At 43.9% G+C, this 231,354-nt stretch overlaps 7 protein-coding genes, 3 long non-coding RNA genes and 1 other non-coding gene across 22 annotated transcripts; 8 read left to right on the top strand and 3 right to left on the bottom strand.

The window, feature by feature from the left end:
• The first annotated feature begins 16,250 nt into the window (after window positions 1-16,250).
• On the top strand, window positions 16,251-19,226 carry phox2bb (paired like homeobox 2Bb). The gene is made up of 3 exons (XM_061834345.1): window positions 16,251-16,510; window positions 17,548-17,735; window positions 18,705-19,226. The coding sequence occupies exons 1-3, from the start codon at window positions 16,270-16,272 to the stop codon at window positions 19,152-19,154; spliced, it is 879 nt and encodes a 292-aa protein (XP_061690329.1). The 5' UTR covers window positions 16,251-16,269; the 3' UTR covers window positions 19,155-19,226.
• Window positions 19,227-21,969: 2,743 nt separating this feature from the next.
• On the bottom strand, window positions 21,970-84,617 carry limch1b (LIM and calponin homology domains 1b). Its single transcript, XM_061834333.1, has 25 exons — window positions 84,484-84,617; window positions 64,524-64,594; window positions 62,421-62,490; window positions 57,623-57,729; window positions 55,187-55,217; window positions 52,962-53,072; window positions 50,868-51,066; window positions 45,277-45,538; window positions 40,532-40,673; window positions 40,000-40,157; window positions 38,254-38,716; window positions 36,335-36,589; window positions 35,708-35,828; window positions 35,429-35,493; window positions 35,263-35,350; window positions 35,082-35,150; window positions 33,932-33,960; window positions 30,892-30,984; window positions 30,264-30,401; window positions 28,975-29,069; window positions 28,777-28,899; window positions 27,997-28,074; window positions 27,471-27,579; window positions 26,384-26,486; window positions 21,970-24,587 (listed from the first exon to the last, which is right to left on the bottom strand). The coding sequence occupies exons 1-25, from the start codon at window positions 84,571-84,573 to the stop codon at window positions 24,562-24,564; spliced, it is 3,096 nt and encodes a 1,031-aa protein (XP_061690317.1). The 5' UTR covers window positions 84,574-84,617; the 3' UTR covers window positions 21,970-24,561.
• Window positions 77,596-77,714, top strand: LOC133509279 (5S ribosomal RNA). Its single transcript, XR_009797292.1, has one exon. It is a non-coding gene; the product is annotated as a 5S ribosomal RNA (ribosomal RNA).
• On the top strand, window positions 84,449-88,820 carry LOC133508386 (transmembrane O-methyltransferase homolog). 9 transcript variants are annotated; one of them, XM_061834338.1, is made up of 5 exons: window positions 84,449-84,550; window positions 85,955-86,070; window positions 86,879-87,154; window positions 87,886-88,082; window positions 88,338-88,820. In XM_061834338.1, exons 3-5 carry the CDS (start codon window positions 86,893-86,895, stop codon window positions 88,680-88,682), a joined length of 804 nt encoding a protein of 267 aa, XP_061690322.1. In that variant the 5' UTR covers window positions 84,449-84,550; window positions 85,955-86,070; window positions 86,879-86,892; the 3' UTR covers window positions 88,683-88,820. The 9 variants fall into 9 exon arrangements, with proteins under 9 accessions (XP_061690322.1, XP_061690326.1, XP_061690320.1 ...); XM_061834342.1 differs by having other exon boundaries at window positions 84,457-84,550; window positions 86,025-86,070; XM_061834336.1 differs by having other exon boundaries at window positions 84,460-84,550; window positions 86,020-86,070.
• Window positions 88,821-88,852: 32 nt separating this feature from the next.
• On the bottom strand, window positions 88,853-91,574 carry LOC133508387 (cathepsin Z-like). The gene is made up of 6 exons (XM_061834344.1): window positions 91,416-91,574; window positions 90,782-90,945; window positions 90,491-90,670; window positions 89,954-90,104; window positions 89,108-89,270; window positions 88,853-89,037 (listed from the first exon to the last, which is right to left on the bottom strand). Exons 1-6 carry the CDS (start codon window positions 91,535-91,537, stop codon window positions 88,915-88,917), a joined length of 903 nt encoding a protein of 300 aa, XP_061690328.1. The 5' UTR covers window positions 91,538-91,574; the 3' UTR covers window positions 88,853-88,914.
• Window positions 91,575-108,663: 17,089 nt separating this feature from the next.
• Window positions 108,664-116,914, top strand: LOC133508960 (uncharacterized). Of its 2 annotated transcripts, none has more exons than XR_009797197.1 (3): window positions 108,664-109,143; window positions 109,223-109,379; window positions 116,470-116,914. It is a non-coding gene; the product is annotated as an uncharacterized LOC133508960 (long non-coding RNA). The 2 variants fall into 2 exon arrangements; XR_009797198.1 differs by lacking the exon at window positions 116,470-116,914 and adding an exon at window positions 112,265-112,398.
• Window positions 116,915-153,553: 36,639 nt separating this feature from the next.
• nanos1 (nanos homolog 1) lies at window positions 153,554-154,500 on the top strand. Its single transcript, XM_061835931.1, has one exon. The coding sequence runs from the start codon at window positions 153,629-153,631 to the stop codon at window positions 154,322-154,324; it is 696 nt and encodes a 231-aa protein (XP_061691915.1). The 5' UTR covers window positions 153,554-153,628; the 3' UTR covers window positions 154,325-154,500.
• A 7,095-nt stretch (window positions 154,501-161,595) lies between these two features.
• Window positions 161,596-166,694, bottom strand: LOC133508483 (uncharacterized). The gene is made up of 2 exons (XM_061834605.1): window positions 165,791-166,694; window positions 161,596-165,681 (listed from the first exon to the last, which is right to left on the bottom strand). The coding sequence occupies exons 1-2, from the start codon at window positions 166,644-166,646 to the stop codon at window positions 161,756-161,758; spliced, it is 4,782 nt and encodes a 1,593-aa protein (XP_061690589.1). The 5' UTR covers window positions 166,647-166,694; the 3' UTR covers window positions 161,596-161,755.
• Window positions 166,695-166,910: 216 nt separating this feature from the next.
• LOC133508484 (tubulin alpha-1C chain-like) lies at window positions 166,911-174,590 on the top strand. Of its 3 annotated transcripts, XM_061834606.1 has the most exons (6): window positions 166,911-167,050; window positions 167,137-167,160; window positions 169,718-169,988; window positions 171,862-172,081; window positions 172,150-172,298; window positions 173,441-174,590. In XM_061834606.1, exons 3-6 carry the CDS (start codon window positions 169,986-169,988, stop codon window positions 174,416-174,418), a joined length of 1,350 nt encoding a protein of 449 aa, XP_061690590.1. In that variant the 5' UTR covers window positions 166,911-167,050; window positions 167,137-167,160; window positions 169,718-169,985; the 3' UTR covers window positions 174,419-174,590. The 3 variants fall into 3 exon arrangements, with proteins under 3 accessions (XP_061690590.1, XP_061690592.1, XP_061690591.1); XM_061834608.1 differs by lacking the exon at window positions 169,718-169,988 and having other exon boundaries at window positions 166,936-167,050; XM_061834607.1 differs by lacking the exons at window positions 166,911-167,050; window positions 167,137-167,160 and having other exon boundaries at window positions 169,298-169,988.
• A 27,418-nt stretch (window positions 174,591-202,008) lies between these two features.
• On the top strand, window positions 202,009-212,077 carry LOC133508550 (uncharacterized). The gene is made up of 3 exons (XR_009797086.1): window positions 202,009-202,226; window positions 208,470-208,537; window positions 208,635-212,077. It is a non-coding gene; the product is annotated as an uncharacterized LOC133508550 (long non-coding RNA).
• A 7,881-nt stretch (window positions 212,078-219,958) lies between these two features.
• LOC133508551 (uncharacterized) lies at window positions 219,959-230,480 on the top strand. The gene is made up of 3 exons (XR_009797087.1): window positions 219,959-224,630; window positions 226,095-226,197; window positions 229,067-230,480. It is a non-coding gene; the product is annotated as an uncharacterized LOC133508551 (long non-coding RNA).
• The last annotated feature ends 874 nt before the right edge of the window (window positions 230,481-231,354 follow it).

The following is a 231,354-nucleotide window of genomic DNA, read 5'->3' as shown; positions in this document are numbered from 1 at the left end:
GAGCACATTATTATATTAAAATGACTTATGAATGAATTAACTGAGTTAAATGCAAGTCAGCTGTGTTTTCACTTTAATTAATTTAAAATAAAATGAAAAATAATGAATTTGAAAAAAATTATTTGTATAAAATATTTCATACTAAAAGGAAATGAGAACATGTAAATACATTTTTTAAAATGTAAATTTGTTGTTTGAGAAATGTGAAAACTAAGTTCATCTAAGGCTGGTGCTCGATTTTACAGAAATAGCAAATTTGTGTCTTCTTACTAGTTACATTTATTTACCTATATCTATGCATTTTATTTGCTGCTTATCCTCACAAGGGTCACAGGGAGTGCCGGAGCCTATCGCAGCTGTCAACGAACAGGAGGCGGGGTACACCCTGAAGTGGTCGCCAACCAATCGCAGGGCACATAGACAAACATAGACAAAACATAGACAAACAGCCGCACTCATAATCTCACCTAGGGTCAATTTAGAGTGTCCAATTAATGTTGCATGTTTTTGGGGGTGTGGGAGGAAACCAGAGTGCCCGGCGAAAACCCACGCAGGCACGTGGAGAACATGCAAACTCCACACAGGCAGTGCCGGGATCGAACCGGGACCTCAGAACTGTGAGACCAACGCTTTCCAGCTGGGCCACTGTGCCGCCCATTTGTTTACAATAAAATATTTGTAGTTTCTTTAACCAATCAGATTTCAAATTCACCTCGCAGGTGGGCCACAATGACATTAGCATTTTTAGCACTTTTAGCATTTTAATCGTATTATCGCCATTGATAATATGGTTTGACCGACAGTGAAATAAGTAGAAAGGTTTGTCAAAATATGTATAAAAATATAGCTTTATTGTTAGAAAAACCTACTGTAATTGTTTTGACAGCTGTGAGGCTCGGCGGCCATTTTGTCTCCGCGACACCATTTCCAGCTAGTGGAGTCGATTGCCAAAACAAACGAACGAACGAACACATGAAGCTCGAGCGCCGAATAGCGGGAACGGGTCCGGCGAGAACAGAGAGAGAGGAAGAGGAGGAGGAGGTCATGTGATGTGATTACAGGAAGCAATAGCGCATAATCACATCACGACATGACTCGGCCAATCGCGCGCGTCGGTTGATTTCGCAATTTTGCATCGGGACGCGCGGCGCACGAAAAAGTCGCCCGAGGTGACGTCGGCAGTCGTCGCGCGTCCGTCCCGCCGTCCTCGCGTCCGTCCGGTCTTTGTGTGCGTTCATGTGTGTCACTTTTCCCAATTATTAAATTAGAGGCATTAAGCGAGACGTTTTCTTCTTAACCACCTGCTCCCCCCCCCCCCCCCCATTTGCTGCCATCCATCTTTGGGTGTTAGCGTAGCTCCTAAAAGCTTTCTGACTGCTACATAATGGGGGACAGCGCGGGGTCAGTGGGGGGGGGGGGGGTAAGGAGGCCGTGTGCTCAATGTCTCTGTAGTGGACATCGCCGGTGTCGGTGGTGGTGGGGGGGGGGGACGGGTCGGTGGGGGTCACGCAATTGTGCTTTTTTTTTTTTTTTTTAACCTTCACTTACGTTTCCCAGAAAGCATTGCGCACGTTTCCACATGAAACGCTTTGCGGTACAAGAACCACAATGCACCCCCGTGGGAGAAAAAGAAAGAAAAAAAAAAACATAAAAATGGAAAGAAAAAAAATAGTGATGAACTTCATGCTGTAAATCATATTTTTCCGCGGCTGTTTATTTTACATGGAAGCGTATTGCGGCCACGCTTAACCTCCTTAAACCTCTTTTTTTTTTTTTTTAAATACGCATTGTTCTCAAATGAGCCAACTCAGCATTATAAATAGTTTTTGTTTGTTTGAGATTGAGATGAATAATTCCTACCTGAAATGAAGCGAGCGCTACACAGGTTGCCGAAATCCAACGATATTTTCCGGTCTTTTCAGCTAATATTTCATAGAATGGTCTCTTTGAAGATCTCTTTTGTCTGTTGTGACAACCAACAGCACAACACGTCTCGGGTATTGCAAATATTCTCCTCCGGTTCAAAGAGTCCCACAATGTCGAGCGGCTCAGTTTGACCTGCAACATGGCGCCGTGAAAACGGTGACGTCACGTGCACGAGCGCTATAAATATGGACAAATTTGTCATATTTCGGTCAGCTTGAACTTAACTTCACTTCCCGTGTGAAGAATATCGGAGAGGGGAAAAAACGGTGGAGCACATCTCTCTCAAGATGGAGCCAGCCATTTTCTTAGCCGCTTATCCTCACCAGGGCCGCGGGGAGTGCCGGCGCCTATCCCAGCTGTCAACGGGCAGTTTGAACTGGTTGCCAGCCAATTGCTGGGGCACATCGAGACGCAATTAATGACATCGCAGATTTTTTTTGTTTTGATGACTTCCGTGGTGTTATTATTTCACGCCAACAATGTTTTTTTTGGGCTATTTTCTGACTCCTGGTGCTGCTGTTTTTGTTCACAACAGACCACTCGCCTGTTCGGACTTTAATATTTGTGCGTGAACGATCGTGTCGATAAACCGACTTCATCCCCCCTTCACCTTGATTTCTCCTCCACGGGAAGGATTTTTGCCCGGAAATCGAGGCCTGCCGCGCGTTCGCTTCTCCAGTGACGGCCATTTTGTCGTTTGTCAACGGCCCGTCGTGGGCGCCGATTGGACGCGCGCGCGATGCCGATCACGTTCGGAGGCAGCGCGTTTTCTTAAAGTGACCTTGCACGTGACACGCCCACGCGGTCCACCTTAATAACTTTTACCCCCCCCCCCCCCCTGCACTCCTCCTCCCTTTCCATCTTGTCTTTCCTGCTGGCTGTTTAAACTCACATCCCCCCTTTAACGTCTCACTAATGTGATTAGAAGCTGGCTAATGGCTCTCCTTCTGCTCTGCCCCCCCCCTTCCAATACAACCCCCCCCCCCAACACACACTGCAGAGAGGCAGCATCTGCAAAGTAAGACGGGAAAAGATCAGAGTGGAAGATGAGAACTTTGTGTTGATGTGCATGTAAGTGAGGGTTTTTGGAGGGCGTGGGGGGGGCAGGTGGAGGGGGGGGGACTTGGCTACTAGTCCACTGACACCCCCCCCTCCCCCTCTCCCCACTTGGGAGTCAATCTATACAGGGGGGAAGAGAGGGGGGGGCAGAGACAGGTGCATTTCTCCGCAAATCGAGTTAGCCGAGACATGCCACATCCAATTGGGCCAAATTGATGTGAGAGTTTGCGACGTCCGCGGCGGCCATTACAGCAAAGGTCGGCCGCGACGAGACGACGACATCAATCCGGGCCGGTGGGGTGGCGGTGGGGTGGGGGTCCGGGTCCCGCCGGAAGCCGCGAGCTGACCGGTTCTGAATGAACCTGCAAAGAAGAGGAGGAGGGAGGAGGAAGAAGGGAGGAGGGAGGACGGGACGGCCTGGGAATAGAAGACAAAACAAGAGCCCAAACGGCCCATTGGACAATTTTGTTGTTTGGCTCTTATTAGACAAAAGCTACAATGTACACAAGTTTTTGCTACACGTAGAGATACATTTTAATAATCACGATTTTATTGTCATTTACCCCCCCCCCCCGTATTAGTCGATGTGATGTGTGTACGTGCAGGTGTGTGTGTTAGTGTGTTATTGTGGGTGTGTTTTGAATTTCTATGTGCAAGGGACGGGAGGGGCGACTTCTTGCGATTAAAAATGCATATTATTATGTAAAAAGTAGCATAGACGTAAATACATAAACCTGATTTGAATCTGGGCGGCACGGTGGATCAGCTGGTGCAGCGTCGGTTCGATCCCGGCCCCGCCTGTGTGGGTTTCCTCCGGGTGGGCACTCCAGTTTCCTCCCACATCCCAAAAAACATGGACACTAAAAATTGCCCCTAGGTGTGATTGTTTGCCTTCGTGTGCCCTGCGATTGGCTGGCGACCAGTTCAGGGTGTACCCCGCCTCCTGCCCGTTGTCAGCTGGGATGGGCTCCAGTGCTCCCTGCGACCCTTGTGAGGATAAGCGGCAAAGAAAATGACGATGATTGATGGACGACTTGAGTGTTGACAAAGAAATATTGGTTTCTATTTTAGCAAAATAATGTCAAGCCAGCATTTTGCTCTTGTTATTCCCGTTTTCTCTTGTTTTGAAAATTAAAATCGCAGCACTTCCTGTGAGGGACTGACGCTAACTAACTTGACAACGGTCACACGTAGCAAACCACCAAGGTTGGACTCCTCAAACAACATTATTATCCATCCATTTTCTTTGCCGCTTATCCTCACAAGGAGTGGCGGAGCTTATCCCAGCTGTCAACGGGCAGGAGGCGGTGTACACCCTGAAATGGTCGCCAGCCTATCGCAGGGCACATCAAGACAAACAGCCGCACTCACAATCTCTCCTTGGGGCAATTTTAGAGTGTCCAAGAGTGTTGCATGTTTTGGGCATGTGGGAGGAAACCTGGAGAAAATCCACGCAGGCACGGGAAGAACATGAAAACTCCACACAGGCGGGTCCGGGATTGAACCCGGGTCCTCAGAACTGTGAGGCCGACGCTTTACCAGCTGAACCGCCGTGCCGCCACATTATTATGCCAATACAAAATGAATACATTTGATGCCTTCAATATGATAACCACATTTCCTTAAACAATAAATATAGTCCAAGTAGATCACAGCCAGTGCAATTTTTATGGGGGGGGGGGGCGTGCTTGAGGGACACTTCTGCCCCCGCCCACCCTTCCTTCGAACCCAATTCGTTTATTAATGGAATGAATAAATAAGCGATACGGCCGCATTTCACTGCCGTGTGCTCTTCCCGCTAACAATCAAACCCTTATTAACTTTCTGTATGATATTTGTCACCTACGATCGAATTATGACACCGCAAATCAGACGAGACGCGCTCATCGGTCCGCAATCGACACGATTGGCGAAATCAAACTTCTCACGTGCCGCATCAAACGAGGCTTTTTTCCCGGGCGTCCGCGTCGCAATCTGGCCCGTCTCTCGCAACGTAATTGTTCTTATGAACACATATTGCCTATCAATTTCATATCCAGCGGCGCGCCGGCGCGGTCGCTTTGGGGGGGGGGGGTGGATCCGCCGCCCGGCTCCCCCCTCTCGGCAAATCCAATCGAAACTTCATCATTCTGTCACCTCTCGGGTTTGGCGAACGCGCCTTCCATTCCGGCTCGGATGATCACATTAAGCCTTATTGCTCCTCTTACGGTCCCCCCCCCCCCCAGAATCCCGCCCGCCCGACCCGATATCAACCCCCGAGGCCGTCGGACTTTCATTTCGGGGGTTCGGTCCGCGTTCGGGCCCGAGCCCGGACCGGCCGCCTCTGACCGTCCTGATTTCGCCAACATGCGAACCGGTCGGAACCGCCGGAGAGATCCGCGCGGGTCGCCCTGATGCATAAACATGAGGCCCGAAATGCAACAATTCATCATTAGACGACAGGGCGGGGGGTGGGGGGGGGTCCTCGGTGGGTTCTGATCAAATTTGCAGCCGGCGATGATGAGGAGGTGCGCGTTCGATTGCCAAAGTGCACACGCGGCGATTTGTCACGTCAGGATGAAACGATGGAAATTCTACTGGGCCGGTTCTCATTTGCGATGCTGACCAACCGGTCCAAAACATGTTAATCCGCATCGTATGATTAAATGTTTGCTTGTTTACAAACATTCGGTTTTTCCTTAAGCCCCTTTTAAAATTATTTGCTTTGGGATGTTCCATCGCAAGCAACAATCAGCCAGGTGCTGTTGCTTGGAAGTGGAGTTCCTCAGGGAAGTGCTTCAGGTCCCATCATTTTAGTCGAACTGAAATGTGCGCGTTGATATCTTTGTCCATCTTTGTCCACATTGTGCATGTATGTCACACAATACTCGTCAGCTGCCATTTGAATTGGAGCGGAGTTCCTCAGGGAAATGTTTCGGGTCCCGTCATTTTAGTCAAACCCTAATTCTGTACTGCTCCAAATTTGTGCCTTGAAATCTTGGTCTATCTTTGTCCACATTGTGCATGTATATCAAACAATACACGTCAGCTGCCATTTGATTTGGAGCGGCGTTCCTCAGGGAAATGTTTCGGGTCCCGTCATTTTAGTCGAACCCTAATCCTGAACTGCTCCAAATTTGTGCCTTGATATCTTTGTTCATACATTAGATTGTGCATGTATGTCACACAATACACGTCATCTGCCATTTGAATTGGAGCGGAGTTCCTCAGGGAAATGTTTCGGGTCCCGTCATTTTAGTCAAACCCTAATTCTGTACTGCTCCAAATTTGTGCCTTGAAATCTTGGTCTATCTTTGTCCACATTGTGCATGTATATCACACAATACACGTCAGCTGCCATTTGATTTGGAGCGGCGTTCCTCAGGGAAATGTTTCAGGTCCCGTCATTTTAGTTGAACCCTAATCCTAAACTACTCCAAATTTGGGCCTTGATATCTTTGTCCATACATTACTTTTGTGCATGTATGTCACACAATACACGTCAGCTGCCATTTGATTTGGAGTGAAGTTCCTCAGGGAAATGTTTCGGGTCCCGTCATTTTAGTCAAACCCTAATCCTGAACTACTCCAAATTTGTGCCCTGGTATCTTTGTGCATACATTACATTTGTGCATGTATATCACTCAATGCATGTCAGCTGCCATTTGATTTGGAGCGGCGTTCCTCAGGGAAAGGTTCCCACCATTTCTTTTGTAATTTTTCTGGGGGGTAATATTTCGTATATTCACTTCCTCATTAGCAGCGTGACGATTTCAAGTCTTAATTGGCCTCGCGCAAATGAGCAGCGCGACTCCTTGTTGATGCAGGTGGAGGCCGCCGGCGGAATCAAGCGGTCATAACCAAATATGAAATTAACACAGCGGGGGGTGTGCACAGGTGTTTGCATGCGATAATCCGCCACGCACGGGGGGGGGCTAAAAGCGCCTAATAACAACAGACGACCTTGACGTTTTATGATCGATGGTGAGGAACGGGGGGCTACTGTAATTGCGGCCCACCCGGCCGCGCTTCCTCTCGGCAAGACCCCCCCCCCACTCCCGACGGTCCCGTCCTCCCTCCCTCCCTCCCTCCCTCCCGCGCGCCGCCATTAAAAAGCGCTCCATCATTCTCCACGTCGCCTTGTCGCTTGCCGCTCAGATGGCCATTAATCGCCTCATTCCAGTAAAGCCGACCGCGCTCACAAAAGGCCGCTGTCCGCCGCTTAATGCATGTGTGATTAAGCTTTTAGGCATTATTAGCCAGCAGGTCCTTGTATAGAGGGGCCACATGCCTTCGGGGGGCCCGCGGATAGGACGTGAAGGAGAGAGGAGGGGGGCGGTGCGCTGCGTGGAGAGGCAGGGAGCCAGTTAATGACACTGACCCTCACTTCCCCAACAGCTATTCAATTCAACAATAATAACGGGTCACGCAGCTGATTTATGGGGCCGCGGAGGCCTAATCGCTGTCGATTGCTCAAGCGGGGGCCGCGGGGGGGGGGGGGGGGGGGGGCATGATAAAATACGCCCTGACCCGCCATTGGGAAAACTGATGACGCTTCAGGACGCTTTCAAAAAGATTTCGTGGGGAATTGCGCGGCCGCAGGGAGGCAAACGAGACCCCGCCGCCCTTTGTCGTACGTCAACGCCACCGAAGGGTCCCGATCGGCACCATCGAAGCCGCGCGCCCGCTTCGGCATCCCGACGCGACGCCGCCGACGTCCCCGCGGAGTCCTTTTAACAGGGCCGTGCAATCAAAAACGTTATTATCCGAGTTTGGATTATTCACAAAAACTTTTTTTTTTTTTTAAATCAGGAAAGCAAGACTTTAACATTTCATTTTATAAAAACAGAGTAACAACATAATTATAAATTGAATGTAAAGAATTCAATATTTTGAGATATGATTTCATTTAGTGCCGTTCCTTCTGGTGTATGCAAGCTGACCACTGGGGGCAGCGTCATGGAAGTGATTCTCGGTCAACTGCACCAATAGTCGTCTTTTTAAAAAAAAAAAAATCCATCCATCCATTTTCTTTGCCGCTTATCCTCACGAGGGTCTCGGGGTGCGCTGGAGCCTATCCCAGCTGTCAACGGACAGGAGGCGGGGTATACCCGGAACTGGTTGCCAGCCAATCGCAGGGCACAACGAGACAAACAGCTGCACTCACTATCTCACCGATGGGCAATTTAAGAGTGTCCAATTAATGTTGGATATTTTTGAGATGTGGAAGGAAAGCGGAGACAAGCTACGCAGGGACCTCAGAACTGTGAGGCCAACCGTGCCACCACAAAAATACATACCTGTGAATAATTTACATGATCTCTCTCTACATGTGTTGCTTCACTGTTTGTGTTCAAATAGCCTTTGCTTGAAGGGTCGACTCATTACGGCACTACTGCCACTCATTAGCCTGTCTATGGCATTTTCTGATCAGGTGTATTTTGAAGTGTTTCCTATCCTCCAAATGCTGCTTGTTGTGGAGTAGTACTGTTGCCTTCACGGTCACCATGCAGCGCTAGTATCGTAAAAGCAAGTTGGGTCACTCAAACCCACCCGAACACGATCAAAAGGAATTTTTTTAAAAAATCTTTTACCGAGGCAATGTTCATATTTGACTTGTCTTGTGGATTAAAATCCCAAACAGGAAGGGATAAAAGAAACCGCACCGCAGTCAGAGCTTCCCTCCGCGATCCGACTAAGAAGCACACGAAATGCGGCGGCCGAGATTGAATTACGACTTTATTTACAGGCGGAAATCTCATGAAGGCCATCGAGCAGCCGCGTTAAGCAGCGGCCCGACCCAAACGATGACAAGCGCTCCCCGATAAGAATTTAATCCCGACGATTTTATGAATCAAATTCCTGAGCGCGGGGGGAGGGGATGGGAGGGGCACAGAGATTTAATGATCACGTCTTCTTTTCTCCCGTCCAAATCGGATTTGGGCGGCGGGTCGATGGGCATTTGCCTGCGTTAATGTCCACGTGGAGGTCGGAGTCATTTAGGGATTGATCCCGCTCGGCCGTGCCAAGGCCACGTTGGAGGCTCCCGCGTTTCCTGATCTCATCCCCGGAATGAGATTTTTATGCTAATGCGGCGGCCCGCCGGCCCACCGCGCGGTCACTTAGAGGCTGGCGGAAAGGAGCGACGCTCCGCGGAGGGCTTCCGCGTCTCGCCCCTCCCGTCGCCCCGAAATGGTCAGCAAACATCCGACGCCGTCCAAATCAAAATGGCCGCCTCGCAGTAAATTGGTGAAACTGGTGCCAGGGACTGAATTTGGGGGACTTCAAGAGAAGCCATGAAATGATCATCCAACTTTGACGCCGTGCTCCGCCCACATTGAATGGGCTAAAGTCAAGAATTTAGCAGAAATGGTCGCCCCCTGCCCCCAAAAACTGATTCTATGGTTAGCAGAACATGGGACGATGTGGTCGAACCCTGTAGGACCAGATAATCACAAAAAAAAAAAAAAATACACCCCTTTCTCACTTAAAACCTGAAAATCTATTTTCTTCTCATTTTGTCGAGTTCACTGGTGTCAAACACAAGGCGTGGGGGCCACATCCGCCCCCCGCCCCACGTGATTTTATGTGGCCCGCAAAGGCAAATCATGCGTCACCTTCCATGATTCCGGTTCAAAACAGTACCATGTCTTATCATAAATGATAAAGATCATTTTTCCTCTGTTACTCAGCATCAACAATAGTGGGAAAAACCCATGACCCCTGATTTCACAAGTAGTTCCATCCATCCATTTTCTTTGCCGCTTATCCTCACGAAGGTCGCAAGGGGTGCTGGAGCCTACCCCAGCTGTCAGGGGGCAGAAGTTGCAGTACACCCTCAACTGGTTGCCAGCCAATCGCAGGGCACAAAGAGACAAACAACAGTCCCTCTACCAATCACACCTAGGGGCAATTTTAGAGCGTCCAATTAATGTTGCATGTTTTTTGAGATGTGGGAAGAAACCGGAGTGGCCACCTGGAGGAAACCCACGCAGGCACGGGGAGAACATGCAAACTCCACACAGGCGGGTCCGGGATTGAACCCTGGACCTCAGAACTGTGAGGTCAACGCTTTACCAGGTGATCCACCGCGGCGTGATGAAGCGATTCAAGATTTTTATCATTTCTGAGAGAAACCATAACTATAATTTGACCCCCCCCCCCCCGGATTGCGCAACATTTTTGCAGTGACCAGCTAATCAGAAACGCATAAAAACAGTTTCCAAACTCCACGATCTTAGCGCGGGACCGTACAGTCGACTTTCCAATAACAAGTCGGACTGCATCTGCGACATGTTCTTTTTTGTGTGCGCGCGCGCGCTGGTGTGGCACTTCCTGTGCACGCGCACACCCACTAATCGAATCGGCGTCTTTTCCAGATGTCACGTTCCATCTGCGCGCTGGGAAACAAACGCGGCGCATGTGGCATTGGGTCCAAAGCAACAACCAACCTGTGCTGTATTGCGCGCGGCCGTTAAGGGGATTGATTGCCCCCCCACCCCCATTATTATTATTATTATTATATTATTATTATTTCAATCAAACGTGCCCATGTACAGCGATCCGTCGCTAGTTGCATCTTATATAACAGAAAAATACTGCTAAAAACACCCAGGGGAAGTTTTCATGTGGAACCCCCCCCCCCAAAAAAAAAAAAAATAAATAAATAATCATAATAATGTCATCTTGGGGGTGAGGACGACGGCAAATGACCCGTAACTGAATTTAAAATTCATTGCAAAGCGAAAGTACGCTTTGAGACAAGAACATGGTCGCAAAACAAATCAAACTTGTATCTCAAATCTTATCCGCTTGGGTTGGAAGTGAAACCCCAAAACGCAAAAGTACTTTCTGTTGACAATTATGAACGTGATAGATAAATAAACAGATAAATCATCTGAATACGATGTTGTTGAAAAAGAAAGTATAATTATGTAGAGATTTATGAACTTTCCTTTCATAGCAAATATATATAAATGGCTTCAATATTATCAAATATTGAAGCCATTTTTTTTTTTTTTACTATGGGGCTAATTGAGACATCAATTTAAAAGGTTGCCCCGTAAACAAACGCGCACATCACGAAAGCGAACGGGCGGGTTGACAAATGACAGCGACGAGGAGTGACAGGGCGACCACTCCCATCCGTCCTCCTTTTGCCAACCCTCACGCGCACACGCACGCGCACACAATGGCATTCCTGGCCGGCGGGGCAACCGGCAAATGAGGGGGGCGGGGCGGGGGGGGGGGGGGGCACCATCCTTAAATGGAGGGGAGGCGTCCAACATTGTGTTGCATGTGATTTATTGAAATGCAGAACATCATTATTTGTGCGCCGGCGCCGCCCCTTTAAGAAGGACTTCAATGCCCATCTTTAATGGCCTCAAACGTATAAAAATAAAGCCTCCATATTTAGGTTCATGCAGCCGGATGGAAATTAGAACAACGCTTCTCGCTAATATTTCAAAATAACACTTTCATTTGATGGATATGCTTTTTTTTTTCTTTTAACATTGAATGTATTCTTTGGGCGGCACGATGGATCAGCTGGAAAGCGTTGGCCTAACTCCTCTGAGGTCCTGGGTTCGATCCCATGAGGAGTTTGCGTGTTCTCCCCTGCGTGGGTTTTCTCTGTGCACTCCGGTTTTCTCCCACATCCCGTAAAACATTCAACATTAATTGGACACTCTAAATTGCCCGTAGGTGTGATTGTGAGTGTGTCTGTTGGAGGACAGGAAACACTTCAAAATACACCTGATCAGAAAATGCCACAGACAGGCTAATGAGTCGACCCTTCAAGCAAAGGCTATTTGAACACAAACAGTGAAGCAACACATGTAGAGAGAAACCATGTATATTATTCACAGGTATGTATTTTTTTTTTTTGGGTGGCACGGTTGGCCTCACAGTTCTGAGGTCCCTTCGTAGGTTTTCTCCGGGTGGGCACACCGCTTTCCTCCCACATCTCAAAAATATCCAACATGACTTGGACACTCTAAATTGTCTCTATGTGCCCTGCGATTGGGTGGCAACCGGTTCAGGGTGTACCCCGGCAGTCCCGGAACCCGGAACGAGTACCCTGGAGACTTTTCGGCCTGTGGGAGTCTGGAGACTTCTGATGGCACAACGGGGCTTTGTTGTTGGAGAGTCGTCGTGCAGTACGGCGAACAAGGAGCTAGCCCAAAAGGCAAAGGTCTCAATTCGCCAACTGGTCACGAGCTGTGGGTCCAGACCGATAGAACGAGATCCCGGATACAAGCGGCCCGAATGCGTTTGTTTCCTCCGCAGGGTGTCCGGGCTCTGCGTTAGGGATGGGGCGAGAAGGGGGTTCAGCGTAGAGCCGCTGCTCCTCCGCATCGAGAGGAGCCAGATGAGGCGGCTGGGGAATCGGATCCGGACACCGCTCCGGTGTGGTCCGTGGGACGTGGGGATGACTCAGGACACGCTGGAGAGACTTTGTCAGGAATGCCTCGGACTCCCCCCTGAAGAGGCGGATGAAGTGGCTGGGGAGGGGGAAAGTCTGGCCTCCCTGCTCGAGATGCTGTCCCCTACCCGACCATTGTATCTTTTTCAAAATAATGTTTCTTATGAAACTTGTTTGTAAGTCTTCCACATTTTTGTACATTTTTATGGATTCTTTTTTTTAAATGTTTGTTTACATAGTCATGGGCTAATTTATTTAGATTTTTTTTACATGAATTATCTATCTTATCTTATTACCAATTATATATATCTTATCTTAAATGATCTCCCCTGCAATTGACTGGCGACCAGTTCAGGGTGTCGTCTGCATTTCGCCCAAGGTGGGGTAGGCTCCGGCTCTCTCGTGACCTTTGTGAGGATAAGTGGTTTGGATGGGCGGATAGTTCTTAATTCAAATATTTCTAGTTTTTCTTTGGATTTTTTCCCCCTTAAATTATGTGATATCGAATGTAATTATTCATTTTAAAATATAAAAGGTAAAACATTTTTACACCTATGCACAATTTTGAACACACTTTTTAGGAAAACATTTGATGAATTAAGATTTTATTTGAAAATAAATATTTCTTACAATTTTGTATTGAATGTATTATTTTTATTTATTCTCCTTTATTTTCTATTGGATGCCTTTAAAAATCTAGTGTTGAATCATAATTTACATACAATATATGCATAGAGTTGTATTATAATTTATTCAGTTGAAAATGTTGACAATTGACATTTTTATAATTCTGTATCCCTTTCATTTATCATAATTGATATTGGAAATGTAGTTTATTTCATTCACGAATTGATATAAATGTTTACTCCATGTGACTTTGAAATAATAAATAACAAATAGATACATTCTGTTTATGTATTATCTTGACCTATTTTTTGTGCCTTTTTAAAATGTGTTTTCAAAACAATGACATATATTGTAACGACACACATTACATAACGGCATTTGAATAAAATTAGCCGGCTTGACCTGCGATCTTTGCAGCAGGTGTAAACGCCCCTCAAAAAGGACCGTTTTAAAGAAAGAACACACACAAAAAAAACGGGAGATTGTGCGCTATAGAAAGAATAAAAAAAGAAGAAAGAGAACGAAAGAGCGAGAGCATGCCCCCCCCCCCCCCCCCCCGCGAAAGAAAAGGAAAGCTTTTAATTGCGTTTGGACTTGTGCTTCCTTTTGAGCTTGATTAAATTATTTGGCTGCTTTTCTGGCCGCCAGACGCGTGGAGGGAGGACGCAGCGCGCCATTTGGCCCTTTCGGCTACCCGTAATCCAATTAGCTGACTTGCTCCTTCTTCTTGGCTTCGCGGCACCAGCTTGTGCGCAGAAAAGGCAGGAAAAAAAAAAAGGAGAAAAAGAAAAAGAAAAGACACCACATTTGCATAATATGCTGTGCAAAGAAAGAGGGTGGGGGGGGGGGGGGAGAAACACGCTGGGGAGGACACTTGACAAATGGTATTTCCTTGAAAAAGTGAACATTATATATAAATTTGAAAAAAAAAATGCTAAAATGTGGACTGGCCTTTTCCTATTTTTGAACGATGCCAGCAATTTCTGCGACGAAGGGCGTTCAATATTAATTTCTATAATATATACAAGGCACGTGAGGATATTTGGTTGTAAAAAAAATGATATTTGTTGACTCCGTGTGGGATGAAAAAGAAGCAAAAAAAAAAAAAAAGCAATAAAAGACAATTCATGGACCGAAAGGTAATTGGACGTTATTATTATTATTATTATTTCTTATGTCTACATTTAAACACGCTCATATGGACTTGTTGGGCATAATACGACAAATAAATGAAACTATTACATAGTTTATTACAACTAATAAGAATTTCGTGGTTAAAAAAAAACATTATGGGGGGGGTTAAGCATAGAAGGTCGAGTAAAAATCTAATAAAAATCGCACAGGCTTTTTATATATTTTTTTTCTCATCTTCCATATTTTCAAATATAAAGGAAGTTCAATGGTGGAAAATTTATTTATTATTAATGTATTATTATTATTACAATAGATTACTGGTATACAAAAACAGCATTATGAGGGAAAAAAACAATTCCTAAAATGATAAAATCACATACATCCTTGCCGACTATTATTCTCTCTTTTTTCCAGATTTGCATTATGAAATTGACGTAACTGCTTTCTCTATAATATTTTTTAATCGAACAATACCAATGAACACATTTAGGACGTAACAAAATCAAAATAAACGCGCTTATTTCTGAATGTTCACGCAGCTATTTAATTGCCTTTTCATACCAGTATGAATTTTTATACCAATCATTTGGTTTCGATTCATATTGCATTCATTATCGAGATCACACGTTAGTGTAAATTTATGCACAAACAATACGAAAAAAAACATTTTAAAGTCTATAAATCAGAACTTGTAAAAAAAATTAAGATTGTGAGTACGACAAATATTAAAGTACAATAAAAATGTGAAATTAATATACATCATTAAATGACTACAATACTTGATTAGGATAAAATAATTCCAAGTTAAAGGAAAATCGTGTGTGTGTGTGGGGGGGGGGGTTACTGGGATTTTATTGGTTCCCTGCATGCAGAATACACACATGCAATTGGTTGATTGCACAAACAGAAAATACACAAAATTATGCAGAACATTATTGTAGATAAGAAAACGAAAATTACAAACGATTATTTACAAAAAAAATACTAATCAGGCTACTAGTTGCTTGTACCAAAATGCGAAATTTTGTTGTTTTACTTTTGCTTCATAAAAATGAAAATGACTTCCTATCGTTATTTGTATACTTGGTCAAGGTATAACAAAATATAATACAACTGCAATATTATTTTCAAATATCATAGTGTAGAAAAAAAAACTATAAAAGCCCCAATTTTAGGTTTGTGGTAGCCGGCAAATGTCTAAAAATATGCAGTCGATATGATCCACATCGATGCTAAATAGAAGAAAAATAAAGGACCGCCACCCCCCACCCCCACCAAGGCTAGCAGGCTCGCTTTTAACGGGTCTTAAAAGGTTTGGGGGGAGTTTGGGAGGGGGAGGGGGGGCAAATTGCATCAGGGAGAATCGTCACCCAACTTTCATTATTTCCAAGTGGTGTGATTGAATTAAAGGGCAAAAGGAGGCCCGCTCTCCTTCTCTGCTTCTAATGGCGCGGTATTAAATTCTAATTACAGCAAAAAAAAAAAAAAAAAAGGGGGGGGGGTGAGGGGTGGCGGCGAGGGGGCGGTGGGGGCGGGGGGGGGTGAGGGGATCAATGATGCCGCAGCTCGGATGGACCACGGGCCCAGTCGACTGATGACTGATTGTCATGTAAAGCGGGGAGGCGGCGGCGGCGGAGGAAGAGGAAGGAGAAGGAGGAGGAGAAAGAAGAGGAGGAGGAGGAGGAGAAGGAAGACGAAGAGAAGGAGGAGAAGGAGGCAGCGGCGGCGGCAGATGCAGCAGATGCAGGCAGGCAGGGCGCCGCCATTGTCCGCGCCCTGATGACGAGCTCTATATGCTCTGGAGACCTGCGCGCCATGCGAGGCGGCTCTTAGGGGGGCTTTTCACAAAACGCGCCTGGCCCGCTATAAAGGGGGCCACTTCTGGAGCGGCCGCCGAGCAGGCAACATCGACCTCTCCCACTCCCCACCCCCTAACATCTAACCCCCCACCCACCCACCCACCCACAAAATAAATAATACGAATATATATATATATATTACAAAAAAAAAAAAAACAACAACAACAACAACCGAGAGAGGCCGACAAGATCACGCGTCCTCCGCCCTCCCTCCAAATCCGACTTTGGGATTCTCTGCGTTTGGGTTCCCCCCTTTCCCAAATGTATAAAATGGAGTATTCTTACCTCAACTCGTCCGCCTACGAGTCGTGCATGGCCGGCATGGACACGTCCAGCCTGGCGTCGGCCTACGCGGACTTCAGCTCGTGCAGCCAGGCCGGCGGCTTCCAGTACAACCCCATCCGGACCACGTTCGGGGCCACCGCCGGCTGCCCGTCGCTGGCGCCCGGATCCTGCAGCCTGGGCACGCTGCGGGACCACCAGAGCAGCCCGTACGCGGCAGGTGAGCGGCGGACTTTTGCCCGTTTAAGTTTTCTTTCTTTCTTTTTTTTTTTTTTTTTTTTTTTGCTACCCGCATTTGCTTACACAAATGAAGGAATTTATCGCGTTAGCGAGCGCGCGCGCGCGTCCCCTAATTCGGTTATCGGCGCGCGTGTCGCAGCCAAAAGCCTCCAACAGAATTAGCCTCTAAACCGCCGTAATGCGTTTACTTTGCGATGAGACCAATAATTAGATAAGCAAAGAGCAAAACTCATTATTGGCGCCCAAATTGGGAGTTAGGGGTGCGCGCGAAAGGCGACGAGTTGTGACAACTTCGCGAGGGTTCGGCAGACGCTCGGTCGGGGGATTTCGGGGGCCGGCGTTGGCCGGCGAAAGGCCGGCGGTCATCCGCGAGGGCCGCGAGACTCATTTTTAGGAACACAATCTCATAACACTTTGACGATTTAAAAAAAAAAAAAAAAACAACAACAATATTTCGACGGTGTGGTCCAGAGAGGACTTGTGCAGAAAACGAAACTTTTCCATCGGACGCATAGAAATGAACATTTCCTATAAAACATTTCTAAAGAATTTCTAAAGAACTATAGAACTTTAGGACCCAAGGCCTATAGAATTTCTATAGAAAATCACAGCCAATGTTCTATAGAACAAGTTGTTCCGTACAAATTCTATAGAATTTCTATGGATTTTTTTTTCCAGCAGGGTTATTACACTTCTGCATTACAATTAACATCATTTGAGACGATATGTAATTTTATTTATTTATTTTTTGGGGGAACGGAATTTTACGACATTAAAAACGTGATACGATATTGAACACATCCATTTATTTTAACATTAAACAATAATAAGAACAAAATGACATTTGCCATATCGATATGTATGAAATATGCCGAGTTACATTATTTCCCCTGAGTTGTGAATTATTTTAAGAAGTTCATGGCGCTCATTTGTTAAATGATGATTATTATTATTATTATGATTTTTTTTTTCTTCAAATAAATGCATGCTTATGTGCTTTTCCTGGTCCCGGCCCAGTGCCCTACAAGCTGTTCACGGACCACGGGGGTCTGAACGAGAAGCGCAAGCAGAGGCGCATCCGGACCACCTTCACCAGCGCGCAGCTGAAGGAGCTGGAGCGGGTCTTCGCGGAGACCCACTACCCGGACATCTACACGCGCGAGGAGCTGGCGCTCAAGATCGACCTAACTGAAGCCAGAGTGCAGGTCAGCGCCACTTCCGGTTCGCTGCGAACGGCCAGAATTGCCTGGCAACGATACACGTTTCGACACCCATTCGCAAAAGCTCACGTTTAGACTCGATGTACTATTTAAACCACAAATTTGGTTCTGAGACGAGATCCATACGTACAAAAAAAAAAAGTTTGTTTATATATTAACAGGCAGACTTCATAATCTAAAAAAAAAAAAAAAAAAAGTCAGTAACCAATTTACAAAGTGTTTTGGTTGCATTAATAATCAAATCACGTTTGACTTCACCAGGTAGTTTCATACAGCCAAAGAATTAAAGAATTAAGAATTAATATGAATTTAAATACATGCACGTACTGCCTTGAAGCACTCATGTCATGTTTGACCTTTGGCATGACCTTTCCAACATAAACAGACATGCACCCGTTTCTCGAATCATATTTTAACTTTGGGGATTTTCCTTTTGGCATAAATGGAATAAATTGACATACAGCGTTGTACGAGCAATATACAATTTTACGATTCAAACAACACTTATGGTTACTTTCCACATGACTCATCTCAATTTTTTTGAATGTATTTTTTGGTGTCCCCATTTTCCCCAAAACATGAAAAGAGTTTTGCTGTTTCTCCCAAAAGTCGTCGTCAAACCGAGGAGTGTCTTTGGGCGTCGTCATTTATTATCATTACTAATATGGAAAATATTAGGTGGAATTACACTTTAGGAAAGTAACACCGATTACTAATGGCCTGCCGTTACTTAACTGCAGCGGTTATTGGTGGATAATTATTAAAGAGGAGGCCTTTATCTGTAAAAAAAAAAAAAAAAATGAACCTAATTCCCCAGTGCCAGCCCCACAGCCAAAAATAAAATCCATATTCTTTTCACCCCCCCCCCTCTTCCCGCCATCAAAACAAGACAACAACAACAACTTCAAACAGCCTCGATTACAGACTAACGAGGTCTTTCGGGTTCTTTTACAGGTTTGGTTCCAGAACCGACGAGCCAAGTTCCGCAAGCAAGAGCGCGCAGCCGCGGCCGCGGCCGCCGCCGCAAAATCCGGTTCCGGGAAAAAGTCGGACCCGCGGGACGACGACAGCAAAGACGCCAAATCCGCCGACCCGGACAGCACGGGGGGCCCCAACCCGGTGCCCACCTCCAACTGCGGTGGTCCCAGCCCCACCGGCGTGCAAGTGAACGGCGGCGGCGGCAACGGCGGACAGGCGGAACCGGGCAAGGGGGCCGTATCGTCCGGCATGGGGGTGGGGGTGACGGGGGTCGGGGTGACCTCGCCGAGCCAAGGCTGGGCCGCCGCCCCGGGGACCATCACCTCCATCCCGGACTCTCTGGGCGGGCCGTTCGCCAGCGTGCTGTCGTCCTTGCAGAGACAGAACGGAGCGAAGGCTGCCTTAGTAAAAAGCGGCATGTTCTAATAATACGACGGCGCCGGGCGGACAGCGAACGCAACGGACCGACGGACTTTCCTGCTTTTGCTTTGTCTCCCTTTTGTGTGGCATCTGCTGTACAAAAAAAAAAAAAAAAAAAAAACATATTTTCAATTCAAGTCACGTTTGGGAAGCTGACTCCAGTTTTCAACAAATGGCTGACCGGCTAGCTAGCGCGTAGCATCACCCAGACAGATAAAACAAGCGCTTTGTTTACCTTGGAACAGACAAACATGTCCGAATAGGCGGCCCATTGCGTTCATTTCAGGCCGCTTTTAGCCGGTCTACGTTATCTGGACGTTTCAGTTTTTTTGTTATTGTCGGATAACGCCGACTACAGGCTGACCGCGTAGCCCGCCTTTTATCCGGGGCAATTTGGGTTTTAGTGGAGTTTTGAGGGGTTCAACTGGCGACGTGGCCGACGACTTCGTTTTAAGTCTTAATTTTACGTGAAAGGTTAGATTTGAAAGAATTTTGAAGGGATTCGACCGACTAAGCGCTTACGTTTCATCTGGGATGATTGGAATTTGTTTCAAGGAACATGCCGACCACATTTTTTTATGATTATTATTTTTTAATTCAACAGACTATGGCTTTACATCAGGAGCCTGCATTCCATCTTGGGCGGTCCCGATTTTAGCCGATTTCGAACGATCCGCCGACGCGGGCGGTCGAGCTTTCCCGCGGGATCCGACTGCACGACTTGATCGAGTTTTCCGCGAATTATGTGTTTTTTTTCTCTCTTTACTTGATAGTTTCTAAATTGTCCATTATAATTAGAAGGGGAAAAAGGCACAAATACCGCAATCCCCCCCCCCCCTCCATGGACATGGATCTATGTTTTTGTGCGTCTTTCTACTGCAGTGTGTTTGTGGCTCCAATTGTATCGTGTTAATATGTATTCTCGTCTCCTGCTAGTTGAACCATAGCTGCGTATAGTCTTCATTTTAATTTGGACTCAATGAGGATTTATCATTGTTTTTATTTTTAAAAAGGGAATGTATGCAAATGTATTTATTTGGATATAATTTGCATGTCTCTCTCTCTTTTTTTTTAAATCCCCCTCTTTGTTGTGAGCATTATTGTCTGGAAGGTTATTTATATGTTACGTTAGGTACTGGATGGTTATATTTAAGGAGGGAATATTTCTACGTGCGCATATAGTTTTCCAAGGCATTGAAATGGTTGTTGATGATACAAAAAAAAAACAAAAAACAATAATAATTATAGCGAAAAACAAAACGTCTCGGTCATGTTTTTTATTGACGGCTTCAGTGACACACGGTAAAGAGTGGGCAAGGTCAGGGTTCACAAATTGAGGGGAAATAAATGCTAATTTATATTTGCATCAAATATTAGTGCACGGCTAACAGTACACATGGAAATGTTCAGATTAAAATAAAAAAAAACTTTTATATTTTTCTATTGTTACTGTTGCAAGTGAGTTTTAGAACAATATCACATTTCAAAAAGTCTGTTTATATTTGTCATCATAGTTAAAAAAGTCTCACTAAAGGATGATATTTTAACACATAGGTACAGTAAAGTCATAACCTTACACTACAAAAATCCACATACAATATAGCGTAATTATAAATACTTGGGGGGGAAAAAACTCAAAGCGTTGTCTAAAAAATACAGTAACGCCTCGGTTCTTGAACGTCCCCGTTTTCGAACAAATCGGTTTTTGAACAGAAAATTTTGAGATTTTTTTTGCTTCCGTTTAAAAAAAAAAAAATAAAAAAAAATCGTTACTCGAACGCCCCCTAACTCGGAAATAACATATTGCTCGGCTAAACCAGCTGACCTACGACGCGCTTTGTTATTGTCTATTGAACACCCCCTGAAAAAAAATTTGCAAGTTGCTTGTTTAAAGTTATTCTGCACTTTTGTTAACAAAAAAAAAAAGATACAGATATGGCAATGCGCTCCCAGCGTAGCGTACTCTACTACTGAAGCATACATTTTAAGCAAAAAATAAATATATTTCTTAAAATATTTTATTATATTAAGTATTTAAACTATACATGTATTTCTACTATGCAGTTTATTATCAGGAAAAGCTAAAAAAATGCTTTAAAAAGCCCAATTTCTTGGGCTTGGAACGCATTATTTCTTTTTCCATTCATTGTAATGGGAAACATCGATTCGGTTTTTGAACAAATCACTTCTAGAACCGTTTTTCTGGAACGGATTGTGGTCGAGAACTGAGGCATCACTGTACTGAAAAATGAGTTGTATAATTCTGTCAAGTTAATGATTACACATGTAAAAATTGTTTTAAATGATAATTTATCACAAGCCACAAAAACAATTGTGGAGCGACATACGTTTTGTGCAACTATCAAATATATTTGCTTACAGCTCTCAACATCTATTATAATAAAGCAATTAGGAGGGAAAAATAAGTTTTAAAAAAATAAATAAGCAGGCTTACCTGCACAATCTGCTGATCTTCAGTGGATCAAAATTTCACTTTTGATCGATGTTATTAACGCGCTCCTGAAAACTGAAAATAGTGAGCGACCCAACAAATGATGCGAAACGTCTCAAAACCGACTTTGGATATTTTTTATTTTTATTTTTTTTATAAACAAAACAGTCGTTGCATTGACACAGTGAATGAAAGAATACATTTAAAATGTGCTGACAGTATTCAGGTGACTATTACAATAAATACACGAGAAAGCCTCCGCAGTAAAAGACGACGGGCGGAGGAAAATACTGAACGAGGGAAAACCTCGACTACACAGGGAAGCACGCTATTGCGGGGATTTATATATATATATATATATATTATATATATATATATATATATATATATATATATATATTTTTTTTTACAGTATCTTTTGGTTTTAGGCTTAAACGTGCATTTTATTGATTGACTTTACATTCGCAGCACACTGCCCAGCTGTGAAAATGCAAAAAAAAAAAAAAAAAGCAAAACATAAAAAGTTGGCATACCGTCAACGGACCTTTCGCTCGGGGCCGCTTAGCTACTGTTGTTAAGGCCGACGAGCTTGCCGCATACGCGTAAAAATGTTTTAAAATCTAGGGCACAGGTGTCAAACTCAAGGCCTGGGGGCCAGATGTGGCCCGCCACATGATTTTATGTGGCCCGCGTAGGCGAATCATGGGCATCATGATTTTTGTTAAAATTTGAACCAAATTCCTAACCCTAACGATGACGTTGATATATTGCAAGCGTTTTTTTTGTGTCACCAAACATCAACAATAATTTGAAAACCCCGTTAAACTTGATTTCTGTTTCCAAAACTAGTTGAGAAATTGAAACGTGTGAATATGACGGGTCAATTAAAGATTTTCATGGTTTCAGTCATAAGGGTCCTCTGACAGAAACTGGAACTATAATGTGGCCCGTGATAAAAATGAGTTTGACACATCTAATCTGGGGTAATTCCAATTCAAACTAATTTTTGACCAATTTTTTTTTTGGGGGGGGGGGTTCAACATTTCTCCATCGATGGTTTACATTCAATGGACCTTTCCGACCTGTCAATCACTCGTACAATAATAGCCAATCAGATCGCCCCTCTCGCTGTATTGTCCCACAAGCAGTGCCCGGTGTCAGTAGCGTGCGCCTGGAAAAGTTAACGTTACGAAGAAAATGGTCCTCAGATGCACTTGGCGAACGTGCAATTCTGATGAATGCTATCCTGCTAGGTTACAAGGGGTCCTTGTTTTGAGGGGAGTGGGGGGGGGGGGGGCACGCACTACGGGACTGCCGTAAATAGGAGGCCGGCTTGCTAGAACGCGCCTTTATGTGCATGCGCTCAACTTATTGGCCACACCTGAATCAAGCGAGGAGGAGGATGACAGTCTAATGTTTTTTGTTTTTTTTACGCCGTCACACTGCCTCGCGATCGACGCAATGAGCACCCCTGGTGTAACCGAATTTCCTTTGACTTTCGACGTAAATGCGCTCGCATTACGTGAGGCAGTTCTGAACATGCGCTTTCGTACATGCTCAGTGCGGTTAACTTGCATTTCCTGTTTCCGGGTGAATACCGGTTGTTTTGGAGCAGGCTTGTTTAGTTAACAACGTTTATGAAAGAAATACGTAAATTAATGTCGAGATCACAGAAAATAAGCGACGTCTTGAAAGAATCCGAGAGGAGGGGGCGTTAAAGTTAGTCGTCTTAGTGCCTCAACATGGCTTCGCCCGTGAAACCAAAACCACGAACTCAAACGCATGTTCGTTCAATGTTGTCAACTAATACCAGGATTAATTTTAGGCAATTTTTCCTCAATTTTCCGGAGCAATTTTCATGAAAATTTAAAAATACGGAGGACTTTCATCACGAGGAAAAAAAAAATAAACATACCCCGATATTATCTGGAATAACGCGATAAGAGAATCGACTTCAAACCTGTTCTGTTCAGTCGCCATTTTGGAAGCTTGTGGGAACATGGCGAAGGGGGCGGAGCTTAAGATCGCCACGGGAAAGGTCCATTGGGCTAGCTTCGGTTGCAGTATTATTTATGTATTCATCCATTTATTCTTTTTAGGGGATCAACTGATTATTGACTGCATGGCTTTATCCATAGCCCGAAATAAAAATTCAATTCGCGTCCGCGCATAAAATCACAAACATTCCGGAGGTTCTCGGTCAGGAAAGCGGCGGCGGCGGCGGCGACTTTTGGCTTCGGCGAAAGGTCGATTGGACTCGTTCGGCGCGTGTTTCTCAAAATGCTCGGCGAGCGCGTTTAATCCCTGCAAAAACGCTAATGTGGAAAAGCGGACGAGTTGCGACAAAGGAAATTGGAGTGCGGTGAAAAATTTGGCCACTTTTCCTCCTTCAAATAAAATAAAAACTCCCCCCCCACTCCCAAAATATGTATTTTTCTGCGTCATCATCCATTTGTCCCTAAGGCACGTGTTAAAGTAGCGAGTCCAGTTATTGCCCTCGTGAATAACATTCAAAGCGTGTTTGTCAGTGGAAGCCTTTGCGGATTATTTGGATTATACTCATTTTTCCCAAACACGATTACTGAGGTATACAATTAAAAAAAAAAAAAATGCAAAAGGCGTCGCGTGACATGTTGGCGAGGGGTAATTTCCCTCTTTCGCGTCATCTGCTTCTGGCGGAGACGTAAAATGGATGCAGTTTTGTGAAAAATGATAAAATTCCTCAACCAGGTTAAATCCAATTAAAGTATTTGTGAGTGAAGTTCATTTACTTTATATGAATATGAAAGGAAGTCCAAATCGGCTGTGCTTCATAAAAAATGCAAATATGACCCAATGATCGTTATTAACGTTGACACTCGACGGCGTACGGATGGAAAGTCTCGGGTTGGCCCACGCGACGAACGGAGGGGGGAGGGCGGGGTCCGGCGGGGACGATCCGGCTCAACTGGACCGGAGGCGTCACAAGGTGGTCGGCTGCCCGGCCGCTTCAAGGATAAACGAGAAGAGTCGCAGACGCTCAGGAGGCGGAAACAGTCGGGAGGGTCGGTTGACGTCAGGGGGGAGGGGACTGAGGGGGGGGGGGGGGGGGGCTGAGGTCTAAGAGGACTGCGGTCTAAGGTCTAAGCGGTATCAGATAGTCTAGTCAAAATGTGCTACGGATACCACGAACGGTAGTTGAGCTCCCTCTTGTGGTACACAAAAGAATCACCAAGTACGGTTCAGTTCAACAAATTGTCAATCAACCTTTGAGAACTGTTCAAAAATCCTTGGTTCAGTTCAGTTTTTGCTCCCGATACTGCATTTAGGGCCATGGTGGTACTTGGAAAGCTAACAACCTTTGCGGCGGCGTAAAAAAAATGGTCGAGTGTGCCCGAAATTCTCAAACTGTGCCATGTAAAAAAATGAAAATTAAATCTTCAAACCGAGTATCGTGCTAGTGTGTCTTCAGTGATTTACTTTTTAAATCACGTACAGTACTTTTTAAAAATGACAGTTCTGGTCTAGTCAACTCTATTTAATGATGGAAAATACATTTGTAGATATTTTTAAACACTTTCTCAACAGGGGTTTCAAACTCAATTTAACTTGGGGTCGCTGGAGGCGGAATCCATCTGACTGAGCGCACGTGGATTTATGTGAAATTAAAATTACAAATTAAAAACAATCCTAGCTTCTCAAACATCTATTTTTTCTTAAACAAAAAACTCCGCACACAACACTGTAAAAGTGCCATCCGTATAAAACCCAAGATATATATATATATAATAATTCCATATTAAGGTGGGGGCCGCAAAATATCATCTCGCGGGCCGCAAATGGCCCGCGGGCCGCATGTTTGAGACCCCTGGTTTGCATCATTTATTAAAGGTACAATTTGTATTTCAATTTTGTCATTGCATTGGCATTCAGGGAAGCTAATAATTTTTTTTAAATAAATATTCGGTTAAAAAAAGGAAGTGGGCCTATCGAAACCTGGATGAATTCAGATTTTTGACAATTTTTTGTATTCATTCAACAGTTTCTGTATCTTTATCCAGAGTTTGAATTGATCTGGATTATAATGTATTTTTTTTTTTTTTTGGGGAGGATTACATCACAGGTGTCAAACTCAAGACCCGGGGGCCAGATCCGGCCCCCCACATGATTTTATGTGGCCCGCGAGGGCTTATCATGTGTATGAACTTCCATGATTTTTTTTTGTTAAAATCTGTATCAAAATCTCCAATTTTCATGTCATATAGATGGTGATGAGAGATTGCAAGCATTTTTATTTTTTCCAAACATCAACAATAGTTGAAAAACCCATTACCCTTGATTTCTGATTCCAAAACTAGTTCATAAAATTCTCGTGTAAATATGATGATGCAATTAATGATCTTTATGGTCACAATGGCCATTTGCGGGAAAACCATAACTACAGTTTGACACCCCTGGTGGACAACACAGATTATGCGGATGGCCGAATAGATGATTGTGAGCCTGCAAGGTATTCATTCAGATTATTTCACATTTTCAATTTTGTGCTTTAAAAAGCAAAGTCATGATTCGACTTAGAGAAAACGCTTTGTCATGCTGTACATTTAGTCCTAAAGTCTTCAAAGGGAGCGATTAGTATTTTTCTCCACGTAACCTTTGACACTTTTAACTCTTAACGCGCAACACTTTTGTTTTGATTTTTGTCCAGAAAACGCAGATTTGTCATGTTCACGATCACGCACTAAATTGAGAAAATGTTAACGGAGGACGTGGGGTGGGGGTGTGGGGTGGCGTTTCAACTCACAGCGGGATCGAATGTAGCACTGGTGGCAGTTGAGGAGGCCGCTCCGGATCCGGACGTCGGTGCCCGTGGACGTGTCTCCCAATTGGCCCTTGCACACCCCACACTAAGCGCCGCGAACAAAACCAAAAAATATTTTTCAAATTGATTAGTTTCTCAATCATTTCATCAAATAATCACATCAAAATGTATTCTGAGTGATCTTTTTTCCCTGATTGCCATTTATTAACCGATTATATTGTTATCTTGAATCGTTTAATATCCATCCATCCATTTTCTTTGCCGCTTATCCTCACAAGGGTCGCACGGAGCCGATCCCGGCTGTCAACGGGCAGGAGGCGGGGCACACCCTGAACTGGTTGCCAGCCAATCGCAGGGCACCATCGAGACAAACAGCCGCAGTCACAGTCACACCTATGGGCAATTTAGTGTCTCCAAATAATGTTGCGTGTTTTAGGGATGTGGGAGGAAATCGGAGAGCCCGGAGGAAAGCCAGGCAGGCACGGGGAGAACATGCAAACACAGGCAGGTCCAGGATTGAACCCAGGACCTCAGAAGTAATCAAACCAAAAAAATGAAGAGAAACTTCTTGGACACTTATTAATTGCGAAGGGTGACGAGTTTGATTTCAACTTCCGAGGCTGGTTCAACTCCGTAGTTGGAACTACAGCTGCAAATAACTGTCTCCATTCTACATAAACTGATGATTACTTTTTGCACAAAATAAATGATGATTGATCATTGATAATTATAATCACTGATAATGCTTCAGTTACCGGTTTGGGGTGTAGCATTCATTCACACAATCATCCGCTTATCCTCACGAGGGCTGCGGACGTGCTGGAGCCTATCCCAGCAATCTTCAGGCGACAGGCGGGGTACACCCGGAACTGGTCGCCAGCCAATCGTAGGGCACATATAAACAATCATTCGCACCTACGGGCAATTTAGAGGTCTTCAATCAACCTCACATGCACGTTTTTAGGATTTCACCCGAAATTATGGGATATGGCAACGGGTGATCTGTGAAAGACGGAACACCCACGGAAGTAAAGACAGAAAAACGAAGGCAGGCGGCGACTTCGCGAACCTTAAAGCAGTCGATGTGAAAGTAGAGGCTGAGGGACTCGATGATCATGGCGGCCCCCTTGCCCAAGGGCTGCCCGCAGCTGGAGCACAGCTTCTTGCCGCTCACAGACCTAAAACGGTCAAAACAAAGGAAAACCGCATGCTGCTTCACCAAGTACAAAGACAAAAGGCTGCACTGGTACCGTTCCACTGGTATAATGTTCAATTCAATGTCAATTCATTCTGAGGTTTGAATATTTATAATTCAGTTATTTGCCGTCATCCACCCTCTTTTCGTAAGTTCAAGCACGTCTCAATACTTTCAGTCTCGTCATCACGACAGGAAGCACAAGCAGAGGACAACCAGGGGTGGACTGGGACCGGGTCCGGTCGACTGTCTACAAAAAGACAGACCAACGGGCTGCCCCAATAAGTCGTGGGTCGGACCTCTGAGGTGGGGGAAAAAAAAAAAAAACCCCGCCCCAGAGGATTGCCCGGTTTGCCCGTCGGCCAGTCCGCCCCGGACCAAACGGCAGCAGTGACGATACCTGTTCGGCGGTGCGTCGACAGAAGGCGAGCGGGGCTTGGACGGGCTGCGGCCCGCGTCGGTAGAGGCGGGCGCGCTCCTGGGCAGAAATGGACAAAATTTCGGGGGGGGGGGGGGGGAATGCAGACGACTATGCAACCAACTGCGTAGCCTTCATCAAAACCTGCACTCGTTTTGGTTCGTCTTGATTTTGGAGGGTTTCAAACAGTGAGGATGACCTCACGGATTCATCCAGAAACCGCCTCTGCCTGATTTAGTTCTGACGCCGTAGACCAGAGCCTGCATTGATGTGGGTTGCCGGAATATGGATCGTGACATAGTAATAAGCTGTGACATGCATGGTAAATATGGAGTGGAGGACACAGTGGTTGGCGCCACCTGCTGGCCAAACACACGAAGTGAAAGACTGCAGAGCATCACAACCAAGGCCTCGACTTTGGCTAAGATGCTCAGACAGCGCATGCTCCAAAGTTGCCATGGTTACACTTCACGCTCACCAACACGCAAGAGGCAGGAAGCTCGTTTAAACGATAGAAGCAAATACAGCGGAACCTCAATTGAACGGAACCGGAGGAGACGAAAAACGCCCCCTTGTTGTGGACAAAGTCCATCAGTACCAGAACTGACTGCTGTCTTTTTACCCGAGACTGGTACACGTTTTTTGGTAATTTATACACCAGACGAGCCCTCTTATTATTACTCCATTACATTGAGGTTCTACGGTACCTTTAAATTATTATTATTATTATTTTTTACATACATTCACATAATTATCACACACCTGCGCTCTCCCGGAGGCTTGCCGGCGTCGGCGTCTGGCCGTTTCTTGGCCAGCGCGGAGGTCTTGGCGGCCGTTTGGTGAAGTTTCTGGCCATTTTGCAGGCAGCCGCTCTGACTCTCCGAGCTGAAAACGGACCCCGTAACAGACAACGTCAAGGCCTTCTCATTTTTTTTTTTTTGCTTCGCCGTGTCAACAAACCTCCGGGCTGTTCTGAAGCTGTCATCGGCCGTGCTGATGTCGCTCGTCCGGTCGTTCTCTCGCAGTCTACACTCCACGTTTTCTGGACTTGCCTTCTGCGTTAGCGAATCAGGAAGCAGGACTGTTAGCCGTGCGAACAATAATTTATCCTACCTTAATTTTTGTGAACTAAAAACTCTGATACGATTGTGATATCAGATCCGGACTACACGACAGGACAGAAAAGAGCTGGGACCGCCGTTTCCAAGGCGACTGTTGGTAATACACTAAGACGTCATGCATGGCACGGAAGGTTCCCCTGCTTAAACCAGGACATGTCAAGGCCTGCCTTAAGTTTGCCACTGACCGTTTGAATGATACAGAGGAGTCAATTTGTGGTCAGATGAGACCAAAATGGAACTTTTTGGTCATAATTCCACTAACCGCGTTTGGAGGAAGACAAATGAAGAGCTCCATCCCAAGAACACCGTCCCTACTGTGAAGCATGGGGGAGGTACCATCACGCTTTGGGGGTGTTTTTCTGCACATGGGACAGGACGACTGCACTGATTTAAGGAGAGGATGACCGCGGCCATGTTTTGTGAGATTTTGAGGAACAACCTCTTTCCCTCAGTCAGAGCATTGAAGATGGGTCGTGGCTGGGTCTTTCAACATGACAAGCGCACCCGAAGCACAAAACCAGGAAAACCAAGGAGTGGCTCCGTAAGAGGCATATCAAGGTTCTGGCGTGGCCTAGCCAGTCTCCGGACCTAAACCCAATAGAAAATCTTTCGAGGGAGCTGAAACTCCGTGTTTCTCAGCGACAGCCGAGAAACCTGTTTGATCTAGAGAAGATCTGTGTGGAGGAGTGGGCCAAAATCCCTCCTGCAGTGTGTGCAAACCTGGTGAAAAACTACAGGAAACGTTTGACCTCTGTAATTGCAAACAAAGGCTATTGTACCAAATATTAACATTGGTTCTTTCAGGTGTTCAAATACTTATTTGCACCTGTATCACACAAATAAATCGTTAAAAAAAAAAAAAAAAAAACATATATTGTGATTTCTGGATTTTTCCGTTAAGATTGTCTACCTCACAGTGGACATGCACCTACGATGAAGATTTCAGACCCCGCCGTGATTTCTAAGTGGGAGAACTTGCAATATAGCAGGGTGTTCAAATACTTATTTTCTTCATTGTAGGGGCACACGTGGTTACGTTGAAGTGGTTTTAAGGAGGCCCCGGACCCAAAAGGTTAGCCAACCCAGAGACACACGAAAACTAGGGCAGCAAATAAACGAGTCGCTCACCGAAAGCTTCTCCAGTCGCTCCTGCTTGCGTTCCCAGTCGGCAAGCGAGCGAACGATGGCGTCGTCGCCCTCAGCCGGCGGCGGCGCCGATGGCTGCGGGCTCAGGGCTGTGACCGTCTCTTCCAGGATCAGACGTTCCTGACGTGAAGGTAGAGTTGTGAAGGAATGGCGCAAAAATAAAATACAATTAAAAGCTAAAGAAAAAGATCAAAACACACAGCGCTTATCCTCTGATGCTAACAGTTACAGTATAAAGCGGGGGTGTCAAACTCATTTTTTTGTCGCGGGCCACATTGTAGCTCGGGTTTCCCCTCAGAGGGCCGTGATGACTGTGAAACCATGAAAACCGTTTATCGCCTTATCATATTGACACATGAAATTCATGAATTATTTTTGGAATCAGAAATCAAGGCTAACGTGGAAAACGCTTACAATACCTCAACATTGTGATTTATGATATGAAATTTTGGTACAGATTTTGAACAAGAATCACAGAAGTTGACATGCTTTGCCTTCGCGGGCCACATAAAATCATGTGGCGGGCCGGATCTGGCCCCCGGGCCTTGAGTTTGACACCAGTGGTATAACGGCAGTTTTTATGTGGTAATTTCAAAGAACTTGCTCCCACCTCCTCCTGGTAGCGCCTCCCCTCCTGGGCCACCTCCCTCTGGGCCTTCTCCCACTCCTCCTTCAGCTTCTCCTGCTCCCGCTGGTACTTTTCCTGTTTCCACGGCAACACACCACACACAGGAAGGAAAGACTTTGCGACCCACGTCCGAAGGATGTCGACATTTAAGTTACACGTCCTCAAATGTTGCCTGGGCGCGGCCGAAAAGTAAAGAAAAAGATGGGAACAGAAGAAGCAGGCAATGGCTGGACATGCAAACGAGCTTCACTTTGAATAACAGGACAGACGGCCGTTTCTGTTCGGTACTACGATTGAGAATCCGATCGAGCGAGCGGAAACGGGAGCTAAAGCGGCAGTCTACATCTTCATCCAGCATTCATTTTTTGCCAAATGGCACAAATCGACGGGCTCGAATGTACGACAACAGAAGCAGAAAATATTTTGTTCACAGAAAAGAGAAGTCGTATGCTAACAGGCTTGGGAGCTAGCGAGAAGCTAACGTAGCAGTAGATGTCCTCACTTAGCAATATTTCTTGTCAAAAAAAGATGCAAGAGATTAATTGAGATTGTTCACAAAAGCTGATCCTGTAAATGACCGATTAAGCCGACCGGAATTGGAGCTTGATAGAAGCTAACGTATTAGCCCAGATTTTGACACGTTTTTTAAAGATATTTACGGCCTTCATTTTGAAAAGTCCAATTTATGATACCTTGAGGACGCGCAGACAGATAGAAAAAGGATTCATTTTGATCCACTTACATATGCATGAGTCAAACAATTTTATTTCTTTGTGGGGCGGCACGGTGGACTCAGCTGTTAAAGCTTTGGCCTCACAGTTCTGAGGTCCCGGGTTCAATCCCAGACCCGCCTGTGTGGAGTTTGCATGTTCTCCCCCGGGTTTCCTCCCACATCCCCCCAAAAAACATTCATCGGATACTCCAAATTGCCCCTAGGTGTGATTGTGAGTTCGACTGTTTTGTCTCGATGTGCCCTGCTATTGGCTGGCAACCAGTTCAGGGTGTGTCCCGCCTCCAGCCCGTTGACAGCTGGGATAGGCTCCAGCACTCCCCGCGACCCCCGTGAGGATAAGCGGTAAAAGAAAATGGATGGATGGAAATTTCTTCGTGGGTGTCGTTTGAACTTCAGAGAGCTTCTTTGTACTATTTCGCAGAGCTAATGTAGATCTGGTAAAAAAGTATTTTAAGCAAGTAAAATGTAAGGATAAAACACAAGCAGCACGATGACGCACCACACGTTCATCCATCATCTCAGAGGAAGAAGCCTTTCTCACTGAGGAGGGTCAGGGAGGCATTTGGGCAGCAGCCCCCCCCCCCCCCCCCCCAGCACAACCTGTGACAGAGCTCGTTGTAGTGGGCAAAGCCACCCGCAGGTGGTGCCAGCGAGATACAGGCGGATGTTAAGGCACGTAAATACAGTACCGATTTAAAAAAAAAAATGGCTGCAAGCTTTAAAAGGAGCAATGGAATGCGGTTAAAAATCAGCTTGATGTCTTATGCCAGGTTTAAATAATAAGGTAGCTGCACGTTTCAAAGGCAGGGGTGGGAAAATTAATAAATGAGAGATTACGTGAAAAATAAATCATCAATAATTCTGAACGCAATAAAAAAAAATGTTTGACTTGGCAACCAGAATAACGAAGTACAGTATATATAATGTATATATTTAAAGGGGAATTCCGGTGGTTTGGATTAATAATGTAGCCAATAGGTCATGTCACATGTACTGTATCTTGAAAATGTGATCTTAATCCTCTCATTTTATGTTGTTTTGAGAAGATTTTTATCGGCAATTACGAATTTTCATGGGCGCCCCCATTTTGGCGAGTCACATGACCTGCGTGCGCGGATGTGACGTAATAGGCGTGCAAACAAAGTCTCGATTACGTTGGGAGAAAATTATGGTTCTTCGGACGGGAATGACGAGCGAGCTCCGGCAGCGTTTGTACGTCCAAAGAACCATCCGAAAATTATTAAATTATTTACAGCCACGAGACGTATTACTCCGTCTTCCCGATCAAGCGGTACTGCTGTTTCTTCATCAGATGAGGATAAATCCGAGAAATCAGCGCTGGCCATAATTGTGTTCCATCGAGCCTTTGTTTGCATGATTATTACGTCACATCCGTGCATGTAGGTCGTGTGACTTGCCAAAATGGCAGCGCCCATGTAAATTTGTAATTGCCGATAAAAATGTTCTCAAAACACCATCAAATGAGAAAGGATTAACGTCAAATTTTCAAGATACGGTACTTATGACATGACCTATTGGATACATTGTTAATCCAAACCACCGGAATTCCACTTTAAGGGAATGCGGGCCAGGAAAAGTAACAGAATTTTTGGCAGCGTTGTGCCTTGTGCAAACAAAACCAAAAGCAGGGGGAGGGGAGAATCCCGGCAGTGTTGAAAGTAGCCTCATGCGCCATGCTTGGCCTCACGACCTACTCGTGTACTACCTGCAGCAGGCGCTCCTGCTCTCGCTGCCACCTTTCCTGACGCTTTCGCTCCTCGTCCGGGTCCCAGGACAAGCGGTCGGCCCGCCTGGCCTGAGGTGACACCGGCACTGAAACCTGACGGGACGCCGCCGCCACCGCCGCACCCGCCCGCCGACACAGACAACACGTGCGCCCAAAAACCCCACAATCACAGAGATAGTCATGCACACGTTGAGATACCCTCAAACAAAACAGTAATCAGTCAAACACACACACACACAGACACAGGAAAAAAAAGGGAAGGGAGAAGACTAAGATAGTTGGTCTACCAAAAGAGCAAAATTCCACAGCTAGCATATCCTCTCCTACTGAGGGAGAAAAGAGACAGAAAAGGGACAACAGAGGTGAACAGAGGTGAGACGACATCACATTTACAACCTCCGAGTTTCAAAGCGAGGCCCAAGTCGTGACTCGGGTTCGACAAGTCATAAATCGAGTCATGCAAATCTTGCTTCTGTTAGTATGAAAAGTGGGATGTGTCTGCAAAGAATTAAAAAAAAAAAAAAAAGCCCGACTGTACTCACATTGCTGCGGTGATCCTTCTCCCCTTTATCTACAGAATATTAAAGCACAGAAAAAAAAAGTAAGATATTGCAACAAATGGTTCTATCTATTCAGATTATTGGCAAAAAAACAGAATGTTCGTAATAAGGCATACAGTGATGAATACCGATCATCACTTCACACCGCATCAAATGCTACATGCACAAATTAAAAATTCATTAGCTCAGAATCGTTTGCATCGGCATCGTGACGCAGTTAAGAATTCTTTTACCGTAATTTCCGGCCTGTAGAGTGCACTGGATTATAAACCTCACCCGGTCCATTTGTAAAGGGAATACCATTTGGTACATACATAAGCCGCACCTGTGTAAAAGCCGCAAGTGCTCACATTGAAACCCGAGATATTTATAAAGAAAGACGCTACACAGGAAGAGTTTTCAAAGTTTTAATACTTTAGCTTAGCTTAACATAGCAACAACACGGTAGAACAAACAGGGCTGGTTTAAAAACAACAACAACAACAAAAAAACATCTGCAGCAGCTACACAGTAGCGCAGCACCAACAGATACGGTTAAAAGAAAAAAAATATACCTAAACCACTGAGACGCGGCAGTAACACAGCAGAAACACGCTAGCGCGGTGCTAACAGGGCCGATGAAGAAAAAACATACCGGTAAAAACCACAGAGACGTGGCAGTAACACAGCAGCAACACGCTAGCACAGCGCTAACAGGGTCGGTTAAAAAAAAACAAAAAACATAGCGGTAAAAATCACTGAGACACGGCAGTAATACAGCAGCAACACACTAGCATAGTGGTAACAGGGCCGGCTAAAAAAAAAAAAAAAAAAAACATACCGGTAAAAATCTCAAGAGACACGGCTGTAACACAGCAGCAACACGCTACCACAGCGCTAACAGGGCCGGTTAAAAAAAAAACCGAAACAAAAACATATCGCTAAAAGTCACTTCCTCGGGACATGTATTCCACCGGTCTCACTTTTACCTTTTCTGCTCAAGTGCCCCCTTGTGGCCCATTAGAAAAAATCCACAAATTAGCCGCATCACCGCATAAGCCGCAGGGTTGAAAGCGCGTGAAAAAAGTCGCGTCTTATAGGCCGGAAATTACGGTATTTGTCCCACCCCTAAAAGCTGAAAAAGGACGTTTACCTGCAAAGAACTCCCAGCGTAAATTTGGGTTGCTGGTCGTCAGTGGCAAGCGGGTACTGTTTGTAAAACCTACGGGGGGGAATATGAAAATATATAAAAATGGGTGGGAAAAGTTGACATTTGTCGGCACATAGACAAAACCAGTCACAGCATCTAGTTTAGTCTGAGTGTGTCAGGTCACCTTCTGTTGTAGCAGTCGGCGGTAAAAGTCCATAAAATGGACCTTCCTCTTTCTTCTGGTTCTTCTGCAGGCAACTGTGTATGTTCGTCTACAGATTTGACAGAATTATTGATTAATAGGCAAGACGGATGGCACCTTGAACTAGAACAGTTTTTGGATGCCTCACCACTGAAGTTATAGAGTGCGTCCCGAGTCCCGTTTGACACGACAGTTCGGTTTCTTGTTTAGATTCTGCAAGTAAATAGCGTTCAAGTATTGCTACACATGTACACAATATAAGGTATAAATGACTTTGTAATTGCATGTACACAAACATTCAAATTGACCACTTATCAAGTCCAAAATTACACAAAAATGACTGTGCCCAAAAATGCACAATATGTCTGCAATATGGCAGATCCGTAAGCATCCAGAAGGGGGCAGCGGAGCAGCGTGTGACTCAGACCTGCAGATGTTTGACGATGTGGTGCCGATTCACACTTTTCCTCCACGGTTTCCTCCACTAGAGCGGATTCCGACTGCCGGTCGCTTTTTCTCCCGAAGCTTTCCTCAGGCTTCAACAACTCCTTTACAAAAAAAACCCCCAAAACATTCAGTGATTATTACATACTTATAACATGCTTATTACATGCTCATGGGCATTACGGTAGATATACAAACTATTTGCCATTTTCACCCAATTATGCTATTACATTTATACTACCTAGCTTGGAGTATTTGCTGGGCAAGACTTGATTTATGCCGTAAACGTATAGCGGAATACAACACAAAAGTGGTGGCGTGTGGAGTTAGCAGAAGAACATGTAAATTTATTGGCAAAAACATAAATAGCGTAAGTTAATAAGTGATGAATATTTAAATTATGTCCATTTTCTTGTTCAACATCGAAATGTTACAGTGAGGGCAAAGTGAAGAAAGAGAATGACTTTTGACATTGAGAGACCAGTCACAATATTTCAAAAATGGCTGGCAATATGAGGAAATCTGCTTCCAAAAATGCTGCCAGTGACTGATTTAATAAAGTAAAGGAAGACACAATATTATTATTATTATTATTATTTTTTTTTTTTACCACTGGTAGTGAAGTGGGCCTGCTGGGCGGCGTGGAACAGCGCCCGACTTCCTGGCCTCGGATTTCGGTCTCCGCGTCCTTGGGATTGGCGGACGCCGGACTTCCCCCTACTACGGAGGAGTCGGCGTTGCGGCTTGTGGTTTTGGGTGACGAGGACGGGAGGAAAAGCGGAGACGGTTCTCTTCCTCGGTCCTCGGGAGCGGCAGCGGGGTCGTCGCCTCCCGCCTTTCCGTTGACCGGCAGCAAACCGTCGGCCTGGAGTGGGAAACGGACACGGTGTTTGTGCTAGCATAAAATTCTGCTTGGCAATGCTAATAAAACACAGGATAAAATGAAATAATTCTGAAAATTCTCTTGGGAATGATAATATCGGTATACGGAGGGTCTCGGTTCTCCCAGTGTGTGCCCCCCCAGCCTCCAATCCACAGGCCTTCTATACCTCCACCTTCTCATCCGTTTCCACGCCGCCTGCGTGGGGCCCTCTTTGTCCACCGGGGAGCCCACTCCACATTGAGAGGGCAACTTCTTAAGTCAATAGGGAACACAAGACTCCATTCAAACTGGGACCAGGATCCCTGACAAGACATTCCAGAGAAGCGCTTGGCTACATTCAGCCCGGTCGCGAGCAGAGCTGCCCGACGCGTCTGCGACAATAAATAGTGTTGCTGTCAAATGAAAAATAATTGCCTCATGTTGTTTTGACTTTTAAAAAAAGAATATTTCAAGATGAAAAGTGTGGATGCGGAGAGACAGTGGTACCTTGATTTAGTTTTGAGTAACGAGCTCATCACTCATTCATTCATTGTTTTGCTTAAAAATAGCACTTATGGTACTGTAATGCTCACACCTGTGAGCAAGGACAGCCACAGTGGCACCTTGAGCTGTTTTTTGATTACTTGGGACAAAAAAATCAAAAACGGCTCAAGGTGCAAGCCTGATTGTTTGGGACACATAATTATGTATTTGTGTTCAGTACAAAAAGAGAAGACTTGCGACGATCCATGGAGCAAACACTTAAATGAACTAAGAACACGGTAAACAACCAACCAATCCGACCGACCTGATGTCACTCACTAGGCCACGCCCATCAAAGGCAGACTTCAACACCTGAGCATGTGTGCGACTTTTCATCTTAATCACACTTCTTAAAATGAATTCTTAACACTCTCTATTATTAAGTTTTACAATAAAGAGCAATTTTGGGTTTTTTTTTTGGAGCGCTGGAACGGATTAATGGCATTTCAAGTCATTTTAATGGGACACGTGTATTTGATATACAATATGAGTTTCGCTACTGAATGTATTGGACTTGTAAGTCCTATTTTAAATAGTTCAGTCCTATGCCATCAAATTTAAAAATGATGTTCATGTCTTTTTAGTAGATTTGCAAGATAATTTGAGTTGAAAATGTCCAGAATGCCCCCTTTCAAGCCGTTACAGTTGGTCTTTTCCACCTGGCATTTAGATAGATAGATAGATAGATAGATAGATAGATAGATAGATAGATAGATAGATAGATAGATAGATAGATAGATAGATAGATAGATAGATAGATAGATAGATAGATAGATAGATAGATAGATAGATAGATAGATAGATAGATAGATAGATAGATAGATAGATAGATAGATAGATAGATAGATAGATAGACTTCCCTGTATCCATTTTCTGTACCGCTTATCATCACTCAGGTCGCGGGTCATTAATATTTGATACATAAATAAACTTTGCTCTGATTGCTCCTTGGCGATATGATGCCATCTTGTGGTTTGGGGCAACCACGCATTCACAACTAAGTTGCAGATCTTTCAATGCGGGGTTTGAATTCACCACGCAAAAAAAAAAAAAAAAAAAAAAAAAAAAATATGTTTTGTTATTTTTCTGAAAGCGAACAAACAAAATACCCGCATCGAACTGACCTTGCTGGGCCAGGGTTCTGGCGTGGCAGGCCAGGACTGGAAGTAAGGCTTGGGCGTCAGCAAAGGCAGCGGTTTGGGTGACAGCACCCGGTCGGACGGCGGCTCGGACGATCGCGAGCGGATCTGCGGCCGGCGCGGCGGCGAACCTCCGGGCCACTCGTCGACTTGCGTTTCCAGCGTGGACGTGAACCTGGGGGCCGGGGCCGACTGCTGCCGCAGGTACTTCAAGGGCCCGTCGGGGTCGTTTTCCCACGGCTCGGGGGTGACCGGCGTGGGCGAGAGGGAGGCGGGAAAGCCCGACGAGGACGAGATGCTGCGGTCGAGAGCCTTGGGCAGCTGCAGGCGCTCCATAACGGTCTCGCTGACGGAGAAGCGCTGGGCGTAACGCTGGAGGATGGAGGAGGCCTCCTCGGGAGTTTTGGCTCCCCGGTACGCTGCCCGCAGCTCCTCCTCGCGACGTTCCCTGCGGAGAGAGAACCAGCCGAGGGGGAAAACGGGAAAAAAGAAGTTTCACTTTGGGTCGTCCGTTACTGATCGGTTTGTGCTGTTTGATGAGCAAAGATGCAAACTAGCGTCTAGCAAAATGATTGAAGAACTATAAAGAGAGTTGCTGAATAATTTGATAATCACTTTGTTGCTTATAAGCGATTACTTAATAATTAACTTTCGCTTCTGACTCGCCCCAATTCCCGCTGCCTTAATCGGACTCTTGGTCGAGAGTTTGTGAACAAGCGGTTCAGTTTTGTACAGTACAACCTCGGTTTTCAACCACAATCCGTTCCAGAAGGATTTGTTCAAAAACCAAATCGATATTTTGTATTAGAATTAATGGAAAAGGAAATAATGCGTTCCAAGCCTCAGAAACTAGGCTTTTTAAAGCTTTTTTTTTTTTTTAGCTTTTCCTAATAATAAATTGCATAGTATACATACATGTATAGTTTGAATACTTTGTATAATAAAATAATTGAAGAAATATATTTATTTTTTGTTCAAAATGTATGCTTCAGTAGTAGAGTAGGCTAGGCTGGAGTGACTCAACCCCGAGCCTTGTAAACGTTTTTTTTTTTTTTTTAATGAACAGAAGTGCAGAATAACTAAACAAGCAATAATTAATGAGGGGGGGGGGCGGGCCAAAAATGTTTTTTTCTTTTTAAAAACGTAACATACAAAAACATTTACTCGTAACTCCAGCAAACAACATCTTTGAAACAAAAGAAAAAAGCAGAAATGCTAATTGAACAGAGCATTATTAAAGTTTACGAGAAAAAAACAATGCAAAACTATCAACTTCCGTATCAAATCTCTTCGGTGGGGAGTTCTTTTCTTTTCCCTAAGAATTTATCTCGCGTCACTTCTTTGGAGCCAAGATTGGGGGGTTAATAGTCTTCAATAGGAGGAAAAATGTAGCTACCGGGACACGTCTGCGCACAGAGGCTGCGTTATACACAATAACAACTGGTCGGGCCGTTATATTATTTCCGGGTTTTGTTGGGGGCGGCGTTCGAGTACTGATTTTCATTCGAAAACAGAAGCAGAAAACTCTTGAAATTTTCCCTCGAAAACACATTTGTTCAAAAACTGACTTATTCGCTGTACATATTATGTTTCTACCTTTTACGAGATAGTGTCCGACTTCCCCCATGCGTTATAAGCCGCGTTGATCATTTAAGCATTTAACGAGGGTTTAACTCTTTTCAACGTCTGCCATCTGAACGGTTCGCGTCGCCAGGTGAGCGCTGGACCTACTTGTCCTCCACGATCTCCCTGTAGGTCTTGATGCTTCTCCTCCTGTGGGAGACGCACTGCCCGCCGGTCATCAGCTGCTCCATCAGCTTCCTCTCCTCCTCCTTCTTGATGAGGTCCTGCGAGATGCTGCGCCGCCGACTTTTCCACCGGGCCAGGTCCTAACCACGCGCCAACCGCCACGGTTATTAAAACTGTAACGTCGCATGTATTTTGTATGAAAAAAAAAAACCAAGTGCAAATTCAGATGAGTTTGTTGCAAGCAGGTGTCGAGGCGAGTGATTTAATTTTGGCCGCACGCCGAACTTTTTCACCCGCTTGAGCCGCAAGTGTTTTTTGCAGCAAAATAATTCAGAACGTTTCATTTGCAAAATCAATTTCTTCATAAAATAAATAAATAAATAAATAAAAAAGAACCACTGATGTGTAAAATTCAGGTGTCCCAATATTTTTTATAATACACTATTTTCGGCATAAAGGGGGGGAAAAGATAACAAAACTACCACGAAAGGATCAATGATGTCGGATCGCTCACATCCTGCCAGTGGCTGTCCTCCTCCTTCATCTGATTGTACTGATTGTGCATCAGCTCGTGACGCACGTGACTGTGAGGCGGCAAGATGGCGGCGGCGGTGGCGGCGGCGTCTTCGCTGCGCATGTCGATCAGGCTCACGCTCCTGCAGAGGGTACGAGAGAACAAGAAAAAGAGAGGGCAAAAAAAAAAAAAATAACCAATAAACGAGCTGCAAAATATGCGCGTTTGGCATTGCTGCAGACGTCCCACGTGTGATGTTTTGCGTGGTTATGCGGGGATGGAAGACATGCGATGGAGTTTGAAACATTGCAAAATAATTTTTTTTCATTTGGAGTGGGCGCCTACGCCTAATTTGAAGCCGTTTTAGGCTTTTAAACCTCTGACGTAATGAAAACTGATATGACCGACGCTGCACTAAATTGAGTGTCCTTAAGTGGGCAGCGTCCCATTTTTGGGACGTCATGATTTTCATGCATTATATCCTTCAGTATATCAAAATATTCAAGTGTTTTAATCTGAAGCCATAATTTGGCATCAGGAGAGGATAACGCATCGGTCAAATTTAGCATGGCTTGATTTCCCTTTCCTTCCTGACCCAACATGGCTGCCTCAAATTATCATATAAATTTAACCATAAACGAAAAAGAAGTGTTATTTCCTTGATTGTAGCCTGTGAGGAGACTTTTATCTCAGTAAGGCAAAAAATTGCCACCCCACCCATGAATGGGTTAACTCCAATTGCGGTATTACGCCGTGTGGTGGCATTATATCAGAAAAAGATGTAAATGATTCCCAAACAGGTTAATCCACAAATAGCAGATTTTCGTTTCCTACCGCAAATGTGTTGGGACAATCGCGAAAATGGTAAACGTAACGTTAATGTGTGTGATACTGTTTTTCTTAATCTTTCCATATTTTCCGTAAAACCGCAAAATGTTTGGTATCAACTTGCTATTTATCGGCTAGTAAAATTAATTTTGGATATATAAGTATGTAATAAATGTATTTCTCATATTGTTGTGAGCAGTCAGACAAAAATATCAACCTAGGAAAAGACATTTATTCCACTTTTTGGAAACAGGAACATTTCAAGGTCATTATGAATATATCATATATATTTTTCTACTTTTCTTGTTATGTTCTCCACCTATTCGTACATGTGGTGACGTAAAAGTCGAGGAAAATGCAAATTTCCCGACGGCAACACGATCGCTGTACGGAACGGACGCTGTTTGGGCGGCGGCCTCCGCGGGCATGACTGACGGTGCGCATCCCTCGAATGAAAAGCGCTGGCAGATTCTCCCCCACCCGGTAATTGGATGACTTACTGTGGGTCATGTGACACGCTGGCAGGACGCGTGGGGGCATGGAGAGACAAACAACAGACAGACACAAGTGGGGATTATTGAACGGAAGACACGGAAAAATGGTTTGCCTATCAAAGCGGCTGAATGGTGTTGCGGCAAACATTCACAAGGGGGCGGTCTTATCCACAAAGCAACTGCTGGAGTTGCCAACCACCACTCATCTAAAATAAAAGACTGGATGGCTCATTGGCAACCAAAACTGAAGTCGCCATCCGCCATCTTGATACTCCCAAAACAAGCATGGCAACCTGTGCGTTAATCGCCAGTTTCGTGGCTGTGAGAAAACATTCCATAGGTAAGTTAGAAAGATTTACTTTGACACTGTTAAAGTTTGTTTGTAAAGGTTTTTTTTTTTTTTTTTTCCGATGAACTTAATTCATTGGAACAAAGTTTTGTTCACGGTTCTTGTTGTTCACTGATCATGCTCTGCTTCACCTTTATAGGCCGACGGTTTTTCGCAAAAAAAAAAGCGATGTCAATATTTTCCCAAACTTCATCAGTGGAAAAGCAAGAAAACACATTTTCTGTGAAATTTTTGATGAATTTCGTAATACAGAACGCTGAAATTGAATTTGATTTTCAAATGCGAGGAAACAAATTGAAATTTACGTCGCAGAGATAACAAATGAACAATCCGTTTAGCATGTATTTTCCCATATATCCACAAATATATCTGACTTAAAATTTTATGTTTTTATGACAACAAAATGCTTATTTTTTGCGATGTCATGATGATAGTGCTTCACAGCATATTTTGGGAAAAGTTAACATATCACAGAAATCGGGCCCTAGGTAATATGCAAGGCTTCTTGCTAGTCTCGATGTTCTATGTCTTTCCTTTGCACTTCGCCTTTTTAGGCTTACCAAGTCCAATTAAAAATCATTCATGTTATCAGAACTGAAAAAATGTCAAGCTCACACGACTAGTTTTAATTCTACACGCCAAATTTTGAGGAAAAACCCCGCCATAATCCAACCTGTAAACCGTGTCCGCCACATGTTTTGGGAGTACCAAGATGGCGGCCAACTGGCTTCAACCAATCGACATAACGCTCGATGTGTATGCGCTATCCAGTCTTTTTTTTTCTTTTTTAAAGATCAGTGCCAATCACCAGCTCATATAAATTGAAGCAAAAGGGACAGAAGTTTTTTATTATTTTTTTTTTTTTTAAAGGGGACATATTATGGAACACTTACTTTTTCAATACAAGTAAGATGTGTTGCCGGAGATCCTGCACACCCATCAAATGTGAAACTAATCTTTGTCAGCATGCTGCATCTGAAAACGCATTTGTGACCGAGTACTTCTGAATTTCACCTAACTGGGATGTCACAATTAGACTTATTAAAATAATATACTCAACCTGCAGCTTTCAAGCAGAAGAAGGACTGAATGGAAGCATGCCAGAGCTGCAGTGCTACCGCAGATTAGCCTATGCTAACAGTGTTAGCATTTGATAAGTAGCAAATAATGAAACGCTAGGCTAAGTTGTCGACATGGGGGTGTCGGCATTTTTGTGTTGGGAATACATTGATCGACATCATTGATTCTCTGATCTTGATACAAATAGCAATAGTTGTACGCGAACAAACAAACCAAAATACAGATTCGAATGAAAGTCGCAGCTACAGCACGTTGAAAATGTATTTTTGATACAATACAGTTACTTTTAATGCACAGCACATTTTAAGTACAGTTCAAATGTATTTTACCATAAGTTCACAATATCGACATTTCATCTTTAACGACTGGCGGCTTGGTGTATGTATCGCAAACGATGCGTTGGAGGAGGAGCTCCATTTGGACCGTAAATCCTCCAGAACTTTTGGTGGGTGGGCAAAAGGTGCAGCTGTCCCGCTCAGGCATCGAATGTGATCAGCGGAAGGAAGGAAACAAAGCTCGTTTCCTAACATCCGATATTTGTCTGTACCACAGTCTCGCTCCTTGCCCGTTACGCTGTGATTACAACAACAATGCTATATATAGATTTGTATCATTAGCATACGCTAATTGTAAAGTGAAAGCGGGATTAGCAAACAAATAAAATGAAAGGACTATTATGGAGAAAAAGGAATAGTAGCCTAAATATTGTGGAGTAATGACATGTTAGAGCGCGGGATCGTCTTAAATCCTGCGGGGAACATTTTTGGACACCAAACTTAAATCTGTATGATTATTTTTTTATATAGAACTGAAAATGTATTATTTGTTAATGTGCAAATAGTAATAGGTATCTTGCGTGCCTGCAAAACCATCAAGTGATAAACTTGGAAAAAAAAGTACTGTAATTTCCGGCCTACAGAGCGCAGCTGGTTACAAGCCTCGGTACACAGAAAGAGTTTAACACGGAGGTGTCAAACTCAAGGCTCGTGGGCCAGATCCGGCCCGCCACATGACTTGCCATGGCTCGCAGAGGCAAAACATGTATGTCAACTTCTGTGATTCTTATTCAAATCTGTACCAAAATCTCAAATTGTCAAATCATACATCACATTGTTGAGGTATTGCAAGCATTTTTACGTTAGCAAACATCAATAATAGTTGAAAAAACAATTTTCCATCTTTTTGGCATGCTTGTGTCAGTTTTGCTCTTCACACCACTTTTTAGACTCGGGGCTCAACAAGCAGCTCCACACTTTGTCACCGCGGTAACGAAAGACTTCAAAACAGACAAATTTCTCCTAGTCAAAAATTAGGACTTTTTTATGATTAAAAATTACACTAATGCCCCTTGGGAACCGTTTTAAATTGAGAAAAACAAAACAATATTTCTCCGATCATGAAAGCATGTTTATGAAGCGCTCTCGATAAGATTGTTATATTGACTTTCTCAAGTGTGTCTCTTGTAAAGATACATCTTTTTGTCATTTCTAATATGCCGAGAGGGCTCCCCACACAGCCTTGATGGAAAATGACACGGATTTGCCTGTTGTAATACGAGCGCATGACAGTGTTATTACGTCTTGGCAGCGCTAACGTACACACGCCGCTGTGAAGAACGCGAGCGGGAGCTCATTTCAAAGGGAAACAAAAAAAAAATCCAAGAACTCGACATATACAAGTCAGATGTCGGCCAAGGATTAGTTTTCAACTCCCTTGAAATGCTGATGACAAAGAATCGGTACCATCTGCTCGGCAGAGAGAGAGAGACGGGAAAAATGAGGAGTGGGGTGGGGGGGGGGGGACGGCACATGAAACTCTTGGCGATTTCAGTAAGATTGCCAATACCAAACTGCGCCGCCTCGGTTGCAAAATGGACCCCCCCTTTGTGAACACAGCCCTAGAGCGCAAATAGCTGATCTTCTCCATATTTGTATTTTATGAATCAGCCATAACGTGTCTGTTTTAAGGAAGCGCCAACAAGCAGAGGCACCCACCTCAAAGGTCTTTCGCCCCCTATCGGCGAGGTGGCCGTACTCCAGCTCTTGCGCTCGCCGCCGTCCTTGTCGCGGGTCGCCAGCTTGCGCGCCGGCGCCGGTACGTAGCCGCTCTGGTTGCACTTGTTGGGCAGGTACTGGTTGAAGGGCACGGCGGTGCGCGGCTCGCTCACTGAGGTGCGGCGGGCCAGCATGTCGTCCTTGTGGATGTCGGGAGTTTTACGGAGCGGCGGGCCGTCCGACTCGGAGTCGCTGCCGTGTCCTGTCGTGGGGGGCGGAGGAGAAGATCATTTACAGCGGGGGTTTCGTAACGATGCGCAAATACTTTGTTGCAGCTACTGTACTGCACTGTCACGATATGTACTTTACTCGAGTATTTTTCCTGTTGATTTTTTTTAAATTTACTCCAATACATCCACTTTCTATATCACTTATCATCTCCCAAAATTGGAGTTAAAATGATGGCTTTTAAGTGAGTTCAGCACATACAGTGATGCCTCGGTTCTCGACCGCGTAATCCGTTCCAGAAAACGGTTCGAGAAGTGATTTGTTCGAAAACCGAATCGATGTTTCCCATTACAATGAATAGAAAAAGAAATAATGCGTTCCAAGCCTAAAAAAAAAAAAAAAAAAAGCTTGTTAAAGCATTTTTTTTTAGCTTTTCCTGATAATAAACTGCACAGTAAAAATACATGTATAGTTTAAATACCTTATATCATAAAGCTGGGAGCCCATTGCCATATCTGTAGCGACTCAGCCCCCAGCCTTGTAAACTTTTTTAATTAACAAAAGTGCAGAATAACTTTAAACAAGCAACTTGCCTTCTTTGGAGCCATGACTGGAGGCTCATACGTTAGTCCTCGATAAGAAGAAAAACAACAGTCGCTACCGGGACATGTCGGTGTACAGAGGCTGCGTTATACAGAATAACAAAAGTGCGATGGTTGCACCGCGTGTTATGTCATTTCCGTGTTTTTTCGAGTTGGGGGGGTCGAATAGACAATAACAAAACGCGTCATGTGTGGGCCAGCTGCTTGCGCCATGCGCATTATGTTATTTCCAGGTTTTTTTGGCAGCGTGGGAATTCACAACAAAGCGCGTCGTGGGTCAGCCGGCCAGGCAGCGCGCATTATGTTATTTCCGGGTTTTGTCGGGGGCGTTCGAGTACCGAATTTTGTTCGAAAACAGAAGCAAAAAAAAAAATCTCGAAATGTTTGGTTCGAGAACCCAGGCTTTACTGTAATTGGTTACTGCAAAACAAGCGGTATTACTAAAGACCAGCACAAATTCATCATCAGATCGCCGCCCCCCCCCCCGCACACTTTATCAGACAATTTTCGAAATGGGCCGGTTTCCCCTTCAAGTTTCACCTAAAATGGGAACTTGTGCTTTTGTATACAAAATATGTCTCTCTCTCTCTCTCTCTTTTGAATCCTTGCCCACGCATCAAAGGTGCTATTAATTACCCTATCAATTACATTTTCTTTTATCTGCTTATCTTTGACAATTTCCAGTACTGTTTATTCGAAATGTGCATTAGCTCAGTTGCAGTTTCATATGTGATTCTAGGACTAAAAATTAGGATAACTTCTCATGTTTTTGACCCATGTGTCTCTCTCAAAAATGCTTTTTAAACCCATTAAACGTGAACATGTGCCAAAGCCCGCAAACGGATCACAAGACTGAATCCGACAAAACGAGATGACTCAAATGCTTCCCAAGGATATAAAATCATCACCGTATCTCTTTGCAACAGACATAAATCACGCGATTACATCTGCCGAACTCCCGCCCGACGAATATGATTTGAATCCCGGCATTCCAGGCCGCGTCTCATTTCACAACACGCCAATAAACCAGGTGACACCTGGATTGGCAATACGACCTCTGTGCTTGGTTTAAAAAAAAAAAAGAAAAAAAAATCCCCCCATGTTACATAATAATCCCCTGCGTAAACATGGAGCGGAGGCAGGATGAGGATGTGGTGTTTACCATTCCTGCAGTGTGCGCTCACCACTCCTGCCTGGCTCAGTAGCGCACGCCTGAATGTGCGCACTCGTCAGGTAATGGATACCTGCTTTACTCCAGAAATTCCCTCCCTAAAATGTTTTTCCACATTTACTGCCGGAATATCGAACGAGACTATCGAGCATTTGGGATCAAGTCAATAAAAAGTAAGCGGAGCACAAAGCGGACGGAAACTGGATTGACACAAATGTCTACTCAAACCTAATGAAGAACCTTGGCATTATAGTTGACATCAGGATAATCCATTATCCAGGCCGCTTATCCTCACAAGGGTCAAGGGAAAGCCGGAGCCTATCCCAGCTAGCTTTGGGCGAAAGGCGGACTACACCCCGAACAGGTCGCCGGGCAGATGTCGACAGCATCACTGAGCGGGAATCGATCCCACGCTGCCCGCACCAAAAGCAGGCGTGCGTACCGACCGCGACTCCGTCGGTGAAAACGATGTCATGTTAATATTTTCTAAAATGAACACGACATCTCTTGATTGATTCTTTGCGAGGGAAAAGCATGATGACCACAAAATGCCGCATTCGTAAACACGATCAAGTGACTGCGGTGGAGATCGAAAGTTTTTCCTCGGATTGAATTCGCCTTTTCTTTGGGTGCTCGTGATTGCCTTCGGGGGCGACTGGCTTTACAGAGGCCGATTGTGCGGGAGATTTGGACGCCAGGCTCAGGGCGAGGTGGGGGTAGGGGGAGCGGGAGGGCGTCCTGGCTCTAGTCTTGGACCCACAGTGGTGAAAAAAAACAATATTGTGAAATACATAATAGATTCTATTACAATGATGTATAAATAGGCATAATGAAATTCACCCAAATAGTTCTTGTATTAAAAAATATATAAATATCTATTTTGTAGGGCGGCTCAGCTGGTAAAACGTTGGCCTCACAGTTCTGAGACGTTGGCCTCCCCAAATGTGTGTCACTGAGGTCCCGGGTTCGATCCTGGCCCCGCCAGTGTGGAGTTTGCATGTTCTCCCCGTGCCTGCGTGGGTTTTCTCCGAGTGGGCACTCCGGTTTCCTCCCACATCCCCAAAACGTGCAACATTAATTGGACACTCTAAATTGCCCATAGGTGAGATTGTGAGTGCGGCTCTTTGTCTCGATGTACCCTGCGATCGACTGGCAACCGGTTCTGTCATGATCCTGCTGGTCCAGCTCTGGCTGCGCGGGCGCCCGCACGGTCGCGCTGATTGGGAGTCACACACCTGCGCCTCACGCTGGCTGATTGGCCCCAGTGTATATAGGACCATGGGGACGACTGGTCCGGCGCCAGATCGTTGAGGTTCATGCCCTGTTCCAGCACCCCCGTATCTCTGATCATATTCCTGTGTGTACAGACCTCTGCCTGTTCTCCGACCGACCCCGTAAGCCTGACTCCTTTGACACTTCTGCCTTTCTTGATCGATCTCATGTGTGTACCGACTCCTGCCTGCCCTCTCATCTGCTCTCTACGCCCGACGTCCTGATTACCGCTGCTATACCTGACTGCCTGCCCGATCCCCGACCTTGGATTAATAAACGTTTTTCCCGAATTACACCTGCGTCTCCTGACTCCTGCATTTGGGTCCTACCTCCGTTCCGATGGGTCGTGACAGGTTCAGGGTGTACCCCGCCTCCTGGCCGTTGACAGCTGGGATGGGCTCCAGCACTCTCCGCGACCCTTGTGAGGATCAGCGGCTAAGAAAATGAATGGATGGATCTATTTTGTAATATATTTTAAGTAATTTTTTGGGGTTAAGTGGCATGAGATTATATTTTTTAATTGTAATGGTATCAGTGCAATATTCCAAATGAAAATTTCCAGGTTAATGGTTATTTTTTAAAAAATGAAACACTTAAAACATTACATAATTGTAAAAATTGAGAAAGAAATATTTTAAATTCTATTTATTTTTACAAAGCATTTTATTATACACTGGCCTCAACCTCACCATGACCCCCACCACCCCCAATTTGACCTCCAAAACAGACACTCACTAACCTTCTTCAAGTCCAAACACACATGTAGTATTCCAGACTGTTTATTCACTTTAACATTTGGTTTATGTTTTATTGTCGTTGGTGGTTACAAGCAGGGTCACATGACTGGTTAAAGTTGCAAATATCGAATACAACGTAACAGAGCTTCATCTTGTGATCGAATCGGCGGAAGATTTATTTCAACTCTCTAGTCGGCGTTCAGCTCCGTGAATCCTCCTCGTGTTGTTGTTTGTCCATTTTCAAGGTTCAAAGTATTCCAGCACAGTTATGACCGCATTCAACCTGGCTCATAATTCAATCTTGGAGGGGGGTTCCAGTTGGCAACTTTCCATTTAAGGTGGGCGCGTATACGTCGTCGGGCAATGTGTTGGCGGAGTGATGCGGGCAGAGAAGAAAGCATAGCGATGGTGGGTGTGTTTTTTTTTTTTTTTGTTTTTCCATTTTTCCTTTGGACTTTGTTAGGTTACTGATTTATTTCATGGAACTGCTTAAGCAGCTTTTTTTTTTTGGTCATTGCTGCTATACTGTATGCTCCTTTGTGCAAAGCTGCAGTGGCTGAAACATGGAGGCGGGGGGTGGGGGGTGTATGCCACAAAAGTTACGGTAAACCATGCAAGAGGTCGGCAAATCCTGTCCGAGTTCAGCGTATGTACTGTCATGCATCAATGTCCATGATGCTATACTTCCCACTTTGCACTTATTGTAGAAGAATTACTGTAGCATATTTTGTATTAATTACCATATACAAACATGCAACAAGATATTAATTTCTTTTACAGTAGTCCCTTGCATTTTTTAGGTTTTTCCCTCCGGAACAAAATCTGCTAAGTACTCACCATATAGAATCCCTCCTCAATATTGTTCTTTGTATCTAGTTGTATTTTATTGATTGTACTGTTATTAATATGGGTTTATTTGTTAACAATGCAGCTGTGACAGGTTTATTGACAAAACTGACGTTTAAATTCCTTAAAATAGCCATCATACGATGCAGCCTATGTTAACTTTACACGCTTGTGTGGCATGAGTGAAAACAAAGATCTTAAATCAACTTCTATTAAAAAAAAAACACATCTGAAATTCTTCAAAAGGCCTTTTGATTTCAGTGGGCGTAATCCTGCAATAACATACAACGCGGAACAACGGGCCACACGATAGCCCAGCTGTGAAAGCACAAACGGGTCCTGGTCCATCTGAATGAGGTACTGCATGCGCGCACCTTTCACAAGACTTTGTGCTCGCTGACAAGACTGCAGAGGTGGGATTAAGTCATACATGTGCAAATCTGAAGTCTGGACTGAATTACTGTATCTTGAAAATGTATTCTCATGTAAAAAAAAAAACAAAAAAAAAAAAAGGAAAACTTGTTGTTCTAGTCCAAATCAGGTCAAATCTGATGAATGGCAAGCCAAGGTCAAATTCAGTTATAATTTTTGAGCAAGCAAGTCCCAGCCCCTGAAATAAAATTTTATTCAGGTAAAATCACGAGACTCGTGTCCCCTACCACTGCTAAAAGGAAACAACTTCTGCCTGTCAATTGTATTAATTATGAGATTTTGGGGGTCGCATGGGGTTCCTACCGTCACTGCTGCCGCGCGCCGCCAGCACATCCGGCGACGGCGTCTGTTGCGAGCGGAAGCCGAACGAGTCCAGGCTGTCGAAGGAGTCCTCGCGGCAATGCCGAGGCGGGGAGAGCGAATCGCTGCGCTCCGATTCCCAGCAGTCAATGTACCCGCTGTCCCGGATGCTGCGTTGGGGGCTTTCGGCCTCCTCCGCTTCCTAAAAAGTGCGAGGGGAAAGATTGAGGGACGGGAATGCTGACAGCTAGCAGGCCAATGATCCACGTGGAAATTTTATATTAATTAGAGAACTTATTGGAAAAAAAAGCCAAGAACAACAACAACAAAAAAAGACGACAAATGGTATGCTAATTTTTTTATCTCAAACCAGGAAAAATGAGAAAAATAATCAGGTAATATTTCTGATTAGAACCGATAATATACAAATATACCGTCATTTCCGGCCTACAAGCTGCAACTTTTTTTCCACAAGCTTTCAACCTTGCGGTTTATGTGGTGATTGCGGATAATTTGCGCATTTTTTATAACGGCCGCAAGCGGGCACTTGAGCGGAAAAGGCAAGAATGAGACCGGTGGAATATCTGTGCCACGGAAGTGACTTTTACTGCCCCTGTCAGCGGTGTGTTAGCGTTAGCGCTGTGCGAGTGTGTTACTGCCATTTCTCAGTGATATTTACTGGTAAGTTTTATTTTAACCAGCCCTGTTAGCATTAGCACTAGCATTAGCGCAGAGCTAGTGCCACGCTAGCATTACACTTTCTTTGTAAATATCTCGTGTTTCAATGTGGGTTTCAATGTGGCACTTGTGGCCTTTACACAGCTGCGGCGGGCGGATGTATGTAGCAAATGGTATTTCCTTTACAAATGTACTGGGTGAGGCTTTTAACCAGGTGCGCTCTGTAGGCCGGGAATTACGATATCTGTACTAACAAAATGGTGTAACACGCAATATACTGTGTACAGAAAGGACTATGGCAGATCAATAAGGCTTTAGACTATCTAAAGAGATCAAGCAATTAAATGTTAGCTAGTCAAGCATATTTTTTTTAAAGGATATTTTTATACTTCTCATGTCGTCCTTCAAACCTCCACACCAGCTCTAATTTGTTCTAAAAAAAAAAAACGAAACCTGTTGGCTCACATGCCTGTTTGGAAAGTCTTGAGGTGCTAATGGAAGTGGGGAAAGGCCTTTCCTGTCTCGCATAGTTTAAAAAAAAACAAACAAAAAAAACATCTGTTCATTTTTATTGTGTAACCACAATTCTGAGGTATAACAATGGTACATAAATGAAAAGACAAAGCAAATGTGTTTATATTGCACATTCCATACACAAGGTAATCCAATGTTTTTTATACGTTTGAAACCATTTAACAAACAGCTTATATACATTTAAAATAGATTAAAAAAAAGACAAGTACCATTAAAACGGTTTACAGTGCAATAAACATTTAAAGTTGCATATGCTCTAAAAGTATGAGGGGGGAAAAAAAAAAAAGAGTTTTGAAAAAGTTTTTAACCTGGATATGAAACGATTCACACTTGGCTGACGTCACCTGTGTTGGCAACTTATTCCATTTGTCGCTAAATGTTGCTTCACCATATTTGCTTTGATCTCTGCGCTCCACTATTTGACCAGAGTCTGTCAATCTCGGATCCCGACTGGGTTGGTATACTTTCATGTATTCCGGACCTAAACCATTTAGCGATTTATAGACCAGTAGCAGAACTTTAAAATCTATTCTAAAGCTGAATGGAAGCCAGTGTAAGGACTTTAGAATTGGCGTTATATGCCCTGACCGCTTTGTTTTGGTTACAACCGAAGCTGCAGTCAGAAGATCATTACAATAGCCAAGTCTGATTGAGACCAGTGCATTTTAACTCAAGACAACGAAGGAACCTAAACTGTGAAAATAAAGAAACCCTAAATGATCTACTGTTGGTACAACAGCATTAAAGTTTTTGAGGAGACATGAACTTTTGTTGCATAATTTAAAACAGTTTGTCAAATGATTTCAAAGAAATCCGTGCCGGCCCCCAGTTTTCCCGAACATGCCCCCGTTTAAAACAAGTGGATTTGATCAAAGGAATGGAAACCTTTCGCATCTGTGAAAGTAGGCCCTCGAACTCCCTCAGGTCCAACGTGGGCCCGTTGTAGGACGTACAGCCGTTGGCAGCCCGACCCAGCCAGTAGATGGTGATTAGAACCTGCACCAATCCAAAAACAGACAGAATTGAAGTCTGCGCAAGCAATTGCTGCCCCTTATCCCTTCAAGGTTCTTCTTTAAGACCATTATTGTCGGATTTTCCTATTTAGAAAAGACTCGGCAGCATCTTGGGTAGCATTCGCAAAGAGCACCGAAAAACTGGGGAATTTATCAATAGTGAATAAAAAAACATACGCGAAACAACAAGTTTTTTTGAACTCCAAACTGTACCACAATTGAAGTGTGTGAATGTCACCCCAAAAAGTGATACTCATACAGTATCCAGACAGACGCACGGTTGGCTGAAAAGAAGCACGCACAAAACACCGCGATGAGACAAAACCAGTACGACTTATTGACCTTGCCGGTCACACAGCTCGTTTATGTCAAAATAGCACTCACGCACTCTCAGGCGAAATGTTTCTGTCCGCCGCGGAAAGCACGCCGGGCCTGGCCGAGTTCCAGCGTGAACACTTTCAGCGTCAACGTGTGCGTTACGCTGCGAGTTACTGCTTGTTTGTTGACATGGATGAGGTAAAGCATAACTGCAAGTCAACTTTAAGACGCGTACATGCTTTTAGTCACGTGACAAATTTCACAAAATGTTAAATTTTAAATTCGTTACAAATACTTTAGTAAATGTCTTTTTTTTCCCCTTCAATAAATAAGTAACTAATAGAGCAGTCTGTTTTTTAAAGCACAACTTTCATATTCTACTGTTACACAAGTACCGTAATTTCCAGCCTATAAACCGTGACTATTTTCACATGTTTTCAACCTTGTGGTTTATGCGGTAATGCGGCTAATTTGTGCATTTTTTTCTAGCGAGCGGAAAAGGTAAGAGTGAGACGGTGGAATATATGTGCCGAGGAAGTGACTTTGACCGGTATATTGTTGTTGTTTTTTTTACTTGGTCTGTTAGCGCGGTGCTACTAGCATTAGCACAGTGCTGCTAGCATTAGCATGGCGCCAGTCGCGTGTTGCTGCTGTGTTTCAGTGATTTGGGTATGTTTTTTTTTTTTTTTAAACTGGCCCTGTTAGCGCGGCGCTACTAGCATTAGCACAGCGCTGCCTGCGTGTTGCTGCCGTATTTCAGTGATTTAGGTATGTTTTTGTTTTATTTTTTTTAACCGGCCCTGTTAGTGCTGTGCTACCGTGTTGCTATTGTGTATCTGCCGCTGCTGTTTGTTTTTTAAACGATAATTATTAATTTTTTTTTAACCAGCCCTGTTCATGCTACCGTGTTGTTGCTATGTTAAGCTAAGCTAAGCTAAGGTATGAAAACTTTGAAAACTCTTTCTGTGTACCGTCTTTGTAAATATCTCGTGTTTCAATGTGGGCACTTGCGGCTTTTACACAGGTGCGGCTTATGCATGTACTAAATGTATATTTCATTTTTCGTTCCTTTGGCACTGTTAAAGATGTTGCACATTCCTTTAAATCTTACGATGTGTTCTGTTCTGTTCTAAATCATCGCACAATAAGTCACTCGGGAGCCCAGAGCTTGTCGCATTTTGGGGGGAACGTTGCCGTCGCCCTTTTCAACGTGGAAACAATGCCTGCGCCTTGTCGTGTTTGTGCAGGCGCCCCGCGGTAAACATCGCACGTCTTTGGGAGGAAGGAGCTGGCCTTGCTCTCCAGTGATGAAAGTGAAAGGAGCAGGAACGCGAAAAGCGCGTTTGCCTTCCTTGAACCCTTAAGAAGTACTTCGAAATATCATTATTCATTTAAAGTCAAATGACAAAAACTGCTCTAAGATATGTTTTTTTTTTTGCTACAACTTTATACAAAAAATTGTTTAAATCAGCTTCAGTTTGAAATATACAGGCAGAAATACATATACACACACATTAAACATGTATATACATAGTTTTTTTCTAAAATGTGACACACCTTCAAAGTTATACTGCATTTAATTTTAAGACAAGTGTTTTATTATTTTAAGTGTCATTATGGCTTTTTTTTGTAGTTGTGTGTTGTGCAGGAATTTTAAAATGTGACCGTTACATTGTCTACAAAAGTAACAGAGACCCTGAAAACATATTTACAAACCGTAAGTCCAATAGGGGGGGGGGGGGGTAAGGTCTCAAAATGAAAAAAAAAAAAGTCACTTACATTTTTTAGCTTTCGGCTGCAGTCGCTCTGCCTGTGGAGAATCACACACGGAGAGAGGAATAGCGTGAGAAAGTGACTTCATATCTTGCTCAAATATTTGGCATAAGAAGAATTGAAACCAGCAGCCACCCACATAAAAAAAAAAAAAAAAAGAAAGCAAGTAGAAAAAAAGTCACATCACCAAAATCTTTTTCACAGAGGCCCGAAAATATTGTGTGGCCTCTCCTCTTCCTGGTCAAATCTGTTTCCTAAGCCAGTAAATGTGTGTCCAAAAAGTCTTCCTGTCGTGATAGCGTTTATGTAACCCGTGGAAACAAACTACCTGACGTTGACATCTATATTTAGGTTTGTTTCGTGCATTAGGATACATTACAAAAATACTTTTTTTTAAAAGGATAATTAAGTAGAAAATGCAAAATATTATTACTACTTAATAATAATAATTAGCATTTTGGTGGTTGGTTAGTTAATGTGTGATCAGCTGTTGGGGAGCTAAATTATCAATCTAACCTTGCTAGCTTAGCTACGTATGAAAAATGAAGGTGTTGGCACGGTGGAGCAAATTGGTTAGAGCATTGGCCTCACAGTTCTGAGGACTGGGGTTCAATTTCCCGTCACGCCTGTGTGGAGCTTTGAGGTTCTCCACGTGCCTGCGTGGCTTTTCTCCGGGCACTCCGGTTTCCTCTCACATCCCCAAAATATACATTCATTGGAGACTCCAAATTGCCCCTAGGTGTGATAGTGAGTGCACTGTTGTTTGTCTCGATGTGCCCTGGCAACCAGTTGAGGGTGTACCCCCCCGACTCCTGCCTGATGATAGCTGGGATAGTCTTCACCAGTCCTGCGACCCTTGTGAGGATAACTGGCTCAGAAAATGGATGGTAATTGATGGAATTTACACCTCGTCAAACTTGTCTTATCTTTGCGTTTCAAACCTTGCATGTAGTTTTTTTGTCTTTTCCACCCCATTTCATAAAAAAATCTGTGAATCGAAATGTAAACATTTTTGGGGGCGGCGTCTGTGGTCGTTGCTCAACAAGGCAGCTTCAGCCCTCGTCTCTGGCCACAGCATACTGATTTGAAATCATTTCAAAACTTTAAGGCGAATTGAGTCTCATGAATGTTAAATCTACGTCGACTTGAGTCTTTGGCCGAGCAGGCCGCAAGCCATTAAATCAATTTACGGCATCAAACACTTCTCCCCTACATTAAGTTGGTCTTGTAGGCTTTTCCTGACATTGTTTTGCTTTCTAGCAGAAGTTTGAAGTATTTCAAACTGTTCACAACCCCCAAAGCCCGAATCGCCCACCATCATGTTTCAATGAGGTTGAGTCCATTTTCCTTAATATGTCCCCTTTGCAGACCCCTGGAGATCCCGTCTAATCCTAAAAACGTGGAAGCGGAAACTGGGAAAAGGTGTGAAAAAAGCTCAAAGACAATGTTTGTATTGTCAACGCGACAAAATACCTTGTTAACTCGATAAGAAAATGGCTGACAAGTTGACGGATGATTACCTCGTCTTGACACAACAAGTCACGCAGTTCTTAAAGCAAAAACACCTCACCGTTGCCCCATAATGTCAGGACGTCTTCTCGGACCGATACCATCTTAGCGAGTGTGATGACAGTACACACGTACTGCACATTTATAACTACAAAAACGGGCTTTTGTTACCAGGCAACGCAGTCGGAGTCACGGCTAAGCGTGTGCTGTATGATGGATGCAGTCATTGTTCTGCGCAATCTTCTGCACTCTACGCTGACTTATCTACGTTGGCAGCCAACTGACAGATTGCCAGGAGGAAACAACGGCACAGTGACAGATTGACTGACAGACGATGAAGCTATCAAACATTAAAACAATTCAAAATATTGTCTTTATTTACTTGATTGCTGTGTTCAGAATGTGAAAACAGGTCAGTTGGTCGAACCGCTTGAACTCTGTCAGAGTGAAGTAATTCAACATGAGAGAACCTGTCTGAGGTATCACCTCGCGATTTTGGAGCGATTTTGTTCGTCCCAATGATCCAAGGATACTAGCCGTGTGGGGTTTTATGCCCCTGGCAAATAGGGTGAACAGGTCAAGGTGAAGACCCAGACAAAGCACACCTCAAAACACCTCAATGATTGAAAAAAAAAAGATTGGACCTTGATTTCCATTGCCAAAATGCAGGCCACCCCCCCCCCACACACACACACATGCACACCCACTAGAGCCAGACTTGAAAGTGGGACTCGATGGTGAACATTTGTTGGTGGTGGGTAGTGGTCGGAGAAATTCGGTTTGTTATAACAGCGTTATAACACCCTTATAACACACTGATGGAAACTTTGTTAGCACTTTATATGTTATATGTGAAAAATTCTACTTTTACAGGCAGGGTGAAAAATTCTTGTACAACGTGTAGCAAGGTGGCGAACAAACAGTCAGACTTACTTGGCAGTGGGGCGTGTTGATGTGTCTTGAAGGTCTCCGGGGTCGAACAGCTGGGAACCCTTCAGTCCTAACTCCTCACATCCGCGCAGGAACACGCTTAGGTTGTCCTGTACGTGGAGACCACACGGTCTTTAAAAACTCAGCTGCTGGACATATTTGAATTCTGTCGGGATCAAAAATAGCAGTACCAAAACAGTCTTGTATTTAAGATGATTTTTTCCCCGTTATGTATAAGCGTTAGCGTAGCAGGGGTTCCCATGTGAACGCGCCACAATGTTGTGTACATCCCCGTTTATAATAGTGTCTGGTGGAAGTGAATTGAACTAAACTCAAAGCTGCAAGAAAATCCAAATAGCCAATGAAAGTCAAGAACAGGCGGGGGAAAAAAAACAGTTGGGTAAGTGACATCTATGAGTCCGGAAAGGGTGACAAAGGACTTTGTAAAGCTTTAAAAGTGTAACTTTTCCAGCCAAATTCAAATTCATTTGAATCGCTCCCCAATCACCAGCGTCCTCTTTCGATCAATACCTTTTCCTCCACCTTTCAGGCACCCCCTACGTCTCGACCGCCCGCCGACAATCTCTGACCAAATCTGTGCGGAACGCAACCCGAGCAGAGTCCTCCCTCCTTTTTTTCCCAGGTTCTCTCCTGTTCCCTTTTGCTTTGTTTTCCTGCTTTCTGTTATTCGGGGGGGGGGCTGCAGGCGAAGCAATTGCTCTCAATCTCAGGGTGTCACCGTTTCCTCTCCACCCTGATTTCTTCCCAGACCGAAACACAAATACAATGGCCTTAACATTCATAAGCGCGGAGTCAATTTTAGTGTGCGAGCTTTATGAAAATGTTCACTTTAGCGGGAGTACTGCGTAGGTTTATCTTGCATGGAGGTAAAGTTCGCCTGTTGAATAAAAACACGACTGCTTTGATTGAAATATGATGTTTTTGTGATAACTGAAGTCGAGCGTAGACGACTTCAAATACTTAGGATCAACAATCCGGAGCAATGGTGAGTGTGGTAAGGAAGTGAAGAAACTGGTCCAAACAGGTTGGAACAGCGAGCGGAAGGTGTCTGGTGTGTTATGTGACAGAAGAGTCTCCGCTAGGATGAAGGGCAAAGTTTATAGAACGGTGGTGAGGACGGCCATGATGGACGGATGAGAGACGCCGGCACTGAAGGAACAACAGGAAGCAGACCTGGAGGTGGCAGAAATGAAGATGTTGAGGTTCTCGCGCGGAGTGAGCAGCTTGGTTAGGATTAGAAATGAGCTCATTAGAGGGTCAGCCAAAGTTGGATGTTTTGGACAAGGTTAGAGAGCGCAGACTTCGACGGTTTGGACATGTTCAGAGGCGAGAGAGTGAGTACAATGGTGCCTTGGTTCTCGCACACAATCCGTTCCAGAAGCTGGTTGAAAACCAAAATGTTCCAAAACCAAAGCCCGTTTTCCCATTACAATGAATGGAAAATGAAATAATGCATTCCAAGCCTAAAAAAAAAAAGTTGTTTTAAGCGATTTTTTTTCACTTTTCCTCATAATAAACTGCATAGTACAAATACATGTATGGTTTAAAAACTATATAATTAAATCATTTGAGAAATACATTTATTTTTTGCTCAAGATGTATTCTTTAGCCTAGTAGAATATGCTTGGCTGGGAGTGCATTACAACAAAATTGTAGAATAATTTTAAACAAGCAATAATGAGGGGGAAAAAACCCAAATTGTTTTTTTAATTTATACAGAAAGTACGTAAAAAAATTAACTTGCAACTAGAGGTAGGGTTAATGGAACAAAAGAAAAAAACAATGCAAAACAACAATTTCAGATGTCTTTGGTGGGGGTGACTCGCCCCTTTTTTCACAAAGAACGAATCTAATGTTTGTTTCTGCCGTCTTTTAAGCACTTTACTGAAGTGGCTCATAACATCATTAAAATTTTGCAGTGCTCTGCAACATTCAGCTTCATTCGGGTGATGAAGTTCGACAAAATTATAGATGTCGTTGGCCATGATGTACGGATTAGAGACGGTGGCACTGAAGAGACAACAGGAAGCAGAAGTGAAGGTGGCAGAAATGAAGATGTTGAGGTTCTCGCTTGGAGTGAGCAGCTTGGACAGGATTAGAAATGAGCTCATTAGGTGGACAGCCAGCCAAAGTTGGATGTTTTGGAGACAAAGTTCGAGAGAGCAGACTTCGATGGTTGGCGAGAGAGTGAGTATATTGGTAGAAGGATGGTAAAGATGGAGCTGTCAAGGAAGAGAGAGCGAGAGGAAGACCAAAGAAAAGGTTGATGGATGTTGTAAGCGAAGACATGAGGGCAGTTCGGGTTAGAGAGGTACATGCACGAGATATGCTTAGATGGAAAAAGATGATACTCTGTGGCGACCCCAAACGGGACAAGCCGAAAGGGAAAGAAGTGACAATTGCACATTGTCATCGTGCATGTTCATGACAATAAAGATGATTCTACTTCTTTAATCATGTACTGTAACAGGTACTCTGTCTCCGCAAGTACTCAGTGAAAAACTAGCAATATTATAAAATTTTCATTTTTTTTTTTTTTCCCCCCATTTGGAAACACTCCCCACGAAACAAGGTGCAGCAGTCACGCGCCCGACTTTCCCCCAATTTTCCCGAGCACGCTGGCCTCCCAAGACCCGCGTTGAAAATAGACACTTTTGCCTGCTTCGCAGCCGCCGCGGCAGATTTGCAGGCCGCTGCCGCGTCTCCACAGGAAACCGGGAGTCAACCGTGACTGACGGCCTAAAGTGTTTGGAGTAAAATCGCCGATTGCAAGAGGTCGACTCAATCGTACTCCCCATACGCTCGGTTTGAACAATTCATACTGTGTGAGAATATCATATGAATACAATCAGTGGGTTTTTACTTCACTTTTTTGGCCACAAAGTAATTGCAGCGCACTATTTTGAAATTCACCAATTAGCGTCCGCTCCCACCCCGTGAGCCAATCCAAAAACTCTTTGTATGTCAGAGTGGAGTTAAATTAGTGGAGGTTAGTGAGAGTCTCGCCGTATGTAGACTAACGGTGTATCCTGTCGAAATCAAATAATATGGAAACCATTTATGTTTCAGGACAATGTTGTAAGATGATGACTGCTATGCTCGTGTCGATATAAGACCTTTGGAAATACAGGTTCATGTAGTGAGAAAAATGATTTAGAGTCGTTGAATATACTGCAGCTCTCCCTTGTAGCACCCGTTAGCTTCATTCCGTTCCTTCACATTCCTTGAATTTGTATGTTTTTTCTAAGGCAGGAAAAACAACAACGAAATGGTGTGTTTACGAACGGAAGAGGGCAAAAAGCGACCTGTTGAAAGGGGCCGAGCTGCCGGAGCGCGGCGGTGGCTGCTGCTCTAATTACAAAAACTCCTCAGAGGCTCGTTTTCCCATTACTTCTAAACAGGAAGGGGGTAGGATTTGGGGGGGGGGGGGGGGGGGGAAGTTGCCACTGTTATTATTATTATGAAAGGGCCTGATAACAGCAGACCTTGTTTGTTTGTCTCTCACCTACATAATTGCAGCCCTGTTGGTTGAAAAAACATGCACTGCACTAGCTAACTTCCACTACTACTACTACTACTACTACTTTAAAGGGTTATTTATTATTCCCAGGTAAACGTTGTTGTAAGAGTCTATATATAATTTCTGTCAGAATAATTAGTGAAATAATTTCAGCTAAGTTTTAATTATGTAACAGAGTATTCAAAAATTGTTCATTATATTATATTTATTATATGTATGCTGTGGATGATGATATTATTATTATTATATCTATATAAAGATATTATTATTATGATTATATTATTATCCGTGATATTTAAAATGAGGATTTGAGGTTTGCTACATAGTTGATACGTTGCGATGACGTAATGAACCGGAAGAAGAACAAGAACAAACGGACAAAGACGGACAGTGGAAATATGGACGGTTGGGCGAAATTGTTTTTTGACCATCATCATCATCATCATCATCATCATCCATTATTATCCACAATCCTGATCATTTTCTTTGTATTTTGTTCATTGACCTGAAATTGCTGCGCCCATGCGATGTGGAAACAATTTCATTTATTTTAGTTTTGCTCTTTGAATTCGAGTAAACCGTTTTCTTCGAACAAACCACCTTCGTCCTGGATTATTTTTGGTTCCCCTTTTTTATTGTGCAAGTAAAGTAGGAATAACGCGTCAAGATTAGCCCGATTAGGAAACTACAGCTGTATTAATGTCAGTCAGACAAAGGTTTTATACGTGACATCAAGCACTCCGGATAAAGGCGGAAAATTCGCAATTACTGGGAGGCAGATGCAAGCAACTGATTAGAGATTTAAAGAAAAAAAAAAAAGACAATCTACAGAAAATATCAAAATAGGGTTCCACCTTGAACACAATTGGGCTACCGGACATGTTATCAAGAGTGAGTGCAGCAGCATAATTACACGTCATTGTTGCGGCACAGAAAACGCCTGCAGGGGATGTGGACGGGTGTTTACCAGACACTCAGGGAAAAAAAAAATAAACAAGGTCACGCCTCATTGGCACCTCTTAGCCACCAGATAAGATGCTTCAGCCCAACCCAGACTCCTTTTTCTATTTCTTCATGCGCTGATCCATAAAAAAGTATCCCTTGGCACTTTACATAAACATCTGGTATGTTCTTATATTTCAGAAAATGGTACAAAAACAACAAAAAAGATGAGGAACATGAAAAAACGGAGTAGCCGTCTGCTGGAAACCTGAATCCTAAATGTTGGTACAAAGTAAATACTGCGGGTCAACGACTTACCAGGCCTGCAATGGGTGCGGGAAGTCTGTTGATTTTCTTCACCAAGCCAGGTTTTATGGAGCTCAGTAACCTGACGGACAAAAAAAAACTCAATTATTACATCGATACTGCCAGCAGTCCAGACCTGCGTCTTGTGGCGCATTACGAAGTGCAAAATATAACGACGGAGACCCCGGACTGTTGAGCAGTTGAAGTTTAGTACATTAAGCAAGAACAAGTACACCATCAATAAAGCTTCACCAATTACTGTCCTCAGAAAGGTGATGCAAAGTAAATATTTGGAATGTATGCTGCAAACAAACTCGAAAAAAGTGAATAGTTAAGAGAATAAGCAAGTCACTTTTAACCTTCGATAGCTTGTCTTTGTAGCATGTTAAATTGAATATAGGTTAAAAAGGATTTTCAAATCATAGTATTTACATTTTACACATCATCATTGGAAGTGTTTTTCTTTACAGACGCCAAGACATGGTTCAGGAACCCCAATTTAAGAACCATTGCTCTGTTTCTTGTACGCGTTTTCATCACGAGGAAGCATTGGAATGAATTGTGTCCCGTTGAGGAAGCACCCACCCGCGGATACCCTTGTGCCATTCGATATCGCCGGCATTCCTGCAAAGTTATTTAGTGATGAAAAGATGTAATTTTCTCATTAGGAAAGTCCTCTTTTCCCACCACATAACTCATTGAACTTCAATCACAGGAAAGCCCGACTCAGTTTCGCTCTCCCAGAGCAGCTTTCAGCGGGCCGAATAGAGGATTGTTGTCTGTTGTACAAAGTGTCGGTGTACTGTAACGACAATGCGGACAGTGATACAGCACGCGGTGTGGATGGGGAGCATTGGGACTGAGTGAGTCCTACCCTGAATAGCGAAATTGCGAAAAGCTGCGAGTCATTGCTTTCATCCTACAATCTCAAAAACATGAGGAACAACTTGAATGGTATTTTTCAAAATGAGGAATTAAAACAAAAACAGGCAATGAGACAAAAGAATACATTCACTACCATTTACATAGTGTCCCTGAACACACCTCTGCCCTGCCTGCGTAGTTTTTTTTTTTCTCAAGAGCGAAATAGGAAAGGCAACAGGTGTACAATCTTTTAATCTTCTGAGCAGGTCCAAACACGTCTCTCTGCTGGTCAATTTTATTATTACAGCTGCGTCACTGCATATTACAGGACACCAACAGTGCAGCAGTCTCCGATGTATTGCACAGAGCCCCAACTATAATCCTAAAACAATTGCATGTCATTTCCAAACTCATTTTACAATAATACCCTTAAAACTAAACGGCGTGGGATTATTTGAATTCGAAAGAACACGCACTCGAGAGTAGTCGCCGCTAACAGTCGTGAAACAGGGTCAAACGAAGCTCCTCCCACACATACAAATATCTTCGGGCAGTCGAGCTGTATGACTTTAAAACTATAGTTTTTCTTTTTTTATGACAATGCTGATTAAGCCATTCAGGTCCTCAAATGTCTCACTGTGTTTGTCAGTATCTTATTTTTTTATATTTAATGACATTTATTTCCAGCACTGGCCCGGTTAGGGGTGCACCGCAAATGGCGGCAGGGAAATGACACGTCTTTCCAAACTTGGTAAAAACGTTGTATACTCACATACAAAGGCCACAAGATGCCTTACCTACATCATATTGAAGCAACGATTCTGGTTTTTCTTTGTTATAATGCGGATTTTAAGTTACATATGATAGCTTCAACCGACTTCCTTTATACCAATGACTATTTTCCTTTTCGCCAGGGCTTTGATGGCATCTTTAGGTATTATAGAAAGAGCACAAAAACTGTTAATAGGTGTGTTGTTTTAAGGGAATAGCTGAGGACAGTTTTCCACAGAAAAAAAATACAAATTGGCGACTTTGTGAATAGTATACTGTGAATTTGAGGGGGATTACTGCGTTTCAGAATAAAGCAATGTAACTGTTTAGTACTCCCCTCCAAGGTTTGACAGTAATTTGAATTCAGTGCATTGCAGATAAAAAAAAAAATAAGCAAACAGAACATTCTCAGCAGAAAAACACCAAAGAGATAGATTCATCAATTAAGCCTGACAAATATAAAAACAAATCACCACTTACTCGCACAGCAGTATTCCATTCTCCAGTCCTCCCCTGAAATTTTTGTCACCGAAGCATCTTCCCGTCACAGCCTACAAAGGGAAACGTCCGTGAGTCCACTGATTAAGCAAACATATTGCGCTATAAATCGAAGCACCAAGCGTACGAAAATATGACACATTTAATTTCCGGTCTTGTGAAAGTCTTAAATCCCGGGAACGGCATCGTACAAAAGCGGCACGGGCCATACGTCAAGTCCATCGGCGGTTCATGGTGCTAAACGCTAACGAGCTTGACGTAAGCTGCAATCATCCTGACCAAATGGCCGTGCAGAGCTAATGTGTTGTGACAGGGGATTTATAAAAGGCGGAGGAGCTGCCTGTTTGCATGCATTTGTACTTCATTCTCAGAACAAGAAGCAAGAAATAATATTTGTGTTGTTTTTTTGCCAGTCATTTCAATCTCCTCGTTGTGGTTGTCGGGTGAGCCACGCAAGGCCGCTGCGAGGAATGCGCCTGACTTGCGCGTTTTCACTGGAATGTCACTTGCATTGTTTCACAAATAAAACAGCTGCGCTACATTCCCCGCCCGACTTCCCTTTTAATTTCCTTCAAAAGGAACACCACAAACATGAATTAAAATACAAAGTGGGCAACGTATACACCCCAAAAAACGTCATTTCGCGAATCAATAAAGTCATGACTCCAGTAAATATTCATATTCTAGATCAGTGGTCCCCAACCCCAAGGCCGCCAATAAATCAATTAGTTCCGTTGTATTCATTATCCAAGTCTGAACAATCTTTTATTTTGAAAAATGACCGAATCCTCTTGGTTACATCTCGGTCACTTCAGCGCCAACATTTACCCCCAAAAATTGGCAAAATGAGTAAAAAAAAAAACCACATCCTTGGAAAGTTTCTTTTCGAAGGGGAAAAGGCTCAGTGAAGGGACGAAAGAAGAGCCTACAACTTCCAAGAAAAGAAAGTTATTAACAACATCAAAGCACACGCCCCTAACTCGCGACTTTTTGAGGAACATTTTGGACGTGGAGTGCACACTGACATAAGAAGTTATCCAGAGGGAAATCGAATTATGAGAGCCACTGCAAAGATTTCTCTCAGGAAAGAAGTCGCCACCGGCAGCACATTGATTCTCCCACCTGGTGCACGATCACCTGTCTTTGCTATTAAAAGAGTTCGAGCGCTACTTCCCAAAAAAAAAAAGTACCCACAAATTGCCAATGTCCGCGGTAAGAATTGTAAAGCGTTGACCGGTCTGCGGTGATAAAAAGGTTGGGGGCCACTCTTCTAGATGATAAGACACATCTGGGCCATCGGCATAAAACAAATCGTGTGAGGACTTATTCTGAACCTTGAAAGTTCAGGTGGATCGTCGTCAACCGATGACCCTTATACTTCAAAATGCCTGAATCCCTGATTAATAAATATCCTTTTAATCTATAAAAATGGATGGACTTGACACATTTGAAGAGGCATTCCCTGTGAGTCTACATAGATAAAACTGGAGGGAAAGGATTCCTCTCATGTCAAATCATGCCTGGCAACACATCGAAAGTCACTTGCCAAAGTAATCTCCTGTTCTGGAAAAGCAACCAAATGAAAACTGGAGACTGTTTGAACTGCTACTCGGTTCAGCTTCCAACCCGAGGGGCTGGAGACGGAAAAATATACCTGTACGAAATTAATAAGCAATAAGGCAAGGTATGAAGGAAGGCGGGTTTGTCGGGTGACGTAATCCGTTTCTCGTTTGTTCAAGCCCAGAGGCGACCATCGAAGAGTTGACAGCTGGTTGCCGAGGATGAAGTACGCAAACAAAAAGATGTGCGCTCCCGGGCCACGTGGGTGGCTTTTGGAGCGGGGCGCGTTCTTCTTTTACAGGATGTCGTCTCGAGCGGGTTACGTAATGACCGAGTTCAAACACACGTGAGCGCGTCGATAATCTCGTTAAAACTATTTGGCAAGAAATCTTAATTCGCAAATGCCTTTGGTTCGCCGTTAGCCAGACGACAACAACAACGGGCCACCGAGCCCCTTCAATGTGTTTTCGGAGACTCTTACACAATGATGAGGGCTCTCTGGCCGGGGGTCCCTTCAGCGGGTTCAACCTGAGGTCACATCAATCCAGATATTTTCATCAACTATCACCACAGGGATCCACTATTGTGCATATCGGAATTGCTGCTTTTGAGCTTGGAGCGCTGGCGAGCTCCTATGTCGGAACGAGTGCTGAGGACAACAAATATGTCGGTTGGATACTTTAAAATTCCACCCACGTGCAAGTTAAAAATATTAATAAGTAACATATCGTTCAGCTTGAGGTCAAGAGCACATGGAGCTATATACACCGTCTTAAAATTGTATAGCGTCCAAATTCTGGGATCAAAAAGATCTCCACCTACACACAACCAGTTCTGGAGTTCATCCAAAATGGATGCTTCAAACTGACATGACCTTGTTCAATTCTGGTTTTAAAAAAAATGGCCACCCACTATTTTTTTTTTTCAGTTGGTGAAATTAGTAAATAAAGGTTTTATTTTTTATTTTTTATTTTTTTTAACTTCATGGGAGCACAACTGAGGGAGTTATTTCGTGGTGGATCTTGGACATGATGATCAGGTTTTGATGTGCTCAGCCCAGCTTTCTAAGATTTCTGCATTTGGGAAAATTCCCTAGTAGGTCAAAATGGGAGCTTCGGAATTCACCCAAAATGTTTGACATCGACTAAAATTTTTCAGGATGACGTTGAAATTTAGTCCAAGACATGATATCAAACTCACTGAAAATAACGACTTAATATGTTGTTCCTATACTCCCTGGAACTTATCAACAAATCAAAATAAATATTTTGTAACTGTGTTGATCTTTTCTAGTTTGCAATCAATACAGTCCTGTTCTTAGTGTGGCGACGTCACCTGAAGTATGCATATCGCAACGCGCCGTAGTCTAAAACAAGGACAACCTGTATTTAAAAAAAAAAAAAAAAAAGGGGCCTCTGAATTTGCTCGCCATCACCCTCTGACCACAGCATGGAAACAAACGGTGGTATTCACTGGTTGGTTTTTTTTTTCAACACATTTGTTTTCCTAAGACCTTTAAGAATTCCAACACTGGCTCCCCTTTTCTATCTCTGCCATTGCCTCCCCCCCCCCCCAAGTCTTGATAAGCACCCCTGATTAAACGGGCCAAATTTCCACTAAAGTGCCCTAACGCTGATCTAAATGTTAGCATTCCTACCGGTCCGTCCCTTTTCCAGCCGGATTAGACGATGGAACAATGTTTGGGCTGTGGATTAACCCCTTTCCTGGCCCGACTAGTTCCACTCACTTCCTCCCCAATACTCTTACAAGTTCGCCAGGGTTCTGAACCTCCCCCCCAAAAACTGGAAAGGAAACAGTATTTGGCTTGACGGTTACATTGGATTAAGTAGAGAATGGCAACCGGTGCCAAAAGTGCCCAGAGGAATCGGGGGTGGGTGTGGAATAAGCAGGGGGTAGAAAAAAAAAAATACTTAAATCCCCTTAAAACCATCCGCCCAATGCATCCTTCAAGGTCCTTTCAGCCTCTTTGTGCAGCACAAATGGCGCCTCCTCAGTTTAGCCAGCACAAATCCCCATCCTACTAACCTACATGGTCTCACTTGCATTTTTCAGTGGAGAGTGAATTGTGAATGGATGACAATGTCGTCAATGTGTGATTGACACGCAACCGAATGGTGGTCCAATAAATGGAAAAATAGAACAGATCAGACACATGGCTAGCGTCGATTCTAAATCACAGCGATATACTGAAATACTTCATAAAAACATTTGAAAAGACAACTTGGTTTAAATGATGTAATATTCACAAATTCAATGCAGTGGTGCGTCAAACATTGTTTGCCTTAAAGGGAAATTTCGGTGGCTTGGATTAACAACGTATCCAATAGATCATCTCATATGTAATGTACCTTGATAACGTGATGCTAATCATCTCCCATTTAATGGTGTTTTGAGAAGATTTCTATCGGCAACTACCAGTTTTCGTGTGACGTAATAGGCGCGGCAACAAAGGCTCGCTTACGTCGGGAAACAGTTTTGTCCAGCGCTGATTTCTCGGCTTTTTTCTCATCTGATGGAGAAATGGCAGTATCGGTTGATCGGGAAAACGGAGGAATACTTCCATACGGATTTGAACCTGTGGCCGTAAATAAGGATGAATATTCGGATGGTTCTTCGGATGGGAATGAGGCAGAGTCTGACGAGCGTGCTCCGGGGCCGCGTAGGTCATGTGACTCGCCAAAATGGCGGCGCCCATGAAAATTCGTAATTGCCGATAAAAATCTTCTTAAATAAACATTAGATGAGAGAGGATTAACATCATATTATCAAGGTACAGTGCATATGACACGATCTATTGGATACATTGTTAATCCAAATCACCGGAATTTCCCTTGAAATTTTTTTTTTTTTTTCCATAACAGTTCTTAGACATTTTTCCATCGAAAATCACAAAGACAAAGAATTACATCCACTTGTCATGCTGCGGTTGAAATGATTCAGTTTTGCTGTCGTTCCGTCACACACTATCGAAGTGTATGGTTTTCGTTTCCATGGTGAACAACGGTGGACCGAGGCCGTCGCGACAATGTGAGTAGCTGTTAAAAGTCGCTAATTTAGCTACTTTGCTGACGTGACTTTTTTAAAAATATTTTTACATTTTTAAAGGGACTATCATCGAAACCAGTGAAATTTTGTGACCCTATTGAAGATTTCTGTAGTCTTTCACAAGATGTTTAAGCCCTTCACGTGCACACAGCAAAGGAATTTGGCTTATGCAATTAGCATATTAGCGTAGCAGACCCGCGCATGTGGCAGAGACTTCGTACCCGAACACAAACACCCCTATGCCCACATTTCCAACGTTGTCAAACTCTTATGCAAGTGTTTGTTATGAGACAACAACATTCTCTCTTCACCCAAACTAGCAGCGAAGTCCTGGAAAATTGCTGTGTGGGGGCAGGCAGTATTATGTACTGTAAATTAGCTGAATCGTGACATCATGATATGCAAAATTCAGATTGGCTGGCGCACAGAAACATTTTCAGAAAAGCAATAACTAAAGAATTACATACTTGTTTCATTTCACAGTTGAAGGATGGGCAGGCACTCCAGAAACCCGACCACAGAATGATTTCTGAATGCCGAAAGCACAACATAAGCCTCAGTATAAAATTCTGTTGGCTGTCACCTTTAAAGTACTTGTTGCCAAGCTTAGCCGGCTAAAACCATAGCACGCTGGTACCACATGTGACAACACCCCCAAAGCCTTGCAGGAAAAGAAACAAAAGACCCTCCGTGTTGATGGCAACTTTTTGAGCTTAGCTTTCTAAGAGTAAAGACTTTTCCAGGGGCCTCCGCCAGTCTCCAATATCCTGCTCGCTATATTTTCTTGCGAGGCCGAAGGACACGACGGGCCACTGGCCACACCAGACGCCTCATTTTAACAGACGAGGAAATGGTCGACCTTGACCCGGTTATTTCGAGACGAGGCATCAGCCATGTTTTTAAACTGCGCTTTGATTGGGAACCCGGGCCCATTAAAAGACGGCATGTTAAATGTAAACACTTCATTTCATAATCATTTCTTGCTGTACAAGGACAACCTCAGATAGTCCACTAAAACAAAATGATGATTAAAACTAAACAACCAATGACAACGTTTTTGTGTTTTTCGGTGTTCTCCATTTTGTTTGGAATACAGAGAAAGACTGAAGATGCCAAAGGAAGTTAAATGGAAACCCACAGATTGGATATAGCCCTTCGATGAATATGGGAGACGAACATGCCCCTTCTTCTTCTTTTCGAAGAAGAGAACATCTCACAACCGAGTGAAGTGACCGGGGCAAAATTACCCTATCCTTTCGAGCCATATTTGATGATGATGATGATAATGATATGCAGATTATGCCAAACTACATGCAGCCAAACCACCTCCTCGCCCGATCCACCTCCGCGCAGCGGTAATAAAAACAACGCTGCCCACGAGCGACGACAACGCGGCGGCCAAACCGCCTCCCTGTAAGATCCATCTTCGCTAGGGAGATCAGCCACCGCGGCCCGCGACGAGCTACCCCGGGCGAAGCAGTATTGACAAGGCTGGCGGCGATCCACAAGGCCTGAGGAGGCCGTCCTTCAGCGGCTGCTGCGCGGAAGCCTTCCGACGCGGACATCAACACATTTAGCAACCCTGACTTACGGATTATGTCCCCTCCCAACTAGTGTTTTTTTGAGTAGCTGTATACACACCTACCTGTCATTTGGAACCCCCGAAGCTCTCGTCCTTTGCACCCGTGAAATCCATTTTTCACAACAAAACGGGTCTTTTGGCAAAGTATGAAGAGCGAATCCATCCACCCGAGTGTTTGAGAAATATCCAGCAATACGACGAGCCGGCATTTTGGCTAACACGAAGGAACAACGAGCTAGTATAAACAGACGAGATCGCTCGAGTGCGCTACTGCCCTGTACGTCACTTCCTGGTTCTTCTCGAAAACAAATCCCTCGAGAGGATTTTCATGGCGGGAGTTGCAAAAAGCACGTTTTGTGGTGAAAAAACAGATGGGTCCATACCGGCTGCTGTTTTTTCATTAATAACATACTAAAAATCATGCATTTCATGACAATGCTGTCACTTCCTGGCATTAATGCTTGGGGAGTCATTTATGTGCAATCTGGGCATACGTTGCTTCATGTTTTCTGTCATCGCAAATGCCGCCATCTGGGAAATGTGTCACTTCTTAATTCCGAATTGGGCCTTTGGACCTTAAGTGTAAACACAGCCACCGAGTGTTGCGTCTCTAAATGCAAACGTCTTTAATTTACTTCTATTACCGAGCGATGACACCTGTGAAAAGCCGCGGTCTGATCTAGAGCGTCCCAGCAACAGATGGCTCAGCATAAACACGGCACCCCATCGCCGATGTCAACTGCTAGATTAATCAACAGGACGTGCTGCGTGCCGTCGAAAAGCAGCAAAGACCCCTGTAAACACGCAGAGTGATGGGATCGTGTTCTTCGGGTCTCGCGTTCAGACTTGCCTTCCCCTCTCGTCACTCCTAGATGTGCTGTACTTGTCGGGGCTGAAGTAATCAAGCGCTTCACTGACGTAGTGTGTCAACACCGGGGCAGAATGCGGGCTCATCAGCCTGTTTATGGTGACACAATTGTGCTGAAACACAAATTCCATCACGGTTCAGTTACCATTATGCCCTTGACAAATATTGAATGGCAAGAAGGGAACACACGGGCAGCCGTCGGTAAGGTGGGCCACGGCGTGACTAAAAGATTGGCGGTTCGACTCCCATCTGGCTGTTTTTGAAGTGTCCTTGGGCAAGACAATGGACTCTAATGCGTTTGAAGCGGGCCTGGCAGCAGCTTGCCCGTTGGTGTAGGAATGCGCGCCTCCGTCAAGCACTTTGCATTCTCTTCCTGGTAATTGAAAATGTTTCACCTTTAATCCAAAAGTCTTCTTGAGTTCTAACTTTTTTGTACAGAGTCCCCCGCATTTCGGTCTTCTAGTGGGTGGTCCCGTGAATGTGGTGTTGTTGTTGCCAGGTGCGACTGATGAATTCCCATTTGGATAATGTCACTCAATTGGATCTGGTGGCAAAAGGGCTCATTGACTAATAAATGCCTCGGAATGTTCTTCATCTGTGCAGTAGTTGAGCGGATTTTAATGCTTATGTTAATGTGCGTATGTTCATGAATCAGAACTGATTGTAGATGACAGCTTGTGGCTGTGATGCTCCAATTGGCATAACCACTATTTTATATATATATCCATCCATCCATTCACTTTCTGAGCCACTTATGCCTCACAAGGGTCACGGGACTGCTGGAGCCTATCCCAGCTATCATCAGGCAGGAGGCGGGGTACACCCTGAACTGGTTGCCTGTCAATCGCAGGGCACATTGAGACAGACAACAGTCGCACTCACAATCACATATAGGGGCAATTTAGAGTCTCCAATTAATGCATGTTTTGGGGTTTTGGGAGGAAACCCCACATAGGCATGGGAAGAACATGCAAACCCCACACAGGCAAGGCTGGGATTTGAATCCTGCTCTTCAGAATTGTGACGCCAATGCTCGAACCAGTTGTTCCACCGTGCCACTATATTTATATTATGTGTATAGATGCAAGACATGGCCTAAAACGTTACAGCCATTTCTTAATCTTTATCCATCCATCCATTATCTATGGCTTTTCCGGGTCAGGTCGCGGGGGAAGCAGCTTCAGCGGGGATACCCAGACTTCCCTTTCCCAAGCCACTTCTTCCAGCTCTTCCAGAGAGATCCCGAGGCGTTCCCAAACCAGCCGAGAGACATAGTCTCTCCAGCTGGTCCTGGGTCTTCCTCGGGGTCTCTCTCCAGTGGAATCTTTATCCTATTTTCAAAATATTGTAAGATTGGAAAATTTGCTAAACACAGAAACTACTGACACATTGAAACTGTTATTCATTTTTCAAAGACTCTACAGCTAAAGTTAAAATATATAGAAGTTGATAAACAACAGAGCAACGAGGCATTTCTAGTTGATAAAATTGATAAAATTAGCGTTGGAAGCGATAGAAAATGTATGTAAGCCACACGTCAGTTGGAGTTATGTCACCATCAAGCCAGCGGCAACATGTACACCTGTGAAATTTTTGAGTCACTGCCAATCTGTACATAGACGATTTTCAATAATGTGTTTAAAAAGTAACGTAAAAAATACGGGAAGATTCAAATGTAGGGCAACAACATAGTGTCTAATAAAGGGGAATTATTTGAGGAAATGTGGTAAAAATTTAGCACAGGCTAAAGAGGTTGCATCGTTGCTCTATTACTGGAAACAGAATGGCCTAACAGACTGTTACATCTATTACTTGTTGTTCTCGAAAAAAAAAAAAAAAAAAAACATCAGCACTGGAACCTCTTTGGGATAGAATTTTGCCAATGGGTACGTTGCTCAATTCATGCACCTCGATTGTGTCCAAGCGGGACACAGGCTACCTTATGGGAGCTGTCAAAGCACACACCCCCACAAGAGGGAGGTGCAGCTAGCTAGATTAGTCAGGATTAGACTTTATCCCCTTCCTACTAGCGAGAGGATGGCAATAACAACGCTCAAGAGGCCCATGCTTTAATGGAAGCCGTTCTACTCCAGGAATTATTTGACACACTCAACAAGAGAGATGTAAGCGAGTGGACAGCGAAAGTCATTCATTAGCTGCGATCGGTTTCAAACTAGCATGCAATCCATATCACAGGAGGTAGAGAATCAATGTGTCATCATAGTAAGTGCTAGTGCCTGTAACGGCGTGAGAAAACCTAATGCAGAAAAAGTGGACGGAACCTTTTGGAATTCTGTCGAGAAAGTTTATCGCTGATTTCGTGAGGACATTAAAGACCTTTCAACACTTTTGGGAAACATTTTGCAAAATTTTGCCAGCCTGGGATGTTTTTCTTGGCATAAAAAAAAAAAAAAATCTTCCATCTTCCCATCCAGGCCCAGAAATGAAGACTAAGAGAAACTGTCACGAGTAGGACACAACCCCAGTTATGAGATATATGTGAACACTTGTGCAACAATGAGTGTAGAAAGTTCTAATATGATTTCTTACATTGGCGGACATTTCTTTTTAGCTCCACTAAGGAAAACAATGGGCAAGTGGTTCCCCAACCCAAATGGCGGAATAGAATACATCGTAATGACGTTAGAATACCTTGTCACAACACAAAGTCTCGCTCAGTTCTGCCTTACTGTTTTTTTTCCCCTGTAATTTTGACTTTACTACTGCATTAACATAGTCCAGTGATTGACTACACCACAGTCTGTCTTGCATCCAATTTTGGGTTCAATTTTTGCCATAGAAACAGAACCGTGGAGGACCCCGTGTAATGTTCTTAGGAAATCTCAACTAGGATGATATTGCTAGCTATAGCGGAGTTCTGAGTCAGAGTCAAGAGCCAAACCCTCTGCTGGCAGCCGTTGCCATGCATGAGAACAACATTCCTTCTGTACGAGGCAAACAAATGCCAATGGGCGCACACTTTTTATCGTGGTTATCTCTGTGAGTGAGCTATTTTGTGCCTGGATGAGCCCAACGGCTAAAACTGCCCAGCAACAGTTGACAATTGACGCTAGATCTAAACCGCAAAGATCAATGGTTCAGTACGCATTGTTATTGTCGAGGCCCAAAATAACCAACTAGTACTATCATAATTTTCAGCAACTTTCATTAGGATACAAGTAAGGAGTATTACAACAATGGCATGATCGTGCTGTCCGCTAACTGGTCGACAGATTATCACTTGCCATCACGTCATAATACAACAATTCACAACTGCAACTTTCCCGACTTTGTGGATCATTGGGTCATTCTGTCACTGCCGATTGAACAAGGTGGTGGTTGTTAATAATAACTGATCAGAAGTGTGATCAAACTGATTACAAAACACATCTAGGTGAGAATCCTAAGCATGCTGAGACCAGGGATGCATACAGCATTTGTGGCAGATTGAGTACTCAAATCAGGGGAGCTCAAGCCCTGCCCAAATCATCTCATAGGACTGAGTGCATAGAGCACTATAACCCGTCATGTTTCTCGGATTTATCTGTCAAATAAAGTACTGTCACATCTTTAGTATTATGCTATTCACCTAATTCAGCTAGCTATTGTGCACAATACACTACATGTACCCTAACCCTGATCATTTTTTACTGATCCAATCAGTCCGGTGGCAAACTGAACTCTACTGTTCAGTAGAAACCTGATTTCAGGGCTGCACATAAGGGTTAATTCTACACCATATCTCAGAGAAGTTGAAATGGCACAATAGTATTACATATTTTGACATGATTGTCATCACTGTCAGCTGCGAGTCCATAACTGGATATCCTCAGATCCAAATCAAATCAGATACCGTTCTGCAGGCTTACAATCATCATAAAACACAAAACGGTGGAAGAGTAAAATGCTAAAAGCATGTTATCTCGCTGTATAATCTGACACCGTTGCTGTAGGACTGGCGGTGTGCCCTCCAGTGACGGATGCCCAAGCTCCCTTGGCAGCCGAAAGAGTCCAGCTCCCCAGTGTCACAGCTCAAAAAGTAGAAAACCAACTCAGCCCGTGTGACCCAATTAGAAACATCGCCTGGACGTGGGGGAGGATCATCAGTCCCTGTCCTAGCTATCCGACATTAAGATTGGCAAGAACAAACTTTTGATTTAATCCATCATGCTTCGACCAACAGGCACTGACTTTTAAGGGACTTGAGCGATCTCAACATGCATCACGAAAGGAACGCTTTGTCGTCGAGGATTTTCAGACTGGAACCAAAGCAGAAGTAGTTAGTTACAGTTTCATGATCGCTGCCTATTTGTGAAGGTGTAACCTGCTGGGTTTACAAACAAAATACTCTGCAGGGCCTCGCTAACCTATAATCAATAAAATGGAAGTTGGGTTTAGGACTCACGCAAAGCGACCCACTTTGCGTGAGAACAAGGACGATCGATGGAGTGGACGCAGATTGGCATTGAGGGGAGGCTGGTAATTAGTTAAAGTGTTTTGTGGAAAACGGTATTCGCGCAACCAGTTGAAAGGCTTTACACTCTGCATCTCGAGCCTTTTTGGCACTGTACATTTCTGCTGACTGTTTTGGCAAGTCGCTGCTCTGTGTGAAAGGTACCAACTGGAATCTGGGGTTGCATTTCTCAACCTTTGGCTGTGTGAAGAAGAGAAGAATCCTCTTCATTGTCATGAATACAAAATTTTTCAGACTGCCATCTGCCGTCTCAAGACGTACAGAATATTGCTTTCTGCGACAGAAAACGCCAAAGCTACCACAAGAAAGAGCAGATTCTTCTTTCAACAGAAAAATGTTGCTACCTTTTTCTGTTCTTTAGAAATCTGCCGTAGAACATGGGTTGGTTTCTTCCGAAACACCAGTTTCAGACCAAAAAGCAGCGAAAACAAGCTTTTATTGAAAATCAACCTCAAAACTGATTCAAACACTGTTTAGCACTCCAGATTATAAAGTTAGAAAAACTCATCGACTCATTGGATGGCTTGAGTTGAACGTCAGTGGTATTGTTATATGGTGTACTTCATTCTTTCGGTGAAGTGGATCCTCTTTTGTCAAAATCACGACACATTCTACTCCCTACCGTGACAAGTAGGCTTGTTTATATGCCATGTTTTCATACTTTTGATAGATTCATATCAGTGGCAGCGGGACCATGGAATGGCAGTGAGGAGCAATGTCAGCAACAAAAATTTAAGCTTCATGGCTAGATTATTATGTACAATAATGGTTGCAAAATATTAAACTAAGACGACACAGACCAATAATAGCACTTTACAGAACTGTGTCGTCACGGTCATAACACTTGTCGGAATAAGAGATACGGCTGGAGTATGTAAATTTAAGATACCGTTTATAATTTGGTTATCTATCTCTCTGGTTCAGATGACCAAAAAGGTCTGCATACAAAATCAGACAGTGGCGCTACAATGTTTGCGGACCACAACTTCCTCATGGCGACTCGACAGGACCGCGACTCAAACAGGCTGAATGTCGGAGCTCGTCTGGCCTAAAAGAATAAGCTTCTCAAATAATACTGTAATTCTTTGTTTGCAATCAACGCACATTTGTAGGGGAGGGGTGGATGACAGGAATGCTCAATAGTCATCACAACCATCTGCCATCTCTCGTAAAGACAACAACAAACTCGGAATGACATCACAGAAGGATTCTGGAGCGATAGCAAGAGTTGTGTCTACACACAACTTTCAAGGTTTCCCGGAGGTTAAAGACGGTCAAATGTGCGGTGTCGCGTTTCAATGGCTTTTGCAGTCACGACAGCCGATTTCCAGGTGATGACTCCTGCGATTTCCTTACATGTCTTCTTAACTACTTATAATCGATATCAGTATCGATCCAGGTCGATCTCTACTTGGCACCAGGTGGCCCCAAAGCAATATTTTTCATGCGAGACGTGACTTTGGCCTGAACTCAATAACAGAGGTTAGACGAGTTTTTCAGTGGGGCTTACGGTCATGCTAGCCTGAGAACGCCTGATCTCGTCAGATCTCAGAAGCTAAGCGGGTTTGGACCTGGTTAGTACTTGGATGGGAGACTGCCTGGGAATACCAGGTGCTGTAAGGTTCTCTCCCTGGCTAGATGCAGAGGGGTTGCGTCAGGAAGGGCATCCGGCGTAAAACTGTGCCAAACAAATATGCGTTCATCTAAGATGACACGCTTTGGCCACCCCTAACGGGACAAACCAAAAGGAAAAGAAGAAGACAACTTTTTCTGTGAATAATGGTTAGTGAATAAGATAAAGATTTTGTGATGAATTTTGAATTTTCAGACTGTAAGTCAGATTCGGAAGCTATGTAGCTCATATAATGTCACAAGTAATGTCGCTTTAAGTACTGCGACATTCGCTTTCCACGTCGTTTCACTGTCGCCTATAATAAATCATAATGCAGCATTTCACTGCTGTGAAGCCGTTAGCTGGGAATATCGTCTGACATTGTTTTACTTCATGGAAACAAGGTCAATGTAATATACAGACGTATTTTCCCCCACAGGGTTACGACAAGACAACTGCCTGTTAAAACAGCACAAAGCACTCCGGAACAACACGCTCAGGTGGTGCAAAATAAATACAACGGACACAAAATACAACGCAAGAGGTCCCTTTACAGGACTATGACCAAAAACAGCTTGTCAAAATGTGTTCCTGAAAATGAAATCCAAAAAGGTTCAAACAAACATTCTCAAAATACCAGTCAACTTCACAAATCGCATCTCCCCAGAAACTGCCAGACACATTTGAATGAAAAACATAAATATAATAACATTAATTTCACACACAATGTCATCTTAAACAACTGTGATGTTTGCCTACGACATAGCCAGCAGGCTTCAAGGGCTAATGACGTGGCGGTATTCAAGTGTCGTCACAATTCCCTCAAGCGTTGTTCTTAACGCGTCATTTTTGCCCTCCAAACCGAAGCCCAAGGGGGATGGGGTACGACTGGAATCGGCTCCTTAACTCAAGAGATCCTTTCTAGACCCCAGAAGAAAATCCTGACAGATCACTGAAGATGTAAAGACTAAACCTCAAATATTGTACGATTGTGTTCGCGCAAGCCCTCAATGAGACGACGATCAAATCAATCACGCAGAACTAAATATCTGCCTTGTCTCATCTACGGTTGGGAAGCTAAAGCACGAATACTGACATGATGATTAAAGGAAGGTGCTTGAGGAAGACAAATGGGTGCGCTGCATCACCGCGCAGGACTTGACTTGAAAAGTATCACATTTTTCATTTTTTTCCAACATGATTTGATACAGTTAAAGCTTAAAGTGCAGGGATAAATTATAAATATTCTCTTCTGGATTACACTGTTAGACGATAAAACATCAGGAACAGGTCTCAGTTCTGTAGTAATGGCATGGAGAGGGACGTCGATTCAAACAGTTTTCTCCTTTCAGAGGTATTGTAATTCCCTGCATATTCATCCATCCATCCATCCATCCATTATCTACCGCTTTTCCGTGTCGTTTCATGGGGGAAGTAGCTTCAGCAGGGATACCCAGACTTCCTGTCCCCCAGCCACTTCTTCCAGAAGCATCCGAGGCGTTCCCGAGCCAGCCATACAGACACTCTAAACATAGTCTCTCCAGCGTGTCCTGGGTCGTCCTCGGGGTCTCTTTCCGGTGGGACGTGCCCGGAACATCTCACCAGGGAGGCGTCCGGGAGGCATCCGCATCAGATGCCCCAGCCACCTCATCTGGCTCCTCTCAATGCGGAGGAGCAGCGGCTCGACACTCGGCCCCTGACCGAGGTTCTAACCCTATGTCTAAGGGAGAGCCCGGACACCCTGCGGAGGAAACTGCTTTCGGCCGCTTGTATCCGGGATCTTGTTCTTTCGGTCATGACCTGCATATTCATGGTTCGAGAATTCAACTGTATTTGTTTTTGGTTTCCAGTGGAACCTATCGCCAGCTGTGATCTCAAAAACTCCTCACATGTGTTTGCAGTTTTTGTGCACATTCTGAAACATCCTAGCCCACCAGAAGATGCTGCCATAGCCTAAACAGTGATCGGTGTCAAGGAAGTATGTTGAAGTGACGCATCTTGACTGGGAGGCTTGGTTACAGAAAAGCTAAGTTTAGCCTGAGTTGTTTGTAAAATTTAAAGACAGATTCAATGAATGCACATTTGAATGAACTTACAGTGCCTTTGTTCAATATCAACTCATTTTTTAGCCATATTTTGAAGCTTATTGTTCTAAGATAAGTGTCAAATAAACTGTTTTATGGATCAGCGTTTGTGGTATATTCATGGTTTTAAGTACTAATATAAGAGATTCGATTCGAGATTTGTGGATGGATTGTGCAAAACTACATACATTTCCTTCGCTAATCGTAGCATAGCTCGGTCATTTTACCGTAGTATCAGAGGTATACAAAAGACATCTCTCTAGCTGCACACGCAGTCTCAGGTCGTAGTATGATCCATGCCAGAGCAGAGGAAACCAATGCAGATCCTGAATGCCCATGTGTCCAACGATACTCCTTCCCCAAGGACTGGGGGTTGGGGGGGGGGTTAGAGAAGAACAACGACGCGATTGCGCTATCGGTTACCTATTCAGCTCTATGCGCTGATCCCTCGGATTCAACGTCAACAGAAACCCTTTGGGAGACACCAACAAGCCTCGAAGGAGTTTGATGGAATGATAGCTGGAACTTTGCAGGAAGACTTTTCTGTGAGGAGTGTCAGGTCTACGTACACAACAGATAGTCTAGTGAATTACAGTATACAACTTAGGTAACTACGCTGAAATGAAATCGAATAAAAGTAAAACAAAGTTTAAAAAAAACAAGTTCCTTCAAAGTAAGTTTACTTATTTTAGCTTACAGTTTTTAGGGCAATGAATCGATTGCAATTGGACTTGTTCTGGTTGTCTCCGAAGACGTTTCGCCGTTCAGCTGAGCGAGCTAGCATGCCCGGCCTAGCCTAGCATGAACTAATAAAGCCTGCTCGGATGAGAGGGGAAACGTCTTCTAAAAACTACCGGAACGCTGCAGTTGTGATCGATTCAATGGCCAAAATAATGACCGAGAATAATGAGGATAAGCACAGGCATTATCCCAGTTACTATTTGAAACTTTTATGAGTGGTGCTTCCATATTTAGCACGGGTTGATTGATGGAAAAATTCAAACCTTACAAGAGAGAGAACGGAAAGACTGTGTCAGATGCATATTTTATGTTGCTATGATATATTTTAGAAGGTAAACCAGATTATATTTTCTATGCATTTTTGTCTACACGATTCCTATATATTTTTAAAAACTGTATTCATTATCTGTTTTGTATTATTTTTTGTGTGTATTTTTATGTAATATTTTAATGTTTATTTTGTTTCATATTTCATTTTGTATTTACATAATTTTTCCAATGTGTATTTTGGCTAATCATTTTTGTTCACTAGTTTGTATTACTTTGAAGATTTTTAATTTTTTTCCCCCAACAATTTTTTGTTGAGCTTTGTTTTTACATTGTCTAACATTTATCTTCTTTCATATTTTCTATTGTTTTGTATTTTTCTTAAATCAACAAATTTTCTCTTTTATTCGTTAATACTTTTTTTTACTTGTATTTTCAAACATGTCCAGATTTTTCATCTAATAATTTATTGCGTTATTTCCAATATTTTTGTGTCCTCTAGGTATATTTTTCCTAATGGATTTTAATTTTAATGCTAATATTTTTTGTTCACTATTTTGTCACTTTTCTATTTCCTAATATTATCGTCATAGTATATAAATATATATATATATTTAATTTATCCATCCATTTTCTTAGCCGCTTATCCTCACAAGGGTCGCTGGAGCCTATCCCAGCTGTCAACGGGCAGGAGGCGGGGTACACCATGAAATGGTTGCCAGGCAATTGCAGGGCACATGGAGACAAACACACGCACTCGCAATCACACCTCGGGGCAATTTAGACTGTCCAATTAATGTATTTTAATATTGAATTCATTTGTATAAAACCCCTCCCCTAACTTTGGTGCGGGGAGCGTGATGGTGTCGATATCCACCCTACGATTGACTGGCGACCGGTTCAAGGTGTAGTCTGCCTTTGCCCTGAAGCCAGCTGGGATTAGCTCAAGATCTCCCGTGACCCTTGTGAGGATAAGCGGCTTGGATAACGGATGAATGGATGGATATTTTCTAAACGCGGAGACGATTGTTCCTTTAGTGCTCGTTGTGCCAGTGCACTGATTGTTTTGACTCTGCGAAAAGCAAAACCCTGATAACGTTGGCTTCGGCAATGTCGTGAGACAACAACAATCATTTTTTTTCTCAACGTTCAATGAGAAGATAACATGAAAGGTTTTTTTTTATTGGGGTGGGGGGTGTTGAAAAAGAGGCCCCTAAATACCTAACCGTGGCCCCACCGCGCTAACTCAATCATTTGAAATGAGGCATTTATCAGATATGCCGGCTCTTTTGTGTCACCTCACAAAGCCGCGGCTGCATTCCGCCCGAGAACAACGACAATAAAACCGATAATAAGCCATTCATCGGCGTTCTCATGCGGCAGACTGACCGCCCGGTCCGACGAGTCAAAAGCGACGAGTTGCTGTCACTGAAATTCTCCACGAGGGGAAACAAAACACCGCTTGTGCGCCGATTGTTGGGCCGGCCTCGCCGTCAAGCAAAAAAAAAAAAAGAAAAAAATCCATTCCACGTGATGCGCTCATTGTTTCTGCTCGTGCACTTCAAATATGGATCATATCTCATTATCGCGGAGCTGTGTCGCTCATTTGTGCTCCACTCGAGGATTATTTAAAAGCAGCGGTGCACAAATTTAGGCTACGGCTCCAAATTGGAAACTATTTTGACTGGGTCACAGATGTTTATTGATTCACGCTGGTCTCACGTGTTCTTCATCAGCCGTTTCTTTGTATGTGTCCGTATGTTGACGCCATGACATTTGCCCAAAGATACGCTTTCATCCTTAGCCGCTTATCCTCACAAGGGTCACAGGAGTGCTGGAGCTGTCAACGGGCAGGAAACCGGGTACACTCCGAACCGGTTGCCAGTCAATCGCAGGGCACGTCGAGACCAACAGCCGCACTCACAATCACACCATGGGGCAATTTAGAGTGTCCGATTCATGTTGCATGTTTTTGGGATGCGGGAGGAAACCGGAGTGGCCGGAGGAAACCAACGCAGGCACGGGGGGAGAACATGCAAACAGGCGGGTCCGGGATTGAACCCGGGAGCTCAGAACCGTGAGGCCAACGCTTTCCAGCTGAGCCACCGTTCCGCCCGGGCAAAGATATATTGCAACACATTGCACAGTTTTCTCCTCGATCAATAATTACATAACTGAGGCATCATGTTAATTTATTCACTCAATTGGCTAAATATGTCAATATACTATTGCTCATACCAACATCCGACACTAACAAAATAAGTCGCAATCCCGTTGAGAGTGGAGCACATAAATGTATTTTAATAAATTAACTGATGAACGAGTAACGAAAGGCTAACATCAGATATCGATACTGTTCAGTATCTGGGAAAACAGCCGTATCGTGATATTATCGTCGCCTTTGGGAAAATATCACAATATATTGTACAGGTTAGCGGCACGGTGGATCAGCTGGTAAAGCGTTGGCCTCACAGTTCTGAGGACCCGGGTTCAATCCCGGCCCCGCCTATGCGGAGTTTGCATGCCCCCCCCCCTGTGCCTACGTGGGTTTTCTCCTGGCACTCTAAATTGCCCCTAGGTGTGATTGCGAGTGCGGCTCTTTGTCTCGATGTGCCCTGCGATTGGCTGCCGACCAGTTCAGGGTGTACCCCGCCTCCTGGCCGTTGACGGCTGGCATAGGCTCCGGCACTCCCCGCGACCCTCGTGAGGATAAGCGGCAAAGAAAATGGATGGATGGATGGATGGATCAATCATACAGGTTGGGGAAAAAGTAGTCTTGCTCGTACAGTTCTGAGAACTGAAGTCACATGACTTGGACTTGAGTTGACTTTGATTCATTTGGGTTTGGCATTCACGAGACACAATTTGAGTTAAAATTTGACTTGACAATTCAGTACATCTTTAGTCTGAGTATACGTATAGCGTCCCTTTTGTTTTATTTTTTTGTAAAGAAAAAAAAAAGTTGTATTATTTTCTGTGATATTCCCCGGCCACGGAGGAGGGCCGAGGCTTGCTTTGTTGAGCAAAAATCAACCAAGAAGCTCCCAAAGATGCTTGCATTTGGATTATCTTTTTGATGAAATTAGGGGAAAAGATCGCTGATCACCAGGGATCAATGGGCATAATTCTTTTACCAATAATTTTGTTGTGAAAACTTGGGTTTGGTCATGCCATTTTTGTAAAGTAAAATATGCACTTTGGCTGCATTCAAGACAGATTTTTATCCACTGTGCAAAAGGTCTAAATCTTATTTAATATGCCCCCCCCCCCAATATTTGAGCTGTGCCTCGCCCAAGTAATGGAAAATGTGTCACAATGCAGCATCGCACCTGCAACGTCGGGAGGGGAAACAGCCAAGAATAAAAGGGAATTTACTTGCGAATTGCGGCCCAAGGTGCAATTAATGTGTGCAGCCACTTGTTGCCATTACTGCAACAGAATGCCATCTTTGTGCTCAACTAAACGGGCCAACCTTTCACACCCAGTCAAAATTATACGAATTTATTAATATAACAATGACGTTCCGCCCCCAAAATGAATGAAATATGCCCCCTCCACAACAACGATATAAGTGTCAGTGCACGTCACCTTTCAACAGGTGACGAGGCGATGATGGAGCAAGGCGAGAGATCGCCGACTGAAAACAAAACATCAAACGGTTTGCTCAAGAGACACCCGGCAAGCTCACCTCGATCCATTTCTGCGCCTCCCGGAAAGCGGACGCGGCCACCGGCTGACACTGATGCGACTGTCCGGTGTGTGCCTCCGGACTTGCCATGCCCAAGCGTTGTCGTGCCCGTGACAGTTCTGTCAACAAAAATTGACCCCGGCCCCCCAAATCCCCAAAATATGAATTGAAGGTGGTCGTTATCCTCGTTATTCCGAGTTAACGTCGGCCTGCGGCGGTGGATGTCGCAGTAGCAGCACCGGCGAGACCGTCGAGCCGCGGTGGCTGCTCCCCGTTTGAGCTCCACCGAGAGTGGGCTGCGGGGCTGCGGGATGTGGCGGGGGAGGCAGAGGAGGAGGAGGGGTAACACAAAGCTCGTCCCACTCAGTTCCACTGGTTCCGGTAGGGACGCTCACGAACTAAATCAAAATAGAACAGCAAAAGCGCAGGTGGCCATTTTTTTTCTTTTTTTTTTTTTTTTTGGGGGGTGGGGGGAGGTGGGGGCAACTATGCTTGTTGATTTCACGCAATAAAAACATTGCCCTGCTAGCGCGAGTTAACGTCTTTATACCGTGTGAATCGTAAAATTCCCGTGCTCATGCTACAAAATTCAATAATAAAAACAACCTTCGCATATTTCTCGAACTTTCGAGTCAACCGCTTGGTTAAACCAGATCCTTTTAAATACCTTCGTAAATAAATAAATAAAGAATCTCCCCCAAGCTGATTGGATCAACATGGTCACCTGTTGTGTCGCAGCGTTTTATTGGTTTATTAGTTTATTATTATGAAAGTAGGTAAGATTACGTGGTCACTGGTATCTGTTGGGTCATGTTTACAAAAATAATAAAAAAAAAATAAGAATGAGAGTTTAGGCTTGACTGCCTGTTGGCTGCCTCTAAACACGTGATCAAAAACTGTAAGCGGGGATAGTAATAAAAAATAAGGTACAGTTTACCTGCATTTGATTTCAGAAGCCAAATCTATGGAAGTAGATTCGTGCCAAGGTTATTTGAATTTGAAATAGGATTTGAATTCGAAATGTTAAGTGGATTTGGATTTGAAATACGATTTGAATATGAAATGGGAAGTGGATTTGATTTTAAAATACGCTGTCTGAAATTCAATAATTCGAATCCCGGCGGCACTAAAATACTTCCATTAAACCCCGCATTCTTAATAATGTAGTCGAGTAACGCTGCCTTCTTAATTATTCTTCTTGAATTTCAGCCAGAGAATCAGTGGCGCCAATCTACTTCCGTACAAATGATTCTCTTATTGTGAAATACAACCGGATTTCCTGGAATTTTTATCGTTTCGCTTTGGCCAACTTAATTCAGTCGTACTGACAAGGACGCCGCAGTGTGCAAAGTACGATCATCTCCCCCCCCCTTCCCTCGTCAAAAGTTGCCATTATTGTGTGCGTGTAAATTCACAAGCGTGTTTGTGTACATATGGATGAAGTGTCTGTGATGTGTTCAATGGGGTGCAGGCGTCATGGATACCTGCAACAAGAGTCAAGTGGTTGATTTCGTGATTGTGGTGTGTTTCGGTCAGTAAAGCTGTTGCATCTGCGCCTGGCAGGACACACGCCCTCTCCGCGGCTTGGTAAGCGTCCTGCAGCAATACTATTTTGAATCTTAAAATGCATTTAAATATGGATCTTTTTATTTCGTCCAACTTTTTTGTAATGCTGTCAGCAATCTTGCACTAGTTCGACCTGTTTTACAACAAGCGGTGGCAATTTACCCTTAATTATTGTTTTTTTATGTTAAAAAATGTTTTAATTTAGAAATATACTCATTTCATTTAAAAAAATCATTAAAAAATTTTTACATTTTAGTAAAGTATATAGTACAGTACTCTGGTTTGAGATTTTAAAAAAGTGTGTAATACCTTCGTTGGTCGACAGAGGAAGCCAAAGTTTAACTACAGGCAAATAACTTATTTAACTGATCTCCCAAGTATAACTTAACTAATAATTTATTGTGGCGTTTTCATATTTTAAATAACTTCTGAAATACTTTTCAGTACATTTTAATATTTAAATGTATCTTCCAATATTTTTTAAAATTTTATATTTAACTTCATCTCACCTCAATCCGCAAATGTCTTGGGATATAGTGCTGTGAAAAGTATTTGCCCCCCCCCCTCTGAATTTTTTTTTTTTATACATGGTTTATGCCCTGAAATGTTTAAAACCATCACACAAACGCATCAGATAAATATACACTAACCCAAAAATATGATTAGCCACAGTTAATTTATGATTTTACAAGCGGGGCAATTACTTTTTCCACACTTAGCTTTGAAAAATAATAATGTAGTTTTGTTTATAGGATATTTACAAAACATTCTCACGGAAACAAGCCATTAATAACTCAATTTTCTTTTGTGTCTTGTCATTATTGTACAGTACATTGCACCAAAATGTCATTTTGGTTGATGGCGGCGTCAGTGCCGCTTCTTCCCGCCGTCCTGCTGGTGTTGGGTCGCCACCGGGCCCGGTTGGTCGAGTTCTGCCGCGGCGCTTTGGGCAGGATGCTGCGGCCGCTGCGGGGACGCGCCTGCGCCGAGAGCACGCACGCCTTCGTCTTCTCCCGCTGCATCCACGGCAAGGCCGGCAGCGTTCTGGAGACCTTTGACCTCTATGCGGAGACGCACCCCTCCGCCTCGGTCGGCCCCCAGATTGGTCAGTGTGCCCCTGTTCAAATTCAAATACGGCATTCTTGCGATCCTACTCGCAGATTTTGTACTTATCCGTTATCTGTTTTTAATTTGCTGAAAAATGTAGCTTAGCATGATAAAAGTATCGCTTCGGCGCCATGTCATGCCATTTTGCTTCCGACAAGGAACTATGTGATGCTTTGAGATACGAGTTCAATTCCTTCTTGGGCTTTGCTTATTATTCAAAATACTGATCTCAAATCATCATTCCCCATTGAAATACATTGGAATGCCAGTAATTCGTTACAGCTTTTCCCTCAAAAAACATCTTTAATATGGAAAAATAGCTCTTTTATAAAAACAACTTTCATAAAAACAGTAATAGCATAATTGAAAAGAATGTAAAAAAAATTACACTGATTTAATGCCGCAATCTAATTCATTGTGCTCCTTGTGGTGTTCCTCCCTTGGCCATCATAAGGCAATATTGTACTGTCATTCAGATACAAGAAATTTCTTCTGTAGGGGACCCCCCCCAGAGGATAAGGAATATATATGCTTGTGAATATTGTCTGAATGTGTTGCTTCACCCTTTTTTAGTTCAAATTCCAAAGGCAAAGCTATGTTGCAATACACAATTCTTTTTGCGCGTCACTAAACTTTAAATGTATAGTAAAAAGTTTGAAGAGTTTTTGCGATGCCTTCACTATTTGGGTGTACCAACCAACATTTGAGAGTCCTGGTGCATCTTCTCAGGCGAGGCCTTGGACAAGGTGGTCCGGCGAATCGGGCCCTCCAGGGTGCTGGAACTGGGGACCCACTGCGGCTACAGTTCAGTGCTCCTGTTGCGTCTGCTGCCCGCCGACGGCAGGCTGCTCACGGTAGAGCAGGACCCCGCGGTGGCCGATCTCGCGGAGGAGATCATCCTGGTGGCGGGCTTCAAGCACACCCAGGCACGCAAGTTATGAATCAGAGTTGTCGAAATCAATCGTAAATTCCGTGAAAGTCGTACAGGTTAAGACTACTTTGCGAAAAATGGCAAAGTAAAATATTAAAATGAGTCCACTGTATAGTCTTTCAACCAAGTTTCACAGACTACTGAAAATCTTACTAAAATTGTACAGGTTAACAGTACTACTGTCTCCCAAAAATCAATATGCAGGTCCAGAATAGTCTTAAAAGCAAGATGACAAATGGTATCTGTGTAGTTCCAGGTGTTGACCGGCCGTTCAGGCAGGACCATCCCAACCCTGTGCTCTTTGATGGAACCAGCTCCAGGGACCAGCGACACCTTCCACCTGGTTCTCATGGATCACGACCCCCAGCAGTACCTTGTGGACCTGCTGGCTCTGGAGGGAGAGGGTTTGCTCTGCCCTTCAGGCTGCTCCATCGTTGTGATCATCAGGGACCGACAAGACAAAAGTCTGGAGGAACTGAAGCAACTGATCCGAGCAAGGCCAGATTGCTACAGCTTCAAGGTGCAGGTTCCTGGGATGGTGGAGCTCTTCTACCAGAAAAACCATGACAACGCCACCCCTCGAGAAACCATGTAAAGGGGAATTCATTCACCTGGTAGAATAAATCTCATAAGTTTTGTATTACCGGACTCACCAAAACCCCGATTTCAATCAAGTTGGGAACGTGTGTAAAATTCACGAGTACTTTATCCTAGTCCCTCATTTTGAATTTGAGACCGACTAAAAGGACCAAGGGTAAACTGAAATTAAAGCCAAAAGTTGTCACCATTTTATTTTCAATGACTGACAAATACAAGACTAAAATGTGCTAATATTTCATTGGTACAATGACATCCCCATACATGCAGTCTTCCTCCAAAGCCAGGTTGTAGAGAGATCCGCTACCCCCTTTGTAAGCACTGGTGACGATCCTCAGCCAGCCGCTCTCACCCTGACAAGGAACACGTGAATGAGACCAAAAATCTAAAAAGCAGTCACTGCTACAAAACATTACCACTCACCCAAGGCTCGCCCCAGGAGTTGCGTACGATCCAGTACTCCGTGCCGTTTTCAACCCCCCAGCCGGCCACCGACACGATGTGGTTGATCTCGGGATCCTTGACGTACTCCATGTACAACCCACCCGAGTACACGTCTAGATTCTCGGTGGCCATGATTGCGCAGCTGCATGAATGGAAAGGTGGGAGAAAATGTTCACACTTCTAGCAGCGGGTAGCCATAAATCTTTAGTCAAGCTCAAATTTTTTTAATAAATCATGAAAAGGGCAACTTTCAGGAAGCGCTTCGTCAGACAAGACAACTTTTCGGCTAGTCCCGTTAGGGGTCGCAACTGAGTCATCTCAGATGGACACTCATATTTGTTTGGCACAGTTTTTACGCTAGATGCCCTTCCTGACGCAACCTCTTTTGGGGAGTGGGGGCCGCATTGAGAAACAAACTCACAACCCCATGGTCTAACCACTGAGCTATGGGGCCCCTTCAGACAAGACAGTCACCACAATTCAAATGGTGCCAAGTGAAACTGGCTACGAGGGCCGAATTATTTTCTTCAATGCGATGACAAAAATAACTAGCATCATCTAGAAATGAGTAGGTAGATATGCATCAAATCAAAGATATTTTTAGGAATTGCAAATGAAAACTAGCTTTAAATGTTAGGGAAAGTCAAAACTACTACAAGGCTCCACCAAGTCTTCCTCACTGACAACCTTTTAGCATTACCTACGTGTCTGCCAGCCAACAATTATTGCAAAAAATCAGAAATTCAAGTCTTTGAAGTAATCTTGTAAATGTCCAAAATGTTGACAAGGGAACTGGGTTTTGGGATTTACTGAGTGCCACACAACCTGATTGGTCCTCTCGTGTAGATTTCCGCCATCATGTCGTCCCGCCCTGAGATGGCACCGTAGTCGCCAACTTTCCAAAGAGTGTAGTTTGCCACTTTGTCGCACTGACCAAATGTCACGCACGTGCCGCATGCGTTGAAGGGGTGGCATTCTGCAGCAAGGAAACAAAGAGTTACATAAACGAATACAATTCATGTACATTGGTGGGTTATGAATTTTGAGTCTGGGCCTTCCCTGACTTATGTAGAACTTGAGAAGCGAGAGCATGACAAAAGTGTCAGCTCTAACAATTCTTTCCCCTTACCAAGTCAGAACGTAGGGGGAAAGTTACCTAGCTTGCCGGGCTAATTTGGGTGAAGAAACTAAATTATATGGACCAGTCTTCCTGATCCCGAAGTTCCCAGCCAGAGAAGCTGAAATACAGTTTCATGGAACAAACTGACTTCAGAGTGGGACTAAGTCAGTTTCCAATAGCATTTAGTCTCAGCAGAGAACGCCTTGTTGAACCACAGCTACGTCACAATCTAAGATTCTAACTTTGATCGATGGCCTGGTAGTTGTTGCAGGTTTCGTCGGGGATTCCTTTCTTGTGAGCGTACTCCCACACGCCGCCGTGGTCGCCGCCGTGACACGTGCCAGAGTCGGCGCAATCCAGCACGTGCTGGACCGACAGATAGGCTGAAGGCCATGCGGCGCGCCGTTTGATGTTTATGCGATCTGAAAAGACGTCAAATTTAGATCTTGAAGTAGACTACGTGGAGACACCAATTTTAAAAAGACAGAAGACTGAGTACTTCTACACAAGTACCCATAGGCCCTACTTCTCACCTGCCATGGCACTGGTGGTGCCGTGGGCCCAGCAGGACCCGCAGTACTGGGGAATGTGCTGGTTGCGGGTAGCACTGACATAGTTGACACCATTCACATTTCTCCAGTCCCAAGTCTTCGGCAGCTGGACAAGGTTGAGGAGCTCGTGCGGCCGAGGTGCAGTTCTGCAAGAGTTTGTAAATTACCAAAAAGGTTTTACGACTATATTCGACAGGAGGTATGACCACAAGAGTTTGGAGCAAAATGGCTGCCCACTGTAGTTCCACCACACATGATTTCTGGACTCCTTACCCACCAAAGAGTGCCTAGAATAATAGTAAGCTTTTTCCTCCTCCACATTTCCAGAAGAATACACCAAACAGCCCCTAAAAAAAAAAAATTGTACAAATGCCCTTCCAAACTGATGATTCTTTCTCCTGGCTCCAGATAAAGACCGTGGGCCCTGCTTGGCCCAGGTCCCAAAAATCAGGTACGCTTGCTGACCCAGACTAAACTCAGGTGCAAGTATAAATCAGATTGTAACCAGTCCAAGAGGGTACCTGTGCCGTACCGGGACCCCCAATATATTTTGTGCCTTAAAGAATTCCTGTCCAGCAAACCCACTTTAACACCAAACCACAAAAATTGAACTCACTTGACTCCCCAGTCCGGTTGATGAGGGAGAGGCCGGTAACAGCGAGGCCTCTCGCCGTGAACCTTTCCCGCTGAACCGGCGGCCACTGCGCCCGAAAGGACAAAACACAACAGCAGAAGCATGTCGACTGAATGTGTCAGCAGCGCAGCCCGGGTTAAATCCTCTTCCTGTTTGAGAGGAAGCCCAATGTGCCGTTAGGGCTTGATTGACATCACCTGAGAGCCACAGCTGGCCTCCACGTGGGTAATTGTGAATAATCTTACTGGAACGTGTTTATGAAAAAAAAAAAAAAATTCTGGCAAGCTTGTGTATCCTGGTGAAATTGTATTGTACATTTTTTTTTTTAAATTTCAAAACGGAAAAACTAAACACTCGATTGCATCCCCTCGAAATTGGAAAGCAACACCTCGCCCTGAGCCTGACCATAGCTGTTTTTGCTGTTATTGTTTTCATAATGGTCACCGGTTTGAAACAACCATTTGTAATCTTGATTAGATTATGGCTCGAGTCACTGATGGGGTAGTGGTACACACACCTGCCTTCAGTGCGGGCAGCGCGGGATCGATTCCTGCTCAGTGATGGTGTCGATATCTACCCTGCTACTGACTCGTGACCAGTGCAGGGCGTCGTCCACCTTTTTCCCGAAGCTAGCTGGGATAGGCTCCAGTTTTCCTGCAACCTTTGTGAGGATAAGCAGCTTTGATCATGACACGTACACTTTGACTCGAAGTTGGAACGCCACACAAAGAAATGTAACAACACAATACCTCCACTTGGTGACGCTGTCTGCTTAAGACAAACGAAACGTCATTTGATTCAATAGCAGGCCGTTATTGAAATAGGAATTGGCACACATTTTATGGCACATTTTTTATTTTAAACGATGTTTTTTTTTTTTTACTAAGGCCTCAAAATCAAAGTGTGTGTGTGTGTGTGGGGGGGGGGGGTCTATATGGGTAATTTTGCTCCGAGTTCCAGATAAATGTGGACATTCCTTACACAAAAATATTTATCATCCATCCATTTTCTTAGCCGCTTATCCTCACGAGGACCACTGGAGTGCTGCAGCCTATCCCAGCTCTCAACGAGCAGGAGGCGGCCCTGAACTGGTTGACAGCCAATCGCAGGGCACATCGAGACAAACAGCCGCACTCAAAATCCCACCTAGGGGCAATTGACCCCTCCGCGGATATTGCGCAATCCGCGCCACTGACCAATCAGAGGCCAGAGATCTGCATAAACGTTTTTGCTCCCGCCATTTTCTCAGACGACATTGCATGGTCCAGTATAGGTTTAGTTAGCGTTTTATCGCATATTTGGGTTATTTAACAAAAAATATGGTTAAGAGGTGTAGTCACGGACTTTGTAATAGTGACGACAGGTATCCTGAAAGGCTAGTTGGCGGAGTTCCATTCGTACCCTTTCCAAAACCGAAGACCCAGTGCGAAAAATGCCTTCGATGGATCAAACTTTGTGGAAGACCGCATCATCAACTAAATCCATCTAATATCAACCGGAACACATATGTTTGCACGAAGGTATGCCTTATATTTGATTTTCAATACACGTCTCGTATAAATGAATTCGAAGTTCTTCGCTAGCATAACATTGATACGTGTGAACGATTGACACACTTATTCTTTGTTGAGTGATATTTAGCGATGATCGGACTGCACAAACGTGTCGCTTTCTTGCCGGCTCGCGGCCGAAGCTTAACCAGACGGTGTTTGCACGAAGATATGCCCTATATTTGATTTTCAATACACGTCTCGCATAAATGAATGAGACGTTCTTCGCTAGCATAACATTGCTACGTGTGAACGATTGAATGAAATCAGAAGCATGGCGTCCGTCTCAGTTCAGAATGTATTGTATTGTATTTGCCATTTTTACCAATTGCTTGTCTTACGTCAGCGCACGTGGCGTGACGTCACTTCAGGAGGCGTGGCTAAGTGCCCTGTACGGAGGGGTCAATTCATTGTCCCCATTTAATGTTGCATGTTTTTGGGGTGCGGGAAGAAACCGGAGTGCCCACCCGGAGAAAACCCACGCAGACACGTGGAGAACATGCAAACTCTACACACGCGGGTCCGGGATCAAACCCGGGACCTCAGAACTGTGAGATCAACACTTTCCAGCAGCGCCACCATGTATCATATCCTATATGTATATATTCTATATCATATAGGAGACCCAGACATATACACACTAATACTGTACTTTTGAAGTATGCATATAAAAACACATATTCCCATACATTTATACCTCGCATGCGCACTACATAAATACATACAGTAGATGGATATACTGTACATATTGATGTGCATGCGGTAATCAAATCACTCATTCCATTGAAGGAAATTACATATTCACATAGACACACACATCAAACACACAACGCCGCTCAAGTACAGTGCATGAAAATTAACAGAGTTTTTAATTAAGGAGTTATTTATTCATGCAATTTCCCATTTAGGACATTTGAAATTGTCCTTGTGCAATATCGCCACCTAAAGGACTGAAAGGAAAGCTGATTTTTTTTTTTTTTAAATTTCGGATTTGGGTGGAGGTCTGCAAGCGGCATCTACAATTGTACAACTATGTACAAATATCAGGCAAACAAAGCCTCTGAAAACGTCCTTTACGTACATTCATTCGAAATATGTATGCGGCGAAAGGAAAGACTGAACCGAGTGACCCTCGCAACTCGGCTCTCCTTGTGACCTCCCGGATAAAAACGCTCGCCGGCGCTCTCTTTTAATCTCGTGGAAAGATCTTAAAACGTCAAGCGGGCCTACCACCCACCTCTGATCCCCGGCTTAAACCTGCACACACTACACACTACACACATCCACGCACACTACACAAACGCGTGCACACTCGCTGTTGAGCGAGGGAAGACGGAGAGAAAATAGACCTCCCACCACGCAGCGTTTTTGAGAGGGTTGAAACCTCTTGAAATTTTCTCCCAGGGTTGCGCTCGGACGTTTTCCCTTTTCCACGTCAGAAGCGGGATGCCGCGCGCACGCTAACGGATGAACCGGACGAGCATCCGCGCCGTCCGTGGACGTTTCAGTCGTTCGAAACAACTATCGAATGATCTGAGGCGCAAATATCATTTTTGTGTGTGTCAGAAGTGGGATACCGTGGCAAAAAATCTTTTTCATTGTTCCATTGTAGTCCAAAAGTGGATTGTATTCCGAGAAAAAACAACTCCGGCTAGCAGAGATTAGCTGCTATATTTTTTTTTTTGGGGGGGGGGAACGGCATCAGAAGTGGGACACCGAGGGGAAAATTGGACGAGAAACCAAGCAACAAGTCAGAGCTAAGATTAGCCGCTAATGTCTTTTTGTTTGGGGGGTCAGAAGTGGGATGCCGGGGCACAAATGGGATGAGCGGCCATGTTTGTACTAAACGTTTTATTCAGTCAATTGCGCTGCGACCTGCGCTGAACAGAATTCCGATAAAAACCACTCTGTCAAGATCTGGTTTGGCGTCAGAAGTGTGCGACCACAGAGAGAATCTTTTCAATTGTTCCGTTGTACTTTGGCCACCCCCACTGGCTGTCTAGCAAGGTGAAAAATTTTCTCGATTGTTTTATGTTCTCTTGGGATTTGAGCCGACGTCCTACACTCGAATTTACAGTAAATACGTTCAAAAAATATCAGAAGAGCATCCACGCAATTGGATTTTCGTTTGTTTGTTTTGGCCCATTTAAATACATAAAAATAGTATTTCGGGAAAAATGAACTTCGGAGTGTGCCGAGATTAGCCGTTAGCATAGCTCAGGGGTCTCAATCTCAATGTAGCCTTGGATCCGTCGGAGGCTGAGGTTGGGCTGCAGACTCGGCAAAAAAAAAAATCCAATTTCTCTTACTTTTTAACACGAGATAAACAAGGACGCTAGTGTACACAAATTCTGCCCGAAACGTTAAACTTTAATAATAATGTGGGGGCCGCAAAATATCGCCTCGTGGGCCGCAAAATGGCCCCCGGGCCGTCGGTTTGAGACCCCCGGCGTAGATTTCGGTGAAAAGGGACAAAGAGTGTCCTAAAAATGTAGAAAACAAGGTTATTTTGTTGACTTAGGCTATATTGTTTTATGTTCCTTCAAGGATTGGATGGTTTTATGTTTTCTCAGGGGTTGGTGACACCTCCTACGCACAAATTAGTCAGAATTATGAAATTTGGTGCTCATTCGATATAATCCTCAAGTTCTGTGTAATTTATTAACACCAATAGAATTTTGAGAAAATGACGGTCAAAGATGTGCCGGCTTACATCTTAACACATTCGATCCTCTCTTCTCAGTCGACTTCTTGAGTTTTTTTTTTTTTTTTATCTTGGGGTCAGAGGTGCCTTGCCAAAGTGTGACATTTCAACTTGGCTATTTCAGATGTGCAGTGTCATGTTAGCATTTTCTGTCCCACTTCTGACACCGGAAAAACTGGCCACATTTGTTGCAAGTGGCGGCACGTTGGAACGGCTGGAAAAGCGTTGGCCTCACAGTTATGAGGTCTCGGGTTCAATACCGGATCCTCCTGTCTGGAGTTTTCATGCTCTCCCCTGTGCCTGCGTGGGTTTTCTCCGGGCACTCCGGTTTCCTCCCACATCCCAAAAACATGCAACATTAATTGGACACTCTAAATTGCCCCTAGGTGTGACTCTCCGTCTCCATCTGCCCTGCGATTGGCTGGCGACCAGTTCCTGCCTGTTGACAGCTGGGATAGCCTCCAGCTCTCCCTGCGATGCTTGTGAGGATAAGCAACTAAGAAAATGGACGGATGTTGCAAGTTGCTGACCACATTGAGTAATGGTCCCTTCCTGGTAATGCCAAAGCTGAACTCGGCATTTGCATAAATCATAATCACTCCTCCCCACCAAAACTGAGTAACTGTCATTATCCAAGGCACTTATCCTCACCAGGGTTGTAGGAAAGCTGGAGCCTATCCCAGCTAGCTTCGGGCGAATGGCGGACCACACCCTGAACTGATCGCCGGTCAGTTGCAGCGCAGATATAGACACCGTCACTGAGCGGGAATCGATCCCACGCTGCCCGCACCGCAGGCAGGCGTGTGTGCCGCTACGCCATCAGTGACGCCCCGTCGTAAATTGCATCTTTCCTTTTTTCTTTTATTAAATGTGACGAGATGAACCATTTTTCTCTTCATTTTTGTTTCCAATTCATTTTCCCATACGTATGCAGTCCCATTTGACACACCCATCCATTTTCTTAGCCGCTTATCCTCACAAGAGTTGCAGGGAGTGCCGGAGCCTATCACAGCTGTCAACGGGCAGGAGGCGGGGTACACCCTGAACTGGTCGCCAGCCAATCGCAGGGCACATCGAGAAAAACAGCTGCACTCACAATCACAATCACACCTATGGGCAATTTAGAATGTCCAATGAATGTTGCATGTTTTTTGGGATGCGGGAGGAAACCGGAGTGCCCACCCGGAGAAAACCAACACATGTACGCGGAGATGATGAGAACTCCACGCAGGCGGGTCCCGGGATCGAACCCTGGACCTCTGAACTGTGAGGCCAACGCTTCCCAGCTGACCCACTGTGCCGCTCCCACACCTGAAAGTCAGTCATATTTTTTTTCCTTTTTTTTTTTGTTCGTCAGCGACCGCTCGCTTCCAATTACCCCGCGTGATTGACAGGCGGTGGCGCGGAGGGCTCGGCCCTACACGGGGTCAGCGGGGGCTCCATCTCAATTAAACGCGCGGTGGCACATGGGAACCTGATCTGATATTTATGGGATAACACGGAAGAGGCCAACGGGTGGGGGGTGGGGGTCAACCCTGGCTTGTTTACAGTTGATGCTCAGGGACGAGGAAAAGCGAAAAGTGTATAATAAACAATTATATTATTATAAACGCTAAAAATGATGATTTGAGCCGTAAATATTCACGCATGTGCTTCTTCCCTTGCAGAACATGCTCATAAATCAAAAGCTGTCATAAATAATGTTGTTTTTTTCCACCCCTTTTGCATTCAATTGGCACCCCCAAACGCCCCCCCCCCTCCCTGACTTTTTCTGAATGCCACCTTCGTCACACAATGAACACCCCCCCCACCCCTCAACCCGCCCGAGTCCCCCGCTCAGGTATTTTCCTCTCTCTCGGACCCCCCCCCCACCCCCCCCGCTTACAGCGTCCCCGTGGGAGGGCTGCGCACAAATGCAATGAAAAGCAAAAGGCATCCATATTTGGCAGCGCTTTTGTCTCCTCTGACAGCCGAGTAGGGGTGGGGTGGGGGGGGGAAGCCCCCCCCCTCAATAATGAATTGGATTAGATGTGCAAGGTATTAAGAAAATGGAGGGGGTGAGGGACGGAGGGAGGGGGTGAGGGCGGGTGGTCTTCATTTGGACTAAGTTGTGTGGCTGAGTGGAGTTGCAATAGGCAAAAAAAAAAAAAAAAAATCACATCTATAAAAAAGCACATTTGCTGCTTTTCAACCACCTCGCAAGTCCCATTAGTTTATTTACGCAATTCAAATAATTAACAGATGAATACAAACTAATCGATATATAAATATGTATCCATACAATAGTAATAACTAATGATATTTTCCCATTGTTTTGTGTAATTGGTCTAACTGAAAATCATGACAATCAAGCACAATATGGAATATAAAAAGAAAGATTAAATTAAATTGCAACAAAGTAACAAACAGAAAAGATGAAAATTTATAACTGGACTTGCCTTTTTAAAATAAATATTAATAGCTTTTGTTAGTAATTCATGTAGTATGATTTAAACTAAAGCACCAAAGAAATAAAATTTTATTATTAATTATATATTATAATAATTAAATAAAAAATGAAAAAAACCTTCAAAATTGTTTCATCAGTCTATTTTAGCATTTAATATAATTTTAAAAAATATGAAACAAGTACATGACAAACTACTGTATGAAAACTAAAATAAAATAGGACAAAACAATAACTAGTACGATAAACAAAAAAATGCAAAACGTTTACAACGGTCCTTGTTTCCTTTGTCATTAAAAATATTTTAAAGCCTAATCCAAGCATAAAAAGCTAGTACAAATAAAAAATAACAAAATTGTACCCTGAAATTAATTTAATATGTAAAAGACAAAAAATGAAAAATAGATATATAAATTAAAATTTTACAACAAACTTATTACAGGTTGTTTTTAAAATTTTTTAATCAGTCTTTTTTAGCACTAAATATAATTTTAAAAAATATGAAACAAGTACATGACAAACTACTGTATGAAAAGTAAAATAAAATAGGACAAAACAATAAATAGTACGATAAACAAAAAAATGCAAAACGTTTACAACAGTCCTTGTTTCCTTTGTCATTAAAAATATTTTAAAGCCTAATCCAAGCAAAAAAAAAAATAGTACAAATAAAATATAACAAGAATGTACCCTGAAATTAATGAAATATGTAAAAGATCGAAATGTAATTAATTAATTAATTAAAAATTAGATATATAAATTAAAATTTACAACAAATTTACTACTGGTTGTTTTTAAAATTGTTTAATCAGTCTATTTTAGGATTAAATATAATTTTAAAAATATGAAACACAAGTATATGGCAAACTACTGTATGAAAACTACATTAAAATGAAATAGGACCAAACAATAAATAGTACAATAACGAAAAAAATGCAAAACGTTTAGAACAGTCCTTGTTTCTTTTGTCATTAAAAATATTTTGAAGCCTAATCCAGGCATAAAAAAATTTGTACAAATAAAAAAATATCAAGAATGTACACTGAAATGAATTGAATATGTAAAAGAAGGAAACAAAATTGTAAAAAATAGATATAGAAATTAAAATTTACAACAAACTTACGACTGGAATTGGCTTTTATCCCCCTCCCAGTTTAAAGAATAAATTAAAATTAAGTATAATAAAGTAAATACTACCACAAATTTACAACTGGACTTAATAAAAAAACAAAACAAACATGTGGTCCTATTTAATCGGCATCATAAAAATATGACAATAAAGTATCAAAACGAAATAAAAATCAGGAACATTTGGGCCGGCACCGACACGTCAGACGGGAGATTCCCGACGCGTCCCGCCACCGAGCGGTGATCTGCGGTTGCCATGACAACAAGGGAGCCGTTATCCTCCTCATTAGAGGCCGACGCGGCGTCACCGCGACGTCCGGGCTTCTATTTTAAGGCCCAATTAGGACACAGCGTTGCCCTCTATTACGACACGACGTATACGGTACGGCACATCACACACGCTACATGCATTAAAAGCCCCGGTTGCGACCCCCCCCCCCCAGCCCCCCCCACGCACCTGATTGACTCAGTGGCCATCTTGTATTCCATTACCGCCCTCCCCTCTGTGTTATTGCTGCGCTTTCGTGCTACCAACTCGCCATTTGCATTTTGTGGCGCAGGAGATTGTGTTTTTGTAAAGATGACGCGTAGTGTGTGTTTATGTAGGCTGGGTATGGAATATCCAATAATAATAATATGGAATTGATTTATTGATTACAAAACGAACCTCTCTGACAGACGAATACATTTCCCTTTTTTTCCGGAGGAGACGCCGAAGGCCTCCACTTGGACTTGAGCAGAATGTCAAGATTTGACCCCCGGGCTGCTCTCCCGAGGGGGTGTCCCTCTTCCTCTGTAGAATTCCGAAAGGTCATGGCAGAAGCGGGCTGCTTCGCCTCCCAAAAGAGGACGGGACGAGCCGAGCCAAAACCCGTTGAGGAAACGGCTTTTTCCCATCTTCTTGGGATGAATCCCAGGAGAAAAACGGGCAACAAACACACACTTGATGCCCCACAATATGCAATAACAAGCAGTTGACTTCCTGCCTCATATTTTCAAAGTAAAAAAAAAAAAAAAAAATAGCGCAATGGTCCATGCGCAATTCACCTCCGAATCCCACCACACAATCATGTAAAAATGATTCCAAATAATTCCCTACAAATTCCTGCTTCGGCATTCGATTAAACGTTGTTCTTGCAGCTGAAGTGTTTTGAGGAACTTCGTTGAGAACAAGAGCAGTGATTAGCCGCCGACTTGTGGCATTTTTAAGCAACTACCGTAATTCCCGGCCTGCAGATAGCACCTGGTTATAAGAGATAATAGCTAATGCTAACGCTAGCGCTAACAGGGCCGGACTGGTAAAAAGTCACTTCCTCAGCACACTCATTCCACCGATCTCACTCTTACCTTTTCCGCTCGAGTGCACCCTTGCGCCCGTTAGAAAAAAAATATACACAAATTAGCCGCTGAAGTGAATTGAAGAACTTCAATGACAAAAGAGCAATGATTTACCGCCAACTTGTGGCATTTTTAAGGAACTACCATAGTTTCCGGCCTACAGAGCGCACCTGGTTATAAGCCTCACCCAGTACATTTGTAAAGGAAATACCATTTGGTACATACGTACGCCGCAGCCGTGTAAAAGCCGCAAGTGCCCACGTTGAAACGCGAGATAATAGCTAATGCTAACGCTAGCGCTAACAGGGCCGGACCAGTAAAAAGTCACTTCCTCAGCACACTCATTCCACCGGTCCCACTCTTACCTTTTCCGGCGGTGTACACCCTGAACTGGTTGCCAGCAGCCACACTCACAATCACACCTATGGGCAATTTAGAGTGTCCAATTAATGTTGCATGTTTTTTTGGGGATGTGGGAAGAAACCGGAGAGCCCACCCGGAGAAAAGCCACGCAGGCACGGGGAGAACAAGCAAACTCCACACAGGCGGGGCCGGGATCGAACGCAGGTCCACAGAACTGTGAGGCCACTGCTTTCCAGCTGACCCGCCGTGTGACCCGGTTGTTACTTATGTTTTTATTATTGGTTGTTTCGTGCTCCAATCACCGCTATTGTTTCTTGTTGCTAGGCAGAAATCAGGGAGGGGGGGAAAAAAAACATCTGTTGCTAAGAATTCAAACTATGAATTTCATTTTATTTAAATACATGAACTGATTTGCCCTCTTCCCTTCAGAGTGTGATAAATGGAAATGAAAATAAAGTCATATGTAAAAAAAATAATAAGAATATTTCTTCTTTTTTCTTCCATTTCGTCTCGAAAGTTGAACTGTATTTTTAATTTAAAAACGATGTAATTTACGTCCATTTTGCACAGGCAGCAACTCTGCAGCCGAGTGCGGCGTACACAATAAGCGTCATTGTGTTGGCAGCCATTACAAAGACAAATGCAAAAAAAATGTAAACATTATGCAAATGCGCCGCGGCCATTTAACCGAAGCCATTAGACGAAAGGCAAGGTGACCTCGACGTTCGGGGGAAAAATGGCGTCCGTTGCGAAAATAACATTTATTATAATTATAAAAGTACTTGGCTACTGCGTTGCGGCGTGTTTGTCTAAAATCAGCCCCCGACTGAGCGTGCGGGTGTGTTTCGCCTGCACTTCCATTTAAATATTTATCGCGTTGAATGTCGGAGCCCGAGGGGAGCGCTTGGAATGACTGCGCTCGCTGGTTAAATTGCCAAAAGTGACACGTGCACACACACACACACACACGCACGTGCACACGCTTCCAGATGTTGCCTTTTTTGTGATTAATGAGCCAGCCGCGGTAGTTTTGACATTTTTGGTCGGGCGCGCACATGCCGATTTGCATGAAATATGAACATTTTCATTTGTGGAAATAACGGTCGCAGGGTGTCGAGCATACACTTCACACTACCTCAAATCTTACAGTGTCTTTCAATAATATTACTTATATATATTCATCCATCCATTTTCTTAGTCGCTTATCCTCACAAGGGTCGCAGGAAAGCTGGAGCCTATCCCAGCTGTCAACGGGCAGGAGGCGGGGTACACCCTGAACTGCTTGCCAGCCAATCGCAGGGCACATCGAGACAAACAGCTGCACTCACAATCACACCTAGTGGCAACTTAGAGTGTCCAATTAATGTCAGGTCATTACTCAAGCCGCTTATCCTCACAAGGGTCGCAGGAAAGCTGGAGCCCATCACAGCTGTCAACAGACGGGAGGAGGGGTACACCCTGAACTGGTTGCCAGCCAATTTTAGGGAACATGGAGACAAACAGCTGCACTCACAATCACACCTAGTGGCAACTTAGAGTGTCCAATTAATGTCAGGTCATTACTCAAGCCGCTTATCCTCAATAGGGTTCGCGGGAAAGCTGGAGCCTATCACAGCTGTCAACAGACGGGAGGCGGCGTACACCCTGAACTGGTTGCCAGCCAATTTTAGGGAACATGGAGACAAACAGCTGCACTCACAATCACACCTAGTGGCAACTTAGAGTGTCCAATTAATGTCAGGTCATTACTCAAGCCGCTTATCCTCAATAGGGTTCGTGGGAAAGCTGGAGCCTATCACAGCTGTCAACAGACGGGAGGCGGGGTACACCCTGAACTGGTTGCCAGCCAATTTTAGGGAACATGGAGACAAACTGCCGCACTCACAATCACACCTAGGGGCAATTGAGAGTGTCCGATTAATCTTGCATGTTTTTGGGATGTGGGAGGAAACCGGAGTGCATGGAAGAAACCCACGCAGGGACGGGGAGAACATGCAAACTCCACACAGGCGGGTCCGGGATCGAACCCGGGTCCTCAGAACTGTGAGGCCAACGCTTTACCAACTGATCCACCGTGCCGCCCCATGCTAAACCTGAACATTTTGATTGCTGGCCTCCCCTCTCCCCAAAATCCTGGTCTGCCTGCCTGGATCCTCCATTTTTCTTTGCGTAATGAGCCCCACAAAACTGCAACTATACCCCCCCCCCCCATTTCCCCCATTGAAGGAACTATTAAACACAGAGACACGGGGGTCAGTGTTTCTTTCTCACCGCCGACCTTATTAACGCCGGACCTTTTTCCACTCCGCGGCCCCCGTGCGGTTACAAACGCATCACCATAAATCGGTGAGACGCCTCCTGGGAGTTTACTGGAAGTCGACGGAGAAGAGGAAAAAAAAAAAAAAAGAACAAAAAAACAAGTCGGGGAACTTTTGCAGTTGCGTCTGTTGCGTTTCTGTTAGGGATAGGTGCAGAAATTCTCACATTATCAGTTCAGCACTCACAAATTATTCTTAGCATTTTTTGTTTCGTACGTACACAATAACAACGCTCGTTTGTCGGAGGCGTTCAAGTACCGATTTTCGTTCGAAAACCGAATTGTTTGAGAACGGGGACGTTCAAGAACGCCATATTCACTGTAGAAACAGTGAAACTTTCTTATTTTTATTTTGATATATTCCAGCATAGCTGCTACTTGTGAGCGTTAGTGACTCGCGAATGTCATTTCAAGGAGACAAAAAAATGATTATCACGTTGTATGAAAAGTGCTGACCGAAAAGAAAACTGTCATAAAAGGTTTAGCCGGCGCAATTAAAGTGCCGCCGTTACGCGCCGTTTTCATTAAAGCGCGCGCAGTAAATCAACGGCGGACGGCAAAAAAATGGAAAATTATGAAAATTCGCCCGCCCGCTCCCACCTTGGCCGCCTGCTTGTAATCCAATATGCATGGAAATGAGGAATAACCAGATTAGCAAACAATTTACGCGCCGGCCGGCCCGCCCGCTTACACGCGCTCAAGATGAGAAGAAGGTGGTCGTCGTGGAAACGGCTGTCGGCCGGCTGCCTCGGCGTGCGACGGGTGTTCGAGATGGCGGCCGGAGACGCCTTACGGCGACGTGGCGTAGCTGACGGCGCCGCGTGTGTGGGTCCGCTCTATTGCTTTGGCGCTCTAGGGTGTTGAAGTAAGTTGAGGAGCTTCATTCTGTCGAGGTTGCGGAACACCGCAGAAGGGCGTGAAAGAGCCTGCGGATCACGTCACAAAAACGGAGGATCATGTAGTCTCGGGAGACAGTTCCTGACATGGACTCGCGGACTTGAAATAGATCCGTTGAGGATGAGGAGGAAGATGAAGAGGGCGAGGGTCGGAGGGGGCGGCGACTCGGGCGATTCGGGGCCCACCTTCCGACGGGTTTCTCCGTCAAGCCGTCTCTTGCGCTGAAAACCGGTAGAAAAGCCCAGCGCGTGACTGACGGGTGTCGACAGGTAGTTCGGAGGACGGCGCATCGCACGGCATTCGCTGCCCTCCCCCCAAACCGCCGCCGCCGCCCGAAGCCCTCCGTCACCATCACTGGGGGGGGGCGGCCTCGGCGGCATCTCTATGTTTTATGATATTGTCAACTGTGACAAGACAGTGCGCGCTGTCAAAATATAAAGTGCTGTCGGGACAAAAGCGGACACCTGTGCGCGCTTTCTAGATTCATATCGGTACATAGAAGTGAAACCTCTGACAGGTCTTGGATTTTGACCATTCAAGATCTTGAGATCTGCCCCCCTGAGGTACAGTTGCCACGTCCCACAAGTGATACTGCACACATCCAAAATGACGACCGAACAGAACTGGTATGAAGTCACCTGACGCGATACGATCGAGCGGCTCGACACCGAGCCCCTCCCTGATGACCGAGCTTCTCACCCAATCTCTAAGGGAGAGCCCAGACACCCTGCGGAGGAAAATCATTGTTGCCATGGTCCTGCCGGTCCAGCCCAGCGCTGATTGGGAGGCGCACACCTGCGCCTCATTCTGGCTGAGTGGCCCCGGTGTATATAGGACCATGGGGACGACTGGTCCGGCGCCAGATCGTTGCAACTCATGCCCCGTTGCAGCACTCCCGTATCCCTGATCGTCAACCCGTGTGTACCGACCTCCGCCTGTTCTTCGACCGACCCCGTAAGCCTGACTCCTTTGATACTCCAGCCTGCCTTGATTGATCTCCCGTGTACCGACTCCTGCCTGCCCGCGGACCTGCCCTCCACGCCCGACGTCCTGACTACCGCTGCTGCACCTGATTGCCTGCCCGATCCCCGACCGTGGAATGAGAAACGTTTTTCCCGAATTACCTCTGCGTCTCCCGAATCCTGCACTTGGGTCCCACCTCCGTTTCGATGGGTCGTGACAATTTTATCCAGATGAGGTGGCTGGGGCATCTGATCCGGACGACCCAGGACACGCTGGAGAGACTATGTTCTCTCGGCTGGTTCGGGAACGTCTCGGGATCCCTCCGGCAGAGCTGGAAGAAGTGGCTGGGGAAATGGAAGTCTGGGTATCCCTGCTGAAGCTACTTCCAGGTGACCCGACTCAGAAAAGCGGTAGATAATGGATGGATGGATGATATCAAACCATAAAATAGGCGGGTATGAGGTACTGCAATAGGGTCAATTAATGTCAGGATCCTTGGGTACTGTGGATATTCTACAATACCACTGATGGGTATGCCACGATGCAACAATGTATTAGATAGGAGGGATTACTTACTGTATGTGTTGCCGAGCAGATCGGGAGTCTCGTTGTTGCCTGGAGTTGTGAATACAAATTTGCATTATGGACTACATCTTGCCCTCTCTTTGAAGCCCTTGATTATGACACACAATTACAAACTACAAAGTGGAACCAGATTGAGGAATGGACCTTTCTGATAGCGCCCTTAAGCTCCGCCCCCTTAGCCATGTGCCACAAGCTTCCAAAATGGCGGAGCAGGACGCAATGCCGGAGTTACGGCGAAAGGTTGGCGATCGATGCAAAAACGTTTACTTGGAAAGATCATGAGTAATATCAATGTAGTCTTTACAAGTGAGCTAGGCTCGATTTTCTACTCAGTCAGTACCGTAGTCACCAGATGAAAAAGTTTTGACTTGGCTCGTAATCGAACCCAGTGCTCTGTCTTAAAAGTCCGATGTGATACAAATAGGCAAAGAGACATTTCCCTAGCGTGACGCTAACACACAGCCTTGTGTATGTCGATATTGTTCACGTTTAGTTGTACGTGCGCTCTTCCGCGACCCGTCGTAGACTATTCGTCAGCTGTGTTTTAGACTTTGGAAAATGAATCGACCTAGCCCGGATATCTTTCAACAGAACTGCACGTTCTGAGGACCATTTCCTTCGTAACATTAACTTTTCCGAGCGCACGCTACTGACAACCGGTGGGACAACATGGCGGCAGGGGGGCGTCGCGCCAGGGGTGAAGACAACGCGGCTATCTGATTGGCTATTATTGTACCAGTGATTGACGGGTCGGGAAGGTCCATTGTGCCGGGATATCAGAAGGGGGTGTGTGACTTCAATTGGGTTTTTGATATTCTTTTCATACTTTCAGACCTCATACATTGGATACATTCCTACATGGCACCCCCCACAACGCCCCCTCCATGCTTATCGTTAGCCGTCATTTCTTTTTCATCGGAGTCACTCACAGGAGCCTGACCCGAGGAACCGGGCCGTCCTATAGAAGCGTCCCAGCGGGTCACCGCACCCCCCAGAAAGACAGATTACAGTAGACACGACCGGGTGGCGCCTCCCACCTGGGGACGCCGCGCCGCCCGCTAATGATGATTGACGCCGCCCTTTTGTCGCATCTCTGCTGTGCACAACTTCGTTGCGCTACAAATGTATACAAATGTGTTTTTTCTCGCGGTCTGTGATATTTTGTCGGTGATGAAGACCGACAGGCACGTTTTTTTGACTCGTGGTGTCGAGAAGACAACATCTTTGTTTCCTCATACGCCGTAGCGTCGACCTACAACATACAGAAAGGTCGTTAAACAGCCGAAAACTTTCAGTCAACGCATGAATATAATTGATGTCGCTAAGCCCGATTTGAAGTTTTATTGGAAATGTTAAATATTGACTGACATATTCATTGGAGACAAATAATTGCCAAACCCTGACCTTGCCTTGAAGAACTCATTTGGAAGAGAAAATGTGGCTGCAACCCTTACTTAAAAAATGAAAAAATGTCAGCGCTATTTTGAAACGCGAAACGGTAATTTGAAATTCTGACCTTGGTTTCGAACCCCAGTTCCTTTGAAACCTACATTTTGAACCAGAACCCAAACTTCCATCCATCCATTTTCTTTACCGCTTATCCTCACGAGGGTCGCAGTGAGTGCTGGAGCCTACCCCTGCTGTCAACGGCCAGGAGGCGGGGTACACCCTGGACTGGTTGCCAGCCAATTTTAGGGCACATGGAGACAAATAGCCACACTCACAATCGCACCTAGGGGCAATTTAGAGTGTCCAATTAATGTCATGTCATTATCCAAGCCGCTTATCCTCACAAGGGTCACGGGGAGTGCTGGAGCCTACCCCTGCTGTCAACGGGCAGGAGGCGGGGTACACCCTGGACTGGTTGCCAGCAAATTTTAGGGCACATGGAGACAAATAGCCACACTCACAATCACACCTAGGGGCAATTTAGAGTGTCCAATTAATGTCATGTCATTATCCAAGCCGCTTATCCTCACAAGGGTCGCGGGGAGTGCTGGAGCCTATACCAGCTGTCAACGGGCAGGAGGCGGGGTACACCCTGAACTGGTCGTCAGCCAATCGCAGGGCACGTCGAGGCAAACATTCGCACTCACAATCACACCTAGGGGCAATTTAGAGTGTCCAATTAATGTTGCATGTTTTTAGGTTGTGGGAGGAAACCGGAGTAGCCGAAAAAACCCCACACAGGAACGGGGAGAACGTGCAAACTCCGCACAGGCAGGGGCCGGGATCGAACCCGGGTCCTCAGAACTGTGAGGCCGACCCTTTACCAGCTGCTCCACCGTGCCGCATGAGTACCAATAATAGTTCCGTCATCTAAACGGCCTCCACGGTGTGGTACTGCCACACAAAGCCCACCCAAACGCAATATAAATCAACTGTGAAATGGCTCGACCCCTACGATACATATTTATACGGGCCGCCGTTGAAATGCTATCCCAATAAATCTGACCGCGGCGCATCTGGGGAGCAAACATGAATTATATATCAGGCACAGACACTTCACTCAGCAAATAAGTGGGGGTGATAATGTGCAACGGGATGCACTTTTCACGCCGCTAAGCCGTGGGGACATCCGCGCCGGTCAAATGTCAAAGCCCTGAAAAGCCACGGGAGATACATTCCTGGATCTGTAAGAGGGATTTCCCCCCCCCCCCCCACGAGCAGATGCGGGCGAATATTAACGAGGCGAGGAATCGCGCGCCCCCTCCGCCTTTGTGCCGCCCCGAGTCGTCGTGACAGCGCGGAGGAGGAGTCGCATTCAGGAAACCGACGGCCGGAGGTCAGCGTGCGGCGGGGACCCGAAACGTTTGCTTGCTCCTCGAAAACCTTTCGAGGGCCATGGGGGGGGGGGGGGGGGGGTTCAAGTCGGAACGCGTCTTTGAAATCCAGAAACGTTTTTGCCGAACGTGCTGCCGCCGGTTTGCTTCCCGGGTTCAGTTTTCGCCGCAGAACGGGGATTACGCGGCTCCATCTCAATAAATTAGAACGTGCCGGAAAAGTAGTACATTATTTATTGATTCATTAAACCTGCGGTAAAACATTTTTTGAGGGCTAATTGCGCATTATTTCTACATTTCATTCACTGTATTTTAGGTGATAATCTAGATATGGCGAATTTGGGGGATTTGTAATCATCTGTACTGTAAACTGTAATCTTCAAAACGATATATACAGTATTTTTTTGGACCTGGCTTGGGCGCTAGCAACCAGCTAACGCTAGCCAGCGAGGCCTGTGTGTTGGACCACGGCGGAGAAGACAAGGGCGCTAGCGTCGAGCTAACGCGGCTAGCGAGGCCTGTGTTTGGACTTCAAGGGAGAAAGAAAGGACGAGGACCCTGAGGACGCCGGAGAGAGGGAAAACCACCTTCGCCTTTCTTCACTCCTGCCTTGGGAAGCACCGCAGTGACATTGGGGTTTGAATTTCGCTCTCTTTGCCGGCTCGATTCATATTTGTATGGGAACTTAGCTTAGGTTGTGTTTTGTTCCGGGCAGAAGCTCCTCGGGGCCGCAGCCTCCACGTTCCCCGCGGTGAGGTGTCTGGCTCGGCGGTGCTCGATCCGGGCGAATCCATCATCCCGAGGAATATCCGGAAATACAAAGAGCCGGCGTTTTGGCTAACACCAAGGAACAAAGAGCTACCTTCCCGCAGGTAAAACTGGTAGAAACACACGAACCTGCCTGAGTGGGCTTTAGCTAATAACGTCACTTCCTGTTTCTTCTGCAAAACAAATCTCTCGAGAGGATTGTCATGGCAGTAGTTCTAAAAACACATATACTGTACTTCAAAATCATGTTGTGTGAGGAAAAAACTGATGAAAACTGAAAATCATGCTCTTGGTGTCAGTTGGGCTTTAAGGTAACAGGTATTTGAAGTGGGGTCTCAAGGCTGAGTTACGTTAAGTCTAGTCTAGTCTAGTCTAGTCTAGTCTAGTCTAGTCTAGGGGTTTGAGCAAAAGCTTGGGTTTCAAGTCATGGTTTCAAGTTGGGGTTAAGGTTGCAAGCTACAAATTTGAGTCAGAGTCTCAAGCCAAGGCTACGGTTCTACATCGTTTTTTGGATTTAAAGTGAGAGTAAAGGTGTCGGGAAAGGGGTTCGAGTTTCAGGCTAAAGTTAAGGTTTATGGTCGGAGTTTGGGTATCAAATAACGCTTTCAAGTGAGGGTTGAGGTTGGATGTGAGGCTTTCGAGTCACTTTTAGGGGTTCAAACCAAGCAAGCAAAGACTCGGCATCAGATTGGAGCTTCCAAGTGAGGATTTTAGAGCCGTTTAAGGGTTTCAAGTTAGGACATCAAGACGGTCTTTGCAGTTCAAGATCAGGTCCGGATTGGTTGGTTAGCAGTAAGCAGCAGTTATTTAGTTAGCTTGGAAGAAGGATTTTAAAACCGGCACAGCTCCAGGTTCCGTGTGAGAGCTCTCATTATTAGCGTTTTGGTGCGGGAGGGGCGGCATTGAGGGGGCTTAATGAGGGATTTTTACGCTTCACCTTTGACATTTAGCGTGTCAGAGAGCTGCGCTTCTCATTAGCCTCCACATGGCAGGAGCGCACTTCAGCTCCCTTTTACGAACTTGCGTTGACATCACGCTCAAAGCCTCGCTAATGCTTACACTGCGCGGCAGCGACCGGGCTTGATCAAACCAGCTAATATATCAAATGATTTTTTTTTTCGCTGCTGGACGAAATTTTCGAGGAAAAAAAAAAAATACCCCTGTGAACTTAATTTCGTTTTTTTTTTTTTTTTTTTAGTGTTGAGTTTTGCAGCGACAAAGCGCAGTTCATATAAACTGCACCAGACTGGGCTAAATGGTCCCGGGTTCGATCCCGACCCCGCCTGTGTGGAGTTTGCACGTACTCCCCGCGCTTGCGTGGGTTTTCTCCGGGTACTCCGGTTTCCTCCCACCTCCCAAAAACATGCAACATTAATTGGACGCTCTAAAATTGCCCGTAGGTGTGATTGTGAGTGTGACTGTTTATCTCAATGTGCCTTGCGATTGGCCGGCAACCGGTTCAGGGTGTACCCCGCCTCCTGCCCGTTGACAGCCGGGATAGGCTCCAGCACTCTCCCCCGCCACCCTTGTGAGGATAAGCGGCAAAGAAAGTGGATGGATGGACGATTGGACGGGACTGACACTGACAGCGCAGATGACCTATTTTAAATGAGCTGGGGGTGTTCTGGTGCATGAAAGTCTAAAAAAAAATAAAACGGGTTTACTTTGGCTCCTCGCGGAGCGGGCTGACAAATACGCAAACTCCGCCAACGATTTCCCTCATAAATATGTGAACAGCGGATATTGAACTCTCCGAATCGTTTTACAAAGCAGTTTATTCATCAAACCCTTGTGATTGTTATGATTATGAGCGCATTGGAACTTTTTTCGCCAACCCTCCCACTCGCAGTGTTGTATCGTGGAAGTCGTCAGCGCACCTCGCTCGACTTCACTTCAGCCGGCACCAGACCCGCCGTTCTGATCCCTAAATGTGCATAAATGCAAACACCCACAACGAAGTTGGAACATTTCTTTTCAGCGCCCCAACGCTTTTCATATCACGAGCTCATTTCATCCAGCATCAGGGCCTGATATTCTCCAAGGCCCTCCGCTCCCGCCCCCGACCCGGATCAAATAAAAACTCCTTGTCAGCACTTTCCTCCCCCGCAAGCCTGCCGCTCTGTTTATTTTTGCAAGACACACACAGCTGAATGGACTTTCATAACCGGTGCGTCCCGGCTTGTCACAACTCGAAAGCGAGCTGCCCCCGGTCCCGCGATTCCGTGCTCACTCAACGGATGAGCGCGCCGGGGCTCGCATCTGGAAAACTGCGCAGGGCGGGATGGGGAGCCAAGTCCAGTTCTATGTCTGAGAAACGCATCGCGACATTCTCCGGATACCGTACCGATTTGTATAGATACGAAAATATAATAGGTGCTCTTGGAGGGTTAGTTAAATAGCACGATACCGTTGATGCAATATGATCGATTGATATCAAATCATAAAAGAGGTGGGTATGAGGTACTGCAATAGGGTCAATTACGGTTAGGATCCTTGGGTACCGTGGATATTCTACAATACCATTGATGGGTACGACTCAATGCAACAACGTACCAGATAGCAAGGGTTGCAGAATGTTCAGGCCGATGTGTTGCCGAGCAGATCGGGAGTCTTGTTGTTGCCTGTAGTCGTGAATACAAATTTGCATTGTGGACTACATCTTGCCCTCTCTTTGAAGCCCTTGAGCAAAACACACAATTACAAACTACAAAGTGGAACCAATGCAAGGAATGGGACCTTTCTGATGGCGATCTTAAGCTCCGCCCGCACCTTAGCCGTGTCCCACAAGCTTCCAAAATGGCGATTGAACAGAACATGTTTGGAGTCGAAGTTCTCTATCGCGTATTCCAGATAATATTGGGGTACGGTTTTGGAATTGGAAGGAATTACAAGTATGCCACAATAGCCACAATAACAAGATACTCATTTAGGACACAAAAACTAAGCACGGAGAGGTTTTAATCATCTCATTCATTGTCAACCCTTTTAGTTATCATGGATATTTGACTTCAAAAGCCGTCACGACAGCGAACCCGTGCAATGACAACTGCACATATAAAATGCAGAGTCGTCAAGCAATTTAAAGCAACTCACGGTCAACCAAGTGAAACCAGGATACCGAGGAAATTGTATCATAGATGGCTACAAAACCATGAATAAAAATGAATGCATCTGGATGGTCACCCTTGTAGTTCTTTGAGTCCTGGTCAGTAGATTTAAGGCTCCGAGTGGGAGTTTTTCCGAGCATTCCACAGCGGTTCCATCCCGTGTTAATCTGCGCAGATTTGCATTAGTGTCCGCGGACACCTTTGATCTTCCCTCGAGACTCTGATTGGATGTGCGAAGGCGGGGCGCCGCTTTCCCATCACGGAGTCGAGACCAAGAAGGAGGCTTATTATGTGTCTTTTTTTTTTCAGGTCAGTGGTGTCTTTCAGGAGCAATCAGACAAACGGGTTTCAGCGGGGGCACTGCAAAGATCGGAGGAACTCGAGCTCGGGTTGGGGTTGGGGGGTCGCGGGGAACGTCGCAGGCACGACAACACAGGCCGCCGAGCGGATTTGCTCAACGTTGGCCGCCTTGTTAAAAAAATTGGCGAGTGGTGGAGGGATCGTCTGGCGAGAGGGGGATGACGTTGTTGTTTTACAGCCAAGGAAAGCTGACTAAATAAAGTTTAAAACAACAAACAAACACAAATAAACACACAAACTGGCACCGATATGACTTGTAGTTCCGTCGTTTATGTCGTCCACCCCTGATCAATGAATACAGTACCAATCAATAGATGGGTATGATTCGATCCAACAATATAGATGCAGTCGATGGGCGATAGAAATGATGGCCAGCAAGCTGCGATGAGTAGGACGTGCTACATGCTAGCTTGCTAGCTAGCTAGAGCCAGCCAGACAGGCAGGCAGATAGGAACTGAGATACCAAAGACAGAATTGTCTGCATGGATATTGTAGAACACATTAGGTGGATTTGACAAATATGAAACAGATTTGGTCGGTTAGTAGATGAATAGATGTAGCGATACCATAGATTCACCATGATAGATGAATGCAAGAACATGTTAGGTACGTGGGCTAGCAGGGAGGTACGTTGATGCGCAACAATGTGGTCCACAGCTGGAAGGTCGGTTGGCAAGTCACATATCAAGAGAATTTGTTCCTATTTTAAAGTCAAATGACGTCTGGAATTCCCTTGAAAGCTGGAGTACCTTGAGGAGTACCAGCAAGCGAGGGAAGAGAGAGACCATAGGAGTGGGTGTCTACACTTATGCCATATGTGTAGCTGCGAAAACATCTGACAGAGGGAGAGAGAGAAGGTGGGGAGGGGCAGGAGGGGGGCAATTATTGCCTGACTGAAAAGTCATCGGGCCTGGATGACAGCTGCTCCCTGTTCCCACGTCAGCTTTCAGGGGTAGAAAAATCCGAAACACGGTCTCGCCCGTGACTGAAAACTGACTTTTTCACGCCCCCGTGAATGCACCCTCGCCCAACAACTGCCAACCCAGGACCGACTCACTTACAAGGGTGTGCTAATTTGTCCTACCTGACACACGATTTTTCCACATGTTCCGTTCTCTCCCACCCCCGTGAGAATTTGGCTGAAATGCGGTCCAAAATGGAAGAACCCGCAGCTGGTATGTTTAATGTCAAATCTAGTCCAGGCCGCGTGGTTTTCGGAGGTCGGACTGCAGGGTAGAACGTGGACTCATTACATTACCATCTCACTTGGATCCGGTCCAGTGTCGGTTGACCCCGACCAGGTGCACAAGTCTCCCTCAAGACCCGAACAAGAAACGTTGATTCGTTCGCTAGGTCAGGGGGTCTGCAACCGATCACTCCAGAACCCCCCTGGATGTGGATCTTTGATCCTTCTGCTGTTACTCTTTGGGACTTTGTAAGAAAGTCCTCGATTTCAAATTTGGTGTTATTTTATTTCAGTAATTTTCACTCTTCGTGGTACGTGTACATGTATCCTCATCAGTTCCAAGACGGACAACGACAGTATTTGATAAGGGAGCGTCAAGAAATGAGCTGCGAAGACCGTGAGACGCTCAAAACTCTTAAAACTCTTTCTAGGTTTCAAATCCCCGTCCACGAATTTGAGATTTTTGGACTGTAAATGACACAAATGAGTTCTTTAATTCCACGATAAAGACTGCAGCTGTAATCCAGTGTACAGTTTTTTTTTTTTTTTTTTTTAATCTTTTTCGGCAAAACAACACGGTATCCGTGAACAAGCGGCCCCTTTGTCCAGGTCTCGGTTTTCCAGCCTGAAACCTGAAACCGCCACACACCTGTTCTTTTGTGCCATTTTTTTTTTTTTTTTTGCAGCAGGGTCTCTTCTGGCCCTCATCCCATCTGAGTCCTTTCTTGTGTTCTTTGTACTCGCCGCCTTCATTGAACACCTTTTCTTCGCCTGCCTGCATTTTGCTGCAGATCGGGAATGATGGTGAAGGTCAAGGAGTTTATTTTCCCACATGGTACAGTCCACCCCGATATAAAAAAATACTTTTTGTCGCGCAATCTTTTAAAAATAATTTCCGTAACTTTAATCTTTTGGTTATGATGGTGTGAATGGTACTCCAGAGGGGGGGAAAAAAAAGGCTCTCCTTTGATTTGTACCGTTACAGTATTTCTATTTGAGTCAATTTGGCATGGATGGTACAGTCCGGCCCACAAATCAAAAGGACCATTGTTCTGAATGGTACAATCTAAACTCGAGTCAAAACGGGGTTGTTTGATTTTCATTTTTCAACATTTCGAATCACGTTTCATTCCAAACGTACTCCAAATGGAAACATTTGCAATTGTAGTTTTCGTCGTATTTTTTTTATATACATTAAAAGTCACTATATCACTGTGCCATAATATTAAAATTATGACTGTGATATTATATCCGTCCAAATTAAATGGTAGCGTGGCAAAAACTAAAACGCCAGTAAAAGCAGTGTAATCGTAGATGGGAAAAAAAACATGACACGCGGGAATTATTTATTTTTATTAATTATTTTAGTTCTTTATTTTTATTATTAAAACTAAATATCAGCATTATATGATACTGAGTAAAATCATTATTAATTTTTAATTTTTACTCAATTAAATAGATTTATTTTTAAATAATGCAAGAGTAAAATAATTCTCACAGCTGCTGAGATTCGAAATTTTTTAATTTAAAAGAGAAAAAAAAAATTATGTTGGGGTCATTTATGTGAAGTTGTTTCCAGTCTCTTGTGTCCTCATTAGTAGTTTTCATCGTAGAAAATAAATATTCAACACTCAGGTTGGCTCAGTCTGTGTTGTTCAAAGGTTTGTAATGACCACATCATCTGTGCCAATTTCTGTTATCCCACCTATGGCATTTCACATTAGTTTACGTTATCATTAACCGAGCGGATTTTTATTGTTTTAGCCTGTTATGCGTGGGTTTTGCAGTATAATGTACTTCAAAAGGGCGGTATGGTGGCTCAGCTGGTAAAGCGTTGGCCTCACAGTTCTGAGGTCCCGTGTTCGATCCCGGACCCGCTTGTCTGGAGTTAGCATGTTCTCCCCGTGCCTGCGTGGCTTTTCTCCGGGCACTCCGGTTTCCTCCCGCATCCCGAAAAAAACATCCAACTTGAATTGCACGCTCTAAATTGCCCCTAGGTGTGACTGTGAGTGCCTCAGCACTCCCCACAACCGTCGTGAGGATTAGCGGCAAAGAAAATGAATGGATGGATATACTTCTAAAAGGAGCGACAAGCGGACACCTGAAAACGAGCAAGTTTAGCTTCTTATTTTGGAGAATCGTTTGTACACATACACGTACTTTTGGACAGGAAAATACTGTTGTACTTTCGTTGTAGTCCTGGTACACCAACCAACCAACCCTACGACATCAACGGTTCCAGTCCAGCCCAGACTCGAAACGGTGCTATTACCTTTTTTTTTTCCACTTTCAATTCATCGACAGAAAGATTATTATTTTTCGTGACCAGTGTTGTTTTTGCCTTCGTCAAATGATACAAAGCAGTTTTAGAAGGTCTTTTCGCTTAAGTTTCCGACAATGCCCTGATTCATTTTCAGTTTTTGTGACGAAAATGTCCAAAAGGAGCGTCCCTCAAAGAAATAGCCTCGAGCGCACGGTACGTATCGCTGCATTATTTCCATCCAGCTATTTAACCTTCGCCTTCATTTTTTCTCGTTCAAGCAATACGCCGGCCGAGCTTCTCTCTGGAACTCGCATCTCGCGTCGACGCTTTGCTCTCCGACGTCGCTACTACTCACCCGCATAGATGACGAGGTGAAAGGAAAGAGAATAGAAGCCTTCCCTCGTCTCCTTTCATTTTTTTTTTTTTTTTTTTTTTTGAAAGCCGGCCTTTGTGGAGCGGGCCCCGGGAGCGGCTCCAGTGTCTCCGAACGCAGCCTTTTCATCGCGGAACGAGTCGGGAATCTCACTGGGCCTATTCATGCGCTGCCAGGGCCTTCGTCAGGACGGCGAAGGCGACGCGGAGACGACCGCCGAGTGAAAGTCATGCTGGGGGGGGGGGTTTGGATGTCATTTCGAATCTCGAAGCCTGTTCTTCGGGGGTCAGAAATAAGACAGACCAAGACACCGGGTTGTTGGTGAAGTGTGGCCTCAAAAGAGAGCAACTCAAACCTTCTAGTGCGGGGAACCTCGACGGGAAAGACATTTTTCAAAGAAACCCCCTCATCATCATAATGGCCATCAAATATAACTGCAGTGAGTACGCGTAAATGCAGTAGGAATTAAAGATTTGTTGGTGGGGGGAATAAAAGTTGCAATGTTATGACAATAGCCAATTTTCTTTTAAGAGAAAGTCTTACCGAATAATGTTCAAAATGTTTTGCAATCTTCTGCTCAACTGTTTAATATACTTCCAAATGTGACATAATTGCCGGCCGACAAGCCGCGACATTTTTCACACGCTTTCAACCCAAATTTGTGCATTTTTTTTCCAACGGCCGCAATGGGGCACTCGAGCAGAGAAGGTAAGAATGAGAACGGTCGAAGAGGAAGTCATTTTTCTGGCCCTGTTGGCACCGCGCTAGCGTTAGCGCTGTGCTGTGTCCCTGGCGTGTCTCAGTGATATTTACCGGTAAGTTTGATTTTTACTGGACCTGTTAGCGTTAGCGCTAGCATTAGCGCTAGCGTTAGGGCTAGCGTTGGCACGGCGCTAGCATGAGGGCTGGTGTGGGCAGTAGCGCTAGCGTTAGGCCTAGCGTTAGCACGGCGCTAGTGTGAGGGCAGGGGTCATCACCCTTTTTGAGGCTAAGGGCTACTTCATTGAGATTGTGCGAAGGGCTACATGACTCGTTTGCAGCATGCTTCAGTCATAGTTCATTAAACATACATGAAATATTTTCGTTTTAATTTTTTGTATGATGTGACATTAAAAATTTAAAGCTGTGGTAGTTTTAGAATATGCCTCGCGGGCGCCTTCTAATGTCCTCGCGGGCTACTCTGCGCCCGCGGGCACTGCGTTGGTGACCCCTGCGTTAGGGATAGCATTAGCACCGCGCTAGCGTTAAACTCTTTCTGTGTACCGTCTTTCTTTGTAAATATCTCGTGTTTCAATGTGGGCACTTGCAGCTTTTACACAGCCACGGCGTATGTACTGCATGCACCAAATGGTATTTCCTTTACAAATGTACTCGCTGAGGCCCGTGAACTGCTGCGCTCTGTTGGCTAGGAATTACGGTAAGTACATATAAGTATTGTAATGATATGTACGGCAACGTAAGGTGGTTAAAAAAGAGGTCATAAATAATGACGTTGAGGCCGAGCCTCCGAGGTTGGACGTACAAAACCGGCTTGTGTCAATACAGACGAGCCCGGCCGAGTTGTGTGTTTAAACTCTCCGACGGGACGAGCCGGGGGACCTGGCAGTGTCCGAATGGCGAGAGCGGCGCGTGAAATACATGACGCAAAAAAAAAAAAAAACCAAAAAAGCCGTGACCCCGGCCAAGAATAAATTCGGAGGGCTGGCGCTTGAAAACAAGAAGTTTTTGGCCCGGGGGCGAAAGCGAGCAACGGGCGCCTCGCGAAGTTGACGTTGGAGGCCTCGCCCCGCGTCGCCGTTGTGTTTGCGCCTTGTATCAACAACGGTTCGTTTGTTGGTACTGTCTCTAGGTTACAACTCGATCAGTGTTTTCCGGTCTTTCGCAAAAAAATATATTTTACTTTGGGGGGGGGGGGGGAAATCTCACTGTGTGAATGGTAATTTCCAAATTCGTGTCGATTTAAGGTGGAGGTCTTAAACGTGCGGCCCGCGGGCCATTTGCGGCCCACGAGACGGTATTTCGTGGCCCCCACCTTAATATGAAAATTCATTGGTAGTGCGGCCATCGAGTTTTATATAGATGGCACTTTTACAGTGTTGCGCGCGGAGCTGACGAGTCGACCAATCCCGGTTGGGGTGGATGGCTATCGGGGGGGGTGACATCGACCAAGTTCAATTGAGAAAAATTGAATTTAATCTCCGGTGGATCAGCTGGTAAAGGCTTGGCCTCACAATTCTGAGGACCCGCGTTCGATCCCGCCCTCGCTTGTGTGGAGTTTGAATGTTCTCCCCGTGGCTGTGTGAGTTACTCGAGTTTCCTCCCATTTCCCCAAGACGGGCAAAATTAATTGGACACTCTAAATTGCCCGTTGGTGTGATCGTGAGTGCGTCTGTTTGTCTCTATGTGCCCTGCGATTGGCTGGCGACCAATTCGGCGTGTAATCCCGCCTCCTGCCCGTTGACAGCTGGGATAGGCTCCAGCACTCCCCGCGACCCTCGTGAGGATAAGCGGCAAAAGAAAATGGATGGATGGACAAAAGCAGAAGCTGCGATATCATTTTATGTGACTTTCTTCAGCTAACAATGAACGTTAAAAAAAACTTTTTTTCATGGAGGTCAGACATCTTGAATGAAGCATGACAGGCCAACGATTAACAAATTGTATTGGAACGCGCCATTCTGTAGCTCATCATAGCGTACTTTTTCAGATCATACCATCAACTATTGTTTTCTTTAATCATACGGTGTCATAAGGAACCATACCTTACAAGGCAGGGGTTTCAAACTCGTTATTATCGCGGGTCACATTGTAGCTACGGGCCGTTATGACTGAAAGCACAAAAATGTTTAATTGACCCATCATATTTACACATTAAATTTATCAACTAATTTCGGAATCAGATATCACGGGTTATTGTTTTCCAACTATTGTTGATGTTTGTCAACACAAAAATGCTAGCAATATCTCAATGTCATCATTTATGACGTGACAATTTGAAATTTTGGTACAGATTTGAACAAAAAATCATGGAAGTTGAGACACATAATTTCCCTTTGCGGGCCACATAAAATCACGTGGCGGGTTGCATCTGGCCCCCAGGCCTCGAGTTTGACACCTGTGTTATCAGTTATTGTATTCTATCATATTGTATCACATCACATCGACGTGCGGTTCCTGCAATAATCGGTGACACAAATAAAAATCCAATCAATTATGATTTGTATACATTAAGTTTGTGATCTTTATTCAAATCTAACGAGCTGGGGTGAACAAAATAAAAATCGATCATATCATACCGTAACATATTGTATTATGAATAATCGCACCGTATCGTACTACACGGCGTCGTATCGCGCGATATGACACCAGACCATATTTTCTCGATTATCGCATAAATCACACTTTTGCGAAAGTATCATCAGCAGATTTATCAAGTTTGGCATTATGCTGCCATGAAAAAAGTACAATAATATTTTTCTTGCGTCACTGATGGTGTTAACGGTACACACGCCTGGCTTTGGTGCGGGCAGCGCGGGGTCGATTCCCGCTCAGTGACGGCGTCGATATCTGCCCTCCGACTGACCGGCGACCAGTTCAGGGCGTAGTCCGCCTTTCCCCTGAATTTAGCCGGGGTAGGCTCCGGCTTTCCCGTTTCCCTCTTGAGGATAAGCGGCTACGAAAATGGATGGATGGGAATAATCACCTGTGAAACGCTGCCCATCCCGAACGCGATCCGGTTCAAGAATTGGACTCACGAAAACATTTGATCTCAGCAAAGAGGAAAAACTCATCCGGATGTGTCGGGCCGGAACGGGTCACGCTCGGGTGGCTGCTCTGTGAGTGCGGTCGCGGCCAGAATCGCACAAAGGGAGTGTTTGGAAAAAAAAAAATAATAATAATAATAAAATTGCAGACGGCACATCTTTCTCAAAGCATGAAGTTTTTTTTTTTTTTTTTGTTTTTTTTTTAATAATATTCGAGCAATAGTGAAAGTTTTGATTCTGGTGCGGTGCTGCTGTTTTGGTTGGCAGTTCACGGTTTACGGTCTGCCCGTGAACAAAAAAAGCATCCTTGAATCCAGCTCCACTTCGTTTGAGTTTAGTTTTCTTAATTATTATTTTGGAAGAAATATAACATATTAATACATAATACTGTATCATATCATACCGTACCGTATCATATTATGCAGGATTCCCTGGAAGAAGAGATCTTGTATCCATCTAAACAAAGAACAAATAAAATACATAAAAAAGTATTGTAGTACATTTATCGTATTGTATAATTTCTCGCCATATTCTTACCACTATGTATCATATCAAATTGGATCATATACATGTTATGGTATCATAATATGCAAGATATAGCATCATATTGAATGGTATTGGACTAAATCATATGATACCATGTCATATCAAACTGTATCATATCATATCATATTACCCATGTATCCATTATCTGAGCCGCTTATCCTCACACAGGTCGCAGGAGTGCTGGGGCCGATCCCAGCTGTCAACGGGCAGGAGGCGGGGTACACCCTGAAATGGTTGCCAGCCAATCGCAGGATACATAGAAAGAAACAAACAACCTTTTGTACGCACATGCACACCTACGGGCAATTTAGTCTTGGATTTTCCTACCATGCAGATTTTTGAGATGAGGGAGGAAAACGGAGCACCTGGCACCGGGATTTGAACCCTCTGTTCCGGCTGGTATATCGTACTGTACTGAAACATATGATATTTTAATGTGTTTGACGTATATGCGGCGGCTGGTAAAGCGTTGGCCTCACAGTTCTGAGGTCCCGGGTTCGATCCTGGCCCCGCCTTTGCGGAGTTTGCATGTCCTCCCCGTGCCTGCGTGGGGTTTCCCCCGGGCACTCGACATTAATTGGACACGCTAAATTGTCCCTAGGTGTGATTATGAGTGCGACTGTTTGTCTCTACGTGCCCTGCAATTGGCCGGCAACCAGTTCGGGGCGGACCCCGCCTCCTGCCCGTTGACAGCCGGGATAGGCTCCAGCACTCCCCGCGACCCTCGTGAGGATAAGCGGCAAACGAAAATGGATGGATGGGTGGATTGAATGCATGTATGCGATGATGTATATCGTGTATTGACTTAGTGTATATTATATCATATTACGTGAAGGAGCAAATAGTATCAATTCCTCATCTTACGTTGTGTATCATATGATATCATCTGATATCACACTGTATCGTTTTGAACTAGATTATGTATCCGATGTCGCTGAGGACGAATGATGTGAGTAGGAGAGAATCCCGCCGATTCTTTTTCACGGTATTAAAAAAAAATCCCTTCCGTTCCTCCTCCCCGAGAGGGGTCTGAAGACCGGCGGTGATGATGATGACCGTGTGGTCCTCATCCAGCGGACCCTCCAGAAAAGCCAACAATGGCAGGCGGCATAATAACTGTGCCACTTCTGTATTCCTCTTCTAAGGACCCCCCCCCCCCAAACCCCCCCACCCGGCTCCTCCCATTCCAGGTTTCATTCTTGAACCTGAATGAGGTCCGGACAAAAGAGGAGCTGTCAGTGGTCTCGCGGACGTGGCGGATTAAGGGGAGTGGTGGTTGGGGGGGGGTTCGAAGACCTGTCGGAGGGGTTCAGCCAAATGGACTCCGGGCGGTGGCAGGCGGCCGCATTTCTTTCTTTAATGAGCTCCAATTAAATATCTGCGGCGAGGCGCTGAGGAGCGCAGCGCTTTGGAAAGATGAATAAAGTAAAAATAAAGTGCCTGGAATGTTGGGTGTCGCTTAACTATGTAATTTCATGAAAAAAATAATAATGCCTTGAAATATGACTTAATTTCCCGTTTATCTCCAACCGCCATAATCCAGTTGATCACGCCTTCCTTCATTGCATTCTTCTCAAATGTAACGTAATTTAATATAGTGTTACAATAATTCAATAATAATCACGCTCTCTATAGAATGTATCGTATAATGTACTTATTACATCGTAATAATTTGAAACTGCGCTGACGAAATATCATTCCGTTAAAGTATCTTATCACTATCATATGACATTGTGTCATTCCAAGCCGTATCACAACACAGTATCAACTAAAATTATATCACGTCATAACATATTGCATTACATCGTTTAATAAATCATACCAAGGAGTGTCAAGGGACATGTATATGGTATCATACCATATACAGTACCTTTTGACATATTAATGTATAGAAACATATTGTATTTTACCAAACGAGGCATCACACCATGTCATATTGTATAATTTCATATGGTACATTGTATCATACAAAACTATCATATCACTCAGTATAGTATATCACATCTATCTATCTATCTATCTATCTATATCTATCTATCTATCTATCTATCTATCTATCTATTATCTATCTATCTATCTATCTATCTATCTATCTCTATCTATCTATCTATCTATCTATCTATCTATCTATCTATCTATCTATCTATCTATCTATCTATCTGTACTTGTATCATATCTGTATATCTGTATCAAATCTCAGCATTTGACACCATATCTTGAAGTATCGATCATATCGTCTCATATCATACATATCATATCATATGATACCCTATTGTATGATATACACAGTATTATATGGTATGATATCGTTTACCATTGATACTGTGCTGTATCGACCACAATCCATTCCAGAAGGCGGTTGGAGAAGCGATGTGTTTGAAAACCAAATCGAGATTTCGCATGACAATGAATGGAAAAAGAAATAATGTGTTCCAAGCCTAAAAAACAAATTGGGCTTTTTGAGGCATTTTTTTAAAAGCTTTTCCTGGTAATAAACTGTATAGTAAAAATAGATGGACAGTTTAAAAACTTTATATCGTAAAATAATTTAAGAAATATATTTTTTGCTTAAAATGTATGCTTTTGTAGTAGAGTAGGCTAGGCTGGGAGCGCATTTCCGTATCTGAAGCGACTCGGCCCTCAGCCTTGTAAACTTTTGTTTTTATTAACAAAAGTGCAGAATAACTTGAAACAAGGAATAATGAGTTGAAAAAAAGCAAACATTTTATTTTTATTTTTACAGAAATTAACACACAAAAACATTAACTCATAACTCGAGTTAACGCAATCACAACGTCGTTAGAATTTTGCCGTGCTCTGCTACGTTCGGCTTTATTGGGGGTGACGAAGTTCTCCGAAATTATGGATTTCGTTCCATTTGGCACTGATAGCTTCGATGTCACCACTTGGGCGTTCGAGTGCCAATTTACGTTTGAGGAAAAAAACAAACAAACGTTAAATATTCACTGTACCAAACTGTATCGTAATTGAATGTATCATATTGTACAGCATTATAATTATTTGAATCAAGTGACACAGGGTCATAATGATCCAAATAGGATCCTATCAAAGTACCATATGATAGGATACTGTAGTAGTTCATAAAAATATGGCATTATTAACCACAGCTAATCTGCAGTGTTACCTTCACTTACAGTTTCAATTGTGCCCTTTATTGGTTCCACTCGATCAATTACTTTTATGAATGGATCAATGAAACGGGCCTCGTTTGAAGTCCTGGCAGAACAGGTTCGTCCTTGTCATTGTTTTCCCCTCCCCCGCCAATCCCGGAGTGTCTTTTTCCTTCCGCGGCACATCCGAGGGAGGAAGAAAGCGTCTTCTCGTCCGCCTCCGTTTGTTCTCGGTGATTATTTGCCGTCGCATTCTTGTGCTCGGGAAGGAGGCGCGTTTAGGGCGGCTGTCGTGCGCCGCGCAGGGGAAAAACAGTCGCCACGTCGCAGATGTTATGAGAAAAATGTTTTTCCTTTGTGCGGCGGACGGATTTACTATTCCGCAGTATCCTCAACAGGCTTCACGTCACAGACCATCTTTAACGTCAAGTTGTTCGAAGGGATCGACTCAAAACTGTGATGGGGTCGGGCAAAACAAGTCTCTCTCGCATTTTAAAAAAAATGATTCAAAAAATAATGAAAAATGAACCTCTTTGAAACAGAGATCTCACAAATTGCTGCAGGACGTTTGGGATTTATCCGCATAACTTTGCTACAGGAACGTCCGTTTGGGACACGTTGTTGTTCCCGTTTCCCCTCAGATGGCCGTTATGACTGTGGAACAAAAATATGTAGTCGTCTCATCATATTTACATAATTTATGAACATGTTTTGGAATCAGAAATCAAGGGGGATGTGTTTTTCAACTACTCACGTTTGGTAACACAAAAATGCTTGTAATATCACAATTTTTATCATTTATGATGGACAGTAAAGCCTCGGTTTTCGAACGTCCCCGTTTTCGAACAAATCGGTTTTCGAACGAAAATGTTGAATTTTTTTTTTTTTTTTTGCTTCTGTTTTCGAATGAAAATCGGTACTCGAACGCCAACAACAAAACCCGGAAAAACATAATGCGCTCGGCGCAAGAACCTGACCCCCCCCCCCCCCACGACGCGCTTTGTTATTGTCAATTTGAATACCCCCCCAAAAAAACGCGGAAATAAAATAATGCGTGCGGCACAAGCAGCTAACCTACCCACGATGTATTTTGTTATGGTCAATTCGAACACCCCCCTGAAGAAAAAAACCCAGAAATGACATAACACAGCCGGCGCCACCAGCACACTTTTGTTATTGTGTGTAACGCAGCCTCTGTACACAGACGTGTCCCGGTAGCGACTCTTGTTTTTCTTCTTATCGACGACTTCCTTGTTAACCCCCAATCATGGCTCCACAGAAGGCAAGTTGCTTCTTTAAAGTTATGCTACACTTTTGTTAATTAAAAAAAAAAAGTTTACAAGCGTACTCTACTATTAAAGCATACATTTTAAGCAAAAAATAAATATATTTCTTAAATTATTTTATTATATAAAGTATTGAAACTATATTTCTACTGTGCAGTTTATTATCAGGAAAAGCTAAAAAAGATGGTTTAAAAAGCCAATTTTTTTTCGTCTTGGAACGCATTATTTCTTTTTCCATTCATTGTAATGGGAAACATCGATTCGGTTTTCGAACAGTTCACTTTTCGAACCGTTTTCTGGAACGGATTGCGGTCGAGAACCGAGGCATCGCTGTATTACAATTTGAAATTTTGGTGCAGATTTTTACAAGAATCATGGAAATTGCCACTCTAGATTTGGCTTCGCGGGCCACAAAAAAAAAAAAAAAAATCATGTGGCGGGCCAAATCTGGCCCCCGGGCCTTGAGTTTGACACCTGTGGTTTAGTGAAGCACTAGCAAAGGATGCAAAACGCCATAGAAGGGCTAACAAACAGCATTAGGCTCAGCATCGAACATTTTGAGCAGAAATGATGGAGAAGCACATATGACCAAACTCACATTCATACGTTATTTCCTTTATCCTCTGCAAAGAATAACTAATATTACCGCAGTTTACTGAGCAATTATGACCATCTGTACCGTACCGTATGTAAAGGTATATCGGTATATCTGTATTATATTACCCAAAGGCGGCCAAGACACATACCCACGCAAGCACGGCGACAATTGTGTGCACAATCTTTGAGATTTTGAACCTAGAACCACAGAACTGCGAGGCAGACGCGCTATCCACTACTCAATGCCACTGAAGCTTGTTGTGTTTTTTTTTCCCCCCTACTTGGACATGGAATGACACTCAGTTCCTCTTCTTTAAAAAAAAAAAAAATATAATAATATAAAATGACGGAAAAAAAGCTCAAGTGCCACTAAATGCATTTCAAAGATCTGAATTTCTGACGGAGCCGCCGAGCGCTTACATAACTCCCGCGCCGTACGAAAACGGAATTATTTGCGAAGGTCTTGGATTCCCGATTGTGCCGAAATGCAGGGATGGGAGGAGCGAGGGTGAGGAGATCCGAAAGAGGAGGAAGAATGCCACGGGAGGAGGAGGGCGACTGAATCGGAGATCCGTCTCATGACTTCTTAAACAATCAAACGAGCCCCCCCAGGTTGCTCAGATTCTCCGGCGGAGTCAATTTGCAGCCTCAGCGCGTGCATCAGTAGAAGTTTTGTCATCTGTCTTCTGTCATCGCATTCGGCTTTTTTTTTTTTTTTTTTTGTGCTCGCTGGCTAATATGGGAAACATGAAAAAAAAAAAAAAAAAACATAGCTGGCGAATGTGGGGGCAGCCTGCGAATGGAGAACAGTGAAGAAAGATATGAATATTATCAAATATGGCCTGTGAGTCACTTATGCTCATTGTCTAATTAAAAAAAAAACATTTTAATCATATAAAATGATAAAAATAAATGCAGTTATTAAAATTGTAGGGCGGCATGGTGAAGCAGCGTTGGCTTCACAGTTCTGAGGTCCCGGGTTCAATCCCGGACCTGCCTGTGTGGCGTGTGCAAGTTCTTCCCATTCCTGCGTGGGTTTTCCCTCCCACATGCCAAAAAACATGCAACATTAATTGGATACTAAAATTGCCCATAGGTGTGATTGTCAGTGTTCGTCTCGACGTGCCCTGCGATTGGCTGGCGACCGGTTCAGAGCGTACCCCGCTTCCTGCCTGTTGACAGCTGGGATAGGCTCCAGCACTCCCGTGAACCTCATGAGGATAAGCAGCTAAGAAAATTGATGGATTAAAATTGTATTGGTGGCCAGTTCAGGGTCTACACGACCTCTCATCCAAAGTGAGGATAAGCGGTACAGAGAATGAATGGATACATTTTTAGCTTTCTATCTTTCCTTTTTTTAAAATTGTAATCCATATATTAAAAAAATGCAAAAATATTTTTTTCTACTTAGCTTCATCCAAGAGCATATGAATTTAAATGAGCTATTTTGATTTTCGAGTTTAAACGAGCTAAATTTGACACACCAGAGAATAGTGTTGTTGACAAGCCTGCCAAATTCTCATGAAAAAATCATCTGATGAATTCATCTTTCACCATTAAAATGAGTAAAAAAACAAAAAAAAAACCAAAAGCTAAGCTAACTCATCGTTTCTGGCCACCCATCCGCCCCGAAAATGTTGAAATGTGTTTTGAAAAAGATAAATGTCACTCACACTTTAGAAAAACCCAGTAATTCTATTTTTAAACAGAATGTATTAAACCGTTTGCGCATCATAAATTAATCCTTTGCGGTTGTGCGACTTGGCCACTGGGGGGCAGAATAATAACGCCGTGGACACAAACGAAGAAGTGATTCACAAGTACTTTATGCAACTTAATAAGCTGCAGTAATATTTGTGTAGTTTTCTCCAAAGGATCAAGAATATACGCATGTGAGTATTGACAGTTTTTCTGTTTAAAATGTGGTATAACACCACCAAATAGCTTCCATTTGTTAGCCCGTCTATGACACTTTGCTAAGAAAAAGCAACGATGCGTGGTTGTTTTAAAGATATTTTCATGGCAAGAAAACGCCCCAAGACTTTTTTTTTTTTTTTTGGGGGGGGGGGGGTTGGGGGGCTTGGATCACTCTCCAGGCGGCACGGTGGGTCAGCCAGTAAAGCGTTGGCTTCACAGTTCCGAGGTCCTGGGTTCGATCGCGGCCCTGCCTGTGTGGAGTTTGCGTTTTCTCCCCGTGCTTGCGTGGGTTTTCTCCGGGTACTCCGGTTTCCTCCAACCTCCCAAAAACATGCAACATTAATTGGACACCCTAAATTGACCCTAGGTTTGATTGTGAGTGCGGCTGTTTGTCTCAATGATGCCCTTGCGATTGGCTGGCGACCAGTTCAGGGCGTACCCCGCCTCCTGCACGTTGACAGCTGGGAGAGGCTCCAGCACTCCCTCGTGAGGATGAGCGGCAAAGAAAATGGACGGATGGATCACTCTGCAAAAACCGGCGCTCGTTGTGACGTCAGTCGACATTGCCGACAAACAAAATACGGATCTTCCTGTTGTATCCTTGGGCGCGCCTGTATTCCGTGACACTGTTCTACAGTTTAGCAACAACCACCAAATGTACTTTTCTATAGATTACTACTTCAGATTACTTCAAGGTTATATTTGGTTATATTTCCCTTCTTCTATCTTACTGCGGCTGTTGCTAACACTCCAAGCGGAATGCGGTGAAGGTCAGATTCCATTATAGGGAAGCGTTACACAAGCCGGGTCCTGGGTGGGAGTCTACAGAGGAGGGCTTTCATTCGCTCGCCTCGCCGACTTCAGAGGCGGCCCAAATTCCTCGGGGGCATTTATATGTAGCCAGGTGATTTCCGAGCTCGCCTGTCCTCCCCGGGGAAAGCAAAGTGTTTACCTGGCCCCCTCGGCTCGAACGGCACAACGGCGAGGATTTAAAGGCGTGCTGTTGCCGAAACGGGTTGCGTCGGGAAGGAAAAGAGAGAGAGAAAGAAAGACAAAAGGGAGAGGGGGAAAAAAAAAAATCAATGTATGGCCACGGAGAAACATAAAGAGGAAAAAAGAAGCCAGGGCAGGCCGCTCAATACGCTCTTTCAATTCACTTTTATTTCAGGAAGGAAGGCAACGAGGAAAGGTGGGAGGGAGGATGGGAAGGAACGCAAGGGAAAAGGGTGGTGCCAAAAGAAGAAAGCAAGGAACGTAGGAAAGGGGGAAGATGTGAGGTAGGAAGGAAGGAAGGAAGAAAGGATGCTTTGAATGGGAGAATGTTGGTACATGGGAAAGATGCAGGAGAAGGAAAGTAGGAAAGTAATGAAGGAAGGAAATTAAATACCACGAGGTAGGATGAGAAGGAAGGAGGGAAGGAATGAAGGGGGAAAGGGCGGTGTGAAAAGAAGAAAGCAAGGAACGCAGGAAAGGGGGAAAGAATGCGAGGGTGGTATAAGGGGAAGTGTGGAAAAATGAGAGGGGGAAGATGTGAGGTAGGAAAAAGAAGGTAGGAAGGGTGGATGGATGGGAGGAAAGTAGGAAGAAAGGAAGTAAGAAAGGATGCTTCGAAAGGGAGAATGTTGGTACATAGGGAAGATGCGAGAATCGCGTGGAAGGAAGGAAGGAAGAAAGGGAGGAAATTAAATAGAGGAGAAGGAAGGAAATTAAGGAGGAGAGAACCCTAAGGAAGGAAGGAAGTTAAACAGAAGGGAAGAAAGGGTGGAAGCAAAATAGGAAGGTAATGAAGGAAATAAGGAAGGAAGGAAATTCAATAGGAGAGAAGGAAGGAAGAAAGGTAGGAAGGAAGGAAATAGGAGAAAAGGAAGGGTGGAAGGAAAGTAATGAAGGAAGTAAATTAAATAGGAGAGAAGGGAGGGTGGAGGGAAGGAAGGAAGGTTGTGGTTGGATGGAAGGATAAAGAATGGAACGAAAAGAAGGGTGGAAGGAAGAAAGGAATGATGGAAATCAGGAAGGGAGTAAGGAAGGAAATTAAGTAGGAAAGAAGGAAGTGTGGATGGATGGAAGGAAATTAGGAAGAAAGGAAGTAAGAAAGGATATTTGAAAAGGGAGAATGTAGCTAGGAAGGACGGAAATAAAGTCGGAGAGAACAAAGGGTGGATGGATGAAGGAAAGTCGGAAGAAAGGAAGTCAGAAAGAATGCTTGAAAGGGAGAATGTTGGCACAAAGGAAAGAAACAAGAATTGCGTGGAAAGAAGGAAGGAAGGTTTTGGTAGGATGGAAGGATAAGGAATGGAATGTAAAGAAGGGTGGAAGGAAGGAAGGAAGGAAGGAAGGAAGGAAGAAAGGATTGTTTAAAGTTATTCCTGCACTTTTGTTAATAAAAACGTTTACAAGGTTGGGGGCCAAGTCACTATAGATGCAGCAATGCACTCGCAGCCTAGCATTTCTTAAATTATTTTATCGTATAAAGTATTTAAACCATACATGTATTTCTACTATGCAGTTAATTATCAGGAAAAGCTAAAAAAAAAAAGCTTTAAAAAGGCCAATTTTTTTAGGCTTGGAACGCATTATTTCTCTTTCCATTCATTGCAATGGGAAACATGGATTCGGTTTTCGAACGAATCACTTCTCAAACCGTTTTCGGGGACGGATTACAGTCCAGAACCGAGGCATCACCGTAATAATTTTCCCAAGGTTAACATTTGATCAAGCTTGATATATTATCAGTTACTTTATTTGCATTTTCCAGAAGCGCCTATAAGTCGAGAAGAATCAAAAAGAAAATGTCAGGACGAGAGCTCTTTGGATTTAATCCTGCGCAAAAACAACCTCCACACCGCGACTTCTTTGTTTCCTAACATTCGAGCCGATGCGAGGTGAAGAATGACATTTCCCCGTGGAAGCGATTAATTAAAATGTGACTCAATTAACAGTAGAATAGGCCTCGTTTTTGTAATTATTTTTATCACATTTATGGCGCGGGCGGGGAAACCTTGAACCCAACAATATTCCAGTCGCCCTCCGAGCGGCGTGAAGCGCAAAAAAAACAAAAAACAAAAACAAGAAAGACCTGGTCAAAGGGTTATAAAAAAAAAAAAAAAAGGGGTTCGGGTGAAATAAACGGCAGCAGGCGCAGGCCAGAAAGACGACGGAAGGCAGCGTTAAAGGTCAGCGAGCGAAACGGTAGCGGCGCCTTGTCCACATCGCCGCTAATGGACCGGAGGATCGTCGCAGGAGATGACAGATGGTGGTTGCGATTCAAATGTAAAGAAAAAGGTCCACAACGCCACATATCAGTGTTGGCAAGTAATTTCTCGAAAATAACGCGCACATTTTTCCAAACATATTTTCAAAAAGTCAATAGAGCGCATTATACATAGGTACGGATGAAAAAGAAATAATACAATCACATCGTATCGTTGTATACAGGTACAGAGTGGTAAAAAAATCTATGATATTCAATGTCTTATTTTACACATTTATATTTATTACGGTAACGTGCGCCCCAACCCGAACTCTATAATCTTGCATTGTACGACCGTTAGCGTAGCATGTTTGTTGCTACCGCACCAAAGATCAAAAACGGCTGCCCGTGAAATTGTTTGAACTTAAACCAAGACAAAAAACAAAATGTAGAGTAAAACGGCGAGTCGAGCAGCCGCTTTTAAAAGAAACGTGGTCGAAAGCGGATTTTTTTCCCCCGAACTTGATACGCAGGAGATGACAGACGGTGGTTGCGATTCAAACGTGCGGGAAATCATCGAAAAAGGTCCAAAACCCCACGTCAGTGTTGGCAAGTAACAACTGTAATGTCTCGAAAATAATGTGCAAATTTTTTCCAAAATATTTTCAAAAAGTCAATAGAGCACATTATACATAGGTACAAATGAAAAATAAATAATACAATCAGATGGTATAGTTGTATACAGGTACAGAGTGGTAAAAAAAATATAATATTCGATGTCTTATTTTACACATTTATATTTATTACGGTAACGTGCGCACCCAACCCGAACTCTATGACCTTGCATTGTACGACCGTTAGCGTAGCATGTTTGTTGCTACCGCCCCAAAGAAACGACTGCCCGTGAAATTGTTTTAACTTAAACCAAGACAAAAAATTAAAATGTAGACTAAAACGGCGAGTCGTGCAGCCAGCCGCTTTGAAAAGAAATGTCGTCTCTCGGCCCGATGACGCCGCCAAACAGGAAGTAGCGCCGCAGTCCGAAACAACGATAGCTCGGCTCGACGGCTCCGGGCGGGTTAGCAAAACTACGTGAGCGCAAACTACGTAATGCGAGCGTCATGGGAACATTAAAAAAAAAGGGGGAGCGCGCACACGATTGAAATTTTTGTTTTTGTAAAATGTGCCCGTTACCCTCGTTTCTGCGGAGTTTGAGCTCACGTTATTTTGATAGCAGGGAAGCTACGGCGTCAAGTTGGCGAGAGGCTGCGCCGCGGAACCAAAACTCTTGGGAGACAAAAAAAACGTTTCCCCACAAACGCCACGGAGGATGACACGCCGTGGGAACAAAATAGGATCGCTGTTGGTGAATTTCGGGAGGCACCAGAACTCGACCAAGTCCACCAAAGTTAGCTACGGTGGAGATTTTACAGATTGGAGATGAGCCGGACGTTGCTTTTGAAGTCTTGGCCAAGAACGCCTCATGTTGAGGTTAAACTGCTCAAATATTTCATGCAAAAAAATGTTTAAGTCAAGCAAATATTTATTTAAGATTGTATCAACAGTATTAATAAAATGTCACGCCATTATTGAGCATTTTTTTGCTTAAAGGATTCTGTTCTGACACTTACAGGGAACAGGACAACCCTGTCCTGTAGCCTGTCCCGAGATTATATTAGCACATACACAATCATTATTAATAATGATTGTCATACGGACAGTTTTTTGAAAAACAATACAAGTACAAACCCAACAGAATATAAATGCAAATAACTCCCAATATTTTGAGCATTAGGGTAGCGGCAAATTGGCGGTGCGCATTGTACATGGGTAGCAGTAAGTTGATGGTGCGCATTGTAGATTGGTTAGAAGGGTTTTACTGATTTTTTTTTTTTTTTTAGGTCAACTTTGGGGCTGCATATTATACTTGAGGACGCGTTATACTCGGGAAATTATGGTAATTGCATGTAACCAGATTACTTGATTGAGTTACTTCAATTGTATTCCATTTCTGGGAGAAAATGTCATCGAATAACAGCTGCTTGTGCAAATTTCCATGGTTACGGTTTTTCGCAGCAAAAGATTGTGATTTTCTCCTTCTAAATCTAATGCTTGTGATTGGCTCTCTGCTGTCATGTGATATCTTGCTTTTGTCGCAACTGTGGTATTTTTTCCCCCCAAATATGACAGTTCTGGCTTGTAGAAAACAGGAACCAGGTTCGAATCTCGACTGGTTCAGTTAGTCCACCCGCCAATCCACATTTATGCAGCTGTCATCTGGATCATGTCAGTCTTGAAATTCGGAGCTTTGTCAGACTTTAGAACTTCACATCCGTGTCCTCCCGTCCCGGAATCTAAAATGTCCGGAGGCGTCACTCCGTTTCAGTTCCCACCCCTTTCAATCTAGAATCTCTGGCCCGCCGTACTCGTGTTCAGTCCCAGTTGGGTGACTACGCCTCAAACTTCCCGCCCTCGACTTTTACGCAGAAAAAGCGAGTACAAATCCCGTCATGAACAGGCTGTTTTAAAGTTTCTTGACGCCAAATTTGGCCTGGCAATTGTCGAGTCGCTAACGAGATACGACACCGCATTTGAGTCACATTTAATATCTGACGGCTTTGTCGGCGAATATAAAAAAAACAAGTGCCGTGTACTTTTCGGGGGGGCTTAGCCGCATCTCTCCCGGAGCCCTTCGCTAGCTGGAGCGCGCTAGCCCCCCGCCCTTTGTGTCCCCGCCCTCCCCAGCTCACTTCCATCCCTTTGTTTGCTTTGCTGCTGTTACCGTGGCAACTGAGCACAGGGCCCCCCTATCAGAGGCCCGTAACACTGACAAGAAAGGGCGGGTGGGGGGCGATGGCGAGAGTGCAATACGCAGGCCATCAATTATCAAAAGGTAATGGCCTGCTTGCGACTCAGCCGCCATAAATGGAGGACCGGTGACAGAAGGCCCTTGTGCGAGCGACATCTCCCAAATTATTCTTAAGATGGCGCCGTCAACAGAGGTGAAGACCCCCTCCCCAACACCGACCCATCTTTTCCCTGCGCTGTTTTTCGTTTCAGCAGACGGGTTCATCCATACAGGAAGTCGGTGCGCTTCAGCGCTAATTACACGTTGCAAGGTCTTGACATCGACGACCCCCTCCGCTCCCATCCAGCCCGTTCCGAGCCTCCACGCCGAAAAGGTGACGTACGCTCAATCGCCCCAAAGCTCCTCATTCATCCTCCAGGAAATCCGGCTAAACGGTCGAGGTGGCTCCTCCCTCCCCGCCTGCCAAAAGAGGCTTCAGAGGAGTTTTTGGGGGGCTGAAGAATTTCAAGTGGCCTTTGAGGAGGGCCGTACAAAGTGATAATAAAACAGCCCGGATTAGCGATGTCAAAGAGACACACCTGGGTTTCCGACGACAACCCAAACACCCGCTCTGGACCAGCTCGACGAGATAACGCGCAAGAAACAAATCACTTTGGAGCACTTTGGGCCTGTGTACCTTTGAAAGGCAACAACAGAAAACACAAAAATAACACCAACAGGGCAATTTTTTGTCAGCCTTCTTTTTAGCATTAGCATCAGCATCCACGGATGGTTGGAACGCTATCGTCATCCTGATTAGTTTTGACAAAGATTCACTAGTTCCACAACATTAAGAGTCTGCAGATGTCAGAAATGTGATTTGCTTTGACAATTAACCATTTTTGAAAGGCTGGATGCTGACATTTTCAGGGGTTAGCATTGTTTTTAGCATTAGCATCCAGACGTGGCCGAAACGACATGCTACGTTTGATTCATTTGAAAATCTTCCACAACATTGCAATTCCACAGATGTCGGAAACGTCTTCTTCATCTGGTCTTGACAGTTGATCGTTTGAAACACACGTGACTCGTTTTGTATGTTAGCATTTCTTGTAACATTTGCATTAGCACGTCACAGGCAGGTGAAATACTACTTTTGTCCCGATTGTTTTTGTTTCTTGACTTCTTCTGATAGTTGACTGGCTTCAAAGCGTCACTTCCGACACAACGCAATGAGGCAAACGCCAGTCAGCTGGCTTCTTCTTCTACTTTTCCTTTCGGCTTGTCCCGTTAGGGTGTCGCCACCGCGTGTCGTGTTTTTCCATCGACGCCTATCTGGTGCATCTTCCTCTCTAACCCCAAATGTCCTCACGTCTTCCCTCACAACATCCATCAACCCTTTTCTTTGGTCTTCCTCTCCCTCTTTTGCCCGGCAGTTCCATCCTCAGACTCGGTCGCCTCTGGACCGTCGAAGTCTGCTCTCTCGAACCTTGTCTCCTAAACATCCAACTTTGGCTGTCCCTCTCATGAGCTCATTTCTAATCCTATCCAAGCGAGAACCACAACATCTTCATTTCTGCCACCTCCAGGTCTGCATTCTCTTGCTTCTTCTGAGCCACCGTCTCTAATCCGTCCATCACGGCCGGCCTCGCCACTATTTTAGAAACTTTGCCCTTCAACCTAGCAAAGACTCTTCTGTCACATAGAACACCAGACACCTCCCGCCAACTGTTCCACCCCGCCTGGACCCGTTTCTTCACTTCCTTACCGCTCTCACCATCGCTCTGGATTGCTGACCCCCGAGTATTTGAAGTCGTCCACCCTCGCCATCTCTTCTCCCTTGTCGGCTCACACTTCCCCCTCACGCATATATTCTTGTTGTACTTCGGCTAATCTTTATTCTTCTCCTTTCCAGTGCCGTCTCACAAAAGCAAAAAAAAAAAAAGAAAAACATCAACAATTTTCTTCTGATTGACGTTTATTTTCACACACAAAGAGATCGTTTTCGCTGCTTTTTGCAATTTTCTTTGTGACAACTTTTTTTTTTTTTTTTTTTTACACATTTGAAACAGTCACAGCTGAAACGCACAGGATGTTTGTTTTTAGCATTAGCATCCACACTTGGCTAAAACGTTACCCTCGACTTGATTCGTTTAAACGACAGCATACCAAATCAAATGATATCGGAACCGGCTTCATCTATGTTTGTTTTGATGTTTGATGAGTTAACGGAACGATGGACAAAAAAAAAAAAAAAAACAAACAAACCCAAAAGCACTTCAAACATTTGTAAAAAACCGATATTTCCAAAATGTAGCATGTAGCGCTTATAGGGATTGAACTGGCTGGCCCTTCTCCTTTATTATTACACAGTTATTGTTGTTTTGTTGTTTTCTGTCTTTCACCTCGCTCCCTTCTGTCAGCGTGTGATTGATACCTCTGCCCGTGGCCGATACGCAACTCCTAATTTTAGCGGCGACCCGCTCGCTCCCCCCGCCCGAGGACCGCAACAGGTACGCGTGAGGCCACCTGCGCCGTAAACAGGCGGTGACGAACGACCTCCCCGCGGTGCAGCTCGCGCGCTCCCATCTAGTTAAGCAACATTAAGTCAAGACTTTTTCCACCGGGCCTGCGGCTTTGTGTGATTGTCGTGGAGGAAAGTACGGTGGCTGTGAAGCGCAACTTCTACAAATGTACTTAAACATACCGCACAACACTTGCAGTTTTATTGCAAAGAAAACTTAGCGAATGGGAAATACAAAATTCATTTCATTTCATTTCATTTTTTTGGAATAGTTATCAAAAAACTAATGGTACTAACATAAAAGACAATATTTTAAAAATGATTTTTTTGTTGTTGCACATTTGAGTATCTGGATTTAAATTTCATTCGGATGAATTAAAAAATATATTTATGTACTATTTATTTTTTATTCACTGTGTTCTTTACCGTATTCAAGGACAATTACGTTCAGTAAGATCTTTGTATTATTGTTGTTTCCTAAATACATATTTTATAAATATAGATAATATGCAGTGGTTCTCATTTTTCAGATTTGATTGGATTTTATTTCTGATTCATGGACATACTTTTAAATCTACAAAAATTTAATGAAAATTGCTTATTTTTCGGGATTTTTTTTTGTTCATAATCCAAACACACAACATTTTTAGAGACATGAATAAAAACATTTCAAATGCTCTTTTTTCTACTTGGAAGGAATTTTATTTCTCTTGAATTAAAAAAATTATTTTATATGATATTTTATATAATATAATTTATATATATAAATATATATTATATTTTTGAATTTGATTTTTATAAGCAAAATATTTATGTAATTTTCTCCCCCCGCCCCCCAAATTTAGGTTTTATTTTATTGGCCATTTGTCTGTCTCCATGTGCCCTGCGATTGGCTGGCGACCAGTTGGGGGTGTACCCCACCTCCTGCCCGTTGACAGCTGGGATAGGCTCCAGCACTCCCTTGATCCTTGTGAGGATAAGTGGCACAGAAAATGAATGGATGAATTTATTTTTAGAAAAAAATAAACAATATAAATTTATTCTTTTAACTGATTTACCCGTGTTTTATTTCTCCAAAATGTAAAAAAAATAAAAATTAAAAAAAAAAAAAAAGAAAAATGACGACATCTCATTGCAGCAACGTCCCTCTTTTGGTCTTCCCTTGTGTTCCAACAATTTTATTGTTTGATGGATTCATGTATCGGGTTCACGCTCAGGGGCCAAAAAAAAGTGGGTCACTGTCATCACCGAGCAACGGGGCCGAGGAGGTGTGGGTCGGCGTTCATCTCGATGACTTCCGTGTGCTTTTTTTTTTTTTTTTTTTTTTTTTCTTCTCCGTCATGCAAATTTTCCAACTGGGGCCCCTCGGATTGTTTAGTAAACCCCCCCCCTCCCCCCATGCATATGTATGAGCCCCTATATTTAGTCACTTCTCATCAGGGTGCAGAGAATGAGAGTCGGGGTGAGTGGCGGCTCGGAACCGGGCTCCAACGCCGCTTTCAAACTGTGACGCATTACTTGACTGGTGAGCACATCCGCCTCGCAGTTCGGCGGACCTGGGTTCAAATCCAGCCTTGACTGTGTGGGGTTTGCATGTTCTCCCCACGCCTGTGTGGGCTCCCATTTCCTCCCACATCCCCAAAACATGCGTGGTAGGTTGATTGAAGACTCTCAATTGCCCATAGGTGTGAATGTTCACTCTTAATAAATTCATCCATCCATTTTCTTAGCTGATTATCCTCACAAGGGTCACGGGGAGTGCTTGAGCATATCTCAGCTGGCAACAGGCAGGAGGCGGGGTACACCCTAAACTGGTTGGCAGCCAATCGCAGGCCACATGGAGACAAACAGCCACAATCACAATCACACCTACGTGCAATTTAGAGTGTCAAATTAAGGTTGCATGTTTTTGGGATGTGGGAGGGAAAACCGGAGTGCCCGGAGAAAATCCACGCAGGCACGGTGAGAACATGCAAACGCCACAGAGGCGGGTCCGGGATTGAACTCGGGACCTCAGAACTGTGAGACCAACGCTTTTCAACTTCTTAATAAAGTCTGTCAAAAATCTTATTTATTCTTTGCAAAAACTAACTAATCATATTGCATTTTACTGAGTGAGGCAGTTTTGAAACTCTTCTTCAAATGTGTCTCTATATGTGTATTATACTGCCCTCAGGTGGCCAAGGCGCGCACAACAGAAGGAGTGGCACACTGTCTAGAAGGAACAAAGTGGCAAAAAAATGACCCCCCCCCCTGTCCCCTTGCCATTTATTTATGGTCTTACTTTATTATACTATACAATGTTATAGAGTGACATTTTTTTTTAAACACGCTACAAAAATCTATGTATAATTTTTCGGTTGTGGGCAACAACATGTTCATGACCTTTTGTTCATTTTAATAGGGAAAAATGGTTTATGAGATATGATATTTTGAGGTGTGGGATGAATTAAACTCCTATCACGAGGCACCGCTGTATTATTAAATGAAAAAAATATAAAGAGGAAAAAAGGCATAAATTAGTTAAATGAAAAAAATATATAACTTTATTCTTCGAATTGACAGTGTGGCTTTAATTCTGGAAACGATGTCATTTACTTAAAAAAAAAATTGTTCTCCAAATCTAAAAAATGTAATTCATGCAGGGATGTCAAATTTTTGTTGTCATAATCATTTCAGTTTAAGCCTTTATGATGTGTCGTCGTATGTGCGTGAATAAAAATGACAAACCTATTTCGACAAGTAAGTCGTAGAAAATATAACTATTTGTTTTTGAATGTAAGAAATATATGTAAAAAAATAATAATAACAACAAATGCTAAACCGTACTCTCTCCAGCTAGCTATCTGAAAGAGATCCCTTATAGAGCCTGTCCAAAATTGTCACATCGTCCATGCCGGGACACATCTGGAGTATGACGCTCAGCGCGGAATATGAAACAATCTTTCGATTAGAAGTAGGAAATTGCTTCTGTCAAGACCACTCAGCAAGCGGCGAGGAGCCCCCGCTCGCGCTCGGGCTCCAATCGGGTCTCAATTGGAGGGAAAAGAGGCTTAATCGAATGTGACATCTTGATCGCGTTGATCGTGGCAGACGGAGGCTGAGCGAGGAATTTTTTGCCGAGAGGATTTGTCGCATTCTGCTGCCGGGTATCGACCCCCACCTACGAACGAACGGCTGTCGGTGGCGCCGCTCGCTCGTTCCCGTCCGCCGCTAACGTGATGGCGTGCTAACACGCAAAACGCTAATGACGCTAATCCATCGAGAACAAAAGACAATTTTCCGGTGCTCTTTTTATGTCTTCAGACATCTGATTGGATGATTTAAGGATGATCTTTTTTGAACATAATTCCGTGAAGGGATCGCACCAGGATTGAAGAATCAGGATGATTAAGGCTTTTATTTTAAAACCAAATCAAGGGACTATTATGGAGAAATGCGGAGAAACATCAAAAACCCATTAAATACTGAAAGTATCGTAGCGGCCTGAAATATGTAGACATGGAACGACATGCAGAACATTTTGGAATCATCAACTGTCAGATTTGTGGATTTGGTTTAATTTTTAAAGATAATTAATGCTTTGGCACGTCGGACGATTATCGAGAAGTTCCAAGAAAGAGCAGGAACCAAACAATTACCACCTCGCTCATGAAACATAAACATGGAAAGGACACAACATCGTGGAGTGACCCTATGTCAGATTTAAAGATCCAGCCATTTTCTAACCCGCTTATCCTCACGAGTGTCGCGGCGGTGCTGGAGCCTATCCCAGCTAGCGTATGAATTTAGAGACTGGTCTGTGCTGGGTCTTTAACAGAAGAGGGACCAGAATCACAGCCTGTTCTATCCCATCCAAAGAGACTTCATTTTGCCTTCAAGAAATAAGTTTGGCCTTCAGGTGTCTGCACAGGGAACAGACTGCTCTCCAGTGTATCTAACTGATTTTGCATCAAAAAACAATCGTAGTGGGAACGGGCCTCTAATTTAGGGGATTAATAGTTGGTATTTCCACACCAACCCTCAGGCTTCAAGCTTTCCTATCCAGTCTATGTGGATGAACTGATGAAGCCGACACAAATAATTGGCAAAACATCAACCAGAATCCAGTTGGCATCAAGTCGATGACAGAGAAACTCAAGAACTGATCTGGACTGCGTAGAACAAATAAGATTCCGATAACATAAAGATGGAGTTCCACAACGTTGCGGAAGAGAAACTCAAGAACTGATCTGGACCGTGTCGAACAAATAAGATTCCTATAACATAAAGATGGAGTTCCACAACGTTGCATAAGAGAAACTCAAGAACTGATCTGGACCGCGTAGAACAAATAAGATTCCGATAACATAAAGATGGAGTTCCACAACGTTGCATAAGAGAAACTCAAGAACTCACCTGGACCGCGTGGAACAAATAAGATTCCTATAACATGAAGATGAAGTTCCACATTGGTGCGGAAGAGAAACTCAAGAACTGATCTGGACCGCGTAGAACAAATAAGATTCCTATAACGTAAAGATGAAGTTCCACATTGGTGCGGAAGAGAAACTCAAGAACTGATCTGGACCGCGTGGAACAAATAAGATTCCTATAACGTAAAGATGGAGTTCCACAACGTTGCGGAAGAGAAACTCAAGAACTGAACTTTTTAATGATCTGCTAACTACCCGACCAACATTGGTTAGAGGAGGAAAATACTCCCCGCAAAGGCTCCAATTAGTCTCTCTCGAAGTTTAATAAGTAATGTCTAGAAAAAAGGGGTTGCCGCATGGGGCCGGAGTCTCTGTGGGTCACCTTTTTACCTAAGGAAAGGGAGGAGGGAAAGCCTTTTGTTGAGAACTCAGGCATTCCGTTTGTAACCATTTTAATGGCCGCGGCCTCCTGGTCGAGAGGTGCTCACTGAAGGCATTAATCTACGGGATTAGTCCGCCGTGTCGGCCAAACAAACCTGACCTGACTGCGAGGAATCTGTGCATGCGCGAGTATACATTGACTCCATAGGAGAGCGGCGGCATGAGGGACGAGGAGAAAGGGAGTACGGTTGGGGTATGGTGTCGGGGGGTCGGGGTGGGGGGGGTACGGGGGTCCATCAAGGGATTAGCCGGGATCAAGCATTCAGGCGTACATTTAGACTTTGAAAGGCTCTCCAAACAAGACTCGGCCCTCAGGAGAGGAGATTGATTGCAGCCAAGGATGAAAAGACATAGACGGGAAAACATAGCAGTGCACAACGCGAATCGTGGGGGTAATAAAATAAAATAATCTTCAAATATAAACAACCTTTGAAGACGCCTGACAGACAGGGGCTGGGAGGGGGTTAGTGAATTATTCTTATTCTGTGTCCTGTTTGTGCTCCGTTGTTATCTTGTCACTAAAATTAGATGAGGTGGCTCGGGGATCTGGTTAGGATGTCTCCTGGACCTCCTTGCTTAGGTGTTCTGGGAACACCCCAGTGGGAGGAGCCTCTTGGGACGACCCAGGATCCCGCATGAAAAACTGTGGATGAGGTGGCTGGGGAAAGATCGGTCCGGGCTTCGCTGCCAAGCTGCCGCCCACGGGACCTGAACCCAAGAGGAAGACGATGGATGGATGTGTAGTTTTTCCACGGTTCTTTAGTTGATCGGTTTCCGGAGGGGGAAGTTCAATTTCCGTTTTAAGCAAATCGCCGTCATACAGCGCAGTTTGGCAAGCGTCTCGCCAGAATTTTACGAGCTCTTCCGGGATCTGGATTCAGTTCTCTATGTCACTCTGTTCCCGTAAAGAGTCGGGACTTTCCATCCGTTATCTCGAACACTTAACTTCAAGTCAGGAGGTGCGTGGGTACCTCGCTCGACGCATTTGCGACCCCTCATAATCCAAAACGTGGCGACGGTAGCGCAAGTATGATAAAATCTGGCTCAAGTGATGATTCTCCGAAGTCTTGGAGAATGAATGACGGTTCGAACCCCGCGTTTCTATTGGTCATTTTTGAGGCATAGAAAGAGAACCATCTTTGATGGCTTGATCTTTTCTTGTAGACAACATAGACAACGAATCGGTCCGGAATGTTCATTAACCTTCGAGGATGGTCTATCCTGGTCTAATATAGAATTCACACACGCACAAAAAAAAAAAACAGGTGGAACCATTGTAGAAAATGAATCCCCCATTGATTGAGCGGTATTGTATTTTCCTTCCGGAAGGTTCCCTGCTGCTGCGCGTGTGATTTCCCCGAGTCGGACGCACGGGGGAGAGTAAATGCAAACAAACCAATCAACCGATCAATAAACAAGGCGAGCCCCCCCCCCCACCCCCCACCCCCCGGCGGTGATGCATTTACAAAACAGTGGATGATGAAAATTGGACTTCTCACGATGCAATCGCTCTGATTAGCAGCGCGAAAGCACACGAAATTCTTCTGACGCGACGTCGCTGCTTACAATAACCGCAAGCTAGCAAATACATCACAACAATGCGGACCTGAACCCAAATTGCTCTTAAAGACGTCGTCGCGACTGTGGACGGAATGCGTTTAAAACTTAAAGCTGCTATGGAACAGAATTCAAATAGATGAGAAAGTTCACTCGTTACTTCCCAGATCCCAAATACATGCAGCATTAATCGGACACTCTAAATTGCCTCAAGGTGTGATTGTGAGTGCGACTGTTTTGTCTCGATGTGCCCTGCGATTGGCTGGCGAAATTTATGAACTAGTTTCGAGGTCAGAAATGAAGTGTAATGGTGTTATTATTTATGTTTGGTAAGATGACTAAAAAAACCCACTAGCTGTATCTCTATGTTATCGTTTATGAAATGGCAGTTTGAAATTTGTGTACCGGTTTGAACAAGAATCACGGAGGTTGACACACACATGATTTACCTTCGCGGGCCACATAAAATCATGTGGCGGACCGGATCTGGACCCCGGGCCTTGAGTTTGACACCTGCGTCCTATGGCGTCAGGGTGGTGCGGAAGTCATTTTAATTGCCATTTGGTATTGGAAATGTTTCGGTCCACCGGCTGTATTTGGAGCTCAAAAACTATCCATTCATCCATTTTCTTTGCCGCTTATCCTCACAAGGAGGGCTGGAGCCTATCCCAGCTGTCAACAGGCAGGAGGCGGGGTACACCCTCAACTGGTTGCCGGCCAATCGCAGGGCTCATCGAGACAAACAGCCGCACTCACAATCACACCTTGGGGCAATTTAGAGTGTCCGATTAATGTTGCATGTTTTGGGGGTGTGGGAGGAAACCGGAGTGCCCATCTGGAGAAAACCCCCGCAGGCACGGGGAGAACTGAATTGAATCCGGGACTGTTCAGTTTTAAGGTATAGGGTAAGAGCCGATGAACGGGTTTTCAGCGCGTATGGTTCAAACACAAGGGGGATAAAACGGGAAGAAAAGACGCTCACAAGTTTTGTACGTGAAACGCATTGGAGGCAGTTGACCGTCATCGGAAGGCAATAACAAGCTTGGCTCTCCCGGGAAGACGGCTTTCCGCGAGATTTGCGGCTCTGCCCGCGGGGGGATTTGCTCCCATTCAGCAACGAGAGCTTTGGCCGGCGCGGCCTCTTGATGTTCGCCGATAAAGAGCCGCCTCGGTCGACGAGGTCCGAGCTCGCCGCGGGCCACTTCGCTTCTCCGGAATCAAAAGAGCAGGGCCAGCAAAACACCTTCTCCGAGCCTGGCTTGTGTTCAATCCGGGGGGAGGGTGTGATTATATGTCTGATATGGGGGGAATGAAAAACTAGAATATGAAAAAACATAGTTTGACATATTTTTCTATACTTCTCCCAGGCCAAAACATGACAGCCACGAAGCGCCCTCGGAGCACCAACCTCAGCAATCAACCCAAACATTCGGAACGTATTGAAACGAAATGTCACCCGGGTGCGGGGGTAAACATCGCAGCCCGAGGTTGCCGTGGTGATTCCAGCCGCCATCAAGTGAAAGTGACGAGCGTTCGGCTTTCAAACGACGTCTTTTCTGGATGCCACGTGGCCCATAAGGAAATTAGTTTTCCATCAAAGTCGGACAAGATTGAGCAGACCCACATTGGGGGACTTTGCGTTGAAAAAAAGATGTAAACAAAACGCAAACAAGGAGGAAACGGATATGGAGGCGCAAGTTCATCAACAGCAATGCTCAGCTTTCTGGTTTTCCTCAAAAGAGGATCTCAAGTTTAGGGATTTTCAAATGTTCTGTGTCGATAGCACACCCTTTGACCTTGTCAACAACAGCAACAACAAAAAGTACAAAATCGGTTGACATATGAGCATGTTGCGCACCTGCGCAATTGCGCACTTGTAGCACGCACTCGGCGCACGTGAAAACTGATCCAGTGAACCACAGCCTGACGTTTTTTTTTTTTTTAAACACGGGAACACGTGGTCTGCCACGGACTCTACTTCCTTGTTTACCTGACCCCGCCCACCTCCGGCTCTTAAAGGGGTACCCTCATGATTACAAACACCACCCACCTCCGGCGCTTTAGTGAGGAACACAGACTGAGCAATGTAGAGCAAAGACGAGTGAGACATGCTGCTTATGTTTACTATCGATAATAATGGCAAAAATAAAGAAAATGAAAAAATTATGTTGCTTCAATGAATGTCAAAGTATGTGAATAATAATAATAATGTTATTAATAATAATTAAGGAAGAAGAAAAAGTGGTGAAACTGCATAAGATTTTCTCTTTTTTTGAGTAAAAAAAAAGGTCTGGTCTGAAGCCAAAGTAGAAAGTATAGGATGAGATGGTGTATAATGTTAAAATTCCACCTCGGCGCAGCCTGATAGGGGATGAAACCACAGATAATACAGTGCACAAAAAGTTAATTCTGTATTTTAAAAATAGGAGACTTGATAATGTTAAGCTTAAAACTGTTTGGTAACATCATTCATCTTTCGACATGCAATGCTAAATATATTCCGCAAGTAATAATTCAGTTTTACACCAAGAAAAAAACACAGGTGATATAATTCTGGGTTGAAAAAAAAAATGAAACAAAGTTCGAAATTTACAGTTCATAATTGCTTGGTTTTTGGTTAGCAATGTATTTTTTTTTTTTTTGTCTGTTGACATTTTCAGTGCAAGTTTGCACAAATACAAATAAAATTGTTCTTAAAATTTCTGATGGTTGTGTAAATGCTGTAATCTGAATATTTTAACGAGTCATGTAACTTCAATGGATAACGCCGATCTGGCCAGAGTGCATACGCCTGATGTTGCTCACAGTGGTCAAAGGGGGCGCTCACGGGCTTAGCGTGTTTGCTCAGACACGTCAAAAATTAGATGGAACGTTGGTTGTGTTTTCAATTTCAATGACTGGAACATCGACCTTCCCAAAATGGCCGCCGAGTAGGTTCATTGGCGGGCCGGGCTGCTCAACTCTTCACACTTATGGGCGATAAAGTTGGAGACAAAATGGAGTTGAGTGTAAAAGAAGTGGCTAAAGAACAGAAATCCACGCTGAAGGCTACTTGAAGAATAGCAAGAGTGGGATGAGTCCTCGTCTGCGGCCTATCCAAAACCCTCAAATCCGGATTCTGATCCTGATTAAGTGTTTTGACAGCTTCACTAGTAGAGCTCGTGCACGTGACGTCACCATTTTCACGCCGCCATATTGCAGGTCAAACAGAGCCGGCCGACAGTGTGGGAGACTTTGAACCGGAGGAGAATATTTACAATACCCGAGAACTTTTGTGCTGTTGCTTGTCACAACAGACGAGACGGATATTCAAAGAGATCATTTTATGGAATATCAGATGACAAGACAATTAAACGTGATGGATGGTGCCCGACGAATAACACGCACGCCTGTGTGGTGATCGCTTCATTTCAGGTAAGAATTATTCTTCTCAATCTCAAATTACCAAAAAGTTGTTATATTGCCAAATTGGCTCATTTGAGAACAATACGTGTTCCAAAAAAAAAAAAAAAAAAAAAAAGCTGTCGCAGAGGTTTACAGAGGTGAAGTGTGGCTGTAATACGCTTCCGTGTACGTTTTTTTTTTTTTTTTTTTCTTCAATCAATGAGAGTTTATGTAAAACTAGTGGTCATTTATTTCAATATTAGTGTTGGGATTGAATACTAGCTGAAAAGATCGCTGAATTCCGTCAAAGGTCAACGTGTAGCCGAACACGCTTCCGCGTTCACGAGCCGTCAAAACCGTCACTATGTGGGATTTTTTTCCTGATGAGGACAGATCCAGCAACAAAGTACTCGTATGTGTCCAGACTTTCAGAAGCTTTCAAACTTTTCCGTGTAAATCTCGACGACTTTCTCACCAAATCCACGTGTAGATCCAGTTGTCCAAGACAAGCGGAAGCGGATTAACGGTCCAATTTCTTATCGGCGAAAACATCAACTCCGGCATTAAATACGGGTCCTCTATGCCGAGTTTATCTAACTTTTCCACGTACCGTCGTTTATTTTCACCTTCTAAATATCTGACGGTATCGGACAAAACTCCGTGCGTCGTGCTACAAGAAATATTTTTGTGTCGTCTCCAACCGACTTAGCATTGAGCATGCTTAGCTTGACCGCAATATGGCGGGCTAAACAAAAGTCATGTGATTTTATGACGTAGGTGCACGAGCTTTATAGCTAGCTGCCAATAAGCTAGCAAGCTAAGGTTGAATTGACTAGCGCGCTAAACGATGGTTCCTACAGTGGTAATAAGTACCAGTACTAGTAGTAGTTGTCGTAGTAGTAGTAGTAGTAGTAGTAGTATGTAAAAACCCAATTATCTTAATGTTTAGTGTTTAAACCAGCTAACAGTTTAAAAAAATACAATAAACAGCTGCGGAAAAATATTGACAGTATGAAGTACGGCGAAAACATCAACTCCAGCATTAAATACGGGTCCTCTATGCCGAGTTTATCTAACTTTTCCACGTACCGTCGTTTATTTTCACCTTCTAAATATCTGACGGTATCGGACAAAACTCTGTGCGTCGTGCTACAAGAAATATTTTTGTGTCGTCTCCAACCGACTTAGCATTGAGCAATGCTTAGCTTGACCGGCAATATGGCGGGCTAAACAAAAGTCATGTGATTTTATGACGTAGGTGCACGAGCTTTATAGCTAGCTGCCAATAAGCTAGCAAGCTAAGGTTGAATTGGACTAGCGCGCTAAACGATGGTTCCTACAGTGGTAATAAGTACCAGTACTAGTAGTAGTTGTCGTAGTAGTAGTAGTAGTAGTATGTAAAAACCCAATTATCTTAATGTTTAGTGTTTAAACCAGCTAACAGTTTAAAAAAATACAATAAACAGCTGCGGAGAAATATTGACAGTATGAAGTACGGCGAAAACATCAACTCCGGCATTAAATACGGGTCCTCAATGCCGAGTTTATCTAATTTTCTACGCACCTTTGTTTTTTTTTTTCACCTAAATATCTGACAGTGTCAGACAAAACTCTGGGCGTCGTGCTAAAAGACGTATTTTCGTGTCGTCTCCGAGCGACTTAGCATCGAAGAATGCTTTGTTTGACCGGCACTTCCGGCCGGTGACGTGATTTGATGACGTAGCTGCACGAACTCTCCAGTCCTCGTAGGCGGCCTATCCAAAACCCTCAAATCCGGATCCCGATCCTGATGAAGTGTTTTGAAATACCGCCGACCCGGTCGGTCACTACCGCCTGATGCTAGCGTGTCATTTCACCCGCAATTCAAAATTTTAATAGCTCTGCTCTAGTGACTGATGTGCCGCATTTACATCGAGATGTACGCATTGAAAAAAAAATCGACAAAGTCCACAACATCCATATTAAAATCTATAAACCGTATGAATTGCATTCATGCGTTCCGTCTGCTAGCTTAGCTCCAAAGGTTTATTTTACAGCGATTGGGGGGGCGGGGGGGGATCCAAGGCGGGGACGAGTCCAACTTATTCGCCGCCTTAAATATCGTTTACCGTCCCGCGGCTGATTGCGAATCCAGATCCGGTTTCCCTTTTTTCTCTCTCTAAATATTAATAGTCTCCATTACACAGCGACGGCTTTCATCTCCAACTGCGCGTGGAGGGGATTAGATTTTAATCAAGGTATTAAATATGACTTTCTATTCCTGCCGCCTGCAGATGGCAGCCGGTCAATTAATATCACGCTCTGTTTTGCACGCTGACTCCAAAGCTCGACAGCGTCTTGGTCGTTTGAGAGTGATAAACGTTATTCGGATCAGACGACGTCCATTTTGTGCAATTTTTGGACACTCTAAATTGCCCGTAGGTGTGATTGTGAGTGCGGGTGTTTGTCTCAATGTGCCCTGCGATTGGCCGGCAACCAGTTCAGGGTGTACCCCGCCTCCTGCCCGTTGACGGCTGGGATAGGCTCCGGCACTCCCCGCGACCCTCGTGAGGATAAGCGGCAAAGAAAATGGATGGATGGATGGTTTTTGAGCTCCAAATACAGCCGTGGACCGAAACATTCCCAATGGACCCATTTAATACCAAATGGAAATTAAAATTGCTACTGTACCACCCTGACGCTCTACGCCACCGGTGTCAAACTCAAGGCCCGGGGGCCAGATCCGGCCCTCCACATGATTTTTTTGTGGCCCGCGAAGGTAAATCGCGTGTGTGTCAACCTCCATGATTCTTTTTCAAACCGGGACACAGATTTCAAACTGCCATATCAAAAGTGATAACATTGAGATACAGCAAGCGTTTTTTTTTTTAATTAATCTTACCAAAGATCAATAATAGTGGAAAACATTTTTCTGACCTCAAAACTAGTTCATAAATTTCACGTGTAAATATGACGAGGCGGCCCTATAAGGGAAACCGGAGCAACAATGATTTTGACACGCCTGCCATAGGAAATCAAAAGGTGCCTGTCCATCAATCCATTTTCTTTGCCGCTTATCCTCATGAGGGTCACAGAGAATGCTGAAGCCTATCCCGGCTATCAGCAGACACGTATGAAGACAGCAGAACAGCGGTGAGATGTGCCGTAGGTGTGTCAGAAGAATTTAAGGCGGAGGTGGGACTGGATCAGGGATCCGGTCTGAGCCCCTTCCTGTTTGCCGTAGTAATGGATCGGCTGACAGATAAGTATTCAAAGCGCACACAAAAAAAAAAAAAAAAAAAACAAATCATCCGAACGATGGCTCGCATCTCTAAACTTGCAAATCAGGTCACTTTGAACTCAAAGCAAAAGCGTGTTATGATATTAAAGTTTAACGGAAGAAGAAATTAATATTTTAACAAGTGGATTTCACAAGTGCAGCTTTATTCTCATTCCGCCTTGTATTATTTGGGAAAATATGCCTCTTTTTGAGGCAGGGGGGACGCACAACCCTCATTTATACCCATACGGCGTTTAACAGCAGTGAAACACAAAGCTGTTTGGCAAGGCAGCGTATTCTCCGGACGCTTTCCGTCCGCGGTATTAAATCCGCAACGAGCTCCACGGTTGACCGACACGCTTTCCCCCCACTTTTTGGGATAACGCCGGCGGTCGCGTCGCGCACACCAACCGCCTCCTCCGAGTTTACGCGCAATTATGACGCGTCGGTTTGCGTCCCGGCGGAACAAAAGAGAACGCGTCAATTAGACGGCGCTAGCGGGGACGCGTCGGTCGGCTTTCCGCTGATATGGAAAATCATTCCCGTTAAGCGCGGCTTCCCGGGAGACGAGGGGGTAATCACAAATGTCCAGGCGGCGCTTAATTTCAAGCCTGCACACCTTTTTTTTTTTGTTTTTTTGTTTTTCCCCCAAGATTTTAAAGCCTTATAAAGTCTGGAAGGGGGCTGGATTCGCGGGAGGCCCGGACCGGTACCATCGCACCCCTGCGGCGGTTAATCAAGTCCGATTCAATATACTGCGTCGTTGCTCATTTGCATAATGACAAACGGAGCTCCGATCGGCGCTGGGGAAAGCGCACGATTAGCTTGGAGGCCCAAAAATGGAAGGGAACAAAAGAAAGTACCTTTCGGCGTTAAACTGGGTTTTTTTTTTTGCTTTGTTTTGTTTTGTTTTGTTTTGGTTTTCAAATTCTGACCAGGGTTAAACCATTGTATCGTTTTCAGTATGGACTAACGTCAATATTGTAGCTATCCAATTTTCAAGTACAGTGAAGACTCGGTTATCGAACGCCTCCTTTCTCGAACAAATCTGTTTTCGCACGAAAATTTCGAGATTTTTTTTCTTGCTTCTGTTTTCGAACGAAAATCGGTACTCGACCCGGCCCGACCAGCTGACCCGCGATGCGTGTTGTTATCGTGAATTCAAACGCGCCGCGAAAAAACCCGGAAATAACAAATAACGCACTGGTGTAAAGGCTAAACAGTACAGGTGCTAAGGACAGAGCCCTGGAGTACGCCGTGACTGAGTTTTTACCCACATAGTATTTCTAACCAATATTTACAAATGGTGAACTCCCTGGCAACTCTGATTTGAAAGTATTTGGAGGACATCTCGACCAATCAGACGCCTTTTCAAAACGTGGTTGGAAATCCGTTTGCTGTCACGAGGTTTTATGAGCTTAACCCATTCATGGGCAGGGTGGCAATTTTTTTGCCTTATTGTTATTATTTTATGGTTACGTTATGTGATAAATTTACAAATTTATAATCTCGTCCCAAAAATGGGACGCTGCCCGTGAGAGGGTACTTGGGTTTTCTTAGTCGATTGTCCCACAAACCAGAATCAGAATCAGATTAAAACACTTAAATATTTTGATATACTGAAGGATATAATGCGTGAAAATCATGATGTCCCAAAAATGGGACGCTGCCCACGAATGGGTTAATAGTGTCGGAAATTCCCGCCAAGGCAAAAACATATTTCTTGCAACAAAATATGGACAAAATATGTGAACTTAATGGCATGAAAAATGCTACCGGGCACCAGCTACTGCGCATGGGGTCCTGATTCAGCATTTATCATCATCAAAATGATCAATATGGCCAAATATTTTTTCTAAGAAATTCCCGAAACCCTAATTTGTATTGTCTGACTCACAGATGTCAAACACAAGGCCCGGGGGCCAGATCCGGCCCACCACATGACTTTATGGGGTCCGCGAAGGCGACACATGATTCTTGTTCAAATCTGTACCAAAATTGTCATATCATAAATGATAACGTTGACATATTGCAAGCATTTTTGCGTTACCAAAAGTCAACAATAGATGAAAAAAGCAATTTCCCTTCAATTTTGTTTCCAAAACGTGTTCATAAATTTCACGTGTAAATATCCATCCATTTTCTTCACCGCTTATCCTCACGAGGGTCGCGGGGAGCGCCGGAGCCAGTCGACGGGAAGGAGGCGGGGAGCACCCTGAACCGGTTGCCGGCCAATCGCAGGGCACATTGAGACAAACAGCCGCACTCACGATCACACCTAGGGGCAATATCGAGTGTCCAATTAATGTGTAAATATGATGAGGCTTATTAAATATGATTTTTATGGTTTCACAGTCATAATAGCCATCCGAGGTAAACCATAACAACAACGTGGCCCGTGGCAAAAATTAATTCAACGCGGCTGGTCTGACCGATTAATATAGCGCTCTGTAAACACGGAGATGGAGAGGAGAGATGAAAAATGTATCGACGTGGCGGTTTTTGGGCGTCTTCGATTTATTATTATCTGAAATAAGAAGAACGTGTCGGCGGCGGCGAGCCGATCGAGAGAGAGGTCTACGTCGAGAGAAACGAGGCCGCCCGGGCGCAACAAATCAAGTCTCGCAGTTCTCCGGAACATAAACATAGACATTTTTTTTCGCCCATCCATGTCTCACTGTTATTGTCTACGGTAGTAGATAAAACTAGAGTTCGGTTCTACAGAAGAACAGCGTATTTGTGAAGAGTGAACCAATGGATATTACGAATAAGGGTATTATGAGTAAGTATTAAACGATGTTTTGGGCACAAATCCTCATTCCGATATCGTCACGTCGGATTCCATTACGAATCCATTTTAGTCTCAACGATTACGAGGGTAACGCAGGCCGCGAATGTCTCAGCCGGAGCGAAGGCGCGTCGACACGCGCACACAAAAGGGGTAAAAAAGCAGCAACGCATGCAATATTAATGTTTCATCATGAAATTCGGGCCCCGCCTGAGCGCGAGCGAGAATCCGGCGAGGAGTCGATACCTGGCAGGGAGGAAGTTCGACGAAGCGTGCCGGCGCGTCTTATTAGATCACCGGCGGGCAGCGAGTTGCTTCCCGTGACTTTCAATTAGAACACCAGTCAGTTACTCGACTTTATCTTTGTTTTAGAGGACGTGCGGCTTCCGACGTTGGTCAGCAGCCAAAGAGAGGCCCGATTCCGTCTGACGTTTATGTTGGATTTGACCTCAAATAATAATTGAAGGACTGTAAACAATCCTTGATAAAAACCCCGCACACAGGCCAGTGATATTTTTGCGTCCAAAAAACATTGTTTGCAATTATAATAATGTTCATTTAAGTATTAGTATGCTTGTAGTTCGAGTTACTGATTGTAATCGAAACACGCGTCACTGCATGGAATGCTCCATGTGCATAAATGACAAAAAACAGCCAATCAAAAAAAAAAAAAAAAACCAAAAAACCTGTTTCTCCTTTGACTGCATTCATAACAAGTCTCGGCTTCCCTCTTTGTTTACATTCGCCGCGGGTTGCACTCTGCTGCCCCCTGTTGAAAGCTGCTCAGCATGACCTGCATTTGTGACAGGAAGGACGCAAACATCGGGGCTTATAGACGTGATTTCGAACCAGAAGGACAAAGTTTGATCACGTGATTGCTCCTCATGTGTGCGTCCGAGTTTTTTTTCTTCTTTTATATACTTCTTATTATTCAAATATTTCCTTGTATTTCTCCATAGCAGCAATTTCTTCCCGTGTTTTACACTCTACTTTCAAAGTATTTACTGATAACTGATGACTACATAATGCTGTGCGTGTCCATGTAAATACCCCCCCCCCTATATTTTTATTTTATTGTCTGTACATATTTCTCCATAATAGTTGGATTTTAAGTCAGCTGAGCGAATAAACAGCCACTGCTGATATTTCTCGATTCACTTAACACTATTTATGTATATCTTGTAGATATAACAATAGATGACTGTGAATTCATGCATAGTTTACAGCCCCCCCCCCCCCCAAAAAAAAAAAAAATAGCTCACGCTTCCGAGTGCGCGGAGATGAAAAGCGGAGATCCAAAACTCGGTTCCGAGCAGGCCCCGCCTACCTCCTCCCTCCCTCCCTCCCTTCCCTTTATAAGGCCCGGAGAGAGTCGGTGGGAAGCTCAGATGAGACCGCCGCCACCGCCGCCGCCACCGCCGGAGATTCCGCACCGTCCCGGGGGAGGATTTTATTCTTTCTCGCTCGCCGGCTAAGCATGGATTTTCTCAATCACAACTACTTGAGCGCCAGGGGGCCCTACGACTACACTTTTAATTTCTGGAACGATTACTTGGGCCTGACCACGCTGGTCACCAAGAACCCCAAGATGGGCATGCCCCACATGAGCCCCAACTCCATCACCGAATCCCTGAAGGCCACGCTGGGCCTGGACGACCCGCGCGAGTGCGCGTGCGCCTGCGAGGGCGCAGCGCCGGAGGGGGGCGGCGGCTGCTGCTGCTGCTGCTCCTCCTGCTGCTGCTGCCTGGGGTGCCCGCCCGGCACCCCCCCGCCGCCGGGCTGCGTCGCCGAGCTCAAGGAGCGCTTCTCCATCCTCGACCCCTTCCAGAGCCGGCAGCCCCCGGAGCGGGAGGCGCACGGGTGCTTCCCCGGCTTCGAGCGCGCCAGGACCCGCGGCAAGCCGGCGTCCGTGCGGGCCAAGCTGGAGCCCAAAATCTGCGTGTTCTGCCGGAACAACGGCGCGCCCGAGGAGGTGTACGGCTCGCACGTCCTCAAGACGCCCGACGGCCGGGTCTTGTGCCCCATCCTGCGGGCGTACACCTGCCCGCTGTGCAGCGCCAACGGGGACAACGCGCACACCATCAAGTACTGCCCGCTGTCCAAGGAGCAGCCCCCGCAGAGGCCGCTGAAGGGGGGCCGGGCTGTGGGGGGTAAGCGGATGAAAATATTCTAAAAAAAAAAAAACAGACTTTCAAGTATGATGAAGAATTTGCACTGAACAATTTGCAGATGACTGACCGTTTTATTTAGAATTTTATCTCAATACACATGATAACTGTTCACGGGGTGTCCAAAACATAAAAAATAAATACAAACATTTAAAATAATCACATTTAGACCAACACAATGTAGCGCTAAATATCCTAAGCAAATATATATATATATATATTTATATATATATATATATATATATATATTTTTTTTTTTTTTCAAATGTACTGTATATGCTTTGTGTTATATGTACTGTAACATTTTAATGATTTTTTTTGGTGTGGTCTTTTAATCATTTCAATTCATTTTTCATGCTTAGTAATTTTTTTCTTTTTTTTTCCCTTGTATCCATTATTTTATATATTTTTTCTTTTCATTTTTAGTGGAGCACTTAATCTCCTCCTTGTCACGTTACTTTTAGTTCTTCGGCTTTGTACTAATTTGCTTTTCTTTTTGCGATCATATTTTGACTACCTAACCTCCCCCTTTTGAATTATTAACTTTTTTTTTTTTTTAGTCTCTGAATTATAAAAATATAACCTTCAGCCGTACTTTGGACACCCCCGATGTATCCAGATCTATTTTTATAGTTCCCTTTATCCACTCGATGATGCTTTGTACATTCAATTTATTTTTGCTTTCCTATAGTGTGTGATGATATTGTGTGCGTATACGAGTACACTATTGTACAGTAATCCGAGATGAACAAAAAAAAATGAGTATTTTGGTTAGTAGGAATGTGAATGTGGTGTTTCTATACTGAGTATTTTTGTATCTGGCAGCAAAGCTGACCTTTTTTGTCGTCCTTGTTTAAAAAAAACAAAAAAGTTTTGTTGGCCACTAAAAAACCCTTCCTGTTACGTCGCGGGTCAAATCGACCCATACGAAACTCGATGAAAATGTCTAAATTTGACATATTTGCGATGAAGTGGTGCGTAACCGAGTTCGCGTGAAAAGCCCCTTATCCTCACAAGGTTTTGGACAGGCCAAATTGAACTATGTTAAAAGTTACACATGAACAATATCTCTTGGACACTTTTAAACAAACTCCGGGTCAAATTGACCCATTTGAAACAATATCTGGAAAACTGACTCATATCAAACTTTGAACTGGTTTCATTTTCCAAAATTGCAATGAAAGGGTTTTATCGCAGATGGAATCATGATATAAAAACAATATTTTCTCGGGGGAGGGTTCCCCCCTCGTGTATCGGATCACTATTGGTTCAATATGGGTCAAACTGACCCACTTGAAACTTCTTGACCAGGAGGATTCGTTTGACATATTTAACATGAAATATTGATAGTCACAGACTGGATATGAACATAATGTTTCGTATTTTTTGATCATTTTCTATTTCCTTTTTTTTAAGGCCATTAAAGACACCCAGGGGTCAAAAGGCCCACATGGAACCAAATTTGCGATGACCTACGGTCATTAATAATGACATATTTTTATTGCGACGCCTCTCGCTATTTACATAACCGCATATTCCCATTTTTGACACGTTTTGGCGCGTGAAAACCAAACACACCCCGGGTCCGATCCACCCATGGCCGTGATTACCGTTCCCGGGGGGAGGGGAAAAAAAACGAGTGTTTACCAAAAGAATGTGTCCGGTCAGGAGTTGCTTGAACCCACAAACGTTGACAGCGGAACCGCAACGAGCCGGGCCGGGGCGGAAAACAATGCGGCCTCTGTTTGGGAGAACTGTTCTAGTCCTCCAAGGAACCTCCCCCCCCACCCCCGCCCACCACCACCAACCACCACCCCTACAAACACACACAAGCCAAACGCCTTCATCTATGTTTACATTGCCAAATAAGGCCATCGACACACTGGATTTAGCGCTTCTTCTTCTTCTTCTTCTTCTTCTGTTCCCCACTTGGGGACCAAAGCATATGAATGTCGACCACGTGCTCGTTTTTGTTTTTGTTTTTATTACCGAGGAATTCCCAAATAATAATCAACAATAATCGTGCAAAAATTGTCGTGAATGTACGCAGGACCGCGCAGTTTACCAAAGGAATCGACCGGCCGGCACGCCGTGTGTGACGTCAGGATTTGAACAAAGAGTGGCCACGCGGGGGCGCTACCTCAACCCTGATTTTTGTACTTTTGAAGAAGAGAAAAAATGAATAAAACAATATTGAAGGCGGTTTATTGAAAGCGTGCCATTTTTGATGACATTTTTTTTTTGTTTTGATAGTATTTTGGGATCTTTGTATAACGTGCCAGGACTTCTTTCGGCAAATGTACTTTTTGTTCTTATTGTTGTTGTCGATGTTGTTTGGATCAAATGAAGAAGCGATGGTGATGAAAAATACTGTAGTTATTTATATTTGACCACACATTTTTTTTTGGGGGGGGGGCTGTATGCTGCTGTGCAGAACAATAAACATATGAAATTACTAGAGAAATAATAAACTCTTATGGAATATTTGTGCTTTCACTTGGGTTGTTCTGAATTTTTCTCAGCCGGCGACATGACATGATGCGCGTTGAAAACTTTTTAGCCGAGAGGACGGATAGATGACACATTGCCTTAATTAATCTGAAAAATAAGTGGTTGGGCAATGATTCATAATTTATTCAATTCTGTCATCAGACATTATGAAAATTAGACCCTAATATTCGCTGTTCATGTTTTTTTGGACTGCAAAGTCATGTAGACAACAAATCAAACATCGCCATCTATTGGCCCGGCATGCAAATTACAGCAACTTCAGTCATTTCTTCGCATCTTTTGGCAAAATAAGAAGAGCAATTTGTACTACTGAAATGTGATTTAGAATTTCATTTAAGCCCCCCAAAAAATTTAAGTTATTGAATTAATAATGTATAGTAATCACAACAATTTCTACTATTTGTTTAATGTGTTTATTCATTCGCCACTCGTAGAAAAAAACATTTCTGCTACCTTGCAATTCCAATGGATTAATGGGCGGCACGGTAGAAAGCGTTGGCCTCACAGTTCTGAGGTCCCGGGTTCGATCCCAGCCCCGTCTGTGTGGCGTTTGCATGTTTTCCCCGTGCCTACGTGAGTTTTCTCCCGGCGTTCCGGTTTCCTCCCACATCCCAAAAACATGCAACATTAATTGGACACTCTAAATTGCCCATAGGTGTGGTTGTGAGTGCGGCTATTTGTCTCCATGTGCCCTGCGATTGGCTGGCGACCGGTTCAGGGCGTACCCCGCCTTCTGCCCGCTGCCAGCTGCGATAGGCTCCGGCACTCCCCGTGACCCTTGTGAGGATAAGCGGCTAAGAGAATGGATGGATGATTTTTTGCAGCGGTGGAGGTCTGAGTGCACTTGTATCTCAAATTTGTGCTTGTATCTCAAGACCAAAAAAAAAAAAAGCCTCACAATTTTTTGAACGAAACAAATTGTGAGGGCGGCACGGTGGAGCAACTGGTTCGAGCGGTGGCCTCACAGTTCTGAGGACCAGCGTTCGAATGCCAGTCTCGCCTGTGTGGAGTTTGCCTCTTCTCCCCGCGCCTACGTGGGTTTTCTCCGGGCACTCCGGTTTCCTCCCACATCCCAAAAACATGCAACACACTCTAAATTGCCCATAGGTGTGATTGCGAGTGCGACTGTTGTCTGTCTCGATGTGCCCTGCGATTGGCTGCCAACCAGCTCGGGGTGCAACCCCGCCTCCCGCCCGAAGATAGCTGGGAAAGACTCCAGCACTCCCTCGACCGTAGTGAGGATAAGCGGCTCAGAAATGGATGAATGAACAAACTTTTCCTGCCTGCAACCCAAATGCACGTCTCCACCCCCCCCCCCGCCATGAAATATGGATACCGGCTAAGTGCGAGCGAGACCGTCGCGGGCTAGCTCCGCTATTCCCCGGCGGGCCAGCGTCTCCATTAGCGCCGCGCCGCATAATCTCGTTAGCGAGATGTGTATCTTACGTCAGCGCATAATGCGAGCCGCGCCGGCTGACTTGAGTGCACAATAATGTCTGACGGAGCGGAGCGCAGGCTTTTAAAGTTTGATATGCATTATGCATCATTTTTTTTTTTTTCATGATTTAAGACAGTTCCCGGGGGTCGCTCACACATACTTTTTCCTTTTTCTCATCTTGTTGAAATGAACTACGGAGGGGGACGGGGGGGGGGGGGTCCATATTTGTCATTTCGAAGTCATTTGAGGGATTTACAGCTGTAATAAAACATTTATATCTTGGCGATTCCTGTGGAAATATTAGTTTTTCTCGAATAATTCTTTTAATTTTTTTTTTCCTATGTTGGAAAACGACAACCTCCAGTGATTTTTTTTTTTTTTATGAAAAAAACAACATGACACAAACAAACATAAATACAAAATGACAACAAATGCAAGCGGCTGCTGTAAGCCACAGCTCACGCTCAGAGATTCACGATCACACCTCCGGAGTAATATTTGATTTGAGCAGACCAGAAGTCCATCCATCCATCCATATTCTACCGCTTTCCCGGGTCGGGTCGCGGGGGAAGTAGCTTCAGCAGGGATACCCAGACTTCCCTTCCCCAGCCACTTCATCCAGATCCTCTGGCAGGGGGATCCCGAGGCGTTCCCAAGCCACCCGAGCGACGTTGTCTCTCCAGGGTGTCCCGGGTCGTCCTCGGGGTCTCTTTCCGGCGGGACGTGCCCGGAACACCTCACCAGATCCGGATCAGATGCACCAGCCACCTCATCTGGCTCCCCTGAACGCGGAGGAGCAACGGCTCCACACTGAGCCCCTCCCTGATGACCGAGCTTCTCGCCCTCTCTCAAAGGGAAAGCCCGGACACCTATCATTTCGACCGCTTGTATCCGGGATCTTGTTCTCTCGGTCACGACCAGACCAGAAGTTTTGGAGTTATTTTTGTCTTTCTAAAGGCTTCATTTTTTTCTTGCTGCTGCTGTTAGACTTCTAAAGGGCAGCCTAAAAATAGCCGACAGTAAGAAAGTGCACTGGCAACCCCCCATGACAGAGGTAGTGTTCAATAACTCAAAGGATAACATCCCATTGGTATTTACCAAAAGACATTAATATTCACGCTGATGAATCACATCACGGAGCTCGTTTATCTGCTCTGCTAGCAAGATTTAAATGAATGCGGTCTTGCGTCACTAATCCCGCCCCTCCTTGAGTCTTGGCTCAAAGCCACGCCCCTCACGCCCCACATTGAAACACGATATATTTACAAAGAAAGATGGTACACAGAAAGAGTTTCACGCTAGCATAGTGCTAACGCTAGTGTCGCGCTAACGCTAGTGACGCGGTACGTTAATGCTAACGTTGGTGTGGTGGTCTACACAATTCACCTACTGGACCTCGAGTTGGGTTACGAGGTTCTGCACGGACGTTATTGTTGGTTACACCTCCGCCGTTAGGGTGTTCGAGAGTTCCCGAGTCGCCAGTAACACACCAGGCAACACGCTAGCACAGCGCTAACACAAGCGCAGCGCTAACAGGGCCGGTAAAAGTCACTTCCTCGGCACATATATTCCGCCATTCTCATTTTTACTTTTCCGCTCGAGTGGCCCCTTGCGGCCGTTAGGGAAAAAATAATTAGCCGCATAAACCGATAAACCGCAGGGTTGAGACCGTGTGAAAAAAGTCGCGGCTTGTCGGACGGGAATTACGGTAACAGCAAATTCTTGAATCCTGCTGTTCTGTACGTGCCTCCAGAGCCTTCTCGATATTTCACGTCTACATTTGTAGGGTGTCCTCCTTCACCCTCTGACCCACACGACGGCCACGCCGATGGCCGCCGATAACAGCGAGGGGGACCTCCCTCCCTGTTGCCTAGCAACAACTCCCGGAGATAAAATTGGACGGCAGCCAAGCATGAAAGTCATTCCACGGCGCGTCCGAGAGAGGTGAAAAGGAATATAGCGTCGTTGAGACCCAGGAGGGGGTCCGGCGGGTCGAGGCGAGGAGAGGCGGGGCCGGGGGAGAATTCATCCAGCAGCTCTTTTAAGCTATCGCGACCTGTTTCATTTAGTTTTATATATTATATAAAAGCGGCACGGTGGGTCATCTGGAAATCGTTGGCCTGGATTGGACCCAGGACCCCGCCCTTGTCCGCCATGTTCTCCCCGTGCCTGCGTGGGTTTCCTCTGGGCACTCCGGTTTCCTCCCATATCCCCCAAAACATGCGACATTAATTGGACACTCTAAATTGCCCATCGGTGTGATTGTGAGTGCGGCTGTTTGTCTCCATGTGCCCTGCAATTGGCAGGAAACCAGTTCAGGGTGTACCCCGCATCCTGCCCGTTGACAGTTGGGGTGGGCTCCGGCACGCCCCGTGACCCATGTGAGGATAAGCAGTGAAGAAAATGGATGATTATATATAAGCATCACGGTGGCTCATCTGGAAAGGGTTGGGCACGCCCCGTGACCCTTGTGAGGATAAGGGGTGAAGAAAATGGATGATTATATATAAGCATCACGGTGGCTCATCTGGAAAGGGTTGGCCTTACCGTTTTGAGGTCTTGGGTCCAATCCAGGACCCCGTCTGTGTCCGCCATGTTCTCCCCATGCCTGCGTGGGTTTTCACAGGGCACTCCGGTTTTCTCCCTCACCCCAAAAAACACGTGACACTAATTGGACACTCTAAATTGCCCGTAGGTGTGATTGTGAGTGTGACGGTCTCGATGCGCCCTGCAATTGGGTGGAAACCAGTTCAGGGTGTGCCCTGCCTCCTACCAGATGACACCTGGGATAGACTCTGGCACTCCTGGAACCCTCGTGATGATAAGTGGCTCGAGGTCTTTATACTCTTATGCTCATAGACTAGTTTCCGTGATATTTGTCAAGAGGTCTGTCCCAATACTTGGGTCTGTATGGATTATTTGCGCGATTGGTTGGCAACCAGTTCAAGGTGTACCCCACCCGCCTCCTGCCCATTGACAGCTGGGATAGGCTCCGGCACTCCCGGAACCCTTGTGAGGATAAGTGGCTAAGAAAGTGGGAGGATAGGGGTCTTTGTACTTTTCTCATGGACTAGTTCCCGTGATATTTGTCAAGAGGTCTGTCCCAATACTTGGATCTGTTTCAGATTATTTGTGCCACAGTATGTCCCAATACTAGTGCCATATTCTACATGAACAAAAAAATGTATTGGTGCGTTTGTAATATTTATAAATGATGCAGCATACTACTCAATTCTTTTGAGTTTTTGTAGATCCTTTGGACAACAGACACGAGTCCAACTTTCCTGAAGAGAACCAGAATGTTTTTAATCACAATTGTTTCAGGTATTCAGTTTTTCATGGTGAAAAGTTTGGCGTAATCACGAAGTGATCGACTTTGGTGTGTTTACTTTGGTATATTTTGTCGCGTATGAACTTTTTCTCTGATCAAATTAAAGTGCATACATACAAGAAAATGTCCAAAGTGCTGCCACGAAGTCTGATGACATCATTGCTGGTCCACATCCTCATAGCGGGATGGAGAAAACAATTGGATGACATCAGAGTTTTCCGGTTGTTCCGAAGCCGGAGGCTCCGCATCATCTTCGGGGTCCAGAACTAGCAGTAATAAATCAGGAGGTGGTTCTGGTGAATTGGAGCAGCTGCTCATTAAAAGCAACGGCTTGTTATCTGACCCACAAGGGATGTCACTCAAGATGGATCCATCCTCACCACCCAGTCCAGATAGGACTTCTGGTTTTGCTTTGACCACCTGCTCAGTTGAGGACATTTCCACAATATCAAGATCAGGACCGTCGCCAATCTGCAGCCACTCTGCATCTTTTAGTCCGATCCCCTCTAGACCTGGACTATGTGGTTCTTCAGTCTCTACAATGACCAAAGGAAGTTTGCTCTTGTGATGCTCAGGGTTTGCAGTGGTTGCAGGTTCTTGTTCTGCTTCATTGTCATGATTCCCGACCTCTTCGCTACCCACAGGAGGGGTCTTTTCTTCGCCTTCCACAGACTTTGGTTTCATCTCAACCTCTAACACTTCATCAGTGTGCTCTGATCTGGACTCTTCTTTTTCCTGGTTTTTACTGCCAAGAGGCACTGGTTGAGTTTGGAGAAACTCCTCATGGACCTCGAGTGTGGACTGTGGAAGGCCACGGGTGTTTTTTGCAGGTGATTGAACATCTTCAAGAAGAATGTCATCAATGCAAAGTGACGCTGTATCCACCAGTTCAGTCCCCAGTGTATCAGGACCCTGTGGTTCCTCATGAAACCCTATCATCTCTGAAAGATCCTGGTTTTCCCAGTGTCCGAGGATTACATTTGTTGTAGGTTCTCTTCCTGTTTCATCGAAACGACGCTGATCCACCTCTGCACCACCCTGCCGGGCTTGTTCTCGCGGTTCTTCAGCAAACTCTTCTGTTTCGTCCTCCATACCTTGATCAAATTGACCTGGTTTAGAGTCTTCATTGTTCTCTTGGTTTTCATTAGATTGCAGTGTAGTCTGACTTTGGAGGAACTGCTCGCAGGCATTCGTCAGTGTGTCCTTCACAAAACTTTGAATGTTTATCCCAGGTGGTGCACCATCCTCAAGAAGAATATCATCAATGCACAGCGGGTCTGCATCCTGCCATCCCTCAGAAGACTCGACCCAGACCATAGGAAGCGGATTATTCTGGTGCCCAGAGTGCTCAGGTTCTCCTCCAGATTCAACAACAACCCGATCCCCCTCTTTATCTACCAGCTGAGCCTGTTCATCTTCAAAAGACATTTTTTCTTCATTCTTTGCCTCCAATCCTCTAACCATTTTTTCATCAGATCGCAGTGTTGTTTGACTTTGTAGAACCCCATCCCGGACCTCCAATGTGTCCTGCACAAGGCCGGGACTGTCGTCAGCACGTGGTTCCACATTCACAGTCTTGGGACGATCATTAATGTACAGTGACGCCGCTCGTCCCATTTGGCTCCTGAACGGTTCTTCAGGAGGTTCTACCTTCATGGAAGGAAACTGATTCTCATGATGTTCATGGTTTACAATTGTTGAAGGTTCCACTGTTGGTTCATCACCAAGAACACGACTTTCTTCATCAGCCTTCTGCGCTTGATCTTCACGTTCTTCAGCAATGTGCTCTTCAGTTCTGACCTCCAAACCTGCATCAAGCTGCTCTGATTTGGAGTCTTCATTTTTTTCCTGGTTTTCTTTCAGTTTTTGTGTTGTTTCACTTTGGATGCATTCATCATGGACCTCCAGCGTGTCCGGCACAAGGCTTTGGATGTTCTCAGCAGTTGGTCTCATACCCTGAAAATCAGGAAGATCATCAATGTGAAACAGAACTCTGTCTGGTGGTTCAGCGCCCTCTGGACAGGGATTGTACGATTCAACCACCACCGAAGGAAGCTGTGTCTCTGGCTGCTCATTGTGTACAATCGTCGTAGGTTCAATTATTGCTTCACCACCAAGAACATGATCACTCACTCCATCAACCTGCTGAGCTTGTTCCTTCTGTTCTTCAGACATAACTTCTGGAATTTTGACTTCCAAGCCTCCTTCAAGCTGCTCTGATTTGTTGATTTTGTCTTTTTCATAGTTTTTGTCAGATGCCAGCATTGCGCAATTTTGGAAAAACTCCTCATGGTCCTCGAATGGGTCCTGCCTAAAGGTTTGGATGTTTTCAGTAGTTTGTTCGATATAGTCAAGAACAGGAAGATTAATCTGGAGCGCTGCTTTATCCCGTTGTCCTTGAGAAGAATCTACCCTCGCAGAAGAAAGTTGATTCTCCCGTCGCTCAGTGTTTGCATTTATTATCAGTTCACTCCCTGGTTTATCAGCAAGAACCAGATCCTCTTCATCATGACCCAATTGAGCCTTTTCTTCATCTTCCTCAGGTGCCTTCAGACCTTCAACTAGCTGCTCTGAATTACGCTCTTTGCATTTTTTCAGTTTTTCGTCAGATGACTGTGCTGTTTGACGTTGATAAAACTCATTGGCCTCCAGTGTGTCCTGCATAAATGTATGGATGTTCTCAAGATCTGTTTCTGGATCTTCCAGATCAAAGCCATCATCATTGTGGAGCAATTTTGCATCCTGAAGCTTAGTCCCTGGTAGAGCAGGATCGTGTGGCTCATCAGGAGAATCTATTATCAAAGGAAGTGTGTTCTCTTGGTGCTCAGGGATTATAATTGATTCTGCTCCTGCTTCAGCTACAAGAAACTGATCCTCCCCTGCACCCACCTGCTGGGCTTTCTTCTGATCTTCAGACATCTCACTTTCAATTATGGTGTCTAAATCATCAAGCTGCAGTGAATTGGGTGGGTTGGGACCTTGTGGTTCTTCGGGAGAATCTACCACCAAAAGAAGCTGGGTCTCCTGGGAGACAGGGTTTACAATTGTTCTGGGTTCTCTTCTGTCTTCATCTGCACCCACGTGCCAAGCGGATTCTTCAAATTCAGCTTTCTCACAGTGCTCCGCTTTGATCTCCAGTCCTGCAACGAGCTGCTCTGAATTTGAGTCTTTGCCCCTTTCCTGCTTTTGATCAGCTTGCAGTAGTACTGCTCGACTTGGGAGGTCCTCCTCAAGAGCCTCCGGTTTGTCGTCTGCAGTTGTTTCCAAACCTCCGAAAACAATGTCACCAAGAGGAAGCAACATTGCATCCTCCAGAAGACTGGGACCTTCTGACTCTTCTGGTGAGTCTATCTTCACCGTAGAAAGCTGGATCTCGGGTTTTAAAATTGCTGCAGGCTCTCTTTCTTTCTCATTGACAATAAAATGATCCTTCTCACCATGACCCCACTGAGCATTTTTGCTATCTTCTTCAGATCTCTTGTTTTTAATCTCAGCCTCTAAACCTTTATCACACTGCTCCGATTCGAATTCTTCGCCTTTTTCCTGATTTGTAGCAACTTGGGGTGTTGTTTGACCTTCGGGAAACTCCCGATGGGCCTCCGGTGTGTCCCGTGCAAGGCTAAAGATGTTTTCAGCAAGGGGTTCCACATCCTCAAGAGAAGGAAGGTCATCAATGTGGAATAGACTTGCACCCCCCAGCCCAGTCCCCACTGGACTAGGACTGAGTGGTTCATTAGAAGAATTTACCATCACTGAAGGGTGGTGGTCTTGATTGTCATGGTTTAGATCTGTTGCAGGTTCTCTTCCTGCTTCATCGCCAAGAAGCACCTTCTTCTCTTCATGTGATTCTTGGGCTTGTTCATCATGGTCAGAGATCTCGTCTACGATCTTGTCCCCTAAACCTTCATCAAACGGCTCAGATTCCGAGTTACCATCTTCCTGGATTTTATCCGACCCTTGCGTGCTTTGACTTTGAAGGAACTCGTCGTGGGCGTCCAGTGTGCCTTGCACAAAGCTTTGAATGTTCTCAGCATGCGATTCCTCACAATGGGTTTGTGAAATGATAGAAGACTCGGAGTGACCTAGTAAAAGGCGAGTAGACGGTTATAAAAATCTACACCGATGAGAACGAAAAATAAGAAATGTTTTCGACAAAAAAAAAAACAACAACAACAAAAAAAAACTCCTCACCTTTCATCGCTTCCTCTCTGAGACGCAGTTTCCGCTGCGCTTTCTTTTTTATCAGCGCCAGGGCATCCAGGCTGTCCTGGATTTTCTTCCTCTCCTGGTTATCCCATTGTTCTCTCTCTTTGCGCTCCAACTCGAGACCGCCGAGGGCCCAGGCCTCCGCGCAGGCCCTGTCCCTGGGGAAGACGGGACGGTCGTCCAGGAAGGTGAGCTGCCTGAGGCGGACGATGAGAGTCTTCCTGTAGTTGGGGATGTTGCTGATCACCTTATTGCCCATCAAATTTAGGACACGCAGTTCCGGCATGGCCTCCAGGACGGGAAGGATCCCCGGCTCATGAAGGAGGTTGTGTGACAGGTCCAGAACCGTGAGGGCCATACATTCGCTCAGGTGCTGGATATCGTGGACCACTTCCAGCTTGTTGTGGGCGATCTGCAGGGTGCTGAGCTGAGGGAGGCAGGAGATGTTCTCGATTGTGTTGATGTAGTTGTTGGAGACGTTTAAGGAGCACAGCTTCTGCATAGGCGCCAGGTTCTCCAGCTTGTGGATCAGGTTCTGCTGAAGGAAAAGGCAGCGCAGGTTGACTTGCGCGTCCAGGTTCTGAATGCGCTGCAGCCCGTTGCTTTCAAGCCACAGGCACTTGAGCCCAGTGTACTCCTCCAGGTTCTCGATGGTGGAGAAACCCTTAAAGTGTAGGTAGAGGGTGTCGTTCAAACAAGGTGTGGAGAAGAGCCGGTTTTGCTTGCAGTGATCCTTCAAGAACTGCTTGGTCATCCGTGGCCCGGAGAATTTTTTCAACGGGGTGTTTTCATCGCTGTTCAAAGTGCCGCGCTTCATTGAAGCCGACACCGCATTTTCCATAGTGTCCCTGAAGTCAGCAGAGCCGGCTTCTGGTCTGGTCGCTCAGTTTTCTTTAAGTCGTCCGTTAAAGGAGATTCGGGGTCCAAAAAGTCGGCAACTAAAGCTATTAGGCGCTGGTCACTGCCGGCGTGGCGTCACACAGGAGCGACTTCGTGTCAAAAACGGGACAATTAGCGAGGCGTAGTGACGTCGATAAAAACGTAGGAGTTTGAACGCAACGTCACAAGCTCTGTGTCGTTCGCCCCGATGGCGAATAACTCTACTCTGGTTAAAAGATAATTATCCGGGAGGAACATTGAGTAGTTGAATCCGTCTCGAGAATTTAGTAGAATGGTCCCCCAAATTTGGTTGGCGGAAGCTTACCTGCCCCGGTACGCGGTGACTGCAGGAGTCCACATTCATCGGTACGTGAACTACGCAGAATTTTCCCATCACTCGTTCTGGTTCCTGAATTGAGGCCTGGAAGTCATGAACTGTTTTGTCGTTCCAGGACACAAGCGCCGTTTCTCGACAGGTACAGTTGCTGTTCCGATTCATATTTCATGCTTCAATTTATGCATCCGCGCACAAACATCACGATGATCAGATCAAAAGCCGCTCGCCCCCACGCGAAAAGCTTGTATCTCCAAATTTCGGGAGCTTTCCTGATAGCCTAAATAAACAATTTAGTTTTCTTTTTGCATAACAACAAAAACAATTATTAAGTATGAAGCATTTGGAAAGCTTAAACTCGTTTCCGTTTGTTTGCGTCAGAAACATAACGCCATAACTTGGAGATACCTGAAAACTCCAATCGCGTCAAAGATGATAACTCAGGCATCTATCTATCTATCTATCTATCTATCTATCTACTCTCTATCTATCTATCTATCTATCTATCTATCTATCTATCTATCTATCGACTATCTATCTATCTATCTATCTATCTATCTATCTAGGATCTATCTATCCTCCTTTTCGGTCGCTATATCTAGCTATCGATCCCCCAAAAGTTGCAGGTATCTATCGAGCTATCGTAGAAAGCAACTATCGAGCTAACGACGATCTATCTATCTATCTATCCCGCCTTTCGCTCAATCTATCTATCTATCGATCTATCTATCTAGCTATCTAGCGATCTAGTATCTATCTATCTATCTAGCTATCAACTCTAGCGATTTGAGCCCTCCTTTGCGCGCTATCTATCTATCTAGCTAGATCTCTAGCTATCTATCTATCTATCTAGCCTCCGGGGCGCTCGATCGAGAGAGCGATCGAGCTATCTAGCGAGCACTATTGAGAGAGAGCGAGCCGAGCGAGCGAGGAGCTATCGATCGATGCTAAGGCTAAAGATCCCGCCGGGGCGCTCGAGCGAGCGAGAAGCGATCTAGCTAGCTATCTAGCTAGCTAGCTATCGAGCAGCGAGCGCGGATCGATCTATCTAGGAAGAGCTAGCTATCCAGCAGCTATCCCGCCTTTTCAACGGATCGAGCTCGGAGATCTATCGAGCTATCTATCTATCTATCTATCTATCTATCTATCTATCTATCTATCGAGAGATCTATCCCTCTTTTCACGCTATCGATCGAGAGAGGATCTATCTATCTATCTATCGATCTATCTATCGATCTATCTATCTAGCTATCTATCTATCTATCTATCCCTCCTTTTCGCTCTATCTATCTATCTATCTATCTATCTATCATCTATCTATCTAGATCTATCTAATCTATCTATCTATCTATCTATCTATCTATCTATCCCTCCTTTTCGCTCTAGCTATCTAGCTATCTATCTATCTATCCCTCCTTTTCGCTCTATCGATCTATCTATCTATCTAGGAGCCCGCTTTTCGCTCTATCTAAGGATCTATCTATCTATCTATCTATCTATCTATCTATCTAGCTAGCTATCTATCCCTCCTTTTCGCTCTAATCTATCTAGCTATCAGATCTATCTATCGATCTATCTATCTATCTAGACCCTCTTTTCGCTCTATCTATCTATCTATCTATCTATCTATCTATCTATCTATCTATCTAGCGATCTATCCCTCCTTTTCGCTCTATCTATCTATCTATCTATGCTATCTATCCCTCTTTTCGCTCTATCTATCTAGAATCTATCTAGCTATCTATCTATCTATCTATCTATCTATCTAGCTAGCTATCTAGCGAGCTATCTATCTATCTACTCTTCTATCCCTCCTTTTCACTCTATCTTCTATCTATCTATCTATCTATCTATCTATCTATCTATCATCTATCTATCTATCTATCTATCTATCTATCTATCTATCTATCTATCTATCTATCTATCTATCTATCTATCTATCTATCCCTCCTTTTCGCTCTATCTACCTATGCTTAACACTAGCAAATCCCCAAAAGTTGCAGGTGACATATATGAATAATTATTGAAAGACAACTTGTTTGGATTTAAACACTAAAACAAACATTATATTTGATAAATATGAAACTGCTCTTCAATTTGTATTTTTTTTTCAGTTTTTTTTTGTTGTTGTATTTTTCAAACAAGAGTAAGTTTAACCAAAAATAGACAAATAAACCTCAAACATTTTGAGATAGTCTAAACACTAGTTTTTTTTTTTTTTTTTTTTTTTGCGATGATGATTATTTTTGTTACAGTATCATTATTTGCAAGAGGTTTTGGAAGTGATGGTGAAGATTGCATCACCACAATTAGCACGCTTTCTTTTTAATTGAAATCGCAAACGAGTATTTTCTGTTTTTTGGCATAAAAGCAAACCTCGCAACGGTTGTTAGACGCGCAGCTAAGATGCGCACACTTCAGTTATTTATAAAAAAAACAAAAGAATTCAACATTTGGAGATACAGGCTGACATTTTTTGTCCTGCAAATGATTTATTCCCTGACACATTAACAAAAGTTGTCCATTCTTTTTAAAGAAAAATACTGCAAAAAGTAAAAAAAAACATGGCGGGGAAAAAAAAAAATCATTTTCGCCAAAAGTGACACAATCCACAACGGAAAGTTTTCCAAAGCGGTTCTGTTTGATTGACATCCTGTCAATGATGTGACTCTTTAATGAATGTGTGCATTAAATTGCAGCTAAAAAAAAAAAAAAAATCACACGCAAAAAAGTGGAGGTATACGGTCCGAGGACGCCAGCGAAACATGCTCCTGACAAAAAAACCTCTTTGATTGGCCTGCTAAGAAAAGGACTTCCAAGAGCTTCTCAGCCAATTGGAATTTGCGGCTAGTTTTGCATTCTTAAAAGAAAACGACAACGTCTTGCCACTTTTAACGACTGTGACAGTTAACACTGTCGCCGCTGCTTTTGCGAACCAACCCCTCGCACACTTCTGCTTCGGGAGACATGGTGAGTGTCAAAAGTCTTTGTTTGTTTGAAGACTGCAAAAAAATATTTGGTATTTTATCACCATTATAGCATGCACTGTGTTGTAAAATCTTGTTCCAGCGGGCAAAAGTCACGGTTCGGTACATGCCTCGGTTTTCAGATGGTAGTAAGAAAATGTCTTAGTTTATTTCTTTTGTGCGAATAGCCCCGATTAATGACGCTGAAAATCAACCATAATCCAGTCACTCGCGTTTGAAAAATGTGCGGGTGTGGCCAGTCATGCCCGCAGATATAAAGTTAATGGGTGCGCTCCACCAGTCATGCCCGCAGATATAAAGTTGTGTTCTGTTTGGAATTATAAGCGTACCCCTTTAAGAGCGGAGGGGGGCAGTGTCAGGTAATCTAGGAAGTAGTGTGCTTCCGTGTTAAAAAAAATTGTTGGTTCACTGCGCTAGATCAGTTTTCATGTGCGCTGAGAGTGCACAATTGCCCAGTTGCGCAGCTTAGAGGGAACATTGGTCAAGACTACAGAAAATAAGCGACGTCTTTTAATAGCTTGTGTATTTCTACTTGTAACAAATTTTACACGCGTGATTTTTCGTCGGAAAAGGGTGGCGTGCCCTCTCCAGTTCGGGGATGAGACCAAGTGGAGGAGTTCAAGTGTCTTGGGGTCTTGTTCACGAGTGAGGGAAGAAGGGAGCGGGAGGTCGGTGCAGCTTCTGCGGTGATGCGGACTTTGTATCGGTTCGTTGCGGTAAAGAGGGAGCTAAGTCGAAAGGCGAAGTTCTCAATTTACCAGTTGAGCTACGTTCCTACCCTTATCTATGGGCACAAGCTGTGGGTCATGATCGAAAGAACAAGATCCCGGATACAAGCGGCCGAAATGAGTTTTCCTCCGCAGGGCGTCCGGGGTTTCCCCTAGGGATGGGGTGACAACCTCGGTCGTCCGGGAGGGGCTCAGTGTCGAGCCGCTGCTCCTCCGCGTTGAGAGCCGCCAGATGAGGTGGCTGGGGCATCTGATCCGGATGGCTCCCGGACGCCTCACTGGTGAAGTCAGAAAGAGGCCCCGGGAACGACCCAGGACACGCTGGAGAGACTAAGTCTCTTGGCTGGCCTGGGAACGCCTCGGGATCCCTCCGGAAGAGTTAGAAGAAGTGGCTGGGGAAAGGGAAGTCTTGGGTGTCCCTGCTGAAGCGACTTCCCCCGCGACCCGACCCAGAAAAGCTGTAGATAATGGATGGATGGATGGATGGATGGCCGATTTTTCGTGCTCGAGTACGATTGGGCACAAGCGCGTACGCGCCCATCAAATCGCAGTGACTGCATCATCTATAAATAATTGTATAACGAGACGTTGAAGAATGTTGAAAGTAAAAAAAGGGTCTCTTCACTTTGGTAAAATACTACACAAATAGTTTATCTTCTTTTTAGGAAAATACAACATAAATCGTTTGTGTGGCCCTTAGGAAAATCCAACATGAATAGTTAATAGATAATTTTAGAGGAGCCATTTGGACCGTATGAATTCTGACGCGTTCAAAACTAAAACTAGCAATCATGGTTAAGCAAGTCAAAAGTCTGATGTAGGAAAAGGAAAAAATACTTAATTTCCAGCCACTAAATCAACTTATGAGCGGAAAATTCTCAAGGGACCAAGTCATCCATTTTGGTTCGAAGCAATTTAGGGGATTTCCGCCATTTTCCGAATTCATCAGAACGTCATTTGTAGTTGTCACTTCCCAAGTTTGGGTTTTTTCATGCCCCCCTCCCCGAAAAAAAAAAAATATTACCGTAGCCGTGTTTGTCGTAAATCAGACTCAGGAAGAACTGAATAGGATAGCTAGTCCCCAAATGCTCGACGGCACCGCTGTAAAGAGTTGTTGTCCTTGGTTAGCGCGAGTGTATCTCGATCCACGTGGGCCAGGCCGGAGTCCAGATCGGCAATGCCTGCTGGGAGCTGTACTGCCTGGAGCACGGCATCCAGCCGGACGGCCAGATGCCCGGCGATCAGACCTTCGGAGGAGACGCTTCCTCCAACACGTTCTTCAGCGAGACCGGCTCGGGGAAGCACGTCCCCAGGGCGGTCTTCGTGGACCTGGAGCCCACCGTCATCGGTAACCCTCCCGCCAACCGACCGCCGTCGTCCAAAGCGCTAGCGACTGACCACGGGGTTTATCCGCAGACGAGGTGCGCACCGGAACCTATCGCAAGCTCTTCCATCCCAATCAGTTGATCACAGGTAAGGAGGACGCGGCCAACAACTACGCCCGCGGGCACTACACCATCGGCAAAGAGGTCATCGACCTGGTGGCTGACAGGATACGCAAACTGGTGAGCGTCTTGTGGGAGGGACCCGTGCCGCTTGTCTGCCGGGGGGAACTCGTTGCATTCACTGTTACACAGCAAAAGTATACACACCCCGAGTCAAATGCCAGGTTTTTGTAAGATACACGTTTTTAACCGTCACAAAATGTGTTGCTGTCCAGTTAAACCAAGTTGAGAGAACAAAAAATCAAGGCTTCTGCTGGAAAGTGGAATGCCGTAATTCCCGGCCTACAGGGCGCACCTGGTTATAAGCCTCGGTAGTTTCGGAGTTTAACGCTACCACGGCACTAGTGTTAGCGCGGGGATAGCGTTAGCAAGGACTCCCATTTAACATGACTTTGAATGTGATCGGTCACATTCTCGGTCGAAGAGGGTGTGCACACTTGTGCAACCACATCTCAGTTGTTGAAAAAGAAAAGGTCAATCACCGTAATTCCCGGCCTACAAGCCGTGACTTTGTTCACAGCCGTCGGCCTAGTTAGCGTTAGCGCCACCGTGTTAGTGTTAACGCCACACTAGCACCCGTGCGTTAGCACTGCTGCCTTAGCATTAGCGCTGCCGCGCTCGCGTTAAACTCTTTCTGTGTACCGAGTCTTAAAACCAGGTGCGCTAACACGAGCACCGCACAAACTGCAGGGTTGAAAGCATGTGCAAAAGTCGCGGTTTGTAGGCCGCAAATTATGGTAAATGTCCGTTAAAAGCCTACTAGAAGCGCTAAATTGGTTTTACTGTTAGCAGGTGCTTTCTGACTCCCATTTAACATGACTTTGAATGTGATCGGTCACATTCTCAGTCAAAGAGGGTGTGCACACTTGTGCAACCACATCTCAGTTGTTGAAAAAGAAAAGGTCAATCACCGTAATTCCCGGCCTGCGGGCCGTCACTGTCTTCACAGCCGCCACACTAGTTAGCGTTAGCGCCACAGCGTTAGTGTTAGCACCACTGCGCTAGCGTTAGCACCACCACATTAGCGCGGCCGTGGTAGCTTTAAACTTTCTGTGTACCAAGGCTTATCACCAGGTGTGCTCTGTACGCCGGGAATTACGGTACGTTTTTAGTGAGGCTTTTATAGACCAGTTTTTTGCCGCGTACCGAGGTCTGACCTTTCGGTATGGCGACGACACGGTTCTTCTGCGTGTCGTCGCCAGGCCGACTTGTGTTCCGGCCTGCAGGGTTTCCTGGTGTTCCACAGCTTCGGCGGCGGAACCGGCTCGGGTTTCACCTCGCTGCTGATGGAGCGTCTCTCCGTGGACTACGGCAAGAAATCCAAGTTGGAGTTCTCCATCTACCCGGCGCCCCGGGTGTCCACCGCCGTGGTGGAACCGTACAACGCCATCCTGACCACGCACACCACGCTGGAGCACTCGGACTGCGCCTTCATGGTGGACAACGAGGCCATCTACGACATCTGCCACCGGAACCTGGACATCGAGCGTCCCACGTACACCAACCTGAACCGGCTGATCAGCCAGATCGTGTCGTCCATCACCGCCTCCTTGCGCTTCGACGGCGCCTTGAACGTGGACCTGACGGAGTTCCAGACCAACCTGGTGCCCTACCCGCGCATCCACTTCCCGCTGGCCACCTACGCCCCGGTGATCTCTGCCGAGAAGGCCTACCACGAGCAGCTGTCCGTGTCCGAGATCACCAACTCGTGCTTCGATCCGGCCAACCAGATGGTGAAGTGCGACCCCCGCCACGGTAAGTACATGGCCTGCTGCCTGCTGTACCGCGGCGACGTGGTGCCCAAAGACGTCAACGCCGCCATCAACGCCATCAAGAACAAGCGCACCGTGCATTTCGTGGACTGGTGCCCCACCGGCTTCAAGGTGGGCATCAACTACCAGCCGCCCACCGCCGTGCCCGGAGGCGACCTGGCCAAGGTCCAGCGGGCCGTGTGCATGCTCAGCAACACCACCGCCATCGCCGAGGCCTGGGCCCGCCTGGACCACAAGTTCGACCTGATGTACGCCAAGCGCGCCTTCGTGCACTGGTACGTGGGCGAGGGCATGGAGGAGGGCGAGTTCACCGAGGCCCGCGAGGACATGGCGGCCCTGGAGAAGGACTACGAGGAGGTCGGCGCCGACTCGGTGGACGACGCCCCCGAAGACGCCGAATATTTTTAAAAAGACCGCCGCCGTTCGGGGAAAAACTCGGATCGGTTGCTGTGAAACGGCGCGAGTGGATCGGGACTGAAGGGGGCGGGGCCTTCCGCCAAATGCCCCCGATCGATCCAGTGAGACCACTCGGGATCTGACGACTATATGAACTGATATTTTTCGATACATTTATATTGAGACGGATAATGATACTTGGAAATGAAAATGGGGGGCCGGGGGGGGGGGGGGTCATTCTGCAATTGGCAGAAACGCTTATAAACTGACAAAAAGTTTTAAAAGTAGTAGACATTTTTTTTCAGTGGAAGCTATCGGTGCGATATTTACAAATTCAGATTTTTTTTTTTGCATGAATTAAAACAGTTCTACATTTTTCAAAAAATTGTTAGGGTTACATTCTGGAATTTTGACACAAAATGTACAAATTCACGTTATTTTTACATATGGCAATTTTTTTGCATGAATTAAGATGCATTTCTAAATTTTTCAAAAATGTTAGGGTTACATTCTGGTATTTTGACAATTTTGCTAAAATGTGAAAATTATTTTAAAAATGTTGCTTTAATTATATTTTGAAATTTTGACAATTTTGCTAAATGTGAACCCAAAGTTTTTGTAAATGTTTTTGTAAATACTCTGGAGTTATTTTTTTAAGGGGATTTTGGGGAATTTTGGCAATTTTGGTAAAATTTGTAAATTGTTTTTCAAAAAGTTAGTTTGAATATTTACCACTAAAATTACATTCTGAAATTTTGAGAATTTTTCCAAATGTGAAACCAAAGTTGCTGGAAATTGTTTTGGGGGATTTTTGGGAATTTTGACAATTTTGCTAAAATTTGTAAATTATTTTTCAAAAAGTTAGTTTGAATATTTACCACTAAAATTACATTCTGAAATTGAGAATTTTGCCAAATGTGAAACTAAAGTTGCTGGAAATTGTTTTGGGCGGATTTTGGGGACTTTTGACAATTTTGCTAAAAAAAATTTCATTTGTCAAAAAATCAGTTTGAATATTTACCAGTCAAATTCTGAAATTTTGACAATTTTTGCTAAATGTAAAGCCAAAGTTGTTGGAAATTCTTTTTTGTAAATACTCGAATTTTTTTTTTTGGGGGGGGTATTTGGGAGTTTTCACAATTTTAATCAAATTTGTAAATTTTTCAAAAGTTTTGTTAGAATATTAACCAGTCAAATTTTGACAATTTTCCTAAATGTGAAACCAAAATTGCTGGGCTATTTTTTTTTTTGTAAATATTTTTTTATTTATTTTTTTGTATATGTTTCTTTCTGTAATGTTTGTATTTTAAAAGGTAATTCCAGTTCAGTATATGGAAAGTAACCTTGAGTGGATGTTCAGCAAGGGGGCGTCTGTTGCTGTGAAATTGATCGGGACCTTCCGCCAAATGTCTGCGATCGATTCATCAATAATGGAATATATGGAATGATTTAAGTCAATGAAATACATTGATCATCGTTCAGATCATCAATATACCGGATGTGCACGTCAATGTATCATCTTTGTCCGTTATTATGATAACATGCATCAATCGATTTCAGTTCCGTGTGTTTGGATTTGGTTTAGCTGGAATCTGAAAATAAATTACCTGATTTTTTTTTTTTTTTTTTTTTTTAAATCAGCAATATGTGAAAATAATTAACTCGGGTGTTGAGAAATTCAATTTAAATGCAGAATAGTATATTTTCAAGTATTTTTTTTTAAATGCAGGAGTTTAGACAAATCCAAAACAATGATACATCTTTTTAACGCTGAATTATTCTCAAGTCTTTTTTAAACGCAAGTCTTTTATCTTGATTTTTTTTTTTTTTTTTTATGTAAACTTCGTCCATCCCCCATTAAAAAAAAAAAAAAATGGTTTGATTGTTCTTCTCCATGTGCCTGGTAAAGTTCCAGGTACTGCTGGGGCGGCCCACTGATGTATTTATGACTTTGAATTTATGAATTTGAATTTCCTGTCGATTTTTTTATTTTTCAGGGTTTTTTTTTTTCCTACAGGACCAGCACGCAGGTTTTGTGATACAACAGCGACACCCAGCGGATGAATCTAAATTAGGCTGCCTGTGAGTTATCTCCCTTCAATTTCTTTCCAAAACCAACTTCAAGTGGCGCTTTTGAGAATTACAATTTAAATAATTTAAGTTGAAATACGTATTTTTTTATTCATCCGAATTATTTGCTTGATTGCTTTGATGTTATATTTGCAAATTAAGCTAAACTAAAACACATTTTGTTTGGGACTTTTAAAAATATTTAAAGTTAAATTTGCAGTTGACTAAAATCCAAATCTTCAGATGCGATATAATTTGTCTAACTTTCCATTTGTATTTATAAGAATGATTGTAGCAGTGAATATAATGTTTCCAGTTGTATTTGCAACAATATATAAAGTCATACTGGGAGAAAATACCTAAAATGCATTCTTATATAACAATTTAAAGTACAAATGTATACTTTTCCAAATAAGTATAATATTTAAAGGGGCAATCATGATTCTGTTTGCCATTTGGAATAATTTTGGAAATAAAAAAAAAACATTAATTTTCAGGAATTGAAAATGTGTGGAAACTTCAAGAGATGTACAATATGTTATACGTACTTTATATACTAAATGTAAATATCTATGCAATTTGTTTGTAAATTTATTTTGCCGAGTCAGTTGGTATTTTGTCAGTTTCACAAAATGTGACTAAAATTCCCGAAGTTCATTTTGTGTGCAATACTAGTAGCTTGTAACGCCGCGTTTTGCCGCTTGAGGGCAGCAGCGTTTCACAGCTTTAGCAAGACACGAACATGCCGAAGAAGACGTGCGTCCATGTTAAATGACGACGGTCACTTTAAATGGCACAAATACCAAATAATATGGAATTTAGTTTTACGTTCAATTTTAAAAACATGCAAAGTTTTTTTTTACTGGCTCAGTTTAGTGTCCTGGACATAAGTCATCGGTCACAACATTTGGCGCACCTGTTACCCTATGCTATAAAATACACGCTTATGAAATATGAGCTCGTATGCAGCAGTTGTATCATTGCAATGTTGAGGTAGTGTTATGTATTTCCATCTATTTCATTAAATTAATTTTCGTTTTATTTTAATCACTGGAATAGACCAGACCGGTATTTATGTGAAATTATTCAACATTTATTCGGCAATATTTAGGACAATTACAAAGAAATGTAAAATATCTTGGCTGTAATAGAATTAATGGAAAGTTTGATCAATGTGATGATTTTTTTATTTAAAATATTGAATATTTTAAACAAAGAAATTCAAAGTTAGAGGGAATGTTTTGAGATCCAATTGTGATTGAAGTGGAAAAAAAAATAGGGTAGCTTCATAAACCATATAGAATTTTATAGGCCAGCTATTTTCCTAAAAATATATTATCTGATATTGAAATGTCATGTTTTAAACATTTTAAAAACAATAGTTTAAACATTTAAAATATTCCTGCTGATTAACAAAAAAAATGTTTTTTTAAAAAACACCAGCAATGTAAATCATTTAAAGCTTGAAATTATATATATATATATATATATATATATATATATATATTTTTTTTTTTTAAACATTGAAATAATCCTATACATATAAAGGATATATGATTATAAAAATTAGATATATATATATAGGATTATAAAAATATTATGTATGTATGTATATATATATCATTTAAAGGTTGAAACAATCATATATATAATTAATTTTAGTTACATTTGGTGAAACTGACAAAATACGAACAGACTCAGCAAAATAAAGGTTAGAACAATAAATTGCATAAATATGTACATTTACTTAGTATATAAAGGCCGAGTATACAGTACATCTTTTGTAGTTTCCACACAATTTCAATTTTTTTAGGAATATTGAGAATTTTTAAACTATAGTTTTTTTTTTAATGTGTAAAACGTAACATTTAAAAATCAAATAATGTGAAGTTATTTTTAGGGAAATAGCTGGGCTATTAAAAGAATCCCATATGATTTATGAAGCTACCCTATGTATTTTTTTTTTATCATCCAGCTGCGACATATAAAATTCACTTAATATTTTCTCTTTATATCTGAAGAGTTTTTTTTTTTTTTATTTTAATGCAGTGAGCGCGTGTGTTTACTCTGGATTTTTTTTTTTTTTTTTTTTTAGATGAAGATTTCAAATCGTTAATGTGAATATTCTTGTCACTTGTTTTAGCTGTTAATAAGAATTGAAATCATATTGTCCAAAAGTGTTTGGAATGGAAGCATCTGGCGAGCGTTTTATGACTCACTTAACTCGGCCAACTTAAGTCGCCCCACTTGGGAGCATCCGCCAAAGGAATTCACTGCCTCTTCTGACTTCCACATAATAGCGCCTCCCTCGCCCCCCCCCACACCCCCCACCTTCTTTTTCTCTCTCTCTCTCTCTCTTTACACCACTCTTGCCCCCCCCACCCCCACCCCTCCCCACTGCAATGAATGTCACCGCAATATGGCCGCCGCCTGGCCAGGGGAGGGGAATTGACTTGTTTCCAAACACTTAATTCAATTTGTCATCGCCGCTGCTGAGGGGTGGGGGCACAGAGGGAGGGGTGGGGGGCCGTGGGGGCTCAAGTGCTGTAATTTGTGTTAATGAGGGCTAATAAAGTCATTGGCCCCCTATATTACTGCTGGGGGGCCGCAAGGGGATTGTGTGTCCCGCGCGTGTGAGTCTCTGGCGGCCTCATCTCGTGCATTATGAATTTTAATTTTTTTTTTTTTTTTGCTACAATGTATTTTTTTTAAATCAGCTTCAATTGAAGAAATCTAAAGAAATAAATGTGATTGTATGAGTTTGTTAAAAAATAAAAAATTTGGGATTGTTAAAAAAATCTTCAATATTGTCTTTTAAAAAATATCTAATGAAAAAAAATTTGGGGCAGGAATGTGAAAACTAAAAACTTCAGAATGGGAAATTATTAGCTACAATTAACTGGTCTATTTTAGAAAAAAATAGAATAGTATGATTTTTTTTTATATAAAATTAAAATAAGTAGAGGAATTTTTCATGTATAAAGTGGAATTGAAAGCTTATTTTTATTTGTCGTAAAATTTGGAGTCATATTTAAAATATTTATTCAATTAATTGAACTACTGAAAACAAATATGACCTAATTAAAATAATTTGAATTAAAAATGAGAAATTATTTCATTAACTCCAGTATTTAAAAATTTAAATGTAGAAATATGTTCTTACCTATTGGTCTTTATAACTCAGATTATGTGGAAAAATATATATATATATTTTTTCTGATGCAAAATGTATTAGTATTCGAATATCTTCTAAAAATCAAATCATGCAGTAAATTAAATATCTAGAAGTTTAAAACATTCAATTGACTTGAATATTTTTAGATGGAATGTGATTTCATGATTTCAATACTAATATCATAACAAATCTTTTATTAAAATCACACACACACACACACACATATATATATATATATATAATATATATATATATATATATATATATATATATATATATAAAATAATGTGACTGAAAAAATAATTGAAATATTTTTGAAAAATATTTGGAATGTTAAAAAATAGTGGGGAAAAAAATCCAGTATTTTGTTTTTAAAAGTCGGATTACTGTTTTGCAACATTTCAAGGCGGTTGACAATTTTAGTAAAAGAAGCAATAATGCAGCTAATAAAGTCCTGACCGCCATATCGGCCGCGTGCATGTCGTTCGTCTCGGGCGGCCTCTTCTCTTTTTCTTTCCCCATTGTGTGCCTAATTAGACGTCCTTTGTGAAGCTAACGCCGCCGCCATCTGGCCGGGCCCTTCCGGGGGTGTCGGACAGAGGCTCCCCGTCCCCGTCCCCGTCCCCGTCCCCGCCCCCGTGCCCGCCCCGCCTTGCGCTCAATAGCACCGGCGGGGACCGTCGTCCCGCTTTGCCTGACGCCACCAGGACCCTTTCACACTTGAAGGAATTAGTGAAAGATGGATGTCCCCGGCCCATAGACACCCCCCTCGAACAGCCCCCCCACCCGCCCCTTTTCCACACCATATTGTCGCCCATATTGGCGACAGGGGTCAAATGTCACCGTTTACAAACGTATGCTGGTGAGGACACCAAACATTTAAAGGCAAAATTACAATAAAAGATTCATAATTTCCTCTGTTTTTTTTTTTTTTTTTTTTTTATTACAGCTTCCATCATAGGAAATATTGCAATGAGAAGTTTCAGGATCAAAGCGTCCCCATTAACTTGTTTCTAAAACTATTTATCAGTACTTTATAAAAAATAAAAAAAATAAAAATACAGCATTCCTAAAATAAAAGTAATAGATTTTTTGGTTTAGAAATATACATATTGTAAAATATAGATCATTTTATTTGTGCTGCTTTTTCCTTTGAAAAAAACTACATAAAATACTCAATTCTATGGCTCAAGGACTTTTCTCACGTCCTTTTTTTTAAATTAAAAAAATATTTTTTTATCTTTGAGAAATGTTTTTTTTGGTAATGTTTCACCTACATGTTATATTTTCAAATTTTATTTTGAATATATATATAACGTGCGTGTCTTTGTCTTTCCTAAAACAACTTAACCAAACTATAAATTACTTTTTTTTTTTTCAAATTTATTGAAATTAGTTTTTAACTTCTGAAATGTCCCAAAATGTTTTCTCGTGACTTATGTTGTTTATGTAATTAATGTGGGTGTCAAGTGTTTATTTTGTGACTAAATGTCAAGAGGCCCTTCCTTCCGTCCGTCTGTCGTCGTCTTTCAAGCGAGCGGCGAGCGCGACCCCTTGCCGACCTCCGGCAGTTGGCCTCCTTCACGCCTCTTTTCACGCCGCCCGGCAACGCCGACGCCGACGTTGACAACGCGCACGAGAGTGGCCGTGTGCCTTCGTCCGAACGCGCTCGCGCTCTTTTTGCTTTTGCTTTTGTTAACAAGCACCGGAAGCGAAGTTAACGACCATATTAGACCGTTTGTGCCCCTCAATGCCCGTACAGGAATTTTCAATCACATTTTCCACTTTTCAAAATTTGTTTCTTTATTTCATCTGAAAAATACAATTTTTTTCCCTTGTCATTTAGAATAAATTTTTTCGAAATACAAAACCACACAACCGACATTTCATCTTTATATCAATATGTATGACTTTTTCACCGAATTTGCTGCTTTTTTCATGAAAATAACATTTTTAAAAATAGGACAATTTATTCTCAAAAATATTCAATTTTATCCTTTGAAATGAAAGTTCTAGAACCATCTACTACATATTCAATAAAATTCATTAAAAAACATTCAACATGACTTTCTCAAAATTTAAGACTAGTACTGTCAAAATATTTTTGAAAATTACAATTTTTTTCAAAATCAAAATATCCACCTTTTATAGCTTTTTCTTGAAAATATAGCTATTTTTCTCAAAATACAGTTTTTAAAATTGTATTCCTTAAAATCAAACCCATTCAACTATATTATCAAAAATATGACATTTTAATTTAAAATGGCGCTAGACTAGTACTCTCAAAATATTTTTTAAAATTATAATTTTTTTTAAATAAAATATGCATTTTTTTATAACTTTCTTCTTGAAAATATGGATATTTTTCTTAAAATACAAGACTTTTTAAAATTAAGTTGTATTCCTTAAAATCAAACATTTAACAATTTTATCAAAAATATGACATTTTACTTTAAAAAAGCGCTCCACTAGTACTCGCAAAATATTTTTGAAAATTTTAATTTTTTTTGAAAATCAAAACATGCATCGTTTTTTAACTTTTTCTTGAAAATATGACTATTTTTCTTAAAATACACGTTTTTTTCATTAAATTGTAGTCCTTAAAATCAAACACATTCAACTATTTTATCAAAAATGTGACATTTTACTTTAAAATGGCACTAGACTAGTACTCTCAAAATAGTTTTGAAAATTAAAATTTTTGAAAATAAAATGCATCTTTTTATAACATTTTTTCTTGAAAATATGGATTATTTTTCTTCATTTTAATTAAATTGTATTCCTTAAAATCAAACACATTATGACATCAGTTATTTCATAAAAAATATGACATTTTACTCAAAACGGCGCTTTTGTTTTTTGCATGTATTTTTTTTCTGTCTGTATTGTTTAAAAAATATGTTAAAAAAAATAAAGCTTTTTTTTCCAAAATTTTTTCTGTGATATATGTCCTCTATTTTTTTTATAATAGAACCTTTCCTAAAATCTACAAGTCTTCGCGAAAAAAACTTCTTTTTCCCCCTAACTTTATAACAATTTTCTCTGAAATATGACTTTTTTTTCTTGGAAATATAAAACGTTTCCCCTCAATTGTAAAACCTTCTTTCCTAGAAAAATATTCCCCTCCCCCCTCAAAACTTTACAACTTTTTTTTTGTCTTTCTTTCAGCGTGGCCCCCGTACTCCAAATTAAAGCGCAACAACATCTTGGAAGTGGAGCGGCATCGCGGAATGCGCCATTTTCACACTAAAGTCTCCCTCCCCCCCCCAAAAAAAAAAAAATCCCAAAAAATGTAAGTAAACGAACTCACTCTGGTGTACATCATATCGAACGCGGTGCTTTCACACTCTCCATCTTCATTCCTGACATTTTTCCGCAGGGATGAAGGTCTTAAATGACCCCCCCCCAAAAAAAAAAAATTGCATCGGCGCTGATTTGCGAGGTGTTTTTGTCGCTGTGAAAGTTGTTCTTGGAATCCTCCGACGTGCACACTTCACATCATCCACTTGGCCCGACATCCTCTCGGTTTTCATCTTTTTTTTTTTTTTTTAAACGATTGGTCTTTCCCCCCCCCCAAACTCCCCACATCTCCGTGTCAGGGCCTAATTAGGAACCGAACTGGACCGCGGCTGTGATGGCGCAATGGAAACCGAATGGAATCAGAGCCAATTAGGGAACGTATTAGTTCTTGTCATGTTCGTAGCGGTAATACAATAAACATTGCTTTGGAATAATCACAACCAGAAGGGGGGGCCGAAGGGGGTGGGGGGGGGGGTCGATGCGGCGGCCTGCAATCATGCTAACAATGGCGTTCCCTCTCACGTCTGCGCAGTGTTAACGTACGCCGATGCATCCTGCCAAAGGTGCCGAGCCGCGCTTGGGTTCTGGAAAAACTTTGGAACAAATGGATCCCTTTTAGGAAATGAAAACAAAGTCGGACCGTCGGATGCGGGTTTTGTTGGTTCTGTGACGAACATGGTCAAAAGAAAAAAAAAAACACTTGTACCTCAAATTATCTACCGTTTTTTTTCTTCATTCAGAAAAATAATCTAACAAATCAGTAAGCCCGGTGATGATGTACTCATTCTGTTGTCATGCAAAAACAAAAAACCTTGACAAGAACAATTTCTCTTAAAAACAGTGGGGAAAAATATATTGAGAATGACTCTTACTGTGGTTTGCTGGAGTCCTAAAACTTATGAAAAGGGTTTATAAAAGACTGATAAATGTCTTACTTTGTTGCTTACCTGTTGTTGGATTTCTTTGGCGGTTTCTGCAGCTTTTGAGTTTTGGCCAAATTAATTTGGTCAGACAAGTTCTATTTCTGTTTTTTTTTTTTTTTTTAATTCAGCTGGTCTGGCGGTAGTCATGCTTTGCTGTAGTAAAAAAAAAAAATAGAACCAAAAAAATTGAATTAGCCAGACTAACCATGAATTCATCGGGGGGGCAATTACTTTTTCCACCCTGGGCCAAGTAGCTTAAAAAAAAAATCAATAAATATAACCACTATTTAAAGTCCTGCATTTTCTCTTTCACTTTGATGACCTTTGTCTATTTATATTAATTTAATGATCTTCCACATTAATTACCGTAACTTCCGGCCTACAGAGCGCACCGGATTATAAACCTCACCCAGTACATTTGGAAAGGAAATACCATTTGGTACATACATAAGCCGCACCTGTGGAAAAGCCGCAAGTGCCCACATTGAAACACGAGATATTTACAAAAAAAAAGCCGGTAGACAGAAAGAGTTTTCAAAATTTTAATACCTTAGCTTAGCTTAACATGGCGGTAGCACGATCAGAGCTGGTTAAAAAAAAAAAAACATTACTGTAAAAAATAAAAAGCAACACGGTAGCACAGCACTAACAGAGTTGGTTAAAAAAAAAAACACATACCTAAATCACTGAGACGTGGCACTAACACAGCAGCCAAATGCTAGCACGGCGCTAACATTAGCGTGGTGCTAACAGGGTCAGTTAAAAAAAAAAAAACATACCTGTAAAAATCACTGAGACGTGCCAGTAACACAGCACCCAAACACTAGCACAGCGCTAACAGGGCCGGTTAAAAAAAAAACAAAAAAAAAAACTGGTAAAAATCACTGAGACATGGCAGTCACACAGCAGCAACATGAAAGCACAGCACTAGCAGAGTCGGTTAAAAAAACAAAACAAAAACATACTTCAATAACTGAGACACGGCAGTAACACAGCAGAAAAACCCTAGCGTGGTGCTAACACTAGTGCAGCACTAACGCTAGTGTGGCATTAACAGGACCAGTTAAAAAAAAAAACATACCGGGGAAAATCACTGAGACACGGCAGTGACACCGCAGAAACACCCTAGCGCGGTGCTAACAGGCTCGGTTAAAAAAAAAAAAAAAAAAAACATACCAGTAAAAATCACAGAGACACAGCAGCAACACGCTAGCGCAGCGCTAACAAGGTTGGTTAAAAAATATATATATCGGTAAAAACCACTTCCTCGGCACATATATTCCACCGGTCTCACTCTTATTTTTTCCGCTGGAGTGCCCCCTTGCGGCCGCTGGGAAAAAAATGCGCAAATTAGCCGCATCACCCCATAAACCGCAGGATCGAAAGCGTGTGGAAAACGTTGCGGCTTTTCGGCCGGAAATTCCGGTCGACAAACTCCTGATAGGTCGCCCCCCCCCCCCCCAAAAAAGAAACAACAAACCCTTTGCTGCTTCTTAACACCTGACGGTGGCGCGAACACCCAGCCGACGTCCACGCTCCGCAGGGTTAAACTAAACGTCAGCACCGGAGCATATTGCACCCCCGCTAGCTTTTCGCTCTTATTCACAGCCGCGTAATTGGTAGTCAATTGGAGCACCCCCCCCCCCCCTACCCTGACCCCCCCCCCCCTTTTTTTTGCCCATTGTGGGCGCATTTTGCTCTTGACAGAGTGCGGAAGATTAATGGCTACGAGCAGCCGAGGGAGCCTCGCCTCAGCGAGCAGGAGCGCCCTAAATTCATTACGCCAATCCCCCCCCCCCACAACCCCCCCCCCCCCCGTCCTGCGCTCCCTTTACGCTGGAAAAGTACAAAAATGAAAAAAAAAAATTGGCGGGGAGGGGGGCGGTGGAGGACGGAAACAAAAGGATTCCAACAATAACGTGGCGCGTTATCGCAATACTTTCACCCCCCCCCTCCCCCAAAACAATGTGAAGTCGTGGACGAGTTCACATGAGAAGGGGGGGGGGACTACATACCTCCATTTCTGGAGAGAAACGACAGTAGGGAGAAAACAGCGAAAAACTAAGTGACACCCGCTTTTTAAAAAAAATAGTCATCCATCCGTTTTCTGAGCTGCTTATCCTCACTAGGGTCACGGGAGCACTGAATCCCAGCTGGCAGCGCGCAGGAGGCGGGGTACACTCTGAACCGGTTGCCAGCCAATCGCAGGGCAGATGGAGACAGACAATCGTCTCACTCTCACCCACAATCGCACCTATGGGCAATTTCCATCCGTTTATCCATTTTCATAGCCGCTTATCCTCGCAAGGGTCACGGGGAGTGCTGGAGCCTTTCCTAGCTGTCAACAAGCAGGAGGCACCCTGAACTGGTTGCACGGCACATTGCTGCACTCACAATCACACCTAGGGGCAATTTAGAGTGTCCAATTAATATTGCATGCTTTTTGGGATGTGGGAGGAAACCGGAGTGCCCACCCGGAGAAAACCCACACAGGTGGGAACTGGATTTGAACCCTGGACCTCAGAACTGTGGTGCCAACACTTTACCAGCTGTGCCATACGGGCAATTTATAGTCTCCAATTAATGTTGCATGGTTTGGGGATGTGGGAGGAAACCGGAGTGCCCGGAAAAAACCCACGCAGGCACGGGGGGAACATGCAAACTCCACACAGGCAGGTCCAGGATTTGAACCCAGGACCTCAGAACTGTGGTGCCAACACTTTACCAGCTGTGCCCTACGGGCAATTTCTAATCTCCAATTAATGTTTTTGGGGGTGTGGGAGGAAACCGGATTGCCCAGAGAAAAGCCACGCAGGCACGGGGCGAACATGCAAACTCCAAATAGGCGGGTCCGGGATTTGAACCCTGGACCTCAGAACTGTGGTGCCAACACTTTACCAGATCACAGCTTCACAAATATTCGCACTCACAATCACACCGAGGGGCAATTTAGTGTGTCCAATTAATGTTGCGTGTTTTGGGGGTGTGGGAGGAAACCGGAGTGCCCGGAGAAAAGCCACGCAGGTGGGAACTGGATTTGAACCCTGGTCCTCAGAATTGTGACGCCAGTGATTTACAGTTATATCATTTTATTGTCATATTTGGGGATCATAATCCGTGGTGTATTCTTGTTTCAAAGTATTGAGCCAGGCAATCATACACAGTAGTGGGGCGTGCGAATTACATTTTTTTTTTAATACATTTTATTCTCTTTGTAGTTGGGGTCGGTCCCGATCCCGTTTGAATAGCCAGAATTAATTTTCACCATCAACAACATTATTGCATACAGTGAACCGCCTCCGCCATCTGCAGTTAAGTAAATCGTCCGAGGAGACACCTTGACCTTGGCAACTGGCGAGGGTCTCTAGTAGCGCGTAATTGCGGTGATTTATTCCCGTTGTCAAAGTCAAGACACCCCGTGGCAGCCACCGGGCATTCTGGGAAATTCTACCCTGGGCACGCATGACGGCCGTGGCGCCGTGCCTCAAGGACTCGTTTTGGGGGGGGGGGGGGTCAACGAAGCTGTCCGTCGTCCCACTTCACTCCTGTTCCCTGCCCAACTTAAGTCCATTTTTCCTGCCGAGTTGTTAGCGACGGCGCTTCAAAACATCTGCACATCAGATGATTCTATCTATGTATCTATGGACTCCGCCTCTGGGCTTCTTCAAATAGAGTCGGGCTTCCCCAGTTGGCGCCAGACCACACCTTTTATTTTGTGGAGAAAACAAATAAACTTGGAGGAAAGAAAAAACAAACATCCTAATCATTGGCACGACCGTCTGTCCCACTCATCCTAAATGCCGGAACATCCCTGACAAAAATTTTGCTTGGATGGCAGCATATCCTGTATGCCCCTTTCAGTTTTAATGGTGCCTTAACGGATGTACAAGTTACCCGTGGCACGAGTACAACAAGCAGATCCCCTTGTCATCCAAGATGCTGGCTTTGGAGCTTTTCGCTGGTAACAATCTGGATAGTCCTTTGCTTTTTCGGCCCGGAGAGGTTTCTGAATGTTGTTGATCATGGATTTTGTCTCGCATAGTAGTGTTTTAAATTGGAGTTTCAGATGTAATAAGTTTCTCCAACTAGGGCGGCACTGTGGCTCAGCTGGTAAAGCGTTGGCCTCACAGTTCTGAGGACCTTGGTTCAATCCCGGACCCGCCTGTGTGGAATTTGCATGTTCTCCCCGTGCCTGCGTGGGTTTTCCCCCGGACACTCCGGTTTCCTCCCACATCCCAAAGACATGCAACATTAATTGGGGACTCCAAATTGCTCCTAGATGTGATTGTGAGTGTGACTGTTTGTCTCAATGTGCCCCTGCGATTGGCTGGCAACCGGTTCCGGGTGTACCCCCGTCTCCTGCCCGTTGACAGCTGAGATAGGCTCCAGCACTCCCTGCGACCCTTGTGAGGCTAAGAAAATGGATGGATGGATGTTCCTAACTAAGCCCACGTGGAAATAAGTTTTACACACTGATGCCGCTTTTGAACGCAGAGCGAGCTGAGGGATCAAAGGTTACAGATGCTAGTTTTCATGTTCCTTCTCGGCCATGCCGCAGTTGTACGTTGAGAAACATTGTTCTTACACCGCTGGACTACTTAGTCACGCAGTTGTTCAGAAAGTGGTGAAGCTCGCCCCCACGCTTTCTCGTGAAAAACGGATCCCTTTGGGGATTCTCCTTTTAGATCCATTCATGAAACTCACTTGTTTCCAATCAACCCACTGATCAATGGAATGTTCCAAACTTTTTTTAAGCATTCCTCAACTTCCCTGGTCTTTAGTTGCCCCTGTCCCAGCTTTTTTTGGAACATGTTGCAGGCTTCAGATCGAAAATGACAAGAATATTTGCGAATCACCAGTTTGAACATTAAATATCATGTCCATCCATCCATCCATCCATCCATCCATCCATCCATCCATCCATCCATCCGTCTTCTACCGCTTCTCCGGGTCAGGTCGCAGGGGAAGTAGCTTCAGCAGGTATATGCAATTCCCTTTCCACAGCCACTTCTTCTTCCAGTTCCCAGGCCTGCCGAGAGACATAGTCTCTCCAGCGTGTCCTGGGTCGGCCCTGGGGTCTCTTTCACCAGGGAGGCGTCCGGGAGGCATCCGGATCAGATGCCCCAGCCACCTCATCTGGTGGCTCGAAACTGAGCCCCTCCCTGATGACCGAGCTTCTCATCCTATCTCTAAGGGAGAGCCCGGACACTCTGCGGAGGAAACTCATTTCGGCCTCTTATAACCGGGATCTTGTTCTTTCGGTCATGACCCACAGCTCATGCTCATAGGTGAGGGCAAGAACGTAGATCGACTGGTAAATTGAGAGCTTCACCTTTCGACCTAGCTCCCTCTTTACCACAACAGACTGATACAAATTCCGTATCACTGCAGACGCTGCGCCGATCCATCTGTCGATCTAACGCTCCCTTAATCCCCCACTCGTGAACCAGACCCCAAGATATTTGAACTCCTCCACTTGGGGCAGGATCTCATCCCCGACCTGGAGAGGGCACGCCACCCTTTTCCAACGAAACATTGAGTAGAAATACATAGATTTTGAAAGACGTCGCTTATTTTGCGTAATCTTGACCTATGTTCCCTCTAAGCTGCGCAACTGCGCAATTGCGCAGACTCTCAGCGCACATGAAAACCGATCCAGCGCAGTGAACCAGCTATTTTTTTTTTTTGAACACGGAAGCACACTACTTCCTAGTTTACCTGACACCGCACCCCTCCGCTCTTAAAGGGGTACGCTCATAATTCCAAACAGAACACAACTTTATATCTGCAGGCATAACTGACCACACCCGTACATTTTTCAAGCACGAGTAACTGGATTATGGCTAGCAGTTTGCAGTTTATACTTGATTTTCAACATCATTAATCGGGCTGTTTGCACAAAATAAGTTTCATCGCGGGCGTGTACCACAGTCTGGGAATGCCTGAAGTTGGGAAAAGTCTTTCAGAAGGGTTTCGGGGGGGGGGGGGGGGGACTTCCAGGCTAGCTCATAAATCAGCACAGGGCAGATAGATGAATCTATTTGTTTAATGTCGGTAAGGCGTGCAGGTTAAATTCCCATTTTCACAGCTTCTTGAAGGAAGACGGTGCAAATGTTTTGCATTAATCACTCCTTGTCCCTGGGTCAGTGCGGGGGTGTCGGGTCGGTGGGGGGCACGGTTAGGTGAAGGCCAGGTTTATAGAAGTGAGTAACAGGGAGCCTTCATAAAGATGTCACAAGAAGACACAAAGTCTCAATTTGGGGGCCGCGGCGCTGCCAGCCAGATGTGGAGGCGCAGAGGTACGCCGGGATCGTAACCCCCCACCCCCACCCCGACTCCCCGAAGCGCCCGAGCTAATCCGCAGAACCGCTAACCCCGCCGTTTGAAGTGGTCGCCAGGAGGCGTCCTTAACGACTGGCGATTTACGACAGGCGAGAGGTCAACGTCAGTGGCGCTCGGACGTCTTTGTCAAGAGTCCTCGGTCTCTCGAGGCCTCCTCCGAGCGCCGTGGCTTTCATTGGTGCCGGCTTTCATTCGTCCCGCCCTCCTCTTTTCGCCGCACCTGTTTGACACCTCGACTGCGTTTACGACCTTTGTCAAGCGGACGTTAAGTATTCCCGATGACGGCCGCCCGCTGAGACCTGCAGCTGGCCTCGGCTACGGGGTCGAAGTTCCCTCGTCGGACTCTTTTGGCCATCGAAAAAACATTTTGCCCAAGTAGGGCAGTATACAGTGAAAACGTCTTTGTGGTCACGGACTTTAGTGGATCAGTTCAGGGTGTACCTCGCCGCTTCCCCAAAGTGAGCTGGAATAAGCACCACTAGTGAGGATAAGCGGTTCAGAGAATGGCTTTATGGATAGATTAGTTTCCCATTCACGGTGTCGTAAACCGTGAAACTGTGATGGTCTTGGACATTCCGTGAAACTAATAATTTCATTTCATTTTACATACACACAAGCACTGAAGACGACATTTTTAATATTTTACGTAAATTTCAGTGCGTACAAAAATGTGTCAACATTGATGAAAAAGTTTTGTAGCCTTCAATGAACCTAATCTTAGTGTTTTGTAAATGTTGCAGACAATTTCGACACTCCAGGATCTCCTCTCTCTACTTTTAGGCCATGTAAAAACAAACCTATGCAAATTTTGCGTTTGTCCTGAGTGGGGCGGTGCGAACTTTTTTCAGGGGCGTGACCAAGCCACAGTTTTGGGTGGAGCTGCATCTGACAGAAGCCCCACACCGGCGCCGTATGAACGCTAATCAGCCTCGAGTTTCTCTTGCGTTTGCCAGTTCGTTGTCTTTTCTGTGTGTTGGACTGCATCATCGTGCATCAGTACGCAAGCCTTTTGTAATGTTTCCATTTGTGACAGCGTTCCTTTGCCATCCTCGTCAAGTCTTGGTTTTGTTCATGTTTTCAAGTTTTGCCTCATAGTCATCGGACCTCGTTTCATGTTTTGGGATTTTGCCTGTAGCCTCGCGTTTTTGTGCTTCCGGCTTTATCGGACTGCTTACTTGTGTATGACCATAGCCTGCAATAAAACCACCCTCAACATCATGTCCTTGCCTCGGAGTCCTGCATTTGGCTCCAGTCCTCGCTGCTTGCCCGTGACAAACATTTGCGTTTTGTATACAATGATCGATTGAGTCTTTAGCAAATCTAATATACTTTTCATAAACATTGTTTGAAATTGATTTTGATTCTTTGATGAAACTAACTCGCATGCTTAGTAAATACTGAAGACAATTTTGAGTCTTAAGTGAAACTACTGGAGCAGCACGGTGGGACAGCTGGAAAGGGTTGGCATCACAGTTCTGAGGACCCGGGTTCCGTCCATGCCCTCCCTGTGTGGAGTTTGCAAGTGTTTTGTACTGCTTCCCTTCGTGACAGCGTTCCCGTGCCATCCTCGTCAAGTCTTGGTTTTGTTCACGTTTTCAGGTTTTGCCTCATAGTCATCGGACCTCATTTCATGTTTTTGGATCTTGCCTGTAGCCTCCCGTTTTTGTGCTTCCACCATTTTTGGACCACTTACTTGTGTATGACCTTAGCCTGCAATAAAACCACCCTCAACATCATGTCCTTGCCTCGGAGTCCTGCATTTGGGTCCAGTCCCTCGCTGCTTGCCCGTGACAAACGTTTGCGTTTTGTATACAATGATCGATTGAGTCTTTAGTAAACATTGTTTGAACTTGATTTTGACTCTTTGATGAAACTAACTCGCATGCTTAGTAAATATTGAAATTACTGGGGGAGCACGGTGGATCAGCTGGAAAGGGTTGGCCTCACAGTTCTGACGACCCGGGTTCAATCCCCGCCCTCCCTGTGTGGAGTTTGCATGTTCCCCCCCGTCCCTGTGCGGGTTTCCTCCGGGCGATCCGGTTTCCTCCCACATCCCAAAAACATGCAACATTAATTGGACACTCGAAATTGCCCCAAGGTGTGATTGTGAGTGCGACTGTTTGTCTCCATGTGCCCTGCGATTGGCTAGCAACCGGTTCAGGGTGTACCCTGCCTCCTGTCCGTTGACAGCTGGGATAGGCTCCAGCATTCCCGTGACCCTTGTGAGGATTAGCGGCTAAGAAAATGGATGGATGGGATAAATATGTATATGTGTATGTATTTGTTAGGAGTACAGGAAGAACTGCATTGTAAGTCATGTTCAGTGGAAGTCTTCTTTGGGCTGCCGGTGACTCAGAGCAGAACCAGATGGCCTGTTGAATTCTTATTAATCATAAAAAAAAAAGTATGAAATCCAATCCCAAAAGGAGCATATGGACTCCAAAAGGGATTCTTTTGCTCTCCCAATTAGATGTGTGTGTGTGTGGTGTGTGTGTGTGTGTGTGTGTATCCTCTTGTGTTTCGCTGGAAATAAAATGTAGATTTTTTTTTTATTTTTTTTGTAAGTAGGAAGTATTTATTGCAGCAAAGGAAATTGAACATTAACTGAGATGGACGTGGGCCACCCTCCCAGGGGCTGTCTTGGACTACAAACACAGTTGTTGGGTTATTTTTTTGGAGTGGTAATTTCATTATAATGGCACGTTCGCACTTGGCCCAAAAAGTGCACGCTAGTTCCTGTTAGGCGGCCAATCCGCTACATCTGTGTCCACTTTCTTGATGACGCGCAAAAACGACCGCCGTTTCTGTTTTCTTTGCTAATGAATTGTAGCGGTGGAGCAAAATTACACACAGATTGGAAATTAGGAGCAATTTTTGACGCGCTGGATCGTGAAAAAAATGCATCTGCGGACGTTCATATTTGGGATTTGTTGCCAAGAATGTGCGCAAACGCAACGTGGATTTCATTTGATCTGATGGGCATAGAGAGATGTACACTCAAAAATGGTGCAATGATTTAAAAAAATGTAAGAAAAAAATCCATTCCTCATTAAATGTTAGTGATAACTGTATATATGGTATATCATTTTTTTGTGATGAGGAGATTCTAAGAATTTAATCATGTCAACACATGACAATTGTTACCACTTACTGTAAAGTCTTGAAAAAATAATTTACTGGTAAGTTTATTTGTGACCTTATTTTTGTATTGAGAATAACTACAAAAATCCAAATACAAAAAATAATAAATACAATAATTAAAAATATACATAGAAAAATGTTTTTTGTATATAGAACATAGGTTAATGATAATAATAATGACCTTTAATGCTACTGTTAATTATTACATCACTGCAACGCAATTTTTGTTACTCTATAATTATTGACGGGGAAAAAAATATTACAACTCACCATATCGACAATTGTGCTTTCCCAAATTGAAATCTGCAATTCAGTTTATATAAACTTGTACAGTTTTACCACTATACTAATTATTATATTTTTCTGACATTTTGCTATTATTATTACTATTTTGTTAGGTTTTTTTGGTTGTTATTAATGTAAAAATACTACCCAAGAATGGTGTTACTATTGATATACCATTATAAACTGTTATAAATATTAAATACTAAATACATAATGACAATAAACTTCTTTTTTATTATTCGTAGTAGTAGTCGTATTAGATAACGGTATTGCGAAATACAGCCTTGCAGTTGAAAGTGACACAGATTCTATTGGAGTCAGCACGTCGTTCCTGTCATATGTTTATAGTGCTGCTGAACATGTTAGCACGTGTCATAAAGTCAATGAACACGTACACATTGTAGAGTAAATCTCAACACGGGACAACATGACTGCCGGTTGGAGTTGGGTGGGGGCCAAGATTTGGGGGTGGGGTGAGGGTTTTGCGTACCAGCAGGGGCTCCCGGATGGCACCGTGGCCCATATGGCCCGTCACTCAAATTAGAGGCGAGGCATTTTTTTTTTTTCATATTTCAAAGCAGCAACTTGACGCAGGACTGTCTCCATGGGGTGTCAGCGGCTGTCTGGCGCCCTTGCGCACCCCGCCCCAACCCACCCCGCCCCACTCATGAGTCTTTCCATGTTTAGCCTAGCAGCCCCGCTAATAGGCTAAAGACCGTGACCTTGAGAAGCAAACGCGTGAGAAAAATGACTAGCCAGCTTCTTTTTTTCCAAATGTTTATGTTGAAGAATTATTGATATTTATATGTTCTACATTAATAGTAGTACTTACCACCCACGAATACATCAATGAAAAATAACATTTAAATGCCATACCTCTGCAAACGCAGAATATTACAATTTACATCAACTGAAAGCAGAGCTGGTAAAGGACTGCTATGGCGCTATAGGACAAAACAACATGGACACTAGCTAGCTACGACTGAACGATTAGCATAATCAATAAGCGTTCCTTGCTAGAGAACTCATCTGTTCATGATCAGTAGATAACTAGATTGTTGTGATGGTGATAAATAGAAATGGTTACTACAGGAGTTAGCTATGACAGATACATTAGCTTGCTGGTCAGCCATGCTACTAGATAAGCGACTTAGTTCTGTTTCTTAGACACATTGGTATAGAAATAGATAGCTATGCTAAATAAGTAGAGTGTAACTAGCTATCGAAAACAGATAAGCTTACTAGTTAGCTATGGTAGCTAGTTAAAGAATTTATCTCACACAGATGTGTCTAACTGAGGTAGTTTATTAGACATGCCAACTAGCTAGCAAACTAGGTAGCTTAATTGATAGTGAGATACCTAGGTAGCTACATTGCATGCATGCATTTGTCTAAAATTAGTCACTAGCTGGCTATCAAGCTAAAAATATAGTTCTGATAGATATATACAAACTAGATTGCTAGATAGTTGTCACTAACTACCTTTAGCTTGACAAGAAGACAGATGCTCGGCGTGGCTGTGGATTTCTCAACCCGTGATGTCAGCATTCCTTTAATCTCCCCTTTCAACTGTGTTCCTTTAGTACCGGCTCATGAATCACAGAAAGTGATCGCAAGTGCGTCCACTCGGGTCAGCGATCGCCCGGGGCGTGACCGTTTAAAAGGACGCGCCGTGGCCGAGCTTGCCCGCCCCGAGAAGAAAGAGCTGCTCGCATCGCCGAGAAGGAATGAAGGCGCTCGTTTAGGATTACAACGTCCGGCTGTCGAACGACGACCGCTCATATCCGCGTCCGCTCGTGTCATTCGATTTTATAGTGCACCGCTAGACTAACAACCTCCTTCCAGGACTCCGGATTCCTGGAGGAGAGAACGCATCATGGACTGACTGACGAGGTTTGGCAGCTCGGGTGTCGTTATCGCATCCAGGAAAACACACGAGAACGCTAATGATGTGAAATCCAGAGATAGGCCGAAATATCCTGTTCATTTCAAAATGTCAACCTCAGCAAAACAAAAAAGCAGGAAAGTAAATAGACGCTCATGTTTGTTTTATTTTTGTCTATAGCGAGCCACTAACCTCGGTAGCTGATGGCTTGGAAGGTGGATAGGTAGGTCGGCAGATAAGGGTAGTTAGCTAAGACCTTAGCGGATAACAGAGCAGATAGCAGATTTACCTGCCAAAAGTCACAACAGAAATGATCCAAGATAGTTTACCTCACTAGCCAAGCTAGCTATCTGGATAACTAAATAAGATCAATAGACGAAATAATAACTTGTGAAGATAGCTACATAGCGTATTCAGATGCATGCTGTAGCTCGACACATAGATAACGTGTGTAAATAGCCAAAATAGTTAACTACATGGATAAGATAGCTAGTTTAATTAGATAGGGCCTACAGCTAGCTAAGATAACCATCTAAGATGGGTAGAAAACCTCGTGATTTGTAACAAGCTAAGATATATACCTACTTGTATGCTTGCTAGTAGCTAGGGTATCTAGCTAGACAACCTTCAAAGCTTGATCAATAACTACCCGAGATAGATTATCTTACTAGTTAGCTAAGATCATTTAAGTCGATCGAGGGCAAATATAGTTATTTGTACAAGAAAATTGTGCACTTCTAGGCATGCTAACTAATGTGTGACACCAAAAAAAAAAAAGGTAAATACTATTCATTACTCAGTGATGAAATATATTTTATCCAAGAAGCAACTGCGATTTAAAAATGTATACAGATGAAATTCTTTTATCAATGCCTGTCACTATTTATTCCTTTCAATTACTGTTATTTTTTTATGTGAGTAGTGTGTTTACGGATGTTGCTGTGGTTTGGGATTATTGATGTATAGATGAAGTACTACCAGAGTAGCGTCCCAATTTTGTTGTATATAACACATGGACAGTAAATCCATTCTGACTCGAGTTTTTGTTTCTGTCCGGAGTCTTCTCTCAACTGTATTCTTACCGAGAAATAAGTACCCGAATGTCGTGCGTGCCTCACAAGGCTTCTCATTCCGGTGAGCGTTTCTTTCTTTTTCTTTGGCTTTTTTGGTGCCACTTATTCCAGAAGTAGAATTTAGCCCAAGTTTGTTTTTGTTTTTTTTTGTTCAGGACGTTTGCCGTGGCGTCCCTTTCACACCCCGCCTCCTCCCCCAGCCTCGATGATTTCTCCAGATTGTCCGTCTCTTCTTTTATTGTGACGATAAATCTGCTGTAACAAGCTGAAAACAGCCATAAATCTGGAGCGGGGTTCGGATTGCGACGCGCCAAATCCTCCTGGGGGGGTGTGGGGGGGCGCCGTAAAAGAGCTGAGTATGTGTGTGACAGTGTTACTGTTGTTATTGTGGCCTGGCAACTAACGTGTGTATGTGTCTTTCGTTTATTTTTTTTAAAGACACCACTTAACCTCAGGCAAATTATTGCTGAGTCGACGGATAATTGCTTGGATGTCACGGGCTGAGAGACAGTCCAAAAAAACTAGAAAAAAAAGGGGATGAGCACAAAGGTAAATACTAGTACAACGAAAGAATTTCATCCCGGGGGAGACTGAGAAACGGAGCTTTGTGAAATATGTCAACAAGCAACAAAAATAGAGAACAAAGTGTCAATATTTGGTAGTTACTATACTAAAAATGGAGCACAACGATAACTCAAAATGATGAGAATGAGAAGTGACAGATTTTTATAAGAGATGAGACAGGACACGTTCGCAAACCCATAAAAACGGAAACTGGGTGTAAATACTTGTATGTACTTTATTTACGTCTCGTTAATGAGACAATTAAGCCCTGCTGGACCACAAAAAAAAAAAAAAGAGGATGAGGGCCAAAACTGGTTTAGTACAGCCTCGGTTCTCAACCACGATCCATTCCAGAAGGCGGTCTGAGAAGCAATTTGTTTGAAAACCAAATCGATATTTCCCATTACAATGAATGGAAAAAGAAATAATGCGTTCCCAGCCTAAAAAAAATTGGCTCTTTAAAGCAGTTATTTTTTGTGTTTCCTGTTAATAAACTGAATATCAGGAATACATGAATAGTGTAAATGCTTTATGGAATAAAATAATTTAAGAAATATGCTTATTTTTTGCTTAACCCATTCATGGGCAGGGTGGCAATTTGTTGCCTTATTGAGATAAAAGTCTCCTAACAGGCCACAATCGAGGAAATACTTCTTTTTCATTTAACGCATAAAACAAAGAGCAAAAAAGATGTACCCTCTCGCGGGCAGCGTCCCATAACTACGACGGGTATGTTATCAGTTCTGTGAAGTGGTACATACTAGAGATATGTTTATTGATGAATTCCTATTCTAGAATGACATTTACGCATTAATAATTCTGATGGATTAGCAGTTTGAAGACGAACTTGGTTGCACACTGACCTTTCTCCCTTTCTTCTCTCGGAAAACGCGCCATGTGTACTTGAGGCAGCCATGTTGGAAAGGGAAATAACTCCGTGCTAACTTTGACCGAAGAGTTATCCTCTCCTGGTACCATATTACGGCTTCAGATTAAAACACTTAAATATTTTGATATACTGAAGGATATGATGCGTGAAAATCACGATGTCCCAAAAATGGGACGCTGCCCACGAATGGCTTTTTAAAATGTTTGCTATACTAGTAGAGTAGGCATCGCCGTATCTGTAGCGACTCGGCCCCCAGCCTTGTCAACTTTTTTTTTTCATTAACAAAAGTGCAGAATAAGTTTAAACAAGCAATAATGGGGGCGGTGGGGGGGCGACAAAAAAAAAGGTTTTATTTTGACAAAAAGTAACAAACATTAGCTCCTAACTCGAGTTAACGAAATCTTTGAAACAAAACGAAAATGGAGAAATGCGAACGGAACACAGCATTATTAAAGTCGTGGGTGGGTCAGCTGGTCGGACCGCCCGCGTTGTGTTATTTCCGGTATTTGTCAGGGGCGTTCGAGTACCGATTTTCGTTTGAAAATAGAAGCAAAAAAAATTGCAAAATTTTCGTTCCAAAATTGATTTGTCCGAAAACGGGGATGTTCGAGAACCGAGTATTCACTGCATTTGCTTCTTGCTAAAAATGAAAACAAATTTTTAAATGGGCAAACGTTATCCAAGAGGAGACTTAAGAGCGTCAGGAAAATGCAGCGCTGCCAACACATTCTAAGAAACAACCAAAAAAGGTGATGGGGGGGGGGGGTGTAAATATCACTATTTCAAGGCCAAGCAGACTCATTTTTATCCAAAACGAGATTAAGGACTGCAAATAAAGCTAAAAAGTGTGCTAGCAAAAAAAAAAATCACAAAGGATGCAAACGATAAACGTGATGAGAGGAATATTTTCAAAGAGGGGAACTCCATCTGCCCTGCGATTGGCTGGCAACCACTCCAGGGTGTGGCCCCGCCTCCTGCCCGTTGACAGCTGGGATAGGCTCCAGCACTCCCTGCGACCCTCGCGAGGATAAGCGGTGAAGAAAATGGGTGGAACTGTTTTCTAGCTGTTCTTAATGCCCCTTGTTCTTGTTTGCCTTAATTTTTTTCTTCTCAGCATGAACTGAATTATTATTTATCCTCGTTGTTTGTTGTTTGCGCTTTTTTCCGAATGCCCTTAATCTCCTCGAGGATAAAATCGTTATTCCGTCTGAAAAAAGTTTTACACCTCTTGTTTGCTACTTATTAGGACTCAGTTTTCACTCTGCCCTTAGTCTCTTCTTGGTTGAAAGTCATCTCCTTATTGAATAATCAAAATATAATACAGAATATAATATTTAAACTCTTTTGTCATTTTTCTTTTTCTTGCCGGTCTTAATCTCCTCCATTCATCCGGCCATTTTCTGTATTTTTACCCTCAATAGGGTGAACTACAACCTTTCCCTTTATCTTATCTCTGAATTTCTTTTCTTGCCCATAAGTATTAAACATGTATTTACACTGTTTCTCATTTTTTTCAAAATAAATTCTTGCTGCCCTGAGTTTCTTCTTCGATAAATACGTCTCCTTAACGAGAACTAAATGCCAGTATTTATCCTCCTCCTTCTCTTTGCGTCGTTTGCCGGCGTCTCTCACAGAACTCCGCTTCCTTGCTGCCCTTATTCTCCTTTTGGCTTGTCAACTTACTCTAAAAGCGTACTGATTTATTAGATGAATCCATTTTCAAACGAGAACCCCAGAAAACGCGTGCGTTGCGGCCAATAAGTCCGCCGGGAATAAGAGAGTATAATTGTGTTGGCGGTAAAAATGTAAAATAATAAATGGTTGTTGCATGAACAAAGAATAATATTCAATCACAGTGGGCCTAATACAGACCCCTGCATATTTGGACTTGATTAGCGGCGCGGCCTGCCAAAACTCTCGGGAAGCCGCAGACGTCTTTTTTTTTTTTTTTTTTTTTTTGCGGCGGCTTTCAATGAGATGAATTAGAGACAAAAGACAAAGTGGACCTGGCGTCTGCACATCAAAACACACTTGGCCCGTCGCGGTCGTCGGCGGCGTCGTCGTCGTCATCCTCCTCCTCCGCGGGACGACCAGCAACAAGGTGTCCCGGCGAAGATCCAGAGCGAGTGCTGAAAGACGCACCTCACGCCCCCCCCCCCCCCCCCCTTAACCCCGGTTTGCTAATTCATCTTCCCCAGGAGCGTCCTAATGAGCTCCAGTTGTTCCAGGGCAGCCCCGGCAGGAAGTGGATGTTTGGCCCGGGATCAGTGTTTCTTCACGGGGGCCACTTATGTGCTGGCTAACCCCCCCCCCACCCTCCTCCTCCTCCTCATCTTCTCTCTCTCTCACTCACTCTTTCTTCCTCTCTCTTTTCATCATTGATATGCACATCAGTTGTTTTGTGAAATCATTAGACATTATTGTGTATTTGTCTTGCAATCATCCACCTCTATCTATCTATCTATCTATCTATCTATCTATCTATCTATCTATCTATCTATCTATCTATCTATCTATCTATCTATCTATCTATCTATCTATCTATCTATCTATCTATCTATCTATCTATCTATCTATCTATCCTACATAATATTGGCAAATAAATAAATAGTTACGATTGCAAATTTGTTTTGTTTTATGAATGAAACCACAAAAAAATTCTGAAAACTTGGTTAAAAATGAGGGCTAAATGTAATGCTTACAATTAAAGCAAAGAGTATACCTAAAAATATTGAAATAGTACATTTAGTTTTTAAAAAAATCTATGTAGTTTTTTTAAAATTAAATCGACAAATGGTTAAAGAAAATATGCATATATATTTAAAATGGAGAACAAACTAAATGGGGAAAATATGTTTTGTAATGGAAAAATATTTCGTTTTTTAGAATAGAGGAAAAGTGGGCAAACAAAATGGAAATAATGTGACAAATGTGAATTAAAACGTGGAGAAAAGTTTTTAAAAGTAAAATAAAACAAGGAACTGAAAAATTAAAAGAACAATGGCGAAATAAGTGGGGGGAGGAACAGTTGAGAAAATATCAAACACCCCCCCCCAGAAAAAAAAAAATTGAGAAAGTGTGATTAATACTGGGAACTGTTTCTAATATTTTGTCCCGCTCATGTCACAGTCATAATATTAGAAACAGTTGTACACCCCACTGCAAACTAAAGTGACCGACGTATCGAGCGCACACTCAATAAATCTTTCTTCGCCGTTGAGTTCATGAGAGGAAAATGCGCTCAAAGCCGCTTATCTCTCCAATCAAGTTCTCATCCATTACCGCCATCAAACGACACCGCTTGAACCGGGGTACACGAACGCAGCACGTCAACCCAAAACAATGTTATGTATCGTAATCATGCGCCTCGTCTTTATTACCGTTCATAATACACGGAGAATATACAGTAGACCGCACTCGTTGATTTATACGCGAGGCCGCCGATAGTTTGTAAAAACGCACGTTGGATCTTCCGGCCGCAGGGCGAAATGATATCCCGCCATTTCTAGGGATCTGTCAAGGCGTTCGCGGGTTATTGCCGGGAAGACGGCGAGTGCCGTCGGCCATGTTGGCGTTTTGATGAGCTGCCTGGACGATGATCCTCTTTTATTTCATCAAAATCCACATTTAAAAAGTCGGAAGGTCTTCTGTCAAACTTTGGCTGCTGATTTCCTTCCACGTTGCTGTGCTTTGCGTTTCAAACATAATTGTGTTAATTGCTATTTTTTTATTGTTATCAATTTTCTTCTTCAGTTCCTCTCAAATCCAGTTTTTTTTTTTGGGTTTCTTGTTATTGTTCTTCTCTCTCTTCTCAATTTGTCACCTCTTCGTCGATTCCTTTTGATTCTTTCTCTACCCAGTCTGTCCCTTATAAAACTAAGTTGCTTTGGTAGTCCTTGTTTTTTTTTTTTTTTTTTGGATTGGCTCTCGCACTCCCGCTACCCTTGTGAGGATAAGCTGCTCAGAAAATGGATGGATGGGTGGATGGAAGGACGTTGGGGTTGATTAATAACTCGGCTAAGTCAACTTAAATTTAAAAAAAAGTTGACACAAAATTTCGCTTCCGGAACCATAACAAAAATATTTCCGGATTATCTCATGTTTCACACGGACATTAATTGCAGACGGACCCACTGCCAGTGATAAACTAAAAAAAAAACGACAGGAGCGTCTGTAAGTAATTTTTAAAGATAGCGTTAAATGTTTATTGTTCGTATAGCCTGATACCGTTAAATATTTTATGTACATATAGCGTGATCTATATGACTAATCCAAACTTGAGTCAGCGGTTTTTTTAAACGTAAATCGGTCATCGCTAGCGTGCTAATGCTAACCGCGATTGCTAAACGTTTAGCTTGTAGCATTTGTTCGCCTAATTTATACCAACATGCATTTTTTTGCAGTCCGTGCCTCATCCATGATAATGCAATACATGTTAGTAATGAAAAAAAATTGCGTGGGCGTGTGTGGGGGGGGGGGTGAGTATTTGATCACTAATCAGAAGGAAAATCGATTCTAAAAAGATTTGCATAGTGGCAGTCAAAGTAGCTATGATGTCTTTTGCTACTGCTCTGTGTTTTTGTTGTAGTTTTCATCTGCCATTGACGTCTTGTGCCTTTGCTGTTTATTTTCTCTCTATTCAAGTAGTTTTGGGATTTTTTTTTTTGTCCATTCTCTCCATCTGCCCCCTTTGAAATCAAGTTCCGGATGTTGTTACTGTTGTCCTTTTGCTCCTGCTGTTTGTTCTCTCTCGTTTGGCTGTTTTGACAGTTGGGGAGGAAAAAAAAAAAGACCCATTACTAGCTCTATTATTTCCTTTTGCTATTGCTTATCTTCGATCTCTGCAAGAAAAGTGTGCTTTACTGTCATTAGTGGTAATTTTTAAAAAAGTCTGCCTTTTAATCGATGTTTTTGCACGGACATTGTAAAATTCCTCACGTTCAACCGTTTGCACTGTTTACCGCTACCACTGTCAGCCATTTTTTTTTTATTCTCTTTTTTTTTTTTTTTTCATTCTGACAAGACCGCGATTGATGTCGGGCACATTTGACAGAATTGATTTTCGGTGGTGTTTGACCTGTGTGTACCCACCCAACTGTCAAGCCGCTGATGATTTGATCCAGGAGCCGTGTTGGAATGCCGTATCTTCGCAAAATAACAAATACGTGATATCATGAAAGGTTATCCCAGGTTGGGATGGAGGCTATTGCTGTGACAATGAACAGCCTGTATGATTTAATAAAGATGTGTGTGCGTGTGTGTATACTAGAGAGATTGAAATAAATATTCACCTTAAATATTTTTATGTAGGCTTTTGGAAAGTGCAAACATGTCTGCCACCATTAATCAGTATGCATTTTTTTTTCTTTTAGTTATTTTGTTTTATTTTTTTTATTTTGACCATTTGCACGTGTGTGTTTGTGCAAGTGATCCGGCACACATGACCTCTTTTGTGATGGATGATTGCTCGTACGTATTCCAAGTCGTCCACCAAGCCAAACTTTCTTTCCGGACATCACTGAACTCTTCTCCCCATGGAAGTGTTCCCCCCCCCCCCTCCTTTTTGTATTTTGCATGATAATGCGCCAATAGTGGATCCATACAGCCTTTTCGACAGAAGTGGTCACAATGGACCTTTCCGATGGGGTTCTTAAGCTCCGCCCCCTTAGCCATGTCCCACTAGCTTCCAAAATGGCGATTGAACAGAACATGTTTGAAGTCGATTCTCTATTGCATATTCCAGCTAATATTGGGGTATTTTTTTTTCCAAATCCATCAGACTTGTCCAAGAGAGTTCTACAGAGAGGTCTCAACTATTTCACGCAAGGATAGTTACACGGAATTAAGATTTTGGATGGAGAGGGACGCAATGTCAGAGTTAGAGAAACGTTGGTGATCACAAACGTCATATTGAAATCCAACAGTATAAAATAGTGGAATCGTACTGCGCATGTAAAGCAGGGTGAGTACTTTTTTTACTTGGAAAGATCACAAGTAATATCGTTGGAGTTTTTAGAAGTATAATTTGACTTTCTTCATAATGGAACCCAGTGCTCTGTCTTAAAAGTTAGATGTGGTACAAATAGGCAAGTAAACATTTCTCTAGCATGACATGGCGCATTTACGTATCGCTAACCCGACTCTTTGGCATAAAACATGACACACTTAATTCAGCAGGTCAGTGATAAGATAACAAAGTGAAAGTTGTTCTCCTGCAGGGATAATAATTCAATCGAACTCAGAGAAGATACTTCTCCCTCACTTACCTTCGAACTTACAGCCTTGTGTTTGGTGATATTGTCCACATTTAGTTGTAAGCGCTCTTCCGCGAGCCTTAATCCACCGTAGACACTTCGTCAACTGTGTTTTAGGCTTTGGAAAATGAATCAAGCGAGCCCCTTGTAACCTAGCCGGATATCTTTCATCAGACTATTTTCTTTGTAACATTAACTTTTCCAAGCGCACACTACTGTCCACCGACATTGCGTGTGGGACAATACGGCGAGATGGGCGTGTCAAGCCAGGGGTTAAGACAACGCGGCTATCTGATTGGGTATTATTGTACGAGTGATTGACAGGTCGGAAAGGTCCATACCTGCAGCAAGTTCTTTAATTTAGTCAGATCATTGGGAAATTGGCTTGCTGGTTGGTGAGTTGGTCAATGTTTTTGTTGTGTTGCTGTGTTTGGATTTAGAAGAAGTATACACAGAGCAGAAGATGTATTTGAGCCATCTTGTTGAAGTGGAGTACTTAGATTAGCCAGGATGTGAGTGGTGCTTTCAGACGAGAACCAGAGCAATAAAACTCCAATTTCCAGCGTGTACCTGTCTCTTCGCAACACTTGGAAGCATGAAATTCCCTGGGAGCCCGGTTTCAAAGGGCCGTGCATCAGGATGTCAAGTCAACAAGCATGAAGGCGGGCTTTGGCTTCGCCGAGGTTACACCAAGCGGCGCACGGGGGGGAGGGTGGATTACATCCATCAGCGCGCATACGTGCTCGCATCGCAAAAGGCCGCAGCGTGTGACCAGAAGGGGTCCAGGCGGGCCACGCCGGGGGCTTAAGGTCGGCCTCGTAAACACGGCGCGACGTTAAGTATCAGATAGTTACGGCTGCGTGACAAAGATCTGAGCCGGACGGTGGGGGGATGCCGGTAGAAATGTAAACAGGGCAGCGGCGATAATCGCAGCTGCCCCCCGCGACCACGCCGCGGGGGGGAAAAAAAAAGCCGACAAAGCCGTTACGCTCGTAAAAGTGCCAGCGCAAAGCAGCTGCCGTGTCGCCGCACACGTACGATGCGTGACGTCCCTGCCCGACACGGAAGGAGAACGCAAATAATGTTAAATATCTTTTTTTTTTTTTTTTGTTTGCCTACATCGCGGTGTGGTCCTAACGCGCCTTTAAATGTGATCTCTTCATCAAGAGAGCGAGTGACTGAGTTCCCCAGCAGATGTTCAACCGCCCTTCGAAATGCTGTACTGTAATTCTCGAGAAAAATCAATGATTAGTTGTTGGCTTGCGTTGTGCATGCATGATGGCAATTTTGTGATCCTGCACGTATTTCCAGGCAGAGCTCTTGCGTTAACCGGAATCTTTGCTGCGTCATGCCTGTCAGCCATTCCACTCATTTCCAATAAGAGCCTTTGTTGGAATGGAACAGGTACAATCGACGCACGCAATCCATCATCGGCGCCGTCGGTTTTTAAGTCGCCGTGCGTGCACCGGAGTCCCACTCGCAGGGATCCTGGTCTAAATCAAGGGTTGGTTTTCCAGTTTAGACGTGGGGGGGGGGGGGGGGTGTTCCAGTTTTGTTTGTTGCCCAACCTTGACCTTTAGTGTTACCATGGGCACCCTTTACAGTCGGAAAGACACAACTTTCTTGTACGAGTCGAATAATAATAATAATTTAGAACATTTGCGTTTAATATTTTTCAATTGTTTTTATTCTGTAGTATATTTATATAATTTGATCATTTGAAATCCATCCATCTATTTTCTTAGCCGCTTATCCTCATGAGGGTCGTGGGGAGTGCTGGAGCCTATCCCAGCTGTCAACGGGCAGGAGGCGGGGTACACCCTGAAGTGGTTGCCAGCCAATCACAGGGCACATAGACAAATATTCGCACTCACAATCACACCTATGGGCAATTTAGAGTGTCTTATCAATGTTGCATGTTTTTGGGATGTGGGAGGAAAAAACGGAGTGCCCGGAGGAAATCCACGCAGGCACAGGGAGAACATGCAAACACCACACAGGCGGGTCCGGGATTGAACCCGAGACCTCAGAACTGTGGGGCCAATGCTTTACAAGGTTATCCACCATGCCGCCCATTTAAAATCCAATTAAATTTTTTAAAACATTATGTTTATTTTACTGTTGTGAGAGAAATTTTTGTGCGTTTTTAGTGATTACTAAAATTACATATAAAATTAATGTCTTTTTTTTTCATTTTAAAAAAAACGTTTTAGGTTTTGATACATTCAAATAATGGAATAGTATTTTAAGATATAAGGTTAAGCAGTATGGAAAATGAATGGATGGAAATTAATCTACATGATGAATTTAAGTTTCTTTGAATTGTTTTTACATTTAATGTATACACAAGTGTATTTTGTTTGTTTTTCTTGAATAGAAAATTAGTATGCAGGTATGTCTTTATTCATTTTAAATATTTTGTATTGTTACACACGTACTGTAATTTTCTATTTTAATTTCATATAAAAATGCATTTTTTATTTCAGAATATTTTCAAATTGATGATGAGGATGGCACATATCCTGAAACAAACCCCTTCTATATTCCCAACATAATCCCGATCAGGAATGCCAAAAACAATCCGCAGCTACATTTTCAAGCAATGATCATGTTTCCGAATACAAATGTACTAAATGTTTATTATTATATTCTACAAGCATCTGTTGGGTCAATGCTGGCCTTGTATCGCCCACGCTGTCGCTTTCCCAACCCAATTGTGAAAGAAGAAAAATAACAGAATTAGAATAAATGTTTTTTTGTTGCTTTTGTTGTTTTATACGAGTTCGAACTGGACACTGATGCTAAGTTCAAAGTCGTGTGTGTGTGCGCGCGCTCAAGTTCAAACATTTTTCATTGGAATTTCTATCTTGATAAATGGACTGATTTATATGAACGCTGATCAGAGCCGAGTATGTGCTCTTCCTTCTCAGCGGACACACATGTTAATAATCCGCAAATGTTTCCACAATAGTTTAAAAGGAAATATCGGGAGACATTTAAAACCAAAATGGAGTGGAATGCTGTTGACTCCCCCCCCCCCCCCTTCTTCTTTTCATTGCAATTGACGTATTTTGGCAAGAAAGCCGACGTGAATCCAAATATTTCACGTTGGCCAACGGTTGGCACACTTTTCGGGAATACAATACAAGACCGCCTCACGTTAAACACGCGGAACTTAATTTCTTCCTGACAAATCAATGAAAGACAATCAATGTGGTTCTTGTGGCTTTTCGGGACAGCGCATGTAGAAATTCCCAAATCTCGACGTTATTGTTATTATGAGTGCAGACGCCGGTGATTCATCGTGACAAATTGATTTTAATTTCTCCGTCTTTAGGAATCTTTGAGTATTCCATCCAAAAGTAGTCGTGTCGTGAATGAAGACGTTTGGAGTTTGAAGTTGGATTCTTTCAAGAAAATACTGCGTAATATTGTGAGATTATTTTATTGTTTTGTTTTTGTGATTGTGGTATGTTTTCTCTTTCCCAAAACGTCTTGTTAGGAAATTAAATTTGTTTTTTATGTGGATAAACGCATACTATTTGAAATACAATATTCTTTTTTTAAAAAAGCCATTATTTTATTGGTTAGTTTTATTTATAAAGTAATATAATGAGATAAAGGATTCCCCCAAGTCTTTTTTTTTTTGGTTATTTTATTTGTCATATGATTTATATATATTTTTTTTTGGGGGGGGGGGCAAAATCATAATTGAGGTTTTTTTTGGAGAAAGTTGTAGTAGTTATAACAGCTGTGTTTTCTCAGAAAAAAATGACTTAACATTAAAGTCATATCTTGATATTAAAGTGTTAGTTCTTTCAGGAAATAGGAATGATTTGATATAGAGAATTCACACTTTTTTTAAGGATAAAAGGCATAATAATGGATTAATAAATTTTATCCACACGGAAGCTATTTGACGACAGAAGTGGTTCTCAAGAACATCAAACCATCTGGACAAAAATCCACTGAGGAAGGGGCAAAAACTGGGACTAAGCAGCAGTGTTAGCCACACACCTGTGGGGGAAATGGAGAGCCGTGCACAGAGTTCACACTGACCGACTGCAGTAAGGGGTTTTCACTGCGTCATCTTGTGAGGGGAAAAAATGTCTTAATTCCAGTTTAATGTAAATAAAAGCAGTGACGTGTTCTCTTTTCCCAGGGGCCGGATTGACCCCCAGATTGGCCGGTTCAGGGCCGCAGGCCTTGTGTTTGACACCTGCAGTTTAAGTGAGAGTCAAAAGTTTTTTTTCACCATCACGATTGCAAAAAAAAAAAAAATAATAATAATAATAATAATGAAAACAGCTGGTGCTTTGTTTTTAAGGAGGATTTTGCCTGAGTGGGAAGGTTAAAAGGAGCCGCAACAAATCCAGAGAACCTTTGCCTCGACTTGGCCGTGCTGTTCTGACCCCAATAAACAAGTCCTATAATTGCGTCAACCGCACCCTGAGGAATGCCCACACTCCCAAGTGTTTGACCCCGCATGATACCTACAACGGCACGACTGAAAAATTAAGAAATATGATTTCGGGGTCTATAAACGTAAACGCGTGCATTCGGAGCTCACAAGAAATTGGCTGTTGTAACAGGACCGTGAGCTCAAACGGAAACAAGCAAGTCAACAACAGAAGGATTTCAGACGAAAATGCGACCCAGGCAAAGTCCTGACCTCAACCTGATTGAGATGTTGTGGCATGAACCCCAAGAGACCGATTGACACCTGACATCCCCAGAATTGTGCTGAACGGCAACAGTTTTACGAAGCGGAATGGTCGCAAATTCGCAAGTTCACTTTCTTTCTCCTCCCTCTCCTGTATAAACTACATATTTATATGATAATTCTTGTACACTATTAGTTTAACCAGACTTTGTGTTTGTTATATGTGTTTATTCTGGTGATTTAGATAAAGATGAGACCACGTTTTATGACCCATTTATGCAGAAATGTAAGAATTTCCAAAGGGGTCGCATACTTTTCCTTCCCCGTCCGTGTGGGCTTAGTTGGCCCACGTATAAAGCTGTCCGCTTTTAATCCGAGCGTTAGTTTTATCGATCTTTGGTTTCCCGCGGCGACACGTATTTTTCTGTGAAACTGTCCTGCCCCGACAAGGGGAGAGTTTATCGCGGCGCTGACAGGCCGCGGTAAGGCGACACATAACAAATGGACTCGTGTCGTGGCTTACGTGTCTGCCTTAAAAGACAACAACAACTGCATGAAATAAAATTCTGTCCGCTTTCCTGGCAGCCCGCCATTATCGGCGGGGCGTCCGAACCGGGCTGTGCGTGCGTGTCAGAGAACACACGTTACTGGGAATACACACTGGGAGCGGAGCGTAGTGCAATGGGTTCAGTATTGCAAGAAGTGAGAGAGCTGCGTGTAAATTCTGGAATAAACAAGTACCGGATCGTAATGTAAACAACGCCGAACGCAATGTCGTGGAGCCACCGCGTGTCAGGATCTGCCGTGAAAGCGGTGTTTCAAAAGCATAAATCCAATAAAACGGGGAGCAGATTTTGTGCGGCACGTAAGCGGCGTAGCTGACCAAAACTGTTGTGGACACACAACAACGTGCTAGACTACATGTGCGAATCTGCTGTGAGGCCTACGGTATTCTTGTCTTTTCCGATCACTGAGCTTTATCTTGTTAACTCAAGCGACAACAAGTGTGGATCGTGTTCTGTGTATTATAAGAACAAAACGGGTTGTGGTGTTCAAAAGTGCTCTGGAGAAGACTTTAATTCAAGGTTTGCTTCAGGTACATTCAGATACTTTTAATAGGTTACGCTCGGTCATCCGGGAGGGGCTCAGTGTCGAGCCGCCGCTCCTCCAAATTGAGAGGAGCCAGATGAGGTGGCTGGGGCATCTGATTCGGACGCCTCCCTGGTGAGGTGTTCCGGGCATGTCCCGCCCGAAAGAGACCACGAGGGCGACCCAGGACACGCAGGAGAGACTACGTCTCTCGGCAGGCTTGGGAACGCCTCGGGATGCCTCCGGAAGAGCTGGAAGAAGTGGCTGGGGGAAGGGAAGTCTGGGTATCCCTGCTGAAGCTACTTCCCCTGCAATCTAAAATCTCTGATTTTATCACTCGTACAATCGTGCTGGAGAGACTACGTCTCTCGGCTGGGTTGGGAACACCTCGGGATCCCTCCGGAAGAGCTGGAAGAAGTGGCTGGGGGAAGGGAAGTCTGGGTATCCCTGCTGAAGCTACTTTTCCCGTGACCCGACCTGGAAAAGCAGTACATAATGGATGGATGGCTCGCAAGCAGGCAACGAAATGTTATGTAGCCTTCTAAGATAGTGCTAGCACTAATGTAGTACCGCTGTTTTGTCGGATTATGCACGAAAGGTTCGGTGTGTGTGTGTGAAGTAATTTAGGACCCATTAATTCTGATTGGGTCAAGCCTGTTTGCGACTTCTGATTTTTAGTGGCATGAAGCATATACAGAACAGCCTCGGTTTTCGATCACAATCCGTTCCAGAAGGCGGTTCCAGGAACAATTTATTCGAAAACCCAATCGGTATTTCCCACGTCAGCGTACAGAGGCTGTGTTATACACAATAACAAAGCGCGTTTTGGATCACTTGGTCGGGCCGTGTTCGTTATGTTATTTGTTATTTTTCGTGGTGCGTTCGAATTCACAATAACAACACGCGTTGTGGGTCAGCTCAACGGCTCGTCGGCCGCCGCACCTTCCAGTCCAGGCGGCCGACAAGCCTTCGCCGCCGTTCCTATCTCGGCGGCGGCTGGTCGGGTCGCACGTGTTATGTTATTTCCGAGTTTTTTCGCGGTGTGTTCGAATTCACAATAACAACGTGCGTCGTGGGTGAGCTGGTCTGGCCACGCGCGATATGTTAAGTCTGGGTTTTGTCGCGGGCATTCGAGTACCGTTTTCGTTCAAAAACATGCAAAAAAAAAAATCTCAATTTTCGTTCAGAACCCGATTTGTTCGACAATGGACACTTTCGAGAACCGAGTATTCACTGGTAACTAAAAATAACATTTGACATGGTTGACTTGGTTTTATGAAGTACTTTTTTAGATAAACAGTTGAAACACCCCTATTTTATGAGTGTATGTAGGTGCTGCTATTTTGTTAGCAACCTAGTTCCACTGTCAAAAAAATTAAAAATAACGCAACTCCTTTGGAGATAACATCGCACTGCTTAGTCACCTTTTTGCCTACAAGGTGTCAAACTGTCACTGAGGCCCAAACCTTGCCACCCCCACACCGCTTGAAAGCTTTTCTGTGTCCGTGACAGGCCCAGGAAACAAATGACTGGCACCAAAATATACAAAGCGGCTTCAGTGACGCCGGCCCTTTAAGGAAAGAAGTTCCGTCCGGGCTTGTATTTTCTGACACGTCCCGGCGTTAAACAAATGTACCGTCGCTCAGTTCCAGCTGTCTCTTCTACGACTGGCACAGCGGGACAGAACGAGCTACATCGTGGGCTTGTGTAAAATGCGCTCGGAGAGAAACGCATTCCAACATGTCTTACGGGCCCGCCAGTGTGAAAGAATACATTGGTCATCATTACCTTCAGATAAGAACCATTAAACGCCACCATGCTGGGCCAGACCCCTGCTGGTGTCAAGCTGGACTTTCCCACAGTCACTACAACTTTTGTCTTCTTTGGGGCGCTACTAGCCAGTTACATTCACACTTCTCTGATAACAAATTTGCTCTTATTATTTGGGGGTAAATCATCTCATTGTTGTTGGGCCTGCAAGCTTGTCTCCCCGCGCGCAATAGTTTGGTCACTACACATTTTTTCCACCCCACATATATATATATATATATATATATATATATATATATTTTTTTTTTTTTTTTCCATATTTACACCAATGCAAGTCTGATTTTAAAAAGTTTGAAGCAGCTCAGTGGCAAGTGATGTTCCCATCATGGCGTTTTTCATTGTTAGCATTAGTTTCCCATTAATTTTCCGGCCTACAGAGCGGACCTGGTTGTAAGCCTCACCCAGTACATTTGTAAAGGAAATACCATTTGGTACGTACATAGGCCTCAGCCGTGTAAAAGCCGCAAGTCCCCACGTTGAAACCGACATTGAAACACGATATATATATAAGATATAAAAAAAACGGTACACAGAGAGTTTAACGCTAGCGCCGCCATGCTAATGCTAGCACCGGCACGCTAATGCTGGCGCCGCCACACTAACACTAGCACTAACGCCGCAGCGTGCGCTATCGCCGCTCTGCTAACGCTAGCTCCACCGTGCAAAAAAACATACTCTTAAAAATCACTGAGACGTAGCAGTAACACGTTAGCGCAGCGCTAACAAGGCCAGACTAGTAAAAGTCACTTCCTCTGCACATTTCCGTTCAAGTGCCCCCTTGCGGCCGTTAGAAAAAGCACACAAATTAGCTGCATCACCGCATGAACCGCAGGGTTGAACGCCTGTGGAAAAAAAGTCGCGGCTTATAGGCCATAAATTACGGTTGTTGTCTTTGTTTTATGTTTAGTTTGAGAGTTAACTTCAATTGGTAGTAGTAAATATCTTCAAGTGGGGGGGGGGGGGGGGCTTTTTGTGGATGGCTGGGGAAGTAATGTTCCATCGTTATCAATCACAGAGTGATAAATTAGCAATTTTTTTTAAACCTATTAAATTAGCAAGTATGCGGCGCAGTTAAGGTGTACAAGAAAACGTTATCTGCTCTCTATATCGCAGACTTAAATCTATTGCCAGTGGGTCTGGAACGTATACCCCATAATAAGCGGGGGTTCGCTGAATTACTCATTCTAATAATACTGTGTATTGAGTGACAGCGTGATTCCCATTCGGGTTGGGTTCCTGCCCTGGAACAATCGGCGTGTCCTGCCAGTGGAAGCCGTCCAACAATCCGGTTTGCCTCAGCCCTCCCAGTCATCACTATGTTAAAACAGACATCGGAATGGTTCGGGTTTGGGAAGCTGACGGCTCAGCTGTCAGGTGTCCTTACCCTGGCTTTCTAACAAGCACAGGTTATAAGACACGCTTCCCAGAAGTCGGCGATACCAACTCGTACAATAGTCTCCATTTCACACTCCAGGGGAGAAGACTATTTTGGTCGGGCAAAACTCTGGACACCTTTCAGGCCTTGAGGGGGGGAAAGGACTTGAGTTGGAGAACGAAGGGGGCGCTCATAACAACACACCGATGCATCCGGTTCAGTCGTACATGGGAGTTCACGGCCCCTGTCTTGTCCTGATAACATTGTAGTTTTGTTTGCGATGGATTGCTGCATGGCATGAGTCTATCTATGATTTCCAACAGTCCCTGAAGGCAATACCAGAGGGATGTTGTAGATTGGATGGAGGGACGTACCGAGAGATGGATGGATGGATGTGGAGCTCAGCTGCTGAATGAAGTCATCATGGCCGCATTGCTGGGTTTTAACAGAGATGTTTCCCACAACAGGAATGAGGAGCATTTGGAGGTCACGCGGCCTTGGGAGGGGGGAGGCTTTCAAATGTTCGCGTCTGCCTTTCAAGAGCACTCGCGTCACCTACAAAACCTCAAGAGATAAGAACGTGTAGCTCTTTGTAGACCAACGACTGATTCAGAAGGTCTGCGATCTGTGCCATACAGTCGGCTACATTAGCTTCTCATGCTAGTCATTAGCCCTGGTATTTTTGTTAACTTTCCTTTCGTGGACAGAAAAAAAAATAAAAATTTGAGTCCATCCATTTTTACTCTTTTTCAAGAAGGATCACTGAGAGAAGATAAATTGTAAAATCCCAACTAAGATCCTTGTGCTAGATACGAGCACAAAAAACATCTAAAGCACAAGAAAACAAAGCAAACTGACTGATCTGGGAACGGCACACCCGCTACACACTTTTTATTTTCTACATCTAGGTACTAATGGTAGAGCAACACTTCAAATCATATTTTATTTTTTTTAAATGGAAAAATAACACATTTGTACACTCTGCCTCTTGTCATACTTTCTAGTGCATCGGTTTTTCCTGTTTGGGAATAAAGATCACTGAATCATCACGTAGACGATTGCATTAGCTTCACATGCTAGCTGCTAGAATAGCTTCGGAGGTTTTGGTTCTCCGCTTTCAGCTTTTTTTAAGAGGGGTCTCAAAACACAACTGACAACAGAGATGTCAGATCGTGTTCAAAAGGAAGACGCGTGTCTGTGGCATCCCGCGATTGCCGTCCAAATATAGACCGTGGTGCCATTTTCCACGGTAAAATTTCAGGACTAGTCCAAGGGGCCTTTACACTCGGTGGGGAAGCGAAGCTTTGATAGAGCAGGAAAAATCTTGTAAGTCTTGTTTATGTAGCTGTGAAAGAAAAAGATCCCCGTGCTTGTGTCTGTTTGCTTTAGCTCTAAAGAAGCTTGAGCAACCAGGCCTTCGTTAAGCCGCGTCCCAGTGGGATACTTTGATCACCGAAGAACCGCATTTCCTCAAATAATAGCCCCTGGAATCTTCCGTCTTTTTTCTCTACTGAAAAAATGGGGGTAATACTATAAATGTAAGGATGTCAGTTCATCAACACAAGCATTCGCACACCAACATTAAAGAGTTGTCTGCTAGGCCTATCTTAACCCTGTAAAAAATAAATGGCCACTTTCAACATTGACCATAAACAAGTTTGTTTACAGACGGTGCAATGAAACCTTCAAGGAAAACACCACAAGGTGGAGGAGCCATAATGCTGTGGGGGTGCATTGCTACGTCTGGTACTGGAGGGCTTGACGGTATCACAGGCGTTTTGTGATAAGATTATCAAGAAGTTTTCGAGTGAAATGTCATACTCTTGTGTAAGAAAAAGTTTGAGGTGAATATCAAGAGTTAATCAGGAAGTCAAAGAACCAAAGCAGACAAGAATGGTTGAAAAGGAAGTGGGCAGAAATGAGTCCGGATCTCAATCCAATTGAAAATCTTTGGGGGAACTGAAATTTGCCATTGGACAATAGAACCCTGCAAATATTCAAGAGCCTGAACAGATTTCAAAGGAACAGTGAGAGAAATTGATCCAATGTCAGGAAAACAATCAGGTATTGGTTCAGGTCGAAAATCTCAAGATATAAAGTCCATTCCATGCCCCACTCCAGCTTTTCTGTCCAGCAAAGTCCAGACTGCATGTAGATATTGATAATGTCAGTGTCCAAAAGTGTACCTCTAAATCCAGTTTAAAACAAAGCCTCGAACAGTATTTTCACTATTAGGTTGCCAGGTGCCTTGTGGTATCAGCGGGGCACGAGGGGTTAGGGGGCAAATGGCGGCCCGTCTTCACCCGAGTCCCGGGGGCCGGCGCCAGGCGGGAGAAAATAACCTGGCCGCAGTTGTCAGGGGGCAGGCGAGAGTGACAAGGAGAGACTGTCACACTCGTACTCGGGTTTCAGGGGCTGTCATCGGACCGAGGTTGTTACCGGGACACTAATTATCCCGGTAGGTGGAAACCGTGTGGTTCCAGCTCCGCAGACAGATAATAATGCATTTTGCCCTTCGGACCGGGTGGAGCCGTGCGTGGCGTGTTCTCGAAGGTTATTTTGGAAAGCTCTGTTCCGAGTGACGGTAAACAATAGTTTGTGATGAGCACAATTGGATGTTTACAATCGGCATCACTACTGTTTGTGGTCACAAGTCCCGCATGTGAGTCACAGGATCTGTGGGACGAAAACAATCTGAGCTTGGCTCCCTGTCAACATTCCTGGGACCCTTCATGCCGCATTTTACAGCCCGGCTCGGGTTTCCGTCACGGGCTCGTGTTGTCCGGACCCCGGGTCCTGTGGGCGGCAGTTGCGCCTGACCCGTGGTCCGAGATGCGTTCGTGCGCTCGGGCCCGAGTTGTGCCTCAAAGAGCGACTGTAGCGTGATAACGATTTTTATTACGGCCGCGTTGAGCTTCGGATTAGCTTTGAAGTCGAGCTCGCTGTCAGCATGGGAATCGAAATGCAATTTTGCATCGTATAGGATAAGTGGCTTGGAAAATGGATGGATGAAGCACAAGTGCGCAACCTAGAACCAGTGGGACAAATAAGTTTAATAGGTGCATAAACAAATCAATCTTTTGTAAAACTCTTGTAAAACGCACACAAAAAAAAAAATAAAACCTCAGTTCTGTGGGGATCAGAGGATTACCTCTCCGTGTGTTTCACTTTTTTGGGCGGTGGGGCTGTTTCTCTCTCAGATTATTAAGAAATTGTTTCGGTATCTACCAGCGTAAGCGTATCTCTGCCAATACACAAGCGGCGTGTACACTTGCCACTGCGCAATTGCGCATTTGCTCCATAGTCGAGTAAAAAATGATTTGCACTTGTTTGACAGAAATGATCAGTACCGTAATTTCCGGCCTACAGAGCGCACCATCATAATACCATTTGGCACATATATAAGCCGCACCTCCATAAAAGCCACAAGTGGCCACATTGAAACATGAGATAAGAAAGAAGGTACACGGAGTTTTTAACGTTTTAATACCTTAGCTTAGCTTATCTTAACATTGCAACAATACAGTAGCATGAACATGGCTGGTTAAAAAAAAAAAAAAAAAAAAAAAAACATACTGGTAAAAAAAAAAAGTGGCAACACGCTAGCGCAGCGCTAACGCTAGTGCGGCACTAATGCTAGCACGGCGCTAACAGGGCTGGTTAAAAAAAACATACCCAAATCACTGAAACGTGGCAGTAAAACAACAGCAACACGCTAGCGCAACGCTAATGCTCGTGCGGCACTAATGCTAGCGCAGCACTAATGCTAGCACGGCGCTAACAGGGCCAGTTTAAAAAAAAAAAAAAGAAAAAACATATCGGTAAAAGTCACTTCCTTGACACATGTATCCCACCAGTCTCATGCTTACCTTTTCTGCTCAAGTGGCCCCTTGCAGCCATTAGAAAAAATGCACAAATTATCCGCATCACCGCGTAAACTGCAGGGTTGAAAGTGCGCGGAAAAACGTCACGGTTTATATGCCGGAAATTACGGTAATTAAAAAAAGAGATCTGGAAAATGCCCCCAAAAAATTCCCTGTCGGAGGTTTTCCGTCTTGTCCCGTCAAACTCCCCGATATCAATTGCCCTCTTTATTCCGCCACTCTAAGCGACCAAGATTTTGAGCTACAATATTTATATATGCATCCGAAACCCAATTACTTCATCGCGGAGACGCCGCTAAAGAGCTCTTTTGCGCAGCGCCCATCTTTGTAAAGGTTTAGCGACGACGCCGGGACACAGATTGATTTCTTTCTTGAGGGCCTCGCCGACGGTCAGCAGAAATGCGATAGGGTCAATTAATTGATGAGGACCGGGCCGGATCAGCCCCTTTAATAATCCCCCCGATGTACAGCCCCAGTGGATAATTCAGTTAGTCGGATTTGAACCGGAGACAGGCAGTATATTGCGTTCTTTACATCCGAGGGAGAGGATTAGTTGGAGGACATAATTATACCGTGTGAGACATTGACCCTAAGTCATCATCGTTACCTCCACCGCGAAGGTTAGCCTTGTTTGTTGATGTTTACAGTCCTTGCTGCAGTTTTTTATAGAGCGACCGAGATTATTTTTTAACTCAATTAGAAAACGCATTCATTAAACAGTCCCATGTTTTGTTTTGTTTTTCTAAACCTGGATAGTTCTTCAAAGATTATTAAAAATAATACTGAGGTTACATTTTGGGTTTTAAAAAAATTGTCATTTTGTTAATATTTTGGGTGATTTTTTTTTTTTTTTAATCCAAGAAATCAAATCAGTTTTATCCCAGAAATAAAATCACTGTTTTATATTAATCAAAATATAAGACAAATAACAAAGACAATAACCATTAAATTTAACAATTGTGATTGTATTAATTTCCAATTTTTTATTTATTTACTCTAATTACATTTACATATTTGTACATTTTTAATCGAAAGTCAAATTGACGTGGATGTTCAAAAAAGGAACCAATTGTTTTGATTCATTTTTACACTGCATTTTACAATTATATCAAAATTATATGCAGTCCTTTTTAGTGGATTTTTTTTCTAACTCAAAAACTAAAATGACCAAGTTTTACAATCACAATGTATACTTATAAATAAAATTTAATAAACTCAACATACTTTTTATAACTGTAAGGATTTTTATGTATTTTGCATCCCCAAACTACACCTCACAGACCCCTTGCAGGTCCAGGGACCCCCGGTATTGCGAACCTATTCACTCAGGTCACCCCACCCCCACCCCAAATAAAAATAATCGCGAATGCGTCCCACCGACAGCGACCGCTCGCGGAACCGGCCCCTCCCCTTTCGTCCCGACCGGTGTCAAGGCCCAATAAATCATCCCGTATCAAAGCGGCCGTGTATCGCTTCTTACATTTCAACATGTGTGGAATCGGAGCGCGTCTGTCATCGAAGGGTTAGCGGGGAGGAGAGTCGTTCCCAGTGTAATGTGCAACATATGTGCCATTGATTGGCCGGGACCCTTACCTGAAACAACGGGAACCATCAACAAGGAGGATAAGTACCCGAGAATGGCAAAAGTACTCGCGGTCTGTCCTTAAGTGGTAGAAGAAACACCAGAAATGCAAACGGAGTGAAGACCTGTTGCTCGAGAAAACTGTTAAAGAAGGTCGAATTTGAAACATTTTTGCTCATGGTAGGATGAACAAGGATTTACCAATCGGTTATATTTTGGAAGGCAAAACAGTTCTGAGGACCCGGGTTCAATCCCGGACCCGCCTGTGTGGGGTTTGCATGTTCTCCCCGTACCTGCTTGGGTTTTCTCTGGGTGCTCCAATTACCTCCCACCTCCCAAAAACTATTTGGACGCTCTAAATTGCCCATAGGTGTGATTTTGTGAGTGCGACCGTTTGTCTCGATGTGCCCTGCGATTGGCTGGAAACCAGTTCAGGGTGTACCCCATTTCCTGCCCATTGACAGCTGGGATAGGCTCCAGCAGTCCCGCAACCATCGTGAGGATAAGCGGCGGAGAACAGCACAAATGCCTCGCTGGCGTCGGACACACGGGTTCCGACTGTCTGCAGGACAGTGAAGGTGTCGGAATCTGATTGGATGAGCAAGTGTGTCAATTTCATTGGCTTGCGGTGATCGCGAGTCGGCGATGGCAAAACTATAAATGAAAATAAAAGCGTTCAGTCGATGTCGACCCAACGCAGCGGAGTCATGCGAGTTCTGACTTTCTTCTGGACAGTGAAGTTGCCTGAACGTGATTGGATGATCGATCGATTGCCTGAATGTGATTGGGTACCAGCGATAAGGAGTTCAGGAGCGTAAACACATAAACGATGTCCTCAATTAGTCGTTCAACTCGGCCATCTTCGCTTTTATGTCGACTAAAAAAAAAAAAAAAAATTATCACGTTCAAATCCCAGTCCAAAGTATATATTTTTTTTCCAGAGGACATAAGTTCAAAATCATAATTTAAACATTCATTTTCACTGCCCATAATTTATGACAGATTTTGACAATTTGGCTCGATCAAACAAAAAAATGTCTCTGCATACTTAATAGTTTCTTTATATATTTAATTTTTAAAATAAGTAAATGGATGGGGAATATCCTTACATCACATCTCTATTTATGTCTTTACATCATGTCAGTGAATAAATTAGTGAGCCCGTTTTTACAAAGGAGTGAAAAGTCCAGATATTTTTTTTCCTTTTTTATTTTATTACAACATTGCACATTAATCAACAGGTCAGCAAAAAAAAAAAAAACCCACAATAACGTATGTATGAATTCACAAATAAATTCCATCCGCTGTCCTAAAGTGGAAATCATAGAACACATAGAGTCAAACGACAGTAGATCATGACAAGTGGACGCAATGTTCAGAAATATAACAAAAGAAAAGGTCACCCTTTGCATAAAAGTTTCAAATTCATACATGAAACATAAAAGAAAAAATGTTGAGTTATACGAGAACAGGTCTGGCCTGCTATCGGACTGTTTAAAGGTTCAACAGTAATTAAGTATTTGTACACAGTTACTTGCTACTAATGCCGTGAACCACGGGAAAGCGGACGCCAAATCTACTAAAAATGGCCTCCAATTCATTTTCAAGTTATTAATGAGCCGCTCTGCCTGTCAGGTTTTAAGTTCCCCTACAAGTTTGTGTGTGCGCGCGGTGGCCATAGATCTCCGTTTCTCCCTCTCCAGGTCAACTCTGCAATCTCCTGCAGCTTTGTACTCAAGCCTGACCGTCCATCTTGTCTTTTTAAAAGCTGCTGTTACGAGCCTGGGAAGGCCTCATTTGGGAGTCTGCTTTAGATACTGCAGACGGTCAAATGCGGGAAGTACATACGTGAGTAATATTTACAGCAAAGAGTAGTCAGAGGGTGCTTATTTATTTGATTTACAAAACATATTTTACCTCCCTCAACGCACGTCGCGGTCACTGTGATTTGACGGGCGCGGGTCATCGCACTCGCAAATCTGCACAGGCGAGCACGAAAAATCACGCGCGTAAAATTTGCTACGAGTAGAAATACATAGAAATTGAAAGACGTCGCCTATTTAGTGTAGTCTTGACCAATGTTTCCGTCCTCTAAGCTGCGCCACTGCGCAATTGCGCACTTGCCGCACATTCTCAGCGCACGTGAAAACCGATCCAGCGCAGTGAACCGCAGCACACCACACGGTCTCTTCCAACGAGTTGATGCTCAGCCTACCTCTACTTCCTAGTTTACCTGACACCGCCCCCCTCCGCTCTTAAAGGGGTACACGCATAATTACAAACAGAACACACACCTGCAACTTTATATCCGCGGGCATGGCTGGTGGACCACACCTGTAACTTTATATCTGCGGGCATGACTGACCACACCCGTACATTTTTCATATGTGAATAACTGCCATCGTGTACCAATTGCTTGCTCTTTGCTATAAATGTCTCTTTCAAATCAAAAATTGTTCTTAAATTAATCCCATGGTGGGTCATCCACCGAAGAGAAGTAAAACCCTCCCTCAAATAGATGTCTGATTTCAATTAGTTCTCATCATTTTCAAAATAAATTCCTCCATCAAGTAGAAACCGTTTCCAAATGGATCACCGGGTCGGTCATCCACCTGAGAGAAATAAACACCTCTTTCAAATATCTCCAATTAGTCTTTGCTTGCACCGTCGACTCGCGATCAATAAATGCCTCCCTCCAATATAAGCCGGGTCCAAATCAGTCGCCGGACTGTCAGTCCCTTGAAAATAGTCCGTTGCCAGCTTGGTCCTCCACTGAAAGTAACTAAACGCTTCACTCGGATAGCGGACAACCGGCCCCAATTAATCAGAGAATTGATATAAACGCCTCCGTCAAGTAAATCCCTGGTCCAAATCAGTACAGCTTTCGTTACCGTGGCCACCGCGGCCGAATTAGGGGGTTGCGACGAGGCTAGCGGCTCGCGTTTGCCGAAGTGGAACCCAGACTGTAAAAATAATAACAATAAAAAAAATACTTCAAAACAAGCACTTTGCATTCCGCTCGATGAGTGCCGCCCCATTGTAGGAAATAACGGCGGGACGGAAAAATCCGGATCTCCGTCCGGCGCGTCCAGCTGCCGCTCTGTCTTGAATTTCCACCATGCTGCACTTTCAAAAAGAGGAGATTGGATTTCCATCGTGCATTTTTTTTTTTTTTCCTTTTCCCCCCCTCGCATAAAAGATTTATCTCCACGTCGTCCTCCCCGATAGCCGCCTGGCTCTTACCGGAGACGGCGGGGCCCGTGAGCGGCGCTACTTTTTGCAACGGCGCTATCGGTTTCACATATGGCCGCTTGGCCCGGTTTTTAACGCAAGCTCTGGGTTTGGTTTTTTTTTTTCCCCCACTTCAATGGTGTCGGCTCGAGACGGGGTCAACTTTACAGCCGAAGGTGAGAAAGGCGGCGCTTTACTGGCCTGGTTGAGCTGTAAAATTGCAGAGGTTCTCTTGTAAATCTCGCGGTGGCAAAAGCGATGCTTTCAATTTCATTTTTCAAATTTTGATTTTAATGTGTCAACGCTGAACAGCAGCAAAATTCTTTACAATGCTTTTGCTGACAAATGCTGATGCATTTATCGACCGATTCGAACTATTCTGACGTCAAAATAATTTGGGACGTCTGTGCTATTACTTGACCCGCAAATCCCACTTTTGTCCCAATTCCATATTTGCCCCCCCCCCCCCCACACACACACACACACACACATTAACATTAATGGAGAAATTGAACGAATTGAATATTTCTGAAGCGATTCAAATTATTCGAGTGTCAAAATATTACACTAATTCACGACATCACAGGATTGTTTCTCACATTTTGAGAAAAGGGGGGGGGTTAAACTAATAAGGACGAGATGGTGGATCAGATGGAAAGTGTTGGCCTCACAGTTCTGAAGTCCCGGGATCAATCCATGTTCTCCCCTTGCCTATGTGAGTTTTCTTCGTCCACTCCGGTTTCCTCACACATCCCAAAAACATACAACATTAATTTTACACTCTAAATTGCCCCTAGGTGTGATTGTGAGTGCAGCTATTTGTCTCGATGTGCCCTGCGATTGGCTGGCGAGCAGTTCAGGGTGTACCCCGCCTCCTGCCCAACGACAGCTGGGCTAGGCTCCTGCACTCCCCGCGACCCTTGTGGGGATAAGCAGCTAAGAAAATGGCTGGATGGATAAACTAATTCAGTTCAGGGTATAGTCCGCCTTTCGCCCGGAGCTAGCTGCGATAGGCTTACAGCTTTCCAGCAACATTTGTGAGGATAGGCGGCTTGGATACTGACATGACATGATAACCTCTGTTAACTTCATAACATTTTCAATTTCAAAAGATAAAAGCTAAAAAATTTAACAATTTGTAAAGTAATTTCAAATCAGTCTAAATATGTTCAACATTCCAAAAAATTTCCACATGTATGAATGGAGAACTTGAGAATTTCTTTTTTTTTTTTTTTACATTCCCATACATCCAACATCAAAATATTAATTTTACTAGCAACAAAAGCATTCATATTGATGCAGAAATTTGAAAAAATCATCTTAAAAAACAGCATTCATGCACCAATTTAAATCCTTCAAACTCCAGAATGTTCAACATCCTAAAAATTCTTTTCTCCGTCATCTATAAAACCATAAACTGATTTTAATCACTGACTTTTGAACTGTTCAACATTGTCAGAACGCCACGTTTTCCATGAGAAAAATAGTCCCAATAAAAAACAAAAATGAATTAACTTTCACAATAATACAACTCCACATTTTCCACGACAAAATTCCCCAATTAATGGAAAGATTTAATCAATCCAATTCAAGCTAATCGAACTCGAAAACGCTCAAACGCCCGACGAGTCGCAAGCCCCCAACCCCCCCGGCGTGGTCGCCGTCGCCGCGGAGCGCCTTCGCGGCACGGCGCGAATTCCCGAGATTACCGCAAATGACGAGTAATCCGAGGCTCCCTGGATTCGGGAGAGGTTTGGGATTAAGGGTTCAAGTTGCAGTTGACGTGGCGGAACGTCCGCTTCCCGCTCGGAGCGGCGAGGCGAAACGGGGGGTTGGGGTGGGGGGTGTTGCTCTGTGGGAAAGAGGAAAAGATAAGATAAGAAGTGACTTCTCATTTTTCCCCCAATTAAACGGGGAAATGAGATTGGAATGGACTAAAGTGTCTCCCGGGACGCATTCCAACTTCAAAACATTTGGTTTGATTTAAAGCAGAGGGCGCAAACGGTTGCTTTGGCTCCTGTGCTCCCCCTACGGGCTGGAAATGGAATTTGCTTTTCAGTTCCTAAAGAAATAGAAGTATTAGACTGGGTCAAATTTGAACGTTTATGTTTCATATTAAAGGGGACATGTCACATTGATGTTTCAGTTGCTTGAGTTTGTAATCGTGTAATTACATAATTAGGAAAGTGCAACATCAATAATTTGTCTTTTAAAGAAACAAACAATGCAGACCAGTGCAATGTTTGTTTTTTAACTGCAGAGGAAGTGCTACACCAGTATTTTTATGAACAAAAAAGATATAAGAGAAAGAAATAAGAGCAGTCTGTGTTCGAGTCCGAGCATCAGCGAGCCATGACACCGCGATTATTTACAATGGAGATGTGGCAAGAAGGTGAAGAAATATAAATGTTGCGGTTTATCATTTGTGTCCCTGCTATTTAGCTAAATGTTTGAAACAAGTGTTGCGTTATTACTTTGTAATTACTGTCATGTCCTTGCATGTGCCGGTGCACTTTTCGGCTATTTATTCACTTTTCAGCCATTTATTAAACATTTAGAGAACAGTCGACAGTCCACTTAAACATAAATGACGCACTCACGCAGGATCTGCTGTCGGCCACAGCTCGCACCTAGACGCTCACACACAACCTTGAGGCCGTCACACCAAGGTACATATGTAGCGCATAGTATGTTCAGTGTTTTATTGTTTTTGTTTTTTTTAATACATTTTGTTGTGTATATTCAAATATTTGTGCTGTGCTTTAAAAGTTTATCCACCGGCAATTGTTTGATTTTTATGTAATAATTAAAAATGTCAATGAAAGGCAAACAAAAAAGCGGCACCAACGCATCAGCGTCAAGGTCGCAGTCCGTTTCGCTGAGGCGTCCCCCGCGTTGATCGGGCCGCCCTTGATCCCGCCGTCGGCCCGAACGTCCGTTAACAAAGTTCCGTTTCTTCCACGCGGCCACAGGGCTTGACCCCAGGCCGCCAGACAGACAGGAACGCTTACCTCGGCATAAATGCGTCGGGTTGTCGCGGTCGAAGGAATCGAGCCGCGGTCACCACACGCTCGGCTTGCGTCACTTCACGCTCGAACACGCCCCTGAAAGAACATACAAAAGCCTCCTCGGTTATAATTTGGGCGATGATTCACGGTACGAATTAGGGCTTAACAGGCTTAATGATAAATGATCACGTATAGTTAAAATTAACATGCTATTAAAATGTACAGTATACTGAAACTTGACATTATTTTACACTTCATGACGCACTTTGGCGACCCCTAATGGGACAAGCCGAAAGCAAAAGAAGACCAGTTTTCAAAGCAATATGATACAGACATATCGTACCTTGTTTTACATTAGGTCCAACTTTATTTTATGTACAGTACAAATATTTGCGTGCACGAAAAAAATTAAAATGTAAAAAATATCTACAGCCTTCCATTTATTTTCTACACCACTTATATTTACCAAAATTTTAAATTAAATGTAAACATTTATACAAAAATAATCTGTTTTCTAATATTTTCAGTTTTTTTTTTTTCAAATTTATTTAATTATTTTTGGATTTTGTACTGGATAGATTAGTTTTCTTTTTTTTTTGTCTGATATTTGCTTATTTAATGGTGTTTTGGACACTACTGCAGTATCATAAAATCTGGGATACATTTTGGTGTGATTATGTTGAACTGATTTGTATTTACAGTACAGTAAAGAGAAAAATACATATTTTCATTCGTCTGCAGCATTGGTCATGTTTGGTGATTTATAAATTGTGTATTTTTACTTTCCCTGTGTTCGTCGGTTAAAGTACTCAAAACAAATTTGAAATAGATTTGCTGAAATTGTTTCACGTAAGCAACGGCGTTGTGTAAATGTCTCTGTTCCAAATAGCAATATGATTTTCTTTCAAAATAGTTTAAGCAAAATGTAATTGAATCATTTTAATACTAATAATTTCATGTAAATTAAATATCTATTTCAATATTTCATAAATTCATTGCTTTTGTGACATTTGCCCAAATATATGTAGTGTTTGTTTGTTTTTTTTTAATTTACAGAACATTAGCTCACCTGATGTCTAATAACAGCACCGACATTATTATTTTGTGTGTGTGTGTGTGTGTAAGGGTGACGGAGGGGATGCAACATGGGAGACGTGATTGTCACATTGATTAACTCTTCACTGTGACAATAAACTCTGTACCACCGGGAGCCTGACATGTCTGACACGTAAGCACACACACACACACACACACTGCATGTGTTCTCCGGGGGTCCCGGTGAACGCCGCCATCTCCACCGCGCTCCATTTCATAAACCCGTTGACTTCATAATTGAAAAGGAAACTCGGGGCGTGGGTTCGGCCACTTAATCCATTTAAGGTGCCGGCCCCGTGTGCGTTTTTTGTGCGCGTGTGTGTGTTTTGCGATCTCAGTGGACGTGACCCGACGCCCGCCCCTCCTCGCTCCCGGCCCTCCGCTGCGGGGTCACGGCAGGTTAATGAATGATTATTTCTCAATTTGTAACACAATGGGATAGCGCTTTAAAAGGGGCGGACCCCCACACCAGCGTCCTCAGCGGCGCAGGCCATATGCGAGTACATAAATAAGCGTGTGATGTTTAAATGCAACACCGTCATTCCCACGTGCAGAACACTTGGCGTTAAAAAAAAAAACAAAAATTTGGACTCTGCTAATGTTATGCTAATGTTTACCTTACATACACCCAGCTCTTAAAAATGTACACTCATAATTACAAATGTTACAGTACTTACGCAGCCCATCAATGTGTTTTATAATGACGGCGTCAACACAGTCTGGGCAACGTAGAGCAAAAGACGAGCTAGACGTGCCGCTTACGTTTGCTTTCGATATTAATGGAGAAAGTTAAAAAAAGAAATGCTGCTGTTTTAAGATGTAATGACTCTCTGAGTATGTGAATAATCGGAGAAAAAGTGGTTCAACTAGGTGAGATTTTCACTTTTCCGAGCGGGAAGGCTCTGGTCTGAAGCCAAAGTAGAAAATGCAGGATGAGACGGTGTGTCATTTTAAAATTCCACTTTGCCACAGCCTGATCTTGGTTGAAAGCACAGACAATACAGTGCACAAAAAGCTAATTCTGTATTTTAAATATAGGAGGCAACATAACATTGACGTTAAAACGGTTTGGGAGCATCGTCATCTCCCCCCCCCCCCCCCCCCCCCTTCGGTAGCTCGTGAGAGGCTGGCTGCTTGAAAAGTAGATCTTGGGGTAAAAAAGTCTGGGTCCCCTTGCCATAGACTATAAGACCACTTTCCAAGTGATTTAGATACTGTAAATAAAATACTTCTTTTACTTACATTTCACATGACTGTAACTCACGGCCGTCGTGACTTGCGGCGTAGTCGGCTTCCCCTTACACAAAGAGTTTTTGTCGTAAATATTGAACGCGTTTGTTATTGAGGATTGTCAGCCCTGACCCATTTGGGACGAATCCAGTCTTAACACAACTCAGAACTAAGGACAATCTCTTCAGATAATCTTAGAAGACATAAAAGCAAGTCTGCGTTTGACGTGCTTGGTCGGGAAAAGGCAAAATCTGACACAAGATGACTCGATTGTGTACCTGGCCGACGTTAGAGAAATCCCATCCTACTTCAAAAAGCCTCCCTAACGTCATCTCAAATTTTATAAGCCACACACCCGCTTCGATATTACACCAGAAATGGTGCATCGATGCTAAAAATACATTATTATCTCATCGACTTCAAGTGATAAACGCTGATGCGGACGAGTGAAGTCGACACTACGGAGACTGGACTAATCGGCGCGTCGCCTAATTTGCAACACGTTCAACGGGCCGCCCGCGCTCCCAAGTTGACCCGACGTGTTGCTTTTAATGTTTTGCACGCCACTGGAAGGGAGAAATAAGCCCCTCTTATGTTTTTACAAAAAGGGATATCTAGATTTACGGGGGTGTGCATTTGCAAGTGCTCTAAATTCCCAAGTTTGTCTGTCCGAATATTGATTGCATTACAATTTGTGTTATGTATTTTCAAGCTTCTAAGCAGGGAGAAAAGCCAATACCAGCCAGCGTGTTATTAGCATTTTGACACACGTAAGCGTGCCCAAAGTTCTCAGATGTGTGAAACCATCCTTGAAACGGTGACAAACCCCTCATAGAGGGGAAAAAAAAAAATGAATGATGTTAGCCGAAAGAAAAACAATCAGCGGCGCGTCACCGCAAAGCAGCTACTAGTGTGACGAGAGATAAATCAGCCCCGAGCTATTGTTTTTGCGAGCTTCTATTTGGAGTCGGAGGCCACTTTCCTGTGCGCGGCGCTCCGTAAATCACTTAGCGCATCAAAGAGTTCCAGTGTGGCGCTCCCCCACCACCCCCCACCCCAAACACCAGCGTTCAACAATGGGTGGGTCGTGCCAACGTGCAAACGCGACAAGGATGCAGACTCACGCAAGGTCTTCCTCTCCTGAGGTGATGACAGTCATGGCAAAAGATTTATGACGAGACTGAGAACGGAGACGAGGTGGGGGGGGGGGGGGTGGAGAAAACGGGAGATCGTTACGGCGGTAAATGCTAAGAGATTAATGGCCCAGTTGTTTTAAAATGGCGCTGGTCACGCGAAAGTGTTTTCTTTACTGTACGTCAGGGCGTTCTTTCATTGGTATCCCAAAAATCGTGCCGGCAATCGAGTTTGATAATATTCCGACGCCCATCTGTGGAGGAAATCTGCCGCGCCAATCCTCTTGTTGGAGTTGCTCGACGTCTGAGTGCTAGAATTTGCACAAAGTCACATCCATTTTTTTAGACTTTATCGTGCATGCCTTTTATGACAGACATACCTCCAAAATGTAACGCCGATCGCTAAATCCGGTGTCAGAGGTAGATTTTGTTTTCCAACTTTCCACGAGGTGCCTCTTGGTTTGTTTTGTCGGGGATGTTTTTGGGACCGTTTAAATACATCCGCTTTTCCCGGTATACCCATACTTGCCAAAACCGGTGCGTTTTCACCCCCCCGGGGCGGGAAGAATGATAAACAAAACGCCAAGCGATTCGTGCTATTTTTCGCTCGCTACCTTGACTGCTACTTATTTTTTCCAGCGCTGGAGAGTCTCTGAAGGAAATGCGCGGCGGTCCCGCCTCAAACGCGCGGAGCTGAGTCACGCCGTCAGCTGCGAAAAGCTGCCAATTTGTCCTCACCTATTTGTCGGGCTGACGTCACGGCGGGATTTACGCGCCTCCGTCGGGCCGCCCCGCTGCGTCTTGCTGGCTCCGAAAAGCCATGCGAACAGGAAGCCGCGGGGGCAGACGATCAAGTGCCACCTTCCCTCCTGCAGGAGAGCGTGCGGCGGTGAGACCCAAGGCCAACAACGCGCCCACGGCTCACATCCTCTGTGGAAGCAAAGCCCTGATACGTCCGAACGGAAACCGGCCGCAGTTATTCGAGGGCGGCACCCAAACTATTGTGTGCTGAATGAACACTTCAGGGCCTTTCGCACCAGCAGAACCGGCAACTGGAGTCCAAAGCCTCGGTTCTCCAACGTCCGCGTTCTCGGACAAATCTGTTTTCGAGCGAAAATTTTGTGTTTTTTGGGGTTTTTTTTTGCTTGTTTTCGAACAAAAATCGGTACTGGAACGCCCACACAAAACCCGGAAATAACAGAACACGCACGGCCAGACCAGCTGAAACCACGACGCGCTTTGTTGTGAATTCCCACCCCGCTGAACAAACCCGGAAATAACAGAATGCGCGCGGCCCGACCAGCTGACCCACCCACGACGCGCTTTGTTATTGTCAATTTGAACGAACCCCTGGAAAAACACGGAAATAACATAAGGTGGACGGTCCGACCAGCTGACGCACCCACGACACGCTTTGTTATTGTCAATTTGAACGAAAACCCGGAAATAACATAACTCGCGCGGTGGTTGATTCAGTTTTCGAACAAATCAGATTTCGACCCGCCTTCTGGAACGGATTGCTGGCGAGAACCGAGGCTCTTCTGTACACCAAACAAGAACTGTTCTGAACTTCCCTGTCCAAACATCCCCAAACAACTTGAACCAATCCGACGGTAGTTCTCACGTAGACAACGCAATGTTGCGCCATTTCTCCACAATAGTCACTTGTTTTTGTTTTCAGTGTCATAAATAAATAGCTGTACACCGTTGACATTAGACAAGAAAACAGTTGTGAGGTGAAACATTGAACCTGGGAACAGGTGCAGTTCTCTGGCACGTTGGTTTTCCAAGTGGTTTTACTTGAGCTTTAAAACAAGTTTGTGATAAACCAATAAACTCCTCCCGACCTTAGTTTTGGGTCTGTCAAAAGCTTATGATGATTGTGATGTATTATGTTAGTAATACATCACATTGTCTGTGATGAACTGGGTACAATTCTGGGGCAGTACCACAAGTTTAGAAAACGGCTGGACGGAAAGTGTAGGCATAAGGTCGAGCTACAATAAATACAGCAAATTATGCTAATAACTTTATTAGTGGGACCAACATGGCAAGCACAACAAAGGGAAGAAGGGGGGGGGGTGCGTGAAAGGAGCCTAGTCGCCCTGGGCGACCATCGAAGCTTTGCTGGCAGAAAGATCCATCGAGTTGGGGAGGGGGGGGGGGGCATCTCCATCTCTCAGGAAGCAGCCACCCCTGACACATCAAAACTTGTCAGAGGGAGACGGGAGAGACGGCAAGGTCACGGCAAATGTTGCGGGCGACCTTCTCGTCGCCTGCTGATGTCTTTTTCATTATCCCGCGAGGGAGGAGCAGAATGAGGGTCCGATCCAGCTGAGTGCCCCCCTCTGATCGGCCTGAAATGCGCGGTGGCAGCGGAAGATAATGTCATCTGCGGAAATGAATGGGAATATGGCAGAAGTTTTCGAAGTAATTATCAACTGAGTCCTCGCAGACCTGCAAGAATGATGGAAAACGCATGCAATATCCATGCCAGGTCACTAGTTGGCAGTGTCACTTGGTTCGTAAAAACTTTTCCCCCAAAACCCTTTTTCAGCTCTAATAAAAAAAAAAAGTAGCTATGAAAACAAGTAATGAGGAAAGAAAAGAAATTGCCACATTTTCACTTAAAGCGACAGATCATCAAATGACCCCCCCCTCCACCACCATGTCGACAACTTCACCCGACCAATCATATACGTGCTGATTATAAAAAATGTGTCTCTTTAAGAGGCGTGGTTGTTCTTAAAAAAAAAAAATTACAAGACTTAGGGCTGAGTCGCTACAAATACGGCAATGGACGCCCAGCCTAGCATACTCTACTACTAAAGCATACATTTTAGGTAAAAAAATATATATTTCTTAAATTATTTTATTATATAAAGTATTTAAACTATACAGGTATTTCTACTATGCAGTTTATTAAC

The sequence above is a fragment of the Syngnathoides biaculeatus genome, chromosome 11, assembly GCF_019802595.1.
Source record: "Syngnathoides biaculeatus isolate LvHL_M chromosome 11, ASM1980259v1, whole genome shotgun sequence".
Classification (NCBI taxonomy): Eukaryota; Metazoa; Chordata; class Actinopteri; order Syngnathiformes; family Syngnathidae; genus Syngnathoides; species Syngnathoides biaculeatus.
This window is presented reverse-complemented; position numbering and strand designations above follow the sequence as displayed.

Bases quoted from the DNA above. Each gene is read 5' to 3' on its own strand.
- phox2bb (XM_061834345.1), top strand. From the start codon at position 16,270: ATGTATAAAATGGAGTATTCTTACCTCAACTCGTCCGCCTACGAGTCG. The intron at 16,511-17,547 runs GTGAGCGGCGGA...GTCCCGGCCCAG, and splicing joins GAGCAGCCCGTACGCGGCAG to TGCCCTACAAGCTGTTCACG. The intron at 17,736-18,704 runs GTCAGCGCCACT...GTTCTTTTACAG, and splicing joins TAACTGAAGCCAGAGTGCAG to GTTTGGTTCCAGAACCGACG.
- LOC133508386 (XM_061834334.1), top strand. From the start codon at position 84,795: ATGTGGCGGGGGAGGCAGAGGAGGAGGAGGGGTAACACAAAGCTCGTC. The intron at 84,912-86,024 runs GTGGCCATTTTT...CGGTCAGTAAAG, and splicing joins ATAGAACAGCAAAAGCGCAG to CTGTTGCATCTGCGCCTGGC. The intron at 88,083-88,337 runs GCACGCAAGTTA...GTATCTGTGTAG, and splicing joins CGGGCTTCAAGCACACCCAG to TTCCAGGTGTTGACCGGCCG.
- limch1b (XM_061834333.1), bottom strand. From the start codon at position 84,573: ATGGCAAGTCCGGAGGCACACACCGGACAGTCGCATCAGTGTCAGCCG. The intron at 40,158-40,531 runs GTGAGCGATCCG...GCGCGTGGTTAG, and splicing joins AGGACAGCCACTGGCAGGAT to GACCTGGCCCGGTGGAAAAG. The intron at 35,351-35,428 runs GTGAGGCATCCA...TCAAATCTGTAG, and splicing joins CGCACTCTATAACTTCAGTG to ACGAACATACACAGTTGCCT.
- LOC133508483 (XM_061834605.1), bottom strand. From the start codon at position 166,646: ATGGAAAATGCGGTGTCGGCTTCAATGAAGCGCGGCACTTTGAACAGC. The intron at 165,682-165,790 runs GTGAGGAGTTTT...GCCTTTTACTAG, and splicing joins CAGAGAGGAAGCGATGAAAG to GTCACTCCGAGTCTTCTATC.
- LOC133508484 (XM_061834606.1), top strand. The intron at 172,082-172,149 runs GTAACCCTCCCG...GTTTATCCGCAG, and splicing joins CCTGGAGCCCACCGTCATCG to ACGAGGTGCGCACCGGAACC. The intron at 172,299-173,440 runs GTGAGCGTCTTG...TGTCGTCGCCAG, and splicing joins CTGACAGGATACGCAAACTG to GCCGACTTGTGTTCCGGCCT.
- nanos1 (XM_061835931.1), top strand. From the start codon at position 153,629: ATGGATTTTCTCAATCACAACTACTTGAGCGCCAGGGGGCCCTACGAC.
- LOC133508387 (XM_061834344.1), bottom strand. From the start codon at position 91,537: ATGCTTCTGCTGTTGTGTTTTGTCCTTTCGGGCGCAGTGGCCGCCGGT. The intron at 90,946-91,415 runs GTGAGTTCAATT...AAACTCTTGCAG, and splicing joins CAACCGGACTGGGGAGTCAA to AACTGCACCTCGGCCGCACG. The intron at 89,271-89,953 runs GTTGTGTGGCAC...CCATTCATGCAG, and splicing joins TACACGAGAGGACCAATCAG to CTGCGCAATCATGGCCACCG.